The sequence below is a fragment of the Clarias gariepinus genome, chromosome 14 (assembly GCF_024256425.1).
Source record: "Clarias gariepinus isolate MV-2021 ecotype Netherlands chromosome 14, CGAR_prim_01v2, whole genome shotgun sequence".
Lineage (NCBI taxonomy): Eukaryota > Metazoa > Chordata > Actinopteri > Siluriformes > Clariidae > Clarias > Clarias gariepinus.
Genome location: NC_071113.1, coordinates 19,943,898 through 20,232,255, shown reverse-complemented (window position 1 = coordinate 20,232,255; position 288,358 = coordinate 19,943,898). Strand labels below are relative to the sequence as shown.

Sequence of the window (288,358 nt, the reverse complement as noted above, 5' to 3'; positions counted from 1 at the left end):
CTACTGCATTTCATTCTTATAATAACGCAAAAACACAAGCGGAGCGGAATGACCGACATCATCTGACGCAGTAGAACGTCCTAACACTGTTTTAATTTTATGGTCATTTATTTCAGTTAATAAATCTACTATAAATTTAAAGAACACAAGAAATAAGATGACACAAATCCATACACGCTTTTTTTCTAATTACAAGTGATAAAATCAAAAGGCTCACCGTGTTAACATTTATTGTGCTTAAATTTGATCCTAATAAGATTTGATTTAATTTGAATTCTAGAACAGTGGCAGCTGGAACACCTAAAACAGATGCAGGATTATTTTTTTATAATCTAAATAAAAATGCTTTTTTAAACGTGGGCTATTGTTATTTACATGCAATATTTGTTAATTTAATTTAAATGGGGTTTGGTCTCCGGAATGTTGAGCATCAGGATCCTCTTCTTTACTTTCCTACGTAGAATCAGCGCTTAATCGCACGCATTAAGTTTTGTAAATTTGTTCAATGTTTAATAGTAAATTATGACCCCCGTTGCGCTGTACCACCGCTCGGAAAACCTTATGAAATACAAATTTAGGACAATTATGATGATCTGCCACGGCGTTCGCGTGTGATGGATGTACGCCCAAATCTACTATAACTACTCCCTCACTCCGTAGGCTCCCTGAATAGGCAGCAAAGGGACGGGAGCCGCCTATTTGGGCCGGCTGGCGATAATTAACGTTAATATGATCTCTGGCTTGCTCCGCATTATAAAAGCAAGGCGCGGAGGTTTGTCTGAGGTCTGGGAAGTACGTGATGTAATGGAGAATATAAAAAAAGCATGTCAGTGGGGAGATGTGACGCGCCCGAGGGACTTTAAACAAGGACACTAGAATTCCGCCCTTTGATCTCCGCGGGGACGGAGGACAGCGCGAGAAAGAGCTGCGCGAGCTCCCGCGGCATCTTCACTCCCGCACCGTGCCCGCCCTCGCAGCCCCGCTGCCGAAGAGGAAAAGTGTGGTTAGGTTTTTGCGTCAGCGAGAACTCGCGCCGGCCATCGACAGCGGGAGAAGCGCCGTCACGAGGGAGCGTGCAGGAGCGCTGCCTCCGCGTGCTCAGTTCTGCCACTCGCACCAACACTTATCATCAGCTGTGTGCCCGCATGCCAGTGTGGCACAGCCCCCGGAACTGCACATGCACAACCTTTATCCCATTCTTTCCTTTCTCCCTCCTTCAACACTTTCCTTCCCCATTTTGCCTAAATAAATTACCCTTTTCCCGTAAGACCTCGCCTTGTGTCCGTGCTTTTTGGTGCCGCCCGTGCAACATGGGTCGAACCCGTTTACAGATCATAACAGTCTACTGCATTTCATTCTTATAATAACGCACAAACACAAGCGGGGCTGAATGACCAACATCAGCTGACGCAGTAGAACGTCCTGACAATGTTATAATTTTTATAGTCATTTATTTTAGTTAATAAATCTACTATAAATTTAAAGAACACAAGATATAAGACGACACAAAACCCTACACGCGTCTTTCCTAATTACACGTGATAAAATTTAAAGGCTCACTGTGTTAACATTTATTTTGTTTAAATTTGATCCTAATAAGATTTAATTTAATTTAAATTCTACATTTGTATCGTCATTTTAGTTCTGTGATTATAAATTTGTTTAACTACAATGTTTTACTTGATTTTATCCGCTACTACGTGCAGTTCTAAAACTCCGTGTCTCATTAATCCAGCAGAGAATGAACTAAGGCATGAGGCGTCAGCCCCTTAGTTATATAGCGCCACTCAACGGTAAAAGCCAGCAAACGCACAAAGCCAAACGGTACCGCCGAGCGCGGCGACGGTAGGACCTACATTCGGATTGATTAACCACTGTATATTAATTTTACCCCCTTTTATTTGGCGTAAAGTGACTGATGTGCCTAACTTTTTTTTAACAGAGCTTCTGTTTCACTGAATAATCCATGGCTCAACACACAAACCAAAACGAAAAGAAAGCAGACCAAATGTCTATACAACTAAACGGAGTTGTTTACATAAGTCACTGATCAATAGCTCATGATATATACATTTAAACAATTTGTTTATACAGATTTACCTGTTTTACATGGAAAGTTACAGGCTTGTTACTGAATTATTTACTCCGATAAAGAGCCATATAAGAACAGTGGCAGCTGGCACACCTAAAAATAAGTGCAGAGCACACCGGCAGAAGTAAAGTAATGACTCTAAATGCGTCGGTAAAACAGCAAGGAAATTCACTCTGACCATTTTAATAATATGTTTATATTATAATTGATGAATTAGTGATTTCTTTGGTTTTCAACTGTGCTGATGGTGGTCATGTCATTTCATCTCCGCACCAGTAGACGCACCTATAATTCACTTTTCATACGAATAACATAATCTAAGAATTAGTTTTTTATTAGTTTATATAAAAGCAATTTATATAATATATAATAGTTTTTGCACATTAATCTGATAATGTTTTAATTTTATGGTCATTTATTTATAGGTATTTATTTCAGGTAATAAATCTACTACAAATTTAAAGAACACAATATATACGATAACAAGACTCTACACGTGTAGCTTTTCTAATTCAGTGTGTGTGGCTCAGTGTGTTAACGTTTATGTTGCTTAAATTCGATCCTAAAAATATTTTATTAAATTTAAAAAATAAATTTGTATTGTAATGTTACTAATGTGCTTCTGAATTCGTTAATTACAATTTTTTCCTTGATTTTATGTGCAACTACGTGCGGCTTTAAACAAGCTGCGGCTCATTAATCCCGGAGAGAAGAACTCCGAGGCGCCAGTCTGTAGTTATATAGCGCCACTCAGCGGTAAAAGCCAGCAAACGCACAAACCCAAATGCAGTTGCCGTGCGCCGTGACGGTAAAAGTCACATATCGCTTGTCCACCTACTATAAAGAAATGGATATATTTGGTAAAATTTTATATATTATAAAGTATATTGTTAAGCACAAGAACATGATCACACTAAACCCTAGTTAGTGGACTAGTAAATCAATATTTTGTCTTAAATTCCAACTCAAATTTAAAAGGCTGATCGTATAAGCAATTAGTTAATCAGTAAATACCAGGAGATTTTTGTGGAAAGCTGTTTAAAACATGATTGATTTGTTCACTGTTTCAAAAGATGTTTTAAAGACACAGTACATCCAAATCAACCTAAAAATAAATGGAGAATGGAAATGTCATTCTCTGACTGCGTGGCCACTGCCAACTCCACCACCGTCATCAAGTTTGCTGACGACACTGTCGTGGTGGGCCTGATCACCAACAACGATGAGACGGCCTACCTGGAGGAGGTTGGAAATCTGGAGAACTGGTGCCAGAGAAACAATTTCCTCCTGAACGTCAACAAGACAGGGCTGATAGTGGACTTCAGTACAAAGCAGGTGAGGAACTACCAGACCCCCATCATTAACAGGAGCCCATTGGAGAGAGTGGACAGCTTCAGATACCTCGGTGTTCACATCACGCAGGACCTGACATGATCCTGTCACATCAACACCGTGGTAAAAAAGGCCCGGCAGCGTCTGTACCACCTCAGACGGATAGCTCAGTGGATAAGGCATTGGACTACGGTTCGGAAGATCCCAGGTTAAAACCCCACAACCACCAAGTTGCCACTGTTGGGCCCTTGAGCAAGGCCCTTAACCCTCAACTGCTCAGATGTGTAATGAGATAAAAATGTAAGTCGCTCTGGATAAGAGCGTCTGCCAAATGCCTAAATGTAAATGTAGACTACCCTCCAAGGTGCTCAGGAATTTCTACTCCTGCACCATAGAGAGCATCCTGACGGGAAACATCACGACCTGGTTCGGGAACAGCACCATGCAGGACAGACAAGCTCTACAGAGGGTGATGCGATCAGCAGAGCGCACCATCCGCACCGAGCTCCCTGACCCACACTCGATCTACAGCAGGCGGTGCTGGACCAAGGCCAGTAAGATCGCAAAGGACCTCAGCCATCCCAACAATGGACTGTTCACTCTGTTGCGGTCTGGGAAGCGATTCCGCTCCCTAAAGGCCAACACAGAGAGACTGAGGAGGAGCTTCTTCCCGCAGGCGATAAGGTCTCTCAACCACACCACTATGCAAAACTAACACAATATTTTCACAATTTTCACAATCAATCAATCAATCTTTATACATCCATAGACAATATGGACAACTCCACGCACATCACATCTACACTACATGTTTACGTTTACATTCTGGACCATTGCACAAAGACACTTTAATAACCATTGCACAAAGTCACTTTTTCTATGCATATTTGCACACCATTATATTTCTATGTGTACAGTATATTTCTATTTTCAGGTTCTATTTTTTTTTAGTTAAATTTTATAATTATTATTTTTTTATTTACAGTTTGAGCCACGCCAAATAGCCGCGGCCGTGTGAATTGCGTACGAATGGCGTACGGCTGCCCTATGCACGCCGTAATCCCCCCTCCTTTTCCTTTGAGAAAGGCGTGTCAAGATTTCACAGTAAACACGCCCATTCAAGCCCTATTTATGCATTTACCTGGTTCCACCACTAGATGGTGCTTCGTTCTCAAGGACACGTTAACACAAGCCAGCAATTTAGCTGCGCTGAGTTGCAATCCCTTATTTTAACCGGGGTTAACACTAACAAAGTTCAATGGTTAAAGTTAGCCCAGTTTATTTACATTCCAGAATTCCCCAAAACAGTATTTTACACACTCTGTGGTGTAGGTTTACTAATATCTTTTATATTTATTACAACTAGATATTCTGTAAAGTTTATTTATCTTTGTCTTCACTAAATTCTCCTGTTTTCTTTAATCAGAGCTCAGCTGTGGAGGATTGGGGGGTCAGACGGATGATGGTTGGCCTTTTGGAGCTACTGGAGGAGCCTGAACAAGCTGTTGAGGGAGCTGTAGCAGGAATGACGTCACAGTGCAACAGCTTTAGAATGATGTTTGGTCAGGTCTATATTCTGAACATAGAATTACAAAACGTTTGATACTTTAGGGGGGAAACAAAGAATTAAACAGTTTTATCTTTAATATTTAAAAAAAATGATATTTAAATATAAAAGAACCAGATAGAGACTGATAAGCAGCTGGTGTTATCCGGGTATTTTAATGACCTTTAAGCAAAAATTAAACATGTTTTCACCTGTTTAATACAAATTATTGTTTTACCTTTTACTAGTTTTGGAAGAATAAATTTTATTTTTAAAGTCATGTGTACGTGTTTTAATTGTTGGGGGATTGTTTGTGTATTTAAAAATACATTTACTTAAACCAACAGCTTCAATGTGCAAAAAATGGGACCCGACGTTGTTTTAAATAGTCAAAGAGTTGGGCTAATAATAATGATAATAATAATAATAATTATTATTATTATCATTATTATTATTATTATATAACACTTGATCATATGTATCTGTGCTAGTTTGTGTTTGTGATTATAACTATTATAATCATTTTTTCTCAGTATAATTTTTTTGGGGGGTTTTAAGAACTCCATCAAAAGAGCAAAGACAAACTTAAAAGGAGTGGAAGGTAAGAAACCTTAGTGAAGAATACTGACTATGACATGGTGCTAATTTCTGTGTGTGTGTGTGTGTGTGTGTGTGTGTTTTGGGCGGGGGGAGGGGTACTTCAGACTTACTTGTCTGTGCCCAAATGTTTGTGTTAAAGCAACGGAGAAATGCAAGAGCGCGCACACACACACACACACACCTTTCATCCACAAACGCTTTAACTGTTGTCTTGTAAATCGTTGATTAAACCTATGAACACAGCTGTTCAGCATCAGTCCTAAACACAAACGCAGGGTATGTATTTGTCCTTAATTAAAAGACACCAATATGTTAATAATTTATACAATGATAACATGTTTATGTTTAATGTTTATTTTGCGGGAAAAGGTAATAAGCAATATTTAAAATAAAACAAACCAGGAAGTAAGTGTTTCATACATTAAAGTGCTGTGTATAACCAAGTGCCCCAACAGACATAGCAACAGTATACAGAGTGTGTGCGCTGTGGGGGATTGGAAGGTGAACGAAAATAATCATTTACAACACAAAAGACGTTCAAAGGTGTGTAATGCTCTGTAATGAATGTATGAAGCACGGCAAAAAAGATAATAAAAAAGCGCTACAGGTTTGGTGTCTGTGAGCTTTTCCTAATCAGAGTTAGACGGGGGGCATTTTGTGGCTCCTCCAGTTACACTCTACTTAGATATTACACAGAGGAGAGTTCACTTCTGTTCTCTTCATCCTAGCTTAATTTCATCTCATGAAATAATAGTAAGTTTTGTAAAGTCTGAGTTCATCTCCCCAGCCAGTGTTGTGTATGGACAGGGTAGCATCATGGCAGGATTGGTGTCATTTTTATTATCTTTTTAGCCGTGCTGCGTAAGAGAAGAGTAGTGACAAATTCATTACTTTCGTTACTAGACTATTTTGTCTGCAAGTGAAGATCTGAATCTGATCTGAATCTGATCTGAAGAGAAGTGACTTTGAGACATTCACAGTATATTCGAACCGTAGACAGTGTTTATTCTGCAGGACATTACAAAACGGCCATGTCCAAAACAGTGCATCTTTAATAAGCCACATTGGTTTCGAGTTAAAAGTAAAATTAACGAAAGACTGAGAAGCCCCGTAAACTTGACCCTGACAATAATAGTCGATTGTTTTTATATTTATGGGTTTTTTATATATATTTTTTAAATGTTCAAATTAACGTTTCAGAGTAGCCTATATAATTTGTCTTGTCATCTGTTTACAGCGTTGGCTGATTTTGTGATTGAGACCCATGGGTTACATTTAAATATTTTTATTAGTAGTAGTAAGCCAGTCTTTACCTTGGATAAATCACAATATAAGCCCTCTCTCGCGCACGCTCTCTCTCTCTCTATCTCTCTCTCTCTCTCTCTCTCTCTCTCTCTCTCACTCACACACACACACACACACACACGTACACACACAAACAAATAAAACATAAAGTCGCGTAAAACCAAATGAAACTATGGCAAAAATATATAAGCAGTGAAAATTACAGTGTTATCCTGTAGGTGATTCCTGTCCTGATAACAGGCGCTGACCCTCTGGAACTGTTTAGTTCTGTTAGTATTGTGTTCAAGTGTGAATGTTTATGGGGATTTAATCTGTCTCTGCTGCCGCATCTATTCACCGTAGTGATAAGTGATTAATGTCCCATCAGATCTTTGATGGTGGACGTTATGCTGGTTAAATGACTAAAGACATACTGATCCGTATGGACAGATATTTGTTTCAGATATTATGCATTATTAATCGATTTGTTATGCCAATTTTTGACTATCAGCGAAAAAAAAAAAAACATCAGCGAAAACATCAAAAATATAACGAAAACAAACTCAAGCAGAAGTTAAAATTTAAGCTTTACTTTGCAGCAAAATATTATCTACCGTTTTCTATTAAACGGAAACAGATAAAATACACTGTAATGTAAAATACTGTACATACCGTTGCCCGCATTTGTATTCCGTACCTACAACGACCGGTAGAGATAAATTACAGATGTTACCGTGTCTTTAAGTATTTTTAATGATGTCATGAAAAATATTGCAATAAGTAGTTTTATTAATTAATTAAATTAATCATTAATTAAAAATAGCATAAACATCATGGGTTGTGTATTGAGTGATTTAAATCTGTTTTATGAATCGTTTTTTATCCCTCTTTTTTACCACATCATCTATTTATGAAACTATGTTGATGTAAGTTATGTTATATATATATATATTAAATATAGTAACCGGCTGCTTGGACACTGCAGTTAACTGAAGCAGTCAATGCTCCATCTGGCGGAATTATACAGCATTGCAACCATCGTTTTAGAAAGCGCATGGGGGCGTTTATGGGGAGGGGCATCGTTAACTACGTCATTGCGGGGGATCACATTCCGTGCACGGATCGATCATGGTCCTGTCACGGTCCTGTCATGGACCTATCATGCTCCAAGCGGCTGTTTGACGTGGCTCCCACTGTAAATTTTCTATCATATTTCTTCTATTGATATTTATTACTTATTATAAGCTTTAATTCTCTTTTTAAGGTCACTGGCGGTTGTGTAAGCATTTCACTACATTTCGTACTATGTATGACTGTGTATGTGACAAATAAAATTTGAATTTGAAATTATTATATTTTTATATATATTATTCATATTCTAATTATTATTATTAATATTATTATTAGAAAATGACATTTCCATTCTAAATATATAATATCCTTCTGGAGCCTATCCCAGGAGGCTTAGGGCACGAGGCAGGGTACACCATGGACAGGGTGCCAATCCATCGCAGGGCACACACACATACAGTACACACACTCACACACTACAGGCCATTTTGGAACGCCAATTAGCCCAACCTGCATATCTTTGGACTGTGGTAGAAACCGGAGTACCTGGAGGAAACCCACCAAACACGGGGAGAACATGCATACTCCATGCACACAGAGACGGGAATTGAGCTGGCCTGGAATCGAACCCAGACCCTAGAGGTGCAAGGAGCCCTAGAACTTAATTAATTCTTTCAGAATTTTGTTTATTTGTCCAGTTTGAAAACTGGGCTCACATATTTAGAAACAAAGCTGAATTAAATCTGGATTTTATTAAGTTAGCTTTAAGAACTAAATTTAATAAAAACAGTCATAAATAGAGTTAATGTACCTATCTGCAAGTAAGTTTGGAAAATTTTACAATTTTTAATGATTTTATTAAAATCAGCACTTTTTAAAGCAATCACTGACAAGCTTATTGAGCTCAAACTTACCTTTCATTTCCTTAAATCGTTCTTTCTTTCTCTAGGTCTTTCACACAATGTGAATAGCCTGCTAAAAGCTTTTTTTCTATCTGGATCACTGTACCAGCAGTACAAAAATCTAAAATTAAATCAACTAAATGAAAAGTAAATTGGGGCATATCAACAACATGGTCAGGATCTTGAATCCACATTGCTGAAGCTGATTCATCAGTTGCATTCAAATCACAATTCTTATCATGAATCAAAAATTTTTATTTTTTTTTAATTCATTATTATGGGTTCTTAAAGCTCACTTTTTTGTGCAACTTTAATAAATTAAGTTTGTTTTATATGTTTAAACCTAAAATCACCTATTGCATCATATTATTATTTTAAAAAATCTTTTATTAGCTTTATAAATGGTGACATAATTGTTGAGCTGAGCATTTGTCTGTAATCCTCCTCTGATTTCCTATTATACAATATTATTTAGGTTAAACCCCAGATAACCTGGTTTTGTATTGAAGATAATTAATTTTCTTTCATCTCTGTGATACTTCTTCTGATGCCAGTTCTATGATTTATAATAATTTAATACAACAATAACTATTTCTAACTAATAGCTTTAAATCTCTGGATTTGAATACTGCTGGATTATTAATTGTAATAAATTATATTGATGCATGTACTTACGATTCCAAGATACATTTTTCTGTACACATGAAGTATACTATTCCATTCTTAAACAGGTTATAAAACATTACAATATCTGGTCTTAATTATGTAACTTCTCATTGGTTAAAATCTAAATAAATATATAGTGTGTTCTGCAACTTTGAAGAGCTTGACGCATGATTGCCATGTGTGGTCTGCTTGAAATGTATGTGGTGGCTAGAGACAGTTCCAGTTTACCATGAAGATAGTCTTTGACTTGGCTGATGCAGACTGCTGCTAAAAAAAATTCGGAAACAGCATTTCAGAATCTTCTTTTTTTATCATGGAAGGCTCCCATTCCCTTATTGTGCTTGGATTTTCTTGGTTAATACAACAAAACCATCCCACAGACTGAACAAAGAACACAATAATTTACTGGAGCCCCACGTACCTGTCTTGATGCCCCTATTAAGCTATGACCCACTCACATCCCACCATTGAGAAGGAGTTCACTGACATCTTTAACATTCCATACTTTGACCTCAGACAAGTGTTCAGTGAGTCATGTGCTCTTTCCATGCAACCTCACACACTGTACGATTGTGACCTTGATGGGGGGGCACAATACACACACACAACCCCTACCCTGCCATTAACCCTGCCATTAACTGACTGTTTTGTTTTTTTTTTCTTCAGTTTTTTGGTCCTTTTGTTTATTGTTTCATCAGTTACTGTTTCTGTTCACATTTTCCTGAGTGACAGTAGGCTTTCGTCTCACTCAATAATGTCCTCATTCAAGAAGGCATTACTACTATCCAAGCTGCGTTGTTTTAGAAAAATAAATCAACACATTTTGACCAATGAGTTTTTAGAAATTAAGTGTTTAGTTAACAACACTGCAAGTCATCATAAGACAATGTAAGTGTATATTTTTTTAATAACCATTTAAAAAAGGGCACATTTAACTTGTTGACCTGGCATGTTTCTGTTTTATGTGTACCTTTAATAACACAAGCACACTTTTTAAATCGAAAACGTTATGGCTATATATTCTTACGTTATAATTCTTGCTCTGAAGAAACTGTACATGAAATGAGATAAGACTGGACATGCCAAATTGTTGTGAGCATTGATGGCCCGCTGTGGCGAAACCCCGATGGGAGCAGCCGAAAGACTAACAACAACAAGTACAACATACGCAAGGCACAATCAACACAAGGGACTTAAATAAAAACACAAATCAGAGGCATAAACAGGGAAACAGAATCATGACCTAAAATGTGGTACGCTAGGAAACCAAGGCAGTGGGCATTAGGTGACACAGGAAACTGTGGCTATGCTAAAATCTGTCTGGTTAGCCTTACAACCTTATAAAAACATGCAACAAAACATGACAATCATAAAAGGTCATAGGATTTCACTACTTCCTATTTATTAATAACCCTACATTGCATAATATTATAATAGGTCATTTATGTTGTGATTCTCATGCTGGAGGTTGATCACTGCCCAGCATATTTTAGTGTTTTTTCTGCTCTATCACACCCTCCTCATTAAAAAAAAAATGCTGTTAATTAGTTGACTAGTTAAATGATGTGTGCTGGGAGCTGAGAAAATACTAAAATGTGCAGGGCAGTGATCCTTCATGACTGGAGTTTAGAACCACTGATTTATGCTTTATAACATAATCTATGTTTATCATGTAAAATTAATTATGAATTTAGAAAAAAAAAGTTCTGATAGGATTCTATTTTTCATAAAGTTTTTTTGTTGTTGTTGTTGTTCTGATTTACTTCAATGATCTGATCTAGAAGCTCTTGAAGATACAAAAGCAACATCAAAGCTCTTACCTGGGTTTCATCATTTGGGGGGCCCAATTAAATAAAATTGCTAAAACCAATAACAGAGTTTCTTTTTAATCTGCCTCTTTAATTAATAAACAAATAAATAAATAAATACTAGACAAAAGTTTGGACTAGGCATGGGATGATAACCTGTTCCAAGGTTTACCGCGGTTTGAAAAAGTTACGGTTTCAAAACCCCAAACAAAAAAAGTTATACCGTTCCTACGATATGTGCATTTTTTGTGTCGTCAAAGTGAAAGCGCAGGACTCCCTACTAGGTTGTGTGCGTGCATAGCTGCAGCGAAAACAATACAGCCCCTCCCCCACCGGTTACTGCTGGCAGGCGCGTGTATGTGATTGTGCACGTGATCCGCAGTCAGTGAGACTCAGCAGTAATTTAAGTTCAGGATGGCCGAAGGAGGTGAACCCCCACAACTTTTCCCCCCGTCAAAAAAGACCAAGTCAGCGGTGTGGGATTTTTTTGGGTACCGAAAAAATTCTGACGGTCACGGCTTGGAAGAGGAAGGTCAACCGACATGCAAACCATGTTTAAAAAGAGTTGCTGCTAAAGGAGGCAATACATCAAATATGATTTCTCATCTACGGGAGCACCATCCAGCACTCTTTGCTAAATTCAAGGTGAGTTGTTAACTTAAAGCTGTCTTGAAATGAACTTTTGCAAACATCCAAGTTACCGAGTCAGATAACACGGCTAATTAATAAACATTAGCTAACATCAACTAATTTCCTCTTGTACGTTATTTTACAGAGTGGGGAATAGCAGACTATATGTACTAACGTTACGTTTCTGTGATTGAACATTAGTACAACAATTAAGTTAAGGTAAATCACGTCTTTGCTTTTAAGCCTTCTGCCACGTTAACATCTTTTCAAAATCACTCAATTAAAAAAAAAAAACAACAACAACTCACTGGCTCTCACGTGTCTTTGAGTGTTCGTGAACTGATGAGACTGTGTGTGTGCAGTACACTCGCACTCTGCGTTAATATGCATCAACACTGAAATTAAAATTTATTTTAGAGCATTATTTTGATATTTTTAGCAGTACTATTTGTTTTTACACACAAAAAAAAATAAATAATGTAATTAGTTGTTTTTGTTAAATCTAGTATATAACTAAATTAAAATTACCACATCACATCTATTTTTAAAAGTACACTGATTAAAAGATGAAGTGGGGAAAAAAAGACTAGTTACAGATTTAGCTTAAATTTAACATGTCAGTCTTTGTTTTTCTTCTTTGTAGAGCAGCTGTGGCTTCAGCAGCAAAGGACCATCCTCCTCAAAAGCTGCAGGTCAGCCAACAATCCAAGAAACTTTTAAGAAACAAAAGTTGAGATTATCTCCACATCCAAGGCTGCAAAGGACCTGAACAGTGCGGTGGCATACTTTATTGCAAAAGACATGATGCCTTTTCAAATTGTGGAGAAACCTGTTTTTTTAAAACTAATGAAAACAGCAACACCTTTATACAAAGTGCCATCAAGAAAATTCTTTTCAAAGAATGAAATCCCCAAGATGTACACAGAAGTCAGGGGTCATGTGCAAAAACAAGTGGCAGAAGGGGTGTGGTTTTCTGTTACTACAGATGTCTGGACCAGCAGTGGTGGTAGTGGAGAACCATACATAAGCTTCACAGTTCATTTCCTCTCTCCAGATTGGGAATTGAAGTCCTTCTGCCTCGAAGCTGTTTTTTTTCCAGAGGACCACACAGCTGAAAACATCTTTTAATTTTTTGAAAACATGCTGCAGGAGTGGAGCATCACAAGAGACCATTTGTCCAGCATTACAACAGACAATGCGTCAAACATGAAAAAAGCATTCCAAGGCTTACCCTGTGTTTGGCTCAGCTGTTTTGGCCATAACCTAAATTTGGCTATAGTCAAAGTGCTAAAACTTCAAAGAGTTGAATCCGCTGTTCGAGCATGCAGGCATCTTGTTCAAGGATTCTCTCGCAGCTGGAGAAGAAAGAGGGAACTAAAGAAGAATCAGGGACTCCTGAATATTCCTGAAAAATCACTCATTCATGATGTAGTGACAAGATGGGGGTCCACCTTCAAAATGATTGAAAGATTTCTGGAACAGCAGCAGGCTTGTTGTGCAGTGCTTGCACCAGACAGAAGCTCATGGCATTTAATGCCAAAAGACAGTGATGTGCGCACTTTGGAGATGGTCTGCCAACTTCTGGGGCCTCTAAATGACTTCACAGATCTACTGGCTTCTGAAACAAAGACCACCCTGTCATCATTGAAGCCTGTTATGGAGCACATCACTGGCATACTGGAAGAAAAAGAGGAAGATGATGCCCTAACAAAACAAATGAAAAAAGTAATGATGGATGATCTGCAACAACGTTACTCCTCTGAGGATGTCAGTAAGCTGATTGACATTGCTTGCTTCATTGATCCCCGTTTCAAGGGCAACTTTTCGCAGAACAAGGATGAGACTGTCATGTTTACTGTAGAGGAAGCTGTGAAACTGGAAGAAATTACATCACGGCCACCTCAAGAATTACCTGCCTTCACTACTGCTCAAGAGCAAGGAAACAGCACTTCCACAACCACCGTCCCTTCTGCTGCTACAAAGAAGAAAGACAAATCTCTGTCTTGCTTGCTCAAAAAAATTACATCAGCAAAACAAGAAACGGTCAAAGAAGGAGATGTCCCGTTAAAAAAAAGAGTGATAGCGGAGGTTAAATTGTATATGTCTCAGCCTCCCATATCCTCTGATACTGACCCACTGGCATGGTGGAAAATTCATGCTCAAGAGTTACCTCTACTTGGCAAGGTAGCAAGAAAATTTCTCTGCATCCCAGCCACCAGTGTGCCCTCAGAAAGGGTGTTCAGTTGTAGCGGACATATCCTCGTACCTCACCGGTCCAAACTTAATCCAGGAAAGGTGAACATGCTCACATTCCTGCATCTTAACTTGGACTGAATAAAGAATGTGTAAAAAGTGAGCATGTCTACAAAAATTGTTGAGCTGCTAAAATGACTACATTTATTTATTTATATATTTATTTATTTTTGGAACTGTGACAAATGGTCATGTTTTTGTTTTGATTAGTGATTGCATTTTTTCCATTTAGAAGGATTTGTTTTTGAAAATTTTATTTATGTTTATTTATGTTGATTATTGTTGAGCTGCAGGTTTATGCTCACACAAGTGACTGCAATTTAATTTAATTTAATTAAGAAGATTAAATTATTTATTTTAATTATTTTGCCTGATGTTCAATGTTACAAAATGTTCTATATGTTTCCTAAAATAAAATATACTGTGTTCAGTTGGGAAAAAAAGAGTTGTTTTTTTACCCAGACATTTAAATATAACATTGTAAAGCAGTAATTACAATACCGTGATACCGTGAAACCGTGATATTTTTATCCAAGGTTATCATACCGTCAGAATCTTATACCGGCCCATGCCTAGTTTGGACACACTTTTTGATTCCATGGTCTCTGATTTGATCTACTTTGATATATATCACTTACTTATGCTCTGTAAAGCCTACATAACGGCTTTTATCTGTGGTGATTTTTTTTTAGACTGGTACCTGTAACCCTACAATAACTTCTCTGCAGCAAAGGTATGTTTTGGTCTTGCTTTCGTGGGACAATTGGTGCTTGAATTTGTTTTGCAAATGCCCTTGACTAATCTGTTCTTGCAATAACTATTAAAGAACAGCTGACCTTTATGTCCTAAAAATATAACTGACTGTAGTTCCTGTAGTATTTATTTAGCTACTTAGTTTCCATAACTAACATGTGTGCAGTGCGTGTGTGATTTTTATGTAAATATTTATAGTTCTGTTATGTTTCTGAAATAGCACTTACACTTACACAATTAACCCCCCAAGAACTTACATAAAGTTTAATGGTGATCCGTTCTGTGTACTTCCCTCTCTTTCCACCTTGAACTTGTTCCTTGGCCCACACGGCATGGGGAAGCAGATTAATGCTAGCTCTTTAAAATCTCAGTCACATAGCCCTGATGTTCCTGCCTTCTTCTAGCCACAAACATAAATCACATGTTTCCCATTTGTCAGCATTGACTAATGTCTACTGCCAACTATCCAACCAGATCTACTAGCCTAGTCCCAAATTTACACCACAGAGCACTTTTATGCAAGCACCTCATAAAACAGGTGAAATAACCAAGTAATGGTAACAATAACCAGAATATATGAGAGTTATCATTTACAGTATAGTAATTACGATGTAATAATTCCTTGAAACCCAATTTGGGGGTGAACAACATGAAGTGTGGAAATGATTGGTAAAAATTAGTACAAATCAGTATCAGAGTAAGGAATGTACAGAAGGAACAGCGATTAAAGAACATTTATTAAGTTGACTATTCAAATTCAAATTTTATTTGTCGCATACACAGTCATACACAGTACGATATGCATTTAAATGCTTAGACAACTGCTCGTGACCTTAAAATAAAAGACTATGAATAGGAAATAAATATGAAAAATAAAATAAAATGTAAATTTAACTAGGAAAGAATAAAATATAAAATTAAAGTTAGAATACAATAACTGTACAACAAAAATACACAATATAGAAAATATATGAAGAATATATAAAAAATATATAGAACAATAAGAACAGCTGTACAAAGTGGGTATAGATTTATGTCATTTTTGTGTGGAATGAAGTTAGAATAAATGGTAATAAAAACATTTTTAATGTCCAGGGTTATGCAATCCACATATTTAAAGTGTCTTGTGCAGTGCAAATATGCTTAAAAATTATTTATTTAAAGTGGCTTGTGATAGAGGGATTTATAGCTCGTCATGAGACACATCAAGACCCTGCTGCCCTCCTCACTGGACCCACTGCAGTTTGCGTATCGTCCTAACCGCTCAACGGACGATGCCATCTCCACTACACTACATCTTGCCCTCACACACTTGGACAAGAAGGACACATATGTTCGAATGCTGTACATAGATTTCAGCTCAGCATTCAACACTATCATCCCCCAACAACTGATTGGGAAGCTGAACCTCTTGGGCCTGAACACCTCCCTCTGCAACTGGATCCTGGACTTTCTGACCGGTAGGCCTCAGTCAGTACGGATCGGAAACTGCACCTCCAGCACCACCACACTGAACACTGGGGCCCCACAAGGCTGTGTGCTCAGTCCCCTGCTGTTCACACTGCTGACTCACGACTGTGTAGCAACACACAGTTCGAACCACATCATTAAGTTCGCTGATGACACAACCGTGGTGGGTCTCATTAGCAAGAACGACGAGTCAGCGTACAGAGAGGAAGTGCAGAGGCTAACGGACTGGTGTAAAGACAACAACCTGTCTCTAAATGTTGACAAGACAAAGGAGATGGTTGTTGACTTTAGGAGGACACGAGGCGACCATTCTCCGCTGAGCATCAACGGCTCCTCTGGGAATCGTCGACAGCATCAAATTCCTGGGTGTCCACCTGGAGAAGGACCTCAGCTGGTCCCTCAACACCAGCTCCCTACACAAGAAAGCCCAACAGCGTCTCTTCTTTCTGAGAAGACTGAGAAAGGCCCAGCTTCCACCACCGATCCTGACCACCTTCAATAGAGGAACTATCGAGAGCATTCTGAGCGGCTGCATCACTGTCTGGTTTGGGAATTGTGCCATATCGGACCGCAAAACCCTACAGCGGATAGTGAGGTAAGCGGAGAAGATCATCGGGGTCTTTCTCCCCTCTATTGAAGACATCTACACCACACGCTGCATCCGCAAAGCCACCAGCATTGTGGCTGATCGGACACACCCCTCTCACACACACTTCACACTCCTGCCATCTGGAAAAAGGTACCAAAGCATTCAGGCACACACATACAGACTGTGCAACAGCTTTTTTCCACAAGCCATCCGTCTCCTCAACAAAAAGGGACTGGACTGATCACACACACACACACACACACACACACACACACACACACACACACACACTAACACAAACATTATCACACAACTTAACTCAACTACCTCAAAATATTGGGACTGGACTGACTAATCAACACAAGTGCAGACACACTGACCTACACCACCAAATTATCGTACACACCAACCTGTAAATGCTTCACTGTTTATCTTTTGCACAATGATCATTACTGGACTAATTTTTGCACTAATTCCTCAATTCTTGCTGCTGTTTTTAAAGTTGTTGTTCTGCTGTTGTTTACGTTTACCCACTACCTCAACACCATATTTTATGTTCTGTTATGTCGTGGTTGCGCACTGTCACTTTGTTGTTGCTCTTCTTTGCACATTTGCACGTGCACTTTATGTTGTCTGTAAAAATAGTTATACTTAGCTGGTTAGTTTTTGTTAATATATGTTGTAATTTATGTTAGGTCTCTTTGCCCTGTCTCTGCTAGCCAGTTAACTAGGCCTCTTGGTTAGCTAGTTTAGTGTCTCTGTTAATTTATGTTGTAAATTTATGTTGCATGTACAGTAGCACCTTGGTCCTGGAGGAACGTTGTTTCGTTTCACTGTGTACTAACTGTATATGGTTGTAATGACAATAAAGCCTACTTGAACTTGAACTTGCTAGGCAAAGGTGTGCGGTGTGAACGGGTTCTCAGCCTGTTCCTAACGCTGGCTCGTTTGCTTCACGTCATGTCCTTTGTTCTCCCTCAGGATCTCACTCAGCCAGCTCGGATCCGGAGTTAAAAACATTGAAATGTGAGTACATTGTATACCAATAGAAACAAGAGTGCCTCTATTATACCTAATCTACTCAATGGTGGTAATTTTTCTGGTTTTAAACCGCTGAAAACTAACTTAAAAAACAAAAACAAAGAAAAGAGGGTCGGAGCAGTCGTGACGGCAGCCAACCTCACCGGCGCCATCTTGGATTTACTGTATTTTTGTCTCATACATAATTCTTCTATCCAATAACAACAGATATGAATAAAAATGCATAATTATGGCAACCTGAAAAGCTGCTGGTTAAGTTGCACAAAACAGATGAACAACAGGTAAATTTTACACTTTAGTACACAAAAGTATTGGTCACTCTGCATTAGGATTTATTAATAAGGACATCTCTTATTTCATAAGCAGACATATGTTGTGGTTGTTTTACAAGAATAACTACTTAACTACTATAAACTTAATAATTGTTTATTTTCTTTATGCCACTCATTTAATCAAAATGTTAGAGAATCTTTACAATGTGAATTATATTCACTTATCATTTGTGAGAATTAGCCAAGTATCACAGTCAAAATTCCAAAAGTATCTATTTTAATCTATGTCTTTTATAGATGAAGAGAGAAAAAAAGAATCGCTGCTGTCAGTGAATGAGTTATTCTTCCAGCAAAGTCTAAGATGTATGTTAAAGTGGAGCTTCAAGGATTAAGTGCACCCACCTTTGCAGCTTTAAGTGTACACGTAAAGGCTTGCTCCACATTCTTTTTAAATTTGGGAGACATGTTAATAATCGTGCCTGTGAAAATTCCTAATTTGTATCGGCACCTACATGATACTGCTTTTATTTTTTGAATTTATATGTAAGAAATTAACAGGTTGAATTTTTTCACTTTTCCGCTTTTGGGAGAATGCGCTAGTCTTTTCAACTAAGAACAACAAGTGGAATCCATCCACTAAAAACAAAACTCAGGTACGTTATCATAGCTAGCATTCATATTTTTCAGTTTAACATGTTTACACCTTCTTCCAATGTTGTTAGTGATAACTTTATCTGTGATAGGTTAGCACTCTGATGGAGAAGATAGTAGAATTGGAGGGGCACATCCAGACCTTAGACAGAGCTAGTCAGCATGAGAGTAGCATTATTTCTGTCATGGCATGTCTGGGTGGCATGGGCAGAGAAAACCAGCTCCTGACTTTAGCATTATGGCCCTTACAGTGGGGCGAATGGGTGAAGACACAGCGGCATACTTGCCCATCAGAGCACTACACTCCACAAGACCAACAAGTTTGCAAAGAAACCTGATAGATTTTCCAATAAGACATATCCAGGCATGAACTCAGACATATAAACCAGACAGAGTAGGGAATCTTAGGGTTTTTGGCCAGCATAGGTTCTTAAAGATAGCAATACATGCCAGAGTTGACTCAATGTTGCTCACCAATAAAGAGATCTACTGCCTAACTGTGACCACCCCCTAAATGGCATTGTGACTGAGCAACAAATGCGATTTACGAGCCATGTACTCCGTCAACCTTCCAAAATCAGCAATTCAAAAGGAAAGTGGAAACGAGGCTGACCATGTGCAAGATGGCACAGGACCTTTATGGCTGACCAGCATGATGTTGTAGCAAACCGTTCATGCTGGAGAAACCTTGTCGCCCAATGTATTAAACGGCGCAGGAGGAACTAAGTCTAAGTAAGTAATTAAGTAAGTAAGTAATTTCTCCTGGATACAGTAACATACATCACCCTTGGCTAACTAGTAAAGAAGGAGGAATTGCAGTTATTTATAATTATAAATTGTCCATCGTACAAAAATACGAACACAACTTTAATGCATTTAAAGTTTTCATAATAGTAAATAACAAATTATCATTTACAGACCCCCAGGGCCTTAGCAGTATTCCTTAGTAATTCTTTAGCAAATTTGCAACAAACTTGATCGTTTCGGTAGACAAAGCATCAATTTATGGAGATATTAATATTCAAATTGAGAATCCAGAAGTAATCCAGAAATGATAAAACCCCTGTTAAAAATAGTTAACTCTTCAAAATCTTTTTAAATTAGCAGTTATTAAACCACTAATTTAAAAATCTGACCTTGACCCCTTTCACCTGGCCGACTACAGGATGATATCAAACCTCCGCTTTAGCTCCAAGATCCTATAAAAGGTAGTAGCGCAGCAGCTATGTTCATATCCATATATTCCTATATAGGAATAGCTTACATAAAATGTATCAGTCAGGATTTAGGCCTTATGACAGCACAGATACAGCACTGGTTAAAGTAATAAATGACTTCGTACAGGCCTTTTTTTAGTGTTGCGTCTTTTTTCTTATTTTATATGACCTTAGTGCAGCTTTTGACACCATTGATCATAGTATTCTCTTTTATAGAAATGTAGTAGAAATTAAGGGAATAGCCCTCTCCTGGCTAATTAACTTCCTCCTGCTTTTTCCTGACAAGACAGAAGTACTGGTACTAGAACTGCACGCAGCTAGAAGTCAGCATTCTAATCACACAGTAACTCTGGATGGCCTTTCTGTTTTATAATGTGCAGCAGTAAAAGACCTTGGTGTGATTATAGATTCCAATCTTTCATGTAAAGCTCATGTGGATAATATTGCCAGGATATAATTCTTTCATCTCAAAAATATTACCAAGATAAGAAATATATTGTCATTACACAATGCAGAAAAAAAATAGTTCATGTTTTTATCATCTCTAGGTTAGATTATTGCAATAACTTTCTGTCTGGATGTTCAAATCTAACAAGCTCCAGTTAGAGAATCCAGAATGCAGCAACAAGAGCCCTCACTAGAACCAGAAGATTTGAGCACATCACCTTTGTCCACATCTTATGCACACTGTGTTGGCTCCCAGTAAATATTTGCATTAATTTTAAAATACTTCTATTGATCTAAAAAGCACTAAATGGTCTTGCACCAAGGTACCCAAGTAATCTGCTAGTGTCTTGCAATCCATCATGCCTTCTTCGATCAAAGAAGAAAGTGTAGTAAGTGCATTATGAAAACTACAGCAGGCAAGAGTTTTCATAATACCGCATACTGTATTATGAAAACTCCAGCAGGGACCAGAGCTTTTTCTTACAAAGCCCAAAGTTATGGAATAGCCTTCCAATTAATGTCTTGGCTAGGCTAAAAACCAATTTATTTAGACATGCATTTCCGTAAATAGAGTTGTGTTGGTTAAGGGATCAGATCTAGGGGCCTCTGTTATGTTTGGATGGTATGTTTGGATGCTGTCTTTACCACTCAGGTTGGTTGATGGCGAAGTGAATGGTTGATTTATTCCCAGGGACCTCTTATGTCTATGTTTCCGTCCGGCTCTCGCTTTTAATTAAGATGACTCATCCTGGTTCCCCTCCTTCTGTTTGGAGATCTCATTGCATGGACGGCCCATGTGGTCTGCTTAGGATGCATGTGGTGATTGGGGACAGTTCCATTTTATTATAAAGACTGTCCTGGCCTCGGCCGATGCAGACAGCTGTTCTTTGAGGACGTGTGACTACAGTCGCTTAATGGTTCAGGACTGAAATTTCCTACAGTTTTGTGGCTGAGCCTCCAATAACAAACTGGACTCCATACTTACTTAAACACATCTTCTGTTATATTGAATTTCCAGCTGCCTAACACACAGTATGACTGCAAAACAATTCATGCTATGCATAATCACCCAAGTGAGGATGGGTTTCCTGCTGAGTCCTCTCAAGGTTTTTTCCTATTGCCATTTCAGGGAGTATTTTTCTTGCCATCACTCTCGGCTTGCTCATCAGGGGCATCTGATCATTTTAATTAATACTTATTTTCTCATATTTCATACTATCATTTATTTTTTATTAAGTTTTTTTAAGCAGTAGGTTTCCATGGCTGTCCACTGCATCAGTACCTACAACAGTGGGATATTGGACAGGTAACACTCAGCACATTGTGGTCATGCAAACAGGCTCTACCACACACACAGGTGTCTACATTGCATAATTTATAAATCCAGAATTGATTTTGTGAATTAGCAAATGTTTGGAGGACCTGAAAGAAATGTGATGCTCTGGTGGGAAGAATGGGAAGATAGTGAAGACTGCTCTTATGAAAGCTAGCAGTAAGACACATGTTTCATCTTTAAAGCAAAGCATTTATTTAATGTCTCAATGAAAGGACATCAGTTATTACCTCTGTCTTTGTGATGAATAGACAGGGAGGCTGAGAATTTTTTCTCAGTTTCTCTTTTTACTGAGAAAGGCTCAGGGACAGGCTTCAGCCTTCCTGGCACCCTTATACAGGATAAAGCAGAATGGACAATGAGTAAGTCAGTAGTGCCGTAAAATAAATTAGCATCCATACAAAACCAATAAACTGTGCTCAATTAAAAAAGAAGACAATAAAATAGAAATTAAATCATGCTCCTCTATCTCTTGAAAAAACTCTATGGCATAGTTCGGCAGTGTCTGACTCCAGTAATTCAACCTAGGATTTAAAATATATGTTCCATTCAGGTAATGAAACAGAGGACATACTATCTACTCTTGCAGTTGTTTGAGGAGCCCTGAAAGGATATGCTAATCTAGTGTCATTTTTTGTGTGTTTTTAATTTCGAGATATTTTTGAGGCATAGTTCTCTCCTGGAAACCCTGACAGCTGACTTCAGATTAGGTAAAATACCCTTCCCTAGTGAAAGAGTATCTTGGGATCTTTTTCATAAATAATGGAAATAAGAGCATAAAATTGAAAGATGCCCCTAACATGGTTTGTGCACCTTAAAAGAATGCCTTCTGGTCAGATCCTGGTGGAGTGGTATTATACTTATTCCACTCGCCTGAGTGAGACTCTGGGGCAGGACCAGGACCCACTTGATAATGGGTAACATTAGGCTTAGGAACATGTATTGATTGCCATTGAGAAGAAAATAGAATATTTAATGCAAGGCATCTTCAGCAATATACAGCACTCATGCCATACTTTGTGGCGTATGTACTTACATATGTACCTCTTTATATACCTACTTAATTCTGATTTTCTCTTAAATTATATTTTTTAAAAGTAAGAATTATTTATTAAATCTAACAGGATATTCTTAATGTACGTGCATGTTATTCACAAGTTCTGACGTGTGTCTTTTGTTACACAGTTTCACTGACGACTTCAGACGTTTTGTTGATTTCTTTGTCTCTTGTTTATTTTCAACATCAAAGTACAACGGTTGTTACAGTTTCTTGCATAAATCCACTGTAGTCACGACAAGTCGCTTGCTGTGTTCTGTAGCTTCGATAGATTACAGTTACTACAACTCATTTTACCGTATTCCTTTTAGCTTACTGTCTCACGGACAAAAGCTTGTGTGCTCCACACCTTTCTGTATCCTTCCGTGTCTCTACAACAACAACAACTAACGTGTGATAGACATGAAACTACATAACTGAAGGATGATGTCACAGAACAACTCATGAAATGATGTCACAATACAGATTATAAGTATAATACTTAATGCTTAATGCTTAACTAATAAACTGAAATAAGATAAACATAACAACAAATCACAAGAATAAAATATGGCCCTTACACTTAATGATATTTTCAAAAGCATATCGTTGTAAAAAAAAGTTTTGTAAACGAAAAAAAAAATTTAGGACCTAGGATGACTTTATTAATTGATTAAAAATGAAAAGAAAGCTATAAACTTGATCGTTTGTAAGAAAAATAATTACAGACGTTTGTATATTCTGCAAATAAGAACACTGGTCTGGCAAATGAAATTATGTTTTTAAATTAAACTGCTAATCATGCATGTTTGTTTATAAGCTGAATGGTTCCAAATGTAGTTATCATTTAATTTTTAAATCCACTAATTATTGGGATGTCACTGATGTATAGTACCTGACCTGTATGATGTTGGCATTGTGACTTTCATACAGTATTATGATTTCTACATACTTGCAAGTAAATAATAATTTAATTTCCCACTACATTTTTAAGATATGTTTGCTCCACTCATACAGATGACTGTATGTATGTTTTCCGAAACACCAGTGGTGTCGGAGCAAGAACACCGACCTTCCTGAAGAGGAATTTTACGCGCCCCTCCCCGGAGGGAGGCACCCCTACGGTCCTGGGCGAATGAGCCTCAGGACTTTTTTTTCGTGAAGAAGACAGTACGTAGGTCCGACTGTTTTGAGGCGGACTGCGAAGCGTGGGACGCCACCCCTGCGAAGCGTGGCATGCTGCACCTGCGAAGATGCCGCACCGCATCTAGTTTAGATCCAACTAAATTCAGAGTGTGCCTCAGGGCACAATTATTGTGTATGTACAATGTGTTTATTTGAGAGAAAATATTGTAAATGAGAGACACAGAAAGAACGAGATAGGCAGGCAGGCAGGCAGACAGACAGAAAGAAAGAGCACATACAGATTTTAAAACATTAGTTAGAATAACTGTCATTTTACAGGGTATGTTACGATCTTTGTGGTCTGATGCATTCGGAATAATAAAAAAAGTAAAACCTCTTTCACTTTCTTTTTCCACACATTCTTTTCACACACTACTTATGTTTATGTTTAAATCTTTCTCCTTTTTTTTCCTATTTGGGAAAGGTGTTTTAAAAACAATTTACTGTACTTGTACATTTTTTGCACCACATTCATATACTTTTCTGCCATTTTTGACTTCCTCATGCAATAGCACAGTTCATCTCTAAGAACCCTATCATATGTTTTCTCTACAAACACACAATGCAACTCTTTCTGACCTTTTTTTATATTTTTTTCCATCAGCATTCTTAAGGCAATCATTACTCTTTCTCATAACTTCACAATGTGGCTACTCAGCTTTGCATCTCCGTAGTTTCTGCAGCTCTGCTCCCTTACACTGGAATGTTACCTGGACCAACTGCCTTTCCGCTCATTCTCTTTATAGCTGTCCTCACTTCATCCTTACTAATTTCCTGTACTACCTAATTTACTACCTCCACCTCATCTAACCTTCTCTCTCTCTCTCTCCTGGTGTGAGCGAGCGCTGGGTGTGAGCGAGCGTGCAGAAGGCTGTTTGGTGTCCTGCCCAGCTTTTTTTTTTTATGAAAGACTCTTTATTTATTTATTTTTGTCTTTTAAGAGTGAATGTGTTACACTTAAAGTATAAAGTTTAAAGTGGGAGAGAGAGCAAGCAGGCACCATGGCCTCTAAGGCCGATGTGCAGAATTTATCTCTCCGGCATGGCGTCAGGTGTGTCCCGGAGGACGGTGTGCCAATAGAGGACGTATTGCTAGCGGTGGGGGAACAGGTCAGGTGTGAGAACATTTACCCTGCCTCCCGGATGAATAAAGCGATGGTGGTGTTTGTGAACAAGGTTGACCTCGCGAACGCACTGACACGGAGCAGAATATGTGTGAGAGGAGCCGCAGTTAAAGTCACCCCTCTGTCCGCCCCCCGCGGCGTGGGTGGTCATATCCAATGTGCCTCCATTCATAAAGGACGAGGCTATAATGAAGGAGCTGGCCCATTTCGGGAAGTCCGTCGGCCCCATGAGAGCTATCAGGTGTAAGAGTTGCAACATGCGGCACATCCTGTCCTTCTGCAGGCAGGTGCTAATGATCTTAAACAACGAAGATTAGACCCTGGACGTGAACTTTAAATGTAAAGAGGGGGACAGCGGCTACACCGTCTTCGCCACCACGGAGCCGCTGATGTGCTTCGAGTGCAGGGACGTGGGACACAAGAGGCTGAGCTGTCCACATGGAGCCGTGCAGCCGGGGAGCTCGCGCAGCGACACGCCGGGATACACCGGCCGAGCCCACAGGTCAGTCCTGAACACACTACCACCACAGAGACACACACCGCGCCGGGAGCAGACAATAACACAGATACTACTGTAAATACTGTGAGTACAGTAGTATCCACCGCAGATAGTGACCCCGCCCTTAACACAGACTCCTCCCCTAAAACCAGTACAGGGGAAATACAATTTTTCATGGGAAAATAATTTTAAAAGTTTTTAATATTGTCACGACCCGCCAAGCCAGAGCCCTATTGTGATCACCTGTGCACTTTTTCCAACCTGCTCCTTTCTTTACATTGCTGCATTCTCCACTCTGCACACCTGTGCTTAATCAATAATCACATCTGCTTTCTTTTTAAACCATGCTATAACTACAACTCAGTGCCAGATTATTATTATTGTGTGCCTTTCAAGCCTGATATTTCAGGGTTTTTTCTATGCCCTTGCCTTTATGATCTCAACCACATTTTGTTCCACCGACCTCGCACTCGTCTCACGCCTTGGATTTTCACGCACACTTTTTGTTATCGACATCTGGAATTGTTTAACGATTACACACTTGGATCGTGGACTATTTCTCTCACAGACAAAAAATCTCAAAGCAGCCACTAACCTGAATGAGTTCCTTTTGCCCATGCCGGCTTTCATTGCGGAGCTTATTCCTCTCTCATCGGCTCACCGTGCTTTAGTATTCCAGCAAGCCTCGGCATGCGCATGTTGGCTCTCACTACAGAGCGCACTTGACTCACACCGGCTCTGCGTTTACACGCTCCCACAAGGTTTACACTGTACAGAGCTCTCCTGTTGGCTTTCGGCACTTCCACTTCGGCACACTGCCTCCCAATGAAGAGCAGCAGCCACGCCAGTATCAAGCACATTAACAAGGTTCTCACGTGATATGACATACATGTACTTATTTCAAACCTCACCTCAGTTATATATTAACACAATTAACCTGCTTTTACTGCTGTCAGACAGGCCATGTCGTGGTCCCTGCACCTCCTTTTTTTCCTGGACCAGCGGTTATGTTGCTCCTTAATTAATCATATGTCCTCTCACCTTGGTGGACTCCAGGGATGACCAGAACCTGATCTTCCTTCCGCACCACCTCTCAATTTAAGATTTCTATCACACTCCTGTGTCAACCATTTATTGTTCAGGCTCATGACAGCAGCAGACCACTCCCATTTCCCTGCACTTCTCAGGCAACCATATCAAAACTGTCCTGGGCATCCCATGGCTAAGAATGCATAACCCTCGCTTTGATTGGCTGAATAGAAGATCTTTAATTGGAGCCTCACTTGTCTTTTCTATGCTCCGCCACCACATTGCGGACCATGTCCATGTTACAAGAGGAGAGTCCCATGACCTTAACAGGTGTCCAAATTCAAATTTTATTTGTCAAGTACACAGTCATACACAGTATGATATGCAGTGAAATGCTTAATGCAGTGAAATGCATTTTTCCCATGTATAATGTACAGTGTATAATGGGACAAAAATGTATAAATGACCCCAAAGACTGTCTCTCTATCACCTCACTGCACCTATGATTGTGCTATCAATCTCCTCCCTAGCACCACCCCACCCAAGGGGCGACTTTGCTTCCTCTTTAACCCAGAGAGGGAAGCCATGGAATAATATATTACAGAGTCATTTGCAGACCCTCAAATAAGAACTAGGCCTAATAACATTCCAACCAATATGCTCTTCGTCCCAGCTTTGAAGCAACCCCAAGTATTATACTGTGCACACAGCTTCAAACTGGCATGCCATCCTGGGGTCACAAATACTCTCATTCCTACACCAATATTTCTGTTGGCCAACCATAAAAGATGTCAAGAACTTTGTGATACCTGCTCAAAGAACAAGACAACTAACTGCCTTCCAGAGAGCCTCCTAAGGCTGTTTCCATTCCCTTATCATTCCTGGTCTCACATATCCATCGATTTTTTTTTTTTACCGGACTACCACTCTCTGACAACACTTGCATTTTAACCGTTGTGGACTGGTTCTCAAAATCTGCCCACTTCATCCCACTACCCAAGCTTCCATCCGCCAAGGAAAGAGCCGAGCTCCTGATCAACTATATGCAGCGGTGGAAAGAAAGGAGCGGGGATGGTTCATGGAAACGGAGTGCATTAAGCAAAGAATTAAGGCACGCTTGCCCCTCAGCGGGAGCCTGTTTAACTTACTCCCGCTGAGAGGCAAGCGTGCCTTAATTCTTTGCTTAATTCTGAAATGCCCTTTGTGGCCCCAACATCACTCCCAGCCTTTTGTTTGGCTTCCAACCCCATACTAATGGCCAAACAGAACTCAAGAAGTCATTAAAGTGCATGTCCTCTCAGGATTAATTTCCTGTGTCGAATATGCCCAGAACTCACTTCCCACCTCCTCCACAGGGATGTCCCCATTTCATTGCTGCCTTGGTGATCATTATGGCTACTGTCATGACCTGCCAAGCCACAGCACTGTCATGAACACCTGTGCACTCTGTTTCCATGAACTATCCCCGCTCATTTTCCTTCCACCGCTGCATTCTTCACTCTGCACACCTGTGCTCAATTAATAATCACCTCAGAGGGTATATCACACTCTGACTACACCTTAGTGCCAAATAATTATCTGCCTTTCAAGAATGATATTCCAGTGTTTCTATTATAAAAATATATGTAATTCATTTTTTATGTGCAATAATTATTTTAAAATTGTATGTAAAGCTCATATTGTAGTGCAGCCACATAAGGGTCTTTTTTATATATGTATAGGCATTACTTAATAAGCTGATCAATGAAAAACAGCGGTGCCTTTATATTTTGGTGCCTCACTTCCCTCCCTCAGAAGACTATAGTTCCTGGTCGCAAGAGGTGACGCAAAAGGTCACCTGACCTGGCTTCAAAAGGACTGCCAGGAAAGAGCGAGGAGAGGAGTAGTAATGGTGGACCAGCGCTGGCGTTATTTGTTTAGACAGGAGAAAGGAAGGATTGCAAAGGAACACTTTATTTCGAAGATTTTCTGCTAACAGGATTATCTTTGATTGGACAGGTTCCCCAGACTTTTCACCCTCCGTCATTGGCCTCCCGGACTTATTAACCCCGGTGAGACTGAACCATACTCCTCTACTCCACACATACAATAAACATGAACTTTGAACGCTCATCTACTCACTCACGTTCTCACACACACACACACGCAGAGTATTATGTATATTTTGTAAATATTGTTAACGTCTTGGTTTGGTAGTGGTGCACCTTTTTTGTTTACTTTATTTTTGTATAACACGATTGATTTATTTACTTGTTTGTTTTTGTCCTTTTTGCTCACCCGGATTCTTAACGCAACACCAACACAAACATAAAGCTGATCATTGCAATATAAGCAAATTTGGTACAAAACAACAATGCACAGGATAAAGCAAAAATAATTGCACACATGCTCTTAACATAGTATCCACATATAATTAAAATTCAATTTGCACAAGATGTTGTTGATTCTTGTTGCTATAACTGACTACTTTTATTAGTGTATTTTGTCACAAACATGTCACGTGTCTTTAAGGCTTATTTTGTAGAACATATACAGACAGAATTATGACATGCACTTCACTGTGATATGACTCAGTTCACAAAAGGCAACATGTTAATAAGCAAAGCTCATGAAGCTTTTCCCAGCTTAACAACAAATATTGTTTGGGTATATCTATCTATCTATCTATCTATCTATCTATCTATCTATCTATCTAAACAGAAGGTCCATACATTTTGGATTTTCCATCCATCAAAATATGATCCAATAGAAGACAACACTGAAGACAAAAAGACATATAAACAAACAGGCAGCGGCTAAAGACCCTGTAAAGCATCTTTATAGAAGAAACTCTTTTGGGGATTCCCATGAGTTCCAGACTTCAGGCAGTCACTGACTGCAAAGGATTTTCATTATTAAAGATAACCATGTTTGTAACTATTATTTTATTCCATTATTCATAAGCACCACAAAATGGCATGTGTATGATTACAGATATGGTGGATATGAATGTGGTAGTATACATAAGCCACATGCCAAAAAAAAAAGTTCCAAAATGTATGAACTTGTTTGTGTGTCTGTGTGTGTTTATATATAGAAACACTTCCTGTTGTGTACTTGGTAGCTCTTTTATTCATTCGTAGCTATTAAAGTCCAGCAAAGCAACTGAACCCTGATAATGTCTCCTAAAAGAGCTGCTGTTGAAAGGACTAATAACACTTACAGTAATTTAAAGTTTGGGCAGCTTTTTGAAACTTTGCACTTCATGGGTTCAACTGTCTTTATATTCCATAACTGATAGAATATGTCTAACTGATAGCATTTGTTTCTTTCCCTGAATCTGAATTGTAAGGGACTGCCCCTAGAGGGCACTGTGGCCGTGATTAGTTTTGTTGGAAGACTCAGTCTCCCAAAAGGCACCTCGGTCAGGTGAGGAAGGAGCTCACCTGAGCCGAGGTAGCTCATTAGAGATGTTATAAAAAGCTGTTAGTTCTGGGAAACTGGGTCGAGCTTTAAAGATGTCTAGAGAGCATTCCTGTGTTCGGTTTTGTAGTGTTTTTTGGTTTTGTTTTATGATGGGCTCTAATGTTATGTTGTCTAAGTTGTTTTGTGTATTTAAGGGTATTTCTTAGTTTGCATGTTATTCAGTGTAGGTCCTGTTCACTTGTTTTTTTGTGTTTCCTTGTCTCTAGTGTCTCCCCTGTCGTTAGTGTAAGCTCATACATAGCCCATGTAAGCTCCGAGTGTGTGTGGGTCGCTCGTAAGAGTGCGTGTGTATGGTATGCCGCTCGTAGGAGCGCAAGTGGGTGAATGTCACTCGTAAGAGCGTGTGTGTATGGTATGACGCTTGTAGGAGTGCAAGTGGGTGAATGTCAATGCAATATGCTTATACAAGACCTTGATGGAATTGAAGCCAGATATAAATTAGATGCATAAAACATAAATTAGAAATATTATAGTTTAATCGAACATATATATAAAAAAATCCTTAATTAACAGCATACAGTGGTGACCCACAACAAACACTACCTGAGACTAATCAGTGTCCATACTGACCTCTGTCCACCACAACATTAAAACCAGCAGGTTAATGATATTAAAAAAAACATTATAGTTTACTATTACTACTAATTTGTAAATCGAGCCCATGCATAAAAATAAATACATAAATGAAATAATGTGCAAAATACAATATACAGTTTTTATTGTGTAATAAACTTACAATTTACACAATATAATGAACACCTGCAAAATCGGGTAAATCAAAACATTAAATGATACTAATACAAAATGTCATACAACCTGACAAAAATAAAGTGTCACACTCCTCAACTCAAAGTCTGATTTATACAGCAGTTTCACAAAGTCCACAGCATTGGGACTTTCGGAAAGGAAAATTGGTTGCTTGCCATATGTAAAGGCTACTGGAAAAGGGCTCGAAAAGTTCTTTCTCACTGGCTACATCAGTCTTCTCTTGTGGTGGATGTCCAACATGTTTGTCCAAAGTCCGCAACTGAGACAAAGTTGCAGAATTTGTCTGGTCATTGTCTCAAAGCCTGCTTTGAGACAATGACTATTGTTAAAAGCGCTATATAAATAAATAAATAAATAAATTGCAACTTCTAATGTGGTGCTGATGGAGACTCTAAAACATTCTCCTTCTTCTCCTCAAAGGTTTCTGAGGTGGCATGATTCTGAAAAGAGCCTATTGGTCTTTATTTATAGAATATAATTATCGGATGTCCCAGAAGTTACATGTTCTGGTAACTACTGTTAAACACTGAACACTCTATAATCAAACTAATATTTTGTAAAAACTGATCATGCATGAAATGAAATAATGTGCAAAATACAATATACAGTTTTTATTGTGTAATAAACTTACAATTTACACAATATAATGAACACCTGCAAAATCGGGTAAATCAAAACATTAAATGATACTAATACAAAATGTCATACAACCTGACAAAAATAAAGTGTCACACTCCTCAACTCAAAGTCTGATTTATACAGCAGTTTCACAAAGTCCACAGCATTGGGACTTGCGGAAAGGAAAATTGGTTGCTTGCCATATGTAAAGGCTACTGGAAAAGGGCTCGAAAAGTTCTTTCTCACTGGCTACATCAGTCTTCTCTTGTGGTGGATGTCCAACATGTTTGTCCAAAGTCCGCAACTGAGACAAAGTTGCAGAATTTGTCTGGTCATTGCCTCAAAGCCTGCTTTGAGACAATGACTATTGTTAAAAGCGCTATAGAAATAAATAAATAAATAAATAAATAAATTGCAACTTCTAATGTGGTGCTGATGGAGACTCTAAAACATTCTTCTTCTTCTCCTCAAAGGTTTCTGAGGTGGCATGATTCTGAAAAGAGCCTATTGGTCTTTATTTATAGAATATAATTACCAGATGTCCCAGAAATTACATGTTCTGGTAACTACTGTTAAACACTGAACACTCTATAATCAAACTAATATTTTGTAAAAACTGATCATGCAGTAACATTAACTTTTTTTTTTTTCAAAAAAAAGGAAACGTAAAAAATAACTTTATATGTCAAACCACACTAGTTAACGTAGGGCATGCCTAATAATAAGACTAGCACACAGACATTGACATCATTAGCATACAAAATGACTGGACGGGGTGTTTTTAACAACCAAAACTGTGTTTGCATGCGGACGAAAGGCCAAAATCGCAGATAAAAATCTGTTTTTAAAAATACTTGGATATCTGCTTAAAGTTTAACCTGCACCATAAGTAAAAAAAAAAAAAAAAAAGTAAAAGTGATTCTGTGAAATGCTATATGGCAACTTTAACAATTAACTTTACAATAAGGTACTAATAAGGTACTTGCCCAGTGTAAACAAACACCTGCACCAATATATACTAATTAGAAAAGCTAAACTGAATATTTTAACTGGGATAAAACTGCCATACAGGAAAACATGTATTTGGGCTTCAACCTAAATTAATTAATATTACTGATTGCATTAATGCTGATCAGCTTACAGCTCTAGGAAAAAAGTAGACCACTGAAAAATAAAGCAAACAGCTCAGCTTTGCTTGATGGTTTGTGACCATCCATATACCTCTGGATGGCATTCCAGAGGTTTTGTGATAGAAATTGCATTAATCTCTTGTTTTTTTCCAGAGCTGTATTTTTACCTTTAACTAATTAACTATTTCTTTTAAATCATTACTTTCATTATAAAAAAAACTGTTATGTGAACATAAATTATCATTATATTGTGTGGTACCTAAAAATGCTTTCCCAAGCAGTGTAAAGTCATTTTTTTAAACCCAATTCAATTTATGGTTGTGCGCCTCATCTAAAGCATCCATTTTTTATTATGTGATTCAAGAAGTGTTCAATATTTGGGGCACAGTCACTTGTACATGAGAAACTAAATACTAAGTAGCAACAGTCAAATGTATTTTTTTTCTAATGCAAGGCAAGACCTGCATATAAAAACATGATCATTTTGTGGGACTGAAATTATCATATGATTGCAGAGATAAAACATGTAATTTGGCCTGTAATTTTCTCAGTATAGGACGGAAAAACAGAGACTTGGCCAATTTAGGTGGGAAAAAAAAATCACAGAGTCACCTGCAAAATAGGAAATTACCCCAGGACACGAGGTAAATTTTTTTTTCCCAAATACAACTTTAAAGATTAATTGTGTTACGGATTAGATGAGTCGAGGATATAAATCATTTCAAACTTATATTATGCATGTTTACATAAAAATGATAGCAACTCAAACATAACCCAGCAAAAACTCTTACATTGTATTACATTATCATATTTCTGTTTTAAAGCAGAATTACTTTTATAAAATGAGGCTTTGATAAGATTTAATTAATGACAACACAATGTGGCAAATACAAACCTTAAACAACAACATATTAAGATAATTTTAAGCTTGTGTCTCTGCAGAGTTTTATATATTCTCTCAATATTTACACTGGACCTGTACTGTATAAAAAACATAGACTATGCTAAATTAACCCCAGTAGGTATGAAAGTGTGGGGCTGGGGTGGCCTGAAATGGACTGGTGTCTAATGAACCTGGATTAAATTAATATATTGACTCATTTACCAATGTTGTTTCTGTTTCTATTATTATTATTATTATTATTATTATTATTATTATTATTATTATTTTATTATTATTATTATTATTTTAATTTTTAAATTTAATTTTTTTTTTTAAGACAAATACAGCACCTAAAGGATTGTTTCTTTTAATCTACATTCATTGGAAACAGTGTCCCGAGTCATATTTATGTTTGTTTTTTTTTCCTTAAAGTGTCACTAGAAGAATTCATTTGGGAGCAAGTTAGTTAACACAAGGTTGGACAAATTTTATGGTGTGCTGGATGTTCACAGCTTTTCTCATCACTTGCTCAAGCTGAAAATGCTTTTAATGTTCTAACGACCATTGCTATTTGATGCCTCATGGAGCTATTTGTTAAAAAGTAAGATAATTTCAGTAATTTTCTCCATATAGCTTAATATGACTTTATACTGAGTATCATAAATCTATTGCCAATATAAATTTTTTGTGTCATGCAATTGCTAAATATAATTATATTGCAGTCTAAGCGAGAGTGAGAATATGATTAATTGTTCTGGAGTGATAGGGTTTGCTGTTTAAAAAAATGTAAAACGTTTTTTGATGCATTCACATTATCTTGCAGTTTTGGCCAGTTATGTGGTAGTGTGAAAACATATAGTGAAAACAAAGCATTCTATTGCTGAGACAAACTAGTGAACATCTCAGGTTACTTTGCTGTAACCCTGTTCCCTGAAAAAGCGGGAACGGGATGCTGCATGAAAACGCTATGGGAACATCTTTTTGTTCTACCGGTTGTGAAGCATGTGTGTATCAAACACGCCAAATGTTGGCTTATATAACCTCGGTCAGGTGATGTCATCTGATGAGGTGCACCTGCAGGTTATAAATAGGAGTGAACTGAAAACATCTTTGGGTCAATTTTTGTCTAAAAGACATCCAGTCACGCCAGCAGTGCGGCATTGGAGCGCAGAATCTCATTCCACGCCACTGACCCCCAGGGCTGTGTTGCATGTGCGCACGATAGCTAAGGAGGTCTCAAACATAACTTTAGGATGCTGACTCGAGGACCCGTGAGCCCGAAGTAGCATAAATATCCAAACTATAAAATTTAACCAATGAGTGCGGAGAGGACCAACCTGCCACATCACATACCCGCTGCAGGAAGACACCTTTTGCTAGTGCAATTGATGAGGCAATTCCCCTGGTCGAATGAGCCCTTATGCCTAGAGGCAAAGTGCCTAATAGCTAAGTGCCAAGAAGGGATCATACTGTAGCTCTAGTGGGCGGCCTCAACCGTTTAGCTCCATGAATAAAATAGGCAACTAAAGGGTGCTTTTCCAAAGAAACCCTATCAGTCAGAACATGACAAGCCAAAATAGCTGCTACGTATGTTCTAAAAGTAATAGGGGATAAGCCCAAGAAAAACTTTTCTTGCAGAAACTCCAGCACTAAAACAATTCGGCAGTGGACTTGGTCTACATGTTTTGCCATGCACCAACTTTCAAATAAACTTCATTTGAGGGCATAAGTTCTTCTAGTGGAGGGAGCCCTAACACTAGTTTCAATTACACTAGCTGGAAAACCTGCATCTCTTAATTGGTCCCCCTCAGGGGCCAGGCGTGAAGGTTCCAGAGCTCGGGCCGGGGATGAAATATTGTCCCCTGCGCCTAAGACAGAAGATCCCTCCTTAATTCAATTCAATTAAATTTTATTTATATAGCGCTTTTAACAATGGTCATTGTCTCAAAGCAGCTTCACAAAAATGAAAGAATTTTTTAGAAAAGAAAATACTTGGAAGTGTGTATGTGTGAGAAAAATGTGTCTAGATAATAATAAGATGAATGAATGATGAATGAAATGTCTCTGATAAGCAAGCCAAGGGTGACGGCGATGGTGGCAAGGAAAAACTCCCTGATATGGCAATAGGAAAAAACCTTGAGAGGAACCAGACTCAATCAGGGAACTCATCCTCATCTGGGTGATAACAGATAGAAATAACATCATGTGTATTGTGCAGGTGAAATATATAACAGAAGTTATTTAAATTATATAATATAACAGAAGTTATTTAAATTAACATGAAGTCCAGTTCAACACATGGAGTCAATAGGTGCAGAGGGCAGATGGGGTCTGGGTCACTGGAAGCACAGGAGCAGCATGCATAGCTCCAACCATCATAAAGCAGAATCCAGCTGGAGCTGTCCTTCTCTGGATGCCTCAGAAACCTCGCAGGGTTGGCCTTTGTCTACTGAAGCTGGCACAATCTCCAGATGGAAAGAATTAGCGTAGTTGCCATTCAGGATAGGTGTACTGGAGTATGAGGTTATGGAATGAGTTACATGTATGCCAGATTAAAGAGATGCGTCTTAAGTCTAAACCGTGTCTGCTCCCTGAACACTGTCTGGAAGGCTATTCCAAAGCTTCGAAACTAAATATGAAAATGCCCTACCCCTTTTGTAAATTTTTTAATTCTGGGAACTACCAGAAGTCCGGAGTTTTGTGATCTTAAGGAGCGTGGTGGATTGTAGCGTATCAGAAGACTGGTTAGGTATGTGGGAGCTAAACCATTTAAGGCCTTGTATGTAAGTAATACTATTTTGTAATTAATTCTAAACTGAACAGGTAGCCAGTGCAGGGATGATAATGTTGGGGTTATATGATCATATTTTTTGGATCTAGTGAGAACCCTGGCGGCTGCATTTTGGACTAACTAAAGCTTGTTTATTGAGGATGCAAGACAACCACCTAGTAATGCATTACAATAGTCCAGTCTGGAGGTCATGAATGCATGAACTATGTAGCGAATAACAGGGCTCCCACAGAGAGAGCAATCCAGGGATCATAGTCCAGACACCCTCTTGTTTATTGAGGATGCAAGACAACCACCTAGTAATGCATTACAATAATCCAGTCTGGAGGTCATGAATGCATGAACTATGTAGCGAATAACAGGGCTCCCACAGAGAGAGCAATCCAGGGATCATAGTCCAGACACCCTCTTCCAGCATGCATGGCGCCATCCTGATAACTCTATCTGGTTCGCTATCTTAAGGGGGACGTCTGTAAAACTAAGAAACTTTACAAGTCCAGAGGATTTGAAGTAGACCCCGAAACCAAGGGTGTAAATTGGCGCTTCGGCAAACAGAGAGTTTTACAGCTTCACCCCAAGCTGGGGGGAGAACCTATCACATCTGGACACTCTCTTGACCTTCGGAAGACATGCCTTACCATCAATATAGGCATACAGCATGGACACTATTTTAAACATCTTTAAAGTGTGCCAGTAGGGCAAAGCATATTTAAATATATTTACTCAGTTCCTTTTATTCCTGTGTATAGTTTGATTATTCTGCATAACTTAAAAGGTGTAATCAGCATTTACAAACCCTTTTACTAGATAAAGGAAGAAATGAGTGGGTAAGATATGTAATGTTTTGTGTCAATATCAAGCTGGCTTTATTTCAAGAATGTTGGTGAACATGGGAAATTGGTAGCATGAACAGAGCTCATGCAAAATTACTTTTTATAAAGTATTAAAAACTTCAACCGGGTGGGTCACACGTGACAGCCGAAACACCGGGCTAATTTATGTGGAGGAACCACGTGAGGCGTGGCTAAGCCCCGCAACCACATCCGATTGGACCAATTACCCGTGGGATGGACTGACCCCGAAGGGACAAAAACCCTAAGGAAGTCTATAGAAAAGTGGAGAGGAAGAAGTTAACATCACAACTGCAACCTACAACATCTTCCAAGCAGCTTGGGCTGCCACCACTGCTGGCGTCATCCGCTCTTCAAGAACTCTCAACGAGACTTCGTGCCAGAACTCCAAAGTCCCGCAACGAAGGAAACCTCAGGAGAAGTTCCAGAGCGCAGCCATCGGTAACCAGGCCACCAATGCCTCACCGAAGGGCTTTCCCGACAGACGTCATCTCTACAACAGCGCTCCAACCAATCAGTAACGCCGTGATTCCCTTCGCTGGAGGCAAACCAACGGATGAGAACAAAACATAACACAAGTAAACAAACAAAGCTGCATACCTTGCTGAAGTTGGTGCTCGTTTCATAACTAAACTGTAAGACAAGACTCTGCTCTTGTGACTTTCGTTAATCTAGTAAACAGTACTAGAATAACTTCATTCATTTTCACTTGCCAAACTGTTTGTGTGTATGTGTGTGTGTGTGTGTGTGCATGCGTTCAATTAGTGTAGTTTTAGGTATCATAGATTAGTCAAATAAATTCTTGTTTCTTTATAAAGAACCGTTGTCTTGGTCATGTGTTTTAAAATCTAAGCATTTGCCCAGATCTTGTTACCTTGCTAAATACTAGATTTTGAGTTATAGCCGTTGGCCATGTGATGACCAGAGTTGGTAAGATACACTAAATTGTGCTAAAAGCTGGACGGGTAGTCAATAAAGTGTACATTCTAAATTTTGATTCAGTTAATCAAATTAACCCAAATCGTTAAAGATTGGGGTTAGTTCTGACCCAGAGCTAAACATTACTTAATGATGAAGGATGCGTTGGCATTGTCTCCACAGTAAAATGTCTACACTTATTGGTGGACAATGCAACCGTCATTCGTTGTCTATATTATGTAAACCCTACATATTAATGATGAAGAATGCCAGCAGCCATTCATTGTCATTATTACGTTAAAACCTTTTCAGCATCAGATATGGATAGAATGCCTCTAAGTTCGGCAATATTTCAAAGATGGAAAAAGGCTGTTTTTGCGATATTGGAAATATGATTTTCAAAGGACAAGATACTGTCTAATATAATGCCCAGGTCTTTTACTGTTTAGCTAGTAGTAACAGTGCATCCTTCTAAAATGCGGGCTGAATTGTGAAAGCTGTTGTGTGCTGGTTTTTGGGCCAATAAGTAATATCTCCATCTTATCTGAATTTAGTAAAAGAAAGTTATTGATCATTCAATCTTTTATGTCCTGGACACACTCAGTTAATCTAGACAACTTGGGTATTTCGTATTTTCGAGATATATAATTGGGTATCATCAGCATAACATTGGAAACTAATCCCATGTCTTTTAATGATGTTACCCAAGGGAAGCATGTATATTGAGAACAGCAGAGGTCCTAAAACTGACCCTTGTGGGGCCCCATATTTCACTGGCATTACACCAGATGGTTATCCATTCAGATCTACAAAATGGTATCGATCAGACAGGTATGACCTAAACCATTTTAATGCCTGCCTCTGAATACCTATATGATTTTGTAGGCGATCTATGAGAATTCCTCACTGGAATCACCCACGGTGAGCTGTCGAGGAGAGATATTAGATCCAAGAACCACTCGGACAATAGGGCACTATCAATATGAGGCGCAATTGATGGACCCTTGCCAGGACTCCTGGGAGCAGAGCTATCGGGGAACATGCTTAAAGACGTAATCTGGGCCACGTATGGGCCATCACATCTAGACGCAAGGGAGCTGGAAGAGTCAAAGAGTAGTAGTAAAGGGGACATTGTGCTGTTTCTTGCGAAGCAAAGAGGTCCACTTCTGCTACATAAAATCGTGACAGAAGGTGACTGAACACCTAACATTTCGTTGGAGACCGGTGTTCCCCGAAACACCAGTGGTGGCGGGGTGCCAGGGAGAAGAATTTATTCTTAGAAGGAATTCTGGGCGCATGAGCCTCAGGTCCTTTTTTTTAGCGGAGATGATGCTCCTCAGGTCCGGTCTCTTTGAAGGGGATTGCGAAGCACGGTGAACCCCACCCCAGTCTCTATGAGGGGGTGTCCGCTCTCCTTCTGCGCCTCATGCCTCGCGAGAGCCAGACCTGGTTGGGACTGGGTGCCCGATGGTCCCGACTCATGAGCACAGCGAGAAAGAAACCTCACAAAAGCCTGATCATTTACAGATGTTACTCATGTGGTATTCTGATTTTACCGCCACGCCTCACGGTGGCAGCATTTGGGTTTGTGTATTTGCTGGCTTCTACTGCTGAGTGGCACTATATAATTATAGACTGACTTCATTAGAGCTGCATGTAGTAGCGGATAAAAGCAAGCAAAACATTGTAGTTAAACGAATTCATAATCACAGTATTAAAATTACAGTACAAATGTACTGTAGAATTTAAATTAAATTAAATCTTATTAGGATCGAATTTAAGCAAAGTAAACGTTAACACAGTGAGCCTTTAGATTTTATCATGTGTAATTAGAAAAGCTACACATGTTTTTTGTCATCTTATATTTTGTGTTCTTTAAATTTGTAGTAGATTTATTAACTGAAATAAATGAAAATAAATGACCATAAAAATTAAAAAATTGTCAGGACATGTTACTGCGTCAGCAGATGTCGATGTGTTTTTGCGTTATTATAAGAATTAAATGCAGTAGGCTGTTATGATCATCATAAGGTTCTTTAATAAATTATGAAAACATTTTAACAAATTAAATTTTTACATCCTAGCACCCCTGTTGCACTGTATCACTGCCGGCAAAAACCTTATAAAATACAAGTGAAACATTAAATAAATTTATTCTCACAGTACTAAAATTACAGTACAAATTTAGAACCTAAATATAGGCGTTTCTTACAGATGTGGTCATTAAGACTGCGTGTGTTTTCCCGCGAGATGCCGCAATTTAGCGCGCGGCGTGCCGCGACTTGCCTTAAGCAACATTCGGGAATTTAAATAAATGTGTGGTGCTTCACTGAATATTCACCAGATGGAGCATGGAAGGACCTTATCCAAAGGCCAGACCAAGTACTGTACAACGAAGAACTGTGTATAATTACATAACCTAAAACAATATTGTGTCCAATGCTGAAGCAAACATGAATTTTATTTAGTTTTACAACAGATCTTTCATGATGAATGTGTGTATATGTGCTTCATATTATTTTTACAATGATGAAATGAAATGCTCAAATTCGTGCTTTAAAAGTTTCTTATATAGTTTTTGTAATGTCTTAACAGGGACAAAACAGTGAAAGACATGGCAATGCCTTGGTTTAAATGGTGTTGAAATTTATTTAATTTCCTGATAGTAGGCTCTCTGATAGTGTTAACTATGCGAATGTCCTGATTCATGAATATGCCAACATATCTTATTTAAAACGTAAAAATGTGTCGACATCATCAGAAGACATAAATGAACAATATATATATATATTATCATAGTAAGTAAATATTATTTTATGAACACGAAGTTATTCGGGCTTTTCTTATAATAATCATCATATTTGCTGTTTGTGTCCAGGATTGAATAATTATTTCATCCATTATTTAACCATGGCTGGAAATAATAGCTAGAATGTGATGTGATTGTGAATTCATGACTGAAATAAAGCTGTTTGTTTTTTTGTAAAGTACTTTCACTTTACAAAAGGCAGCGTTTTTATTAAAAGGTTGATAAACACGTGTTGTACAGTATATACAATGCGACAGCGCGCTTAGTTACTCACTTCTCACCTTACATGTAGGTCTGCTCCGACTTATTAAGTAATTTTAAACCCTTCCAAATTGTGTGTGTATACAGCTCAAAACCTCCATCAGTTATTAAAGATGGCATCTATTTATAAAAAATGCCCTAGTGATTTCTGAGCTTCAGGAAATCTCCCGGCGCTCTGCGCATAACACCGGGCCAACTCATGTCGGAAAGAAGTTATAAACTTTTTTCTAAACATGGGCTATTGTTTTTTTTTACTTATAATATTTGTTTATTCAATTTATATTAGGTTTGGGCTCAGGACTTCAATTCTGCATCGTAATTTTCCTCTTTAATCTCCTCTTTAATTTACTACATAGTTTTAATCAGCGCTCAGCCGCATGCATAAAGTTTTCTACAGCGCATCGGCAGAAGTAGACTAATGATTATGAATGCGTCGGGAAAACAGCAAGCAGATTGACTCTGACCATTTAAAAAAAAAACGTTTGCATTCATTTTCTGACGCGCTCAAGTTCACCAAAAACAATACAGAACAGCGCACCAGTTTTTTCGTTATTGTGAGTGCGCTTAAATAAAAGTTGAGTCTTATAAAGGCTATGTAGTCTTATAGTTTTATTATATAGTTTTTGCACATTAATCTGAGTCCTCATCTGTTACATTTTTGAGGACAATAGTTTTTTCTGCCTGTCACTGCGTGCGCCCAAATCAATATCGCTCCTCGCTCACTAGTTAGGCGGCCTCCCCTTCAGATACGCGAAGCAGTGGGGCCGCGGAATTAGGCATGGTGGTAATAGTTAAAATATTAACAAGGGGAATGTTTGATGTCATGTGGGCATTATAAGATTTGTACTGAAAACTTCTAACTAAAAAGTGGCAGCTGGCCTGCCTAAAAATAGACGCAGGTTATTTTATATTTTTTTGTCTAAATAAAAATCCTCCTCCTTAGTGCCTCCTATTCCTATTAATCCTGGGTTGTTGTTCTTTTAGTGTGTGTGTGCTTTACAATGCCAGACAACATTTAAAGGCAAATTATTCACTCTCCCCAAGTGTGAATCAGCTGTTCTCACCTATACATTCAGAGGAACTGCGTAAGGGACCTCTCCACACTTTTGAGTCTGAGGCTCTTCTGAAGACTTTCAGTGATTAAGGCCTCTTTTTAAATTTGTGTAAATTTTATCTTCTGGATTCTAGATTTTAAAGTTGACATGGTTACCGTTTTTAATCCTTGGAATGGAAGAAATTGATATTTTTCTTATGATAGCATAAATTGCATTGTGTAAGGGCCATATTTCATTCTTGTGATTTGTTGTTATGTTTATCTTATTTCAGTTTATTAGTTAAGCATTAAGCATTAAGTATCATACATATAATTTGTATTGTGACATCATTTCATGTGTTGTTCTGTGACATCATCCCACGAACCTGGGAAACAACGAAACGTCTGATGTCGTCAGTGACACTGTGTAACTAAAGACACGCGTCAGAACTTGTGAATAACATGCACCTACATTAAAGTCAAAAGCTTGTGTGCTCCACACCTTTCTGTATCCTTCCGTGTCTTAACAACAACTACAACTAACGTGCGTGATAGACATGGAACTGCATAACTGTGGGATGATGTCACAGAACAACACATGAAATGATGTCACAATACAAATTATATGTATGATACTTAATGCTTAATGCTTAACTAATTTTAAGGCAATTAGTTAGGCAAAGTTTGAGGCAACACCTCTCAAGTTGGTACCATGTCAAGCATCGATTACATGGATGAGCTAGACAATGCTACCAACTTGAGAGTTGTTGCCTCAAAACTGCCCTACAAATTGCGTGAAAAATGGAGAAGCCACGTATACAAGTACGAGGAGCGCAATCAGGAAAGAGCTAAGTTCGTGCAGCTGATGAAATTCGTAGAACGAGAAGCAAAGGTAATGTCCAACCCACTTTTTGGAGACCTGAACGTTTCGACTAGTGGTAAAAAACACAGCAGCAAATCCTCTCCAGGATTCAAGCAAAAAATTGAAGAAAAGAGGGGCAGCAGCTTTGCGACCGGCGTAAAACAGGTTGGTAAAAATCATAGAGACTCAATCACAGTAAAGAGTAGTGGTGCATTAGTTATTAGTGCCTTCACTAAACCTTGTGCATCCTGTGAGCAAGATCATACCCTAGACGAATGCCACAAGTTTAACAATGAGACATATAAGGTCAAATTTGACTTTCTAAAAAAGAATGGATTCTGCTTTGGCTGTTTAGTAAAAGGACATTTAAGCAAAGACTGCACGAAGAAAATTACCTGTCAGTTGTGCTCAAAGAAACATCCTCGCATGCTACACATTGCAGCAAAAGACACAGCTCAAGCGATCGCAAAGGCTGACGAAACCGAACCAGTTCAAACATTGCCTGTTGCAGCGAGTCACGAAACGAGTGCGTGTATCGGGGCTGGAGATGACTGTATTCTCTCCATAGTACCTGTTAAAATAAAGTCCAAAAAAGGCAACAAGACAGTAGAAGTATACGCCTTTATGGACCCAGGTAGCTCTGCTACCTTTTGTACAGAGTCATTAGCAAGGCGATTAAACATACAAGGTAAAAAAATTGACATCATGTTAAGCACCATGAACGCAAGGAAACAAGTAGAAAGTTACGTGCTTACTGACCTAGAGGTTAGCAGTCTGGAAGAAAACACCTTTATTGAACTCCCCAAAGTGTTCACACAAAAGAGTATCTCAGTCTCAGTGGAAAATATTCCACAACAGCACGACATTGATAAGTGGCCATACCTCAGCGAAGTAAAACTGCCTTACATTAATGCTGGAGTTGAAATTCCCATAGGTAACAAAGAGCACAGGCTCCTAGAACCATGGCGAGTAATTAACAGCAGGCACAATGGGCCATATGCAGTAAAGACTGCTCTCGGATGGACCATAAATGGACCTCTTCGAGAGTCGGTCGAGGAAGGCACATGTGACAATGAGCAAGTGAGCGTTGCAGTCAACAGAGTCTCCATCGAAAGTGTGGAACAAATGCTGATTCAACAGTACAACCATGATTTTCCTGAACGGAACTGTGATGACAAAGCTGAGTTGTCACAAGAGGACTATCAGTTTTTAGACTCTGTAACTAACTCCCTGCAATTTACCGATAATCACTTCTACATCGGTCTCCCATTTAAGAAAGCAGCTATTCAAATGCCCAATAACCGAAGCGCAGCCATGCAGCGCGCACTGAACCTCAAACGGAAGTTTAAGCATAACCGCTCCTTTCACAAAGAGTATCTAAACTTCATGAACAACATGTTTGAAAAGGGTCACGCAGTCAAGGTCCCCACACCCCACCTAAGTCGACAAGACGGGCAAGTGTGGTACATACCTCACCATGGTGTGTACCATCCTCAAAAGAAAAAGCTAAGGGTAGTCTTTGACTGTGCTGCCAGCTATCAGGGAATATCATTAAATAGCGAGCTTCTGCAGGGACCCGACCTGACAAACTTACTCATTGAGTGCTCGCACGCTTTAGACAAGAAGAAGTTGCCATGATGGCAGATGTGGAAGCCATGTACTATCAGGTCAGAGTTCCGGAAAAGGACACAGACTTGTTGCGTTTCCTGTGGTGGCCGAATGGAGACATGAGTCAGGACTTGGTTGAGTATAAAATGGTTGTTCATTTGTTTGGTGCAAAATCATCTCCAAGTGTAGCTAACTTCGCCCTTAGGAAAACAGCAGAAGAAAACCGCAGCAATGCATCTGCCGAGGCAGTCAACACAGTACTTAAAAACTTTTATGTAGACGACTGCTTGAAGTCTGTCTCTAGTCATAGCCAAGCAGTTGCGCTATATAGTAATCTCACCAAACTGTGCGTAAGTGGAGGGTTTCACCTCACCAAGTGGGCAAGTAATAGTCGTACATTGCTAGCTTCCATCCCTGAGAGTGAGAGAATTAAAGACATGAGGGACTTAGATTTGAGTAAAGACGTACTCCCTGTTGAGAGAGCTCTAGGGGTGCTGTGGTGTATTAATTCAGACACGCTCAAGTTCAAGATTAGTTTAAAAGAGCGGCCTGTGACTAGAAGAGGAATCTTGTCAGTCACTAGTTCAATTTATGACCCCTTAGGCTTCCTTGCACCAGTCATACTGCCAGCTAAGATCTTAATGCAGCAGTTATGTAAAGAGAGACTCGCTTGGGACGATGACATTCCCAAACAATTTATAAAAAGATGGAGGGCCTGGCTACACGAGTTGCATCAATTGTCTGAGTTTAGTGTAGCAAGATGCGTAAAACCAGTTGACTTTGGAGGTACAACTACAGCACAACTTCACCACTTCTCCGATGCAAGTGAAATGGGATATGGAGTTGTCTCATATATTAGGTTAGTAAATGCTGATGGACTTACACACTGTGCATTCATGATGGGGAATTCTCGCGTAGCGCGCTTGAAACAAACTACTATCCCCCGAATGGAATTGACAGCGGCAGTGGTCGCCGTAAACAACGACAAAATGTTGAAAGGTCAACTGGAAATAGAACTGCTGGACTCTGTGTTTTGGACCGACAGCACAACTGTCTTAAGATACATTGTTAATGAAAAACTTCGCTTTAAAACCTTTGTCGCTAACAGAATCTCCATCATACGAGAGTCAACCAAGCCACAGCAGTGGAGGTACGTCAACACTTTAAAAAACCCAGCTGACGCTGCTTCCAGAGGAGTTTCCTGTGAAAAATTCATGAAAAACAACAATTGGATCCATGGTCCCCCCTTTCTTAAAACACCAGAGAGTAAATGGGCTGAAAACATTCACGATCTGTCGACGAAAGAGGATGACATTGAGATTAAACACTCAGCCTCAGCGAATCTCGTAAAAACTACAGAGAGCACAGATGCCGTGAGTAAACTGATTAACTATCACTCTGACTGGTATAAGTTAAAAATATCCGTTGCCTGGATTCTTTGCGTTAAAGATATGCTTAAACAGAGAACAAAAAGGATTAAGGGACAGGCAAACAACTCAATAACAGAAAACCATAAGTCTCTAACAATTAAGGACTTAACAAGGGCAGAAAACAAAGTCATTAAGTTTGTTCAAAACCAAAAATTCAAGGACGAAATTTCCATGTTACAAAAGGGTAATGCTTCCGTAAAAGGAAACAGTTGTCTCTCCAAACTACATCCAGTACTGCAGGATGGAGTGCTAAGAGTTGGAGGACGTCTTGGTAGGTCTGCAATGCCTGAGCATGCAAAACACCCAGTCATTATACCCAAAGACTCACACATTACAACTTTAATCTTAAGAAACACTCACGAACAGGTCGGACATTGTGGAAGGAATTATATGCTTTCAAAATTGCGGCAGAAATACTGGATTCCGACAGCAAATTCCCTTGTGAGAAAGTTTCTGTCCAGTTGTGTGACATGCAGAAAGATCAGAGCGAAGAATAGTGAACAAAAAATGTCAGAACTGCCACGCGATAGAATAACACCAGATCACCCACCGTTCACTAACGTAGGGGTAGACTATTTTGGACCCTTCAAGGTCAAACGGGGTAGAAGTAATGTTAAAAGATATGGCGTATTGTTTCCTGTCTGACAACAAGAGCCGTGCACATTGAAGTCGCGCAGTCATTAGATACAGACTCCTGCTTAAATGCTATTCGACGCTTCATGTGCAGAAGAGGCCAGGTGTCAGTTATGAGAAGTGATAATGGAACAAACTTCATAGGCGCTGAGACTGAATTGCGTAAAGCTATCCAACAGTGGAATCAGTCAAAAATTGAAGGCGTCCTCATGCAAAAGGGGATACAATGGATATTTAATCCTCCTGCTGGGTCTCACTTCGGTGGAATATGGGAAAGGCAGATAAGGTCAGTTAAAAAAAATCCTGAGGTCTGTACTAAAAAAACAAACACTAAACGATGAGAGCTTGCACACATTCCTGTGTGAGGTGGAAGCTATAATAAATGACTGTCCCCTTACCACTGCTACGGACGATCCCACAGACCTGGGGCCCCTGACACCTAACCATCTGCTGCTGATGAAAAAACAGCCAAACTTGCCTCCTGGTCTTTTCAAAAAAGAGGACATTTACGCACGTCGCAAGTGGAAGCAAATTCAGTACCTTGCCGACCTATTCTGGAAGCGATGGGTGCGTGAATACTTGCCCTTGCTTCAGGAGCGCCAAAAATGGTCTCAGGTGAGAAAAAACCTCTCGATTGGAGACGTAGTCCTAATAATTGATGAGTCTTCTCCAAGAAATTCATGGGTCGTCGGACGGATCACGAAAGTTTTCCCTGATAAAAAAGGACTTGTGAGACGTGTACTGGTCAAAACTAAAACCAGTACCCTGGAAAGACCCATCGATAAGCTGTGCCTGATATGTGAAATGGACTGTTAATTACCTTATAAAGTAGTCATGTTCCTTTCATTTGGTACGCAGCGATATGAATACCTTAAGTTAAACCGTTAACAAATGTCTAAAGTGTTAAGAAAGTTAATTCTAAAGTGTTAAGAAAGTTAATTCAAATTTTAATCCAATAGTAAATGTTGTGGCCCAATTGTAAAAAAAAAAAGGAAAAAACAACAAAACAAAAAATGTGTGTAATTGTCAGTCTTCCTGCCTGTCAATTAGGGGCTGGAAATGTAAGGGCCATATTTCATTCTTGTGATTTGTTGTTATGTTTATCTTATTTCAGTTTATTAGTTAAGCATTAAGCATTTAGTATCATACATATAATTTGTATTGTGACATCATTTCATGTGTTGTTCTGTGACATCATCCCACAGTTATGCAGTTCCATGTCTATCACGCACGTTAGTTATAGTTGTTGTTAAGACACGGAAGGATACAGAAAGGTGTGGAGCACACAAGCTTTTGACCGTGAGACAGTAAGCTAAAAGGAATACAGTAAAATAAGTTGTTGTAACTGTAATCTATCGAAGCTACAGAACACAGCAAGCGACTTGTCGTACTACAGTGAATTTATGCAAGAAACTGTAACAACCGTTGTTTTTGGTGTTGAAAATAAACAAGAGACAAAGAAATCAACGAAACGTCTGATGTCGTCAGTGACACTGTTCACAGAACTTGTGAATAACATGCACCTACACATTGTTTTTAATCAAAAATGACAATTTGTCTTTTCCTCATAAAGTGTTTAGGTGAAATTCCACCTATACAAGTGTGACAAATATGCAAAGAAAAAAATTAGGAAGGGGCAAATACTTTTTCATGGCACTGCACATGTAGTCAGGTTGTTCCACTGGCATCCGCGGTAACATAAACAAGCGCTTTTTGTCGGCGGTGCACTTGCGCATCCATATGCATAGAAAAGAGATGCAATATTATGGTTTCCGTCATTTTTTTTAATATACATATTTTTGCGTACTGACTGGGCTGGTCCACATTGGCCACACTGAATTGCTCCCCGGGCGAGATTTCCTAACGGCACGCGGAGCGATTTCCCCCAGCAGTGAAACCGGTTTGATGACTTCACACCTTACAGTAACTGCGGGTGAGCTTCACCTCGGAGCGCACTGTCGCGTTGTATTCAAAGAATAGACTAAAACAAAATCATGTTTGCTTCAGCATTGGAAACAATTGTATTAGGCTAACTTTATTAAAGATTATACACTTTTGTATTTTTGTTCACACACGTGGGCATCTTTAAATTTTTAGATATTGATGCTTTCTTGATGAAGCGAATTTTCTGAGCAAATTAATAATAATTTCCATGAATAAAAAGTAGGGAAAAGAAAAGGTAACGCGAAAATAAAAAAAAACTTTAGAGGCAAATGCTGTGAAATGCTTCAAATGAAAAGATTATGCCTATAACAGGTCAGGGACAGTGAGGCTGGATCCAGCAGCGCACCACATCCTAGATCATAATACATTGGCTCATTAAAGTGGAGATTAATTTAAACTAATAGTAAACTACTTACTAGTATAAAAATATAACACAATACAAAAACGTAAAACAAAGTTTCACTGAACATATATTGGGTCATATTTGTAAAACAAAGAAAAGAATAATTAGACAAACAACATATGAAAATACAATATTTTCAGTGTCCAGTAGCACCAGTCATATAGAGAGCCAGGAGGCCTATAAACAGTTTGACAGCAAAATGAGACATTTTGTCAGTATTGTAATTTTTTTTATTTTTTTTATGTTTTTCAAAAGATGCAAGACAATACTGCCAAAATGTATTATTTACATGCTGTTGGAAAATATTCTTTGCATTGTCTCTTATTGAGTCACAAGGGTGTTAAAAAGCTATTCATATCATTCAAAGTTATTCATATCAGTGTAGTTAGTATGATTTTGAAAGTGCTTTAACTCCACCTGGCACAGTTTAATCCTAGTGGAACAATCTGACTGATGTGCAGTGCCATAAAAAAAAGTATTTGCCCCTTCCTGATTTATTTTTTCTTTGCATATTTGTCACCCTTGTATGGGTGGAATTTCACCTAAACATTTTATGAGGAAAAGACCGATTGGCCTTTTTTTGTAAGGTTATCATGAACATTTTGCATTTCTGGGGTATCATCTTGATGCATTGTAAGACATACCAATTATCAGTGTAAGCTGCAAGTGTAGCAGGTCAGTGATGATGAACCAGTGCCTGCTGATGATGACCAACACGTCCCCCCTGATCTACCAGAGCCAAGTAAAAAGAATGGCAATCAATCTAAATAAAATTAGTAGCAGCATTAATTCGTGCTAGTAATTATTATGGTAGTCAATATTAATTCAAAATAATGTTTCTCAGCATTATTTCGTATTAATATTGACTACCATAATAATTAAAATACTTAACTAGTTTACAAGCGTAAGCTACTGCTGCTACTGATTTTATTTCAGCTTACCTGTTCAGTTTTATTGCCATTCCTTTTAAAATATTGTCTTTATAGATTTATATGTTGTTTGTCTTGATGTTCTTTTCCTCGTTCTTTGTTTTACTAATATGACCCAATATATATTCATTGAAACTTCAAATAATATGTTTAAATAGCATTGATTTCTGGATTGTGTTAGATTTTTATACTAGTAACTCGTGTTAAAAATTTATCTCTACCTTAATGAGCCAATGTATCATGGTGTGGGCTGCTGTGGGCCAAGAAGTCCAGGGCCACTTTTTGGTCCCAGTCCGCCCCTGGTAATAACGAATGGAAAAAGCGCAGTCAAAGCCCGGAGATTTTGCGTTACGCGGGGGACCAGTCGTGAATAGCTGACACTCAGTGACAGCCAATGAAATTTAAGCATTTTTGCCGCTTTCCACGTGGTGTGGCATTGCTTAAATAATAGTATAAAATCGTCCAGACTCTGGTTCGAATCCCGCTCTGGGTGAAAATGTAATAAATGTGAATCCTTTGTTTTACACTTTTTGTTTATGATTATCATTAAATTAGAGCAACTTTAAGGTGAGTGCTAATGTGTTTCATAGCTTAAGAAAAAAAATTTCTCAATTGCAAACATGCATTTAGTACTGAAGCATAACTTGATAATAGACTACTACTACTACTAATAATAATCCTGAATGAAAATAAAGAATAAATACATATCAGTTTGAGCTTGACACGTTTATGAGCTCTGTCGCTTGCACATTTTTCGGCTTCAGTTGTAGCGCAGCCACATAAAGGGGCATTTTAAATAACAGGGAAATGGATTAAGGAGCTAATGCTGCTCACCTGTGCACAGAAATATGCCCGATCTGGTTTTACTTGTCCCCATAGACAGTGTTGGTCACAGGGTTAACCTCTCGCGAGCATGCGCGATCGCAGCGCGAGAGAACCCGGAAGCAGCGTTGGGTCACGTGTGCCGGTATAAAGCCGGAACCGGCAAGCGGCCCGACACGGAGAGATTTTTTCACAGCGCGCTGCTTTTTCAGAGAGAGAGTTTGTTAGATGAGTCTGAAAAAGTACTTTTCCCTGGGCGGATTATTCCTTGTGGACACTAACCAATCACCTCTCGTTCCGTTGCTCGAGCTCCCGGATTTGTCATCAATACCGGTGAGGCCGAGCCAATCTCTCCCGTGCATCATTTCACACACTGCAATAACATTGACTCTGGACAATCATACACGCACTCACACACTCGCATACATCACACACATTGTTTATATTTGTATATATTTTGTATATATTGGTTTGTGGTGCACCTTGTTTGTTTGTTTGTTGGTTTGTTTTGTTTAATACACTGTGGTTTGGTTTACATCTAGTTATTGTGTCGCATCTTGATTGCGCAATACCGGAAGTCTTGTTTAAAAACCCGTATTTTGATTCTCAACCCCGTAGCAAAGTAACTAGTGGGTTAATTAAATCCAAGCGTTACACAGTAGACACACAATACTTCAGACTGAAACACGACTGCCCCCTACAGGTAATGAAGGGCATTTTCACAGCGTGCGGCAAGTCGCGGGATCCCTTTTCTCAAAACGTGCGTTTTTAAAGGCCAGATCTGTAGTTCCATCAAATTTAAGCGAAGTAAATGGTAACACAGTGAACCTTTATAATTTATCATGTAAAACTCACCTAGCTAGAAAACTCTGGCTGTGTGTATCAGAAAATGTGGGTGAGTCACTGGTGTTGTCAAAATAATGGGCAAAAATTATATTATAAACCCATATAAGCTACATAGCCTTTATAAGACTTTACTTTTATTTAAGTGCACGCACAATGACGAGAAAACGTTATGATGCTGTAAAATAATGAAAGAAAATAGGGATACAGCACTATATCGGTTTTGGTGAACTTGAGCGCGTCAGAAATGAACCAAAACTCCATGTATACTCGCCTCACAGACGTGAAAAATATATACTTACAGAAATCAAAATGTATGCTTTTATATAAACTAATGGAAAAAAAAATTGTGGATTACTACAGCGCATCCACTCACAGGCGAAACGAAAAGACATCAACTTATCAATAAATTATTAAAATGGCCAATCAGTTTCCTTGCTGTTTTCATAATCATTGATTATGAAAACAGCATTCATAATCATTAGTTTACTTTGGCCTGTGCGGTGTTTCTTATCCCCACCCACGTTAAAACGGCATATTCAGAGAAAGGCTCGCCTACGAGAGGTTGTCCGCATGCGGTCCACTACACAGCTAAAACATATTTGTATGTTATGACTGAGATAGACTTATTTAACATGTATAAATTTGTGTTTGTTATATTTCTGGGAAAAAGAAATCTCTTATAAATCTCTTATATCGGTGCACACGTTCATCTGACTTTAGATCTAAACTCGGCAAAGTAAAAGAGCGCACACGCGCCGCGGGTTCATGCAAACATTTTACATTCACTAAAAGATTTATTCACAACCACATTTCGGCCATTCACACACATTGCTATGTGCGCTACAGCGCTATGTTGTTTATACCCACTTTTCCCCTTCTAATCTCCCCTTTGATCTACAGATGGAGCCACGCCAAATAGCCGCGGAAGTGTGAATTGCGTACGAATGGCGTACGGCTGCCCTATGCACGCCGTAGTCCCCCCTCCTTTTTCTTCGAGAAAGGCGTGTCAAGATTTCACAGTAAACACGCCCATTCAAGCCCTATTTATGCATTGTCCTGGTTCCACCACTAGATGCTCCTGTTGTCTTTAAGCAAATCTCCGCTGTGGAGGATTGGGGGTCAGACTGATGACGGTTGGCCTTTTGGAGCTACTGGAGGAGCCTGAACAAGCTGTTGAGGGAGCTGTAGCAGAGATGACGTCACAGTGCAACAGCTTTAGAATTATGTTTGGTCAGGTCTACTGTATATTCTGAACATAGAATTGCAAAACGTCTGATACTTTAGGGGGGAAACAAAGAATTAAACTGTTCCATCTTTAATATTTTTTAAAAATGATATTTTAATATAAAAGAACCAGATAGAGACTGATAAGCAGCTGGTGTTATCCGGGTATTTTAATGACCTATAAGCAAAAATTAAACATGTTTTCACCTGTTTTATACAAATTATTGTTTTACCTTTGACTAGTTTTGGAAGAATAAATTTTATTTTTAAAGTCATGTGTGCGTGTTTTAATTGTTGGGGGATTGTTTGTGTATTTAAAAATACATTTACTTAAACCAACAACTTCAATGTGCAAAAAATGGGACCTGACGTTGTTTTAAATAGTCAAAGAGTTGGGCTAATAATAATAATAATTATTATTATTACTGGTTATAGAAACAAATAAAAACAACAGTTAAACACTTGATCATATGTATCTGTGCTGGTTTGTGTTTGTGATTATGTGACCCATAATCATTTTTTTCTCAGTATAAATTTTTGGGGGGTTTTAAGAACTCCATTAAAAGAGCAAAGACAAACTTAGAAGGAGTGGAAGGTAAGAAAAATCAGTGAAGAATACTGACTAAGACATGGTGCTAATTGCTCTGTGTGTGTGTGTGTGTGTGTGTGTGTGTGTGTGGTTTTGGCGGGGGGAGGGGTACTTCAGGCTTACTTGTCTGCGCAATGTTTGTGTTAAACCAACGGAGAAATGCAAAGAAAACGGAGAAACACACACACACACCTCTCATCCACAAACGCTTTAACTGTTGTCTTGTAAATCGTTGATTAAACCTATGAACACAGCTGTTCAGCATCAGTCCTAAACACAAGCGCAGGGTATGTTTTTGTCCTTAATTAAAAGACACCAATATGTTAATAATTTACACAATGATAACATTGTTTATTTTGCAGGAAAAGGTAATAAGCAATATTTAAAATAAAACAAACCAGGACGTTAGTGTTTCATACATTAAGGTGCTGTGTATAACCAAATGCCCCAACAGACATAACAACAGTATACACAGTGTGTGCGCTGTGGGGAATTGGAAGGTAAACGTAGATAATCATTTACAAGACAAAAGACGTTCAGAGGTGTGTTATGCCCTAAAACGCCCTTCAAAGAAAAGCCGCCGCCCCTTTTCATTCAAACGCGTTAGCGAGTGTTTTTTCTTTCCCTCCGCTCGGTTTTGTGAACACAGTTGCGTTCAGTAACACGGTGGAGCCAATTACCTAAACAGCAGCAACAACAACCATTATAATCACACTTTGTTGAATTTATATGGCTTAAATATTTCGCAGCTCTGTCCTCTTTGCATTGCTACGTGTTTATTTACATTCTACGTGTTTATTCCTTTTCGCATCGCACGTAATGCACTCTAAAATCAACACTATCAAACTTGGAAATGATATAATATTCAATCAAACATCAAGTTATTAAAAGTAACGAATTTGTCACTACTCTTCTCTCATGCAGCACGGCTTAAAAGATAATAAAAATTACACCAAAGTGCTGCAGGTTTGGTGTCTGTGAGCTTTTCCTAATCAGAGTCAGATTTTGTGGCTGCTTCAGTTACACTCTACTTAGATATTACACAGAGGGGAGTTCTGTTCTGTCCTCTTCATCCTAGCTTAATTTCATCTCATGAAATAATAGTAAGTTTTGGAAAGTCTAAGTTCATCTCCTCAGCCAGTGTTGTGTATGGACAGGGTAGCATCATGGCAGGATTGGTGTAACTTTTTTTTTATCTTTTTAGCCGTGCTGCGTAAGAGAAGAGTAGTGACAAATTCATTACTTTCGTTACTAGACTATTTTGTCTGCAAGTGAAATACATCGATACGTTAATAATTTACACCACGATAACATTACTGCAGAAGGATCTAGACTCGTGACTTCGAGACATTCACAGTATATTCGAACCGTAGACAGGGTTTATTTTGCAGAACATTAAAAAACACCCATGTCCAATAAAACAATGCATCTTTAATAAGCCACATTGGTTTTGAGTCAGTAGTAAAATTAACGAAAGACTGAGAAGCCCCGTGATTTTATATATATATATATATATATATATATATATATATATATATTTTTTTTTTTTTTTTTTTTTAATGTTCAAATTAACGTTTCAGAGTAGCCTATATAATTTGTCTTGTCATCTGTTTACAGCATTGGCTGATTTTGTGATTGAGACCCATGGGTTACATTAAAATATTTTTATTAGTATTAGTAAGCCAGTCTTTAGTAACCTTGGACAAATCACAATATAAGTCCTCTCCCGCGCACGCTCTCTCTCTCTCTCTCACACACACACACACACACACACACGTACACACACAAACAAATAAAACATGAAATCGCGTAAAACCAAATGAAACTATGGCAAAAATATATAAGCAGTAAAAATTACAGTAGTATCCAGTAGGTGATTTCTGTCCTGATAACAGGCGCTGACCCTCTGGAACTGTTTAGTTCTGTTAGTATTGTGTTCAAGTGTGAATGTTTATGGGGATTTAATCTGTCTCTGCTGCAGCATCTATTCACCGTAGTGATAAGTGATTAATGTCCCATCAGATCTTTGATGGGGAAACGTTATGCTGGTTAAATGACTAAAGACATACTGATCCGTATGGACAGATATTTGTTCCAGATATTATGCGTTATTAATCGATTTGTTATGCCAATTTTTGACTATCAGCGAAAAAAAACATCAGCGAAAACATCAAAAATATAACGAAAACAAACCCAAGCAGGAGTTAAATTTTAAGCTTTACTTTGCAGCAAAATATTATCTACCAGTATATTAAACGGAAATAGATAAAATACACCGTAATGTAAAATACTGTACATAGCCCGCATTTGTATTCCGTACCTACAACGACTGGTATAGATAAATTACAGATGTTACCGTGTCTTTAAGTATTATTAAGGATGTCGTGAAAAATATTGCAATAAGTAGTTTTATTAATTAATTAATTTAATCATTAATTAAAAATAGCATAAGCATCATGGGTTGTGTATTGAGGGATTTAAATCTGTTTTATGAATCGTTTTTATCCCTCTTTTTTACCACATCATCTATTGATGAAACTATGTTGACGTAAGTTATGTTATATATATTAAATATAGTAACCGGCTGCTTGGACACTGCAGAAGCAGTCAATGCTCCATCTGGCGGAATTATACAGCATTGCAACCATCTTTTTAGAAAGCGCATGGGGGCGTTTATGGGGCGGGGCATCGTTAACTACGTCATCGCGGGGGATCACATTCCGTGCACGGATCGATCATGGTCCTGTCACGGTCCTGTCATGGACCTATCATGCTCCAAGCGGCTGTTTGACGTGGCTCCCACTGTAAATGCTCCCGATATGAGCTGACACGAGCAGCTTTGTTTCAGTCAAAATATTCCTCTATCATAAAGAGAGACATATACTTGATTAAACACTGCAAATTTTTTTTTAAGGTGAAAGCGCGCGTGATGTGAGCAGCTTTAATTATTGATCATTAAATAATTATTAAATGGTGGACATAAACAGCAAAAAGAACAATATTATTTTACTTTTTATTATTATCATGTTATTGAATGATTATTTGAAACCCTTCGTGTAGATTCATGCTACGAGTCATTTTATCATACAAAGATTATTACGTTGTGCTCGGACCACTTAGCGCCTGTGGATTCCAAAATTGCCATTTTTTCTGTTTTTCAATCACTGGAATGAAAGAGATAGAAAATTTCCCTATCATAACACGTCTTGTATTGTTTTTAATCGCTCAATACACAACCCATCATTTTTAATGCTATTTTACAAAGGTAAGTACAAATGGAATAATTTTATTTGGTTTATTTATTTATTTTTAAATAAAATCTAAAAAGAAAACATTGTAGAGTAATTAAAAACAGTGAAGAGTAATTAATAACATGCATGTAATGATAAGAAAAATCTCATTCCAGGGATTAAAAACGGTAACAATGTAAATTTTAGAATGTAGAATCCAGAAGATTTTAAATTTGCACAAATTTATGAAGAGGCCTGCTCTCTTTGTGCCACCTGGCGGTCATTTCACAAATTACTTTGAATTGCGACTGATTTATTTTTGCTGTTGCCGTTTGCCTGGAGCCCAAGAAATCTGTCACACAGAGGCATGCATCCCTATCAAACTCTGCCATATTGGTGAATTAACACTTTCTTTTTTTTGCATATTCGCTTGCACACAAACACACAAACACAATGCAGTCCTGAAGACAATAACACCTGAGGATGTTAACAGTTTACTCCTATTTCTAACCTGCAGGTGCACCTCATCAGACGACGTCACCTGACCGAGGTTATATAAGCCAAAATTTGGCGTGTTTAGTACACACATGCTTTACAACCGATAGAAAAAAAGAGATGTTCCCATAGCGTTTTCACGCAGCATCGAGTGTAGCTTTTTTTTTTTTTTTTTTTTTTTAAAGAGAGAACAAGGGTTTGAGTGCTTAACCTATTTTATACATATGGCCTGGACTTGGGTTATTCTCTAAAAGTGTAGTGTAAAGGAAAAATGTGCTGTGCGGGAGACTTTTTTCTACTTATCCACGTGTTGTTTTTTTGCTTAAGCTAAATGGCTAAAGTACTGTAGACTCTGACATGAGTGAGGGCCCCTTTATTTGCATGCTGCCAAGAAGCAGCTAGCGCCCATGCGCACCCGCCTACTCGGTGTGCATGCTTTCCGCTCCGGCTCTACCAAGCACAGCAGCTCGTCTGGACACAGATCGCAATCCTAGAGGCTGCTTCATCTGCACTCTACCCTCACCCACTTCACTGAGCATTACAAGTGTTACGAATTCACTTGTATCTAATGAACAAGCACAAGTGTTTACCACATCCATGTCTGTGTTTTCCATGGCCACTAACAGGTTTTATAAGGAGTAACGTTTTTAGACTTATTCGGAAGACAGACAGGGACTCACTTTATTGGACATACATTACTGGGAAAGTTCATTTTATGACCCAGGTGCAGGAACAGAGAAGAGTTTTAAGGCATGCCTACCTTGCACCTTGAGAGATGGTGGGTCCAGTTGAGCTGTGCAAGGAGTGTAGTGCAGTATAAGGTGTGATAAGTGCCTAGAGACAAATATGTTTGGCTTTGTAGGCAGGCTTCAGTGATTTAAATCAGACGCAGAAAAAGAAACTAGTGAATTAGCAATGTGAAAGGAAAAGGACAGAGGTGGGCCCAAAGGTGAGATCATGAAGTTGTTAAGAGAGATAAAAAGATCCAGACACAGAGATAATTTGTCATCTATGCATCTGTATCCGTGCAATTCTTATTTATTCTTCTTGACGGATCTGTTTTAACATTTTTGCCAGATTTTGGCAAATGTTTTCCCTTGTAATTAAAAAAACTTGTGGGGGCCGGGTTACTACTTGTAACTAATTTACAAGTATAAAAAAATTAAAATGCATGGCATTTGGGTTGTATTCAGAAACAAGCTTAGTATTAACTTTAGAGTTTATTCTTTGAATCCTGTAGTTGCCTAGGGCATAATAAAGAGATGAGGTGGTAAGAAGGTATAAAGATTTGAAGGTTAAAATGCTGCTGCACTGATCTTTTCAGGTGTCACTATTAACAGTCAAAATGCATTGTGGAATATGCAAATAATCTAGGTTGTCAAATTTAGTTTTAAAGTGTCTTAAATTCTTTAAATTGTCCTATTTTAATAGATATATTAATGTTCGATGTTTTAATTAGCACCTTTATCACATCTATAATAAAGCATATATAATTAAATTTTTTGAAATTAACTTAACCCAAATAAACTGATGTTTGTAAAGATGTTTGCTGATGTCATGAAAATGTAATGACATTTCTAAACTTATATGAATACAATTTAAATACAAACTAGAGTACATTTAAGCAGATTTAAGTGAAAAAAATTAATAAAATATATAAATTATTTTTTAAAAAGTTTATATGAAGGAATTATAATGTACCCCATGTTGTTTGATTGTGTTCAGTACTCATTGTTGCCTTCTACACAATTTTATTGGAACAGCTGCCCTAACTAGCACCATATGTGTCAGGTCTTAAACCTTTTGCTCACCAGCACGTCTCACAGTGGCTGCCATATGGTCAGATTTAAGAGGGATCATGGGTTCATCTCCACTAGGACTGCCAAATGAGGATAGGTTCCATGCTAAATTAATCTCCCCTGCTATGTATCAGCTCAATTAAACAATATGTTTTTTTTTTTTTTTGTGTGTGTGTGTGTGTGTGTGTGTGTGTATAAAGTTTATATCTAGATGATATTCGGAAGATTTCAGACCAAATCAAATTCTAATTTTATTTGTTACATACACAGTCATACACAGTCTGATATGCATATAATTCCTTCCACAATGTCCGACCTGTTCGTGAATGTTTCTTAAGATTAAAGTTGTAATGTGTGAGTCTTTGGGTATAATGACTGGGTGTTTTACATGCTTAGGCATTACAGACCTACCAAGACATCCTCCAACTCCTAGCACTCCGTTCTGCAGTACTGGGTCTAGTTTGGAGAGACAACTGTTTCTTTTTATGGATGCATTACCCTTTTGTAACATGGAAATTTCGTCTTTGAATTTTTGGTTTTGAACGAACTTAATGACTTCGTTTTCTGCCATTGTTAAGTCCTTAATTGTTAGAGACCTAGGGCTTTCTGTTATTGAGTTATTTGCCTGTCCCTTAATCCTTTTTTTTTGCTTAAGCATATCCTTCACGCAAATAACCCAGGCAACGGATCTTTTTAACTTATACCAGTCAGAGTGATAATTAATCAATTTACTCACGGCATTTGTGCTCTTTGTAGTCTTTACGAGGTTTACTGAGTGTTTAATCTCAATGTCATCCTCGCTCGTCGACAGATCGTGAATGTTCTCAGGCCATTTACTCTCTGTTTTTTTTTTTTTAAAGGAGGGACCATGGATCCAATTGTTGTTTTTCATGAATTTTTTACAGGAAACTCCTCTGGAAGCAGCGTCAGCTAGGTTTTTTAAAGTGTTGACATACCTCCACTGCTGTGGCTTGGTTGACTCTTGTATGTTGGAAATTCTGTTAGCGACAAAGGTTTTAAAGCGAAGTTTTTCATTGACAATGTATCTCAAGACAGTTGTGCTGTCGGTCCAAAACACAGAGTCCAGCAGTTCTATTTCCAGTTGACCTTTCAACATTTTGACCTTTCAACAGCAACCACTGCCGCTGTCAATTTCATTCGGAGGATAGTAGTTTGTTTCAGGGGCGCTACGCGAGAATTCCCCATCATGAATGCACAGTGTGTATTATATAAGACAACTCCATATCCCATTTTACTTGCATCTGAGAAGTGGTGAAGTTGTGCTGTAGTTGTAACTCCAAAGTCAACTGGTTTTACGCATCTTGCTACACTAAACTCAGACAATTGATGCAACTCGTGTAGCCAGGCCCTCCATCCTTTTATAAATTGTTCGGGAATGTCATCGTCCCAAGCGAGTCTCTCTTTACACAACTGCTGCATTAAGATCTTAGCTGGCAGTATGACTGGTGCAAGGAAGCCTAAGGGGTCATAAATTGAACTAGTGACTGATAAGATTTCTCTTCTAGTCACAGGCCGCTCTTTTAAACTAATCTTAAACTTGAGCATGTCTGAATTGATACACCACAACACCCCTAGAGCTCTCTCAACAGGGAGTGCGTCTTTACTCAAATCTAAGTCCCTCATGTCTTTGATTCTTTCACTCTCAGGGATGGAAGTAAGTAATGTACGACTATTACTTGAAGCCCTCCACTTGCGCACAGTTTGGTGAGATTACTGTATAGCGCAACTGCTTGATTGTGACTAGAAACAGACTTCAAGCAGTCGTCTACATAAAAGTTTTTAAGTACTGTGTTGACTGCCTCGGCAGATGCATTGCTGCGGTTTTCTTCTGCTGTTTTACTAAGGGGGCGAAGTTAGCTACACTTGTAGATGATTTTGTGGAGATGAATACACGGTAGCTTCCTGTTTTTCGTATTGTTCCCGCGAAAGTTCCTCGTTTGTTTGTATCAGGGTTTAGATTACATTACCTTTTCTTGTTTATTCTAAATAACAACATTAACTAATTTTCAGGCTTTAACCCTCTGAGGTCCGCGCACGCATATATGCGTTTTGAGGCGTCTTTCCCTGATGACGCCAATAAGAACTTAAATTACACTTTCAGTTTTGATCGTACAGACAAGATCTATATATTAATCAAATCTGTAAAGTGTCTCCTTTTTTTTATATGCACTCATGTTAAAAATAAAACTTTGAGCATTAATAAAATAAAGAAACCAAACAAGGTGCGCTGTCTGTCGCTTTGGTCTGCGTGAACTGCAGGGAGAAACACGTCATTAAAATGAACTGAAACTCAGCAAATACTTTACAGAGAGACACAAAATATATATCTATAGAAAGCTTGGATTGTCTACTTTTACATTTACTAATTTAACTTGAAAACAAATAATCTGTTTTTATGTAATGCGTATGAAAGTAAGGGGTGGTACAGATTCTCCTGTATCAACTCATTACAGCTAATGTGATCCCCTAATGTGATTACTATATTGTTTTCTGTGAGCAAGTAAAAAAGATAATTTTCACATTATTTTGAAGCAAAAACACTAGTCCCAGTTCTCAAAAAGTCTTGTGAACAAATTTTCTGTATGAGTTTCATGGCCTTATTTCAGCTACTTTTATTTTCACAAAACGTACTAACCACGCATAATATTTTTTTCCTAAAAAATGCAAACACATACATTCATTTTGGTCACGTATTATTGTAGAACAGTTTGTGCTGATAAAAAAAAATAAATGGGTTGGTCAATAATATATTAAAAGTAGCTGAAAAAAGTACAAATATCAGAGCATGTCCAAACATCTCAAGGGCCCCAAAATCACCTCGGACCTCAGAGGGTTAATACTACTGTATTTTTGCCTTTTTCTGTTTGTTTGCTTTTTTGCGCTTTTTCGTTGAACGCGCGTATCATCTGAGAACAACAAGCGGAATCCATCACCAAATAACTACTCAGGTACGATATCATGTCTAATATCACTATCAGCTCGTTCAGTGTGTAGAGTGCAGGATGTTTAGACATTCTTCCTTCGTCGTTAGTGGTAATTTTATTTGTGATAGGTGTGTGTTAGTGAGCACTCTGACAGAGAAGATATCAGCGTTAGAGGAGCGCATCCAGACTTTAGAGAGGGTTAGAGAGTGTGAGAGCAGCGTTATTCCCGTAGCGGACAGTCTGGGTGCCGCAGGCGGAGATAACCAGCCCCCGACTCCGGCATTAGAGCCCTCACAGCGGGGCGAGTGGGTGATGACTCTGCGGCATACTCGTTCAGCCAAAGCTAACGCTAAGGCTAGCCCACCGGAGCACGCCTCTTCTGCCCCATCCCAATGAGACGTGGTGACATAACTTACAGCAGGTTATGGTCGCTGAACCGCTGGATGTCCAGGTGGTGCCCCGAAAACAATGTGGGCTTCATAGATAATTGAAAGACCTTTGAGGGCAAAGCTGGCCTGTGAGGGCGGGATGGTGTCCATCCCACTCGGGAAGGTGCTGCTCTCATTTCTTGCAGTATAGCTCATAGTCTCAGAAGAGGCCTAGTTAATCGGTGACAATCCAGAGCCCAGGCCAGGGAGCAGACAGACAGGCTAAACCAACCGTCTGCTAGCTGCATAGAGTCGTCACTCAGGGTCCACTGTATTGAGACTGTGTGTCTGTTTCATGAGCTAAAAACAAATTTAGAAAGACTCAGAAAGTCTGTTTTAATAATTTAATTAACATAGATATTACAAACTCAGATCATACTGAATGCGCAGCCGGCACCTCTGATCTGAAGCTAGGACTTAAATATTAGATCTCTCGCATCTAAAGCAGTTATTATTAACAAAACTATCACAGACCAGGAGTTTGATATTATGTTTAACTGAAACCTGGATTAAACAGGACGAGTATGTAGCTCTAAATGAAGCTAGTCCTTCTGGATACAGCTACATACACCAGCCTCGGTTAACTGGTAGAGGAGGAGGCATCGCAGTTATTTACAACGATAATCTGGCTATCGTACAAAAACACAGATTTAAACTTAATGCATTTGAAATTCTCTATAGTTTCATAAAGTCAGCTCAGACGATTCCGCTAATCATCATTTACAGACCTCCAGGGCCGTATCCTGTGTCCGTATTTCTCTGTGAATTTGCAGATTTCCTTTCAAACCTTGTCGTTTCCGTAGACAAAGCGTTAATTGCTGGAGATTTTAATATTAATTTTGAGAATCCAGAAGACCCTCTGAGAACAGCATTTATGTCCATACTGGACTCAGTAGGAGTAAATCAGTGTGTAGTAGGACCCACTCATAAAGCAGGTCACACTTTGGAGTTAATATTATCCTTCTCGCACTGTTACATTGCTTTCAATAGTCATTTAGCAGCCCTTCGTATTGGCGGCGCTTGGCTTTAACGTCACGACAGCGATTAAACTGTTCCGTGCTAGGAGATAGCGTAAAGGCAATTAGATCAAAATCCATTTTCTTTTATGTACCAACTGTACAAGCAACCAAAGAAGGCAGCCAAACAAACTACTTTATTACTCGCAATCGCCGAGCCCTCACTTTATTAATGAGCCACCCCAGTTTCTTAACTCGCACGGGACGAACTTGCAACGGATGAGCCCCCACTTTCTTACGTCCCCAGGTCTAGGGTCCCAGGGCGTAATAAATAATAAAGTCTTAAACGACAACCAACTTGGTCTTTTTTTCTCTTTTATTTTTTTCCACACACACCGGAAGCTCTTGGGTTCAGGGTTGGGCCAAGGCCAAAACAATAAACAAAAACCCTGCCCTATCTCCTCCCAGAAACTAAATAAACTAAAAAGAAAACTAAACCAAAAACACAGGGCTAAACTATCTCCCTAACTAAACATTCAAAAACAGGAGAAAACGGCTCTAACTAAAAATGGCACCCAACCTCTACTGCTTCCATAAAAGAAAATGTGTATACAAACAAAAATAACTATTTACAATATTTACAACATAATTAACGAAAACAAAAGAGACCACCACTCACAACTCACACCACACACACTCACAAACACAGGCGCGACCCAACAGCTCTATATTCACAACACAAACAAGCACAAGCCAACATTCCAAACAAACATCACAGCGCGCCCTTCCGGCTTTCGTCCGTGATCTTAAAAAGACGCGCAGGTCCAAAGACGGCCAATCCTGGCGCACGTCACAGCACGTCCAATCAGGGCGGGGCCACCTGCAAGAAAGAGAAAGCGAGAGAGAGAAAGAAGAAGTGCACGCCGCCACAAGCATCACAACACAAAATACAAGCATTGTCCATAAGCGCCTCTAGTTCGTTGTATAATACAGTCAACTGACTCTACTTGCCTTCTCTGGCGTTCTTCAGTTCGTGAAGCTTGTCTGGGGAATCATTTTCGTCGAGCACCATTACCTGCTCAGATTCGACGATAGCGACGTTGTCCTCGCCGTGTGACATGGTGAAGTTTAAAGCAGGCAAGTCCTCTTGTCGCTTTTGGTTTCGGTTGCTCATTGGCAGTCGATGCCAATGAGCAACCTTTTGACTTTACATGTACGTGCACGTGTCTTTTGTTACACAGTGTCACTGACGACTCCAGACATTTAGTTTATTTCTTTGTCTCTTGTTTATTTTTAACATCAAAGTACAACGGTTGTTACAATTTCTTGCATAAATCCACTGTCGCTTGCTGTGTTCAAGCACTGTCGCACTGTCGCTTGCTGTGTTCCGCAAGTCGCTTGCTGTGTTCTGTAGCTTCGATAGAGTACAGTTACAACAACTCATTTTACTGTATTCCTTTTAGCTAACTGTCTCACGGTCAAAAGCTTGTGTGCTCCACACCTTTCTATATCCTTCCATGTCTTAACAACAACTAACAACTAACGTGCGTGATAGACATGCAGCTACATAACTGTTAGATGATGTCACAGAACAACTCATGAAATGATGTCACAATACAAATTATGAGTATGATACTTAGTGCTTAATGCTTAACTTATAGACTGAAATGAAATAAACACAACAACAAATCACAAGAATGAGATATGGCTATGGAAGTATAATAGTGCCAAAATTCCTTAAAGCAAAATAGCAGGTTGAATTACATGAACTGAAAAAAACGTGTTGCAATAAATATGTTTGAATTTTTTTTGCATTGCAATTTGATCTGAATTGAAAAAAATCCTTAGAGCATTTACAATGTTTGAAATTTTTGCCACTGCAATTTATTGTGGTTGGATATTTCAAGTGAAAATGTAATCCAAGCATTTAAAATTCAATGCAAAAATATTCAAGTTACTAAATTGCAGTTCAAAAATATTTTCAAGTGTTAAAAATACAATCTTCATTATTTTTCAATCTTACAAATTCAGGTCGACAAAATTCAGGTTGCAAAATTCAGGTAATAAAATTCAGGTTGTAAAAATTCAGGTAACAAAATTCAGGTCACAAAATTCAGGTAATAAAATTCAAGTCGCTAAAATGCAGGTCTTTACATCCGGGATATCACAGGAAGAGCAGTGGAGAGCCGATTGCTGCTGTCCGTGCCTCAGTGTACTTTAAAGTGTGCTTCCTGCTCCTTGTGCAGTCTACTTCTCACAAACTACTTACCAATCGGAACGCAGCCCTCTTAACTAACAGGCCGGGTTGCCAGTTGCACAATAAAGTGTGTATGTGTTAAAATTACTCCTCTGCCGTAAACACTATATTCAAAGCAAAGCCAGCGCTGTTTCATTCACACGCGCGAGCGGTGGGTTTCCCGCCCCTGAGCTCGGTAATGTACAGTACAGTCACATTCAGTAACAAGAGGGGATTAATTTCCTCAGCAGCAGAAACAACATACATGATGTTTACACTTTGTTAAATTTATATTGCTTATAAATAAAGGTAAACACAAAAACTTTGTAATTAAGAAAAACGTAAAGTGTGGATAGTACGGTTTAATGTCAGTCTGATTAAAATATAATATAAATCAATTATATAAATTATTTTATGCAACGCAATTACAACATTTCAGTTTCAGTTTAATATTAAGTATAAAGTCATATAGGATTTATTAACATTTTATTTTAAATTAATAAATAATTATATTAAATTAGTAAATTTATTAAATTATTCTATTAACCATCGGCGATGCTGTCTAGTGTCTATACGTGGTATATCATGAAATATTGTTAAATAAATAAAATAAGCCCACAAAAAATAATTTATATTCATCCCACAGTCTTGTAAGTACATTAACTGATCGTCTTTTCCCGTAATATTTGTATATTATTATTATTAGATAATTATTGGTAAACTTTTTCAAAAGCATGCACATTATGATACCGGCACACAAGCTAATCCAGCACATGTCACTAAAATGCAGTATTTAAACCTCAAAATGAAATAGAAAAATACTGAGAAAAAAGGTCCACTTAAAAAAAAAAGAAGAACCCCCTCTTGCACTAGGCTGGCTACGGGCCTGTATATGTATGTGTGACTGTTTCATATGTGTGTATGAGTGAAGTTTGATTTAAGCCCTATACGGCGCCTCATTAATACCTGTCGCACTGTGACTTTGTCACTTATAACCTTGTACACCATTGGCTGCACTGCAATTAACCCCATTGTAATTTATATTTATTATCTTTATATACTTTTTATATATAGTTTTTGTTCATCATTGCACTAGTAACTCTGGTCAGTTCCCACATCACCCTGTGTGTACTGACTGTAAGATATACAGTGTGGAGTCTATAACCTGTCTTACTGTTACTGTCTCTATTACTGTTGGATATCTGGGATTTCCATCGGGATCAATAAAGTATCTATCTATCTATCTATCTATCTATCTATCTATCTTATATATCTGTCTTTATTCTTTGTATGGAATTGTCCCTATCAGTTTATTTGCACAGAGTCAGACTTCTGCAGTTACTCTGGTGTCACTCGCTGAACCCATGCTGTTTCACTGCTTCCTAAATTTGTTTCTGCTGCTGTACTAAATTTTTCCACAGACTGAACATTACCGAGCTCAGGGGCGGGAAACCCATTGCTCTCGCGTGTGAATGAAACAGCGCTGGCTTTGCTTTGAATATAGTGTTTACGGCAGAAGGGTGATATTAACACATACACACTTTATTGTGCAACTGGCAACCCGGCCTGTTAGTTAAGAGGGCTGCGTTCCGATCGGTAAGTAGTTTGTGAGAAGTAGACTGCACAGGGAGCAGGAAGCACACTTTAAAGTACACTGAGGCACGGACAGCAGCAATCGGCTCTCCACTGCTCTTCCTGTGATATCCCGGATGTAAAGACCTGCATTTTAGCGACTTGAATTTTATTACCTGAATTTTGTGACCTGAATTTTTACAACCTGAATTTTATTACCTGAATTTTGCAACCTGAATTTTGTCGACCTGAATTTGTAAGATTGAAAAATAATGAAGATTGTATTTTTAACACTTGAAAATATTTTTGAACTGCAATTTAGTAACTTGAATATTTTTGCATTGAATTTTAAATGCTTGGATTACATTTTCACTTGAAATATCCAACCACAATAAATTGCAGTGGCAAAAATTTCAAACATTGTAAATGCTCTAAGGATTTTTTTCAATTCAGATCAAATTGCAATGCAGGAAAATTCAAACATATTTATTGCAACACGTTTTTTTCAGTTCATGTAATTCAACCTACTATTTTGCTTTGAGGAATTTTGGCACTATTATACTTCCATATATGGCCCTTACATGGTTTGTGTGTGTGTGTGTGTGTGTGTGTGTGTGTATATAAAGTTTATATCTAGATGATATTAGGGAGATTTCAGACCAAATCAAATTAAAATTTAATTTGTCACATACACAGTATGATATGTAGTAAAATGCTTATACAGATGTCGCCATTAAAAACGCACGTTTCAAGAAAAGGGATCCCGAGTTGCTGCGGCAAGCTGTGAAAATGCCCTTCATTACCTGTAGGGGGCAGCCGTGTTTCAGTCTGAAGTATTGTGTGTCTACTGTAGCCAAAAATGTGTCTCTTAGGCGCCCATTGACATCAAGCAACAGAGCTCAAAAACGTGTCGAGCTCAAACTGTAAATACTGATATGTATGTGTTTAAATTTTTGGTGACAACATTCTTTTTAGCACAGACTTAATAATATTTTCTAAACGTTTGATCCGGCATTATAACTCTTCTCTTTAATTTACTACATAGTCTAATCAGCGCTTATCCACACGCATAAAGTTTTAGAAAGGGCGGAGGAATTTCGTTTTACTAAATAATATTTGACGTATGTGACGTATAATCAGGGCCTCTTATTTCTATCTACTTTAGGTTGTTGTTCTTGCAGTGTTTTTGTGTGTGCTTTGCAATGTCAGACACATTTAAATGCAAATAAATTACCCTCCAGAGGTGTGAATCAGCTGTTCTCACCTTTACACTCAGAGAAACTAAAATGCACCCCTCCCCACTGTGCATGGTTTTAAGAAAACTGGTAAGGATCTTGCTTCAGGCCTTTTCTTAAATTTGTGAAATTTAAAATCTTCTGAATTCTACATTCTAAAACTGACATTGTTACCATTTTTAATCCCTGGAATGCGATTTTTCTTATTATAACATGCATTGTATTGTTTATCACTCTACACTGTTTTTAATTACAATGTTTTAATTTAATATTTTATTAAAAAAAAAAAAAATAAACCAAATTAAATTATTTCATTTGTATTTACCCTTGTAAAATAGCATTAAAATGATTGGCTGTGTATCGAGCGATTAAAAACAATACAATGCATGTTATAATGAGGAAACTTTGTATTTTTCCATTTCAGTGATTAAAAAAACGTTATTTTGGAATCCACAGACGCTTAGTGGTCATACGTAATAATCTCTGTATAATAAAATGACTCGTGGCATGAAATTTCAAATTCTATTTGTCACATACACAGTCATACACAGTACAAATGCAGTGAAATGCTTAGACAACTGCTCGTGACCTAAAAATAAAAGAATTTGAATTGGAGTATGAAATTTTATTAAAATAGAGGGTAATTTAACTAGGAAAGAATAAAATAAAATATACAAATAAAAGTTAAAAGTAAAATAACTGTACAACAAAAATACACAATATAGAAAATATATGAAGAATACATGAAAAAATGTAAAACAATAAGAGCAGCGGAATAAATGGTAATAAAAGAATGGTAATGTCCATGGTTGTGCAATCCAGATATTTAAAGTGACTTATGCAGTGCAAATATGCTCAAAGTAATTTATTTAAAGTGACTTGTAATGGAGTGATTAGATGACCACGAAGTGTAGTTGTGCAGTGGCCACTAGTGTAAGAGAATGTCCAGAATGTCCAGTGTGTGTGTGTAAAAAAAAAAAAAAAAAAAACATATGTGTGGGTTAGTACTGTGTGGTGGTGTGATTGTGATTGAGAGACCATATTGCCTGCGGGAAGAAGCTCCTCCTCAGTCTCTCTGTGTTGGCCTTCAGGGAGCGGAATCACTTTCCTGACCTCAACAGAGAGAACAGTCCATTTTTGGGATGGCTGAGGTCCAGCACCGCCTGCTGTAGATTGTGCAGAAGTGTAGAAGTGCAGGTCAGGAAGCTCTGTGCAGATGGTGCGCTCAGCTGATTGCACAACCCTCTGTAGAGCTCGTCTGTCCTGCATGGTGCTGTTTCCCGTCAGGATGCTCTCTATGGTGCAGGATTAAAAGTTCCTGAGCACCTTGGAGGGCAGTCAGAAGTTTCTCAAGCGTCTGAGTTGGTAGAGACGCTGTCGGGCCTTTTTCACCACGGTTTGATGTGACAGGACCATGACAGGTCCTGCGTCGTGATGTGAACACTGAGGTATTTAAAGCTGTCCACTCTCTCCACTGGGCTCTCGGTCTGGTACTGTAGTTCCTCTCCTGCTTGGTGCTGAAGTCCACTATCAACTCCTTTGTCTTACTGACGTTTAGAAGGAGGTTGTTCCTCTGGCACCAGTTCTCCAGATTCCTAATCTCCTTCAGGTAGGCCGTCTCATTGTTATCAGAGATCAGTCCCACCACGACGGTGTCGTCAGCAAACTTAATGATGTTGGTGGAGCTGGTAGTGGCCACACAGTCATATGTGTACAAAGAGTACAGCAGGGGGCTCAGAACACACCCCTGGGGGGCTCCAGTGCTGAGACTGATGGAGGCTGAGACATGTCCGCCCATCCTTACTGCCTGTGGTCTGCCAGTTAGGAGGTTGGAGATCCACTGACACAGTGATGAGCTGAGTCCCAGGTGCTTCAGCCTGGTGGTGAGTGTGGAGGGAATTATGGTATTAAATGCAGAGCTGTAGTCGATGAAGAGCATTTTAACATAATTTCCCCTTCTAGTGTCCAAGTGAGTAAGTGATGTGTGGAGGAGATGAGAGATGGCATCGTCTGTGGAACAATTTGGACGGTAAGCGAACTGTAGAGGGTCCAGTGTGTCGGGTAGTGAAGAAATGATGAAGTCTCTGACCAGGCGTTCAAAGCACTTCATCACTACTGAGGTGAGGGCTACAGGGCGATAGTCATTGAGAGAAGCAGGATAAGGTTTCTTCGGGACAGGAACAATGATGGACTCATTGAAGGATGTGGGGATCACCGACTGAGATAAAAAGATGTTGAATATCTCAGTGAACACAGGTGCTAGCTGGTCTGCGCAGGCTCTGAGAATACGGCCTGAGATGCCGTCTGGTCCTGCTGCTTTCCTGGTGTTCACTCTCTTAAAGGCTCTCCTCACGTCATGCTCAGTGATGATGAGTGTGTTTCCGGTGCTGGCAGTGTCTTCCTGTCTGCAGCTGTTAGCACCGCTAGCATTAGCATCGCTAGCATCTTCAGCTGCAGCCTTGAAGTGAGCATAGAAGGTGTTTAGCTCCTCTGCCAGAGTCACGTCCGCGTTCGTCATACCGGTTGTTGGTGTTTTATAGTCCGTAATTGTCCTTAGTCCCTGCCACAGGCTCCTAGAGTCACTCTGTTGGAGTTGTGACTCTAGTTTTCTCCCGTAGCGCTGCTTTGCCTCTTTTACCGCCTTCCGGACGTTATATGACACAACCTTGTACGGGTCCATGTCCCGCGTCACGAGTCCTGTGTTGTAGGCAGTGATGCGAGATCTCAGAGCGTCGCGGATGGTTTTATCCATCCACGGCTTCTGGTTGGGAAACGTTCTAATAGACTTTTTCTCCATGTTATCATCTGCTAGTTTCCCGATGAATCCCACAACCACTTCCGTAAACACCCTGACATCATCGGAGCTGTTCCTGAACATGTCCCAGTCTGCGTTATCGAGTGCGTCTTGTAACGCAGCCACCGATTGGTCCGTCCGACCTCCCTCTGAACTGGAACTTCCTGTTTCAGCCTTTGTTTGTATTTTGGCATGAGGAAGATGGCGGCGTGGTCAAATTTACCAAATGGAGGGCGAGATTGTGCCTAGTAGCCGTCCTTGACCGTTGTATAGCAGTGGCCCAGTGTCCTTTCGCTCCATGTGGGGCAGGTGATGTGCTGCGCTGTTGTGCGTCCCGGTGTTGTGTCTGATGCTGTGTGAGTGCCTCATGCAGCTCGCAAAAGGCAGTGTCCGTGTCCGCTTGTGGTGAAATATAAACGGCGCTGATTATGACCGATGTAAACTCCCTAGGTCGATAAAAAGGACAGTATGAGGGACAGTAGTTCCAGTTTTGGTGTGCAGGAGCGTGTGAGAGGAACAACGCTCGCGCTGTTGCACCAGCTGCTGTTCACCATTAAACACACGCCGCCTCCCCTTGACTTCCCCAAGTCTCATGTCCTGTCCATGCGGTGAACCGAGAAGAACTCGGCCGGCTGGATGGCGTGGTCCGGCACCGCTGGGTTCAGCCATGTCTTGGTGAAGCAGAGGAGATTGCAGTCCCGAATGTCTCTCTGGAACTTTATCCTGGTCCTGAGGTCATCGAGCTTGTTTTCCAGTGACTGGACGTTGGGGACGTTGGGAGCAGGATGCTAGGCAGAGGTGTGCGGTGTGCACGAGCTCTCAGCCTGTTCCTGACGCCGGCTCGTTTCCCTCGAGGCCGCCACTTCGCGTCCTTTGTTCTCCCTCAGGATTTTACTCGGCCAGCTCGGATCCGTTATTTAAAAACGTTGATTTGTGAGTACATTGTATACCAATAGAAACAAGAGTGTCTCTATCATACCTAATGTACTCATCTTGGATCCTCACCAGTGCCATCTTGAATCCTCACCAGCGCCATCTTGAATCTACACAAATGCTTCAGTTTCAAATAATCATTCAACGCTGAACTTAAACAACAAAAGAACATGATATTAATAATCAAAAGAATAATATTGTTCTTTTTGCTGTTTATGTCCACCATTTAATAATTAATTATCATTAATTAAAGCTGCTTACATGGCGCTCACAAAAAAACTACATGCGTAGCTTTTCTAATTATACATGATAAAATCTAAAGGCTTACTGTGTTAACGTTTACTTTGCTTAAATTCAATCCTAATAAAATTTAATTTCATTCAAATTCTACATTTGTACTGTAATTTTAATACTGTGATTATGAATTAGGTTAACTACGAAGATAAGAACCGAGTCCAGCTCTATGGAGGGCAAGAGGGGACAGCGCCCCCTTAAATAAATGTCTTGCTACGTCTTGATAGGTTTGAAGTTATCAAATCGGTTTCACTGCTGGGGGAATTCGCAGAATTGTTTTTTTTTAAACAAATTAACAAGACCGAGCAGACGTCTCCTAAAAAAAAAATATTTCACAAAAAATATAAATAGAAAAATAAACATAAGTAGATATTGAATGTTTCTTCTTCTTCTTTGTTTTTCGGCTGTTCCCTTTCAGGGGTCGCCACAGCGAATCATTTGTCTCCATCTAACCCTATCCTCTGCATCCTCTTCTCTCACACCAACTAACTTCATGTCCTCTCTCATTGCATCCATAAATCTCCTCTTTGGTCTTCCTCTAGACCTCCTGCCTGGCAGTTCCAACCTCAGCATCCTTCGACCGATATATTCACAATCTCTCCTCTGAACATGTCCAAACCACTTCAATCTGGCCTCTCTGACTTTATCTCCAAAACATCTTATGTGGGTTGTCCCTCTGATAAACTCATTCTTGATCCTATCCATCCTTGTCACTCCCAAAGAGAACCTCAACATCTTCAGCTCTGCTACCTCCAACTCTGCCTCCTGTCTTTTCTTCAGCGCCACTGTCTCTAAGCTGTAGAGCAATGCTGGTCTCACCATTGTCCTGTACACCTTTCCTTTCATTCCCGCTGATACTCTTTTATCGCACAACACACCTGACACTTTTCTCCACCCATTCCAACCTGCCTGTACCCGCCTCTTCATCTCCTTTGAACACTCTCCGTTGCTCTGGACCGTTGACCCTAAGTACTTAAAATCCTGCACCTTCTTTACCTCTGCTCCCTGTAGCCTCACCGATCCTCCTGGGTCCCTCTCATTCACACACATGTATTCCGTCTTGCTGCGGCTATCCTTCATTTCTCTGCTTTCCAGAGCATACCTCCACCTCTCCAAATTTTCCTCCACCTGTTCCCTGCTCTCTCTACAGAGCACAACGTCATCTGCAAACATCATAGTCCATGGAGACTCCTGTCTTACCTCATCTGTCATCCTGTCCATCACCAGAGCAAACAAAAAGGGGCTTAGAGCCGATCCTTGATGCAGACCCACCTCCACCTTGAACTCTTCTGTCACACCTACAGCACATCTTACCACTGTCTTACAGCTCTCACACATGTCCTGCACCACTCCAACATACTTTTCTGCCACTCCAGACTTCCTCATACAATACCACAGCTCCTCTCTTGGCACCCTGTCATATGCTTTCTCTAAATCTAAAAAGACACAATGCAACTCCCTGTTACCTTCTCTGTACTTCTCCGCCAGCATCCTCAAAGCAAATACTGCATCTGATGTACTCTTTCTAGGCATAAAACCATATTGCTTCTCACAAATGCTCACCTCTGCCCTTAACCTAGCTTCCACTACTCTTTCCCACAGCTTCATTGTCTGGCTCATTAGCTTTATACCTCTATAATTGCCACAGCTTTGCACATCTCCCTTGTTCTTAAAAATTGGCACCAATACACTTCTCCTCCATGCCTCTGGAATCCTCTCACTCTCCAAGATCTTGTTAAACAAACTTGTCAGAAACTCTACTGCCACCTCTCCTAAGCACTTCCATACCTCCACAGGTATGTCATCAGGACCAACAGCCTTTCCACTCTTCATTCTTTTCAACACCCTTCTCACCTCACTTCTACTAATATTTGCTACTTCCTGTTCCACAACAGTCACCTCTTCTACTCTTTGTTCTCTTTCGTTTTCCTCATTCATCAACTCCTTAAAGTACTCCTTCCATCTTCCCATCACCCTCCTGGCATCTGTCAGTACATTTCCATCTCTATCTTTAATCACTCTAACCTGCTGCACATCCTTCCCATCTCTATTTCTCTGCCTTGCCAACCTGTACAGATCCCCCTCTCCCTCCTTACTGTCTAGCCTAGCATACAAGTCCTTATATGCTCTTTGTTTGGCCTTTGCCACCTCTACCTTCACCTTACTTTGCATCTCCCTGTACTCCTGTCTACTCTCTTCAGTCCTCTCAGTGTCCCACTTCTTCTTAGCTAGCCTCTTTCCCTGTATACACTCCTGGACTTCCTCATTCCACCACCAAGTCTCCTTGTCCACTTTCCCCTTACCTGATGATACACCAAGTACCCTCCTACCTGTCTCCCTGATCACATTGGCTGTAGTTGTCCAGTCAACTGAAAGCCCCTCCTGACCACCCATAGCCTGTCTCAACTCCTCCCTGAAGACTACACAACATTCTTCCTTTCTCAGCTTCCACCACTTTGTCCTCTGCTCTGCCTTTGTCCTCTTCGCCTTCCTCACCACCAGGGTTATTTTAAACACGACCATTCTGTGTTGTCTGGCTACACTCTCCCCTACCAACACTTTGCAGTCACTGATCTCTTTTAGGTTACAACGTCGACACAAGATGTAGTCGACCTGAGTGCTTCTACCTCCACTCTTATGTCACCCTATGTTCCTGCCTCTTCTGGAAGAAAGTATTTACTACTGCCATTTCCATCCTCTTTGCAAAGTCCACCACCATCTGTCCTTCTACATTCCTGTCCTGAAGACCAAACCTGCCCATCACATTTTCATCACCCCTGTTCCCTTCCCCAACATGTCCATTGAAGTCTGCACCAATCACCACTCTTTCACCTTTGGGGATGCTCTGCATCACTTAATCTAACTCACTCCAGAATTTCTCCTTCTCTTTTAACTCACATCCTACCTGTGGGGCATAACCACTAACAACATTGAACATTATCCCTTCAATTTCCAGCTTCAGACTCATCACCCTATCTGATACTAGTCCAGGAGACCAGGTGGAAAGGTAGCAAGGCTAGAAGCTTAGGATCAGGGTTCAAATTGTTCTACCATGGTGTGGATAGGAAAAGAAATGGAGTAGGAGTAGAAATGGAGTCTTCACCTCTAGAACATTCCTTACAAACTCCTCTTTTAGAAAAACTCCTACTCCATTTCTTTTCCTATCCACACCATGGTAGAACAATTTGAACCCTGATCCTAAGCTTCTAGCCTTGCTACCTTTCCACCTGGTCTCCTGGACTCACAGTATATCCACCTTCCTTCTCTGCATCATATCAACTAACTCTCTTCCCTTCCCTGTCATAGTCCCAACATTCAAAGTCCCTACTATCACTCCTAAACTCTTGCCTTTTCTCTTCTCTCTCTGCTTTCGAACACGCCTTCCTCCTCTCCTTCTTCGACCAACAGTAGCCCAATTTCCACCAGCACTCTGTAGGTCAACAACACCAGTGGCGGTCGTTGTTAACCCGGGCCACGACCGGTCCGGTATGGGAATTATATTCGTGATTCGCATCATTGATTTGGCAAATGTTTTACGTCAGATGCCCTTCCTGACACAACCCTCTGCATTTATCCAGACTTGGGACTGGCACAAGAAGACACTGGATTGCGCCCCCCGTGGTTGCATTAGACATTGAATGTTTAATGGTAACAATTAAATCGGACTTCATAGTTGAATTTAATACTTTGAGTGTAATTTATAAATTTAGCGTAGTAAAAGTACCCTAGCATGAGTTAATATATATCCATATCAAATAAAATTTCATATTATACACACACACACACACACACACACATATAATTATGTCACCTGCAGGTTATAAATAGGAGTGAACTGGAAACATCCCTCAGATCAATTTTGTCTGAAAGGACGTCCAGTTACACAAGCAGTGCGGCATTGGAGTGCAGCATTTTGTTCCCACTTTTTCAGGGAACAGGGTTACAGAAAAGTAACCCGAGACGTTCACTTTCAAAAGCTAAAGTCACACCCGCGGTAAATCTGAAAAGCACGTACTGGGCACAGTAAGTGAAGTCTTTCTTGCTCCGGGGCTGTAAAAAGTGGAGGACAGAATGCTTCGAAAACAACTGGGCGCATGGTTAAGAATGGAACTTTTGGAAAATAGTTCGGGTGAGGATGCAGAATAGCTTTGAACAGCCCTGGGAAAAAGTCTAGGCAGGATGGAGAGACTGACAAAGCCTGCAGATCTCCAACTCTCTTCAGAGAAGAAACAACCATGAGAAAAACCATCTTAAGAGTCAGAAACCTAACAGGTGCTGACTCTAGTGGTTCAAAAGGGGTGTCAATCAGACCTTCGAGCACAATAGCTAAGTCCCCAGAAGGGACAGTGGCTCTAGTGGGCAGCCTCAACCATTTAGCTTCATGAATAAAACGGGCAACCAAACGGTGCTTTCCCACAAAAACCCCGTCAAAACATGACAAGCCGAAATAGCAGCTACGTACATTTTAAGAGAAGTAGGGCATAAGCCCGAGAACAACTTTTCTTGCAGAAACTCCAGCACTGAAACGATTCGGCAGTGGACTGGGTCTACATGTTTTGCAATGCACCAACTTTCAAATACACTCCATTTGAGGGCAGAAGTTTTTCTAGAGGAGGGAGCCGTTGAGGAGAGATATTAGATCTAAGAACAGCACTCTGGTCGGCCAACGGGGCGCTATCAGTACGAGGCGCAAACCCTGTTGATGACCCTCGCCAAGACTCCCGGGAGCAGAGCTATCGGAAAAAAAGAGGCGGAAAAAAAAATGGGCTGGAGGTCCATCTGAGACCGCACCCGAGCCCATGAGGGAAGCATCTGTCATTAGCATCTTGCGAAGACAAGATGGACTTAGAGTGGGACCCAGAGTCAGAAACCGGGGTCTGAACCATATGAAAAGGGTAGGAAGACCCTGGCGCGTAACCCTTATTGGGGATTGGCCCTCGAGTGAAATAAAAAAAAGCGAAGCACTTTAATCAAAATAGTAAGTGTGGAGATCGCTCTCCGATATGGATTTATCACACACGAAGGGACATCTTGTTCAAACTCTGCCATATCAGTGAGTTAAACACTTTCTTATTCTTGCTGGTTTACACACACACGCAAACACAACTAGGCTGTCATGAAGACAAAAAGATCAGAGGAATGTTTCCGGTTCACTCCTATTTATAACTTCCAGGTGCGCTTCATCAGATGACATCACCTAACCGAGGTTATATATGCCAAAATTTGGCATGTTTGATACACACATGCTTCACAACCAGCAACACAGAAAGATGATCCCATAGCATTTTTCATGCAGCATCGAGTGTAGTTTTTGAAAGGGAACAATAAAATTTGGGAATTTAAAAAGTGGCGCAAGCATTTTACATCTCACACGTTCCTGCACTCCCAACCTGGAGCACCTGACCATCTAATGTCGTCCTTTCTACTTTTCTCAGAAACTAACTTCAGTCATAGTCAGTACTGTTTATATTCCACCTCAGGTGGACATGAACACTGCCTCATGCCAGGTGGCATGAAGCTCTCACTTAGCATCAGATACAACACAGAGATGCTGCGATCATTGTGGCAGGAATCTTTTATCAACAAATCATATGCCCCTAGCATTTAAACATGGCTATAAAGCACCATCTCATTCCTGTTTGGAAAATCTGACCAAGCTGAAATACTGCCATCTTCCTCAACCCAAAATATAAACAAATCCATGAACAGAAAGCCCCTGATGAGAGGGAGGTCTTGCACTGGATGGACCAATCAGTGGCCGCGGGACACAATGGATGACGAAGACTGGGACTTGTTCTGGCGCAGCACTGATGACATCAGAAGTAGTAGTTGTTGGATTTATTGGAAAGCTAAAAAACTACTATTAGAATGCAATCCCAATTAGAAGCTGTGGGTGGATAAAACCATCTACAATGCTCTGGGATCACACCACCACTACCTATAACATGGAACTTACCTCTGGGAACACGGACTTGTACAAGACTACTGTACATCATACAAAATGCACAGAGAAATGAAGGAGGCAAAGAAGGAGGAAACTAGACTCACAGCTCCAACAAAGTGACTTAAGGACTCTGTGCCAGAGAATAAGGACAGTAGTGAAACATAAAACACCGACATCCAGAACAATGAACAAAGAAATATCTCATGCAAACAAGCTAACAATGCTAATGCTAACGTTTGCTAACAGTGCTAAGGGCAGCATACATAAAAAGAATACTAACACGGAAAGCAGTTGGACCAGGCAGCATCTGAGGTCAGGTCCTTAGAGTCTGAGCTGACCATCTAGCTCTGGTGTTTACTGTAATATTAAACATCTCCTTGTTCCAATCGGTAATCACCACATGCTTCAAAGAGTTCATTATATTTCCTGTCCCAAAGAAAATCCCACTTAAGTTTCCTTACAGTACAAATCGTATGTAAATTACAAAAATTATGTTAGAGAAAAAAAAATTATGTTAGAATGCTTTTTGCTGTCTACTGTTTAGATTGTAAGGCTATAATTTCCTCCACACTCACCACCAAGCTGGAGGACCTGGGGCAACTTCCCCGCAATGAAGATCAAGACCTCTTCACAGGTCCATCAGGAATACCAAACTTACAGTATAGAGTCCCACTTATTATCTCTGGTCATTACACCTTAGTGACCCCCTCACCTTCTAACACTATCACCCCCTCTACTCTCTAATGTCTTTCTCTCCTATTCTCACTTTTTTTCACTGTCCATGTAACATGTCTTTCAATCAGGGGAGAATCATTTGTCTTGAAAAAAAAACTTCCCTTAGACTGAAGACAAAAAGAACATGGAAGCATGACTGAGGTTTACAAAACTGCATCTGAACAAAGCACTAGATTGTGAACAATGTCCTATGGAGAAATTTAATAAAAGTGGAGATGTGTGGCCTAATGCCCAGAACCATGTTTGGAGAAAACCAAACAGATTAGCAGCAGAAACACCTCATGTGCATGTCAAGTGGAGAGGTGATGATTTGCTCTTGTTTTGTAGCCACAGGCACTGGGCATGGAATTGACCATGAACTCCTCTATAAACCAGAGTATTCTACAGGCAAATGTGAGACCAACTGTCCAACAGCTAAAACTTGGTTGAAATTCATGCAAGCACATTAATAAATCTAAAGTAGAATGGCTAAAAAATAAAAGAATCAACGTTTTGGAATGGCCCAGTCAAAGTCCAGACCTTATGCCAACTGAAATGCTATGGGGGACATTATCAGAACTGTGCATAAGTGAATGCCCAAAAACCTCACATACACACACTGTACCTACTGTAAACATACACTGTAAATTTTTCTGGCGCCAGAAGAGACACATTGTCTGTTAGAAAGGTCTCTGTTTATTAACAGCAAAAGATAGGGTTTTATATGTTTGACCAAATGCCTGTCCCATTGACATACAGTATGTCACTACAAAGATCATAAACCATTGTAACTGTCCTGGTGAGATCCTGAAGAATCAAAGGAGAGGAAGACAGAGAGGTGTCTGTCCAGAGATGAATCACAGGGTGTTGGCTTGAGCTAGGGGGAGATGAGGAAGGAGACAGAGAGAGATAGAGAGAGAGACATAAAGGGAGAATAAGAAGATGAGCGTGGGGGCGTTCGTACCTTTAATTCAATTCAATTTTATTTTATTTATATAGCGCATTTAACAATAGTCATTGTCCCAAAGCAGCTTCACAAAAATTAAAGAAATTAATAAAAAAATAATAATTAAAAGAAGAAGAAGAAAAAATAAATTGTGTATGTGTGAGAAAAATGTGTCTAGATAATAATGAGATGAATGAATGAAATGTCTCTGATGAGCAAGCCAAGGGTGAAGGCGACAGTGGCAAGGAAAAACTCCCTGAGATGGCAATAGGAAGAAACCTTGAGAGGAACCAGACTCAACAGGGAACCCATCCTCATTTGGGTGATAACAGATAAAGATGATATAACATCATGTGTGTTATGCAGCTGAAAGTACAATATAACAGAAATTCTTTAAATTAACATGAAGTCCAGTTCAGCATAGGGATGAGTCAGTTGGTGCAGAGGGCAGATGGGTCTGGATCACTGGGAGCACAGGAGCAGGATGTGTAGCTCCAACCATCATAAAGCAGAATCCAGCTGCAGCTGGTCCTTCTCTAGATGCCTCAGGATCCTCGCAGGGTTGGCCTTTGTCTACTGAAGCTGGTACAATCTCCAGATGCCTCGGGATGGGTAGAAAAGTACAGAACAAATGAAGAGAATTAGCGTAGTTGCCATTCAGGATAGATGTACTGTAGTATGAATTTATGGGATGAGTTACGCGTATGCCAGATTAAAGAGATGCGTCTTGAGTCTTCTTTTAAATTGGGAATCTGTGTCTGAGCCCCAAACATTGTCTGAAAGGCTATTCCAAAGCTTTGGAAATAAACATAAAAACGCCCAGGTCTTTTAGTGTCGAGTTGGTAGTAACAGTACATCCTTCTAAACGTAAGCTGAATTGTGAGAGTTGTTGTGTACTGGTTTTTGGCCCAATAAGTAATATCTATCTTATCTTAAATTATCTGTCATCCAATCTTATAAATCCTGGACACACTCAGCTAGTCTAGGCAACTTGGGTTTTTCGTATGGTTTTGTTGAGATGTATAACTGGGTATTATCAGTATAACTATGAAAACTAATCCCATGTCTTCTAATGATGTTACCCAAGGGAAGCATGTATATTGAGAACAGCAGAGGTCCTAAAACTGACCCTTGTGGGACCCTATATTTACCTGAATACCTATGTGATTTTGTAAGTGATCTACGAGAACATTATGATCTATAGTGTCGAATGCAGTACTAAGATCAAGAAAGACTAGTATTGAGAGGCAGCCTTGGTCCGAAACTAAAAAACAAGAAATTTGCAATTTTAACTAGTGCAGTTTCTGTACTATGATTGGGCCTGAAACCTGACTAAAATTTTTCGAGGAGATTATTTTCCTGCAAGAATGTGCATATCTCAGCTGATACTACCTTTTTAAATATTTTTTTAAATAAACGGAAGGTTTGAAATCGGTCTGTAATTTGTTAATTAATTCAGGTATAAATTAAATTTTTTAAGAGGAGGCTTAATAACTGCAAACTTTAAAGGTTTAGGGACGTGACCTATGATATGAAGAATTAATAACGTTTTAAAGCGGCTCTCCAACCGTATGCATCACTTCTTTTACAAATCTGGTTGGGATTGGATCTAACTAGCTTGTTGTTGATTTAGCCAAGGTGATAAGTTTATACAACTCTTCCTGTCCTATACCTGTAAAGCACTGAAAATCTAAATGTGAAGCTTTAGACTGGACTGGATGATAAGATGCTATTTGAGTTTCGACTTTCGTTATTTTCTACCTGATATTATAAATTTTTTTCATTGAAGAAGTCCTTAAAGTCTTCACTGTGATGGGATACTCTCTGCAGGCATCATGAGTTTTGTTAGACGAGGCACTGTACTAAATAAAAACCTGGGATCGTTTTGGTTTCTTGCTATCAGTCGGCTTAGACGCTCGGCCCTAGCAGCTTTAAGAGCCTGTCTATAGCTGCAGATACTATCTTTATACGCAATTCGAAAAACTTCTAATTTAATTTTTCTCTACTTTCGCTCGAGGTTACAGCTTGCTCTCTTTAGGGCGCGAGTATGACTATTGTACCATGGACTATTGTACCAAGTATCTCTGACCTTTAGGGTTCTAATAAGAAATTGGAACAGATCTGGCAGACTACTCGTGAATCTGACTTTGGTAGTCGGATTCATATTTCTACCAAATCGATAATGTGGGGAGACACAGCTAATCTGTTCTACAGGTAGAGTACAGATCTGGGGCCTCATGTACAAAGACTTGCGTTGAATTCATACTAAAACATTGCGTATGGACAAAGCTGTAAATGTGCGTATGCAGTAAAAAAAATCTGATGTATGAAACACTGCGTATGCGGAATCCCACGCATAATCTCTTTGTACATCCGAATTAACGTGAAATTGAGCGCACGTGCACGAGCGCAAAACCCCTCCCTGCCTCCTCCTTTGTATAAATATGTTAATGACTCCACTTTGGCAAAACCAAACAAAAAAGCAATGGCAAAAACAAGCATCCCATCGGAGGTAGACCGGACAAAAACTTTGATATTTGCAAGTTTGTCCTCCGGAATTAATAACAAAATAAAAAAAAAATTAGCTGGAATCATATCTTTAAATACATCACTCACCAAGAAGCCACCCATTGCGCACCCTGCCACCCTGGAGCCTCATCCCAACCATGCTGTTTGTGAGGATGAATGAATCATGGGTTGTCCCAGGCCAATTTGCCACAATATATGTTAGGCGCATTTGAGCATCACATATTATTTTCACATTTATTAATTGGAAATGTTTTTGATTCACGTATGCAAATTTGTCTTCAGATGGCGCCTTTATAGTAATGTGCATGCAGTCGATCGCTCCAATTACATTAGGAAAACCGGCAATCGCTTACATTAGGAAAACCGGCAATCGCTGCAAATTGTGCTTTAATGTTTGGCTGGTCAACTGCATGCTATGGAAACCTTATATACCTGCTAGACATGCGGATGATCCCGTCCCATACAGCTGGCATTGCACAGCTCAAAGACGACTGGCTTAACCCCGAGCGGTCTGCCAGTTCCCTTTGAAAAGAACCAGTTGCCAGGGAACCAAGCGTTGTCAGCACCTGTAAGGGAACGGGTATTGCGTGGCTCCTCGCTGTCTCTTATTCCAAATTTGGACCCAACACAGCACAGAGCTCCAAAAGGATAGCTCTTGGAAATCTGAAACCGCTAATAAGCCAGTCATCATTGTGGGCCAGAAAATCACTGTGATCCCTAAAAACGCGTCCCTTCGGATTCGGCCACTGACAATGTCCTCTAATAAGGCCAACACTGCCATTGCCATAGACTGAGGGTTGCCGTGAGCGTGAAAACTGGCGTAAGCAAAGTTTTTGTGCGTACGCAGCGTTGATACATGAGGCCCCTGGCCTTTAAAAACGCACGTTTTTGGAAAAGGGACGTTTTTGAGCTCTGACTTGCTGCAGCTGTGAAAATGCCCTTCATTACCTGTAGGGGGCAGTCGTGTTTTAGTCTGAAGTATTGTGTGTCTACTTAAGCCGAAAATGTGTTGTCTCTCTTAGGCGCCCATTGACAGCAAGCGACAGAGCTCATCAACGTGTCTAGCTCAAACTGATATGTATTTATTTTTATTTTCTTCTCTCCTTCAATGATGATACTTCTTTGACTGCACTTTCTCCATTCAGAATCATTATTATTATTAGTAGTAGTAGTAGTGCTCCGAATTTATTATTATTATTCTTATTATTATTGTAACGCACCCACGCGTGTGCTCAGTGGTATGAGTGGTGCACTGGTGGCTCAGTGGTAGGTGATTCGCCTGCCATGCGGAAGCCCCGGGATTGATTCCCGGCCAGTGCCCAAAGTGCCGATGTTATGCGCAAAAACTCAAATCGTGAATAGCTGACAGTGACAGTCAATGAAATTGAAGCATTTTGTGGCTTTCCACGTGGTGTGGCATTGCTTAAATACAGTGGAACCTCGGATTACAAGCATAATTCGTTCAGGAAGTGGGCTCGTATTCCAAAACGCTCGTAAACCAAATTTAATTTTCCCATCAGAAATAATGGAAACTTAAATTATTCGTTTAAAAAAAAATAAATATGTAAAAATAAAACAAATTAAATCCCGGCAGATAAGCGTTACCCTTTGTGCATGCGGGCGCTGTGTGTGTGTGCGAGTGTATGTGTGTGCGCATGTGTGTGTGTGTGTGTGTGAGGCTAGAGTAAGTGGAGACTCTTGCTTTCAGCCCCTCCTGTCTCTCTTTCCTTATCTAGCACATTTAAACTTTTTCCTCTCATTTAAACACACTTACACACACAATAACGGAAATACTATTGTTCTCATCTAAATTATTAAAGCTTGTCGATGGAGTCGATGCCTCCGTTCTTTTATTTTCTGGATTGTTAGGTTATAGTACAAACTTTCGGGTGGATCCTGCACTTAAATCCAACTAAAAAAACTAGTGAAGAACAAAACTCAGGCTCAATATCCTAACTTAAATCTCACATTTGCGTTCACACACACACACCGGACTGCATTACCCACAATACATCTCCCGCACTGGACTACACTTCCGTAAACAGAGGTCATAAATCAACGTCTCTCTCCCGCTACACTGTTTTATCTTAAAAAAAAAAAACAATAAACATCGCTAAAGACACTCATGTGAGCGCAAACTAACAGAATCACTGCTGTAAAGTAAAACAAACAAACAAATGACCCAGCACCTCACCTCTGAAAAAATTTGCGACAGAGTTTCTCCGGAGAGCAGAGTGTGTGTCTCTTGCCTTCATTTCTGTGCGCGTGTGTGTGTTTGTGAATGAGGGTTTCACACACACACACACACACAGCCAGCACAGTGTCTAATTACGCACTCGCGCACGCGCACACACACACACACACCGCAATGAGGAAGAAAATAGATTTTTAACCTCCGTATTAAGAATTTCTTTTGCCTTACTCGCGCGCACACACGTGTGTTGTAAGAAACAGTACACACGCTGTACACACGCGCTTCCGAACACATAATAAAATATGTTTCACACACACGTAGTAATAGTGTTATAGTAAACAGTACACGCGTGCACAGATGTTGATTATATCAGTAAGAGATGAGCACTAAGACCCAGCAGGGGAGATGAATACCCGCAGCGCCAGAGAGAGAAAAACCGTTGGCTCAGTTGTGATGACGCGCCGCTCGGTGTCAAAACAAGAAGCGCTTGCGTTATACATGATACTCGGAGCTCGTAAACCATGACAACGCTCGTTTTTTAAGTCAAAATTTATAAAAAAAAAATCTTTGTTCATCTTCAGGAACACTCGTACAACGTGTTACTTGTAATCCGAGGTTCCACTGTAAAAGTATAAAATCGTCCAGACTCTGGTTCGAATCCCGCCCTGAGTGAAAATGTAATAAATGTGAATTTTTTGTTTTACACTTTTTGCTTATGATTATCATTAAATTATAGTGAGGTGAGTGCTAATGTGTTTTATAGCTTAAGAAAAAAAAATCTCAATTGCAAACATGCATTTAGTACTGAAGCATAACTTGATAATGTAATGGCATGGTTATATCCAAAACTTGGTTTGTGGCTGTTAAAAAATAAGACTGACTTCACTTATTTAGCCTAAAGCCTTTACATATTTTGTGGCACATTTATTTTTCAGGGCTTTGTCATAAATATGCAAATAAACATTTATATATAATAAAAATAAATATTGTTTATGATGAAACATTTGACAAAAATTTTATTATAAAATAAACAATATAAAAGTATGTTCTATATGAAAAATATTTATATTTTTTCATATACAACATTTATTTTCATATTGCTTATTTTATAGTCTCATGTAATTTGTAAACCACTAACCTATGAATTTATGTTCTAATACAATATTTGACAGCGATTATGTTGGAAGGGGGCAATTCATGGCAGGGGGGCATTTCACTACATAACAGTCCCTAGACCTTTTGTTCTGGTGTTTATGGGTAAACACGATGATTTATCAATTTAATTAAACACAAATATATAAGTGGCATTTTAATTTTAAATCCAACATTTTAAATGGTAAGGGATAGGTGCATGGGCGTCAACTCGTACGTTCTGTGATATTCCATTGTCATTCATATGGTCGTAGTTTTTAGAGCCCTTTACTAAAGCATTCGCTAGTTAGTAAGTAAGTAAGCAAATAAAAGATAAATTAATAAATAGCTTTAAATGGTACTTCAGCGTAGTAAAAGTACCCTAGCATAAGTTGGAAGCATGTTTGAAGGAGAAGATAACGTCACAAATAAAAATTAATATTTAGGCCTAAAAAGATGCTTTAAAATTCATCTTAAAATTCATTTATCGGCATTTATAAACTGACAGCCTTAACAAAAGGCAGCGTTTTGATCAAAAGGATGATAAATGCATGTGAAACATGCAGACATGAAGGACTATACTCGACAAGAATATAGAGAATAAGAATCATGTTTATAATAAGATAGTTAATTAAATAATAAAATTGTATCAAATAAGAACTTTCTTATAGCCAGACTGACCAAATTTCTCATTCACTGCTGAAGTAGTTAAATATGCTTATACTGTACGTAGATACGTAGGTTACATTTTAAAATATGACAAAAAAACAGTATTAGACACAAATATATGATATGCTAGTATATATGCAATGAAAAAGCTATTTACACATGAGTGCTTAAATGTGCGCAGAGATCAAAGGGCGAAATTCCAGTGTCCATGTTTAAAGTCCCTGGGGCGCTTCACATCGCACCACTCACATGCCACTCTTCTATTCTCCACCACATCATGTACTTCCCGGACCTCGAACTAAACTCCGCGTCTTGCTTTAATAATGTGGAGCCCAACATCGTATTAACGTTAATTATTGCCAGCCGACACGAATAGGCGGCTCCGTCCCTTTGCCGCCTATTCAGGGAGCCTATTGAGTGCGCAAGTAGAAATAGTAGATTTGGGCGCACACCCATCACAGGCGCACGCTGTGGCAAATCATCATAATTTCCTTTAATAGTAAATAATGACTCGTTGCGCTGTACCACCACTGGCAAAACCTTATGAAATACAAATTAAACATTAAACGAATTTACACAACTGTAAGTAAATAACAATAGCCCACGTTTAAAAAAAGGATTTTTTTATTTAGATTATAAAAAATAAACCTGCATCTGTTTTAGGTGTTTCAGCTGCCATTGTTCTTATAGCTCTGTCAGAGTAAATCATTCAGTAACAGTAAATTTCCATGTAAAACAGGTACATCTGTATAAATAAATTGATATGATGAGCTATTGATCAGTGATTTCTGTAAACAACTCAGTTCAGATGTAAAGAAAATGGATAGAAAGTAAATGGCTGTGCTGTTTGGGGGAGAGACGTGCTAATGATTTGGTCTGCTCTGTGTGTGTGTAAGGCCTTGTTCACACGGGCGTTAAGTTTTTGGAAAAACGAACTTGCTCTGGACGTTCTAAACGTTTATGTTGTGTTTTGTAGTGGCGATTGATTGACTTTTACACCGGCGTTCGTTTGTTTCTGTCTGTCAGCCTGCAGCCCAAATTGTAGTTTGTGTGTTAACCTGTGGGTCGGGAACTGGATATGAAAGCCCGCCGCTACTGGGTTCACTCTCTGACGGCACAACGTCGGATTTAGGGAGGTTTTTTTTGTAGTTTATGAAGAAATGCAAAAATTTCCGCGTACATTTTTCAACAATTAATTTTTTTTATTGTGCCCTTTTCCGCATTTCCCTATGTATAGCATGTAGGATCATGGAATATATCTGGTCCTCCGAAGCGTAAAATGAACGCGAAGAAAACAAACGAGAAGCAGTTTCCTTGCGTTCGTTGGGTTTTAAACGCCAAGGAAAAGCTGCATGCAACGTTTTTTTAATGCCGTATAAACGCGCAGCTGGACAAACGCACGTCGCCAAAGCCCTTGTGAACACTTTCATTGACTCCTACGTGTAAAAAACACTTGCCGCTTGATCCGCACTCACCGGATTGAGTGTAATAGTAAACACAGCAGTCGTCATTCACTACCGACATATGAGCCGCTGAGGACGCAGTGGCTGAATTTTGTTTTTGAAGCTAACGTCCCCACCGATCTACCTAAATGCGTTCATGTTTGCGTTAATCATTTTACACCAGACTGCTTTATAAACGTGGGACAATATAAGGCAGGTTTTGATAGGAAGCAGCTTTTAAAAATAGATCTGTACTAACGCTTCGTGCTCCTGCTTTATCTTTACCAGGCTCGGTGAGTGTGATTTCTTTTTCTATGAATCTTTGCAGATCGCTTTTTTTAATAATCACGATGAATGCGGAGTGTAAGTTAACTTACACTCTCAAAGAACATGGTTATGTAGTCTTCTCTATGTACATCCGTCTCTATATAATTCCTAATCGCACGTTTATAATAAACAATGGATTAAGGTGATTGTCTAGTTGCAAACTGTGTACGTAGTCGGAAAACTATATTATGCTTACCGTCGTAACGTTAGATGAGTTATAACGATGTCTGTCAAAGATTAAGAAGTCATGTAAACACATCAGTAAACACATCGCGTTCGTATCTCTCTCAGTAAGCTTCTCCGCTTTTGTTGTTGTTGCTCGCGGCAGCGTAACAGCCTGTTAATGCATGCCCATGCAGTGATGAGAAAGACAAACGGGTCGATGCATGTCCATTCTTTTAATTTTTGCGTTATCAGACGATATATCAGACTATACGCACTGTGTTGTGGGCAATGCTCTGTGGGTAATGCAGTCCAAAGCATTGCCCACAATGGACTACACTCCCGTGGCTATACCCCACGTTTGTTGTGAAAAAACACCCCACAGAACTGGGGGGCGGGCTCAGCAGAGATCATAAGCATTTAAAGAAGCATGTACTGAAACAGGTTGCTGAGAACAGAGCTAGTTTTTACCAGGGAAAAGTAGTGTTTTTTTTACACAACCATTAAGAATTTTTAATTAAAGTATATTACAAACTTTACATTAGGACCCTAAAAAATCATATTAACATTTAATGAAAAATGGGGCTGGATGACCTCTTAAATTAATTTCAAGGCCATTTAAACCGAGACATTGCTATGTCTTTCACTGTTTTGTCCCTGTTAAAACATTACAAAAACTATATAAGAAACGTATTAGGAATTTTAAAGCATGAATTTCAGCATCTCATTTCATCATTATGAAAATAATATGAAGCACATATACACACATTCGTTATGAAATATCTGTTGTAAAACAAAATAAAATTAATGTTTGCCTTAACATTGGAAACAATATTGTTTTAGGCTAAGTAATTATACACAGTTCCCCGTTGTACAGTACTTGGTCTGACTTTAAAATAAAGTCCTTCTATGCACCATCTGATCTGTGATATCATCACTTTGAGGTAAAATCTCTATATTGGAGACATCTATATCATGGCATATAATTAAATCTAGCGTACGATTAAAGTGGCGAGTTGCTCCATTTATATTTTGTAAATGAAATTGCTAAAGAGAGTTAGCATCATCTACATGAATGTTAAAGTCTTCTACTATTAACACTTTGTCAGAGTTTATATTATGTCTGACAGCAGATGTCCAAACTCTTTACAGTTTTTCTCAGTCGCTTTGGTGCGTTTCTCAGATCAGAATTAAAATTCTCATAACTATTAGTTCAACCTCCACAACATTTAGTCATTTGTGCACATCATAGTAGCAATTTCTCCTTTCTCTAAACAAACTGCAAATGATTTTGGACATGTATCAGTTGCTTTCATACATTTATCTGCTGTTTTTTGACATTTCCATTTGCTTATGTCATGTCAGTCAAACTTAATTATACTTATAGATGCTAAATAGTCGTTCTCAATAAAACTAATAGTCTTACTTTCATTGCTTGAGTCATTACACACAAAATTGTTGAACTAGTTATCAAATGTCAAATATTAGTCATCTGTCAAGCAAATTCTATACCTTTCTTTACCATTTTTTCCAGGAAATGTCTCCTAAATTGAACAATTGATCTCAGGTGAATTTCAGCTGTCACTCATGAGGAGGTGTGTGAAATTTTAGTTTCCAATACTGTATGTACTGTTACATGTACTGTATATTGTTCACATTTGTGCACAGCTCTACCAAAAGGGTGATTTTATGTTTACATGTATTCTACAGTAAACAAGTGACTGTAGAATATTTTTCTTTTGCACAATGCTGTAGAATTACATACACTTCTATACAGTAAAAATGTAAAACGTACGTATTCAGTGTCTCAGTTACTCCCAAAACTCCCATAGTACAGTAACTTTACTGCACATTTCAAATGGCTGTACAAGTAGGGCATAGTGCTGTCTTGAGCATTTTCAGGTGTCACCAAATATTTTAGCAATGGAAAACACTAAAATTATAAACTGTCATAGTGAAAACATGACAAAGCCATTTGACTATCTTGTTCATAAAGATGGTGTCAAGACTTTTCATTTTAATGGCACTGACAGTTTCATTGACATGAATACTTGCTTTTGAGGAATGGATTATCAGTTTTGAGCATGTGACGTGCTTTTGCAGGCTATCCACTAGGTTTTGCAGTTTGCACTAATTGTTTTGAGAAATGCACTAACTGCTGTGCAAATGTTAATAGTGTTCTGAGAAACGCACCAAAGTGACTGAGAAAAACTGTAATAAAATCAACATATGGCCCCGGGGGTCTGTACACGGTGACCAGGGTAGAATATAGCAAGGGTTTATTATGTATTTCACGGATTGAAAATTAATGATAAGCACTTCAAATTAGTTAAATCTTGGCCTTGTTTTCTGAGTAACTGTGAGTACATCATTGTAGATAGTTGCGATACCACCAGGATCAGTTTGACAGGGCTCATGCTTATAGAAATATCCTGATGGAGTAGACTCATTCAGACCAATATATTCATTCATTTACTAAGCCAGGTTTCAGTGAGTGCGTCAATGCAATAATCTGAGATCATTTCATTAATAATAAGTGCTTTAGGTGCAAGGGATCTGATGTTGAGAAGCCCAAACTTTAGAAGAAAATTTAAATTACTTATTTGGGCTTTTTCTGGTTTTCTGGTTATTAGAGTGTTTTGAGCGAATTTAACAAATTTATTCTTTTTTCTCACTATTCGGGGAACACAAAACAATTGCTCCCAACTTTGTGGGAACAGTTTGAGGATGGCCCTTTCCTGCATGACAAAGTGCACAAAGCATGACATGAATGAGCAAGTTTGGGGTGGAAGAAATTAACTGGCCTGAACAGAGTCCTGACCTTAACCTCAACCCGATAGAACAACTTTGGGCTGAAAAAGAGCTAGGCCTTCTCGTTCAACATCAGTGTCTGACCTCACAAATGTGCTTCTGGAAAAATAGTCAGAAATTCCCATAAACACATTACACACTTCTAAACCTTGTGGAAAGCCTTCCCAAAATAGTTGAAGTTGTTATAGCTGCACAGGGTGGGCCCACATCATAATAAACCCTATGTATTAAAAATTGGATGGTATTCATGTTCACGTTCACTCATGTGGAGACAGGCGAGTGAATACTTGTGTGTAAAAGTGTGGTCATGTTTAAAAGTTAGTACCCTTATTTCAATTCTGTGTTTTTTGTGTAGTAACATAATAAAAAATTATCTGATCAATGCGTGTCTCTGTAGTTTTCAAATAGAACCTCAGATGAACAACAGCATACTGTTTCACTGTGCCATTATCTATTTAAACCATCTGGGGTCTGAGGGTGTTTTGGGCGCCTGGAAAAGTTTTTGCTTGCCTTGACATGTGTGCATTGCTCAGTTGCTTATGAACACAAACCACTAAAGTCTGATTACACTGTATTCAGCACAAATGTGGCTGCAATAATAAGTAAACAGCATGTATTTACAGGTTTGTATTTTGTTTTGTTTGTATAACAGTTATGCATGGTTGTTGAAAAAAAACTGAAATAAGACCACAAAACACATTCAAAACATTTTTCTTCACAAGACTTCTGCTAATTTATATTTCCTGTTAGGTCTTTTAGTTTTTGGTTCAAAATTATGTAAAAATCATTCTGCTCATTTATTCACAAAAAACTATATTATCATTTATATTTTCTACAACACAATTTGTCTAAGAAGGCCATGTGTAAGCAGGCATGAATGATCGTAAATAATGCTGTAATTCACCCCAAAGAAGACAAAGTCCTGCATAATGAGCTGCATAATGAGCCTTTTAGTCAGGTATCTGACTAATGTGCTACAAGAAAAAATATGAGGACAAAGTAACTTACCACGTTATACAAATATACACCTGAGCAGGTAAACACAAACATTTCTAAGTGACACTGAAAGATATTTTTTCATGTAAGTTGTTAATAGCTAGCCAAAACAGGACAAAAAGTCTGTAGATATATAGTCTGAAAAATATATAGTAAAGAATTTTTTTTATATATATTATGAGAATAACAGTTATATAAGATGTAATAACTTACTCATCATAAGAACTTGCTGGAATATCCTCAGCTGGATCAATTAAATCTTGAAAATTTGCAACCGTTTACCATAAAGGTTTTTTTTTTTTTTCTGAAGAAAAGTTCATTCTTGCTCATTGTCTGAAACCACCTGAAATGCTTCCTTGCTTAAATACTGTGCCATCTTCCATACATGTGGAAATGTCAATAAATCTATGTGTAAATCTGTTGTTTTTTTTATTGGATCGTCCATGGCTTTGTGAATGGTACATGGTATTTAAGTATTTACCCTGTGAATATATTTGCTGAGACTTTTTTGAACTAATATTTTTTTCTTTACTTACATTAAACTAATAATACATTTCTCACATTTTTCTTCATGTTGTGATTCAGAATAGAATGTGCAAGGTGTCCAATGCATTTATGTAATTTAAATTAAAAGTTATTATATGGATATGGAGCTTTACTCACTTTTTTCAACACACTGCTATTATTTTGAACACAACTGTACATTATACCAAACCATTGTGAACTTGTATAGGTTTGTTAACATCACACTATCCCATTGGTAATTAATTACCTAAAACAGTACACTTCATAATGTTGTATTTCCCATTTTGCTTCAGGGTTTACATAAACCTACAACATTGAAGTAAGAAACATTTTATATGAGTTTTTTTAATAGGTTTGTCCATAATTTTGCCATATTCATTTTAGTAATAAGCGTGCCAACTGAAACAATCAGTAAGTCCTTGTGGCTGAAAAGGTAAAGGATTAGATGTTTTGGCCTTCCTAAACAGGCAGTCCAGTGCTATTTATAGATCTCTAATACTTTTTAATTGGCTTTCAGTTTGGGTCAAGAACAGAAGAGGATGACCAGCAAATAGACTGCAAGTAAAAAGCTTAGACATACCTACCCATTCATGTATTATTTTTATTTAAGTCTTTTATACATTATAAAATAATTATAAAGGCTTTAAAAAGGAATTATGTAAAAGCAACAAATATCCTGAATTACTGTACGTTCAATTTTGTGCCTGTAGATCACAAAACGCATCACATCTTGTTGCTATATAGTCCATGATACAGCCTGATGTTTACAATAGTCATAAAGATGCATTTTATCCTTAATAAAATGGCCTTTGAGCTTGTCAAGATGAAACTAACAAAAGGGCTCCTTTTATCATTAATACGTCTTGGGCCATGGGAGTGCATCTATCATATTCTTTCTCTCTCTATCTAATCTGTCATGTAGATTACAGACAGTAATCTACATGATTGTTCCTAAGTAGCATGTTAATCCTCCCTGTCCTACTAATAGACTTGCCCACACACACACACACACACACACACACACTTAAATCTGAGTACAGGATGTGAGAAGCATTTATTGTGGTTGGGTTCATGAACTGTGTAGTTTCTACCAATTGTGTTAAATAGATACTGTTTCATATTTGAGCAACATCACACAAGATTGAGTGTCATTGTGCTTCAATATCAGCTGTAACAGGTCCGACCATGGGAAACGGATGGCACTACAGACATACAGACATGAAGTGAGGTCTTATAGGGAAAAGGGGAAATTTTATTTAGAAAAAATGGGAAAGAAAAGGATAGGAAGAAGGGGAAAAAAGATGTAAAGGTGTGCAGATCAAAAGTGGGGCATTCCGGTCTCGCCGAAGTCTCTAGGGTGCATTATATTGCCCCGCTCACATGCCACTTACTATAATTTCACAGCACGACTCTTTGCTTTATTTCCAGACCCCAGACTAAACTCTGCACTTTGCTTTTATACTGCGGAGAAAGCCAGTGGTCCATTAACAATGTTGGCCTAGACCTAGCGGCCCTGCCCCTTCGTGCAACTGCAGAGGTGGTAGCCATCTACATAGGGAGCCTATGGAGTGAGCAAGGAGCGCTAACAAGCACACGCCGTGACATAGCACAAATGTGATGTGGCCATAAGGACAAGCGACAAACAGTTAGCATCCAGTAAACATCACAGTTCACCCAAAACCTCAAAATTTACCCAGGGGAGAAAAAAAATATTCACACAAATGGATTGACTAATGGAACTACTTTTCAGTCTTACCCTAAATATTAAGACCCTTATTAGCAGGTTGTTTCATAAATATGGGGCTTTGTAAGACAAATCTCTGTTTCCTGCTGTAGTCTTCATTATGCAAGGTACCAACAAAAAGCCAGCACCTTTTAATCAAAGTGGGTATGGCAGATCAATACTAGCAGTTCACTATAAGTACTGTGGTGTAAAGCCATTCAGTGCTTTATAGATCAATTGTAGTATTTTAAAATTAATGTAAAATTTTACTGAGAACCAAAGCAATATGGATAAGATATGAATGTTGTGGGTATACTTTCTGGTTTTAGTAAGAATTCTTGCTGCAGCATTCTGGTCTTGGAATGTGAGGTTGTTAATGCACCAACTGAAACAGACATTTATAAAACATACACAATGCCAAAATACACTCACAGACATGTTTAATTGGCTTTGCTTACTGCACGCATTAGCAATGGCGCTGTTTTGACTGTTATATATGGTATGCTCAACATCTTATACTGATAATAAAACACAAACTAAAGTTTTGTTCTTAACACAGGAAATGTAACTAAAAGCCAGCCTTTGTGATCCTGCCACACCCAAGCAGAGCTAGGAGGGGCCGGTGGGCAAGCCAGCAAGAAGACCCATTCTAGGGAGCATGCAGGAGCCACTGCCCATGCGGACCCATTCGACCATACTGCCTGCTGCCACCACCTAAGATTATTTTAAATTTCTTACATGCCGCATGTACAAACAAATGCAAAGAAAATGCCAACCAGCTGTCCTAAAATTGTGTCTTAATGTATATACACTTTAGCCAATTAAGGCTAGATATGCTTAGAATGTGACAAGCTTCATTTATTTTTGCCTTAAAAAAAAAAACAAAAAAACCTTAAAGGGGAGACAGCGGTTTAAAGTCGATTACAAAATAAAAACTTCTGAACTAACCTGTTGCAGATATTTCTTAACATTTAAGCTAATTATGAATAGATAAAATATACAAAACAGTTTTTAGTAAATAAAAAAATTACCTTTATCAATTTGCAGTGATAAAATGAATGAAAATTGTCTGGATGTGCTGCTTTTGAAAATCATCAACTTTTAGGTGGTAAAAGCATACCTACAAGCTTCGGCAATGCTCAATAAGTAGACACAAAACACAACTCCTCATGGATCACTCCAATTAATGGTATGTACACTATGAAAATTGGGAAAACCCGAAGCTTGCACCATCTTATGTATATACATAAAAGCAATGGTTATGATAGTATGGTTGCAATAATATAATGTTGAGAATTGCTTCTGTGACTAATGCAGAAGTAAACAAACAAACAAAAACATTATAAACATAAGGGGAGAACAGAACACTGGGTGTTTTAAAAATTTATAATTTTATATATACTGGAACCTTAGATTACGAGCATAATTCGTTCCAGAAGCAGGCTCGTATTCCAAAACACTTGTAAACCAAATTTGTCCATACGAAATAATGGACACTTTAATAATTCATTCCACAGTCCCGCCCCCCCCCCCCCCCCCCCAAAAAAAAAAACCCCATAAAAATAATTAACACAAAATATAAAGTAAAAATAAAACAAATTAACCTGCACTTTATCTTTTAAAAAAGTAAAAAATAAATCCAGACAGATAAGCGTTTCCATTTGTGCGCACAGGCGCTGTGTGTGTAAATCTAAAGTAAGCTTCCCTCTCATCGTACAGTTACCCTTCGGATAACTGCTATTCCACCCTGCACTGTGAATGTTTACATGTTATGTTCAATAAAACCATAAAAACATATGTTTGTGTAGTATTATTTTAAGCAGACTGTTTTTCTATTGTTGTGACTTCACAGAATCCCAAAGGGTTCACATACTTTTCTTGCAACTGTAGTTCTGTTGAACTAAAAAGTTCTGTGTCCCGCTGTTGTGTTTGTTGCTGTTTTAGAGCCTCATGCGGCTCACATAAGGAAATATCTGCATTCACCTGGGGTGTACTATATATGTTGCTGACTATGACCAATATAAACTTTAGAAGAGGGTAAAAGGACGACATTTGAAGGTCAGTAGCTTCAGGTTTGGTCTGCAGGAGGGTGTAAGAATTCTCATGCTGTTGCACCAGCTGTTGTTCGCTATTAAATACACACCGCTTGACTTTCCCGATTCCATTGTTTTGTACATGTGGTAAAGAACTTAGTAGTCCGGCACCGCTGGGTTTAGCCATATCTTGGGGAAGCAGAGGAGACTTCAGTCCTTAATGTCTCTCAGGAACTTAACCCTGTTTTCCGGGGGCTGGACATTGATGAGAAGGATGCTATGCCGAAACGTGCGGTGTGCACAAGCTCTCAGCTGTTCCTGATGCCGGCTCATGTCCCCCTCGGCTGCCACTTCGGCTAGCATCCTTTGTTTATCAGGATCTCACTCGGTCAGCTGGGATCCAGGTCTAGGTATTTTATCATACATAATGTAATCAGTGGTAAAGAATTTGCAGTATTAAAGTTACTGAATGTTAACCTAAAGCAGTCCCTTAGGTTAGGAATGGAAACTAGGAGCAGTCGTGACAGCAGCCGACCATCTTGGACATAATTGTTGCAGACATTGTTGCAGTCTGTATTTCACTTGCCCCACTTGTTCCATGATAGTAAAAGGCCCTTGCCATCAGCCCAGGAACTTGCAGTTGGCACTGGTTAGCAGCAGAAGCACTCAATCGCCTGACTAGACCTTCCTGTGCTGGCCAGTGATGAGCTTCATGCTTTTCTGCTTGAGCTTACTTCATTTGTTCCTAAACTATGAGGAGAACACAATTCAATTTGGTCTACATGTCTTGAATGTACTCCACAATGGAGCGAAATGGCAAGGGGTGGTCTTCGCAGGCTTCTTTAGTTACATCAAGCAGACCTTAGTCAGTAAGAAGCTCCTTATGCAGGCCCGCAGATGTGATGAAAATAGAGAAAAAGTGCAGACGATGCATTTTATTTGGCCTTTGGCAAAAACAGCAGTTTGGTCATTAATTAAGGCTGATCAATGACAAAGGCTGGCTGAGGCTGAAGGCAGGGGAGAAAAGAAGGTAGATGTGGTTTGGCGAGAGCTGCTTCTTGGTGGTTTACCTCGTGTTGGAGAATCTCTGTAGTGATTTGGTCTTGGATGACACAAATAGAAGACCATAAGGTATCCAGGAAATGCTACTTAACAAATGCTACCGGGAACAGCAAATTACAGCACCCTGCTTTTCCAGTGTGTGCAGCTGACCTTGATGCTAAACATGCGATTTGCTTTCATGTTGAGCAAGAGGCTTGCAGATAATAAGAGCTGCTTTTTAATTTTGAATGGAATTATATATTTTCCTGTCGAAACTGAATAATTTAAAAAAGATTAAAAATTTTTTTTATTGTTATTATATCTGGGAGCAAGAAAGGATGGTAAATGATTCTTATTTAAAAAAAAATCATCATAGAAACAGTTTACAGTCCAATAGTAAAACCTCAGATTGTGAGTATCTTGAGCTGCAAGTGTTTTGCAAGACAAGCAAAAATGTTTAAACTAATTTAAACCTGATAAACTAGCCAGGTTTTGCACTAAAAGCAGTATGTATACACTGTGTCACATGATCACAACTGAGCCAATGACCCCCTCCTCCTCCTCCTCTAGACTCCCTTACACCAGCCAGGATTATTTTTAAAGATAAAGTGCAGATTAATTCCTTTTTTTTTACTTTATATTTTGTGTTAATTTTTATATGAATATTTTTTGGGCTGTATTGGGTTTCCATTATTTCTTATGGGAAAATACACTTTGATATAGACAGAGTGATTTGGATTACAAGCACATTTCCAGGACAAATTATGCTCATGATTCAAGGTTGAACTGTACAGTGGAAAACAGATCTATGACAAAATGGCATCTGGCATTCCCCTCGCGATTTAAAGGTGCAGAGATGACACTGTTACATTTGACATGTGAGATTAATTTTTTTTAGGCGCGGTGATGTTTTATTCCACATGATGGCAATGTGGGGAAACAGTGATTTAGTCTGGTGGATTGGTATGCTTTAAATTGTGTATTCATGTCAAAGGCATATACAGTAAGACTTACTTTGTTAAGAAGAAATTTAACTTGCTAATGCGCTCCTGGAAGGGAAATTGTTCGGAAGTTAAAGACTGCCTGTTCTTCCGTGTTCAACTGTAATCAGCTGTGGTAATAAAATGGGTGGGTTGTGTTAGGGACGGTATCCGGCATGAAACCTGTGCCAAAAGTTGTGTACAGATTGGATGGTCCACTGTGGTGACTCCATGATGGGACCAAACAAAAGACTAACAACAACATAGTGGTTTTAACAAAAGACATTGTTACAAAGCAGTTTTATAATAAAAAAAATATTTAATTAAAGATAAATAACAATTGGAATGAACCAAAATCAAAAGGGAACCCATGCTTATTTGATGTGAGAACTAGAGACCAAAATCCCGCAGTTTTATTTTTACTGCTTTTTTCCGCTACTGTTATTTTTTTCAATTGCCTCCCTTTTGAGTATATATTTAAGTGTATATATATAGAAAAACGGTAATTAAATATTTCATCATTTCATTTAATTAAACTTATATAATAAGTTAACTTAATAATTTTGCAATGAAACAAATAATAATAAACGTTGATTTCTTAAGTGGTCAAACAGAAAAGCATTTGGCCTAATACTGCTTCAGAACATTAGGCTTTTTAACCTTCAGCAATGTCCAAACATCCTTATTTCTCAATTAATAAAAATAGGCCAATAGGCTCAGTGATTCACCCGCTGAGAAACCTGAAAGAGCTCTGGTTATAGGAGACTCTATATTGAGACATGTGAAATTATCCAGGCCTTTAGGGGCGCCAGCGGCAGTGGTTAGGTGTATCCCAGGAGCCAGAGCACCGGACATAGCAGGTAATCTTAGGGCTCTAGGACAGCACAGGTTCTCTAAGATACTGTAGTGGTACATGCTGAAGCTAATGATACACGCCTTCGTCAGTCAGAGGTTAGTAAGAGTAACTTTAAAGAGGTGTTTAAACAAGCAAAGACGACGTGCGATGACGTAATATGCTCTGGTCCTAGACCTTTGAGGGCAAAGCTGGCCTGTTAGGGCGGGACTGTGTCCATCCCACTCGGGAAGGTGCTGCTCTCATTTCTTGTACTATAGCTCATAGTCTCAGAAGAGGCCTAGTTAATCGGTGACAGAGCACAGGCCAGGGAGCAGACAGACAGGCTAAACCAACCGTTTGCTAGCTGCATAGAGTCATCACCCAGGGTTCACTGTATTAAGACTGTGTCTGTTCCCTAGGCTAAGCAAAAATGTAGAAAGATTCAGAATGTCTGTTTTAATAATTAAATTAACAAAGACCACAAACTCGGATCATACTGAATGCGCAGCCGGCACCTCTGATCTGAAGCTAGGACTGTTAAATATTAGATCTCTCGCATCTAAAGCAGTTATAGTTAATAAAATTATCACAAATCAGAAGTTTGATATAATCTGTTTAACTGAAACCTGGATTAAAAAGGACGAGTATATAGCAATAAATGAAGCTAGTCCTCCTGGATACAGCTACATACACCAGCCCCGGTTAACTGGTAGAGGAGGAGGTGTCGCAGTTATTCACAATGATAATTTGACTTTTGTACAAAAACACGGACACAAATTTAATTCATTTGAAATTCTTTATAGTAACATAAGTGTATTTAAGTATATTAAGTCAGCTCAGTCGGTTCCACTAATGGTCATTTACAGACCTCCAGGGCCGTACACTGAATTTCTTAGTAAATTTGCAGATTTCCTCTCAAACCTAGTCGTAGACAAAGTGTTAATTGCTGGAGATTTTAATATTCATTTTGAGAATCCAGAAGACCCTCTGAGAACAGCATTTATGTCCATACTGGACTCAGTAGGAGTAAATCAGTGTGTAGTAGGACCCACTCATAAAGCAGGTCACACTTTGGACTTATTATTATTAAGTATAAGAAATTTATTCACAATTCCACTATCTGAAGTTATCTCAGATCACCATCTTGTCTCAATTCAAGTGTGTCACAGTAATAATGTACGCACAGTGCCACGCTACCGTATGAAACGTACATTCACATCAACTACCAAACAGAGTTTTATCAGTAATCTCCCAGAGTTCCCTACTTCGATTAGATCACCGTCTGACCCCACAGAACTCGATCAGGCGACTGAATATTTAGAGTCAACATTTCGCTATACCTTAGATAATGTAGCTCCAGTTAAAAGAAAAATCATTAGAGATGAGAAACTTGCTCCCTGGTACAACGATCACATGCGCACTTTAAAACATACTGCTCAGAAGTTAAAACGTGAATGTTGTCAAACTAAATTGTTAGTATTTCAAATAGCATGGAAGGAGAGCATCCTGAACTATAGAAAATCTCTTAGTGTAGCTAGATCAACATATCTCTCCACTCTTATAGTAAAATAAAAATAATCCTAGATTTTTATTTAATGCTGTAGCCAAATTACCCAGAAATAAGACCACTGCAGAAATCTCCACAACATCATCATGCAATAGTGAGAACATTTTTAATAATACAATTATAAATATTAAGGCATAAAATTAAGGCTTCGAAACTGTACAATGTTATTGATGCAGATGTTAATCTAGTCATGTCAGTACCGCGTATTATGAAAAATACAGGTGGGGGCAGAGCTTTTTCTTACAAAGCCCCAAAATTATGGAATAGTTTTCCAAATAGTGTTCGGGACTCAAACACAGTCTCAGTGTTTAAGTCTAGGCTAAAAACCTATTTATTTAGCCAAGCATTATTATAAATAGATTTGCCTTAGGTAAAGGAGCAGATCTGGGGGACTTATGGACGTAGAGTATTATGGTGAACTGGTATGTTTAGATGCTATCTTTCTCACTCTCATTGCTCACTCAGGTTTGTTGACGGTGAGGTGATTGTTTGCTTTACATCTCAGGAAGCCCTCATGTTTGTGTTTCCTTCTGGCTCTCCTTTTTAGTTATGCTGTCATAGTTAGTCCTGCCGGCGTCTCTACTTGCACTCTACAGTTAATATACATTCACATTATACATTTTGTGACTGTGACCATACCTAACTGCCATCTCTTCTCTTCTTCTCTTTCTCCCCCTCTTTTTCTTTTCTCTCTCCCCGTCTCCCCCTTTCACTCTTTCTCTCTCTGTTGAGCTACACATGTCGTTCCTGAGCTGCCAGTGATCCAGACTCCCTCTGCCCTCCGGACCTGTCTGACCCATCCTGGTGCCCCGCTTCTGGTTGGAGATCTCGTCACATGGATGCCCTGTGTCTCTCTTTGGGATGCGTCTGGTGTCTGGGGATGATTCTCTCTACCTAGAAGATGGTTCTGGCCTCGACTGGTGTTGGCAACTGTTTCTCTGGGGACTTGACAGTTCGATAGTTCAGGACTCAAGTCTACCCGAGTCTTCAATAACTACCTGGACTCCATATTAACATCAACTATTATAGCTAAACTGCCTGTCACCTAACACACTGTATAAATGCAGAGCATTTCCTGCTTTCTGTTTCACCCAAATGAGGATGGGTTCCCTGTTGAGTCTGGTTCCTCTCAAGGTTCTTCCTATTACCATCTTGGGGAGTTTTTCCTTGCCACTGTCGCCCTCGGCTTGCTCACCAGGGACAAACTGACCATTTTGATTCATACACATTCACACAAACGTAATTTTTTTTGATTGTGTAAAGCTGCTTTGCGACAATGATAATTGCTAAAAGCGGCATACAAATAAAATTTTATTTAAACATTTGCAGGCTTAAAAAATGTGTGGGAAATTATGTCTATTAGAATCTACATTAAGATTCTAATAAAGAGAAACCCAGTTTGCTTAATTGGGTTTGCCATGAGAAAATGTTGGACATTAACTCAAATTGTCACGAACTGGGTGGTTCACTGGCTGTTGTAACTGCTGTGGGCCTATAAGGGCAGACATAAGCACAGAGGGGATGCTGGTAATAAAGAGTCTTTTATTGATCATCATAAGACAGAATAATAAAGAAACTAAACAAACAAAGAACTCAAACTAAAACAGCATTTAGAGCTAAACATACTCTTGGTTTAACATAGGCTCTAAGCTCTTCAGCGAGACAAAGGCTAAGAGCAAGACAAAGGCCAAGGACTAACCAACTAAACATGGAGCTAGGACTAGAGACAGGACAGGTTAGTAGTTAGTGGGGTTAGTAGCTAGTCTGGTTATGGTTGACGTGGATGATGAACAATTGTGTTAGTATCTAATCACGTTAGTAGCTGAACCTTCATGGGGGGAAACGAACACACAAAAGGCTAATCCATACTAGAGGCTAAACCAACTAGAGGTTAAAGTCACTAGCGGCTAATCCGACTAGAGGCCCAGCCTACTGGAGGCTTAACCCGCTTGTGGCTAAGCACTCAAGTGGCTAAACAAACACTGGAGACACACGAAACAGTACTTACATAAACCTTGAGACAAGCAACACTTCACTAGACAGAATCAGCTCCACAAACACAGAAAAAACAATGAACAGAACCAAAAACTAGAGCCTTCTTAAATTCACACATTACAAAACATAAACCAAATACAAAACAAGACAAAAGCCCACATAACACAAGAAAAAGACTATACTACAAAAACTATACTTAACAAGACTCCGGGCAGAGTGCCCTCTAGTGGTAAACCCTTACATAAAAGTATAATCAAAAATAGGTTTGGCCTTAAGATAAAATAAGCGTATACAGAAATCACTAAACACAAACATTATCTCGTTGCTTCATATCTTGATAAATGAAAAATATTCTGTATATTGTATTTTAGTTTTTTACTGGTAATGACATTTGTACAGAATGTAAAGATTGCCGTTTGCCAGTTTCATTTTAATAAATTCAATATTATTTATTGAATAAATTTCAATAATGTTTCAATAAAACAATTATATGTATTAATATAATTAATATCATTATTATAAATATTTTTGTCAGCATTGCAATATGGTCCATTCATGTATTGCAATATATTAATAAATATAAGCACTAGTTTCCTATATCTGGAAATTTATTATTTAGTATTTTGCATTATATTTTACAATATATTGCCATATATTTATTTTCCATAATGGTCCTTAAACCAGGTTAGTACTTTTAGTACTTTTGGCAGTGTAGATAGAAGCTAAGTCCTGCTGGAAAATTAAATTAGCATCTCCATAAAGCTGATCAGCAGAGGGAAGCATGAAATGCTCTAAAACTGGTAGAGGGCCCCTGGTAGAGGGCTGCGCTGACCTTGGACCTGATAAAACATAGTGGACCATCACAAGCAGATGACATGGCTCTAACTGACTGCGCAAACTTTACACTGGACCTCAAGCAACTTAAATTGTGTGCCTCTCTGAGACATTTATTTCCAAATGTAATGTGAAATTTACTTTCACCAGAAAAGACGTCTTTGGCCCACTGAGCAACAGTCCAGTCCTTTTTGTCCTAAGCCTAGGTAAGACACACAAGGGATGCAATAGTTGCAGCCCATGTCCTGAATACATCTGTGCATTAATGTGCTTGGATGCTTGGATACAGCACACTGTGAACAGCCAGCTTCTTTAGCAGTGACCTAATGTTATTAGATTTTCCCCTTCATGTGCAGGGTGTCAGTGATCGCCTTATATATTGATGATTATATATTGTATATTCTTTGTATATTCTTTGTTTGATTGTTAATTATATATATAATATCATATAACCCTTTTCTTGGACTCTAATAAATTAGGCGTTTAATTCTAAAAAAATAAATAATAAACAGCACTCCCTCCGTGTGTTGTGTGTGTTTGTCTGTGTGAGAGTAGGAATGTTTGTGTGTGTGGCTCTGTGTGTTTGAGGAGTAAGGGGGATGCATAAATATCTCAGGGACATGAGCTAAACTTAAAAAAAAATGTCAGTGCTACTGAATAATAGAAAAACAATCTCTCTCTCTCTCACTCTCTTTCTCTCACTAACTCTCTCTCTCTCACACACACACACACACACACACACACAAATACACTGCACCCGACAGCATTGTAACAACCAAAAAATTATTAGCATTCATCTGTTGCCACTACTGTCCTCTCTCACAGCAACTGTGTGATCAAAACTCGACCTTCACACTGTGGTCTAGCATAGACAAGAGAATGAAACACTTAAAGTGTTTGTGAAGTGCACCAGCACCAACAAGTGTTTTAGCCTGGGTAAAAGCATTGACAAAAGAAGATTAAGCCTTATAAACTGCTATATTACTTCTCTCACCTTTGTCTAAACTGTGCAGAACAGAGTTATGCACAGTGTAGAAATGTAGCAATGTAGAAAGGTAATATAGCAGTTAATCAGGCTGTGCAGAACAAAGTTATAAGGCCAATTAGGGCAGACTAGATCAGACACACACATCTGTAGTGTGCATGGATACACACTACATACTGTAGTCAGGAAATAGTATATCATGCACTCTTATTAATTAATTATGATCATCATTGAAATTCTAAGAGGCCTGAGTGATTATATGCACTGTAAAATCATGTTACACATAATTTTTTTATTAATATTTGATTCTCAGTGGTGATCAAAAATGTTATGTATTATAAAATTGCTTCAAGTTTACTTAAATATTTAGCTATTTAAAAACAAACCAAAACAGTGGAATCTTGGATTACAAACATAATTCGTTCCGGAAGCGGGATCATATTCCAAAACACTCGTAAACCAAATTTAATTGTCCCAAAAGAAATAATGGAAACTCAAATTATTCGTTCCACAGCCCAAAAATAAATACATACAAATAATTTACACAAAATATAAAGTAAAAATAAAATGAATTAACCTCCCTCATTTGAATTTTACACAGACATTAACGGAAAGACTGTTTTGTCGAAAAAAATTTGCAAGGAACATCACTAATGAGCGCATACTAACAGGATCACTGCTGTAAAGTAAAACAAACAAAACAAATGAACCTGCACTTTAAAAAAGAATCATGACAGAGCAGTGTTTCTGTGTAGACCAGTGTGTGTGTGTGTGTTTCTTAAAAATTTTAATTTAAGGTAAAAAATCTGTGCATCCCCTCTCTGCTTCACACGCACACACACTAAAGGCGAGAAAGAGAGAGAGTGTGTGTGAACCGGCACGGTGTCAAATTACGCGCACAATTATGCGCACACACAAAACAACAGGCTGCAGGAAAATACATTTTTAACCTTCTAATAAGACTTTCTTTTGCTTTACACGCGCGCACACGTGTTTTAAGAAACAGTACACGCGAGCTGTACACACGTGCTTACAAACAAAAAAATAAAATGTGTTTTATGCGCACACACAAGGTCACAGTGTTATATTAAACAGTACAAGCATGCATGGACATTGATTATACCAGTGAGAGACGTGCACTAAAACCGAGCAGGGAAGTCGATTACCCACAATTCCGCAGCACAAGAGAGAGAAAGACCGTTGGCTCATTTGTGATCACGTGACACTCGGCGTCAAAACAAAAAGCTCATGCGTGATACATGATACTCGGTACTCGTGAACCAAGACTTGACCATTTTTCAAGTAAAAAATGTATTAAAAATCTTTGCTCATCTTGCGGAACACTCTCAAACCGTGTTACTCGCAATCCGAGGTTTCACTGTACCACCAATGCCATATAACAATCTGCTAATAGTGGAGCCAGTACGCTCTTGCTTTATTTCTACCTAAACAGAGTAATGCAAGTGTGCTTAAGTATTTTAGTCTGTGTAGCTCTTTCACCTTGTCTTCCATACATTGAACTTAAACAGCAATTTAAATTCTCACCCATTCAAATCTGGATTTGATTCTATTCGATTCTGGATTTTGCTGTCTTTACTACATTTACAGTGGATGAAATTAATGTATGCCATTGAATTGCTATAATATTCCAGAACCAAGCTTAAGATCTTGGAAAATTTTCTCTCACTTTGAGCTCGCAAATAAGCATAAGATATTTTAGTATGAAAACATACAATTAACTATGTGCAAGTGCATGCCTGATGGCTGTCTCACATCTCCAACATTTGGTTTGTGTGTAGTGCATCCACATCCTTAGAGATTAATATGGCATGCCCACAAGATGCAAAAAAACGTTTAAACTGTATGGGGAGTGAAGTCATCAGGCAGAACGTTTTGAAAAGAAGTTGTAGAAACAGGTCTACAGTTACCCCCACCTGAACAGTGACAATTATAGATATCAGAACAGTTGGTAGGGGGCCAGGGGGAGCTCAGTGGTTAAGGCATTGGACTACGGTTCGGAAGATCCCAGGTTCAAACCCCACAACCACCAAGTTGCCACTGTTGGGCCCTCGAGCAAGGCCCTTAACCCTCAACTGCTCAGATGTATAATGAGATAAAAATGTAAGTCGCGCTGGATAAGAGCGTCTGCCAAATGCCTGTATGTAAATGGTAGGAGATAAGTACTATCTTAAACTACAGTAAACTCTGTGTGCTATGTTTGTTTATTTTATGCAAAACTGTTTGATTGAATTATCCAATGTGCCCCTACTGGAATCCTTTAGTGACACATGTATACTACTAATAGTAATACTAGTAATAGGCATGTACTGTATTTCAACAAATACCCTCACAACATTTATTATTTTCTCTAACTATCTACTGCCTTTACAACAAATCTTGTGAATTCTAATCAATTTATTCTGTGTTAGTGTATCATCGTTTAAGCTAAAAAACAAAGCACTATTAATACCCCATGAAATCATTCTGATATGCTGTATAATGCCAAGTATTTTTAGGCAATTCCTATTTAATTACTGTGTAAATTCTGTTCTTTATTTAAAATAAATATAACATGATACATTATAAAAAATATTAAGTAGTAGCTTATTTCAAGGTAGATTATTAAATCCAGCACATAACAGTTCACTTCACTTTTACTCAACATTTTTATTTCATTTATGGTGCAGGTTTAACTGCAGGAAATTACCAGAGTACTGGTAAAGTTTCATGGAAAACTCCTCCAAAGTATGAAACATAAAAATATTGGTGGAGAAAGTACTGACCAAATCTTTTTTTACAGTATGCGCCCAAATATACCGTACAGTTCTGAAATGAAAAGTTAAACAATATTACCTGGTTGTCATCCTGAAAGACACTAATATACACAGTATTAGCATGTTGATTTACCATGATTTGCATAATGTGTACGAAATGTGCTTCGCCTCGCTGTAGGCAGTGTACGTATTATTTATGCATATTGTTCATATCCCAGAACAAAAGTTGCTGCAGTCTCCTGCAGAAGGAGAAGATTTTCTTGTGTAATGCAGGCACAGTACACTGCCAGAACACCGAAATTTCCTAACAATAGACAGTTTAACTGTGCTGCTTGGTGCCATCTTATTAAATCTCTCACAGAGTTGCCCCCTTTTTTTTAAAAACTTGGTCCCCATTCACGATCACTTCCATATAAGCAGAAATAATACTAAACTGTGAATACTTTTTTCCTTCGTGAAGGCACCCATTGCCAACAATAACTGCAAAACACAAGTTCCTTTTTTTCTACTAGGAACATGTGCAGCTGAAGCTAAGCCCGTTGACAAACGCAACTGCGTGTTTGAGATGTGTGAGTTTCAGTACTGTTTCTGTCACGTTCGCTAGGGGGCATGATGGATCCAAGTGCAGGCAGGGTGAGTAAATGAAGTGGCGCTGATGAGTGCTTGTGGACAATGAAGCAGGCAAGGTGGTGATTTTAAATCCGTAGTGCAAATACACTCTACACTGCAGTGAAGGCGAAGGGACTTAGCTGGAATGCGAAAGCACAGAGTGCCGGCTTGAATGTACCAAGGTTAGGGGCATTGTACGTGACGCAAGCGTTGCATGAATGCGGAAGCGCGCAGAGCTGGTGCAAGTAAAAAATGCTTGCTGAGATTTATACCAGCGTGTGCAGCGTGAGTCTTGTGTTGTGGCAGTGATGGCGCGCTGAGCCAGCGCGTGAAGGGAGAGCTCCGCGATGAATGCCAGCGTGTGCAGCGTTAGCCTTGTGTTGCGGCGGCGCACAGAGCCAGCGAGTAAAGGGAGAGCTCCGCGATAAATCCCAGTGTGGATGGAGGGAGCGAGAGCTTGGCGGGGCGCGAGGATTAATCGTGGTCGTGAAACAGGCAGGGGTCGAAGCCGGAGAGATGTGAGGAAGTCCGTGATCCAAACTCGTAGTCGTAAACAGGTAAGAAGTCGGCAACATAAAGTATCAAAGGCTAGAGTCCAAAAACGAGAGGCGAAATCGTGGTCAGGGGGAAACAAAACGTGGTCGAGATCAAATAGACAATTGAAAAGGAATCACTGGAATATTGGGCTAGTGAGGCACTCAATAATCTGACGATGTGGTGGTGTCAGACCGTGATCTAAATAGGTATGAGCTGATTACTGATAGCATACAGATGTGCAGAGACGAGGGGCGGTGCTATGCGAAAGTGGTTGGGCAACATGGAGCAAGAGTGCTCAGGTGAACATGACGGGGCTGTGGCTTGGCGTGTCGTGACAGTACCCTCCCCTTTACGAACGCCCCCAGGCATTCCTTGCAGGAGCTTCAGGATGAAGTCTGTGAAAGTCTAAGATCAGAGAACGGTCTAGGATAAACCTGGCGGGAACCCAACTTCTCTCTTCAGGGCCATAGCCGCCTCAGTCTACTAAGTACTGGAGGCCCCGCCCCCGGCGGCAAGACTTGAGGAGCCTGCGAACGGTGAAGGCTTTTCCCCCCCATCAAGCGTGGGATTGATCCTGCGCATGGAGAGGGGTTGAGTCGGACAGAGCATGGATTTATAATTCGGGTGATAGTGAACAGTCCGATGAACCTTGGTGAGAGCTTTCTGGACGTGGTCTTGAGTGGAAGGTCCCGTGTAGACAGCATGACCCTTTGGCCAATATGATAGTTGGGAGCTGGAGACCAATGATGATTTGCCTGGTGTTGGAAAGTGCTTACGGTACGTAGGAGCTGATGGCGGGCATGTTGCCATGTTCTTTTGCAGCGACGGACAAAGGTTTGGGCTGAGGGTACCGCTACTTCCTCTTCTTGGACAGAAAAGAGGGGTGGTTGATAGCCGAGACAGCAATGGAAGGGGAACATGCCTGTGGAGGAGGTAGGGAGCGAGTTGTAAGAGTACTCAACCCAGGGTAGGAAGCGACTCCAGGAGGATGGTTTGCGACAAGCCATGCACCTTAAGGATTTTCCCAACTCTTGGTTCACTCGTTTTGTTTGCCCATTAGTTTAGGGGTGAAATCCAGATGAAAGACTGGGGTTAGCGCCGACGAGGTTGCAAAAAGCCTTCCAGAACTGGGCAGAAAACTGGGGGCCCCTGTCTGAGACAATATCAACGCGAAGTCCGTGAATTCGAAAGACATGATTTATAAGGAGTTCAGCTGTTTCTTTGGCAGATGGGAGTTTGAGTAGTGGGATGAAATGAGCCGACTTAGAAAAATGGTCCATGATGGTTAAAATGCAGGTGTTGTTTTGGGAAGGTGGTAGGCCAGTGACGAAGTCAATGAAGATGTGTGACCAGGGGCGGTGGGGAATGGGAAGAGGTCGGAGGAGACCCTCAGGGGAGCGGTTAGAAGTTTCTGGCACAGGTGTCGCAGAAGGCCACAAAGTTCTTGACCTCCTCTTTCATGGTGGCCCACCATAAGCGTTGGTGTAGGAGAGCGTACGTGCAGCCCCAGGGTGGCAAGCCAGTCTGGAACTGTGGGCCCAATCTAGCACCTGTGGTCTCACAGACGCTCCACGTTAAGTCGAAGAGTTGCTACCAGGCAATAAGGAGGAAGCATCGCCTCTGTTATGGATGTATCCTGGGGGGTGGAGAATTGCCGGGAGAGGGCATCAGGCTTGATATTTTTGGAACCAGGGTGATATGATAGTGTAAATTGAAAAGCGGGGAAAAATAGTGACCATCGTGCCTGGCGTGAGTTAAGTCTCTTTGCTGTCTTCAAGTACTCCAGGTTCTTATGGTCGTTCCATACGAAGAAGGGATGGTCCGCCCCTTTTAGCCAGTGTCTCCATTCTTCCAGAGCCAACCTGGCCGCCAAGATTTTACGGTCCCCGATGTCGTAGTTGTGTTCAGGGGGTGTGAGTCGGCGAGAGAAGAAGGAGTATGGGTGAATTTTATCGTCTTTAGTGGACCTTTGAGACAGGACAGCCGCTACTCCGGTCTCAGACGCGTCTACTTTCACAATAAACTGAAGGGAGGGGTCAGGAAATATAAGGATGGGTACCGTAGTGAAATGGACCTTAAGATCCTTGAAGGCTTTATCCTGGGGGTTCCATCAGAATGGGATCTGGGGGTTCCATCGGAATGGGATCTTGGAAGACATGAGTATCGTGAGTGGTGTCACCACCATGCTGTAGCTTCGTATAAAACGTAGATAAAAGTTAGCAAACCCCAAGAACCGTTGGAGTTCACGTCTTGATGACGGTACTGGCCAATCAGTGACTGCCTTCACCTTCGTGGGGTCCATCTGGATGCCTGCAGGGGAGATGAAGTATCCCAGAAAGGATGTGGAAGTGCAATGAAACTCCCATTTCTCTGCTTTGATATAGAGTTTATTCTCCAGTAGCTATTGCAGGACCTGGCGCACATGAAGCTTGTGCTCCTTTACAGAGCGTGAAAAAATCAAGATGTCGTCCAGGTAAGCAAAGACAAAAACATTAAGAAAATCCCTGAGGACATCATTGATGAGGGCCTGGAAAACCGTAGATACTCGTAATGGCCGGTGGGTGTGTTAAAGGTGGTCTTCTATTCGTCGCCCTCCCGTATCCTGACAAGGTGGTAGGCGTTCCTTAAATCTAACTTGATAAAGACGCGGGCGTCCTGGAGAAGTTCAAAGGCTGATGACATCAAGGGAAGAGGGTAACGGTTCTTAACTGTGATTTCATTCAAACCTCTATAATCAATACAGGGTCTGAGGGACTTATCTTTTTTCCTCAACAAAGACAAACCCAGCCCCCGCTGGTGACAAGGATGGACAGATGATCCCTGCTGCGAGTGACTCCTTTATGTATTGCTCCATGGCCTCTCTTTCAGGGCGAGAGAGGGAGTATAGTCACCCTTTAGGTGGCGAGGTTCCTGGGCAGAGGTCAATAGCGCAGTCATAAGAGCGATTTGGGGGTAAGGAGGTGGCCTGTGACTTGCTAAACACCTGTAGAAGGTCATGATACTCTGTAGGAAACTTGGTTAGGTCAGGGATTTCCTCTTGTGGCGTGAGTGAACTTCGGCCCATAGGTGCTGAACGTAAACATAAAGAGAGGCAGGTGGGGCTTCAATCCAGGACTCTCCTTTTAACCCAGTAGATGTGCGGGTTGTGCAGTCTTAACCAAGGGAGGCCCAGAACGATGGGTGCATGGGCATTTTGAACAGTTAGGAGGGTAATAGTTTCAGTGTGGTTGCCTGAAAACTGCAGGGTAATGGGGTGAGTGCGATGAGTAATAGGGGAAAGTCTGCTGCCATCAAGAGCCTAAAACTGTAAAGGGTTGACGGAGGGGCATGAGGGGAATTTTGAAGTTGGAAGCAGTGGAGAAGGAAATTGGGTTCTGATCAGCCCTGAAGTCCACTAGCGCGTGAGTGACATAGGCTTGGTCGCCATGTGTCAGGGTTACGGAGAAGCATGATCGCTGGTCCGTGGAAGAAACAGATGCGAGATGTGTGCATGGCCTATCTGCATGGGCTCAGGGGGTGGCTCGGGTGAGGCCAAGGTAAATGTTGGGGTTCGAAGGGACTTAGCTGTAATGCAGAAGCACAGAATGCCAGCTTGAATGTACTGAGGCAAGGGGCGTTGTACGTGACGCAAGCGTTGCATGAGTTGCATGAAGCACGCAAAGCCAGTGCAAGTAAAAAATGCCTGGCGACATGGTGGTGTCAGACCGTGGTCGAAATAGGTATGAGCTGATTACTAATAGCATCCAGGTGTGCAGAGAGGAGGGGCGGGAGTGGATGCAATGCGAGAGTGGATGGGGAACATGGAGCAGGAGTGCTCAGATGATCATGATGGGGCTGTGACTTAACGTTGCGTGACAGTTTTATAATTTATATTTTTTTGCATTTGATCTGAGACCAGAAATGAGCAGATAGCAACTATCTATCTTACTCTTTCTTACCACTGACTCTCCTCCTCTAAATCTTCACTTCATTCTCTCTTGAGTCCCATTAGACTGCTATTCATGTGCTCATTATAGCTGCTACCCTCCACTTTTCTCTCACTCATCTATCAAGCACTACAAACAAAAGTGTTTAAATTTCTGCCAATCTAAACAGTAAATGAACACAAGTCCATCTTTATTTAGTTTTTTTTTAAAGAGGTAAAATGCTACTTTCCTACACTTTTCCTCCTGTTCTGTTTTATTATTTACATAATTTTCTCCTTGCAGCATATGTGAGGAAAGGCACGGAGTGAGCCAGGTTTCCACAAGCCTTTTGTGTACCTGAGACAAGTCATAAGTGAAGGTAAGAGGCATAAGGTTATGCATGAGAGAGAGGTAATAGAGAGAAGAGCAGAGCGAGAAAGAGACAGACAGACAGAGAGAGAGAGAGAGAGAGAGAGAGAATGAAGATAATTAAAGAGTCTTGGTCTTTATTTCATACTGTACAGGAGAAAGGAACTTGTCAACAAAAATGGCAAATGGCAGCCTTTAACTGAATTAGACTCTGTAATAATGCAAATAAGAAGCAGAAAATATGTGAGATTTTAAGTGTTAACCAAAGATGTGAAGACAGACAGAGTGAGAAAGCAAGAGAGAGAGAGAGAGAGAAAGAGAGAGAGAGAGGTTGGTACAGGCATGACAGGCATTCAGCGAGCTCTGAACCAGCCAATCCGAGAGCTAAACTGCTGCAGTGGAAGAGTCAACGAGGATTCTCCCCTGTGCTCAAACACACATACTCACACACACGCGCAGTGCACGGATCGGAGAGATTCTCATTCGGGGAGTAGAGCAGCATAAGGAAAATTGGGCGAGAGGCAGGAAAACTGGAGTTAGGCATTCATAAGAAGCATTGCTTTTCCAGAACCATCTTGTGAGGTATTGTATGATACTCTATTCTACTAGAGTTGCTTGTTGGTCTGAGAACCCCTTTGGGATTTTAAGAGACTGTTGTTATCGTTTTAGTAACTGTCTGCATGTGCACATACAAGTAGGAGTGTTTTAAAAGAAGGAATGTGTTAATAGGATTGTTGGGGACAGATAGGCATGCAGCAATTTCGAGGTATATTTGGTATTTTGAGACATATCAAGGTTAAATATGAAAGTCTGAATAAACCAGGAACTAAAAAGAAAATAAAGTATAGATGTGATGAGCCGAGAATTTATATGGAAAACTGCCAGGTGATTTCTACATGTTTTTAATTATAGTTTTTTTTCTATATTTAATCTATTATTTATGGCATACTTCTGTTAGAGTTTCTGTAATTTTTTGGACTGTTTGTCTAATATATATATATATATATATATATATATATATATATATATATATTATATATATATATATATGTGTGTGTGTGTGTGTGTGTCCATGACTGTGCTACTCTACTCTGATTTATGTGATAAGTCTTTTTTGCTAACAGCACACAGTGTAGACATGGAGCACAGAAGCCGCCCATTAGAATCCTTATGCGATTATCCAGACTGAAACACACATGTAGCGGTATCAGCCCCCCCCTATTTTTTCTCTCTCACTCACACACCAAGTTTTATTTACTGATTTGTTCGATTATGGGAAGACTGCGTTCTAATCAAGCCTAAAGCAATAAAGCACAGAATACTAAATGTATATGTGATTTAGAATGTCATTAAATGTGTGTATATGTGATGCTTTTTATGTTATTCAGTAGCACTGCCAATATTTTCTCAGTTTAGCTCATGTCACATCTACATCTACTGTATGATACTTATGCATTTCTTTTGCTCGCCCATGCATATGTGTGTGTGTGTGTATGTATATATATATATATATATATATATATATATATATATATATATATATATATATATATAATGTATAAAGTGGGTACGGAAAGTATTCAGACCCACTTAAATTTTTCACACTTTGTTATATTGCAGCCATTTGCTAAAATCATTTTCCTCATTAATGGACACACAGCACCTTATATTGAAAAAAAAAAACAACAACACAGAATTGTTGACATTTTTGCAGATTTATTTAAAAAGAAAAACTGAAATATCACATGGGCTCAAGTCTTTAGACCCTTTGCTCTGTATTCAGTAGAAGCACCTTTTTGATCTACAGTAACACAGGCATGTGTCTTTTTGGGAAATATGCAACAAGTTTGTAACACCTGGATTGGGGATCCGCTGCCATTCCTCCTTGCAGAGCCTCTCCAGTTCTGTCAGGTTGCATGGTAAATGTTGGTGAACAGTCATTTTTAGATGAGCTGATGAGCATCTCATCCAGAGATGCTCAATTGAGTTTAAGTCAGGGCTTTGGCTGGGCCATTCAAGAACAGTCATAGAGTTGTTGTGAATTCACTCTTTTGTTATTTTAGCTGTGTGCTTAGGGTCATTGTTTTGTTGGAAGGTAAAACTTTGGCCCAGTCTGAGGTTCTGAGCACTCTGGAGAAGGTTTTTGTCCAGGATATCCCTTGGCCGAATTTCACCATGGGGGACCTTATAAATGGGGACCTTAAGTAAACAGAATTTTTTTCGTAACCTTGGCCAGATCTGTGCCATGCAACAATTCTGTCCATGCACCCTTCAAATGAAGGTGAAGCACAATCTCAAGAATGATCAGAAGAAATAGACAGCACCTAAGTTATATATATATGAGTGTCACAGCAAAGGGTCTAAATACTTAGGCCCATGTGATATTTCCGTTTTTCTTTTTTAATAAATCTGCAGAAATGTCAACAATTCTGAGTTTTTCTGTCAATATGGGGTGATGTGTGTACATTAATGAAGAAAAAAAACTTAATTGATTTTAGCAAATGGCTACAATATAACAAAGAGTTAAAGATTTAAGGGGGTCTAAAAACTTTCTGTACCCACCAATTGCGCAAGTTCCCCCACTTAAAAAGATGAGAGAGGCCTATAATTTTCATCATGGGTATACCTTAACTATGAGAGACAAAATAATTTTACAAAATCCTCGGTAACAAAAAGTATTTGGTCACCAACAAACAAGCAAGATTTCTGGCTCTCACAGACCTGTTACTTCTTCTTTAAAAGGCTCTTCTGTCCTCCACTCATTACCTGTATTAATGGCATCTGTAATCACTATAAAAGATACCTATCCACGACCACAAACAGTCACACTCCAAACTTTACTATGGCCAAAGCCAAATAGCTGTCAAAGGACACCAGAAAAAAAAATTCTAGACCTGCACCAGGCTGGGAAGACTAAATCTGCAATAGGTAAGCAGCTTAGTGTGAAGAAATCAACTGGGAGCAATTATTAGAAAATGGAAGACATACAAGACCACTGATAATCTCCTTCAATCCGGGGCTCCATGGGAAATCTTACCCTGTGGGGTCAAAATGATCACAAGAACTGTGAGCAAAAATCCCAGAACCACACGGTGTAACCTAGTGAATGACCCTCAGAGAGCTGGGACCAAAGTAACAAAGGCTACCATCAGTAATACACTGCGCTGCCAGGGACTCAAATCCTGCAGTGCCAGACGTGCCCCCCTGCTTAAGCCAGCACATGTCCAGGCCAGTCCGAAGTTTGCTACAGAGCATTTGGATTATCCAGAAGAGGATTGGAAGACTGTCATATGGTCAGTTGAAACTAAAATAGGACTTTTTGGTAAAAAGTCAACTTGTCGTGTTTGAAGGAGGAAGAATGCTGAGTTGCATCCAAAGAACACCATACCTACTGTAATGCATGGGGGTGAAAACATCATGCATTTAGGCTGTTCTCTGCAAAGGGACCAGGGTGATTGATTTGTGTAAATGAAAAAATAAATGGTATCATGAGATTTTGAGGTAAATCCTCCTTTCATCAGCAACGGCATTAAAGATGAAACATGGCTGGGTCTTTCAGCATGACAATGATGCACACTGCCCGGGCAATGAAGAAGTGGCTTTGTAAGAAGCATTTAAAGGTTCTGGAGTGGCCAAGCCAGTCTCCAGATCTCAACCCCATAGAAAATCTTTGGTGGGAGTTGAAAGTCTGTGTTGCCCAGCGACAGCTCTAAAACATCACTAAACTAGAGGAGATCTAGAGGAATGGGCCCAAATACCAGCAACAGTGTGTGAAAACCTTGTGAAGACTTGCAGAAAACGTTTGACCTCTGTCATTGCCAACAAAGTGTATATAACAAAGTATTGAGATGAAATTTTGTTATTGACCAAATACTTATTTTCCACCATAATTTGCAAATAAATTCTTAAAAAAATTAAAAAATGTGATTTTTTTTTTTATTTTTTTTGTATTTTTCTTATTTTGTCTCTCATTGTTGGGGTATATCTATAATGAAAATTACAGGCCTATCTCATCTTTTTAAGTGGGAGAACTTTAATTTAGCACAATTGGTGGCTGACAACTGATCGGGAAGCTGAGCCTGTTGGGCCTGCAACTGGATCCTGGACTTTCTGACCGGAAGGCCTCAGTCAGTACGGATCAGGAACTGCACCTCCAGCACCACCATACTGAGCACTGGGGCCCCACAAGGCTGTGTGCTCAGTCCCCTGCTGTTCACACTGCTGACTCACGACTGTGTAGCAACACACAGTTCAAATCACATCATTAAGTTCGCTGATGACCTGACCGTGGTGGGTCTCATAAGCAAGAACGATGAGTCAGCGTACACAGAGGAAGTGCAGAGGCTAACAGACTGGTGTAACGACAACAACCTGTGTCTAAATGTTGACAAGACTAAGGAGATGGTTGTTGACTTAAGGAGGACACGAGGCGACCATTCTCCGCTGAGCATCAACAGCTCCTCTGTGGAGATTGTCAAAAACACCAAATCTCTGGGTGTCCACCTGGAGAAGGACCTCAACTGGTCCCTCAACACCAGCTCCCTGCACAAGAAAGCCCAACAGCGTCTCTTTTTTCTGAGAAGACTGAGAAAGGCCCAGCTTCCACCACAGATCCTGACCACCTTCTATAGAGGGACTATCGAGAGCATCCTGAGCGGCTGCATCACTGTCTGGTTTGGGAATTGTGCCGCAAAACCCTACAGCGGATAGTGAGGACAGCGGAGAAGATCAACGGGTCTCTCTTCCCTCTGTTGAAGACATCTACACCACACGCTGCATCCGCAAAGCCACCAGCATTGTGGCTGATTGGACTCCTGCCATCTGGAAAAAGGTACCGAAGCATTCATGCACACACATCTAGACTGTGCAACAGCATTTTTCCACAAGCCATCCGTCTCCTCAACAAAAAGGGACTGAACTGATACACACACACACATAAACATTATCACTCAGCTTAACTCAACTACATCAAAACATTGAGACTGGACTGACTAATCAACACAAGCGCTGACACACTGACCTACACCACCAAACTATCGTACACATAAATCTGTAAATGCTCTTTTGCACAACATTCATTACTTTTTGCACTAATTTTTCAATTCTTGCTGCTGTGTTTACTACCTCAACACCATATTTTATGTACTGATATGTCGTTGTCGCACTGTCACTTTGTTGTTGCTCGTTTGCACATTTTCACGTGCACTTTATGTTGTCTGTTGTCTGTAAAACCTGTAGATAGTCTTTCTTAGTCAGTTAGTTTTAGTTAGTTTTTGTTAATTTATGTTTTAATTTATGTTAGGACTATCTGTCTTGTCTTTGCTAGCCAGCTAACTAGGCCTCTTAGTTAGCTAGTTTAGCTTCTCTGTTAATTTATGTTGTAAGTTTATGTTGCATGTAGCACCTTGGTCCTGGAGGAACTTTTGTTTCGTTTCACTGTGTACTAACTGTATATGGTTGAAGTGACAATAAAGCCCACTTGAACTTGACTAAATACTTTTCTGCCCCACTGTGTACACACACACAAACAAACACACACACACACACACACACACACACACAGTCTTTCACACACGTAAAAGTCTGTTTACCATAAAAAGATAGATAGCAAACTCTATGATCACATGTGCAAACTCTATGATGCACAGACTGGAGGTGAGATTTGAACCCCCAACCTTAAAGATGTAACAGTACACTGAGTCACCCCAGTATCATGTTTGTTTGTTTGTTTTAAATTCAATAAAATTTTATTTGTATAGTACTTTTAAGAATTGTCATCATATGTATGATAACGATTATATGTATGATGTCACAGACAATGTATAAATTATAATTATGTTCCTTACCCTAAGTACCACCTTTGTACTTTTTTCCGCCCACATAAATAAGAGGCCACACTTACTGACAGCCTTGCTAGCTATCACACAGTCAGATGTGTCAATTGTACATCATTCTCAGCAACGCCTGGAGAGATTTCTTATAGCATCAATGAAGAACTGGCATCTATTAAAAATACAGTAGTATCGTGTTGGTAATATTTTAGCACTTTATTAGGAACACTAACACATTCACACGTATCTAATCAGCCAAACATGTGACAACAGCACAATGCAAAAATACATGCGGAAAAATGTCTTGCAAATACATAGGCTTCACTTCACATGTTCACAAATTTAATAGAATACGGGAATAAAGAAAATGTTTGATGTGTGTGTTTAATTGTGCAGTGGATTTTAAGACAGTTGAAGATTAGGAAAATAATCTGCAGTTTATTTATTTTTCTCCCAGAAATTTTTGCCCATGAAAGTTATGAATTCTGTTCTTGGCTAATAGGAGTGGAACCAGTGTAATAAGTGTAATAATAGACCTAAATGTGTATAAGAGAAAGTTAGGGGAATCTTAGTTATAGGGGGACCTAGTGTTCTAATAGTTCCATAGTGCTCCAAAAGCCTCAGTAGGACAATTTTTGCCCATCTATGCTAAAATTTATACAGTGGAAACTTGGATTACGAGCGTTATTTGTACCAGAAGCCTGCTTGTATTCCAAAGCACTCCAAAACCAAATTTTTACATAAAAAAAATAATAACTTAAATTATTTGTTCCACAGCCCCCCCCCCAAAAAAAAATACATAAAAATAATTAACACTAAATATTAAGTAAAAATAAAACAAATTAAGCTGCACTTTACCTTAAAGAATATGTGACCAGCACACTCATACCATTCTGAAACGTATTGAATCTTGCTTATTACCTACTAGCTTGATAATGACAAGCATCAAGGGGCATTAAATGCACTCATATAACGCTAGTAACTGTGGAAGAAATTCCTTCATAAATGGGTGGGAGTGAGGAACGAAGAAACACATGCCTTGCATAGACCTCTACACTTCATACAAAGTCATATCAAAGTGATAACATTCTAACAGCAAGCAAAAAAAAAAATATCAAAGATTTTCAGAAACGATTTCCAGCAGACTATTATTTAACTATTCAGCAGCATATTCTCGTGTGTAGTGTGGTTAACTGCACAATTAGTTTAGTTTGCTCTTAAATATGTTTAGACTAACAACAATTATTTGACCTGCTTTCTTTACCATCTGCCTGCATTTTCCTACAGTTTACTTTTTTTAAACTGCTCTATATCAACTCCCCACATCAGCATTGAGAGAATGTATTTATTTCTCTTACTTAGTATTTCTATACTATTTCAAAAACATGCATCAGAAGGACTAGTGATGCTAATGCTTTTCAGTATTTTCAATGGGAATGACTGGCATGGTTCCAATCACCAGCTATACACTTGCTCAAAGACTGATTTCAAGCAACTCATTTCTATGTATGATGAGTGTTGGTCTTGTAAACTCTTCAGTTCAAAGTTCACAGATGCCAGCCTCTGATCAGGCTATTAATCCAACAAGTCTAACACAAGATTGTCTTTTGCTGTTATTCTGCACAATAAAAAGTCCTGGTTTGACTTGAATGCCCCTTGTATTTGTGTATATAATGTTGAGTGTTCACAGCTTGCTCCTCTAGACTTCACTGATAATTACAAAGATTAATTAAATCTAATTAGTAGGGAACTGATGATCCAAGTAATACATGCTCAGAGTTAGGTGCTTTGCATACTCGTGTAATCAACTAGATGCAGAAACGCCTGCCCTACATTCAGTGTTCCTGGGAAAGGCTTAAACATATATATTCACTATGAAAAGGGGGTTGGTGCAAAATTAATTACTGAATAAATAAATTACTTACAGAAGCCATTTTATACTTCAGAATATATGACATTCATTATCATTACCATGATCATAGAAAAAATATTTTAGATTATATTATTCAAAATTTACGTATGTAAATCATATGAGGCTTTGTTATTGTCTGACTTTATTGTGACTGGAAAACTGTTAATGCATTTAAAAAGAAATGGACAATAGTAGCATAAAATAAAGATTTTAAAGTTTTTATTTTTATTTTTAAATAAAGCCTGGATGTGTAAGTTCATTCACCACTATCACATCAGAGAGTATGGAAATAACCTCTCCTGAAAAAATGAGATTCTATGAGCAGTTTCCATTTGCAAAGAATCTTTGTCCGGTGGGGCTCCTCCAGGGACCAGCTACTGTAGCTTGAGAGAGTTAGAGGAAAAAAATTACTGGGCTTGAAGAATATTTGGTACATTGCTGAAATCTTAAAAAGGATGTATATATTTAAAGTAATATTTTAGTTCAATTGTGCAGAATTGTTTTTATCTAACCTTGTTTTATGCAGGCACATAAAGCCAGGTCCATTGTCCAAGTATTTGTAGAAGGATACATTTTCTTAATTTTCACTGCAGTATATCACTGCAATGGATTTAAAATGAATGAAAATGTGATTATAATGGATCTTTAAACTTGACTGTATTAACAGTACTGTGCAAAAGTCTTGAGCCACCCCGTTTTCGGGGAATCTACTGGTGATGCTGAGTGCTTGGAAAGGATGGGCGGAGGGAGGGGGGGGGTAAGGTTGCTGCTGCAGTATTTAAAGAAACAGACAATTTTTAAATTGTATCTTCAGGCACTTTGTAGCCTGTTACATTAAAACATTTTTTGTCGTTTCTTTAATTTAATCTAGATGATTTACTTAAAAAGGACAGTAAGCAATATCACAAGAGAGGGCATGCTGTTGTATTGAATATCATCACAGCTGTAATGTGGTTGCATGGAGGTCAAAGCATTTTGTTACAGCTCTCAAGTTCATAATGTTTTTAACTTTTAATTTAAATATTTTTGTATTAAAAAAAAAAAAAAACACTTGCAAAAAAGCTCCACCACTGATAACGTGCTGATAGTGGGATGGCTACTGGTAGAAATCAGGTACAAAATCTTAATAAAATAGGTTATGTTAAGAGAAAAGAACAATAGGGAGGTAGATAGAAATAGAGAAACTGACAGCCTCTCTGTATTGATTTTGCAGTCCTAGATAAGATGGGAAATCTGCCCTGGAGCAATCTATTCACACATTACAGACTTGGTGACCCTCATGACACACATATACACACGTTCACACTACGATTCACCCCTACCACCAGTTTGATTCATCACGATGAAATACACTTAAAACCCGCACCCCCCGCCTTCTCTTCTGCTTTTGTGCCTCAAGCCCATAGCAACATTAGTCTATCATTAGGGAATTGGCCTGATAGCTACATAGACCAACACACTCAGATTCCAGGTTTTCCAAATTCCAAATACAGCTAAATGATGACAATAGTATTTTTTGCAGCCAAACTATAGGCACACATTTAATTTTTTTTTTCCCTCTCCAAATTGTTTTGAGAAATGACACAAATACAACCAATGCTTATGTGACATTTAAATTGCATTTATTGATTTATAAGCTTTTCTCCATGTCATACCTTGGATGTAAACCTGACACCAAAGTGATATGTATTTAAATCAAACACATGTAAATGTAATGCAAATATTAACTAGTATTTTAAATGCGACTGCCATGTTTCCACACAGGCTATACTTCTTCTAAAAGACTGGTTTCAAGTAGGTGATGGATGTATGGATGATGAGAACTTCTGCTTATTTTTGTGTATTTCTGGAGGTGTAATGAGGAGGGGCAGTAGAATAGAGGGCTGTGTGCTGGTGGGTAAAAATTAGGTGGAATGGCTTAATAAAGATTATGAAGTTTAGTTATAAGAAAAAAAGATAGAGAGGTATGGCAAGAATGTGCGAGAAATCAGCAGTATCTTATTATTGATTTTTAAGATTCAAATAAGATAAATACACACACCAACACTTATTTAATTATTTGTCATTAGCCTCTGTGTCTTAAGCCTTTTGCAAAATGAATATATTTAGACCAAGACAAACAACCATAGGTTTCATTAATTTTTATTTAAATATTTATATACGAAATTTGGGTGGTGCAACCAGTGCTTACATTCAATTTAAATTGCAGTAATCTAGCTTTAAGTTATGCTCCATGTCATGCCTGGCAACCAGATACATATTGAGTTTTATCTTTAATAAATTCTGACATCTTGATTTGAATAAGCTTATTGGTTATACTTCCATCAAATTTGAAGTGATTAGTGTGGTCAACAATGGACCATATGTAAAAATTTCAGCTACAAAGACTGCAACAATTTCTTACATTTAGACATTACAGGTTGTCGTTGAAGGCATAATAAAGCCATACTGTGTTTATGTTCATGTTTCCCCCAAATGCTATAGAAAAATAATGTATACAAAAGTTTTGTATAAACTAAAAGATACTAAACTTCTAGTTCTGTCAAATGTACTTTTATTTCACTTTTAATGTTCCTTCAAAGGCATGATGAAAATAGCATGCTTAACCAACTAATCTACCTAATTCATAGAAAATTTTAAATCCACCTTCTCAATCACTGCTCACTGTGTTGTAGATAATCCAGGGACATTAGCTGAAAAAATATTTAACTCAAAAAAAAAAAAGCTACACTCAGGTGCTCAACCCAGATGCTCAACCCAGGATTTTAGAATTTTACTTACAAATGTACTGTATTACAGGATCCACCTAACACACTTATTAGTGAAAAAAGACACTGCCACAGACACAAAAAATATTTCTCCACTTTCTTTTAACTTACTTTGAAATTTTTATTACACTATACTAATAAAAGGCGGCACAGTGATGAAGTGATTAGTACTGTGGTCTAGCACCTAGTTCCCTAGATTCCCACCTCGGGTCTGTGTGCACGTCCTCCTCATGCTTGGTACTTTTCTATACGAGTAGTATAGAAAATGAATGAATGAATTAAATGAATATACTTTTTAAAAAACTGTTAGGTTTTTTCACAATGTAACACAGTTGGACTAAAAGAGAGAAAGAGAGGGTGAAAGAGGTAGTCTGGTTTATGGTTAAATAATTTTTTTATAGTAGAATTTCCTAGCAAATAAATGATATCCCACAGGCGACGTTCTCCTGTGATGAGGATGTCAGAAGGATCTATTTCCTATCTGGTTTCACTTTTCTCCATATTCAAACACACTCTATTCATACTTGCATACATACTTAATTTCCCCTTTTTTTTTATTATTTCCCCCAAACACACGCACACACTCACACACATGTCAACCAAATTTATAACATGAGCTTTTGTTTACCAGACCCATGCCTTTCGGTATAATCTACACCAAGTATTAGGAGCTTTAGTATTAAGGCTGGTTTCCAGATAGACTTGGAACTTTTTATAAAATAGTGTACTAAAGACATGCACTCAGTAGACCAAAGCTTGAAAGTGGAGGTAATATAGTAATAAATCGACCTGGAAAGCACACTTAGGGGAAAAATAGAAGGAAAAAGAATTGTCCGCAAATGAGGAGGGTATAAACCAAACTGAAGCAAAGAATGTCAAAAAATGTTTTAAAATTTGCCTGTGTGCACAGCATTGTGCAAAACTGGCTGGACAGAATTTAATGTAACTTTGGCAGTAAGTATTTGCCCAAAGTTTAACCTGCACCATAAGCTAAATCAAAATGTTTATAAAAAGCTCTTTTATGGATTTAATAATTTACCTTAATATAAGCTACTACTGTAACAAGCTACCTGCTTAATGTAATCAAACAACTGCACTAGTACATATCACTAAGAAAAGCTACACTGACTATTTTTTCTTGGGATTGCTTATATTTTACAGTTAAAATAACAGTGCTGATGTGATAAAAGTAAATTTTAATTCACTCGAGTCATTTTACAACAAAACCTCTGATCTACTTTTTAGATTTCTCTTCTGTGATTCACTCTTTGATTAATGAACAGAGTGCATTTGGCTGGTGACGTACAACTTAGCGTAAACAAGGCGTAGGATACACTACCTTACAAAATGTTATTTCTTTTTGTATTAATACAGTAAGTTAGGCAGACGGGTACTAGTTTATAATATAGTAAATCTAAACTGTTTACATTTTTTAAAAATGTTTAACATAAAAATAATGTAATGTATATATTTATTTATATATATATATATATATATATATATATATATATATATATATATATTTATGTATATATATTTATATATATTAACATAAATATAAATACAATATAAATCTAACTATATAAATAAAAGTTTTAATCATTTGACATATAAGTTGATAATGCACTGGGTATACCTACCTCCCACTGTATATGGGCACACCATCAGTTAGTTTATATAAATTAATTAATTAATTAATAAATAAGTTTGCTGCATTTTCCGAGTTTCTGATGGATAAAATCTATTTTATCATAAGATATTTTAAATCTAGAGCAAATAGTTGCTGTTTGACAATCTATGAAAATAACCCTGCCTAAATTTAGTATATAAATTAATTTAGCACATTAATTATGGAAAATTTTAAAACAGAAACCAAGTTCCTCATGACCACATTTGACACGGCAGGAAAAAAAGGAAATGAGAATGTCAAGAAATCACTTTTGGAAGCAACCATACTGAATAATCAAATTCAAGCAGTTTTCTACTTCTCAGTAGTTTACAAAATTTAAGAGAATGTCAATATCTGCATTTATTGCATCACTATTTCTGTCTGTCTTTTACAGCATTTCTGTACATGTGCGGTTGTCAGAAAATAAAAGATAATACCCCGCATGAATATATGTGGGTACTTAACTGTATTTGAAATTCATCATTCTTTCTGACTCTTTCTTTGTCTCTGGTCCCTGCTGTCTTCTTCACTGTTTGTGTGAGAGTGTGTGTGTATGTGTGGGAGCAAGCACCTGTTTGTGCATATTTCAAAGTGGTGGCTGAGAGACATTTGGCAAATAGTGTAGATTAGCTAGAAAGCATACTGTAGGAAAATGTGAAAGTTTTCTCACGCCTCTTTGTCGAACACCACCCTAGCAGTTACATCTCAGTTCTCAGTGTGTTTCTACTTCTGTTCAGTCTTATTTAATTCTGCTTCATGTCCTTTTCTCCTAACAGAGTAATAAATGTATTGCTTTTGTTTATTGTAGCTACAATTATATCTGAATAGTATCCCATCATTCCATCCATCCATCTATGAACGTCTGTAGTCCACCTAGGGACCATGGAGACAATAGTGACCATTGTATTTGTTTTCATTTTTACGCCCATGGTACAGCCTGTGGTCAACATTTACATGCACATTTACACACTACTGCTAAAGCAGTTAGCCTAATCTTGAACTGTTGAAGGAAACCATAGTACCTGAAGGAAACCCACCCAACACAGGGATAACATGCCAACTCCATGCACCTCCTGTTAGCTATTTTATATATGTTTACCCTGCTTGTGTACAAGTATTTATTAATGTATCAATCCATTTAATGTGTTTTTTACTCCTTGTCTTTAGTTATAATACATTAATTATCTCAAATGTTTTATAACTAATGAATTCACAACACAGTGAAATTTCTCACAGGTTCCCTCTCATTCTTATTCTCCATCCCACAAATAGATCTCTAATCTCTCAATTTCACAGCATGGAATGGCTGTGTTTAGAAAAGTATAGACTAAAAAAATAAATTTAATGCTTTTTTTTTAATAAAACTTGATGTTTTCCTTGAATATTATAAATGCACTTTTAATAAAGCTGTGTGCTACTGTACAAGCATGTAACAATCTAGCAAAAAATATCAAAATATGTTTTGCCAATGATCCTGGCTTCTTCTGCTCTCTGGACCCTCTTGATTTATCCTGGTGCCCCACTTCTGTTTCGGATAATCATCACACTGAACCCTCTTAGTGCTGCTGAGGATGGCCCCATGTGGTCTGCTTATGATTGTTTGACTTAAAAAATGATAAAGAACATGGATTTGGACTTCAAATTTTTTTTGACTATTTTTTTTGCCTATTATGGCTTATGACATGATTGCTGTGATAGTTTTAGGACTAAAATTGCCCCCAAACAAGTTTCATACCCAAGTTTCCTCAATGAATGTTAATTCATGTTAATTAAAATACATTTACAGTTAAATAATTGCTTGAATAATATTATTTAAATAATATAATTTAAATAATAATTTTAATTAAATAATAAAAAAATATTCACGTATATAGAACAAAGTTACGAAATGGGTTTATTTATGGTCATTTATTTGTGTCTGGTTTCTGTCAAGGTTTCTTCCCCCACTTGTCTCAGGAAGTTTCTTGTTTTCCCACTGTCGCCTTCAGCTTCCTCATTGGGGACAGATTGGTAAAGCTCTAAATTTAGACATCTTCACATTTTTTACAATTTTAAATGTATATCCAGATTTTTTGTACTGTACCACTGGTGTTTGATGCAATGCCCATGGTGGAAATTGCTACATACATAAGATTTAATTGAATCATCTTTTAGTAGTATATATTGTTTATGCCAATTTTCTAAGATACAAACAACTGTTTGTGGACATACTGTATGATGAATGAGTATCAGTATTGTGTGCAGTATCTTCCTTGTGATAGTAAACGCTAACTTTATTTAAAGCTCATAATTCAAATTTATTTTTTCTTTTCTAGGTATGTCAAGATGGCCTCTGTCTCTGAGTCCATTATGTAAATGCATTTGTGCAACTGTGCTGATCTGGTTGACTGAAACATGAGCATCATAAAAGCTTTCAGGCCCTCTGACTCTGGCCCTTCTGTCTTGTTGGATCTCAGCTTTCTAAAAAAGCACCAAAGGAGGGGTACAGCTGCGGGGGTTACAGAATTGGCTGTAGGGGCTGAACAAAAAAGGAGCTCATGAAGCCAATTTTTATAGGAATATACTTGCTTCTGGAATATTTCAGTCATTTGGAATACTGGGATATTTTCTGGAAAAAAACATAATTTTGGAATATTGGAATTATTGTTACTTCTCACCATCATGAAGGTGAGTCCAACTTCCTGTCTGTGTCCTGTGCTTCTCTGTCTCTGTTTCCTGGAGAGAGGCTATGGAGCAAGTCACCAGGGACAGACCAGGATGTTCTCCAGGAATCACAACCTGACTCTCAGTCACAACCATACAAAAGGAGGGGAGACAGAAGTCCATCACAGACCAAAGCGGGGATGGATATGGAACCAGTTCTTTGTATTAGAGGAACATATTGGACCAGATGCACAGTATGTAGGCAAGGTAGGCAATATACATTACTTATATGTATTATGGATCTTGAAGAAGTATACTTCAGATTTAAAATAGTGTATACTCTAAATGTGTTATAAGAATATAAAAGAAAGGATAATCCTCTGTGATTTACTAAAATCAATCAGATTTATTTATGATTAGTCACTGCTGAAGGCAGATGCTTTTGTCCAAAACATACTTTCAGGGAGTCTGTTGAAAGAAATGGATCAAATTAATTCAATTCAATTCAATTCAATTCTATTTGTATAGCGCTTTTAACAATTGGCATTGTCCCAAAGCAGCTTTACACAATCAAATTATAATTATTCATTTTATTTTTTAATTATAAATTATAGTGAAGTGAATACTACCCATTTTTCTTGCTTTTGCAACAGTTGGTCATGATTGAAGAGTCTAAGATATGTAATTAGTTTAGTGCAGCAGAGCTGTGGCACAGTAAGCTTTGAAGGGTTGAGTGAATGTTGACAGCTCTAAACGTTTGGATGTACATCTGTTGTCTGTGTTTTCAGACTTGTTGGGCTTGTATAACATAGTTCCCTCACACATGCCAGCTAGTAATGTCTGCAAATTCATTAGCATATTAATGTACTTAACTTGTTGCAGTTGAAATTCAAATCACTGTGCTTATATTAATTGTTTGTGCATGGAATTAATGTTAATTCAGTCCGTTTGAACAGGTCCAAATACTGTATCTATTCTTACTTAATAAATACAAATAAAATGAAAATATTAGGTATTATGGTAATTTACAGTAAAATTGATTTGGAAATCCATCGTATTTACAAAACATCTACAGACTGTCAGGGGGAATTCTAGCTGATTCTTAAGAACTATTAAATAAATAGTAAATAATAAATAAATATCGACTATTTAAATAAAGAGTTTGTTAAAGGAATATGGCTTGGCCTGAATGAAGTTTAGTCAGAAGATTGTTTTTCACTTTTATCCCTGTGATTTAGCTGAGGTGCATGCTATATGATACTCGATGATGCTTGGTACTCGTATATCAAGACTCAACATTAATAAAAAGAAATTTGCTTAAATTTTCCCCTCTTGGTCGGCAACTGCGAGTGACGTCACTCCCCATACAATCACGCCCCACAGTATAGACCCGCCCCTGACGCTAATTGACAGGTTTCCGTGTAACATGTTCGAAATGCAATTGCAAATGGATTAGCAATTGCGTTTGAATTTTGGCTGGCTTAATGCGCAATGCAAAGAAAGTGAAAAAGCAAACGCGGTAATTGATTTTGTTATTTAAATATGACAGGCTCATGACTTGGGAAGTGCAAATGCAAATTGATTTTCCTTTTTCATTTGAAATTTGGCAGTCAGTGTGCGTTCAGGAAAGCGAAAAAGCAAACGGTAATGCAAAGTTTGCAATTGCATTTGGATTATGGCACACTTTGTGTGTCCACATATGGGAAACACAATTGCAAATGTAATTTGCAGTTCCTTTTGAATATTGTTCGGGATATCACTCCATAAAGAAGCGCCTACATGGAATTAAAATTTTAAGTTTTAAATTTGTACTGTAATTTTATTTATGTGATTATGAATTCGTTTAGTGTTACTTGAATTTATCTGCTACCATGTGAGCTGCGGCTCATTTATTCTTGAGAGAATAAACTATATAAAGTCCATATTCAATAGTTATAGCGGCACTTAGCGGTAAAGCCAGCAAACACATACTTTTATTGCTGTCGCCGCTGGAGACACAGTAGTAAAACCATTATTCTGAGTACAATCTGTAAATAATGGCACAGTAAAACAAATGTTGTCTGAGGATGTAACTGTCTAATTCTAACACTTGCTAGGATAAGATTATTATTATTATGTATATAACACAAAAAAACATTTTGAATATGACTGTATGTTCTATTGGATATTTACTCCGGTAATTAATATGCAACTGGCAACAAGTTATTTAACACTAACCGATCCAATAAGTAGCTTCTTATTTCTTAAATAGCCATGTCAGAGGACATATCCTGGCAAAGATGTTACTCTATCAAGATTAATTCAAACTTTATTTGTCACATACACAGTCATACACAGTACGATATGCAGTGAAATGCTTACTCAGAAAGGTAAGAATTTTGACCTGCACCAAGCAAAGAAAACAACTAAGGGGATTGCTGAAACTAGTAAAATTGGGTTAAGAACATAATGCGTTATGTATGGCCAGGTCACAAGAACGTTTCAGCTCTTTATCAGCTATTGCTGTGGTGGGGTGCTTTGTCAGAAGGCCTATAGACAGTGCCTCTTACCATATGCCAGCCTCTTGATCGACCAAGGAAAAAAGATTGTGACTGCATGAGTCACGTAAAAACTACTAAATGAATTTTAATGGCTTAGCTTGAGTTAACAAAAAGGCTTTTGTTACAGGTTCTTACAGTACATCGCTTCATGGTAATATAAAAAAATTAATTTCAAAATTAAACAGATGCCGTTGTACATTTTCTAAAACAAGCTTATGAGTGTGCAATAAAATTTTACGCAAACAACGTCGTGGGCACAGTATATAAATATTTATAACCCTTTTCAGAATGATACATGTCAATTACTTAGTTTCTAACTGTTTTTAAATTTCTTTAGATTGTGGCATGCTGTTTCATTTTAAAGGTCTTTTAGTGTGCTTTACTTTGTCAGACAGATTCTATTTAAATGATTTCTAGATTCAACATGTCTGGCAGTAATCAGGCCTGGTTGTGGCAAGTGAAATTTAACTCTGCTTAGCAAAAAATGTGATTAGTCATAATCACATAATCAGCCCGATTCGGACGGGACTAGTTTTACAGGGGGTCGTTAGAGAAATTTCTGTTTCACAGACGTACTTTGTGATTTTAATCCCATCCGAATCGACCTCTGTAAAAATTCCAGAGCAAATTACCTACTGTTTTTCAGCAAACTCTGAGGTCCTCTGAGAAATCTAATCCCGTCCGAATGCGAATGTCTATGTTTTCTTTTGTGTTTTGGTCAACATGAACTACCGTACTATCTCTAGTGCGCCGGTATTCAAGTTTGTGCACCAATAATGGTTGTAGACGTAGACATGTGATCTTGTGCAGCGCCCACATGTAAAACACAGACACTCCTACTTCCGTAATAAACACAGGGATGTTAGTCCCGTCCGAATGCGTACATGAAATGACAGACGACATCTAAAAAAAAATTCTAACTCAAACTTCGTTTGGAAAACTAGTCCCATCCGCATATAGTTTATACATGATTTAGCAAGGAAGTAATTACTTTCCATGTAGGTTTGCAAAGCCTTTTTCCCGTTAATACTGTAAAATAAATCAGCATCATTTATAAACTGCATTTTCTATTTAGTCTGATTATCCTTGTATAATATTAAAATTAGTTTGATAATCTAAATCATTTATGTGTGACAAATATGCAGAGGTGATCGGACTGCCTTCCTCATGCCTGAAACGCTGGCATCCCCAAAAAATCTTTAAAGGGCTAAACATGATAAAATGGCTTGGAGTGATTTCAGGACTTTACAGGAGATAATAGCTACAATATAGATGTGGAGGCAATAATTACCTGTAATGTGCAAGTGGTGTTTAGGAATGACTGTGTACACACATGACTTCAAATGCATCTCTTCTGCAAGTTGGCAACAACTTAGCCATCGATTTTTAAAGGGTCACTTTCAAATTATAGGTGTAGAACAAGGATTTCTTAAAACTATAAAAAAAAATATAAAACCCAGTAAACAGGAATTAATGAAACAAAGCCAGAATTTGGTGTGACAATGTTTTAAGGATCCTTTAGTTTCAAGTGTTTATTCTTTTATTTTTTATGGTATAGCTAATGAAAATCCAAAATTCAGTATCTCGGAAAATATTGTGATAAAATTCACTATTGGAAACTTATGGTGTCGCACTCTAATCAAAACACTTGCAAAGGTTTCCTGAGCCTTTAAATGGTCTCTCAGTCTGGTTCAGTAGGCTACACAATCATGGGGACTGCTGACTTGACATGCTGGCTAATAAAGTGCTGTATACAAGCACATTAATGAACTGTTTAAATGGAAGTAAAAAATGTTTTAAAACAAATTTGCACAAGCAGCACTGTTAACTGTAAACTTAAGAGGATTATGAAACAAAGCCCATTCAAGAATTTGGGGAGATTCACAAGGAGTGGACTGCAACTGGAGCCAGTGCTTCAAGAGCCACCATGCATGCACATGACATATTCCTGATATGGGCTACAACTGTCGAGCCACCCTTGAACCAGAGACAACATCAGAGGAATCATACCTGGGCTAAGGACAAAAAGACTAAACTATTGGGCCAAAGTTCCATTTTAGATGAAAGTAAAATTAGCATTTCATTTGGGAATCATGGTCCCAGAGTCTGGAGAAAGAGAGGAGAGGCACATAATCCAAGTTGCATGAGGTCCAATGTAAAGTTTACACAGTTAGTGGCGGTTTGGTGAGCAAGTTCATTTTCCACTATGTTTTATCAGGTCCAAAGTCAGCGTAGCCGTCTACCAGAAAGTTTTAGAGCACTGCATCCTTCTCTTGCTGACCAGCTTTATGAAGATGCTGATTTCATTTTCCAACAGGAACTTGGCACCTGCACACATGCTGGGACCATGGTATCTCTGAATGGCCAGCAAACTCGCCCGACCTAAACCCCTATAGAGAATGTATGCGGTATTGTAAAGTAGAAGATGTGAGATACCAAACCCAATAACGCAGAACAGCTAAAGGCCGCTATCAGAGCAACCTTGGCCTCCAGCAGTGCTACAGGCTAATCGCCTCCATGCTACGCTACATTGCTGCAATAATTCATGCAAAGGGAGTCCAGACCAAAAAATTGAGTGCAGCATTTTCATACTTTTTAGTAGTCCAACACTTCTGTGTTATTTTTTTTAAATAAATAACTTGAAATGTATCATTCTGTTTAATTAACCTCTACAATATGAGTTTCACTTTTTTTTAGTACTGAAATAAATTAACTTTTTAATGATATTTTTTATACTGTGTGAGACTGGAAGTTCAGTATAACAAAAGATGTGTTTAGGTTAAAATTTAGTCCAGTTCATTATTGGAGGTTCAGGTAGACTGTAGGAAACTCCAGTCCTGAACTATCGAGCGACTAAAGTCACAAGTCCTCAAAGAACAGCTGTCTGCATCAGCCAAGGGCAGGACCACCTTCGTGGAAAAGTGGAACCGTCCCTAGTCACCACATGCATCCCAGGCAGACCACACAGGGCATCCATGCGACGAGATCTCCAACCAGAAGCAGGACACCAGGACAAGTCAGACAGCTTCAGGAGGCAGAGGGGGTCTGGATCACTGACAGCTCAGGAGCGACATGTATAGCTCGACAAAGAGACAGGTAGAGAGAAAGAGAGAGAGGAGAAAAGAGAGAAGAGGAAAGAGCAGAATAGAAGGAGAGAGGACAGTTAGGTATGGGCACAGTTAAAAACTTGCATCCACACAAATGTTTTTAGTAAGTATAATAATCTAATAGTAAGTGTCTATATGTCACAAGTATATCAATCTGTTTGCTGATAAATGAAGCAGTTTCGTTCTTGAAAGAGTGCATAGCATCGCTGTGACATTGTGCCCGTTGTCCTAAAAGTGCTCTATTAGGACAGCGTTGATTGAATTGCATTCTTGAATAATGGAATCTTATCAGGCCTATAATTGCATGAAACAATAATTACTTTCCATGCCGTAATCTTAGCTGCCTGCCACCTGGCTTTGAAGTGCACTGATTTGTTGCATTAGTGACTGTGTCATCGTCAAGTCAAGATGCTCTCCCACTCCACAACCCACAATCCACCTTCACCTTCATCCCACACAGCATGGTTCAAAAACAAATTACGCCAACACAAATTCACTAATCTATGGTAAAAACAGGTTATTAAAAAAACAAACAGCTCATTATGAGGGATTATATCAGACACACATGCATGCAAGAAATCCCTAATCTATATTGCAGTCTAACTTCCTTGTTTAATTACAAGCACTGCTGTTATGGGATAGAGAAAAAATTAGCAGGATGCAAAATGCTCCTTGATTAAATGAAAAAAGAATGCTGGATATAGAGCACCCAGCATAAATGTAGGTGTTGTTTTCTCATGTTCACTGTATTAAAGAAAGCAAATGTATTCATATATCTAAACACAGGAAAGCTTTCTACCTGCTCCATGCAGAGCCCCACTGACTGCCTATTTTTTTTTCTTTTCTTTGTGTTACAAATATTAAACAATGCCAAAACAAGTCAAATTAATGATCAGAAATATTAAAAACAGACTGCTGATGAAAAATTTGACAAAATGTGTAATCATTGAAAAGTTGATTTATTTCATAATTCTATTCAAAAAGTGAATAGAATCACTCATATATTATATAGATTAATTTTACCAACTGATATATTTCAAGTAAAATTTGTTTTCATTTCAATGATTATGGCTTACAGCTACTGTAATAAAAATCCAAACTTCAGAATCTCAGAAAATTAGAATATTACTTAAATTTTTTTATTAATTTTTTTATCAAGGTGTCCACATTTATAAAATACTGCTTCATCATGATATATGCTAATGAAATTCCTCTTTGAAGTGCGTAGGTTAGCAGGTCAAATTTACCAAATTTGACCACTAAAAAATACCATAAGACATTATTCTATATTTATCTAATAAATTATGCACATAGCAAATCTTTAAAATTAGTATGTTGACTGCTTTTGCCATTTTGGAAGAACAAAATGTCCAAATCATGCAGAGGATTAAAAAAAAAATAATGACTGGGACTGAAATTATGGTGCAGGTGTATTCATTAGAAGGATGAATGATTGCAATAGGGCTGTGGCATTTTCTAGTCTCCTCAGATGCTATTAAATGACTGAATACACTAAGTCAAGACAAGCTGTTATCTCTGCTTTACCAATATGAATACACTGGCAAGGAAAATCCTTTTTGTAATCCCTTGTCTCTGTAGTTGTTCCATCTGTGTCAGATATTTCAGATGAATTAATGTGAAAGCACAGGCAACGTGTTACATAGAGCATGACGGGACCATGCATAAAGTCAAGAGTGCTTTTATTTGGGTTAAGCCAATGATTGTAATTGAAGTCCATAGCAAAGGTCAGAACATAGAGGCAAGCCTAGTGACAGGTAATCCATAAAACAGGATAGAGGAACAGAACAGAAACTAGGCTCAGATTTAATGCTGCAATGTAAAATAAAACACAAAAATTAACAAAAATTAATCAACGTGGCAAAAAAAGCGAGCACAATGTAGCAAAAAATCAATTACAAGAAAGGATTGAGACAGGACTAGAACACTAACTCTTACTCACTCATCGTCCTGTATGTATGGTAGCATGGGGCCTGGAAGCTATCCCAGGAGACTTTTGAGGCAGGGTTCATTCTAGGGCACCCAAACTTACCCACACTCATGCTCTAATTTACACACTATGTACTAATTAGTCTAATCTGCATGGTTTTGGACTGTGAGAGGAAATTTACTACGCTCACAGAGAACATGCAACCGTCCTGCACTCAGATCCCAAAGTGGGAATTGAACCCAGTCCCTGGAGTTGCAAGGCAACAGTGCTAACCACTAAGCAACTGTGACTAAACCAGGACTAGAACAGGAAACATACAAGCATAATCATGTGGTGGTCATTGCCATGTGAACATAACTGCATTTTAGAAAGAAGTTAGGTTTGAACTCTGTAACAGCTACACATCCATAGTCCACATAAATCCATCAGTAATCTTTGAGCTTTTATTTTGTTTCTTATTTTACAAGGCAAATTTAGTATCTAACAATTAGAATATACCTTCACTTGCTGTGTTGTGTAGAGCTGCTGAATAACAAATTCCCTCACCTTTATCTCAGTGAGCACTTGTCTCTCTGCTGACATTTCACTGTATCTCACATTTTTCTGTGCTGACTAATGCTTGTAGTCACTGTACATTAAAAGCATTTGACAGTATTCATTGGTTTAAACACAAAATACAGTATGTTGTTATTTGTGTTTTTGTCATGAAAGGAATGATCCCAATAAATAAATAAATAAACATACATACATACATACATACATACATACATACATATGTACACTCACCTAAAGGATTATTAGGTAAACTTTGGTTAATTTCTCATTAATGCAATTAACTAATCAATCACATGGCAGTTGCTTTAATGCATTTAGGTGTGTGGTCCTGGTCAAGACAATCTCCTGAACTCCAAACTGAATGTCAGAATGGAAAAAAAAGATGATTTAAGCAATTTTAAGCGTGGCATGGTTGTTTGTGCCAGACGGGCTGGTCTGAGTATTTCCCAATCTGCTCAGTTACTGGGATTTTTACGGACAACCATTTCTAGGGTTTACAAAGAATGGTGTGAAAAGGGAAAAACATCCAGTATGCGACAGTCCTGTGGGCAAAAATGCTGTTTTGATGCTAGAGGTCAGAGGAGAATGGGCCGATTGATTCAAGCTGATAGAAGAGCAACTTTGACTGAAATACCCACTCGTTACAACCGAGGTATGCAGCAAAGCATTTGTGAAGCCACAACACGCACAACCGTGAGGCGGATGGGCTACAACAGCAGAAGACCCTACCGGGTACCACTCATCTCCACTACAAATAGGAAAAAAAGGCTACAATTTGCACAACCCCACCAAAATTGGACAGTTGAAGACTGGAAAAATGTTGCCTGGTCTGATGAGTCTCGACTTCTGTTGAGACATTCAAATGGTAGAGTCAGAATTTGGCGTAAACAGAATGAGAACATGAATCCATTATGCCTTGTTACCACTGTGCAGGCTGGTGGCGGTGTAATGGTGTGGGGGATGTTTTCTTGGCACACTTTAGGCCCCTTAGTGCCAATTGGGCATCGTTTAAATGCCACGGGCTACCTGAGCACTGTTTTGGACCATGTTCATCCTTTTATGACCACCATGTACCCATCCTCTGATGGCTACTTTCAGCAGGATAATGAACATGTCACAAAGCTCAAATCATTTCAAATTGGTTTCTTGAACATGACAATGACTTCACTGTACTAAAATGGCCCCCACAGTCACCAGATCTCAACCCAATAGAGCATCTTTGGGATGTGGTGGAACAGGAGCTTCGTGCCCTGGATGTGCATCCCACAAATCTCCATCAGCTGCAACACCGTATTAGTATGGTGTTCCTAATAATCCTTTAGGTGAGTGTACATACATACATACATATATACATACATACAGAAAAGTACTGGATTGCAATGTAATTATTTTAATCTTTCATGCCAGAAGATCACTAGTAAAAGATCACCTTTTGATGAAAGATAATTTATAGCAAGATAAAATGCGCCGTCAGATTCAGGGTCATAGGAAAAGGGATGTCAAGGCATGTGGCTTACTGATTTTTTTTTATCTGTTGTTTAAGGGATCGACATTTTATTTGTACTTTGGATCCTTTATCATTTGTTTAGAGATTCTGTTTTAGTCCAAAGGTTGTTCAAACAATCCCCTAAAATTATTCTAACAGGTCCGAGCATAATATACTTACAGTATAAAGTGAATTACCTATAATGTATTTGTATGTTAAGACTTCTTTATATATTTTCAAAGCTGTAGTGCATATAGTATCAGGCCTAAAATGGGGAATTAAAATAGGCACTTGGCTCAAATAATTATGTCTCTGGGTTATTGACTGGAGGGTTGGGGGTTCAAGTTCCAGCACTGCCAAGCTGCCCCTGTTGAGTCCTTGAGCAAGTCAACTCCAGGGACCCTGTATCCTGGCTGACCCTGAGCTCTGACCCCAGATTTTCTAACTTGGATATGTGAAAAAAAGAGACAAGTAACTGAATCGTAACTAAGTGACCTCTAACATTACACAAAATGCTAAACAACCATAACACTAAAGCAGCCTTTAAAAAAGGGGCAATTTGCTTGTTTGTTTGTTCATTCAATAATTCATTTTATATTTATTTATTTAGTATTTTTTCACATTACTCAAATCACTCTTATGGACATTTTTGTTGTTAGTTTACTGCTTGACATGATTTTACTGGTAGTACCAGGCCACAGATGTCAGGAACAAATATGTGGAGCAAAAAAAAAAAGTAAAAGATATATTATATTTATATACAAATTTATTTTACAGTGGTTGCAAGATAAAGCAGCATAGGATCACACTCTTTTACCTCTCATTTGCAAGTTGAACACCATTAAGCTTTTTTTTTTTTTTGCATCGACCCTTGGTTGTTTTTATGCCTGTTAGTATAGGCCATTACATCACTAAATGACTTGTACACTCTGTAAGATCTTTGACTCGGGTGGCACCACAGACACACAAACACAATGCAAGGTCTTACAGGAAAAGGGTAGTTTTAGAGGGATGCTTATAAGGTATTTCGCTCTTTTTTCCATGTAGCATACGGTTTGTGCAGGTCAATCAACGGTGTCTTGTTCAACTGCCCTGGTGGCAGAAGCTCTAGCACGTAGATTGGCAGTCCGCCCACCTTGGCACCCCAAGTTTAAACAGGTGCAGTGCGTCGCATCTAGCCGCGTTTATGCCATGGCCTCCATGAGGTGGGTTGTCAGTGCTTACAGCGGCACACAGGTCCCAGCGGCGAAGCTTAAGCAGGTGTGAGGGCGGTGCTTGTCCTCTTGCTTTTGGACACTGAGCTCAGGCGGATATAAAGGTAACACAAATGAAAGGGCTAAGATAGGAAGAGGGACGTAAGTAAGCTGGTACACCAACAACGTCCTGACTGGTGCATAACAGTTTAATGTGCCTACCAAGCCCTGACTTGTGCATAACAGTGTAGCATGCGTAGTGTGCTTAAGCTAATCAGCATTGCAAGCTCACCTTTTTGCCATCCCCAGGGCGCAGGGTTTTGCCCCGCTTACATGACACTCATGTGCAGAAGTGTTCTTGTTGGCAGTTTTAGAATTGCCGAGTGGTTTGTCCTGGCTTTTGTCTGTGCAGGCTTTAGTGTGACTTAACTCCTCCATTTACTGAAGAGCCCAGCTGGCCCTGGCCAGCCATCCATTGGTGCGGCTTCACCCAACTGGGCACAGGGAACTTTTCCTTTCCTTTAACCCAGCGCCTTTTCCTTGACGGTGACTGGTTCGCCTTAACTTGTGTGTGGAGTGAATGACGGTGATGCATATTAGGCACTGCTAATATGAACCTTCTGTTCGGAGCCACTGGTCTCACCTGTTCTGCACACGCGTGTGCGCCTTTGCTGACACTGTGCCAGCAAACCCCAACAACTGCTACCTTAACCTAGACAGCTACAAAGCCTATGCTTCTGCACATAGAACTACATACTTTGCTGCTAAAGCAAAGCATTTCTGTAAAGAACTGTTGTTGAGAAGTTATATGGACTTATAAATACAGGATTCAGGATTGTGCTGTACAGATTGAAATTTCTTTTTTCAGAACAACCTAGGGAATATGATGAACTGAATTTAATTCAGTTTTAACCATCTATACAAACATAATAAAAAAATGTAAAAAAATAAAATAAATAATAATAATAATTAAAAAAGGGTTGCATAAGCAAACAAATAGCACATATCAACATGTTTTTTTTCTCATTGTTTTTAGTTGTTTCTGTGACCAATAATAATATTAATAATAATAATATGCATATTAGGCACTATTCATAATAATAATAATAATAATAATAATAATAATAATAATATGCATATTAGGCACATTTTTAGTTCTGCATTTTTGCAAAGCCATTCCCAAATTCTGGCAGGAGAATAATTTACACATTTTAAAAATTATTATAACTTCGGATCTAATTGACATATCAGAACAAATATGTTTACTCCTCTCTTCTTTCACTCACACTGAAAGGACTTTAGTATATATATATTTTTTAATCGGTCCAGTGCCGTGTTGCGCTCAGATCCATGCTGCTTTAGTTTTTAATCCTCCTGTGTTTTTTTTAAAACAACAGCTTGTTCACTGCATGAAACTGTGTTTTTCTAACGCTTAGTTAATATTAATCTCACAGCCCTAGATTTGTGCGTATAGACAGCTTTAAAAAAATCTGATCTGTGTCAAATTGGGGCGAGAAATTAGAATTTAGTCATTTCAGGCTGGAAATGTGAACATATCCCCTGAGAGTTTTAGAAATAATTGTGGATGTTGTAGTACAGATTTTTGTAGTTTTTAATGGTGGAAAAGCAAAATGAAATCACCAGCAGTTGTGTGAAAGCTATTGTAATTTGGCTGCGTGACGTTATTCTCAACCATATACAGTTAGTACACAGTAAAACAGAACAACGTTTCACAACATAAATTACCAGAAAAACTAAACTAGCTAACTAAGAGGCCTAGTTAGTTGGCTAGCAAAAACAAGACAGATTGACCTAACATATTACAACATAAATAAATATAAATAAATAAATCACAACTGTTTAAGCTATAATAGAGCTGTGTAGGACTGTCATAATCTGCTCAAAATTATTTTGAAAAGTAAAACAAAACTAGAAAGAGGATGAGAGCATTTTGCTTGCGGAGGATTTCGTAAAATGTAAAGAAATAATTAAAGCAAAATTCTGCCCTATTCTTACCACTAAAGATACAAAGGGAGTGGACGGCATTTTTCGAAAGCATCAGTGCCATATGTCAGGTTGGCACCTGTACCCCTGAGAAGTTGGAAAATGGGTATACGCTGTGTTAATGAATTGATGAAGTGCTGCTCATAACAGAGAATCTAAAAAAACTGTGTCACTTACAAATACACTACATACAAATGTTATTATTATAATGTGTGGATGATGCCCAAAACCTTGTTTTTCATTGATTTCATGCTGTGTGGTGGAGAAATGTGTGAATCTGCACATGATCTGTGGTGCTGTAAAAGCAAGGTTTGATTTATTATTTTCGATAATGTGACACTGTCGGCCGTGTCACTGTTTTAAAGCTGCATCTTCACATCATATGAGTGCAAAAGCAGACGACAGTATACGTCATGTTAGTTAGATAACCAGTTGCATACCGCATGCAATGTTACAAAAAAAGTAGTCAATTTTTATCCTAATGTGCCTTTTATGAGCTCTGTGTCACTCAGTGTTATGTTTCTTCTTAAACACCATTTCCTTAATACTCCTAACCAGTTAGGACACCTCTGAAGTTTTCCTATTCTGAAACGCTCCATAAATACGGGCCCTAAAAATGCAGCTGTCAGTAACTTTACATTTAATCATACAGGCATATAATCATACAGTTCACTTAATAATATTTTATTCCATGCCTTTTCTTGATACTTGTGCCATTTTTTTTACCTACCTAAAGAAAGACTGAAAGTTGTGGTCTAAATGCTATAAAATGCTTTTTAATGCTATCTAATGTTCCCAGAAAGATTTGAAACAATGTTCAATGTAAATTCGGTTAATTGTTAGTGGTTATTAGACATTAACATTGCTTTTTTAATTAAAATAAAAAAAATTGAAATGCTGATCCTAAAGCAGATATTGTTTAAATACAAATATTTAAATCTCTTAATGTCCTTATTAGTTATTTGCCAAAAGATATACATCATTATGTTTCAAGAAATGCATGTTTAAGATACTGTATACGTGTATCAAGCTGTGAAAGCTCAGCCCAACAACCATGTTGTCATTATTAAAAGGTGACTAAATGCTTTACCAGACACCAACCCCGTGTTATGGTGGGTTAGTACTGGCCCCATTGACTCGATGACACTTTTATTTCCAGGCATTAGCAGGAGAATTGGCTTAGCACTTGGGATCTGTAGTTAGGATAGTGTGATATATTAGCCTGAGCCTGAGCAAGTCAGTGGCCAAATTAGGACCATGACTTTAGGTTAAGTGAAATTTATGTGCTTTCAGCGACAAGGAAGGCCATGAGTGGAATTGGAGACTACATTGAATAGGATTGAGGATGCAAGGCTTGTTCAGCCTTACTGCAACAAATACAGCCATTCTACCCAATACTAAACCTGCGATATGATTTATAAATTGGTTGTACCAACCACACAGAGCATCGCTAGTTTTTATACACAAGTTAAAGTGTTTATTATAGATAAATAAATGACACAGATATGATAATGAAAATTCTGCTGATTTAAGTATAGAATATTGTGAAGAACAAATAGTAAATAAGACCTGCATAGTTGCATTTTGATTTGTCAAAATTGTAAACTTGAAGGTACAACTGTAGTTTTAAGTGTCGAATGCTACACAGATATTCAGTAAAATCACTGTTTATGCACATCCTCTAAATCAGTGGAAATTAGGTTTTTGTTTCAGATTTACTTTCAGAATGTTTCTTTTTCATAAACTCATTGCTCTTCAACTAATTTTTCATGTTGTGTCAACATTAAACTATTAAAGAAACATTTTATGACCCCAAACTTACAGCTTGTGATTTGGCCGAGGTCTGACCCTTTTCTTAATTACTGACTTTTAGTCTGAGTGCTGTGTTTACCAAAAGGAAAGAACAGTTCACTTTTGGAAAGAGATTTGCTCAGTAGGCTTAATCAGCCCCTGCATTTTTTAATTAGTGATCTCTGCAAGGCTGCTTGGATTAGGACGACCTTTGGTGTGCATTCCACACAACAAAATAACAGACAATAATTTTCATTTTTCTATTTGTGTGATAAATGTATTCCTGACATATTCAGAATTTCTGTATTTGGCTGGTTTGAATGAATTGTTTCAATTTCAATGTTTTGTAACTATTTAAAATTAAGGCATTGGACTACGGTTCGGAAGATCCCAGGTTCAAACCCCACAACCACCAAGTTGCCACTGTTGGGCCCTTGAGCAAGGCCCTTAACCCTCAACTGCTTAGATGTGTAACGAGATAAAAAAAAAAAGTAAGTCGCTCTGGATAAGAGCGTCTGCCAAATGCGTAAATGTAAGTAAATCCCTGAAGCCAAGAATGTGTGAATAATTAATTACAAAAATTAATTTATATAATTAATAGGGACAGGGATTTACATTTACATCACAAAAAAAAATCAATAAATGGAAAAGTGTTTTATTTTATATGCAGTGTATATACAGTATTCAAGTGTATTCAAATAAGTGCATAATATAAACCTTACAATCACTGATTTGGATGACATGCTTTAAGAGAACATTCCTTATTAATTTAATTGATTTTTTCAACACTGCTGTGGTATAAATTATCCTAAAACTTTAATCTGTCAAAAAAGTAAAACATGCATGTATTATAGCTTAGTCCTACATGGTAAAATTCAAGGTTGAAAGGGGGACCAGGAGCTATGTATTGCTTTTTATCTCAGCCAAGAATCAGCACACTTAATTGTTTGAATAATGTGAATATCTTTACCAAATAATTGAGTGAATCCTGCATGGTTGGGAGGAAAACTTGAGGCCCTATGAAGATGAAATTATATCTGATTCTCAATCCCCTTCTTCTGCACTTAGCAGTACTACATATCTGTGAAAAAAGTAATTTTGTTTTGGAAACCAGTAATTGAACAGAGAAATGAAAGTTTTAAGACAGCACAACTAGTTGTAGTGTAAGCAGCTATTTATTTATTATTTATTTTTGTTAAACATTTTCTGATGTACAGATGTGATACAGTACTGCAGCTCAGCTACTGCTTATGTCTATTGGCAAGGGAGCAGGGGATAATTCTCTAGTTATTAATTAGTAAAGGAAACAGGACTGATATTTCCACTTTTACACACTTGTCTTCCGCTCTTTTCCTCTGTTTGCCCTTTCCTGTATATTTTGAGAAACTGAACCAAAGTTGGTCTCAAATGATTTAACGACTCAAATATTTTTTTCCCCCCATTCTTGGCATATAAAAAGTAAAGTTTACCCTTCAGAATGTGAAACACTAATCCCTCAAGACATCACAAAATCTTCAGTTTTTTCACAAGATGTACTGTATAAATATGGATTAAGAATAAGCATCTCATATCACAGATCCTGTAACATTTAAAAAGTAGACAACTACATATTATATGTAACTTAACATACCAATACCGTGTTAACTGTTTCCTCTTTTTAATTCTCTCCTCTCAGCTTCATTCAAATTCAGATAAAGGTGATGGTTCTGTCAGATATATCTTAAGTGGGGAAGGAGCAGGAACTATCTTCATAATCAATGAGATAACAGGAGATATTCATGCCACCAAGAGTCTGGACCGGGAGAAAAAGTCCCATTATGTTCTCCATGCTCGGGCCATTGATGTGAACACAGACAAACCCTTGGAACCAGAGTCTGAATTTATTATCAAAGTGCAAGACATCAATGACAACGCACCCAAATTTCCTGATGGCACTTTCATCACATCTGTCCCTGAGAGGTCAGAAGTCGGTGAGGACATTTTAATTATTGCTTTTTTCTCCCAAAATTCCGTAAATCTAAAGTGAATTGCAAATACACAGATTAACAGGGTTTTATAGGACATTCCTTTCCATGAACATTTCTTGCTCGGCAATAGGGGTGTATAAATACCTACGTTTATTCCAAATTCAAATTAAATTTTATTTGTCACCTACACAGTCATACACAGTACATGTATTCCGTGAAATTATTCCGTACTCAGTACTTATTCCGTGTAAGTTTGCTTAAAAAATTTTGTTTAAAATGGAAATGGAAGGAATGGGTTTAAAATATACTGTATATAGTTTTGTTCTGTATTTACTTTGTCTTCCATCCCAGTCCATTTTCTTATCTGTGCCCTCCTAGATTTTAAAAATAAGTTATTTTATATGGTGCCTTTATTTTCTGTGGTAGACCAATATTTCCAAGGAGTACAAAAAAATTTACAGAGCACTTAATGTAGCACTATCCTGTGTCCTTTGGTTAAGGAAGCGGGGAAAGAAAGACGGTAAAGAGTTACTGAGATTTTAATATAATAAGAGAGAGCTCCCATAAAAAGCTCCTCAAATGTCCATTTCACTCATGTGATTCCATCAATCCTTGCTTTTGTCCTTTGCTTTTCCGTTCTACCCAGTTTTGGAACAAACAACATAAGCCATCTTCTGCACTTAGATTATTCAAGTTGCATTTCCCCATCTGCCAGATTTTTTAATTCCTACTCCAGCACCCCAAATGTAACTTTTAACTATACAGACCTTGGATTGTAAGCATAATTGGTTATGGAAGTGTGCTAGTAATCCAAAGCCCTCGTATTTTATTGTTGTTTATTTAAAGTTTATTAGTTAAGCATTTAGTATGATAATCATAAGTTGTTCTGTGACATCATTCCATCTGTGACGTCATTCCATAGTTGCATGACTATTGAGCATGGTAAAATTGAGTTAAGATACGGACGTTGTGGGGAACACAAGCTTTTGACCGTAATCTAAAAGATACAGCAAGTAGGTTGTTGTAACCGTAATTTAAGACCGTAAGCCACAAGATACAGCAAAGTTGTTATCATGCGATTTATGCAAGAAACTTTAAGAACTGTTGAACTTTGATGTTAAAAATAAAACAAGAGACAAAGAATTCCACGGACGTCCGAGTCGTGAGTAACCAGGTCTAACAAGACAGATACGCGTCAGCACTTGTGAATAACATGCTCGTACATGTAAAGTCAAAGGCTTGCTTCGTCGTTCAAGCCAAGTGACTTAAAAGCGCACCTTACCTGCATGTGAATTCTTGAAAAAACACGCAGTGACTGTTGACAAGCAACTGAAACCGAAAGTAAGGATTTGCCTGCTTTAAAACTCACTATGGCAGACGGCGAAGTCAACGCTGCTATTACCGAATCTGAGCGTTTGATGGCGCTCGTCGACAAAGGTTCTGCAGACAAGCTTCACAAAATGAAGAACGCCAGAGAATCAAAAGAAGTCAATTGATTGCATTATCCGACGAAATAGAGTTGCTCATGTACAATGCCTACAACGTGCTTGATGTTGAAACTAAGTACTATACGGACTACAAAGGGCTGCTAGAAGACTTTGTTGAAAGCAATAGAGACGTGCAATTGTGCCTAAACGAAGACGAATGCGAATATGATCTGCAAACTGGTATAAGTTAAAATTGCTGTGCTGCACAGAATTCACGGAAAAGTTGGAGTCGTGGATCGTGTAAGTTAGGAGCTGCTTTGTGATGCCTCACACAGTCAATGACGAAGTTCCACCACTGGAAAGCCCATCAATTGTGTCGTCTAAGACGCTCGCTTCTAACAAGTACGGAAGCATAGCGACGGCGGCATCCAAAAGGTCTTTAATATCTACAGCATCCTCAGCTCGGCTAAAAAAGGCAGAAGCTAACAGAGCAGTCTTGTTGGCTGAAGCAGCAACCTTAGACCAACGGCAGGCGTTAGAAATGGAGGAAGCACAATTAAAGCCACAACTAAAGGCTAACGAAGCACAATTAAAGGCACAATTAAGGCTGAAAACCGAAACAGAGCTTTTAATGGTTAATGCTGAAATAAAAGTGTATCAGGGTGGTGAAGAACGACAAAGTCCCGCAAGACAGAGTGTGGTCATCGAACCGAGTGGTGCACATGTTCCCAAATCGGAATACAATAAATATTAAAAGCACAGTGCGTCATCGGAATATCTCAGACTGCCATCACATTGCCAGGCAGCCCGTTCAAGTGTACCCATAAGTGTCAGACCTAAAATGACAAGTACTTCAAAGGAATGGCCTACCCAAGACAACGAATATTCACTCCATAATACTGATACATTAAAGCTTCAGAGTGTGATGCAACGTCAAACAGATATTACAGAAATGCTTGTAAAGAGTCAAAGGTAATTTTCCTTACCTCAGCGCGATGTTCCTTTGTTTTATGGAGACACACTTCAGGTCTTTTATGAAGGCGTTTAAACATGTTGTTGAATCTAGAGCTGATAGTGATGCTGATAAGCTATACTTTCTTGAGCAGTACACTAGAGGAGAGCCTAGAGATCTTGTAAAGTGCTGCCAGCATATGCCAGATAGTCGTGGTTATGCAGAAGCAAAGAAACTGTTACACAACATGTTTGGAAATGAACTAAAAATTGCAACAGCGCTAATGCAAAAGGCATCAAATGGCATTAAGCGCTTTCACCCTGTTTTTGGTAACTTGCCGCAATGTTATGAAAGACACTGAATACATGGATGAGTTAGATAATCCTACCAACATGAGGACTATTATTTCAAAACTGCCCTACAAATTGCATGAAAGATACGAGAAGCGCTGTCGGGAAAGAGCCAAGTTTGTGCAGTTGGTTGAATTCGTTGATCGACAAGCAAAGGTATTGTCAGACCCACTCTTTGGAGACCTGAATGTTTTGACTAGTGATAAACACTGTAACAAATCCTTTCAAAGATCCAAGCTAAAAACAGAAGAAAAAAGAGGTAGCAGCTTTGCAACCGGCGTAAAACAGGTTGGTGAAAATGACTTGACTACAGCAAAGAGTAATGGTGCATTAGTTATCAGTGAGTTATCACTTTTACTAAACTTGTGCATTCTGTGAGAAAAGTCATACCTTAGAAGAATGCCACCAGTTCAACACTAAGACATATAAAGACAAATTGGACTTCTTGAGAAAGAATGGATTTTGCTTTGGATGTTTAGTAAAAGGACATTTAAGCAAAGACTGCACAGGAAGAATCACATGTCAGTCGTGCTCGAAGAAACATCCTCGCATGCTACACTTAGCTGCACAAGACACAGCTCAGGTAAAGAAAAAAAAAAGTGACAAGACAGTAAAATGTATGCCTTTATGGATCCAGGTAGTTCTGCTACTTTCTGCACGAAGTCACTAGCAAGGCAGAAAATATTCAAGGCAGAAAAGTTGATATAATGTTAAGCACCATGAACTCGAAAAAACAAGTAGAAAGCTATGTGCTCACTGACTTGGAGGTTAGTGGTCTGGAAGAAAACACCTTTGTTGAACTTTCCAAAGTGTTTACCTAAAAGAGCATCCCAGTCTCCGTGGAAAACATTCCACAACAGCACGACATTGATAAATGGCCATACCTCAGTGAAGTAAAATTGCCTCAGATTGATGCTCGAGTTGAAATTCTCATAGGCAACAAAGAGTATAAGGCTTCTAGAACCATGGCAAGTAATTAACAGCAGGCACAAAGGGCCATATGCAGTAAAGACTGCTCTTGGATGGACTATAAATGGACCTCGATGAAAGCATGTATGACAACGAGCAGGCGAGTGCTACAGCCAACAGAATTTCCATTGAAAGTGTGGAACAAATGCTGATACAGCAGTATAACCATGACTTTCCTGAACGGAATTGTGATGATAAGGCCGAGTATCACAAGAGGATTATTAGTTTTTAGACTGTGTCCAACTCACTGCAGTTTACCGATAACCACTTCTATACAGGTCTTCTATTTAATAAAGCAGCTATTCAAATGCCCAACACCGGAAGTGCATCCATGCAGCACGCACTGAATATCAAAAGAAAATTCCAAAATAACCTTCCACGAGAAGTATGCAAACTTCATGAACGACATGTTTAAAAAAGCTCGTGCAGTTAAGGTCCCTACACCACACCTAAGTCGACAAGATGGTCAACTGTGGTATATACCTCACCATGGTGTATATCATCCTCAGAAGAAAAAGCTAAGGGTGGTCTTTGACTGTGCTGCCAGCTACCAAGGAATATCATTGAATAGCGAGCTCTTACAGGGACCAGACATGACAAATTCACTCATTGGAGTGCTTACACGCTTTAGACAAGAGGAAGTTGCCATGATGGCAGATGTGGAAGCCATGTATTATTAGGTGGGAGTTCCGAAAAAAGACACAGATTTGCTGCGCTTCCTATAGTGGCCGAATGGAGATGTAAGTCAAGATTTGGTCGAGTACAAGATGGTCGTTCATCTGTTTGGTGCAAAATCATCTCCGAGTGTTGCTAACTTTGCCCTTAGGAAAACAGCAGAAGAAAACCGTAGCAATGCATCTGCTGAGGCAGCCAACACGGTACTTATAAACTGTTTCGAGCCATGATCAAGCAGTTGCGTTATACTATGGGAAGCAAAGATTGTCAGAACTGCCACGTGACAGAATAATACCAGATCACCCACCATTCACTAACGTTGGAGTTGACTATTTCGGACCCTTCGATGTCAAACAAGGTAAAAGTAATGTTAAAAGGTATGGCGTATTGTTTACTTGTCTGACAACAAGAGCTGTGCATATTGAAGTTGCGCAGTCACTGGACACAGACTCCTGTTTGAATGCCATTCGACGCTTTGTGTGCAGAAGAGGCCAGGTGTCAGTCATGAGAAGTGACAATGGAACAAACTTTATAGGTGCTGAGATTGAATTGCGTAAAGCTATCCAACAGTGGAATCAGTCAAAAATTGAAGGCGTTCTCATGCAAAAGGGGATACAATGGATATTCAACCCACCTTCTGGGTCTCATTTCGGTGGAATATGGGAAAGGCAGATAAGATCAGTCAGAAAGATCCTGCGATCTGTACTGAAAGAACAAACACTAACTGATGAGAGCTTGCATACATTCTTGTGTGAGATGGAAGCAATAATGAATGACCGACCCCTCACCACTGTTACGGACGATCCCCACAGTTTTGGAACCCCTGACACCCAACCACCTGCTGTTGATGAAAAGACAGCCAAACCAGCTCCTGGACTTTTCAAAAAAGAGGACATTTATGCATGTCGCAAGTGGAAGCAAATTCAGTACCTTGCTGACCTATTTTGGAAGCGATGCTGCGTGAATATTTGCCCTTGCTTCAGGAGCATTAAATATGGTTTCAAGTGAGAAAAAACCTTTTGATTGGAGATGTAGTTCTAATAATTGATGAGTCTTCTTCAAGAAATTCATGGGTCGTCGGACGAATCACAAAAGTGTTCACTGACAAAAAGGACTTGTGAGACGTGTGCTGGTTAAAACTAAGACCAATACACTGGAAAGACCCATTGACAAGTTGCGCCTCATATGTGAAATGGACTGTTAACTATGTCATAACTCGTTATTACTTTTTTCTTTGGTACGCAAAGATATGAACACTCTAAGGCAAGTAATATACATTTAGAAGGTTTAAAGTGATAATTAATGTGAATGGTAAAACTACATGGCTCTATTGCTTTAGTCTTCCTGCCTGTTATTAGGGGCTGGAAATGTAAGAGCCATATTTCATTTTTACGATTCTATTGTTGTGTTTATTTAGAGTTTATTAGTGAAGCATTTAGTATGATAATCGTAAGTTGTTCTGTGACATCATTCCATCTGTGACGTCATTCCATAGTTGCATGACTATTGAGCACGGTAAAATTGAGTTAAGATACGGACGTTGTGGAGAACACAAGCTTTTGACCGTAATCTAAAAGATACAGCAAATAGGTTGTTGTAACCGTAATTTAAGACCGTAAGCTACAAGATACAGCAAAGTTGTTATAATCCACAGTAAATTTATGCAAGAAACTATAAGAACTGTTGAACTTTGATGTTGAAAATAAAACAAGAGACAAAGAATTCCACGGACATCCGAGTCGTGAGTAACCAAGTCTAACAAGACAGATACGCATCAGAACTTGTGAATAACATGCTCGTACATAAAATATACGGTAAAAAAATAAAAAAGAATTAACCTGCACTTTACCTTTAAAAATAATCATGGCTATGTAAGATAAGAGAGAAGGAGCGGAAAGGAGGGTTACTGTGTAGGATGTCGGTAAACTGAAATTTTTAACAAGGAACCTCTTTCATGACACTTTATTTTACCGCCTTTTACGGATTTTACGAAAATATGACATTGAATTGTTGTTAAACAGGTTTATCTCCCGCACTGCTACAGCTTTTTTTTTCTTGAAGAACACGTAGTAAAGTGCAATATTGAAGGGGTCTTACTACCATTTTTATAGGGTATTTTCTGTGTGAAATAGGCTGTGAATATAAATCTTTGATTTACAGTATATCTCAATTCACTGTGGCATTTTGGTAAGGTCAATAAATCATGTAGTAAGACCAAGGATTGTTGAGCAAGCTGTGATACAGCCAGCAAAATAGCAGCTATGGTTTAATGCTATCAGCTAACCACTCACTGTGAACCTAAGTTTCCTTAACTGAATGATTTTTTTTTTTAATTAATGTTATTATAATTATTATTATTATTATTATTATTATTATTATACCAAGGAACGCAAAATTGCCCTGACGGACATGACATTAGCCTATAGTAGGATTGAATTCCCGCTTTCTATCACCATACAGTACACAACATAACATTTAGTAAAAGGTGAGAAACAACTGTGGAAAAAGAATGGGAAAGAGATAGCATTCTGCAACACATCAGACGTGTTTATTACTGAAACAAAGCTGTTAAACAAAGTGTTATTATTAAATTGACAAGAAGGGTCTAAAATAAGCCTGACCTCCCTAGGTAAAATTTTTTTAAAAAAAATCAATGTTGACTTTTGAATATTTCATATTATTTTCCATTTCTTTTTCATCTTAAAGATAATGTGGTGTTATTTCTTCAAGGTTAATTTAATTAATGTAATATAATTAAGAAAAACTAAAGGAAAAGAAAAAAATAGAAGAAAACATGGTATTTAAAAGCTTTAGCTTGTCTCGCTGTGACCTGACCCCTTCCCTACAGCATTACTAGCAAAGCATGTAATGTATAGAGCTTGAAGTTGTTCAGATAAAGATAAGTGATTATTCATTATAAGTTCCTTATCAGCAGGTCAGCCAATTGCTGTTTTGTTTTTGTTTTTTTTCCAGCAGGTCCTCAATGCTGTTTTAATTAGAAAGAGTGAGGATGTAGTTGTGGGTGATGATAAAAAATTGAAGGACATCAATAGCACATTAGCTGGTTTCTAGGCAACATTATCTGTAGATACAGAACCATTAATATACAATCAGCCCTGGCAATTACTTATAGAGAGCATAGGGTTTATATAAAACCACAGTCACCAGTTGGTGTTCTTTTAATAAAACATTACAGAAATGAGCGAAGAATAACCAGCTGTTTTGTTTTTCTTAATCGATCTTAGATTTTATTTTGTGTGTGTGTGTGTGTGTGTGTGTGAAACCTGGAAAAACCTTATTGTTTGATTGATTGATTGATTGATTGTTTTTTCAATTATTTTATTAATTTGAAATTTGACACGACAGGATATTGCAGCACAAGACCCTGAAATGTGTCAAATAGACACATACTCCATGATATAATTTACTTATTATAAAATAAGTAAAGAAAAAAAAATTATATACAAACATCAATCTACAAATCAATCTACAAGCAAAAATGCATTTTTATGAAAAAAATATTTAGGTTTATTAAATTTTAGGTTTAATCGTACAGCTAAATCTTTCTTGCTTGTTTGCTCCTTTAGCTGCAAGAACTTACACCCAATCAATCATTATCGACAAGCTGTTTGTTGGAGAGGGTTGTACAATTAAAGAAATTGAAGAAGGCTGTAAATGCAGAAAGGAGAAAATAACGCACTGTGTTTTTGTCCTTTATCACTGGGATACCGCTCCTTTGGACTTTTTTGTAGTAGAGGTTGATGGCTTCAATCTTTAATCTCAACACTATTTTTTTTTTTACTTTCAAATATTACACATACTTACACATGTATACACACATAATACTAAAACAAAATACTTAAAAAAATAAATACATTTAAAACTGCTTTGTAATGTCCATGAATGCATATCACATTTGTGTTTTAAGGTTACTTCCTAAATAAGCCACATATGTCTATTATCATGGTTTTGACCCTTCACACGGAGCACTGCATGCTAAAGACTATTTTTTTGTGCTCTCTCTTCCCACGTCTGTCTTTTGGAAATCTCCTTCATGTGTCCTAATTGTTCATAGCTATTTACCTGCCTTAGACTTTATGGCTGTGTACACACTGCCAGCTAAACCGGCACAATTTTGATAATTTCTGCTGATATATATTTTTTCATGACATTTTGAACAAGCCAAACTACATGGAGTCCTCTAGTACAAGATATAAGATATTTTTTTTCTTGTTTGGGCCTCTTCCATATGTGGTTCCTAAATCAGATACATATCTGATGTTTTGTCAATGCAACCCACGTCTAAATAGTCGAATCAGAATTCAAATGATATTTACATCAATATAACACATGACAATTTTGCACTAGGAAAGATGGAGGATTTTGGTGGCAGGAGGGGCAGGTATCACTGTAGTGCTGTTGCATTACATTTTATAAGTAATTTTATATAATTTGATTAAAATTTGTATTTGTCATAAATATTTAAAATGAAAAGTGTGGGCATACAGATCAGAATACGAAAATGATCTGTTCGAAATACTGTCAAATACATGTCACGTAAAAAAAAAATAATATTAAGATTTATAAGGCCACTTTTTCCTGCACTGTGACCATAGCCCATTTTTATAGATCACCTGGACCTTCTTGTCTGTTTTGTATATTGTGTTTTGTTATATTGTGATTTAACACTATTTACTGGACTTTTTCTTAAATGCTATTAACCTAAGAGTAAAGCTCAGTTAGTCAGAGTGAGTGTTGTAGCTCCAGTGTGATGTAGACAGCACAGTGTTCCAGGGACAAGTCAAAAGTGCTCCTTCCTGACAGCTAAGATCAGCTTTGCAAAAAGCCACAGTAATGCTTCTGCACAAAGCCTTGCCCATCTGTTCCCAAGAAACCTGAAACACCTGAAACCCTTATGACATCATGCTTATATTGCTTCAAAGACATCCACTTGCTGGCTTTGAGAAATGACATGGAGGCACCATTGCCCGGTATTGATGATATTGTGCTGACAACACACATGCTATAATGATGATACGATTGCTACACACCCTATTTATGAGAACATTATGCTTGCTTTAGTCTTTGCCTACACCACACTACCCCCACATACTCTACTTGTGTCCAAGATGTCACATTGGCTTAGCTAAGTACATAACCCCTCCCTTTGGCCTCTGTAGTCATCGCACCTCCCAGCTTTAAAATGCATGTCATTCCTCTCTGGTGCAGCCTTGCATTTGTGGGGACTGATGCCACACATCTTAACACATGTCTGGTTATTCTAGTTAAACACACCTCAAGAGCAGCATCATGACATGAGCTTTGTCATGGTTTTTACCCTTCACACTGAGCACTGCATGCTGCAGACCATAGTGACCATAGTACTTGACAGAGGTTTAGACTTGCAGCATGCTTGAACAACTTTTGTCCAGTTGCACTTTCCCCTATTATAATGATGTGCTTTGAGAAACTAATCTTGTATCACCTCGAAGCAGGCCTACCATGAATGCTGTGTGTACCACACATACACACCAGCATTGTGTGTTGCTTCAGTGCTGGATCATTCTGTGTGTTTTGCCTCAATTCTCTTACATTTTCTTTCCCATTGGTCCCAAATTTGGATTTGCCTCGCTTTTTTGATTTCCCGGTTTGTCCTTGCACTTCCCTTTTCGTTTACAGTTTTTTTTTTTTACGTTTTCGGAACTGGTGCATCGCTCTTTGATTTTTCGGATTGTAGCCCTGCTTTGAACACAATCATACCCACTATGCTGATCACCAACTTCCATTTGTGGCTGGATTTTTGGCATTATAACTGACAGACCATAGTCACCTGCAATCATATGTCCTCTACCCTCATATTCAAGACTGGCATTGTAAGGGACTGCCCCTAGAGGGCACTGTGTGCATGATTATTTTTGATTTGTGCAGTTTTGTTGGTATATTCAGTTTCCCAGAAGGCTTCTCGGTCAGGTGATGACGAAGCTCACCTGAACCGGGGTAGCTCATTAGAGTTGTTATAAAAAGCTGTTAGTTCTGGGAAACTGAGTTGAGCATTAATGATGTCTAGTGGGCATTCTTTTGTTTGGTTTTGTTTTGTTTTGTTTTAGTTTTGTTTTGTTCTGGGATGGGCTCTGTAAGGTTATGTTATCTATGTTGTTAGTTAAGTGTATTTGTTAGTTAGCCTTTTGTTCTGTGTAAGTCCTGTGTAGTCTGTTGTTAGTGTTTCCCCAGTTGTTAGTCTCTAGTGTCTTCCTTATCTCTAGGCTTTTACGTGTTTCCCCTGTCTCTAGTGTCTTCCCTGGGTGGTAGTGTCTCTCCGGTCCTTACTCCAGTCTCTACGCCTGTGTAAGCTCTAAGCCTGTGTAAGCTCTAAGTGAGTGTGAGTAAGTGTCGCTCGTAGGAGCGTGAGTGTGTGGGTGTCGCTCGTAGAAGCGCAAATGTGTGGTATGCCGCTCGTAGGAGCGCAAATGTGTGGTATGCCGCTCGTAGGAGCACGAGTGTGTGGTAACACACAGCCCATACCACCCATTCGTGACAGGCATCCCATAGGTTTGTGTTGAGTCTATTGCTGTACTCTCTGTTTGCCTATTACTGTGTGCCTCTGTATAACTTTAACATAATCATTAAGTATGCAAACCATACAGTACCATGGGGGTAGGTCACATCACCAATAATGAGGAGGCTGCCTTCAGGGAGGGGATGTGTCACCTATTTGCAGGTTTTTTTTTTTTTTCAGAAATTTGAAATAAGTCAATACACTCCAATCTACTGTACATCAATGGAAAGTGTTCATGGATCTGTGCTGGCACCATAACACTTCACTTCTAGTTAAAAGTCTTTATTTCCTGAGAAGACTAAAGGAAGAAAATCTGTCTTCCCAGACACAAGAAAGCTTTTATCAGCACATTTGCGAACATCCTGAACAGCTCTATCAGCATCTGATATGGCAGCTCAACAGGATCCGAAAGAAAAGCCTTGCAAATAATCATTGGCACCCAACTGAACCTGCCATTGAACACCCTCACCACAGTAGATGTCTTTTAGTTAGTAATTAGTTTTAATTTTTACAACTTCATTAATTCATACATTATTTTCCTATTATCCACATATATAATTGTAGATTTTCTTTCTTTTTCTTTAGTACCTGGATTTAACAAGGGCTGAACTGGATAATTACTGCAGTGATTAATATGATTTAGCTGGCCACACGGTTTTCATTTTTTAAATGTTATCCAGTGGTTGGGTAAAAGATGTTACTCTGTTTCAAAGGGGTCAGTTTATGCAACTTTTCTCATCGATAAGCTTTGTTATTATAGCTACCCTGCAAAAATGTGTAGGGAAAGCCCATCTAACATGTCCAAATTTTAAGGTTGCATTGGCCGCGGGATTGTACATCACAGCATCCGCTACATTGGCGCCAGGAGACTGGCCTGGAAACAATTTTAAGTAAATAGTGGTGCTGCATTTTTCTGAATAAAAAAATATTTTAAAAAATAAATTATATATTTCTTATATATTAAAATGTACTATAAGTGTATGGTCACTTAGGTGGCTATAATCTAATTTACCTTTGGTATTATCTATCTGTCTATTTATCTATCTATTATTGCTGCTAGACATTCAAGAGAGTGTGTATTAATGTTAGACTTGCATATAGAAAATCATTAATTGTCATAAGGAATTGTAAAAGCTCATGTTTGTTAAGCGTGGATTTTTTTTTTATCATCCTGGGTTACTATTTTCGGAGATGCCCTTATAAAAAATATAATTTAATGTACATTAAATGTGGAGTCAGTTTTGGCATTTTTACATCTAATGGGGTTGTCAGTACATAGAGCATTCACTTTGCACTTTTGAAAAATCATATTAGAGCATTTTTAAGCACTAATAACAATGTTGAGAAAAATACAAAATCAGCAATTATAAATTAAACAGTAAGATACAGGCAGTTCACTTTCTACATTTAAAAATTATTTAAAATGCAAAAAATATAGTGCAACATACAATACAGTATATTGTATGGAATATGTATATTATAGTATAAAGTGATGTGTAATGGTACAACATGTCATTGTGTATCAACAGGCTTAAGTGGTCAACACTGTGTCTATATATCAATGTCTATGTGTGTATTGACTGAAAAACAACAAAAGTTAAACAGAAAAATAAAAAGGACAACAAAAAAAAAAACATAGGAAAAAAGGGTAAAAACCAATGCCAGACAAAAAAGACAGAAAAAATGGAGCTTTAATGATATGACAAATCAAGCTAAACAGAAAAAAAAGAACAATATGCACAATTACCAAATACAGTGAACCAGAAAACCTTCACAGAACAAGAATTTTCAAAGAAGGAGTCCCACAAAAGCTTAAGTCAAATATTCAAGTGCCAAGTGCTTAAGTAACTCTTTTCTTACTCTGATGCACCCATCACTTTGAAATTGGGTAAACTTAGGACTCATTAGACCGCATGACTTATTAGCATTTTTTTTCCAATGCTCCAAAGGCCCATTTTTATAATCCAAAGCAAATTAAATCTTTAAACATAGCTGTAAGTTCCTTTTTTTATGATTTTATTTCTTCAAACACTTAAATGATGTTCACTCATGATCATTAAAAAAATAAATCTTTAAAGATGATGGTTCACCACTATCCTTCCAGCTTTTAATAATGCATTTTAGCAAGTTTCAGCAGTCAACTTAGTTCTTTTCTTTGTAATGCAAGCTAATAAATTGACCCTTCTGAAACAGCGTAATACAGGATATCTTTTCTGACATGGTTGTTTACGCTTAAACATTTAAACACTGCATTAATTGTTAAATGAAAGGCTTTTAACTATTAGCTTAGTTAAATTCATGTTTTTTTTTTTTGTTTTTTTTTTGTTTTTTTAAGGATTTAAGTGGTGCACATGGTGGCCAGATTCTTTACATGTCTTATTTACATAATAGCAAAAAAGAATGAGCAATAATGATGGTTGCTATTTGTTCTTATAACAAACCTCTCACCATTTATGAATCTGAGGCATTGCTTACAGAATGTTTTTTGTGCAGGTACATCAGTATTCCAAGTAACAGCAACAGATGATGATGACCCAACCTATGGAAATAGTGCTCGTGTGGTGTACAGCATTTTGCATGGACAGCCATACTTCTCTGTAGATCCACAAACAGGTAAGGGACCAGTCCATTTTCATTCATGATCAATTACAATATATTTGTTCTTGCTTTTATGTTGTTGTGTTTGGAAATATTTCCAGATATTCAGTTCAAGTGTTTGCTGTACAGCTTGTGTGCTGTATAACCCTTATTCTATTTTCGGCATTATTATTTGAATTTGGAAATAATTGTTCTCTTTATGTTCCCATTAAATATTATCTAAAATGATAATACTAAAAATGTTTCACAATGTGTCCCTGAATGAAGGGAGGGTTAAAAATCAAAAGTACCAGTCAGTATCTGGTGTGGCCACCAGCTGCTTGAAGTACTGCAGTGCATCTCCTCCTCATGGACTGCCTATTGCGGACAGTCTGAGCACTGATGGATGTGTGTTCCTGGTGTAACTCGGGCAGTTGTTTTGGATATTTGGATGTACCGATCCTGTGCAGGTGTTGTTACACGTGGTCTTCCACTGCGAGGATGATCAGCTGTCCTTCCTGTCTCCCTGTAGCGCTGTCTTAGGCGTCTCACAGTGCGAACATGGCAATTTATCACCCTAGCCACATCAGCAGTCCTTATGCCTCCCTGCAGCATGCCTAATGCACGTTCACACAGATGAGCAGGGACCCTGGGCATATTTCTTTGGGTGTTTTTTACAGTCGGTAGACAAGTCTCTTTAGTGTCCTGCGTTTTTAGAACTGTGACCTTAAATGCCTACTTTCTGTAAGCTGTTAAGGTCTTAATAACCATTACACTGGTGCATGTTAATTATTTGATTATGGTTAATTGAACATGCATGGAAAACATTGTTTAAATCCTTTACAATTAAGATCTGTAAAGTTATTTGGATTTTTATAACATTATTGTTGAAATACACAGTCCTGAAAAAGAGACGTTTCGTTTTTTGCTGAGTATATTTATTAATTTATTTTCTTTATTTATATATTATATTTATTATTTTATTTATTTAACTGTCAGCTTAAAAGGATTTTGTGTATTGATGTGCCCACAACTTAGTTCACAGGAAATTTAATTGCACACTCAGGCACGTTTTTCCTCTTCTTTTTCTATGGGCCGGTTGATTGATGAAATTTCAATCTTGATGTGTTTTATTACTCATCTTGTATCCCCCCCAAATTTTTCGCTTCAATGTACAGACATGCCAACTTTAGTTTTATTATATGTATAGATTTTTGTTGGGTGAAGGAAAGGGTGTTTATTTTCTATGAGACCTGGAAGTAATGCACAAAAGTGTATTAAAAAAGTGTATTATAGTTATTTATCTCCATGGTATTTAAAGTATATCTGGATTACTATATATATATATATATATATATATATATATATATATATATATATATATAAAGTAACTTGGTCTACTAGCGTTTTGAAACACAAGCAATTTTTTTTTAATAAACTTTAACTTGGTAAGCTAGCAAGGTCTTGATATATAAGTACTGTAGTACGCAATGGCTTTGTCTGCCGAGCATTACATGATCACAACTGAACCAATGGTTCTTCTTTTTTTTGCGCTGTGGGATTGTGGGTAATGGTCTCCCATGCTCAGTCTCAGTGCGCGTGTGTCACTTGTAACAACACCTCAACGTCTGTGACCTCAACATCTGTGACCATGTGAAAGAAAAAAAGTTTAAAAGGTTGTAGCAGTGTGTGAGATGTATATGTTTAGAGGAGTGATTCCAGTAGTGTGTGTGTGTGTGTGTGTGTGTGTGTGTGTGTGTGTGTATGTGAAAGTCGTCCTACACAGTAGCCCCCTCTGCTCCTGCTGGTGTGTGGATTGTTACAATTTTGAAACTGTAAGACCATGCTATGTGAACACCCTGTGAGTTCATTAGCAATAATAACCACTCTTATAACCATGTGCAAGCCCAGCATAATTTGATATTTACATCTGACTTCTAACTTAATCCCTTCAGGACTTAATGACCAGCTAATAAATCCAACCTAAGTTAAAAAACTAATGAAACAGCCATTAGATGAAAAAAAAAACAAGGGAAAAAAAAAATATATATATATATTTTAAATACTAGACTAAGAAGACCTTTAACCATGTAACTGCAAATTGGATTCATGAATTAAGACCAGAAGTATGGCTTATATCAAAAAGAGCCATATGTGGGATGAAAAAGAATGTTTTTAAAATATAATTCTCAAACTTGATTATATATGTCAGATTTGAATTGCAACTATATGAAATAAAATGCAATTTGCTGCAGTTAATAGGACCTGTTTCCTTGTTCGACAGACTACTAAATGTGTCTTTGCTTTATATTCAACATCATAACTTGATGTATCTGAACCCTATGCAGTGAACTGTATTCGAGCCATTTGTGATTTAACTTCTGATTGTTTCGTTATTTATATATATATATATATATATATATATATATATATATATATATATATATATATATAAAAGGTATAGGCTAATTAGGTCATGGTTATGAAATCTGGATGATTGGAATGAATCATTACAATATTTTCATTTAGGTCACAATTCTTTGCTATGCATGCAAAAATATATTTTAAAGCCTTAACGGCAGCAGGGCACTGACACAGGCACAGAAACGGTATTTGCGGTGGTCACAGAGATGACATTTAATTTTTTTAATTGGTCACGAAAGTGTAACAAACTTTAAATGTAAAAAGTTACTTGACTATCTTTAATGTCAATGTGAGCATAGTTATTGAAGGAGAATTGGAGAATTAGAGCAAACAATTGTCCTTCATCAAACAGAATAATTGCAATTACGTTTTCTTGTATGTTTTTCTTGTGTATTTATACAGTGTATTTTCTATATTTTCAGTTTTACGAGTAAAGGATAAGCACCAAGAAAAGTATGCCTTGGGTCTTTATTCTAGATGTTCGCTATCTGTCTAGTGGAGCACAGTCACATTCTATGAGGGCAGAATAGTAAAAAGTCAGCAACACAGCAGACTAAGCTTAACAAGGTTACTGCATGAACAACCAATGATACTGCGGTCATCTAAGAGACTACCTCCTCATGAAAATAAAGTGCAGCTCACAATGGAACAAGCAAAGACAATCACAGAGTCTCTTCAGCAGATAGAGGATCTCAATCCTCTAGGTCATCATCAAAAAGATCCAGCACAAGTTCAGCAGCTATAAGAGCGAGAGCAAAGGCAGTTTTAGCACTCGCTCAAATTGCATATGCTGAAAAGGAAGCAAGTGTGATAAAACAGAAAGCAGATTTAGAAGCAAGTATGCTAAAGCAAAAAGCAGATTTGGATGCAAGTTTGCACATCTTGAAGGTTGAACGTGCAGCAGCAGTTGCTTCAGCTGAACCTGCAGCATACGAGGAAGCAGATAAAGAGCTTGAAAGTGGAGAGCTTTATGTAAAAGCAGTTTCTGACTTGTCATCAATGAATGCTGTTCTGCGAACTCGTGAGTATGTACATTCAGCACTCAAGAGAATCGTTTTCAGAACTCCCAGTTAATGCGGGGACAGTATTGTTAAGGCTCCATTACTTTCAGTTGCATCTAAAGTTGATACTGCACAGCTGGTGCAACCTCATGTAGATGTAGACAACCCGTATTTTATGAATCAAAAGAACTATGCGGTTAAGAATGAAACAGTAAATGAGAAAGTTTTTTTTTAAGTTTTGTTAAAACTGAATCTGACTGCGAGAGAGGAGTTGGATTTAATGGTAAAGTGCTTAGGAAAAGATTCCTCAGAACAAATAAAAAGAATAAGATCTGTGCATGTTCTCAATGCAACTGCAGCAATTAGAATGGCTTGGCAGCGTTTAGAGGAGTGCTATGGAGCACCAGAAGTGATCGAACAAGGACAACCAAAAATTGCAAGAGTTAGGAGATATACTTCTTGAACTGGAGTGTGCAAAGGCAGATGGCTACCTTCCAGGTCTTGCATATCTTCACACTCCACGTGGGGTAAATCCTATAGTGGAGAAATTGCCGACAAGTCTCCAAGACAAATGGATAGTTCAGGGTCCAAATATAAAGAAGACTTTCAAGTAGCTTTCCCACCTTTTGCTTTTTTCTCACAGTTTGTGAGAAGTCAAGCAAAAATACGGAATGATACCAGTTTTTCATTCTCCTGTTCAAGTTACTTGTCCACAACAAGCAGAACCGAACACAAATATAGTGGAAGGAACACTGTGAATGTACATCGAACGGAGGTGGCATCTCCAACATTAGGCCTGCAGTATAAACTTTATCAACGAATTGAAAGTCCTGAGCGGCTATGTCCTATTCACCGCAAGCCTCATCCTTTAAAAAAATGTAAGGCCTTTAGACAGAAATTAATAGAGGAGCGCAAAGGTTTTCTAAAAGAAAAAAACTGCAAAATACCAATAAAATGCCTTGAATGTAACAGCGAGCAACATGTTTTAGCTTTGCACCCAGATTCAACAGTCTTTACTACAAAAAAATCTGTTAAAGAGAAGGAGCAATGCGGGGAGCAGACTGAGATTACACCGACCTCAGTTACTTCCAAATGCACAGAAATATGCGGCAAATCCGGTCATGGAAGATCATGTTCCAAAATTTGTCTGGTGATGGTGTATCCTGTGGACAGGAGAGAGAAAGCAGTTAAGGTGTACGCTGTCTAAGATGAACAAAGTAACAAATCTTTAGCTAAAAAAGAGTTTTTTTATTTCTTTAAGATTGACGCTAATTTCACACCATACACTATCAAGACCTTTGCTGGCGTGAATCAGATTTTTGGACGAAGAGCCAACAATTTTGTGGTCGAATCTCTGGATGGACATACAAAACTTATGCTGCCAACATTGATAGAGTGTGATATGATGCCAGACGATAGAACAGAGATTCCCTTTCCAGAAGTGGCTAGCCATTATCCTCACCTCAAGCAAATTGCGAATCAGATTCCTGTTGTGGATCCTGATGCTCCTGTCCTCTTGCCTTTAGGAAGAGACATTCTGAGGGTGCACAAAGTTAGAGAGCAAATAAACGGACCTAACAATGCCCTATATGCTCAGCGACTGGATCTCGGTTGGGTGATAGTTGCGGAAGTATGTCTGGGAACAGCGCATCGTCCTTTAAGTGTGAATGTTTATCGAACACATGTTCTCAGTAATGGTCGTGTATCATATTTCACTCCATGCCCGCACCAGATTCAGGTAACGGAATGTGTTTGTGTAATGCCAAAGCAACACGCTACTATGCTACCAGATCTAGATGGAATATCAGATATAAAGAAACTGATAACTTGGGCTTTGCAGTATTCCAAAAAAAGCCAGATGACGACAAGCCTGGGTTGTCTGTGAAGACTAGAGCTTTCTTAGAAATCAGGGACAGTCAAGTTTTCCAGGATTCTGCAAAAAGCTGGGTCGCACCGTTACCTTTCCGTTCCCCGAGGTCTCGATTGCCAAATAATAGAGATCAGGCTCTAAAACGTCTTACATCACTTCGTAAAACTCTAGGTAAAAAAACAAAGATGAAACATCAATTCACTGAATTCATGCAAAAACTTTTTGACAACGAACATGCAGAGCACGCCCCTCCTACAGATAACAAAAAAGAACACTGGTACCCTTCCATGTTTGGTGTGTACCGCCCACAAAAACCTGATCAAATCAGGGTTGTGTTTGATTCGAGTGCAGAGTTTGAAGAAATGTCCCTTAACAAGGCACTACTCAGCGGACCCGATTTAAACAACACACTCCTTGGTGTTCTCATGAGGTTCCGAAAGGAAAGCATCGCAGTGATGGCAGACGTACAGCAGATGTTATATTGTTTTGTGGTATGTGAGGACCACAGGGATTTTTTAAGGTTTTTGTGGTATGAAGACAACAACCTAGACAAAGCAATAACCGAATACAGAATGAAGGTCCATGTATTTGGCAATAGTCCTTCACCTGCTGTGGCAGTTTATTGTATGCGATGTGCCGCTCTGCAAGGAGGAAACGAGCATGGTTCTGATGCAATGCACTTTGTAGTGAGAAATTTCTATGTGGACCATGGACTAACTTCAGTTCCCACTTCAGAGGAAGCCATTGATCTCTTAAGGAACACACAAAAGATACTTGCAGAATCAAATCTTAGGTTACACAAAATCGTATCCAATAGCAAGACTGTTGTGGAAGCATTTCCCAAGGAAGATCATGCCAAGGACTTGAAAGACTTGGACCTAGGAGTTAATAGTTTGCCTGTCCAACACACCCTCGGCCTCACCTGGAACTTGGAAACTGATAGCTTTAACTTCCATGGGAATCAAGAGGAGAAGCCCTTTACGAGAAGGGGTGTTCTATCCACTCTGAACAGTCTATATGATCCACTTGGATTTCTAGCTCCGGTTGTAGTGCGAGGAAAAGTGTTACTTAGAGAACTTTCTTCTGAGCAAAGTGACTGGGATGCTCCTCTTTCTATGGAAAGATGAACAGAGTGGAATGGGTGGAGAGGTTCCTTAACAAAACTAGAACAATTACGGATTAAGAGGGCGTACATACCTGTTTTGCTGTCTGAGACTCAAAAGAAAGAACTGCACTTCTTCTCAGATGCCTCCACAGTCGCAATAGCATCAGTAGCTTACCTTAGGGTAGTGGACAGCAATAATCAATACCAAGTTGGATTTGTCATGGGAAAGGCAAAGTTAGCACCTCGCCCAGCTCACACAATTCCTCGCTTAGAAGTATGCGCAGCTGTGCTCGCAGTAGAAATGTACGAATTGATTAGAGATGAGATTGATGAAGAAATAAACCCAGTGAAGTTCTTCACAGACAGTAGGATAGTGTTAGGATATATCCATAACGTCAGTAAGAGATTCTACCTATACGTAGCAAATAGGGTAGCAAGGATTAGAAAGTCAACACATTTTGACCAGTGGCATTATGTGCATACCAACAACAACCCAGCAGATACTGCCACAAAAGCTGTCTCAGCAGAACAACTGCAGGACACATGTTGGTTTTCTGGACCACAGTTTCTACTTCAAAGAGACGTCCTGGAGTTGACAGAGAAGTTTGAATTAGTGGAACCTGATTCTGAAATTCGATTCGAAAGGTTCTCAAGCTGGAAAGGTCTTTGCAAGGCAATAGCTCAACTCATCCATATTGCAAGATCCTACTGTGGTAAAACAGAGGACACATGTTGCAAAGGTTGGCATCACTGCAGTAAATTCGGTAGCGCAGCTGAGTTGACACTAGCCAAGGATGTAATCATATGCTGTGTGCAACAAGAAACATTTATGGAAGAGTTTGAGTGTCTTAAAAATGGAGTGGTCCTTCCAAAACACAGTTGCCTAAAAAAAGCTAAATCCAGTAATCGATGAAGGTTTGCAGAGAGTAGGAGGTCGCATATCATCATCAGACCTGTCTCGAAAAGAAAAGCCTCCTCTAATTATTCCACGCAAACACTATATTGCCACTATTCTGGTAAGACATTATCACAATCAAGTAGCGCACCAGGGACGTCATTTTACTGACGGAGCTATCAGAGCTGCTGGAATTTGGATAATAGGGAGCAAACATCTTGTTTCCAGTGTCATTCACAACTGTGTTGTCTGTCGTAAGCTGAGAGGAAGATTACAGACTCAAATGATGGCAAATTTGCCTGCAGATAGACTGTCGACTGAACCACCTTTTACTAACGTGGGAATTGATGTGTTTGGCCCATGGAGTGTGGTGAGTGTACAAGAGGCGGTAGTGCAGATTCAAAACGCTGGGCAGTGATCTTTGTTTGTTTGTCGGTCAGAGCAGTGCATATTGAGTTAATAGAGTCTATGTCTACGTCAAGTTTCATCAATGCTTTGCGAAGACTTTTCTCTATCCGTGGCCCAGCAAAACTACTTCGATCTGATAGGGGTACAAACTTTGTAGGTGCCTGCAAAGAGCTAAAAAAAATCAACTTGAATGACCCTGGGTTGAATGCTTACCTCAAAGACACAGGATGCACATGGATCTTCAATCTACCCCATGCATCACACATGGGGGGATCTTGGGAGAGACTCATTGGTGTTGCTAGACGAATTCTGGATGGAATGCTGATCCAAAAACCCACTCGCCATACACATGAGATTTTGGTGACTCTGATGGCTGAAGTTAAGGCCATTATAAATGTGAGGCCTTTAGTACCAGTGTCTACAGACCCTGATAATGCTGAAATACTAACTCCTGCATTGTTGTTGACACAGAAACGGGACACAGTTACAGGGACTTTTATTGTGAAATCGCGATCTCTAGCCGGAGTTCGGATGTTCGGATATGCTCAGAAACTAAAGAGAATGGATGATGACGCAGTAAAACTTAGAATGCGATCTCTTAACAGTTTAGTTCTGGAAAACGTTTGACTGTAAGTCATTTATGATGTTAATCACTTTGTAACAAACTTTAAATGTAAAAAGTTACTTGACTATCTTTAATGTCAATGTGAGCATAGTTATTGAAGGAGAATTGGAGAATTAGAGCAAACAATTGTCCGTCATCAAACAGAATAATTGCAATTACGTTTTCTTGTTTGTTTTTATTGTGTATTTATACAGTGTATTTTCTATATTTTTAGTTTTACAAGTAAAGGATAAGCACCAAGAAAAGTATGCCTTGGGTCTTCATTCTAAATGTTCGCTATCTGTCTAGTGGAGCACAGTCACGGTTTATGAGGGCAAAATATTTATTATTTGGACGTTTGGTTTATAATGGTACATAATTATAAACATTTTTTTCAATATTTAAATTTGCAATTATGAATTTTATAAATACTTTTATTTATGTGTACTCTAATATTTGGATAAACAAAAATTACAATTTATGGAGACAAAAAGTACAGTTTTATTTATAAAAAGGAGATGTGAAACATTATATTGTATTTTATTGCAAAATAATTGAAATTGACTCTAATCAAAAGCAAAATCCTATCAATGAAAGGCCTTTATGTTCTTTTTCCTTCACTACATAAAACAAATGGATGTGACTATGTTTATATGAACATAAATTGCACACTGTCCCTTTGAGAGCTGCCTTCTGACATAGACCAATGACTGACAGGGACATTGCCTAATTGTTAGAAGAAGCTAATAGGGTTTTTTGTCTCGAGACGCCAGAGAACACAGAGATAGATGATGAATAGAATGACCCTTTTATTATTCACACTTTCCATTAATTGAGCGGTAATATTTTTTGCCTTTGTTTTTTTTCTATCAACTTCTCATGATGATTCCATTTTAATTATACAGTACCAACAACTATTTGTTGTGACAAGAATGGTCATTAGGGTAATATAGCTATTTAGGGACCAAAGCAAACTCAGTCTTTAGAGATCATAAATTGTAATCTACATGAAGTTATGAGGGCTTTACAGAGCATAAGTAGCAGACACATCTTAAAAAAAGCTTTTTTTGTGATTCTGCTTATAGCTTTTTCTAATTGTCTAACTGACATTCAGTCACATCATCGAACACTTGTTGTGTCAAACTTAGCATTTGTACTGAAACAAAACATGACTTTTAACAAACCATTATAAATTAAATCAATTCTTCTGCAGGATTAAAGCTGTTTTACTGAATAACTAAACAGTGTGATGTGAATTGCTTTTGCATGAATAAGATTGTTCATTGTAAGCAGAGCTTGTTAATAATGAAATGATTTAGCAGCTCTCTAATATCTTATTATACACATATATGTCACCATAGACAGGGTACATTACCACTCTCTCTTATGAAAAGATTCTAATAATATTTACTACTTCTTAGTACGTAGAAGATTCATGCAATAAAGGGATGACAAGAAAAATGTTGTGTCTGTCTGTGAACAAACTTATACACAGAACAATAACTAGGCTAAAAGCACTTAGCCTTGCACTGGGCATTTAGTCCCCTAAAGGACATACACTACATATTTTTCGCAGATTATAGAAAAGCATGTCTATCTTCTCCACACAGAAGATGGACATAAGTTCTACCAGATAATTCTAAGCACATTTTTATTTCACATATACTTTAATTGGCAGAATGTTTTTTCCAGTCTATCATCATTACTCCATGTACTGGGGCAGACAACAAGAAGAAAGTATCGCTGTTTGGTCATTACATTGTAGATTATTGATATTAGCTCTATAGCGTCTAGCTTATATTTTTTGGACGACTGGTGGTGTGACAGCCTGTAATATTATTACTTAACTGTTATGTTTTTGCTTTTAAGGTTTCCCTATCTTCAGTAAAGCAGTCTGTGCCTAGTTACTCAAGAATAGTCATGTGTGCCCAATTTACAATACGACAGAGAAGACCATTTCTAGTAGTATTAGTATTTATTAGTAGCAGTCGTATTAATTTCTAATATTTCTGAAGCTATTTCTTAGGGGAAAATTATGAGGTGTGACTGTTAGGCGCATTGATGGTTAACATATTTCCACAACAAGTTAAATTATTTGTGGTTTACTTTTAATGTTTTACAAGCATGTGTGTATGACTTACTTACAGTTGTGTAGTACTGCAACTGTTAGCTGTGTGTTCAATTACTGTTGTTTTTCTTCCAGTGGTACCCTAATACCCCTTAACAGGGGAAAAAAAAGTCTGTTGTGTCTTACATGTCTGTGATTAGTTGAATGCCCATACCAGTGTTTGTTTATGTTCGTATTACTGGACTATGTGGAAAATTGCCTACTTAAACCATGCTTATATGTGGCAATGTTACTGAGCATTAATTGCATATATAGTATAATGAAGAGCAGGAGAGTGTTTAGAATTGGTTCTAAATAATTTGGCTCAAGATAATTTGGGCCTACTTAGGTTTAATTATCACATAAACCAGAATCAACAAGCACAGAGGTAGACATACTCACCCGTAATACACACTGGACAATCTTTTAGATCCTTTACAATTACACAGTGTGTAATAGAGGCTGAAAGAGAAACTGATGCCATCACCTTCTCCCCACCATGGAGGGGGTAAACAAAAGGCTAACAGTCTATCTCAGCCTGGGTCAAAATCACTATCACCTTCATATTGTCTGTGTAGAATTATCTCCATTATTTCCCATACCAAACAGAAGCCTGTTGCTCTTGGAACAGAGATGGAAACATAGTACTTGTCAGTGCTTTGAAATATAATTGCGTAAATGAGTAATTTAGCAATGTTTAAGAAATACACTTAATAAAATCTGTCCATAATTGGTGCACATAAATTAAGTTGTGTGAAACATTTGTGTATCTTGGATCGATGCCACAAAGTCATAAAAGAGACATTAGTATAGCATTAATAGTAGCATTTTTTGTTACAATTATTATTTTGCCATGTGATTAAACTTTTTTATTAATAACTTTTTGGTGATATTGGTAAAATAGTTTTATCTTATGAATTGTGATTTAAAGTCTTTTTTTTCTGCAATCAACCACAAGTACTTAGAATTTACCTAACTTAATGTGTAGCTACTGTTTAGCAGCATTTAAACAAAAAGTGGAAAAAATTAATGATCCCCTGCTGGATAATCCTGTTTCCCCCTATAGCCAATCAAATGATATTAACAAAGTAAGGGACATTTCGTTTGCCATTGCCTGCCATGAAACCTGAAATTAAGCCCCTTGAATTTGTTTGACCCATCTTTTAAAAAGGTCTGCTCTGATCACTCTACTATTATGTATAGATTACTGCAAATATTTTTTCTACAGTATATGGCCATGAGATGCTTCTAGCAGATACGGAATTCAGGGCTTGTACTCATGTCAGTCTGACTGTATTTCTTAATCTGGTTTATTGCAGCTCATCCATCCATTCATTCATCTTCAGGTCTAATATCTTGATTATCATGTAATTTTAATAAAATGTTTAATTTTTTCTAATTATAAGTTTATAGTTAACTAATTTTAAGTTGTTTGCCTACAATGTTAAAAATACAAAAAAAGCTCAATTCTACTGTACCTGCTGGCAATACGAAAATTTTGCACTGCACACTTTAAAATCAACACAGTATGACCTCTCCTCTACCATCATGTTTCCATGACTTTTTGCTTTACTGGTAATCAGGCAAAGGAATGAACTCCATATGTTGTCCAAACAGCTTGGGCTCTTGCTGTCTTCAAATGCACACTGGAGACCTATATCTGCACCTAATGGAGCACTAACGATGCCTGCCTTAGGTTGTTGACACCTTTTGAATCATGTTGATCTTCATCATCGACTATCCTAAGTATACAAATAAAGGCTTCTGTATATAATGATAATATCATACTGCTTAACAACACATGGCAAATTAATGCCAACACTTTTTCACAAGGAAGCATAACTTTTGCTTTTTAGCAATAAAAAAAATAGAGATTTTACACACATTTACAGTAGTTAATTTTAATCTATTGAAACATAAAAAAGTCTAATGGTAATATAAATAAATGAATAAATAAAATAAATAAACAAAAGAAAGGAAGGTCAAGTCATTAGTCTTTGTCAGGGGCGTTTCAAGGATTTTCAGTTCAGGGGGGCTCAGCCCCCATAGATGTTTAACACATATTTGGCTTGTTTACAATAAGTACTCAAATGAGTCTTCTTGATCACACACACTGTTTACCGTATAAACATCATATAACTTTAAACTTACACTACTTGCCCCTATTTAATACCTCTTAACAGTAGAAAATAGGGGCAAGTAGTATGTCTAGTAAAATTGAGTTAATACATTAAAAATGTAAAGTAGATTTTAGTTAGGCACCTCTCTGGCCTTTTTCTGTGTAAGTAAATCTTCAACTTCCTAACTAGCAGACCACAGGCAGTACAGATAGGCAGACATGTCTCAGCCCTTCTCACCCTCACCATTGAAACCCCAAACGGTTTTGTTCGGACCCCCTTGCTGCACTCATGGTACACGTACTGTATGACTGTGTGGCCACTATGAACTCCACCACCAAGTTTGTTGAAGTTGTGATGGGCCTGATCACTCACAGCAATATGACAGCTTACCTTGAGGAGATTAGAAATCGGGAGAACTGGTGCCAGAGGAACAATCTCCTTAACACCTGCTACACTAATATTTCAATTCTATTCTATTAACAACCTTTTACATATTGTTAATTTTTAGCTAAACGTTTTCTATAGTAGTATGATTTTCTTCATTTCATTTTTTTTGCACCCATTGATTGCAAGAAGCCAACCATTAATTGTGATGATGACTTGAATAGATGGTTGCTTCATATAATAAATCCTAGTTCTAAGGGGATCATGCATCAAAATAAAATTTAAACACAGAACTGTTAATGACAACTCTATGGTTTAAACTCTGCATTAGGATCATGGATCATACATTACACATCATAGGCCAGCACACAATGGCATACATCATTAATATTCAAGAATTACACGTAGCTCCCTTAACTGCACTGTATACTGTTAACTTCTTTGTAAAACAAATATACAGTGTACGTAGTGATTGTATCAAAAATGTATAATTTTTTTTTTTAATTAACAGCAGAATTTCATGTAAAAGTCCACTTAAGCAATATATGTAAATCGAACAAAAATAAACAATGGTCAGTATTGGTAAAATTATTGGTGAATTTAGTATGTTTATAAACTTAATTTATTTCAGCAAAATAGTGATAATATCGGTATGTAAAAACTACACTTTGCCAAAATTATTTCTGAGTACACACACACAACAACATCAGTGACATTTTACCTGGATTAAGGATAAAAATGACTGGAGTGTTACTCAGTGGGCCAAAGTCCTGTTTTCAGAAGAAAGTAAATTTTCCATTTCATTTGGAAATCAAGGTCCTAGAGTCTTGAGGAAGAGGCGAGAGGCACAGAATCCAATTAGCTAGAGGTCCAGTATAAAGTTTGCATAGTTAGTGGTGGTTTGGGGAGCCATGTCATCTGCTGGTGTCGGTCCACTGTTTTATCAGGTTCAAGGTCAGCGTAGCCCTCTAGTTTTAGAACACTTTATGCTTACCTCTGCTGACCAGGTTTATGGAGATGCTAATTTAATTTTTTAGCAGTACTTGGCACCTGCCCACATTGCTCAAAGTACTGATACCTGGTTTAAGGTCAATGGTATCCCTGTGCGTGACTGGCTTGCAATCTCTATAGAGAATCTATGGCATATTGTGATGCGCTAGATGCAAGACACCAGACCCAACAATGCAGAAGAACTGAAGGCCACTTTCAGAGCAATCTGGGCTTTCATAACAACTCAGCATTGACACAGATTGCCTCCATGCCACACCGCTTTGCTGCGTGTACATGTGGGACTGATGCTACCAAACTGTACAAGGCAGGTGAAGTTTTTTAAGGTTTTTTTTTTTGGACCTTACTCTGTGTAGGTGATTTTTTTTTCTATTATATTATTTTTCAGTTAGCTTACAGGTTATTTTAAACAGTCAGCATTATATAGATAAGGCTGGTGTGTTTCCGGTTATTGTTATACTGTGGCAACCTAAAATTACTTGAGATGAGCTTGGCTAATGTTAGGCTTCATGTTACCATTTTGGAGCTCCAGCCTGTGGTTCTGAGGAATTAACATTAATTTTACCTGTTAGTTAATATTTTAATTCTTGTAACTGTCTGGATAAAAAAATAACATGTCTATTCCACAAATACAACATTTCAATGGGTTTCCCATTTACTATAGCTTGTTTTTGAAAATCACTGGCAGTGCAAACAGTGGTCAGCTATGACTTTAGATAACTTAGCTGTTTATAAAGGCTGAAGTTACCGTTACATCTTACAGCCACAATGTCAGTGTTCTGTACCTCAAAAATATACTTAAGCTTCACAAGTACTTTTAGCTTTGCTTTTGCAGCGGAAGCACTGCACAAGGAACTGATTAATATAGTAAAAATGTTTTGTGCTCCAAACATTTTATTAAAAGAGTGTTTGTGCCTTTTGAAAATGCCTTCAAAATTTGTCTGAGTGTTGTCTGAATTTAGAAAAACTTTAAGGGGAAACAGGTTATCAGCTGAGTGTTTTTGTATGTTCAATATAACATAAGGCAGTACACAAGAGACACAAGCTAGAGTTTGGAGTTTGCTTTATAGGCTAGCTAGCTAAACCACCATACACAGGTTTGATGGAGTAGTGTTGTTTCAATATTTGTTAAGTTAAATATTATTATAATAAAAATTACCATGTTAGTTTGGCTTCAGAATTGCACTAATGTATATGTTAACTTATTTTTATGAAAACCGCACTAGGTAAATACACAATTTATTGATTATAAACATTAATACTGACAGGCAATGACTTATCCTAACATCAAGTTCAGTGGTTAAATTAACACGGACTTGTTTTGGGGCTAACATTACACAATTCCAATATGACAGAGTGTGACATTATTGTGGTTCAGTTCTGTCCACGGTTTATGTTCATAGATCAGTTAAGGAATGGTAATCTGATTACTTTATACATATACTGATGTATCAAATTACTTGTATTTTTACTGTATAAAAATTTCTTCTCCATATTATACACCACTTATTTTAAATTAAACACATTGGAAAAAAAATCTTCAGCAACCATTTAATTAAAATTTCTGTTGTTCTTATTCATTGTATAACTGGAATGCAGCTAATTTTTGAACTAAAATTCATAAACTGTAATCTGGTAAGTTTGAACTAGGGGTGCATCAGAATTTTTGCATTATGAAAACGCCATTACTAGTCTCGGGCAGAAATAAAAAAAATAAAAAAAACACGCCAGAAACGCAAGCCAAAAATTAATGTTGTCCCGCCCCTCCCATCCTTGCGCAGCACAGGTTAGGTCTTACCCACGCTGGAGCTGTTATCACACGTCTGCCCATCAAAGACAAAGCATGTCAGTGCCATAAAATATGTTTTGCACTCTTATTATTACGAATCTGACTTATTACGAAATACTTCTCTCATTTTCTTTAACCAGAGGGCTGCTGTGGGGGGATTGGGTCAAAGGGGTAATGGTTGGCCAATTGGAGTTAGTGGAGGGGCATGAACAAGCTGTTGATGTGTTTGTAGTGTTAGGGGTACTTTAGTCCTTGATGGCCTGGGACACTTTTCAACAGTTTTTTTTTTTGAGTGATGTTCGGCCAGATCTGTTCTGTTCTTTGTACATTGAATTCCAAAAGGACTAGACATACACCTTAGAAGCCATTGTAACAATTTTTATTGGACATGGAAATGCATGCTTTCCTGAAATTCACATATTGAGAAAACAAACACTAGTTTCCGTAGACTCTTTTTGTGTCTAACATATTAAGAAAAAAAAAGAAAAGCAGTTAATCTTTGCTAGTTTTTAAAAATGGTTAAGATATTTTACTACTTAGAAGACTTTTAATCAGGAAGAGACTGATGATCATCTGGTGTTATTAAGGTATTTACTTGACCTTTAAGTATAATAGAACGTGTATACTCCTGTTTTAGGCAAATCATATTTTAACTTTGACTAGTTTTGGAAGAATAAAGTTTAAGTACTGTTTGTGTTAAAAAAAAAAATATTTGATGCCAGCTGCAGGTCTCAAAAAAGGTGGGACAGGGGCAACAAAGGGCTAAAAGAGCTAATTTATTATTTTTTTTAATTAGCCGGGAGAACATCTAGCATCAGGTATGTAACATGATTAGCTGTAAAAGGGATGTCTTAGAGAGGCAAAGTCACTCAGAAGTAAAGATGGGCATAGGCACTCCAATCTGTGAAAGAGTGCATAAAAAGATTGTGGAATACTTTAAAAACAGCAGAGGCTTTGCTAATCTCATCATCTACAGTGAATAACAATCTAAAGATTCGAGAAAAAAAAAAAAAAACTGGAGAAATCTCCAAATTGAGAAGGCACAAGGCCTTTGTTGAATGTTTGTGGTCTTCGAGCCCTTAGACAACACTGTGTCACTCATCAGCCTGATTGTGTCTTTGACACTACTAGATCCAGATCCCGCTGTTGGTAAACCCAAACTGTTGTGCAATTTGCAGATGCCAACTAAAGCTCTATCATGCAAAAAAGAAAGCCTTTTTACAAAAAACTTGGGAATACAAAACATATTAAAGTGTTTTTTTTTATGTATGGTATAATATTATGGGTATTGTGTAAGAGATAACTCTTAAACAAGCCTGGCGCTGTGACAACACATAAGAAGGTTGCAGATATTTATTGGGCAAACTGTCACCAATAAAATGTTAACACAGTAAACAAATTAAGACATCTAACATTGAGTTCTGTTCTTTACAGGAGTAATCAGAACAGCATTACCTGACATGGATCGAGAAGCAAGAGAGCACTATACAGTGGTCATCCAGGCAAAAGACATGGCAGGACAGGTGGGAGGACTCTCAGGCTCCACCACAGTTAATGTCACACTTACTGATGTCAATGATAACCCTCCCAAATTTCCCCCAGGTAAGTAATATAGCACAAATTTTGGACCATGTATACTTCAATTTATAATAGTCAATTTATTTTGTCTTACTTCTAATAACCCAGCAGTTGCAGTTAAAAGTTTACTTGCAATAGTAGGTAATAGTGGCAATTGCAGTTTTTCAATTATTTATTTAAACTGTTAAACAGTAAAAACTGTATTTTTTAAATAAACAAAACACTTAAGAATTTTGCTGCTAAAGAATAAAGGCATTCTAGAGAAATGTTTTAACCAGAGCTATGTTAGCTAAGTAGCAAAGGTAAGGCATCGAACTCCAAGACTACTATAAAAACTATGAAGCATGAGTGTGCTCTGTGAAGCATGCTTTTCTGGCTGTTTTGCTGCCATCAGGACTAGTACATTAAAAAAAAGTAAATGGATTAATGAAGAAAGAGGGCTATCTCGGAATTATTTAGTATAATGTCATATAATCAGCTAGATGGTTACGCTTGGATATAATTAAATGTTCCAACAGCAAAACAACTCCCAAGCACACATCAAAGATAGATGTGGAGTAAAGAAAGCAGACTAGCTTCTGGAACCTCAACCCTACATATGTATGAATTCTGTTTATTGTTTTTAGCTCTGCTGGTAACACCATCATTCCGATTATGCTGATCACTAAGCTCCAATGCCTGGGCGTCACCCCTTCCATTTACAGCTTGATTCTGGACAACTAGGTTGGGCAATCACATGTCCTATACACTCACATTGATTACTGGCATTCCATAGGGTTGTGAATTGAGTCCAATGGCCTACTCCCTGTTTACGCATGCCTTTTTTTTTTTTTCATAACTCCAACACAGTGCCTTGAGAACCCTATAGCCTATGCCAGGAGATTTTGGGCGTGCACGAAACAGGCTAACCTGGACACTCATTAACACACTAAGGGCGATTTGGAAATGCTAGTTAGCCTAATTTGCCTGTCTTTAGAAAATAGAATTGCCCGAAGGAAAGCCACAAAGAGAAAACATATAAACTCCACACACACTTTCACAGGCCCCAGGGTAGGCACTTACAGTTTATTATCTGAAATTTATTTTACAGCTGTATTATTCTGTACATTGTATTTTGTTATTTTGCTATCCATATCTATACAGTACCAGTAAAAAGTTTGGACACACCTTCTTATTTAATGTATTTTCTTTTTTTATTGTTTTAAACATTGTATATTAATTCTGAAGACATTAAATTTATGACATAATAAATATAATAATTATGTAATCAACAAAAAATGTGTTAAATAACTCAGAATATGTTTTATATTATATAGGTTTTATAACATAAAAACAACAATCTTAATTGTTCCCCTTATGATTCCCTGAGATGTTGAGGTGCTTTTCCTTCACTCTTTGGTCCAACTCATCCCAAAATATTTTAACAGGATTTAGATCTAATGCAACACTCTGTCACTTGTTTTTCTTGGTCAAAGCAAGTCTCTTTTGTTTGTTTTTGTTCTTGCAAGGTAATAGTTTCTTTGTGGCAATATGATTATAAAGGCCTGATTTAAGCGATCTCCCCAAACAGTTGATGTTGTAATATGTCTGCCTCTTGCTCTTGATTTGAAAAGCATTTATGTAGGGTCTAATTCTGAAGCTGTTCATTACAATAAACATGTTCAAGACAACTAATGGTCTAAAGCACATTTAAAAGGCAACAAACATAATGAATTAACTCTTGACAAGGCACACCTACGAATTAAAAAAACAGTCCATAACTACCTGGTGAATCTGATGAGAGTATGCCATGAGTGTGCCAAGTTGGCATCAAGGCCAAATGTAGCTATTTGGACAATCTAAAATATAGAAAATATTTTGTTTACCACTTTTTGTGTTTTTCTATGTGTTCTCTCATAGTTTATATGTCTTGAGTCCACAATATTTAAAGTAGTACATGTCCAAAAATGAAGAAATAATGAAGGAGGGGGTGTGTATACCAGTCAAATTTTGACTGATATATATTATTCTTAAGAACTGGGAAAAAACATTATATCCATTATATGATATTGTGTTTTTCTCTAAAATTAAAAAATAATTCACATTTTGATTATGATAAATTTTATACGCTGAATCCACTCAAATAGCTTTTTTTATTCCTACTTAAAATGATTTTTATTTTATTGGATGAAATAAAATAACCCCACTAGACCCAAAAAAGATATTTTCCAAAACATGGGTTCACATTTTCAAATAGCTACTGATTAAAATATATGAAAAAATCACTTATTCCGGGCACAAGAAAAATAAATACATATTAGTTAATTAATGGCTCCAACATACATTTCAGAAATTAGCTAACATAACATGGAATTTTCTCAACACTATCCGTTGTCAAATCCATCAGAAAATTCAACTGACATTGTTTTGACAACTTATTGTGTGACAGTGTTGACAATTACTCACTCTCTCACTCATCTTCTTTATCCTGTATTCAGAGTTGCTGGGGGCCAGAGTTGCTATCCCAGGGGTCTTAGGGCATTAGGCAGGGTACACACACACATACACCCATTCACACACTACGGGCAATTTGGGAATGCCAATTAGCCTAACCTGTATATCTTTGGACTATGGGAGGAAACTGGAGTACCCATAGTAAACTCCATGCACACAGAGATGGGAATCGAGCCTGGTCGGGTATCAAACTCAGACCCTGGAGGAGCAAGGTGACAGTGCTAACCACTACACCACCGTGCTGCCGTTGACGAATAAATCTTTAGCAAAACATAAATTTTTGTTAATTTCCAGTTAATATTAATTTTTTATTTATAACCCTGGAGGTGCAAGGCCACAGTGCCAACTACTATGGAAAATATGAATAGTGTATATCAATCATTCTTGGGATCTGGAACAATACATATTTTTTTATGTAAAAAAAAAATATTATTTTAAAAAACTTAATATATAATTGCAGTGAGGTGTGGGTTATCAAGCCATGTTTTGGAACAACCATGGTGTCCAGGTCGTACCATTCTCATGCCCAAAATCCCTAGGGGGGTTCCAGGCCCCCCATAATCTTGTACAGGATTAGCTGTATAGAAAATGAATATTTACCTACATTCACCTAATGTACTTGTGTAGTGTAGCCATCCATCCGCCTAGAATTCCCATCATTTGGGAATGTATGAGAATTTCCTGGAGATCAGGCCACTCCCCAGTGTGGAGTTTACTGCGAGGACCTGCTATGAGCTCTGTTAAAGGCAAAAAATGCCACTGTAAAGGTTTAGGAAACTTTCAAAAAGGCATTTATGGCTGCATTTCTTACAGAAGACTACCTTACCAAAGTGGAAGATTAGTCGAGGTTGCTGGTGCAACAGCCTGGACAAGAGCCCTCTGCCTGAAATGGAAACCAGTGATCTCAGGGGAGGAATTGGTGAGTGGCATCCTCAACAATATTCTCCCCAGAGTGATTGGCTTCTCAGAAACACTGTGCACCGTAAATCAACTTGTAAAAGTGGGACTTATGGTGAAGAAAGACTGCATGGGAGCGAAGAACTACTGGAGGAAAGTGGGTAATCGGAAAAGCAAGAAGAAAGCTCACAAGAGAACTGATCGTGGTTTCTCCAAAAGCCTAGCTGGATTCTCCGTAGCTCAACCCTGTGCAGTCACAATGTTTTTCCTGGTGTCAGTGTCTGAGGGAGAAAAGCTGGTAAATGCAGTGCTGGATACATAAAGTATGTATATACTCAGACAGGAGAACTTCTGTTCAAGAACGAATTAAGCCCCTTTAGACAGCACTCACCACCTTAAAAGTTCATTATGGCGGATGGAAAAATACATCAGGCAAAAACACATAGAATTAGCTATAAGTGGCACAAGACTGGATGCCATGTCAACACCTACATAATAAAGGATGGATTCTCCATAGCTCAATGCTGTGCAGTCACAATGCTTTTTCTGGTGTCAGTGTCTGAGAAAGGAAAGCAGGTAAATGCAGTGCTGGATACATGAAGTACGTATATACTCAGGCAGGAAAACTTCTGTTCAAGAATGAATTAAGCCCCCTTAGACACCACTCACTCCCTTAAAAGTTCATTATGGCGAATGGAAAAATACATCAGGCAAAAACACATAAAATTAGCTATAAGTGGCACAAGACAGGATGCCATGTCGACACCTACAGTACATAATAAAGGACACTCACTTGGGGTTTCCACTCGTAGCAGGACTCGACTTCTTGAGTGCTACCAGGGGAGTCTTAAGAGTTGGTCAAATAAAATATGGCCTAAAAACAGAAAGAGGATACACATACCATCCTTTCCCACCACATCAGGTCACCATAGGCTCAACTATGAGGGCTGTTGTGACTCATGCTCACAAAACTTTATTATGCCTTACTTCCAGTTATGGAACTTCCACAGTTTACCTCCTTGCCCACAGAAAGGATGCCAGGATGGGACACTGACAAGGGTTACAAAAGTTAATGTCTACATCACCTTGCACCACCTCCAACATCCAAGGTAGAACTTCAATGGAAAGACACAAAATACCATTATCAAATGATATACCAATCAAGGCTAGAGCTTTCAGAGTTTCAATATTAAAGAGGAATATTATTGAGAATCACGTTGATCAGATGCTCCAAGCCCTCTTGCTCACCATGGGCGTCCCCTGACCCTTATCCTGAAACAAAACAGGTCTTACAGGTTTTGTCAGAATCAGAATCAGAAAGAGCTATTGCCAAGTATGTTTGCACGTACAAGGAGTTTGTTTTGCTGACAGAGCTTCCAGACATGACAAAACAACATGGGGGAAAAAAAAGTTAACAAGTGGAGTAGGATGTGGAGTTTTATCAAATAAGTCAAATAAATATCAGTGGTATTGCACTGTAAGTTACACAGTTGTATTGCACACAATATTTCACACATATTTATTGCACAGTAAGAAGAATGTTTAACTGTTCATGAGGTAAATAACCTAGGGGGGAAAACTGTTCTTGTGCCTGACTGTCCTGGTGTTCGTTGCTTTGTAGCAGATGGCAAAAGTTCAAAGAAAGGGTGGCTTAGTTTGGAGGGTCCAAAGTGATATTCTAATCCCATTCCTTTAGTTTGGATATATACAGTTCTTGCAGCGTGGGCAGGAGAGCGCCGATAATCCTTTCAGCAGTTCGAACCGTCCTTTCTTTTCTTCTGATGTCTGATTTTGTAGATGAGCCAAACCAGACAGTTATTTAAGTGCAAAGGACAGGTTCCATGACAGCTGAGTAGACCTGTGAGTCTTCAGCTGGCGAGGAAAATACAACCTCTGATGGGTCTTTTTTATCAATGGCGTCAATGTGATTGTCTCACTTCAGGTCCTGGGAGATGGTCTTGCCCATAAACTGGAGTGACTTCAGTGCTGTCACAGTGCTGTTCATGATGCTGAGTGGGGGAAGTGCAGGGGGGTTTCTCCTGAAGTCCATGATTATCTCCACTGTTTTAACCATATTCAGCTCCAGGTTGTTGTGACTGCACCAGACAGCCAGCTGCTCAACATCGATTCTATATGCAGACTCGTCACCATCCTGGATGAGGTTGATGATTGTAGTGTCATCAGCAATTTTTAGGAGCTTAACAGATGGGTCTGTAGAGGTGCAGTCGTTTGTGTAGAGGGAAAAGAGCAGTGGGGAGAGAGAGCATTCCAGTGTTGGTGGTGTGGTGGTTGTCCAGATATTGCAGAATGAAGTGCAGTCCCATGTAGTCCCTGCATCATCCACAGACCTGTTTGCTCTATAAGCGAACTGCAGGGGGTCCAGTAATAGTTTAGTGATGTCCTTCAGATAAGCCAACACCAGTATTTCAATCGACCTCATGCCCACAGATCTTAGGGCAACTGATCTGTAGCCATTAGGCCCTGTGATTTTAGGTTGTTTGGAATAGGGATTATTGTGGAGCATTTGAAGCAAGAAGGGACTTTACATAGTTTTTGTAATCTGTTGAAGATTTGTGTATAGATGGAGGCCAGCTGGTCAGCACAGGATTTCAGACAGGTTCTTGTAACGCCATCTGGGTCTGGAGATGTCCATCTCTTTTGTTTTTGCCAGATCTGACAAACATCCCTTTCACAGATCAATAGTGCAGGAAAAGGAGAGATGGTTGCCAGAGGTGTTAATGGTGGTGTAAAGAGATGGTTAGGACAGGTGTGTGGTGTGAGAGTTTTAAATCTACAATGAAACTCATTCAGGTTGGTGTAGTTGCAGAAAACTGGCTTCCAGCTTTTTAGAGCAGCTTCTCTTAAGCACTCTGATCTCCCTTGTTAGTGTGTTCCTGACCTGGTTGTGCAAGATCCTGTTTATACAGGATCCTGGTCGTACCTCTGTAGGGTTTTAACGTAATAATGACAATGAATGGCTGTCGACATTCTTCATCATTAATATGTAGGGTTTACATAATAAGGACAACGAATGACTGTTGCATTGTTCACTGATAAATGTAGACATTTTAATGTAAACAAAATGCCAACGCATCCTTCACCCTTAATAAGTAATGTTTAGCTCGGGGTCAGAGTTGTATCGAATCTTTAACGATTCGGGTTAATTTGATTAACTGAATCAAAATTATAATGTACACTTTATCGACTACCCGTCCAGCGTTTAGCACAGTTTAGTGTATCTTACCAGTTCTGGTTATCACATGGCCAACGGCTATGACACAAAGTCTAGTATTTAGCAATTATGAGCAAGGTAACAAGATCTAGGCAAATGTTTAGACTTTAAAATACATGACCAAGACACCAGTTCTTTATAAAGAAATGAGAATTTATTTGACTAATCTATGATACATGAAACTACGCTACTTAAACGCACGCACACACATACACATCTATACAAACAGTTTGGCAAGTGAAAATGAATAAAGTTATTCTAGTACTGTTTACTAGATCAACTAAAGTCACAAGAGCAGAGTCTTGGGTTTAATCTTACGGTTTAGTTATAAAACGAGCACCAACTTCAGCAAGGTATGCAGCATTGTTTGTTTACTTGCGTTATGTTTTGTTCTCATCCGTGGGTTCGCCTCCAGCGAAGGGAATCACGGCGTTGCTGATTGGTTGGTGCGCTGTTGTAGAGATGACGTCTGTCAGGAAAGCCCTTCGGTGAGGCGTTGGTTGCCTGGTTACCGATGGCTGCGCTCTCGAACTTCTCCTGAGGTTTACTTCGTTGCGGGACTTTAGAGTTCTGGCACGAAGTCTTGTTGAGAGTTCTTGAAGAGCAGATGACGCCAGCAGCGGCGGAAGCCCGAGCTGCTTGGAAGATGTTGTAGGTTGCAGTTGTGATGTTAACTTCTCTTCTCCACTCTACTACTGGCCTAGACATCCTTAGGGTTTTTGTCCCTTCGGGGTCAGTCCGTCCCACGGGTGATTGATCCAATCGGATGTGGTTGCGGGGCTTAGCCACGCCTCACGTGGTTCCTCCTTTCGTGCATAAATTAGCCCGGTGTTTCGGCTGTCACGTGTGACCCATCCGGTTTAAGTTTTTAATACTTTATAAACAGTAATTTTGCATGAGCTGTGTTCATGCTACCAATTTCCCATGTTCACCACCATTCTTGAAATAAAGTCAGCTTGAGATTGACACCAAACATTACATATCTTACCCACTCATTCCTTCTTTTATCTTAAAAAAGGGTTTGTAAATGCTGATTACACCTTTAAAGTTATGCAGAATAATCAAACATATACACAGGAATAAAAGGAACTGAGTGAATATATGTGAATATGTTTTGCCCTACTGGCACACTTTAAAGATGTTTAAAATAGTGTCAATGCCGTATGCCTTTGTTCATGGAAATCACATTGTCCAGATGTGATAGGTTTCCACACCTTTTTGTTTATCCTTGGGACAGTGTCACAGGACAGCATTTTTTCTCTTTGTGCTCCCAGATTAACTTGCAAACCCCACACACGCTCACACTCACACAGAATACAGGATTTAGGACTATGCATTCACCCATATGCAATAGCCATATTTTGTGCTTTGCAGTGTCTGTTTTGTATAATACACATCTGGGTCAAGTATATTAATTATGGTATATGTTGTCTGTCTGTTTATTGTGTGTTTTAGAGTTTTGTAACCCATAGTTAAGAGTTTGTTGTTTTGTCCATCCTTGTTTATTATTTAGTACAAGAGGTACAGACAAAACTTTTTTTATTTATTTATATAAAATATAATTTTTATGAAAAATATGATTTTATATACAGTAAAATCAATTTACAGCATTACTTACATTCATGTCATTATATAATTGAGCAGTTGAGGGCCTTGCTCAAGGGCCAGCCCCAGCATCTTGGTGGTTGGGCTGGGTTTTCAAGCTGTGTCCTTCCAAAACGTAGGCCAACAATTTAACCACACAGCTCTCCTTACCATTTATCAGGTATAACATTAACACTGCCACATAAACTGAACAGCACTAATTATCAATTTGAAACATATGGGACAAACTTTAAATCATGGGCACCGAAGGCTCACGAAAGCCCGCGCACACCAAAGACCGGACAATTTCACATAATCTGATTTTAGTCCGATCAAGCACCCATGGGTTGCCCTGGACAAACAAGTAACCCACAGCACTCAAAATATCCACTGTCAATGTCTTGGTGCCAGAGACCACAGCCCATTCCCAGAGGTCTTGTAAAGTCATGCTTCTAGGGGCCAGAGACCTGATGGCACAAGGTGGTTTTAAGATGAATATATATATATATATATATTCTATTTAAATTGACTGACATAGGTCATCCAAAAATTACCTATGGCAGTTACTAATAAAAACAACAACAACTAAAACAACATAATAATAAGTTACTCTCTCTTACATGCTGTCATGAACTAACCCGAGGAGAACAGAAGACGTAGCTTTAGCGGTTAGCCCTTTGTAGCGTGAATGGTAAACCCAAACGCGGAGTGACACGAATAGGCAGGATAATCACGCTATTTGATCTAAGGACTCTCACAAATGGGGAGCAAGGGAGAGACACAAATCTAACCCGCGTCCTATAAACACACACTCAATCTGGAAGTAAACCCAAGAGGGTGAGTACTCACGGTTCGGTGAAACGGTCCGAGGCGACATGGGCGAACTCAAATGACTGAGCAGAGTGTAGTGGTTTGTTTACCCTTTTTATACTTCCTGGTTCGCGACCGCCTTACCTCAGGGTCCTAGTGCCGGTCGCGCTCTGAGTGTGCATGACAGTACCCCCCTGTCCAGGACCGGCTCCAGACGGTCCTGAGGTGGAGGATACCCGACGACGGTAGTCCCGTATAAGTTCAGGATCGAGGATAAACCGAGCCGGAATCCACGACCGTTCCTCGGGGCCGTAACCTTCCCAATCGACCAGGTACTGGATTCCTCTACCCCGAGGGCGCGAGTCGAGGATCCGGCGTACGGTGTAGGCGGGACCACCGTCAATGATCCGGGGAGGAGGAGCTGGGGGGGTGGGTGGAATCATGGGTGATGTGATGAAAGGTTTGAGTTGGGAGATGTGGAATACTGGGTGGATTCGGAGCGCCGCAGGCAGCTGGAGCCGGTAGGTGACTGGGTTTATCCGAAGGGAGATGCGGTAGGGACCGATGAATCTGGGTGAAAGTTTCTTGGATTCAGTGTGAAGGCGGAGGTTTCTTGTGGAGAGCCAAACTTTGTCACCTACGTGGTACAATCGTCCCGGAGGGTGTCGGCGGCGATGCTGGGTGGTGTAGCGGGCGTTGGCTTGATGGATGGCCCGATTGGCGATGTTCCACAACCGCCGACACCTGCGGACCAACTGTTGGGCTGACGGTACGTCGACCTCTGGTTCTTGGTGGTTGAACACTGAAGGTTGGAAACCGTAGCATACCTCAAAGGGGCTGAGCTTTGTGGCCGACGAGACGTGGAGGTTGTGTGAAAGCTCTGCCCAGATGAGGTAGCGAGCCCAGGAGCGCTGTCGGTCTGCTATGAAGCATCTCAGATAGCGCTCTAGTTGTTGGTTGGCCCGCTCCGTCTGACCGTTAGTCTGAGGGTGGTATCCAGAAGATAGACTGCAGGTGGAGTCGATCAGACGGCAGAAAGCCTTCCAGAACCTGGCAGTGAACTGGGGGCCTCTGTCCGAGACGATGTCCTTTGGGAACCCATGCAGACGGACTACATGCTCTAATATCAGTTCCGCTGTCTTTTTGGCTGATGGGAGTCCGGCGAGGGCCACCAGGTGCACGGCCTTAGAGAACCGGTCGATGATGGTCATGATGGTGTCTTTTCCTTCGGAGGCCGGCAGGCCCGTGATAAAATCGACGGCGATGTGCGTCCAGGGTCGGCGAGGGACAGGGAGAGGTTGGAGTTCGCCGGAGGTAGGTTGGTTGGTGTCCTTAGCCCTGGCGCGCACCGGGCACGCCTGAACGAACTCCCGGACGTCCTTCACGATGGATGGCCACCAGAAGTCTCGTTGGAGGAACTGCAGTGTGAGTCGTATGCCCGGGTGTCCTGAGATGGGGGAGGAGTGGCCCCACTGGAGTACTTCTGACCTCATGTTGGTGGGCACATAGAGCCGTCCAGGCGGCACACCTGCCGGTTCGGTCTCTGTGGTCTGCGCCTGGCGAACCCTCGTTTCCAGATCCAATAGTAGGGGTGCGATGATCTTGGAGGGTGGTAGGACAGGCGCGGGGTCTACCCGGGGGCTGTCAGTTTCATGTTGACGAGAAAGCGCGTCTGCTTTGGTATTCTTAGACCCCGGGCGGTAAGAGAGATGGAAATTGTAGTGCTCAAAAAATAGAGCCCACCGCGCCTGTCTGGGGTTTAATTGCTTGAGGTTTCGGATAGTGATTAGATTTTGATGGTCCGTCCAGATGATGAATGGGTCCCTGGCGCCCTGGAGCCAGTGACGCCATTCCTCCAAAGCCCACTTTATGGCCAACAGCTCGCGGTCCCCTACCCCGTATCGCTGTTGAGTGGAATCGAATTTTTTGGAGAAGAAACTACATGGGTGTAGTTTCTGATCTGGACCTCGTTGAGAGAGGACAGCTCCAGCGCCCACATCTGAAGCGTCCACCTCTACAACGAATGGTTTACTGGCGTCCGGGTGGAGGAGGATAGGAGCAGTGGTAAAAAGGGAGCAGAGCTTCTTAAAGGCAGAGATGGCAGTCTGGTTTAGTCGAAAAGGGGAAGATGATGGGCGAGTCAGGGCGGTCAGTGGCGCGGCAACTGTACTGTAGTCCCGGATAAAGCGACGATAGAAATTCGCAAACCCGAGAAACCGCTGAAGTTGCTTGAGGGTCTTGGGTAGGGGCCAATGACGCACAACTTCGAGTTTCTGCGGGTCCATGGCCACACCCTGGGGCGAGATGATGAAACCCAGGAACGTGGTGGAGCGCTCGTGAAAGGCGCACTTCTCCAACTTACAGTACAGCTGGTGGGCAAGTAATCTCTTTAGAACCGCCCTGACGTGCTGGATGTGTTCATCAACAGAACGGGAGTAGATGAGTATATCGTCCAGGTAAACGAATGCCCACCGGCCTAGCATGTCCCGGAGGACATCGTTTATGAAATGTTGGAAAGCGGCGGGGGCGTTGCACAGTCCAAATGGGATCACTAGACTCTCATAGTGTCCGGTAGGGGTGATGAAAGCCGTCTTCCACTCATCGCCCTCTCTGATGCGTACCAAGTTGTAGGCGCTCCTGAGGTCCAACTTTGTGAAAATGGTAGCACCAGAGAGAACGTCCAGGGCTGAGTTGGTAAGAGGCAACGGATGTCGATTCTTGATGGTGATGTTATTGAGCCCCCGATAGTCAACACATGGGCGAAGTTCGCCTCCTTTCTTCTTCACAAAGAAGAACCCCGCGGCAGCAGGCGAAGAGGATGGCCGGATGGTACCATGGCGGAGAGCGTTGGTCACATATTCCTCCATAGCCTGCATCTCCGTGGATGACAATGAGTAGAGGTGGCCGCGGGGTGGAACAGTTCCCGGCTGAAGGTCTATTGCGAGGTCGTACGGTCTGTGAGGAGGAAGATGAGTGGCCCGTCTCTTGCAGAAGACCTCCGCCAGGTCCCGATAGGCGGCGGGGATGGCGTTGACGTCGACATCGGGGGCCTCGGACTCCCTAGAGCACGTCCCAGCCGCAGCCCGTAGGCACAGTTCGGTACAGGTCGCGCCCCACTGTAGAATCCGGTTCTGTCTCCAGGAGATAAGAGGGTCATGTTGGATGAGCCACGGAAAACCTAGGATGATTGGAGGAGAGGAGATGGGGGTGACATAAAAGTTGATTTGTTCCTGATGTGTATCGATGACGAGGGTGATGGGACGAGTCTGGGTGGTGATGGGACTGGTGGAGAGGGGCCGACCGTCGACAGCGGTAATCCGAACCGGCTGGGATAACGCCTCGAATTTTAACCCCAATCTTTTGGCATAAGAGAAGTCAATGAAGTTGCCTGCGGCACCGGAATCGATGAACGCAGTACTCCTAACTTGTTTGTGGCCAAAATGGAGGTGTACTTGAACCGTGAGACGGGAGGAATCGGTCGAAGTGGAGGAGAGTTGGATGTGACCCGGTGAGTGGTCCTCCTGCCTCACCGGGTCTGGCCGTTTCCCGGTCGAACTGGACAGATAGCTCGGTGGTGCGTCGCTGACCCACAATAGGCACAGAGTCCCTCCTTAAATCGTCGCTCCCGTTCTTCAGCGGTCAAGGAGGCGCGTCCTAATTGCATGGGTTCCCCGGCTCCTGTGTTAACCACGGCGGGAGGTGGAGATCCGGCAGGTCCGGTGGTTGTAGGAGTGACGGTAGATCGGGCGTCGAAAGCCGGGGCCTGGGTGAAGAAGGTAGGCGAGGACATGGAGGGCGGCAGGGTCCGAGGAGCTGGCTTCGGGCGCGAGAGCATGCGTTGGTCAATCCGAAGGGCCAATTGGATAAGACCCTCCAGGGTCGCGGGCAACTCTCGTCCGGCTAGCTCATCCTTAATGCGAGACGCCAGTCCCTCGAAGTAAGTTGTGCGGAGGGCGGCATCTCCCCAGGTGGTCTGGATGGCGAGGGTTCGGAAATCCGCCGTGTAGCGACTCACGGACGACCCTCCCTGCCGTAAGTGATAAAGTTTGGTACCGGTCTCCACCTCACCGGCAGGATGTTCAAAAGTGAGCTGTAGTTGGCGTGAGAATTCATTGTAGGAGTGCGCTGTGTCTGAGTCGGAGCGCAGTACCGCCGTGGCCCACTCAGCTGCCTGCCCAGTTAGCAACGAGACGAGAAGAGCAATGCGTAGCCGATCGGTGGAGTATTTGGTGGAATTGAACTCAAACACCAGATCTAGCGCTGTCAAAAACACACTACATTTCCCGTCTGTGCCATTCCATTTATCTGGAAGCGAGAGAAAAACATCAGAAGGAGGGGGGGGGGTTGATGCGGCGCCACGGCCTCCGCCACGGGGGGCCGGCTAGCCGCGCCAGCAACAGCCGCGCGGAGATCCGCGTTCTCCTGCCGAAGCTCCGCCACCTCGCGGCGCAAGGCCGCGACGTCTTGGATGCTCCGAGCAAGATCTCCGGTTAGCTTGTCGATTAGCTCGGCATGCCGATCCACCACATCGCAAAGACGCGCGTGATCCGCTGGGTTTACCGCGGAGGGCTCAGTCATTCTGTCATGAACTAACCCGAGGAGAACAGAAGACGTAGCTTTAGCGGTTAGCCCTTTGTAGCGTGAATGGTAAACCCAAACGCGGAGTGACACGAATAGGCAGGATAATCACGCTATTTGATCTAAGGACTCTCACAAATGGGGAGCAAGGGAGAGACACAAATCTAACCCGCGTCCTATAAACACACACTCAATCTGGAAGTAAACCCAAGAGGGTGAGTACTCACGGTTCGGTGAAACGGTCCGAGGCGACATGGGCGAACTCAAATGACTGAGCAGAGTGTAGTGGTTTGTTTACCCTTTTTATACTTCCTGGTTCGCGACCGCCTTACCTCAGGGTCCTAGTGCCGGTCGCGCTCTGAGTGTGCATGACACATGCACAGACTATTACCAATGTTTTTTATTACATTTTTAATTATTACTTTTGTTATGCAGGCCCTGTTAGCGATAAACCCAAACTTTCCCATGTATGATTTATGTATGGAACATAGCACAGTATTTTATTGGTAATCTGAAATACTATTTCTAGTTATTATGTATTTGAAAACAGATATATCAGCAACCTTTAAAATTATACAGCCTTATTTTTTTTATATATACGGCTTTCATAAATATGCACTTCTGTGTTAATTATATTTAAACCACCATGCTATAGTAAGAGATCTTGTGTGTTCATTAGATCTTTTCTTCTATGTCTGTAGAAAGCTTCCAGGTGTTTGTGCCTGAGTCTGCCCAAGTGGGGAAACCAGTGGGAAAGATCAAAGCAGAAGATGAAGACGTAGGCGTCAACGCTGAAATCATATACAGTATTATTAACCAGGAGGGAGCCAATGTGTTCTTAATAACTACAGACAAAAACACAAGAGAGGGCATCATTAGTCTGAAAAAGGTACTGGGCAGTCTTTCAAAATGTGTTGTTTAAATACAGTGTTGCAGAAATTTTAGAAGCCATTTAAAAAAAACATATCAGTAAGACTGTACTTGTGTTATTGAATAGTGGTGTATTCGACTGTTTGCAGTCAGAAAAAGATTTTTCTTCTTACACTTTATTTATAAATTTAACGTTGTTAGCCTCCTGGGTAAATTTTGGAAAGAAGCCTAAAATTATAGCTCAACTGATGTCCTATGCAATACCAGGGATCACCTCATAGGGTCGGGGGTTCCTGGCAACCTTCAGAAAATGTGGAGCTTATCCAAGAAGCAATCTGTCTCTTGGTCCAATCAGATACCAGTTAACAAAAGTTAGAAGGCGTTTGAAAAAAAAATATTCAAAGGATACTTTAAGCTAAAGAAAAGAAAAACTTTGCTTTTATATAATAGAAGTGCATAGCAGATCAGAGCATAAAATCAGGGTCTTTAAGTAAATAACCATTTATAATAGAAAAGGTTCAGGTTCAAATTACTCATGGGCCTTATTTATCAAGCTTGATGTGAACAAATCTCTTTGTAAATTATTTGTGGTAGCAATTACTATATATGAGAATGTGATATTACTAAAAACCCATTAAAAAACACATCCTAGGAAAGCTTGAAGTTTGTATAAATTTACATTTAAAGAGGCATTAATTTAGATCATAATTGAAATTGATTATTAGATACAATGTTGTCATATTTAAATTACACACACAAAGTTAGGTAAACAACTTTAAAGAAAGCAACCCCAAAAAAGCAAAAGGTTACTTTATGTCTCAGGTAGCTGAACTGCAGAAATGGGTGAGGTGCATTATAAACAATCCATAAGCTAAAGAGGCACTTGATAATGTATAGGTGATTTGTATTTATAAACATAAGCACTAATATAAAAAAAGCTCAATATTTAGGTTAATAAAAGTAAGGACTATAGCCACTAGTCAATGTTTTATGCCAGTTCCACTGCTAAACATGAAAATGTATATTGAATCTTTATTTGTAACTAAGTGGATAGCATTGAAAAGACCAGCAATAAATGTAGCCTTAATGTAATTTTTTTTATGATTGGCAGACTCTGATGATTCTGATTAGACAATCAATTAACCTAATTTCCCTTGTTGTCTTTTCAGCCACTTAACTATGAAAAGAAGAGACAGTACACTCTGCATATAGCAGCAGAGAACACACACCTTGATCCTCGTTTCTCCCATATGGGATCATTTAAGGATAATGCCTCTTTTAAAGTAACAGTTGGGGATGTGGATGAACCACCTATTTTCTCAATGGATTATTATATTATGGATGTTTATGAGAATGCAAAAATTGGCACGGAGGTTGGATCAGTTATAGCACAGGATCCAGACAACAGGAACAGCCCGATCAGGTAAGAGAGTAAAATAGTTTGTATAGGGCATAAGCATATGTCCAATTTGTTGCATGTTTTAATGTTACTTCTTTCTGTTACACTGCTGCCAACTACTAATTCTGACTAATCTTTTTTTCCTCCAAACTCCATTTCATTTCCTGGCTCTGTTACACCCCAGTCTCGGTCGAGCTGTAACAGCAAAGAAAAGAAGAGAAAAAGGTGAAAAATAAATAAGAAGGGGGTGAGAGCAAAAGTACGTTTAATTAATGTTTATTTACAAGTGCAAGTGAACTTGCAAATCCCCAGAAGGTAGCTTCAGAAGTCGACATGGCCAAAATGTAAAAAAAAAACAAAAAAAAACCTCTAGCTACACTAAAAGAAAAAAAAATAGTGCACTTATCCCTTTATTAACCAAAAACAAGAGAAAACAATGTATAAACATATGGCGCAGACTTCCTACTTAACCACTATATACAAAATGTATTTACAAAAGGGGGCAAACAAACTACCCATCTTCAACCGCTTATCCAAAATTGGGTTGTGGGGGTAGCAACTCCAGCAGGGAACCCCAAACTTGTCTTTTTCCAGCCACCTCAGCTAAATTAGCGTTCCCAGGTTAGTGTAGAGATATAACCTCTCCATCTAGTCATTGGTCTGCCCCCTTGGCCCCTTCCTGCTGGACGTGCCAAGAACACCTCCCTAGGAAGCGGCTTTTTGGGCTTCTTACGGATGACTAAGCTTCAGAGCCTATCTCTAAGAAAAAAGCCAGCTACCCTACTAAGAAAACACATTTCGGCCCCTTGTATTCGCAGTCTTGTCTTTTCGGTCATGACCCAACGCTCATGACCATAGGTGAGGGTTGGAACAAAGATCGACCAGTAGATTGAGAGCTTTGCCTTTTGACTCAACTCTCTTTTCATCACAACAGTGGGGAAAGCGGTTGCAATACTGCCCCCGCTGTTCCGATTCTCCGGCCAACCTCATGTTCCAATGTTCCATCACTTGTAAACAAGACCCTAAGATAGTTAAACTCCTTAACTTGGGGTAATGACTTGCTCCTTTTCTGGGGTAGACAATCCATCAGTTTCCTGCTGAGAACCATGGCCACAAATTTCGAGGTGCTGATCCTCATCCCTGCTGTTTCACACATTTAGCTGCAAACCAATTAAGCAAGTGCTTCAAGTCACAGACTGATAATGACCTCAGGACCACAGAGCCAGCTTTTCCGGAGAGATCTCATCAATTCCCGGGGCTTTGCCACCTTGGAGTTATTTGACTACCTCAAGTGACCTCACCCAGGGAGATCATCGTCGACCTCCTGTCATCCTCCAGCTCTGTCTCTGCAACTGAGGGTGGATTAGTTGGGTTCAGAAGTTCCTCTAAGTGCTCTTTCCACTGCCCGATTACCTCCTTAGTCAAGGTCAGCAATGTCCCATCCTTGCTGTACATATCTTTCAAACCAAAAGAGCAAACAAACCAATGAGGAACAAATCCAAAACAAGGCCAAACAAGCAAATGGTTATATACAGAAAAGTGTATCAAAATACCAAGCAACACTAAAGAGGGAAATCATACCGTAGTCGCATAACTTAACAAGGTAGTACATAATATATCATTCACATCAATAAAGGGTTAAACAACAAGCAAGGTCACTGTCTGCAGCACTGTAGTCGGAAGGGCTTTAGTAGGCCTCCGGGTCTCCAGTTTAACCAATCATCAGTTAGGAGGCCGGATCAACGAGGGTAGCGCAAGTAAGCAACCAACTGATTGCAGGAAGGAGCACGCTGAAGTGGGCAGGATCTAAAACATTAAGGAAAAGACACACTATCATCCCACCACGAGCAGAGACACATGCAAAGCATGGAAAACAAATATATACTTAAAACTTAAACAGCTCTTTTTAAAAACATTTACCTTTTGCTGATCTTTAGTTATTGTATTTGTTTGATAGGTTTGTAAAGGAGTGAAGGTTTCAGGAGTGCAGTAAGCTGGCTGGATGCCAGAATTAAACTATTATCAGTTGACTTCAAATCAAAAGTAATGGATGCACCCTCCCACATGCCATGAATAAGAAATCAAAATATTATGGGAGCTTTTAAACCATAATATATTCATGGCAATGTGTTGGCATAGAGGCACTACTCTGCCTTTATTTAATCTCTATCAAGTCATCCTTTTCATTTGGCTCTCTTCAATTTGATAAGGCAAAATTTAATGAGAAAGTAGTGAGTTGCCATGAAATGCCCTTCTATGCCCTACTGTGAACCTTTGTTTCTTTGTATACTTCTAGCATAGTATGATAATAAGTCACAGTTATAGTCAGTATAGTTTTAAAGTCAGTATAACACCACAAAAAATATGATTTGCCCTTTTACAGAATCCAATCACATACTGTACAAGAGAGATTGTGCTAAATATACAGTGCCATAATGACCATGGGACATTTAGCAGATTGTCTGAAACACAGTACTCCGTTACCCTAGGTCCAGCAGCCTAGTTGAACTTGACAAAATCACAAAAGCTGTTAATGGCTTATATTGAAATATATGTCTGTTTGTTCCACTGTGGCACAATTCTCTGCGCCACTCTGATTCCTCAAATCTACAAGGCCTTGTTGTGACTACTGACAGTTAGACAATCATCCCTGCCATACGAATTAGATCTTTCGATGGATGGTATGTAGAGTTTGGCACGTTCAACTAGGCTGCTAGAAACTATAAGTGTGGCATCTCAGACCTTCAAGCAATAGGTAAGCCTTCCACAGTGGGCCAAAAATCAGCTTTTATATAGTCAAGTGTCTAACAGAGTTAGGCAATGAAAGGTTTTACCATGCAATATGCTAACCACTGCATATCTTAGTGTTTAAGCACTAAGATTTAATATTTTGTCGCCACAGCAGTCTTCTGTTATCATTTAAAAAATAGGCCAAAAGTATATCATCCAAGACTTTTGTGCCCGACACGGGGCCTCACTGTACTGTTTAACTCACTCTGGCAAACCTCTTACGGGATGCAATGCTTTTTTATGCCCTAATTCAGCCATCCTGCCTTGAATATTTACTCCTGACTAATGAATAATCTCATGACTCTTCTAGGCTAGCATGTGGGAAAGTGCCATGTGAATTTGTTCTGCCGAATGCAGAGCAGCTAAGTGCAAGACATATCTACCTGAGCCTCCAGGAACAAACTGGACTTTAATTGAACACATCTCTTGTTATAATGAACTTCCAGTCTCACATAGTATTATGCAGATCAATTCCTGCTATCCGTTTTCACCCAAATGAGGATGGGTTCCCTGTTGAGTCTGGTTCCTCTTAAGGTTTCTTCCTATTACCATGTCTGGGAGTTTTTCCTTGCCACTGTCGCCGTCGTCCTCGGCTTGCTCATCAGGGATAATCTTATCTTTTTGATTCATCCACATTTCATACTAACTTAAATAAATCTTTTGATTGTGTAAAGCTGCTTTGCGACCATGTCAATTGTTACAAGCATTATTCAAATAAAGTTGAATTTAATTGAATATTAGCTTTGTTTTTATGGTATATGTTGAGCAAATTGTTTTTCAAAGCATCTTTGGATGGTTGAGGTTATTTCTCATGCTTAAGGATCAATAAAACACTTAACCAGTGTATTGTTGTACACATGTTCTGGAAACATCTTTGGAAGCATTTGGAGGCTTATGCATACTGATCACATCAATTTTAAGTGGTATTTGAACACTATACTGTCATTTTAATATTATTAAAAAAATGTTGGCCAAATTAGTGAGAATGTATAATTAATTATTGGTTTAAAGATTCTAGAAACAAGAGACATTTGGGTCAGCTACTTAAAAGTTTGTAATATTCACTTACTCTTACTTATCGTCTATACTGCTTTATCCTGTATTCAGGGTCACAGGGACCTGGAGCCTATCCCAGGAGGCTTAGGGCATGAGGCAGGGTACACCTAGGTGCCAATCCATCACAGGGCACACACACATACACTCATTCACACACTACAGGCAATTTGGGAATGCCAATCAATCTAACCTACATGTCTTTGGACTGTGGAGGGAAACCCACCAAGCATGGGGAGAACATGCAAACTCAACACTCGACAAAAAGGTGACAGTGCTAACCACTACACGACCATGCCACCTTGTAATATTCAATCCTGTCAAAATTATTCAATTCCAGTGAAGTAAAAATAAAAAATTTTACTTGAGGGTTAAATGTAATTTTTGGTTAATAGTAGTCATAATATTATATACGGCTAAGACAATTGGAGCATTTGGGGGACATCATTAAATTGTAATATTTTGTAACATTTGTTTAATTTATTCTAAATAACTATTTTTTTCTATTATTTATACAAAAACAGGGTTGAAATGATGTTTTAAAACTTTCAAAAAGTCCAAGAAAACTTTTAAAAGCCCAACAATCTCAATCATCTGTCACAGTGGCTTAGTGGTTAGCACTGTCGGCTTGCACCTCCAGATTCCAGGTTTGATTCTCACCTCGGGACTGTGTGCATTGAGTTTGCTTGTTTTGTGCTTGGTGGGTTACCTTTGGGTAAAAGAACAATTTCAATCAGAGAATAAAAACAATGAAATAGAGATGAAAAAGATAGACAGGTTGGCATGTGTTGTGAAAGCCATTCATGCTCTATGCAAATTGGACCTTATATATTCGCATTGCCTTGATTTTTCTCTCAAAACACAGTTTGTCAGCTTGTTTTGGTCCAGCTGTGCAGTGACGTATTTCTATTTTTAGGGACAGCAATAACCTAATGACATGGCCTATTATATTTTTAATGGTTTTTATTCTCTAAAACACATTCAAAATGTTATATATTAACACGTCCTATACAAAGCTGTTTGCCATAAAATTTATTTCATGGAAATCTCTTTACAGTTTGCTCAAGCACAAGAGTATGTTGTGAAATTCTTTAGCTTAACAGCTACATTCCATATATGTAGTATTTTTACTAATTATACACAATGGCTTAACAAATTGTTTTGTTTGTTTTTTTATTTTTGTATAGTAGTTACTATCAGAGGTGGGTAGAGTAGCCAAAAAATTTATGTTTTGGCAGATTTTGCAAGTGAAACATGTTTTGCAGTAAAACTACAGGTGCAGTAAAACTACTTATATGAGTACATTTCTTTTTAAAAAGTTACTCAAGTCAATGTAACGGTGTGAATGTAACTCGTTACTACCTACCTCTGGTTACTATATTTATCCCTAATGTTATTTACACACCCCATACAATCATTTAGTGTAATAACTACCCATACATCTTTATTTACAATTAAGCAATAGTGGCCCATTAGTAGCTTTCTTAGCTGCAATGTACATGTCCAATTTGTGATCATTCGGTTTCATATGTAATGTGGGGAAAGTTTCGGGCATGAAACATTGGAACAAGATTAAAAAATGCTGGTAATGGTAACAAGTTGCCTTTCACAGACTATTCTAAATGTTTCTAAGCAACAAACCCAATGACAAACCCTGCAGAGTGTTTTACTGACTTTTTCATAATCATAAAGAAATATTATTTGTAGTCCTTGTGAATCAGACCAATGAGGTCTATTAAATTCTGCATTTAATAATTACATATGCTACTATGTAAAAGCCATTTTGATGAGCACCAACGTACTCCGCTCACTTAGAGCACGTACTAAAAGACTGAATAGCAGCTTTTTCCATCAGGCTACAAGGGCATTAAACACACAACCTCATCAATAATTAATAAATGTAGCACACAGTTGCAAAGACTATAAGGCGCCGTATAGGGCTTAAATCAAACTTTACTCATGCACACACACGTATGAAACACTTGCATACACATATATGAAACACTCACACATACATATATTCTACTAACTGCTCAAACAACTACATATGAAATGTGCACACACACACCTATGAGATGCGTGCACATACACACACATACATACTTTCTACGCACACACACACATACATACTTTCCGCGCGCACACACACATACATACTTTCCGCGCGCACACACACATACATACTTTCCGCGCGCACACACACACATACATACTCTCCGCGCACACACATACATACTCTCTGCGCACACACATACACATACATACTTTCTGCACACACACACACATACTTTCTGCACACACACACATACTTTCTGCACACACACACACATACATACTCTCCACAATAAATTACATTTTAATTTATTTGAGAAACCATTCGTATTATATAGGCTAGTAATCTGTAAAAATAAATAAATAAATAAATACATCTCCGTACATCATGTAACTTAATCGAATAATTTATTTGTTATAAAACGTTTCAATACGCTATATATTTTTTAATGGTATCAGTTTTTGTTTTAAAAAATATTCTATATTTAATGTCATAGTGTGAAATTTCCACAGCAGCAGCGACAGGTATCCGAGGTGCTTGTGTTACCATGGTAACTCAAGGAGGAAGTGACGTTGCATGGTGTTCTGAATGGTGGAATTTTGTAGAGTGAAGTTCCCTTATCAGACATTTCCTGCGCAGGGAGTAGGGTGTAGGGAGTAGTAATTTCAATGTATATGAACTTCATTCTTCTGGATCAGAAGTAGACCGTTTATGGAAAGTTTAGAAGACCACAAGTAATTTATTACCACAAAAGTGGGTGATATGGAGGGTCAGAACAATGTTTGAATTTCTGATTCAGAGTCCCGTGGGATTCCCTTGAGTTAGTTATTGTTCATATAAGCGAAGGCGAGGAAACACATTTCACAAAACAGTAATTGTTTCTGTTGTAGGATCTGACATATTAGCCACAGATTCCGTGCTTCAATTTTCTTTTTGTAAACCATCATCTACTGTATGTTTTCTGCCGCTGCAATATTCAGACATTATGTGGACAGTTCGTCTCAGGTTACTTTGCTGTACGGGAATGCTGCGTGAAAACGCCATGGGAATATCTTTTCGTGTTGCCGGGTGTGAAGCATGTGTGTATCAAACACGCCAAATTTTGGCTTATATAACCACGGATTATCCAAGGTGAGCCGTCGAGGAGAGATATTAGATCCGAGAACCATACTCTGGCGAGCCAACGGGGCGCCATCAGTAAGGGGCGCAAACCGTGTTGACGGACCCTTGCCAGGACTCCCGGGAGCAGAGCTATTGGAGGAAACGCATAAAGGCATAAATTGGGCCGCGTATGGGCCATCGCGTCCAGACCCAGGGGAGCTGGATGAGTCAGAGAGTAGTAGAGGGGACATTGTGCTGTCACTTGGGAGGCAAAGAGGTCCACCTCTGCTGTAAAGAATCTTTCCCAGATTCAACTGACCACTTTGGGGTGGAGTCTCCAATCCCCGTGTGTCACAGCTTGTCTGGACAGTAAATCTGCTCCCACATTCATGTGGCCCGGAATGTAAATCGCCCTGTGGGACAGGAGCTTGTCCGGTGCTCAGAGCAGAACCTGATGCACTAGCTCGTTCAAGCGGCGCGAGTAAAGTCCGCCCTGGCGATTTATGTAGGAGACTACTGATGTGTTGTCTATCCGCACTAGGACATGGTAGCCTCTCAGCTGCTGGAGGAAATGCTGTAGGGCCAAAAATAGAGCCATCATTTCGAGGCAATTGATGTGCCATGCAAGGAGATGGCCTCTCTAGCTCCCTTGGGCTGGATGGCTATCCAAGACCACACCCCAGCCGGTAAGGGAAGCGTCTGTCTGGAAGCGTTAGCATCTTGTGATGATGAGACGGACGTAGAGTGGGACCCAAAGTCAGGAACTGGGGTCTGCACCACATAGAAAGGGTACGAAGTCCTTTGCGCGTAACCCTTATTTGCCTTCGCGGATTGGCCCTCATATGAAATCCCCTGGCTCTTAGCCACAACTGAAAAGCTCTTATGTGCAAAAGGCCCAAAGGTATCACCGTGGATGCAGCTGCCATGAGGCCTAAACATTTTTGAAAGTGATGTACAGTCACTTTCTGGTCTAGTCTGATTTCTTTCAGGGTGCTAAGGATGGATTCGACACAAGCGGGAGACAATTGTGCCTGTAGAGTGATCGAATCCCACCTGACACCCAAGTATGTTGTCCTCTGAGCCGGAAAGAGAATGCTTTTTGTAGCGTTGAGTCTCAATCCTAGCGAATAGAGATGAGCTAGGACGACATCCCGATGTCGAAACGCTAGCTGCTGAGACTGGGCCAGAATCAGCCAGTCATCTATGTAATTATGGATGCCCTGGAGTCGCAAGGAAGTCAGGACTGCATCCATACATTTTGTGTATGTGCAGGGTGGCAGAGCTAGACCAAATGGAAGAACCGGATACTGGTAAGCTTTTCCCCCTAAAGCAAACCTCAGGAACTTCTTGTGTTGTGGCAAAATTTCTATGTGAAAGTATGTATCCTTCAAGTCTATTGTCACAAACCAATCCTCTGGTTGGATTTGTGAAACAATAATTTTGACAGTTAACATTTTGAATCTGTACTTTTTAAGATCCAAGATTGGACGCAGCCCCCCATCTTTCTTGGGGACCAAGAAATAACGACTGTAGTAGCCTGACTCTATGTCTGGAGGAGGAACCTGTTCTATGGCTCCCTTCTCCAGCAACGCCTGGAGTTCGGAGTTCAGCAGATGCGCCTTTTCCGGTATCACGGAAGTGTAGACCACGCCATTGAGACGCAGAGGGCAATGTGCCAACTGAATCCTGTAGTCTTTCTCTACAGTCTTTAACACCCAGGGAGATATGCCTGGCAGTAGCTTCCAGGCTGCCAGCTTCTCCGACAGGGGTACGAGTTTTAGTACTTCGACTGCACGGGGGGAGGGGGGTGGGGGCTATATGACCGAAGAAGGGGGATATATAGCAGGATATGACCGAAGAACTAACGTGTCGTTGGAGACCGGTGTTGTCCAAAACACCAAAGGCATCGGAAACTGAACACCGACCCCCTGGGGGTGCCCGGGAGGGCATGCTCTTATAGGAAAGAACATTACGTGCCCCTCCCCGGGCGGTGGTCACCCCCACAGTCCTGGGCGCATAAGCTTACAGGACTTCTTCTTCAAAAAGAAGAGAGTGTGGCGATCTTTTAGAGGTGGCCTGAGAGGGGCAGCGAGCCGTACCCCAGTTCTTTCTGTGGTGGTGCCTGGCTGCTAACACTATCCTTCTGCGCATCTCACCTGGTGAGAGTTAGATCTGGTCAAGGCTGGGTGGCCGACGGCCTTGACTCGAGCACGGTGTGGGAGAAATTTCCCAAAAGCCTGTTCATACAGCCTAGCCTCTCGAAACCTAGTGGCGACTGAATTAACAGCATCGCCAAATAGGCCAGAAGGTGAGACAGGGGCAGATTTAATCATAGGTGCCTTTCAGCGGTTACCAAGGAGGCCATAGAACGGCCGATAACATGGGCTGGTTGTTTAGTCGCACGAGGGAAAAATCAGTAGCCCGGCATAATTCTGTGAATGCTTCCTGATTCACAGTGCTGCTCGTGCTCAAATCCTTCAGCAGATCAGCCTGGTACGCCTGCAAGACCGCCATGGTGTGCAAGGGAGCGCCGGCCTGACCTGCTGCTTGAAACGCCTTCCCTACCAGGATAGAAGAAGTTCTACATGGCTTGGAGGGAAGTGTTGGCTTCTTTAATGAGGATGATGTCTCAGGAGAGAGATAGCCCGCGAGCGTCTCTTCTATCTGGGGCATCACCATATAACCTCGTACTTTTGCATCAACGATGTTCGAATAAATTGAAGTCGATGGTACAAAAATACGTGATGAAAAATGTTTACTCCAAGAACGAGATAATTTGTTATGGAGGTCATCTAAAAAGGGGAGAGAGCAGCGTTTTGGCTTCATCTCCTGGCCACCCGACAGAAATCTGTCATCTAATTTTGACTGTTTTGGGTGAGCTTGCTCCTGTGGCCAATCAATGTGCAGTCGTTCAACTGCACGTGTTATGACTTCAAGCAACTCCTCATACTCTCTATCATCTTTAGAGGAGTGTTTTGAGGTAGCTACTTCCATTTTCACAGAAGCAGGAGAGCGAGTCTTTTCTTTACACACCCATAAGAAGCCCCGGAGTGCGCTCGTGAAGTGGAAGGGGAGACTTCGGGATCGGGGAAGAGGGCGAGAGAAAGGAGGAACTCTGTCTCTCGCGCCTCGGCCAGGTCGGTTTGTGATCCCCAGGAGTGCAGCCTGGTTCGTGGTTTCCTAAAGCACCTTCATGGGAAGAAGATCACAATGCTCGCACTCTCTATTAAGCCCTTTGAAAGCGTGCTTCTCACTCAAACATTCAAAGCAGAAAGTATGTAGATCGCCCTCCGAAAGGAAATTTTCACAAGAAGGGGGACATCTAGCTCTAAACTCCGCCATTATTGCTGGTGAGTTTTATATATTTGTATCTGCTTTTTTAAATGCATTTTAGTATGCTTGCTGACACACACACGTCCACAATGCGGTGAAGACAAAGATCTAAGGAATGTTCCCGGTTCACTCCTATTTATAGCCTGCAAGTGCATCTCATCAAATGACGTCACATTTACATTTACATTTAGGCATTTGGCAGACACTCTTATCCAGAGCGACTTACAAAAAGTGCTTTAAAGTTTACATCATTGGATACATACTTACACTGGGTTAACTAGGTTAATAACTAAGTGCCATTAGTCTAACACAACTGGGAAAAGGGTTTTTTTTTTTTCAGGGAAGCGAGTTAATTCAAGTACTGGAGAAACAGATGCGTCTTGAGTCGTTGTTTAAAGATAGTCAAAGTCTCAGCTGTACGGACATCTAGAGGAAGTTCATTCCACCACCTAGGTGCCAGAACAGAAAAGAGCCTGGATGAATGCCGCCCTCGATCCCTGAGAGAGGGTGGAATGAGGCGAGCAGTGCTGGAGGATCGGAGGGAACGTAGTGCAGTGCGTGGTGTAATTAGAGCAGAGAGGTAAGTGGGTGCTGGCCCATTTTTAGCTTTGTGGGCAAGCATCAGCATCACCTGACCGAGGTTATATAAGCCAAAATTAGACATGTTTGATACACTCATGCTTCACAACCGGCAACACGAAAAGATATTCCCATAGCGTTTTCACGCAGCATTGAGTGTAGACTTTGAAAGGGAACTGAATACGCCATGTGATTGAACAGTGATGATCATTATACTATCCTGCTCCATCCTCTAAACTGTCCAACAGCAGGCTGTTTACAAACCAGTACTACCATTCAGGGAGAATGAAGCGAAAAGTCTACACTGAAATGCCTTCCGCTTACACTGAAATGCCTTGCGGTTACACTGAGAATCTCATAGGTGTATGTGCGTGAAGAGTTTGTATATGTTTGCGTGCGCGGAGAGTATGTGTGTGTGTGTGTGTGCGCGCGGAAAGTATGTATATGTGTGTGTGTGAGTGTGTGTGTGTGCAAAAAGTATGTATGTGTGTGTGTGCGCGCGCATTTTATATGTACTGTAGTTGTTTGAGCAGTTATTAGTATATATGTATGTGTGAGTGTTTCATATGTGTGTGCATGAGTGAAGTTTGATTTAAGCCCTATACAGTGCCTCACAAAAGACACTAGTCACTGTATCACAGAGTATAACTTATATGCTGTATAATTTATATTGTATATACTTAGTACATAGGCTTGTACATGTGTCAAATAAAATTCTGGAATCTTGAATCTTGAATATATTTTGCTTAGGTTTTAAAATCTTCTTAATTGAAATGGTTCAATTATTATACTGTTCAAAGAGTGTGTATGGCTATTTTCATGGATTAAAACAAAACCTCTGGTTCACAAATAATGTGAACTACAATGTAATATTAATTTTCTACTTTCTCTTTTTTCTCCTCTATTTTTAGATATTCCATAGAGCAAAAAAAAGAAAGTGAGGGATATTTTGACATTGAACCTATCAGTGGAATCATAAGAACCACTCATCTCCTGGACAGAGAAGACATAGCCTGGCACAACATTACTGTCATGGCAGAAGAGGAGGGTGGGTACCATACATAATTCTGATACAATTTTATAACAGATTAGAATATTAGGTATACAAAAAAATTGTGAAAATGTTCTGTCTGAATGCTTGTATGTCCGTATTTCTGTATGTCTGTCCAGCCAGATTTTATCACAGCATTACGCAAAACTGTCTGGACAGAATTTAATAAAACTTTACTAGTCCTTAGGTATTTGCATGAAGTTTTTACTGTGATTAGTTTATACAGTATTTTCACTAGTGCAATAACAGCACTGAAGTGGTATTCATGAAGTGAATTGTAATGCGCTGGAGTGATTTTACGACAAAACTTAATCCTTATTTGAGTTACTTTTTCAATTTCTCATCTGTGTATTACATTCTGATTACTGAACAAGGAGTGTATTTGGCTAACAATGAAAGAAGTACAGGCGTAAGATATTCAACCTTAAGTGAGGCAGAGAGTTCTTCCATACAGACAGGCAGACATGTTTGTGGACTTCATCCTGAAATAATACAACTGATTGAATTAAACCTGATTAAATTCAATTCAATAAAATTTTATTTGTATAGCGCTTTTAACAATTGTCATCGTCGCAAAGCAGCTTTATACAATCAGAAGAATTATTTAAGTCTGTAATATAAATGTGCATGAATCAAGATGAGCAGATCGTCCCTGGTAAGCAAGCCGCAGGCAAGGAAAAACTCCCTGAGATGGTAATAGGAAGAAACCTTGAGAGGAATCGGACTCAACAGGGAACCCATCTTCATTAGGGTGAAACAGAAAGCAGGAATTGATCTGCATTTATACAGTGTGTTAGGTGGCAGGCAGTTCAGCTATAACAGTTGATGTTAATTGATGTAAATATGGAGTCCAGTTAGTTATTGGAGACAATTGCAATCTTGAACTATCGAGCAACTGCAGCCAAGTCAAGTCCTTAGAGAAACAGCTGTCAACTCTAGTCAAGGCCAAAACCGACTAGTCAGAACTAGTCGAGTTATGCGCTAAAATGCCACGATATAGCCATTACAATATCAAGTTATGCTTTAGTACTAAATGCATGTTTGCAATTGAGAATTTTTTTTCTTGAGCTATGAAACACATTAGCACTCACCTTACAGTTGCTATAATTTAATGATAATCATAAGCAAAAAGTGTAAAACAAAGGATTCACATTTATTACATTTTCACCCAGAGCGGGATTCGAACCAGAATCTAGCCAATTTTATACTATTATTTAAGCAACGCCACACCACATGGAAAGCGGCAAAAATGCTTCAATTTCATTGGCTGTCACTGAGTGCCAGCTATTCACGACTGGCCCCCGCGGAACACAGAATCCCCGGGCTTTGACTGCACTTTCTCCATTTGTTATTACCAGGGGCGGACTGGGACCAAACAGTGTCCCCCTGGACTTCCTGGCCCACAGCAGCCCACACCATAATACATTGGCTCATTAATGTAGAGATAAATTTTTAACACCAGTTACTAGTATAAAAATATAACACAATCACTGGGGCATTTTTTCTAAATAGATGCTATCCTTAATAACTGATGGAGGTTTTAAGCTGTATACACACGCATTTTTGAGGGGTTTAAAACGACTTAATAAGTCCGAGCAGACCTACATGAAAGGTGAGAAGTGAGTAACTGAGCGCGCTGTCACGTTGTATATACTGTACAACACGCGTTTATCAACCTTTTGATAAAAAGGCTGCCTTTTGTAAAGTGAAAGTACTTTACAAAAAACAAACAGCTTTATTTCAGTCTTGAATTCACAATCACATCACATTCTAGCTATTATTTACAGCTGTGGTTAAATAATGGATGAAATAATTATTCTATGCTGGACACAAACAGCAAATATGATGATTATTATAAAAAGCCCGAAGAACTTTGTGTTTATAAAATAATATTTACTTACTATGATTATATATATATATATATATATATATATATATATATATATATATATATTGTTTATTCATGTCTTCTGATGATGTCGACACATATTTAAGTTTTAAATAAGATATGTTGGCATATTCACGAATCAGGACATTCGCATAGTTAACACTATCAGATAGGCTACTATCAGGAAATTAAATTAATTTCAACACCATTTAAACCAAGGCATTGCCATGTCTTTCACTGTTTTGTCCCTGTTAAGACATTACAAAAACTATATAAGAAACTTTTAAAGCACGAATTTGGGCATCTCATTTCATCATTGTGAAAATAATATCAAGCACATATACACACATTCATCATGAAAGATCTGTTGTAAAACAAAATAAAATTCATGTTTGCTTCAGCATTGGAAACAATATTGTTTTAGGCTAAGTAATTATATACAACTCTTTGTTGTACAGTACTTGGTCCGGCTTTTAGATAAAGTCCTTCCATGCGCCATCTCGCGTATATTCAGTGAAGCACAACACATTTATTTAAATTCCCGAATGTTGCTTACGGCAAGTCATGGCACGCGGCGCGCGCTAAATTGCGGCATCTCGCTGAAAAACACACGCAGTCTTAATGGCCACATCTGTACCACCATAAAATCAACATAATTTTCAGGTCAATTTCCAAACAGATGATACAAATCTGTGGCTGTTCTTATATGAGTGTATATATTATGTAACTAAAGTCGATCTGCACAATTTCTCAGCTATAGATCTAATCTAAGCAATTATCTTTCCCCTCAGCCTTCCCCAGGACTAATGATTCACTAATTACAAGGAGTAATTGCTGGTAATGATATTCTACCATTGTTAGGCATTGAAAAACACTATTAGTCACTAAAAAAATCACTATTATTAGTTTCTGTTGCAAGTTTCTATGTCTAGAAACATAACACAGAAACCATGTGCATTATGGCTGCAGGCACATACTGTCTACACTGACTGGGAAATAAACTGACCAAGCAAATTCTGTGCTTCTATCTGTGTGGCATCAGGTGCTATGGAAGTCTCCAACCACCCACATGTATATATTATTGTTAATGACATGGTCAATTAGTGTAAATTAAATGTTTTTAAATGTTTTTTTTTTTTTTTGTCCTTGAGCTTGGTGCTCATACAATATATAATTAATACAGCATGGATACATACATGAACAATGAATTTGAAATATGCAACTTAAATAAGCAAAAAAATTAAATTTTCTTTAATTTTTTTAATACAATCTCAATTCCAAAAAAGTTGGCACAGTGGGTAGATTGGCTTGATTGACAAAGATTGACAACTTATCATGAATGTAATTGTTTGCTGAAATTATGCACTTATTTTAAATCTTTTGGCTACAACATCCTCCAGAAAATTTTGACAGGGCCAATTTAAGACTAATACCAATGAGACAAGTAGAAATGACAAGGTGATGAAACAAGCACTGTTACACAGGTAACCCAATTATTATATAATATGCAAGGAGTTTCAAAGAAAGTTCTAGTACTTTTAGAGCAAAGATGTGGTGAGGCACGCTGATTTGCCAAAAGATGCACGAGCAAATTATCTGAAATTTTTGACACACAGAATGTAAATTCAAATCAGTCATTCTTTTAATAATATTACAATATTTTGTATTGTTGTCTTCAAACATGCATTGATAGTAATATGTATGTACTGTACATCGATGGCCTCAGTCTTAGAGTGTATGTGTTGGTGTATGTGTTTTCCCACTTCTTTGAAGTAAGCTCACTCATCACTCATCGTCTATACCGCTTTAACCTGTATACAGAGTTTCATGGGGCCTGGAGCTTATCCCAGGAGACTTAGGGCACGAGGCGGGGTACACTCTGGACAGGGTGCCAAACTTTCACAGGGCGCACACATACTCATTTACACAGTATGGGCAATTTGGGAACGGCAAATCTGCATGTCTTTGGACTGTGGGTGGAAACCAGTGTACCCAGAAAAAGCATTAAGCATGGGGAGTACATGCACACAGAGGCAGGATTTAAACCTGGCCAGGAATCAAACCCAGATTCTGGATGTGCAAGGTGGCACTGCTAACCACTAAGCCACCATGCCGTCTGAAGTAAAGCAGACTTGTATAATATATTGTCGAATGTATCAATAGTCTAGCATATTGTTTATTCCTTGGAACAACTTTTCACCTTTACAAATTGAATAAATGAACTATGTGAACCAGAAAAATCTGGTAGGCATAAGGTCAAGGCATAAGGTTATTGCAGATTTTTTTCCCCCCAACAGTCACACATTTACTATTTGGACACAGCTTAATGTGTACACCTGTGTATATATAGTTTTTGACAAATGTAATGTATGGTACTACTTTTCTGAAGTTTGTCTGCTTAATTTATTTATCAATTTACAGATAACCCAAATCTTCAGAGTCATGTCCCTGTCACAATTCAGGTACTAGATGTAAATGACAACCCACCAGAAATCAACACAGAGGATGACATCCTTATTTGTGAAAACATAAGGGCAGGACAGGTAAGTATACAAGAGGCATTTTCTATATTTTTAATGCATATCATAAAAGGTTTGAGGTCAGAGTTTATATGCCAATGTTAAGGGCAGAGAGAAGATAGCAGATGAAAAGTAGTCCAGGAAAAGGCCAAAGAAAGTCTGAAAACACACTAAGCTTTGTTCATTCAGAGTGAGGATCTGTGCAGCCTAACATGACTGTGCTTCAGCTCCATCCACATCCATGCGTTTTTTTCCCTCTCTCTTAGCATAAAATTTTCCTTAAGGGCACTGCAGAAACACAGGAACAGCTGATTGAGTGAAAGAATGGACAAATTGAAATAGTAAAAAGTGATTTAGTGAGATAAGCAAGCATAAAAAATGAAAAAGCGTACTGATTGAGAGAAAATGAAAAAAAAAAAACAAAGGGAGAGCTAGAGGTCAAATCAAAATACATTTAAATTTTATTTGTCACGTACACAGCCAAACACAGAACGATATGCAGTGAAATGCTTATATACTGCCTGTGACTTTAAAAAAAACGGTTGCTCTGTGAGAATGAATTGCTTTGGCAATATGAAATAAGAGAAAAGTGTACTAATATAGAAAACTTTAAGATGAAAAATATGCAATATGTACAAGGTTACTAATAAAATAGAATTGAAATAGAAGTGTGTTATGAAGTGTTAAGTGTATGAATGAATGAAAAAATAATAAGGAAAACCTACCTCAAAAAAGTAAATGGGAGCAATGCATCAGCATGTTAATAATTGCAACAGAACATTAAACCCTAGTCAATTCTGGGTATACTGCTAACAGTCCAATTAGGTATGCTGGGTCTGGTTTCCTTATATACATTGAATGAATTAATGGGTCCATCCATGAGTATCAAATGTAGCTCAGTGATTTACATAAATAATTACCTCCCGCTATAAGGTTTAATGTAAATTACTGACCAGCAGCATAAGATACAATGCAGTCAATTTAGCACAGAGATTTTGCACTCAGACATCTTCTACTTGAGTTAATGGTATAGATGTTGGTCACCTACATATTGCATGGGAAGGCAGTCGAAACATGAAAGCATGGATGCATAGCAAATGTTTTAACAATAATCACAGAACAGTGGTGGGTAGCATTGCTACTTCACAGGTCAAGGATCTCATGCCTGATTCTAAGCTCAGGTTACTGTCTGTGAGTTCTGCATGTTCTCATGGATTTCCTTTAGTTTTTCTGTTTAACTTTCACTGTCCAAAAACAAGCATGCAGATTGCCAAATTGCCTCTAGGTGTGATTAAGTTGAATGGACATCCAAGTGGAATGATCTCTTTTGTCACACCCATGGCTCTAGATTCATGTATAGTATCAAGCAGATCATCTTTGTAAAACTAAAAATTAAAGTTCCATTAAAACTGCCCAATGGTTACTGCCTGAAAGCCCTTAAAATGCTGCTATCATTTAGGGATAGGCACTTTTAAAGTATGCTAATATCATTGTAGAATGATTACAATCTCTGTCTATTAAAAATAAAAGGAAGCATGCTTCCATCATTAGCCAGATGTCCTAAAAAACTGTTGTAACTGATAAACATGACCTAATTACCATATTCCAGTTAAAGAGCATTTTTAAGACAATTATTTAATTTATTTAGAATAGTTATCATTTGGAACATTATGTAGGCCAAATATGATTGAATAGATAGATGAATAGATTCTGTGCTGGATTTTAGGCTGAGTTTTGGTTAATCAGTCAAATTGATATCCTTTAAATCTTTGGCGCTTACAAGTGTCTATTTGTCAGTTTAGGATATGTGATGAAAATAGAGACTCAACTAGATTTTTTTTAAATAATTCTGCTAATGACAGATTATCCAGACGATCAGTGCTGTGGATAAGGATGACTTCGCAAATGGACCGAGATTTTATTACTCTTTCCCTGGGGGAGTTCCCATTAATCCCAACTTTACCTTAAAGGACAATGAAGGTATGCAATTTAATAAACTTGTATGTCTGTGTGATGATGATGATGATGATGATGATGATGATGACAAAAATATAATTATTATTTTACTCTTTTTAATACTAGCATGATGGGTATATCCTATTGATTTTAGTAGAGAAAATACAGATGCAGTACAGAAATATTGTGCAGTGTAGTCAGTGCAATATTCATTTAAAGTTAAATGATTTATTGATATTTTGGCTAAAAGATATTCTTATAAGCATATTTGTAGAGCTTTCATAGCTTGGGAAAAGAATAAAAACAAGCCATATTCTGACACTGGGTAAGCTCTCTGCTCTTTTATTTTAACTGAATGCAGGCAAATGCTGAAAGGATTATGAGTAGGTCAGTGAGCTGAAGGCCTGGGCGAGAGAGAGTTTGAGAAACAGACGTCTTGCTCCAAAAGCTTAAGCAGGGCAGCAGCAGTAGCATCAGTGTGATCTGAGTGGCCCGAGCGTAATCTATTGCAGCAAAGTGGAAGTTGTCGTCTTTGTTTTTGGGCAGAAAGAGAGATCATATGCAGTATGTAATGGACAGAAGAAAGTACTTGTTAATTATAAGTTACAATAAGTAATATACAGTCACAGCCATCAAAACAACAGAGTACTAGTGGTACTTTAATTTTTTTTTTTTTTTTACTAAAGAACGCAAAATTTCTACTCTCCATAAATGCATGTTCTAATGCTTGCTAACAGTGATGTAGTAGGCATTTGCCTCAACATCTGTTGGTGGTTTGACATCTGTCTCATCTGATTTCACCTCGCTTCTCTTAGCATGGTTCTGACAAATCACTGTTTGATGACTGTGTAGAGATAGTCTTTTCTGATTGGTTAACTTTAAAATATTTTTTAGATAGGGAAGCTAACTTAACCTGGTTTTGTTAACCAAGCATTGTGCAAGGAAGCAGAGGTATGTCAAATGGGAGGGGGGAGGGAGGGTGTTATGTTAGGCTAAAAACAAATCCAAGCCAGCCAGCCAGCTCTTCCATCCATCTAGCTATTCAACATCTGTTCCCTTGACAAAAAAGAACTGGAATACATGTAACTGCAGTGGATTTCAGAGTGTAGAGACTGCTGCATATTTGTTATCAAAGAGACATGGTTTAGAGCAACAGAGGTTCAGATGGTCTAGCTTCATTTCATGCCACTAGAAATTGAGCTCTGTGTGGTAAGGCTCATGGTGGTGGCGTGTGTTTATGTCAAGATTTTTGTACTAATTTCCGGTAACTGCTTACTGCTGGTAAAGTATGTGACTCTAAGATGCAGACAATATCGTTTACCACTGAAATCCTGTACTGTAAATTAATACTGTACAGTACTGTATACAAGCCCCAGTACTAATGCTATGAATTGTAAATTCTATAAATATGTGAACCTTGTTAACACAAACATTGCTGGCACATGCCGGTGAGAGCCATGCCCCCATCTCAGCTACTCAGACCACATCTTTTTTATACTCCTTCCAGCATACATAACACTTGTTCCAAGGTTGCACACAAGTGTTTCAAGCCAGTGTTCAAACTTGGCCAGCAGGAGCTACAGTATCTTTGCATTCTATGACTGTTTTGATGACTTCAATAACTTGGAGAATTACATGACATCACTGACTTTTTATATTAACAATTCCATCCATGATATCACTGTCTTTAAGACAATCACTCTATCCTGAAACCACAAGCTGTGGATGACTGTATGGTTTTGTGGTGTTGAAGCCTTCAGAGCAGGTGGTCCAAACCAGGAAAGGAAGCTGTGTTCCTTCCAGCCAGTGCATACAATCCTTCAGGACTAGCTTAATAGCCAGAAGTTCCTGATCACCCATATTGTATTTTCTCTATCCGGAAGATAGATGATAAGAGAAAAATTACCAGGCATGCAGTTTATCATGTGAAGATCAATAAGAAAGGATACCAATGTTGGAGGTGTCTACCTCTACTACGAAGTTCGGCGAATGCAATTGAAGCAAAGGTAAAAGTTGGCAAAACACAGAAACCTCCTGAGAACTTATTGTGGGGTTGACCAGTTGGTAAATGCCTGAGGTTTGGCTGGCTCCATCTCTATCTTCAAGGGAGAAATCATGAAATTCAGAAATGTGGTGAAAGCTGCATGGAATTCACGTTTCTCTGCCTTGATGCATGGGTTATTGTAAAGTATGTCAAGTAAGCTTGTGATGTTCACAGTATGTAGCAGCATGGTCAGCGCTATTCATCCACACAATAGTTTCATTACACTGTGTACTATTCTTGCTTTATATGGTAGAAATGACGAAAACAAATTGGCTTGACTTGAGATATTGATGAAAAAGTAAGGGAAATATTATTTTGAGGTTTTAACTGTTTGCCGCAGTCTGTTAGTGTCCCGTTTTGTGGTTGTGCTGAACCAGATGGTGATGGATGTGCACAGGATGGGTTCAATGTCTGCAGGATAGAACTGTTTCAACAGCTCCTGTGGCAGACCATACTTTCACAGTTGGTGGTGAAAATACACAAGTTGATGTTGGACTCTTATTTAAGGTCATGGAAAATGGTAGTTCCCAGAAACTTGAAGGTCTCCATGGTTGACAAAGGGTTGTTGGATATTGTAAGGGTGTTGAGAGCTATCTCCTAAAGTCCACTATCATCACAGTTTTGAGCGTGTTCAGCTCCAGGTTGTTCGGACTGCACCAGAACACCAGGCAATTCACATCTTGTCGATATGCAGACTCGTTATCTGATGTGATTGAATGAGTCCAACGAGCGTAGTGCAAACTTCGGGAGTTTGACAGCACATTTGATATGCAGCAATTTGTAGAGAATAGCAGTGGAGAGAGGCACATCTTTGCAGAGAACCAGTGGTGACTATCTGCAAGTAACTCACCTGACTCACCTGCTGTTTCCTGCCTGTCACTAACATATGCCATGGGTACAGTAACCTGTAGGAGAGTGGAGGGGAGGATTTTCGGGATTATTGTATTAAAGACCAGACTGAAGTCAACAAAGAAATTCCTAATGTTCCATTTTCATTTGCTCAGCTAGCATTAATAGATCCAAAAGGAGCTACACTTACTTTATAGCCTGTCGGCTAAATAGCTGGGTACTGTAGCTCAGATACTGCATACATTCTGGTCAAGCTGCTTCTAAGACAAATAGTCTTTTCTTCTTTTCTTTCATTTGTGTAAATATAAGTCTTAAAAAAAAGCACAAATTTGTGCTTATATGCTCATATGACAGCTTTTGGTTTGGAGGGAATAAAGAAGCATGAAGAGGCAGGTATGGAACAGCATGCACAGGTCCTTTGTTTTTCTCCTTTATTCTCTATTCTTATTATTGGTTTTATTTTTCTGTGTACTTGATGACAGAAAGCCTAACACACAAAACTTTCTGCTATTCAGAATTCGGCTAGTGGTATTCTCCAAGCTCCAAATTGAATTCGTATTCAATTTATAACTTTATGGTCTAATTAATAACTGGACCTGATTGAGTTCGGAGACATCAAAAACGATATTTCAAATAGATCCAATGTGATGTTTTAACAATCACAAGTAAAAAAAAAAAAAAAAAAAAATTTTTTTTTTTTTTAGATATGATGAACACGTTGCCATCTTGTTTGTTTGAACAGTTGTCTGTATTAAGGTCCCAGTCTTCCCATACTAATGTCACTCAATATGCTGGCTGGCTTGACAGTGATAAATGCACCTACATAAGGTACGTATAGCAGGCAAAGTTTCGGGAGTTTAAAACACATAGAAACACGCACAGAATTAATTTGATAATGCACCTGTAAGAGAATATAGTTTGAGTAAAAGTGCTGAGAGTCTTATCAGTGTAGCTTTTTCTCTATTGAGCTCTTTCTCTCTTCTTCTTTGGGGGTGTTGGGTGTTTACCAGTCTAAGCTATGAACTTATCCTACTGTTGGTGGTCTATTACACTATATGCTAGAGCTCACAAAGAACAGTGTGTGATTGCGAGTGAAATCCTTTCAGTTGGCTATAAAGATTGAGTCATAAATATAACCATTGTGTCGTCGTCCCTTTTAAAGGAGCTTATTGTCACAGGTGCTGTGTGTGGGCTTTAGAAATGGTATATACGCAGAGGTGAATTCTCTAATAAGTCTTTTAATAAGGAAAACTGAACATAAATAGACACGTAGATATGGGAACTAAGGAACTAAAATAAACAAGGGCTAAGCTACACAAGCTAAGCTAACCAATAACTAAACAAGCTACGCTAAACATGAGGCTAAACTAACATGACGGCTGGATGGACAAGGGGTAAACATAACAGCCCTCCACTGGGCTCTCTGGGAGATCAGAGCCCTCCACTGTGCTCTCTGGGAGATCAGAGCCCTCCACTGGGCTCTCTGGAGCAACTGAGCCTCCTCCGAGGCTGATTGGAAGTTCTGGGCCTCCTTTGTCAAGCTGAACAAGCTGATCCTGGAGCTGTGCACCCAACTCCAGCAGGGTTTGCACGCGCTCCTGATCGTTGGTTGCCCGGCACGCATTGATCTGCTGGTTGAGTTTGCCAGCTTGCTGTTGGAGCACTCGCCTCTGCTGTTGATGCTCCGCGCCTTGCCCCTCCTGCAGACACACCAACTAGGGTATTTCCTTACCTCTGGTTCCGTCATCCTGTGTCCTTGGGGGCACGCGTCGTATCGCCAGCCGTGTTCCTCTCCAGTCCAGCTGCTTTGCTCGCTCGTCCTCTCCAGTCTTTCTACTATGAGCACTGCACGGCGTAGCTCCTGCGTGCTCAAAGTTGTTCCGCCAATTAAGGTCTGGCATTCTGTCACGGGTGCTGTGTGTGGGCTTTAGAAACGGTATATACGCAGAGGTGAATTCTCTAATAAGTCTTTTAATAAATAAACTGAACATAAATAGACATGTATATATGAAAACTAAAGAACTAAAATAAACAAGGGCTAAGCTACAAAAGCTAAGCTAACCAATAGCTAAACAAGCTACGCTAAACATGAGGCTAAACTGACACGACGGCTGGACTGGACAAGGGGTAAACATAACAGAGAGCTAAACAAGACTAGGAGATAAATCAGGCTAGGCTAGGAGATAAACAAGAACAAAGAAATAAGCATAAGGAACTAAACATAACCAGGAGTTAGACTAAACAGGAAGATACAATGACTAGGGACTAGGAACAGTAGCATGACGCAAACACATGGAGAAACTTACTGACCGGTAAGATAAACAGCACTGTAACACAACAGAGGAAACTCAACTGAGACAGACTAATTATAACGTAATTAGCTAACCTCAGTTCAGGTGTGCTCCCATCACCTGACTGAGGTGCACTCTGGGAAATGAAGTTTAATACAAATACTCAAAACACAAAAGCAGTCAAAGTGAAGTTCGGGATATTTTGTGTATATATATATATATATTATATATAAATATAAATTTATATAAACTATATATAAATTTACCAACCTTAACGTAACCATTTAAAAAAGTAAAAATAATTCAGACAGATAAGTGTTTCCATTAGTTTGTGTGCGCACCCGTTGTTATGTGTGTGTGTTTGTGCACGGACATGCTGTGTACAGTATGTGTGTGCGTGAAGCTAAAGTAAAATTTAAGGAGAAATGACTGCCTCCCCCCTCTCATATTGAATGACTTTCACACACATACACACACATACATCACTGCTTTAAAGTAAAAATAAAACAAATTAAAGTACACTTTACTTTTGAAAAGAATCGCGACAGACCAGTGTGTCCGTTATAGTGTATGTGTGAGGAGGAGGGAAGGGGCACACTGTGCAATGACGTACGCACACACACTAACAGAATCAGTGCAGGTTGACAGAGAGAAAAAGAGAAAGAAAATGGATCTTTAACCTCTCTAATGAGATTTGCTTTTGCTTCACATGCATGAAACACTTGTGTTATAATAAATACACACACACATATATACAAACATAAAATAAAAGATGCTTTACACACACACATGGTTACAGTGTTATTGTACACAGTACATGTGTGCACAGTTGTTGACTATACAAGTGAGAGACGCGCACTAAGACCGAGCATGGAAGACAATTACTCACAATTCCATGGTGCAGGGCAAGATAGAGAAAAACCATTGGTTTAGTTGTGATCACGTGACACTTGGCCTCAAAACAAGAAGCGCATGCTTGCTCAATGATATTTGGTACTCGTAAATCAAGGCCCCCTTATTTTTCAAGAAACATGTATTCAACAATTTGCACATCTTGCGGAACGCTCGCAAACCGGGTTACTCGCAATCTGAGGTTTCACTGTATAGAAGAACAAAGAGTTCATTGCAAAGTAAACTTCGTTTTAATTGTGGGCAGAGTGCACATTTCATTAAAAGACAAGGCTTACCAGTCATTGATAAAAGGCTGCCACTGCAGTTTGATTGATCACCAATAAGTTCCATGGCCATCAGACTCAAGCTGCCATTCACTCTGTATACAGTGCATCTTGAAATATTTGAAAGGCATGAAAAAGTTAATGTTAAAGAAAATCAAAAATCTAGCATCCTCAAAATATAATTTTTCAAGCAAAGCCAATTCAAAAATTTGACAAGAGCCATTATGCAAAAACATCTTCAGGAAATGGGTTAAACCTGTTGCATTCCTATTATCAAACCACTCCTGAACCAGAGACAAAATTAAAAGCATCTTATCTGGGTTAAGGAGAAAAAGAACTGGACCAGTCGTTAGTGGTCCAAGTCCTCTTTTCAGATGAAAAGCCTTTGACCCATATGGCACATAACCCAAGTTGGTGGAAGATATATTTTATCAAGTCCAAAGTCAACACAGGATATTTTAGAGCATGTCATGTTCCTGTTTGCTGACAAGCATTTCGGAGTTGACAATTACCTTTTCTAATTTGTGCAATTTTTGTGCTTATATAAAAATGCATAATAATGGATAATACTCTTTGTAGAACAAGAATGATTGGCTAACCTCTGTGTCTCTCAATGCACAATATTACAAGGTAAAGAGGCCTAGAGCATAAACAGAAGCCCTTGAAGATAGTCCCTTTGATTATATGAGTTGTTCAATCTGCACTTGTAGTAGCATCAAGAATAATTAGCAAGCGAGCATGCTGGGAATGATGCTAGCCCAAAGGCATCAATCACTGGTCAAGAAAACTTGCATTCCTGCTGCAGACCAGATGTGTACACAGAATATGTGACACATGTGTCAGAATGATAAAGAAATGCACACTAACATCTCAGTTTTCCCCCCTACATAAATACTTTCAGGAGATTGTTGCAAGCTTAAGCACACATGCTGAAAGAATAATGCGTACCATCATAACAACTTACTGTATTATTACCTATGTTGACTTGCTATCTATTATTATTATTAATAATAATAATATTATTAATTCTTTTTTTCCCTTATAGCCTTTATATAGCCACTACTGTATGTTTGCAGATTAACACAGTAGCCCTTTTACTTTAACCATGTGCATTATTGTTAGGACCTAACCACTTTTTGGAGTGGCTCTGACCCAGGCATTTAGGCTTTACCTCACTTGTCAAAATTTGACTCTTGTCACAGTACAGTAGTTGCAGTTACAAGAATTATAATTAGAATATTGTAAATAAAGTTTAATAAAACAAAAGGTCATTGCTAAAGAAGCTGGCTGACCAAGTGCTGTATTCCTGTATAATGAAAAGTTGAAGGAAGGAAAAATGTGGATGAAAAAGGTGCATTAGCAACAGGGATAACCGCAGCCTTGAGAGGACTGTGAAACTAAACCCATTCAAGAATTTGTGGGAGATTCACAAGTAGTGGACTGCAGCTCGAGTCAGTGCTCTAGGAGCCACCATGCACAGACATAGCCAACAGGCACATGCACACATAAAGATTAAAGGGGGCTTGAGCACCTGCCCTTCTTATTCCTGGAGAGAAAGTGCCCTTTTTTCTGGGGTGCTTTTTTTTTTTTTTTTTTTTTTTTTTTATAATATATACAGTATTCCTGTTTGTGCACAGCTTCTCTGTCAAACAAATATATTTATTGAAGAATAGTATATCTGAAAATCAGGTCAGGAGTTCTAAAGCGAACACCCCTATAACCCCCCCACCCCCCCCCCCGCACCCCCCGCGCAGCGACGCACACCATATACATACACACCTGCAGGCAGCAGCGGCCCCTCCCAGCAGTGTTTTTCTTGGCTTGTGCTGAGAGGTGAGTGGAGCTGGTGATGAACAAAAGATTAAACTACCAGTGCCTCGAATAAGACTCGAATTTACTGCTGATTAGCCAAAGACAAATATATAGTTAACCTGTGTTTTGCTAGCATGCATGTCTCATGAGCTACTAGACTAGCTAATGTGTAAGGGATAATCGCTATATATTAAATAATAATTATTTTGACACAAATAAATAATTATTTTGACACAAAGTATTAAAAGGGAGTTTATTGATTTAAGCCCGATTGTATTGCTTCCGCTAAAGAAAATAGTCCACTCCGTCTCTACGGTTAGAATCCTGTGAGTCCATAGCAACGCTCTGTTCTTCATGTTCTGTTATACTCCGCACAGTGGGCTTTTATCAAGAAATAACAGACCGCATTCTACATTGTAATTCAACCAAGCCATCATGTAATAAAATAAGTTAGTAATAAGCTTACTAAATAAGCTTAATAAAGTTACTAATAAGCATATATCATTGCATAAATTGGTAAATTTAGAAGAAATCTACAGATGCAAACAGATAGAGGATAGATACACTCTAAAAAATGTAGTAAATCTGAGTAACTGCATCTGGTACATTAATCAATAAAACTAAGTAGAAATAAGTTAACATTAAACATTAAAAATACCAATATTTATAAATTAACTTTTTAAATTATTATTTTTTTAAATAAGTCAGTGTTGCGTTAATATATATACTTTTTTGTTTAAAAAAAGAAAAAAAAAACGTAATTATGAGAAGTGCCCTTTATTTCACTTGAGCCCCTGCCCCTCAAAATGTCTGTGCACGTCCCTGATAGCCAAAACATGGGCTACAACTGTTGCATTCCTTGTGTCTATCCACTCATCAGGGACGTCTTACCTGTGTTAAGGACAAAAGGGACTGGATTGTTGCTCAGTGGGCAAAAGTCCTCTTTTTAGATGAAAAGTAAATTTTGCAATTCATTTGGAAATCAAGGTTGCAGAGCCTGGAGGAAGAGAGGAAAGGCACAGATTCCAAGTTGCTTGGGGTCCAGTGTAAAGTCAGTGGTGGTATGGTGAACCTTGTTATCTGCTAGTGTTGGTCCACTGTGTTTTGTCAGATAAAGGATACAGAAAGGATAAAGTTTTAGAGCACTTCATGCTTCTCTCTGCTGTCCAACTTTATGGAGATGCTAATTTTATTTTCCAGCAGGACTTTTAGCACTGGCCCACACTGCTGAAACTACTAATACTGTACCTGGTTTAAGGACCATAGTATCCCTGTGCTTGATTGGCCAGCAAACTCTTCTGACCTATTTTGAAAAGGAAGATGTAACATCAGATCCAACAATGCAGAAGAGCCACTATCATGCATGAAGGCCGCTATCAGAACAACTTGGGCATAACACCTGAGCAGCGCTGCAGACTGATCGCCTCCATGCCACGTCGCATTGCTGCAGTAATTTATGCAGAGGGAGCCCCAACCAAGTATTAAATGCTGTATGTTCATAATTTTCAGTAGTTCTCCATTTCTGCGTTAACAATTTTTTTCTATTGGTCCTTAGTAATATTTAAATTTTCTGAGATACTGAATTTTAAAACAAAGGAGCTTTAAAATTACTGGAACTGGTATAAGAACCCTTCAACACATTATCATTACCTGGACGGACAGTCCTGAACCATCAACATTGTCGAAGAAATTTGGTCAGGAAATAAAAATTAGAGATTACTTAAATACTTGGTGAAGTTGCATGATAAAAAATCAGTTCAAAACATAGAACAATAACTAGCGAAAGTACAAAGCGAGAGAGAATGTGTTTGCTTTGCAGTAAGACAAACAGCAAGATTCACTGAATGACCTTCATGTAGGCTTTCTGTAATTGATAGAGGTTGTGTTTGCTTTAAGGTTGAAGGTGGCACTCAGGGGACAGTCTGTGCCTATGTGGCCAACCTAGACAAATTACTCTCTAGGTACAAAATTCTCTAGGTAAAATCATAGGTTTGAGTAAGAATTTACTGTGTTTACAGAAATATTTAATTTAAATACCTTATTTGTTGTTGTTGTTGTTGTTTAAATACTGCTCTTTTTTTTCTTTACTTTAATTGTTTGTTTTTCACATGGACACATTAGCAATTTTTTTCAACTCTATTGAGGATGTTCTTTAAAATGCCATTATAGTATACATGCTTTTTAGTGGGCTCACTCTTCAGGCTGTGGTTATTTTCTTAATACTGTTAGTCATTTGCCAACTCACTTTAAGGCTTGAAAGCTATTACACAAATGTTAATGCTTTCCTTAAAGAAGATAACACTTTAAGTAGTTTGCAGTGTTTATAAAAGCTTTTGCAAAGAGAATGTATTACTCATGCTTTTTACTTTTAAGAATAATCAGACTAATTTAGGTTTTGCTAGAAGATTTAACTACATTTAAAATAGACTCTCATTCTAGGCTCTTGATTATTTAAGCATGTCAAAAATATATATATGATCAAAAGATTAGATTTGTGTTCAGTAGGACAGTAGGACTGTTATGTTGACATTTGTTTCAGACTTCAGTTCCTAGTATTTATCACACCTCACCTGTCACAGTCACATGATGTTAGTGGAATTCACCTGCGTTTTCTCATGCTTAATTAGTCTGTCCATGTGTTAGTTGTTTCTTTGTCTCAGATCTGTTGTCTTTACTGTTGTTACTCTGCCTGGTTTAATATACACATCTGGTTGACATTCCTGCTGTCAGCATGCCAATTGCACGCTCCCTCAATGCTTGTGGCATTTTGCTGTGAGACAAAACTGCACATTCCAGGGTGGCCTTTTATTGTGGGCAGTATAAGGTACACCTGTGCACTACTCATGATGTCAGATCAGCATCTTGATGTGGCACACCTGTGAGGTGGGATGGATTATCTCAGCAAAGCAGAAGTGCTCACTATCACACATTTAGACTGATTTGTGAACAACGTTTGAGAGAAATGGTAATATTGTGTATCTGGAATGAATTTTAGATCTTTAAATCCATCTCATGAAAAATCGGAGCAGAAACAAAGGTGTTGCGTTTATATTTTTGTTGAGTGTACTTATGCTGTTGTGGCTCTTAGTTTTCATGTGGTAGCCATAGCATTAGCATACATCTTGCAACCTTGCCACAGTTTTCATGTTGTTCCGATTAGTTTATGTTTGTGTTTTATATTGTTGAACTTCACATTATTGAAGAAGATTTAGCATTTGCATCTTGCCTCAATATATACAGTGTGTGTGTATATATTCAGTGGGGCGAAAAAGTTTTTAGTCAGCCACCAACTGTGCAAGTTCTACCACTTAAAAAGATGAGAGAGGCCTGCAATTTTCATCATAGGTATACCTCAACTATGAGAGACAAAATAAGAAAAAAAAAAAATTCAGAAAATCACATAGTAGGATTTGTAAAGAATTTGTTTGCAAATTATGGTGGAAAATAAGTATTTGGTCACCCACAAACAAGCAATGGCTTTCATGAAAGCTCTATACACTAGTGATTAGTCAGCAATTAAAATTATTTTTGAAAATATTTATGATGTGACATGCTACTGACATATTTATTGGAAAAGTACTGAGGGCTGAAATTTTGTTTTCAACACTAATATTTTTCCACTGATAAATACCATTAAAGGATTATAGGTATATTAAATTTAGTGTAGGATCCACTACTGAGAAGATGCTACAGGAAAAAGAGCATGGTACATCAATGATTTAAAATAAATAATAATTACCAGTGAAGAACCACAGGGAGTAAAGCATTGCTTCTTGTGTATTTGAAGGTATTTTTTAATAAAAGTAACACTAAGGAAAGTGGGAAAAGAGAGATTGCAAAAACAAAAGCCCACCATTTGACATTCAGTGACTCATGCTGCTGTCTAACAATTCTTACACAGGGGAGATTCATAGAGGTACTTAAAACCGCAGCTTGTGCCAACACACATGCTCACCAGCTATGTACACTGCATTTAAAAAGAAATAATATAATAATATAAAAGTTTTTTTTTTTTGGTCATTTAAAAAATGACAACACATATTTTACAAACTGTCCACACAACTTAAATGTTGAAAATATCTTTGTCCACATGACAAAACACCCTGTTAAGTGCTGTCAGGAGCATCCCTAATCAACACGAGGGCAATGAGAAGCCAAAACAAAACGTCATTACCAGTTTTGCCATGTAAAAGTTCGACTAGATCTCATCCAAAACTGTAGTTGGTGTCTGCAGGGTCTGTGTATTTGAAATTTTGTATGTAGTGAAGTGAGATTCATGGTACATTCAGGCACCTCTGTCTGTAATTATAACGTAATGTGTGAGTAACTGAACCCGTATGTACACCCTTCTGGAAAATATTCACTTTGAATAGGGTTTTTCTAAAAGCTCTGTTTCCAATGACCAAAACTGTGTTTGCATGTGGATGAAAGGCAAAAACGCAGAAAAAAAATCTCTAGCAGTTGACTTAAAAATACCCAGTTACATGTGGACATAGTCATAGTCTAGTCTAAGTGTTATGTAGTATAGTCATTTAATACATCCAAAGTGGAATATTTTAAGCTTTTTTTAATTTTGATCATTACAGCTTACATCTAATGAAATGTTTATTCATGCATTAAATACATGTTTGGGGCTCCTTTAGCATGAATTAATGCATCAATGAGGAATGGCAGGGAGGTGATTATCTGTAGCACTGAGGCATTATTGAAGACATGGATGCTTTGATAGCTGCCTTTAGCTGATCTGTATATTTGGGTCAGATGTTTCTTATTCTTTGCTTCACAATGCCACATAGATGTCCTATGCGGTTTAGGTCGGGTGACTTGGCTGACCAGTCAACACAGGAATATTATGACCAGCAAACCAGTTGTTTTTGGGCAGGTGCTAAGCCATAAAGCTTGTCTGAAGATGGCAGCATGACATGCTTTAAAATCTCCTAGAGGATTGCTGCTAGTAGACTTGGACTTTCATTTCATAGGGGGCCAATATCAACAACTGACAATGTACTCCACCAGCTTTGGAAATTTCACATTTGGTGTCACATGCGCGGATTGTGGGCTGTAAAGATGGACCCATGTTAGGAGCAATGACAATGTGGGAAAACATGACGAGAGATGAGGTGATGAGAAGCCTGACAGCGTGGGACAATTTACGATGCGTTGTACAGGGAAGGTGGAATGAATCGTTGCATGGACGAGGGAAGTAGAAGCCGGACGGTGCATAGGTTAATTAACTTAATTATTGTAAATGGGCTGATGAAACGAGAGAGCTTGCATGAAAGTGTCTTTAGGAGGAAGACACTTTCACTGGTGGCAAGCATGACTCTGTCTCCTACGTGATACCCAGGGGTCTTGGAGCGATGGCAGTCTGTATGACCTGGATGCTTGCAGCAGTGGTCGTCTGGCTAGTAACCATGTACGTTTGCAGCGGTAGACAAAATGTTGCACCGAGGGGACCTCTACCTCCTTCTCTTGAGTAGGGAACAGTGGTGGTTGGTAGAACAAAGAGAGCCCTGTGGAGGCAGATGGTAGGGAGTTGTGAGCATACTCGACCCATGGAAAAAACTTACTCCAGGTGGTAGCATCATGAGTGGTCATACACCGGAGGGCGACTTCCATTGCTTGGTTCTTTCGTTCCATTTGGCCGTTGGATTGGGAATGAAAACTAGAAGACAAGCTGGGAGAGGCTTCGATGAGCTTACAAAAGGCCCTCCAGAAGTGTGAGGTGAATTGAGGGCCACGATCTGAATCTATGTCAGTGGGGAGGCCGTGAAGTCGAAAAACATGGAGGATCAACTGCAGTCTCTTTGGTGGAGGGAAGCTTGGGGAGCGGAACCAGGTGGACGGACTTGAAGAAGCGGTCAACGTTGGTCATGATACAGGTCTTCCCATCAGATGAGGGTAGACCTGTTATGAAATTCAGCGAAATATGCGACCAGGGATGGGGAGGTTTGGGTAAGGGTCTGAGGAGGCCAGCCGGAGGGCGGTTGTTGGGTTAACAAGATGGGTCGGGTATGGTGAGTATGGGGGCTGAGGTGAACCGCTTCTTGAGGTCCATGAAGACCTTGTCTGCCTCCTCGTTCCAGTAGAACCGCGTCTTGAGGAAGTCAGGGAGGTGAGGGGTAACTTCTATCGCTGCTTCATTTGGGGTTACAGTTCTGTCGCCGCAACTGTAACCCCGAATGAAGCAGCGATAGAAGTTCGAAAAACCCGTTGAAGGTTACGTCAAGGGGCTGGCATGGGCCAGTTGGAGATGGCCTAGACATTGGCTGGCTCCATTTCCAGTGTGGAGGGAGAGATAACGAATCCTAGGAACGTTGTGAAAGTTGTAAAGAACTCGCACTTCTCAGGTTTAACCAAGAAATTGTTCTCTAAGAGCATTTGCAAAACATGGCGAACGTGGTGTCGGTGCTCCTCCAGACCTCGAGAGAAAATTAAAATGTTGTCCAAGTACAAGGACATGAAAGAATTCAAGAAGTCACGGAGGATGTCATTAATAAGGGCCTAAAATACGGCAGGGGCATTGGTCAGTCCGAACGAAACCGCCAAATATTCGTAGTGCTCCGTGGGTGTGTTGAAGGCTGTTTTCCACTCATCGCCGGCCCGGATGCGGACCAGGTGATAAGCATTTCATAGGTCGAGTTTGGTGAAGATGTACGCTCCCTGGAGAAGTTCAAAGGCGGTGGCCATGAGTGGTAACGGGTAGCGATTCCGGATGGTTATCTCATTAAGCCATCTGTAATCAATGCATGGACGAATGGACTTGTCTTTTTTCTTGACAAAGAAAAACCCCGCCCCAGCGGGCGAGGGGGATGGACGGATAATACCGGCGGGGAGCGAATCTGTGATATACTTATTCATGGATCCTCTTTCTTGGCATGCCAGAAAGTAAAGTCTGCCTTTTGGGGGAGAGGTGCCGGGAAAAGATCAATTGAACAGTCATATGGCCGATGCGGTGGAAGTGAAATGGCTTGGGTCTTATTGAAGGCCTGCCTGAGATCATGGTATTCGGTGTGGATGTTGGAGATGTGCGAGGTTTTATCGGTGTGACCAGGATAGAACCCGGAGGGAGTGCTGAGTGCAGGCATGTCGTGGAGCATGAAGGACTTCAACCCGTGATGACGTGGCTAGCCAGGGGAATCCGAGGACCAAAGCGGCGTGGGATTTGGCAATGACGAAGAGGCAGATCTCCTCAGAGTGATTCCCTGACGTCCTTAAAGTTAGCGGAGGGATCCTATGTGTGATGGGTGGAAGCTGGCTCCCATCCAAGGCCTGAACGGCGAGAGGAGGGTCCAGCGGTACACAAGGGATTTTTAATGCCTTGACTGTAGAGGCGCTGAAGTTCCGGTCGGAGCCAGAGTCAATGAGTGCCTGAATCCGGTGGGCCTGACCGCGATGATTAGGTTTACGGGAAGTAGGAGACATGATTGTGGAAGCCTGTCAGGAGGAGGGCCCTCTAGTGCTCCCAGTCTGACTAGAGGACGCCTTCCTTTTACTGGGCAGTCTTTAAGCCAGTGTCCTGAAGCTTCACAGTAAAAACAAGCCCCTTGTAGACGACGTCGGCGTCTCTCCTTGTCAGAGATGCGAGTCCTGCCTAGCTGCATGGGCTCTTTTTGATTCGTCTGCTTCAGAGTAGGTGATGCGTGCCCTATTCTTGGTTGGGGTGATTTCCTGGCACAGGCACACTTCTGGATGACCGTCTTAAACGGAGGCGTGAGTCAATCTGCCCGGCAAAATCCATGAGCTCGTGGAGGTGCACGGGAAGTTAATGAGAGATAAGCTCATCCTTAAGAGCTTCTAATAACCCTTTTAGAATAACATCCGCTAGAGCTCTGTCGTTCCACCCACTAGAGGCAGCTAGGGTACAGAACTCAATGGCATAGTCGTAGGCAGAGCGGAATCCCTGACAAAGTCTTAATAACCTAATTCCGGCCTCCCTGCCAGCAAATAAGCGATCAAATACCTTCTTCATCTCCTTGGAGAAGTCATCGTAAATTCTCACAGCATGGGTTGCGCGCCTCCCAGAGGGCCGTGCTCCACTCCCTGGCTCTACTGGTTAGTAGCGTGATGACGTAGGCCACCAAAAAACATTCTGATGAGATGGAGAAAGTTTGTAGTTTGAAAATCAGTGAGCATTGTGAAAGGAATGACATACAAGTTCCTGATTCTCCCCTGTAACTGGGAGAGGCTGGTAGGCATGGCTCTCGTGAGGTTCCAGAGTTTAAGGTCTGAGCTGTAGGCGCCTGAAGGAGCTGTACTTGGGAGATGACGTCAGCTAGAGTCCATCTTGTGGCTATGAGTTCCTCTTTGTTCTTACCGAGAAGCGCCTTGGTCTTCCAGTGCCTGTCTCATAGTGTTTAAACCTGCTGGATTCAAAGTGGTGGCTGGATTATTCTGTCGCATGTGCGCGGATCGTGGGCTGTGAATATGGACCCAGGTGCAGGTGAAGGAGCGGGTCACGAGCCTCCCAGTTCTTCTGTGGTGCTGCTGTAGTGAGAGCGGAAGCGTTGGAGCCGAGATGTGAGAGCCGTAGCGTCGCACCGGGACATGAGATAGAGCCGTGGTCGTGAAGGAGAAAGTGATAGATCAGTGCCATGAAGTCTGTCAGCGATGTCGTCGTGCCAAAACACAAAGCTGAGCCGTAATCGAGGAAGTCAGAGCGAGAGTTTATAGCCATGTGATCCATCAGCAATGTGAGAAAACTGCAACAAAACAACACACAATAATCCAGCGGCAAAACAGTGCACTGTGCTTCCTTATAAGCCGGAAGAAATCAGCGCCAGATGAGAAACCAGTGTGCCGGCGGGGCGGTCCAAGGGCGTGTTAGGAGTGATGACAGCGTGGCAAAATTGACCGCATGATGAAATCATGATTTAATCAACGCGAAGCGCTGAGAGCGTGACATTTGGACTTGCATGTCATAATTTTTCCCCACACTGTAAGACCTTGAATTTCACATGAAATGCAAAATTTACTTTCTGGCACAAAACTACGGCTTTTAGAGCACTTATTAATTGTCCAATTATATTCTCCTCATCCCAGGAAAGATGCCTCTGATGGTATCTTTGGTTCAGGAAGGCCTTGATACTAGAAACGCATTTCTAGCAAAGTGGCTCTTAATGCACTGACTTCAACCTTACTACACTCCTTGTGAAACTCTTAAGTTCTTGAATTGGCTTTGTTTGTCAATATTCCTATGGCTGCGGTCAATCCTGTTGCTTGTGTACATTTTCCTACCACACTTTTCCCTTGCAGGCCACTTTCCATGGCTATGCTTTGATACAGGACTCTGTGTACAGCCGGCCCATTTAGTGGCTTCTGTGTTTATGAACATCTTCTAGATAACTGTTAAGTCAGCATTCCTCTCCATGCATGTATTAAACTAGACCAAGAGATATAGTAACTTTCTCAAACCAGAAATGTTATCTTCTAATATTTTGAGATACAGTGGAACCTTGAATTTCGAGCATAATTCGTTCCGGAAGTGGGCTCATATTCCAAAACACTCGTAAACCAAATTTAATTTACAAATAAGAAATAATGGAAACTCAAATTATTCGTTCCACAGCCCAAAAAAATAAATACATAAAAATAATTAATACAAAATGTAAAGTAAAAATAAAACAAATTAACCTGCGCTTTACCTTTAAAAAAACAACAACAATAAATCCCGACAGATAAGTGCTTCCATTTATGCGCACAGTGCTGTGTGTGCATGTGTGTGTGTGTGTGTTTGGGCCTGTCGTTATGAGTGGTGTCAAAAGTATTCACATTCTTTACTTGGGTAGAAGTATAGATACTAGGGTTTAAAAAGACTTATTTAGAAGTAAAAGTATCAACTCAAGCTTTTTACTCAAGTAAAAGTTTAAAAGTACTGGTTTCAAAACTACTTAAAGTATAAAAGTAAAAGTAACGTAAGGGGGAAAAAAGCATTGAGGATAAAAGCTTAGGCTGTGCCACGGGCCTATATACTGCACTAACACCTCATAAAAAAAAGAAAAATGTGTTGTTGTTTTTTTGTTGTATTTTTTAACGACCATAGTGAATTGGGATACTGTATATGGCAATTAAAAAAAGAATGCATTTTAGTACAGTGCAAATACATTAAAGAACCACTGAGTGTACTACTGAGCATTAACATGTTTCATGGAGAAGAAGATATGATAACTAGTTGCCTATAAATATTTTAATGGTGCAAAACGTCAAACTTCAGAGGCATGTCATTAGTAACCTTTATTGGAATGTAAATGTACATCTAAGCTTAGCTGCAGGAATCTGTGGGGGCAACATACAAGAAAATTTGTGTACCCAAGGCAGGCTTAGTAACAATTACCCTTGTTACCATTTAGAAAAATTCTTCCAGGTATGGCCAGGGATGTATAAGAGTTGGCTGGTCTTCCTGGCTACCAACCTCCTCGCTGATGCTTGGTTGTGACATTTCGCTCTGTCATCGGATATCTTCGTCTACTTATCACAACAATATCAACCGAAAATGCTAATTTATTTAAACGTCCTTGCTGGAGTTTGTGACGTGACGTCATGTGCAGGTGCAATGGATTGCGTACCAACTAATAGGGTGTCGGAATGGTATGTTTATACTGTACTTCTCATCCAACCACAATCGAATTTGCTCCATCCGAATGGCGCGATTTATCTGGATGTTTTTTTTTTTTGTTTGTTTTTTTGAATGACAAACTGAAATAAAATAGGAGTACAAGGCTATTTTTAAAATGTAAGAGGAAAAAAGTACAGATAATTGCAAGTAAAAAGTCGGCTGATAAAAAATTACTTCAGTATAGTATTGATACCCAAAATTTCTACTTAAGTAAGGTAACGAGGTAACTGTCCCATAATCTCCACGTCTCCTCAGTCACCAACCGAAGCCTATTTGAGGTGTGCCATGGTTTCCAACCTCCGATGTCGTACCATCGGCCCAACAGTTGGTCCGTAGGTGTCTGCGGATGTGGAACCAAGTGAATATCGCCATCCAACGTGCCAACATCAGCTACATCACTCAACATCGCCCTCGACACCCAAAAGATATTTGACTAACTTTTTGTCATGTGAATTGTTAAAGTTTCTTAGTCTAAAGTAGTAACTATTTCAGTGCCGCTGTTGCTGGAATTGTAATTTTACATGTCAAGCAAAAACTATACAAACAGCAAAATGTATCAGTGCAATTATACTAAATAAGCACTCTTGGAACAAAACTTTTCTAATCAAAGCATTGGACCTGTTTTTTTTTTTTTTTTTTTTTTTTGGACATTATTTCTTTATAAAATATTTAAGGTATTGATGTCTATGAATTTGTAGCCCAAAAATAAATTATTACTTTTTAGACCAGAATTGGTATATGTTGTCCTTTATAGTTCATAAGATCTGCCAAATGCCTAAATGTAAATGTAAATAAGATGTTCACCTACTCATCCCTGCTAGCACTGCAGGTCATGTAATTTTATTTAATATTCAGTTCTATAGAATATGCCTTGAACATTGAGTAATTGGTTGAATTTGTGGCCAAACATTAGCATGTACTGCAGTGAATAGATAATTTTCAGGAAGCTTCTAATTTGCTTTGGATATTGTTGATATATAGGACATGGCCTTCTTGAATTGGTTAAGTGGGGCTTTGGCTATGGACCTGCATTTCCTGACTGTTGTGTTTAATTGGAAAGTGTGATTCTGAATATAAATCACTACTAGTAAACACTTGGAGCCAACTGTGGAGCTAGGACAATGTTGAGGCTCTGGTTCTCTCTCTCTCTCTCTCTCTCTATGTAAGTTAATTAAGCATGTTTTGTCCTCAGCTGTCTACCATTATAATTATTACAAGAGTTTGTTTGGAAAATAAAGCGGGTGTTCACTCTTTTAGTGCAACCATTTAATTATGTGCTTAAAAATGATTTCTGTAAACAGAAAACACCATCCTACTTGCTAATGATGTCCCACCCACCATTTGTATGCATTCATGCAGTTTCACACAAACAAACGTGTAGCCATGGGTATGGACTGTTGCAGTCTCATCTGGATTAATTATGAGGTACTACACCTAAGACTCTTGCCCTGTATCAGCTGTTTATCTATGGAATTTAGATTACTGTATGTATGTGGCATTAAAAAAGTATCAACATTGCTGAAATAGCTGGTATTCTGCCCTGTCGTGTGCCTAACGGAAGACTATTCTCAGACCTTATCTTCTTAAGCATTTACTATTTGAGCTAGTCCTGTCATAAAAACAACAGCAGTCATACTGACATTTTCTCCGTTCTGGTGAAAAGTTTTTGACTTGTGCATTCATCCATCTAAGAACCTCTGTAGTCCCCTCAGGGACCATGGAAGCCAATGGTGAATATCATTGTATTTATTCCCACTTTACATCCATGGTGAGAGCTTTGGTTTTGAGCACCTGCAAAATAATTGTATTGTGCTGCTGCAGCTTGTTGGCTGATTTATATGGCGTTATATTCCTGTCACAATTCTGAGCACATGGTTTGACATTTTGAAAAGGATTTCTTTTCTGTGCGCGATCGACTCTGGCTGTACACTCGCTCAACTTTGTCCAGCGTTACAAAACTGACACAAAACCAGCCAATCACAGACTTCCACACACTACTATCGACCGCTTAACGAAAGCGTTGTAAATCAAGGTTTATAAGTGAAGCGACCGAGTTGTCCAATTAGAATTTTAGTCGATGTAGTCTAAAAATGAGCTATATGGATAATTTGATAAGTAAATAAAAACACACAATGGACAAACGAAACTGGTATATACTCATACTTCATTAAATAAAAATAAATACTATTATATTTGTTTATAATTTTTATAAATAAATGCTAATTTATTTACATTGCTTTCCTTATATAGTTTCTTTTCATTTGTATATAATTATATATAATAATATAATTTTAATTTCTTATTATTTTCTTTTGATTTTGTAAAGCTGCTTTGAGACAATGACCATTTTAAAAGCACATATTGCTAGCTGATAGAGAAGGAACAGCCAATCAGATTGGCTGGTTTTTGTAGCAGTTTTGTAACACTGGACAAAGTTGAGCGAGCGTACAGGCAGAGTCAAGCGCGCACAGAAAAGAAATGTTGCACGCGCGTGCAGACGGAGAACACGTTGAGCGAGCAGGGGAGGAACTGCACGCGCAGAATCGAGCTGTTGAGCGCGCAGTGGAGACATTGCACGCGCATAGAGTGCTTTGTCTGCTCTCAAAATGTCAAACCACGCGCTCAGAATTGTGGCAGGAATATAACACCATAGATTTAGATAACTGCATGAATGTGAATAAGTACAGGTGTTCTCAATAAGGTGACATTTGATTGTGTATACATATTGTGGCGTGGGCGGGGCGGCGGCTGACGACCAGCATGCCTTGCGGGGATGTCGTTGTGTGTTCACCATGTTGGGGAAAGGTGTTCTGGTTAGTGGCTTAGGCCCTGTTGTGTGTGAGGGGGTGTGCGTGTGAAATGTGCTCCAGTTCAAGCTAGTGCTGAATTGGATGTAGGATCCTGAGTGAATGTGCTGCTCATGCCTTACATGCTGTGTGCTTAATAAAGTACTCCCAGCCATTGCATTGGGCAGCAAATAAGCTCACTCGTCTCTCCAGTATCCTTTCCGGCGTAAAAACGCTACATTGGTGTCAGAAGTGGGATGGAGAATAACGGGTTCGAGCGCACAAAGGAGGACCTTCTAAAAATCCAAGCGGGCCGCCGAGTAGCGGAGCGACTACTCGCGCAGAAGAAGCGCTTTCCTGGGGAAGCTAGCGCGAGCACACCACGTCAACCAACGCGGAGCGGGAAGCAGAAAATCCCGGCGCTGGATCTCGGGGCGGAGGCTGGCGCTGCGCAAGCGCCGGAGCAAGATACAGCTCCGTGCGCCGTTAGCCGGCAAAGCGACCTGCCGCTGCGCGAGGCTGAGCGCGCTGAGCCCGCTGAGCCCATATCGGCAGCACATCGCGGCGGAAGAGCCGAGCGACCGCCCGCAGCTCAGTGTCGCTCGGTTCGTGAACCTAGCCGGGGACAGGGCTACCCGTCACGGCTAGGCAACGAGCACCTCTCCGACGTTTCGCGGCGAGGCGACGGCGCGGGTGACCGTAAGGAGGCGCTGCGCGAGGTCGAGCACGCTGAGCCCATAATGGCGGCACATCACGGCGAAAGAGCCGAGCGACCGCCCGCAGCTCAGTGGCGCTTGGTAGGTGAACCTAGCCGGGGACAGGGCTACCCGTCGCGGCTAGGCAACGAGCAGCTCTCCGACGTTTCGCAGCGAGGCGACGGCGCGGGTGACCGTAAGGAGGCGCTGCGCGAGGTCGAGCGCGCTGAGCCCATAATGGCGGCACATCACGGCGAAAGAGCCGAGCGACCGCCCGCAGCTCAGTGGCGCTTGGTAGGTGAACCTAGCCGGGGGCAGGGCTACCCGTCGCGGCTAGGCCTCGACACCGCTTCCGAGATTCCGCAACGACGCCGAGGCCAGGGACCGCCGGACTATCACTGCAACGTTCTCAGGCCTGAGGGACAGCCGGACTACCGCTTTAACGTTCTCAGGCCTGAGGGACAGCGTACACCAGCAGCCGCTAACCTAGCGCCGGGTGGACGGTTGGGGAGCCCCGCGGGGCTTTACATCGACTGTGTGCCGGACGGCGTCTTACTGCGGGCGCTCGTGGACACCGGCTCCACTGTTAGCCACGGGTTGTGGAACTGTGAACCGCTCATCGCCAGGCAGAAGGGCCCCACCCAGCGCTCGCGGGCACCGCTGCAAGACTTTTGGGTGGGGGCACCTATGGGGCGAATGGGCGTGGACACTCACAGCCAGCTCGGCTCTCCGATGTCATCTACCGGGTGCGGTTGGCAGGGCGGGCACGAGTTTTGCCCCACCGGGACCGTCTTGCGCCTCACCAGCCGCACGCCGGGGAACCATCGAACTCTGGAGGCCGGACCGCCTCAGGACTACATTCGCGTTTACCCCTCACCTGCCAAAGGACGCCGGCGTTTCCACCGCCAGCGCCGACCGCCTCCACGCCTCCGAAACGGAGTTCGTCATGGTGACCAGGGACGGTCACAGCTCGGGTGGGGGCAGTGTGGCGTGGGCGGGGCGGCGGCTGACGACCAGCATGCCTTGCGGGGATGTCGGTGTGTGTTCACCATGTTGGGGAAAGGTGTTCTGGTTAGTGGCTTAGGCACTGTTGTGTGTGAGGGGGGTGTGACGTGTGAAATGTGCTCCAGTTCAAGCTAGTGCTGAATTGGATGTAGGCTCCTGAGTGAAGGTGCTGCTCATGCCTTACATGCTGTGTGCTTAATAAAGTACTCCCAGCCATTGCATTGGGCAGCAAATAAGCTCACTCGTCTCTCCAGCATCCTTTCCGGCGTAAAAACGCTACAATATATACAATAGAATACATATTTATCACATATTTATGAATTATGGTAATATGTTTTGTGTTCCTTTTTTATAATTTATATATAGTATATTTAAAATAGATATTAAACAATCACAATTATGTAAAGACATAAATAGCACAAATAAATCATTGTTATGTGTTCATTGCTCCACAAGTTAAAACTCTCTACTTACTTTAATGCATTGAAAACTCTCCTGCAGCAGTACTCACACATTTGGTGGTTTGTTCATACCTGAGCTGTATAATTTGCAATGATTACGTATGTTCCTGTATGCAATTTAAGCTCATTTTTAATACTTTCAAAGCCTTTCCTGGCTCATAACCTTTTGACCTTTTCTATCTTACAATTACAACACAAACTCTCAAGTGCCCTGGCATATTACTCCATAGCAGGCTGCTTTGGTCATGATCCCCAAATGGTGAAACAGAATTGTGCAACTGAGTTAAAACTTTTTTTGCACATTTTTTCAGTGTACTTTGTTACTTGTGTTACACACTTTGTATAGCAACCTTCGGTATTAGAAAAGTGTGAAACACATAAAAAAAAACAAGCTAAGAAGAAACAAATATCAGCCTAATGTTTAACATTGAAGTAATGGGCATCTAAATGTTGGCTTTCATCTAGTCCTTATCAGGTTGTAGCTCGCATGGCCAAGGATTTTAACATGAGCCATTTCAAAGTGATATAACTAATTCGGACAAGTAGCATATTAACTCTGTAGTATTTTTTATAAAGATGAGAGGTATTCCTCAGAATGTTATCAACATGGCACAGCAGTCCTTTCCCAAATCGATGTGATGTATTCTTGACCAAGCAATGTTTCACATAAACAAACATAAAATATTACATTTCAAAAGGATTAATTGATACTGTTAATTAGGGTCAATTTCAATCCAGATAGCATCTGTGCATCTAAGCTGTGTATGAAACAGGGTAGTGGCAGTCATCTCAGCCACAGTTAACTGCAATTTTTTTGAAGTATAAAAGAAAAAGCACAAAAATGTTCCATTCTGTGCCTTGATTGTTGGGTTACAGTGACTTTTTACAAACATTTTCACTGCTAAAGAGGGTTAAGTGTTGCACTATTTTATGCTCATGACACACTGTGGCATCCAACCACACTCTGTCATATAAAGCTGTTGCTTAGGCCACATAATATTCTTTTAAGCATGATTAAGGAGATGAACCTTTTAAATATGAGGTTGAGTGTGGCATGGGCGGAGCGGCGGCTGACGACCATCATGCATTGCGGGGGGTTTTCAATGTGTTCACACTGTTAGGGAAGGGTGTTTGGGTTAGTGGCTTCGGCCCGGTTTGTGTGTTATACTTTGTGTGACCTATTGAATGTGCTTTGGTTCATGCTAAGGCTGAATTGGATGTGGTTCTCGTGTGACTTAGTTGCTCAGTACTCCCAGTCATTGCATTGGGCAGCAATTAAGCTTACTTGTCTCTCCAACATCCTTTCAGGCGGTAAAACGCTACACTATGCTTTCTATGATTGCTGTTACTGTGCCTTCAGAATTAATCCCAAAATTGGAAATCTAGTTCTTCTTTCGTAGAAACAATATCTGCCTGTACTTTACTATTTCATTTTGACAATTTTCTAATTTTCCTATTTGTGCCCATGTGTTGCTAAAGAAAGTAATTTTTTGGCAGCTTCTTAGTAAGTGTGCATTGAGCCTTTTCTACATTTTCTTTCCAACGTCATTTTATTTCATGTTTTTCTTTTTTCCCCCTTGTCTCGATCCAACTGTAAGTTTTCTGACAGTGTTGATGATCCCTAGTGCCTGCCTGTCTGCCTTATATTGTTTCTGCTTACAAAACTGTCAATTCTGTGTTAATTTATGAAACACTGTAGTAATTTTACAGGCCCTTGACACCTTCTGCTTTTTATGACTTTATCGGTAGATGCTATTATGTTGAATATGTCATTGGACTTAATTACAGACATACACCTAGGATACTAAGTCAAATTTATTGTGGATATGTTTTAACATATTTGTTTTTGCCACTCCTTTCCTTCCTCACTAATACATTTCCATTGCCTTATTTTATAATGTCTACACCAATGTCCATACCTTAATTCTAACTTGCTAGTGCCAGTGCAATTAGCCACAGATTATTTGTGATTTAGGAGGTTATCAAAGACTTTAGACAATGTCCATCTCTTCTGGACAAGAACAAAATAATATATTATATGGTTATCACTGATGCTTTAGTTGAATAATATTTGTTATATATTTGTTTCCTAACAAGGAAAAATGTAAAGAATAGATTGCATGCTTTATCAGAGTTTATTAAGCAATCAGCATTACAATTACAGAAAAAGCAATTGAATGGTGCCATTATACTAAATGCCTATGCATGTGTTTTAAAGGGGCTCTGATAAGGTGAGAAACAAGTTGCAGGCAATAATGTCAGACAATCTTGTGAACTTTTTAGCACACAATTTAGGATATTTCGCCTGTTAATCATACAATTTAAAACTTATTCAAAACATAAAAGCAGGATGATCAGGTTAATAAAGATAAATGAATTTTTATGACAAGTAATGAGCTCTAGGATTTAGGATTGTTGAATTCAAAAGACATGAAATGTACGTAAAATTTATATGTCCATTTCTTGTACCATTCGCAGGTATACATTTTAAAGCATAGAACAGGGAAGGTTAATTACAGGTTTATGATGCTGTTTGGGTTTTCTGGCACTGTGTGAACTTTCCTATGCCTCTATCTCTTGCCTCTCTCTTTGTTTTCTGTCATATGTCATCCCTGTTGTGCTTTCTTATTCCTTATGTAATGATATTACTTTGGGTTCATCTGTCTTTGGAAATTTCTGCAACTTATTATTTTTGTTTTCTGCAAAACCTGACTGGAATATGTTAACTATGACAAACACACTGTCTATACTGTTAATAAACCAGAGAGAGCATTCAGACTACTGTGTGTCATGTGGGCATCTATCTCCTCAGGCTGGAAAGCAGCGAAGCCAGCCGATAAGCATATCAAAGCCTTGTGGACACTTCAAGTGATTCTTTCCTCATTTTAAACTTAACACATGCTGTGCTCCAAAAATGCAATGGTCATTAATATTCACCATTTTGTTTAGTTCCCTTACCATCTCCTACATGATATTGTTGGTATATAGTGTCCAATTAATTCTTCTAGTGGTTAGGGAAGTGAAACTGCTAAGGGCACCCGGCCATGAGATACAGTACATGCTGTATGATGCAGCATGTCAACCCAGTTCAGCTGTAAGATGGTTTGACTGAAAGCATCATCCAAACAAGGAAAATTTTCATGGTCCTGAAGTACAATGTGTAGCACAATTTTGTTTTTCCTGCTCTGACAAACTGCATTCATCTAACTACTTTAGAATCAGATGTGTATAGAGCAAAAAAAAAAAATTCTGTAGATGTATTCCAGGACCAGGAGTATTATTTAGATAATTTAAAAAAATATATCACAATTAGAGTAACTGTTCATTTGCTTGGGATGACCTTTAGGCGTTCTCTAGCTGTCTATTTGCGACAAACATTAGAGGTGCTACATGCAATGCGATACATAATCCAATAAAAATAAAATGTGTCCTATCACATTCAACTATCCATGACTTATTGAAGAACCCTTGATAGAATCTTGATTCTGTCAGAGATGAAAAGAAGTGCATCTTAAGAGCACTTCATAAGGGTGCTTTCACACTATGGTCTTGGGCACAGATTCCAGTAGGCTTGACCCCAAAGTTCAGTATTGTTCATTTGACAATTATGTTGATATTAATATCCATATTTGGTACATTTACATAATACAAAAATACTGTACTGTATATAGACACAGTACCTTGCAAAAGAACCACGCTCAAGTCCACTTGAAAGAGAGAAACAATTTGTGTGTACGCGAATCAAATGTGAAAGCCTTACCTGAACACGGGTGGACTGCTGTTTTGACAACATCATCACATCTGTCTCCTTCAAAATCTGTATGTGTGTGCTTGTGCTCCACATGCTGATCTCATCCTCTGAACTACATGCATATGAGAAGGGTATTTTTAACTTTATATTCATATATATACGTATATATATATATATAACTTTTCCATATACCGTAGTAATTTGCCATAATCATTTCCTGCAGTCATTGATTATATATTTATCACTGCCTGTCTTAGCTCAAAATTTCCTCCTGTAATGAACATATTCTCATTGCAAAAATGAGTATCACGTAACTGCATTATTTTGATTTATATTTATTTTATCGACACTTTAGCAGTACAGTACATATAATATAAAAAGAATAGTTGTGGTTAAAGAGAGAGAATGTCAGGGGGAGAGATATGGAAACTCGTTAGGTTGATGTTCTGTTCAAGTGGCTTGCTCTCAGTGCTTGCAGTTACTAGATAGGACTCATCTGCTCGATGCTCTAAGTGCCAGAAACTCACCTTAATTCCCCCATTAAAAACCCATCTGTTGGAATGGTCTTCTTAGCACGAAGAGTGTACTGTGCTACCAGACAAGCTGAATAGCCTGTGCTCAAAACACACTAATTTATTATAATCTCTTTTTTCTTGTCCCCCTTTCCCAATTTTTATCATCCTCCCTTTTTTCACATCTTTTTTTTTGTTAGTACAGTAACTACATATTTATCAACCTCTCTGCATTACACACACAAATCTGCCATAAGTTTAGAATATTTTCTTTCTTTGTTCACATCACCATTTTTCACATTTATCCTGTTTCTGTCTCTCTCTCTCTCTCTCTCTCAGATAGCACAGCTAGCATTGTAGCAAGGCGGCGGCGTTTCCACAGGTTGACACAGGAGATATATAAGCTGCCTGTGGTAGTGTGGGATGGAGGCGAGCCCTTACTGAGCAGCACCAGCACACTGACCCTGCGTGTGTGCCAGTGTCAGCATGGTAGCCAGTACAAAATCTGTCAGGGCGAGGATTTCCTTTCTTCTGCAGGCCTCAGCACTGGAGCACTTATTGCCATCCTGCTGTGTGTGCTAATATTACTGGGTAAGTCCACATCCATTCTACACTCTACCCATCACCACACTACCTCCTTTTAAGGTTTTGATTGGGGTAATTTTGTTTGAATAATTTTATTTGAATTCTGAATTGTCGGCCTCACTGTGGTGCATCCTGCTCATAATAGGTCTAATTTGAGAATGACTCTTAAAAACACATTACACTGATTTGCATCATGCTTAGATGTTCATAGGCATTCCTGGTTGGGAATTGAACAAGTAAATACATAAGAACCTTTGATTTGTTAATTACTGCACTGATTAATTTATTTCAACCGGCCAAAATTCTTTTAACCCTAAGCAAGGGGAAGCTTCTATTTTCTGTATCAACAATGTGTAAAGAAATATCCTGTGTTTGTGGAAAATTTAGCTTTCTAATTAAAAGCTTGACTTTGTCTTTTCTAGTTCTCATAAAGTTGACTTAAGAGAAACAATAGAGGTGCAACCTGAGTCTTACTTAACATTTGAAAAATCTGTTATGTATATAAGAAACAGAACCGCATTTAAATCAGAAGCAAATAAGCCATATTTAAAATTTTAGTTAAGTTTTTAAAAATAAATAAACATGAAACACAAATGAGAAATATTAAAGTTTTATTGAACATATCAAAAATTCTTAAATTACAGCATACACTGATGGGCTAAAACAAGCACCATGTGAGACTATTCAATGCCCATACTATATTAAAAATATTACAGTTTACTATTACAACAATTTTTCTTTACTAATTTGTAGATGTAGCCCATATGTAAAATAAATACATAAATTAAATAAAATGAAATGTGCAAAATACAATATACTATTATATTGTGTAATAAATTTACATTTTACACAATATGACAGACTCCGGGAAAATCTGGCAAATCAAGTCACTAAATGATAATGATACAAAATGTCACACAACCTGAGAAGAATACCACAGCAGTGTGACAATATTTTCATCAGAATTTTGATGGGGATCTTTTCTGGCTGCTTGCTGCATGTAAAGGGACAGGAACAGGCCATTGCCTGAAAAACATTCTCTCTCACCAGCTACATCAGTCGTCTCTTGTGGTAAATGTCCAACAAGTTTGTCCAAAGTCTATAGCTCCTGGAGTTGCTTAGTAGGAAGAAACAATAAAAAACATTTTATATCCTAAATTTTCTTCGTTGAGATTCTTGTTCTCCTCAAAGGTTTCCGTGGTGGCATGCTTCTGAAAAGAACCCAGTTAAAGAAAAAGAAAATATAATTTCCAAGATAACCTTTTCACAAACAAACAAACATATTGGTATTTATTTAAATAATATAATTAACTGATGTCTTTAAAGTTACATGTTTTGGCAACTACTGATAAATACTGAACACTCAATAGTAATTCTACTGGTTTACAAAACTGTTCATGCAATAATATTAACTAACAGGCCGTAACATTAAAGTCTCTTTTTTTACCTTGGCGTTTAAAGAAAATGAAATAAGGAAAAAAGGAATGTAAAAATTAACATAATGTTTTAAATCACTAAATAGTTAACTTAGGACATGGCTAATAATATTGTAAGAAGCTAAGTGATTTTTACCACATAAAATAAATAAATAAAATGTGTGGGAGAAATTGTGGGAAATTATGTCTGTTTTAGAGTCTACATGTACTGTAGGCCAAATTAAGTTGGCCAAAAATTTTGAAGATTCAGTCATAAATATATAATTAAAAATAGGTTTAGTCTTTATTATAAACATGTAGATAGAAATTACTGACTACAAACATTATTTACATATTATTACAACATATTATATTCAACAACATATGACCTTTAATACAATATTTTGATTTTTATTTTTTATTAATTTCAGAAATCCATCCTACTAACCCTCCCTTCTGTCCACCCATATGTGAAGAGTAAGAGTGAGTAAGAAGTATTAAAAATATATAATAAGCAGATAAAAGGAATAAACACTCTTTAATGTAAATGGCACTATTTGTCAGATCACCTGGCCCTTGAACACCAGAGCATTTTTAGCCATTCTTTGCATTATGATATTTTAACAAATATCAGGATAGAGTCAGGAATACTATAGACACATGACTGAGCAAAAAAAATTAAAAAGGGTCACATATGCAAAGAAATAGAAGAGATTTATAAGATAAATTATATTATCATGTGACCATAATAATAATAAGAAGAAGTAGAAGAAGAAAAAGAATGCACACATTAACTATGCTGTAAAAAAATTAAGTGACACATGTGATAAAAACCTACTCTGTCAGCAAACATTTTATATTAAGTACATAATATATAATAATATGCACATTTTGTGAGTTCTACATTTTTGCATAGTCATTCCTATAGCAGTAAAATGTATGTTTTTTAAAAGTAATGATAAGTTTAATTCTAGAAAATGAAGACAACTAATAAAGGCCCATTCAAGCCTTAATGACTTTGAAAAAAAGTGATTAACATGAGATCTCATGAAATCACATCTTTGTTTAATAGTGAAAGTAAGAGCATTTACAATGTGACAGACTTGTCACAAACAAATGTGTGGTCATAAGAAAACTAAATTAAAACTTATTTTAAAAAAGCTCCTTTAATTTGCAAGAGGGCATAAAAATAAGACTTTGGAGCAATGGTCAAAGGTCATGTGGTCTGATTGGTGCATCAGGGTAAGAAGGGAAGTGCATGAAAGGAGGTACCCATCATATCTAGTACCCACTGGCTCTAGAGGCACTGTTGTGATCTGGGGTGTTTTGATCTGGGATTGTTTTAGTTGGTCAAGTCAAGATTCAGCAACATTATGTGGCAATAAAATTAATTCACTTAATTTCCTGAATTACCAGGGTGTCACATCAATGAAAATCTCTATAATAGTATAGATATATGTGATAATCTATAGAAGATCTCAGCCATACATTTTACAATGTAATGAAATGATGGAAATGAATGCTGTGATTTTATAAAAATGTAGCCAAAAAAATAATAATAATAATAATCGTTACAACCAATACACCCAGGTGCCCATAAAAATTACCAAAAAATAGCAGATTTTTTTTCCTTCCACATTTTGTCTGTAAAATATGTACAATAAAAAGATCACATTTTCAGTCATTGACACACCAAGCAGGTGTTTTTTTTATAAAAAAAATTAATACTCTACTTTTACAAATAAGGCTTTTGCTAAGTATTGTTCTTTTTTAAATCCAGTTTATGAAAATGAAAGGATTCCAGACATACAGTGGCTATGACTAACGACTTTCCTTCACTTTGTGACATGAATGTAGCTTCTCTGTGTGCTATAACTACAATCACATTGTTTTTCTGTTTTTTTATAATGAATGACTATTTTGATAAGACTTTCAGAAAGTTGGTAACACTAATAAATGATCCTTTTTCACAATCACCATATATACTCAGCTAATATTGTCAAAAGACCTAGAACTTTAGATTAAGTCTAAATTAGTTAAAGTAAATGCACAATTAGATGCAGTAAATGCACTTGTCATGTTTTATATAGCATAGACTTAGAAATCGACATCATTGTTTTGACTGGGTGCAAAGCAGTAAACCTTATGCCTTAAACTGTACTTTAAATATTTACCCTCTGCCGTCCACATGAACTTATTAATATCCAATATGGTCATGTGTTCCAGAGTAGAGAAAATGTGGGATAGATAATTTCATTATAAGCCAAACAGGTCCAATTAAAGCACTTTCAGAAAACAACATTGCGAAACATCGTACTAGCAAAAAGAGGGCAGATATTAGCATTTGAGGCTAATGTCCAACATTAATAATCCTGTGAAGTGCTGGTTTCAGAGCAGTGTGTGTGTGTGTGTGTGTGTGAAGGGGCTGGGTGGCTTGTTTAGAAAAGCTCAGTTAATGTCCCTGAACAGTCAAGCATGAAGGTTACACATATTCCAAGCGTCTAGACTAGGGCATACACACACACACACACACACACGCACACACACACACACAAAGAGTGAGTCAGAGGAGCAGCAGGCAACCAGAACCAGGGCAGCATGTGAATTTTAATAGCTAGACTAAACAAAAAAACTATTAAGTTAAGTGCATGTGAATGTAAATAGTCTGTGGATTTTTGCTTCTTTTTTTATTGCAGTGATTATTAAAATGAGGACTTAATAATTAATAATTTATACTGCAAAGCACAAATTATGCAACTTAATTCATGGATAGAAATAAAGCTTGAGATGGGCATCAATGAGATTGAGTTGTACTGTATACAAAGTGGACACACAAGCATAGATAGAGAGCAAGAGTTATTCAACAAGAAAGCCACAGAATGAATGTCACAAAAATAGTTATTGTCAGTGTTTAAAGTTAGTCAGCTAAGTAGGAGAAATGAATAAAGCATGAGTAGAGACTTGGACAACAGATAAAGGCTAGAAATGTGAGAAGGACCAAAAAAAAAGGAAAGGAGAAGGTGCAGAGCCTGTGAGCAGCAAAAGAGTAGGAGAACAAGCTTGACTTGTCACAGGCCACTGATCGCTATTAAAATGTACAAGACCTGAAAACAGAGGCAGAGATTGATTATCCTCCTTATTCTCTTCCTCTTTCCATCACTTGTGTATTCCCCCTGTGGCTCTTTCCTGGATGGATGAGTCAGCTTTTCAAAGACTAGAAAGTTCAAGCATTCACATCTCGGCAACCGTTTTGGATAAATATATCCTGTAGCCTGTTGTTTCAAAACAAGCTAGTTTCTTCTTAAAAATACTTTGCATGACAATAAGGTACAATAAAAAAAAGCAGCCTGATATATGGCACAAAATGCATTTTGCTGTTCTTCTCCAAGTAGCACTCCAGTTTAACTTTATAAACGAAAGTCTTTTTAAGCCCTCACAATGAAAAGAATAAATAAAACAATAATCTTTACATTTATGTGGTAAGGTACTGTATATGCATGTAAAGTGATATTCATATTTTTATATTTTTATCATAATTTTGTGATATTTATGCATAATTTACAGTCCTTAGGCTAAGTATTTAATATGAGAAACCAGCTATAATATTCTTCTTCTACCAAAAGAGTACAGTCAGTTTGGGCAGTATTTTCCTCTATGCTAAATGCAGCTAATGTACCAGATCTGCATTGCTGTTTGGTAATGCACCCAAATGCATTACCAAAGAACAATTATTTACATAGATTGATCTTTACTCCATTAGCTCAATGATGTGTATGTTTTGTTGAGGTGATGTTTGAATGTTAACTTGCTAATTTAATATGCAGCAGCTTTCCAGCTTGGCAAGTTATTTACTTCTTGTAATATAAATTCAGTACGAGGAATAACTTTTTTGTAAGTGTATTACAATGAAGAGTGATCAGTAATATTTCTGTTTGTCCTTTCAGCAGTTGTAATTCTTTTCATCACTTTGAGGCGAAGCAAAAAAGAGCCACTGATTATATCAGAGGAAGATGTTCGGGAAAACGTGGTCACCTATGATGATGAAGGTGGAGGTGAGGAGGACACTGAAGCTTTCGACATAATTGCTCTGCGCAATCCTGAAGCTGCTGAAGAGCTTAAGTTCCGACGAGATGTTCGGCCCGAGGGGGGTTATCCTAGATCAACAAGAATATCCTGCCGTTATAACTGTAATCATCACAGTCCCACATCACTTGAGACAGATGATGTTACAGATGTCCATGATTTCATCAAACAGAGACTAGCAGAGGCAGACCAGGATACTGCTGTACCTCCGTATGATTCGCTACAAACTTATGCATATGAAGGTCAAGGGTCACCAGCAGGTTCCATCAGTTCCATAGGCTCAGCTGGAATCAATTCTGAAGAGGATTACAACATATTGGATGAGTGGGGTCCAGAATTTTAAAAACTAGCTGAACTCTCACGGGAGGAGGCTTAAAATGGAACATTAACCAAATTCAAATAAGCCTGATCTTTTCAGGTTGTTAAAAAAAACCCTAAAAGAACATTAAACACAGACACACATGCAAACAAACAAACACAAATAAAATACATAAAGTCCTTGTTTGCTGCCATGGATGTCATTGTTTGGCCAGTAAGGTAAAAATTTTTTAGACTTTGCCATGCTAAAAAGATAGACTGACCAGCATTTTTTTTTATAACAATGGGATAGATCAATGTGGATGAAAATGTCAAAGAAAAACAATAAGTTGAATAAGTATTTTTTATTGCTAAATAAAGTGCTAAAATGTGGGCACATTGATATATGTGATAAAAAAAGTGTAATTCATTATTTTCTGTCTAAAAGTTATTTGCATTTTAGAGTTCTACTGGGGAAAACTATTTAAAGGATTATTGCTGACCTCTATTTTTGTAATATTTTATTTATTGTCCTCTATTTTTGTTTATATTTCTTAAAACCTAAAACATTTTTAGGATTACACATCTTAAAACAGTAGTATATTACATCACAGTTCTGCATAGAGGTAACCTTATTTCCAAAAGGTTTATGGCCAAAACAAACCTTATGGACAATAATTCAATTCAATTTTATTTTATTTATATAGCGATTTTAACAATGGTCATTGTCTCAAAGCAGCTTCACAAAAATGAAAGAAATTCATAAAAAAAATAATAATAAATTGTGTATGTGTGAGAAAAATGTGTCTAGATAATAATGAGATAAATGAATAAAATTTCTCTGATGAGCAAGCCAAGGGTGATGGCGACAGTGAAAAGGAAAGTGGCAAGGAAAAACTCCCTGAGATGGCAATAGGAAGAAACCTTAAGAGGAACCAGACAGGGAACCCATCCTCATTTGGGTGATAACAGATAGAGATGACATAACACCATGTGTGTTAAGCAGCTGAAAGAACAATATAACAGAAATTATTTAAATTAACATGAAGTCCAGTTCAGCATAGGGATGAGTCAGCAGGTGCGAGGGCAGATGGGGTCTGGATCACTGGGAGCACAGGAGCAGGATGTATAGCTTTAACCATAATAAGGCAGAATCCAGCAGGAGCTGGTCCTTTTCTGGATGCCTCAGGATCCTCGCAGATTGGCCTTTGTCTACTGAAGCTGGTACAATCTCCAGATGCCTCGGGATGGGTAGAAAAGTAGAGAACAGATAGAGAGAATTAGCGTAGTTGCCATTCAGGATAGATGTACTGAAGTATGAAGTTATGGGATGAATTACGCGTATGCGAGATTAAAAAGATGCGTCTTGAGTCTACTTTTAAACTGGGAAACTGTGTCTGAGCCCCGAACACTGTCTGGAAGGCTATTCCAAAGCTTTGGAGCTAAATATGAAAATGATAACATTGGGGTTATATATTTTCTGGATCTAGTGAAAACCCTGGCGGCTGCATTTTGGACTAACTGAAGAAAAAAAATAAACCTTATCTATTTTATAATAAATGCAATGAAATTGCTTTACAACAATAAGGTATTTAGTCCTTTACTCTGCAATACCTACTGGATCCAGATTGGCATAGGTCTAAAAGATGCCTGCACATAGGTTTCATTTAGAATGCCTTAGTTTGACCATTTTTATGCCTCAGCCTCAGAATGCCCCAGCTTCAGAAAGTAAAATGTCCTGCCATTATTTGTTTCATTTATTATCTGAACCAGATGATTCTAATTAGCACAACTTTACATCTAGAACTAATTAGTGACATTACATGTTTTGTGCACAGAGAGGACTGTAATACATGGCATATGTTGTCTTAATATGTTTGGCCACCATTGTAGTGATTCGTGGATTAACTGTTGCATAGATGCAAGATAACTTGTATTTTTCATCTTTTAAGTTTTATAATACAAAGTGCATAATTTTCAGAGCAAATTCTGGTATTCGGCTATTATATGGTGCCTAGAAATCCCACTAGATAAACAAATAATGCATGAGAGCAACCTCCATTTTTCATATAATGTATACCTTCAAAGCCTCTAACAACAGCCTTAATTGATGAAACGCTCAGAAACCTTATAATGACCCATATTTCCATTAGCACTTTGTATGTGTTTATTATTACACATCGTTTCTTTTCCTTATTTTATCCTGGTAGGACACTATTCTCTTTTTCAGACCATGAAAAGACAAATGAGAGACGGTGAATATTTTAGTGTTCACGCTCAAGTCTATTTAAATGTTAAGTTTCATAATTAAGTGAAGGATGCTTACTAGTGCTGGAACAGTCCATGGTGAACATTATTTCTAAATAGAATGCTAAACATACTGCAAAATTTAAAGTATTTTTACTTTATATGCATAAATTGGCACTCATGTACGAGCCTGGTTTAAGAATGGTTTTCATATTAATCTGTAAACCTTTAACAAGTATTTACATAAGAGTTTGATATTCAGTTCAGTATTTAAATTTTGGAGATGAAGGAATCGAAAACAAGTGTGTAAATTTAGACAAATATGACATTAAATCAATGCAAGTGTTAATCTGTGCCTACAGTAGATGACATTGCAAAGGCTGAGATAAATTCCTTAAATATTTTACAATCATTGTACTAAGGACTTGATTACTTGTTTATAATTTATGTATCCTACACATTTCCCCATAATTTATCACTCACTCAATCTCAGCCCCACTCTATGTGGATTTTCTTGGCCCATATTATTACATACAGTACATGTCCAATGGGTAATGGTACTATGTCTATCTATACTATATTTTGAGCCATGGGTTCAACAAGTCTGCTACCACTAATTGATATAGACACACATAATATGTATTACATGTTGTGTAATTAAATGTCTTGTTAAAGTGAAGGGTAATGGATTTGACATAAAAGGCAATAAAAAAAAACATGATACACACACCAGCACTCAACATATAATCAACTGCACATCCTGTTCTCAAAGCTCTGAGTGTGTGCGTCTGTGTATATCAAGCCTACAGTATGGCTCATACCCATTGGGAGAAATGTGCTGCTCTCGGTTTAAACAAGGGGCATTTTTCACACATGACTAGCACACTGATTGCTGTGCAATTAGTCACACAGAGAATCATTAATGCCTGATGCTGTGCTTGGCTATAAGAGACTTTGCCTCAGAGCGCTCACAGGAACCAAAGAGTAATTACTTTTCAAATACTGTTGAAAACCTCAAATGGGGGTTGTTCTTTTTATGGAGTGCTCCTTTATGGAGTGTTACAAGGTGTACACTGAATCCGTGCAGTTTATGGGCAGCACCATGTCCATTTATGGCATGCTGAGAGAGTAAGAAAGATGTGTATGAAGGAAATGAATGCTGTGTTATTTTGTTTAGAACTTGCAAAACCTGCTGTCACACTAACAGGCCACGAGCTAAGTGACAGCAGCAAGTGACAAAGAGAAAGCACCACAAGTGTCATGTGTGAGAATTTTTTCAACTTGATGCACATTAAGTACAACATGATAAACTGCCCAATTTAAACATTTGGGCTTAGAGCATCTGAGCATCAAGTCACACAGAGCCCATAGATTCAGCACTCAGCCACCTTAGTACCTGTTTCCAGCAGTGTGTGGCATTCCGCTACTAAGGTAGGCGTTTAACACAACAGTGTCAGTATCTAGTGTCATGTATACCACATACACATACCATTGCTTTAAATAAGGGCTGGTGGATTAAAATGAAAAGGGCTGGTGAATTAAAATAAAAAAAGTGTTAAGCCCTGCATACTTACATCACTCATTAAACACAGCTGTCTGCTTGGAATACGCTCTCTCCCCAGTTCTCTACCATTTCTTCTCGAATAAGGTCTGTAACTGATCTGCTTTTAAGCTCTACCTTCACTCTCTAGGACGCCTCCTACATCACAGCTGTGGCGACCTTACCAATCAAAGACATGGCAGTTCTTGTAACCATCATAATGCAGAAAACAGGATTAGTCAGGAAAAAGCTTTTTTTTTGCATTATAATGCATTACTTAAATCTAAAATGAGCCCAGTGGTGTCTGTTGCACTTCAAATTTTTAATATGATCCAAAATTAAAAGCTTGGCACTGCTGATCAAGCTCAATTAAATTATTATTATTTTTTTAATGCTCTACAGGTAATTAAGTGTGGCGAGTATATCTGATCTACTCTGTATAAGATACCTCTGGGTTAGCTGCTGTTGTTTAAAACTCTTGACAGCATTTGCAAACATTACACATCTCAAAACATCAGACCACATCTCTGTGAGAGGGGTTGAGGGGGTCTACCTTTTCACACAGATCAAGTCCTGCCCTGTCACTACCTCTGCTCCTGGGTTAAATCCTCGACAACAACAACCCCTGATTCTATCTTTATTCTTTTCAAACAGAATAGAGGTACATAGACAAAGCAATAGTATCATGCTGAGCAAGCTGTGTGACTGGAGCTTCAGAAAAACATAGAAATGTGGTTTAATTCTGTACTGTTTTACAGAGATTATTTTATTATTTGTTTGTAGTACTGGTTTCCATCTGATGTTTTCTATAAAAACATAATAGAAAACATCAGTCGGTCCTGGTATTAGGGAAATACAACCTCAAATGATTAAGAGCATGGATAAAGACAGAGGTGGAGACAAGACTAAAAGAAAACAAAAGCACATTATGTAAAACAGGATGAAACATTCTAGATTCAGCTTTCCTTTTTTTTTTTTTTTTTGTAACCTAGTCTAAAACATTGAGAGATATGAAAACACCAAGAGTACATACTTTGGTGAACATTATTTGGCAGTCCATCACAAACAATGTGCTACTTTGTAACATTCTTCACTTTGGTTTGTCTCCTGTTTTTTGTTCCTGTAATAAGTTGTTGTGTTTAAGATCTAATATAATTTAAATCATTATTATTAATAGTAATTTGTTGTAAGGTTTCCTTGGTTCTTCTAGTTGTGCCAGATTTTTAAACAGCAGTCTGTTCTGGCTGTTAGGGACAAAATGTGTGCCTTTGTCCTTAAGTCAAGGATATTCACAGCATTATCTTCTCTCTTTAATCTGCAGTATATAAGTAAAAGAAAGGCTTTGTCAGTACATTGGTCAGAACTCGCTCTTTCAATGATATCTTTACATTTTATATATTGAAGGACCAGAAGCCAGGGTCTATGTCTGCCCCGTCGATTTTGTCACAGCATCATGCAAAACTGGCAGGAGAGAATTTAATGAAATTTTGTCAACCCAAGCCAAAGTATTTTCCTGAATTTAAATAAATAAAGTTAAAATGTTGAGTAGAAGGGACCTTATGAGCAGATATGTGCGAGATTACATCACAGCATCCAGCGCTTTTTTTGGACAAATATACCTCTTTTTTCCTCAAGGTGGGCGTGGCTATATGCGTCACTCTACAGAGCCAATCAATAGGTTACCGTTAATACACAGAGTATGCAGAAGACAGAGAACTGACTATAATGCGTCTTTAGGGCACTCAAATCCTCACAAAACAAAAAAGGCAATTACACTATGAAAACTAAACTTTCAAAGATGAATGGATAGATCAATGTTTGTGTATTTTTTCACAGGCACTTTCGAAACAGTTTGTCTCATATGTTCCAAAAGCATAGCGCTAATGAAAGCAGTAATGTGACGCTATTAGATGGCCGTTAGAGCAAACATATCCTCAGGAGTCCGAGGTGAGGGTGTAACGACTCCAATCTGCGTTGTGTGTAATGACTGAGACAACTGACACCATTTCACGCCTTGGGTGGGATATTTAATTCTGATAAAAAAAACATTTAAATGTAGTTGTCAATTTCACAGCATTTTTCTCAAGACATTCCATTACAACCACTCTCTTGCTTGGCGCGAATATTAAAGACCATTTAACAGTAAATATACAATACAGTTTGCAAATTAGAACATGTACAGATGTTACTCATGCGGTATTCTGGTTTTACCGTCGCGCCTCACGGTGGCGGCATTTGGGTTTGTGCGTTTGCTGGCTTCTACCGCTGAGGGGCGCTATATAACTATAGACTGACGCCTCGGGCATCAGTTTATTCTCTCAAGAATTAATGAGCCGCGCGCCGTTAGAGCTGCACATAGTAGCGGAAAAAAAAGTAAAACGTTGGAGTTAAACAAATTCATAATCACAGTATTAAAATTACAGTACAAATTTAGAATTTAAATTAAATTAAATCTTATTAGGATCGAATTTAAGCAAAGTAAATGTTAAAACAGTGAGCCTTTTGATTTTACCATGTGTAATTAGAAAAGCTACGCATGTATGTTTTTCGTCATCTTTTATTTTGTGTTCTTTAAATTTGTAGTAGATTTACTGTATTAACTGAAATAAACGAAAATAAATTACCATCAAAATTAAAACATTGTCAGGCCATGCTACTGCATCAGCAGATGTCAATGTGTTTTTGTGTTATTATAAGAATTAAATGCAGTAGGCTGTTATGATCATCATAATGTTCTTTAATAAATAATAAAAACATTTTAACAAATTACATTTTCACATCTCAGCACCCCCGTTGCGCTGTATCACCGCCGGCAAAAACCTTATTGAAATATTAAACAAATTTATCATCACAGTACTAAAATTACAGTACAAATTTAGAACTTCAATATAGGGGTTTCTTAGTTCCATCGAATTTAAGAAAATGTTATGTTTAAGTAAATGTTAACACAGTGAGCCTTTATATTTTATCATGTGTAACACTCGCGTAGCCAGAAAACTCTGGGTGTGTGTATCAGAAAACGTGGGTGAGTCACAGGTGTTGTCAGATTAATGAGCAAAAACTATATAATAAACCTATATAAGCTACATAGCCTGTATAAGACTTGACTTTTATTTAAGTGCACGCACAATGATGACAAAATTGTCAATGTTATGACATTATGATGTTGTAAAATAATGAAAGCAAACAGGGATACAGCGCTATTCTGTCTCGGTTTCTGTGAACTTGAGCGCGTCAGAAAATAAACCAAAACTCTGTGTATACTCGCCTCACAGACGTGAAAAATATATACTTACAGAAAGCAAAATGTCTGCTTTTATATAAACTAATGGAAAAAATCTTATGTAATTCGTATGAAACGTGGATTACTACAGCGCATCCACTCACAGCTGAAACGAAAAGACATCAACTTATCAATGAATTATTAAAATGGCCAATCAGTTTCCTTGCTGTTTTCCCCGACGCATTCATAATCATTAGTCTAGTCATGCCGGTGCGGTGTTTCTTATCCCCACCCCTGTTAAAACGGCATATTCAGAGAAAGCCTCGCCTGCGAAAGGTTTTGCGCGGTCCACTACACAGCTAAAACATATTTGTATATTATGACTGAGATAGAAAGGCGGCTCACATCGGCGTGCGTTTCGCACAGCGAAAAAACTTGCTGATTAAACACTGCATTTTTTTTAAGTGAAAGCGCGCGATGTAAGCAGCTTTAATTATTAATAATGAAATAATTATTCAATGCTTGACATAAACAGCTAAAATCAAGATGAATGTTATTCTTTAGATTGTTATTATCATGTTCTTTTGCTGTTTTGGGTTCAGCGTTAAATGATTATTTAAAACTGAAGCGCCTCTTGTAGATTCATGCCACGAGTCATTTTATCATACAAAGATCATTACGTTGTGCTCGGACCACTGACTCCAAAATTGACATTTTTACCGTTAAAATAAAAATGTTTTTACAAGCCCTTGAGCTGTTGTTTGTGCTATTTTCATTAATAATAACAATAACAGTAGACATCCTGCAATGACAGGTGCACAATAACTATTACAATATAATTTTTCTACAAAAAAGAAGAAAAAGAAAATATATATATCGTTAAAATATAAAAAGAGCACACACAAAAAAATAAATTTTTCAGGAGCACTCACCCATTACAACCACTCTCTTGTTTGGCGCAAATATTAATGACCTAACCGGAAGCAATTTCCAACGTGTCACCAGCCAATAAACAGAGAGTGCAGGTTTATTGTGCTTAAAGGGCCATACACCTAAAAATTTAAGCAAGTGGAAGCACATTTTTCCAACCTGTTACACTCCCTACTGAATTCCACTTGCCTCCACATAAAACAGGAATGCCAAACTAACACTGACCACAACATAACAACATCAAGTACATAACCATTAAGAACCATATCCACATGAAAGAATGAAAACATAAAAATAAAATAAATTTATGTATTACATGTTTAAAACTTTAACTGAATTTGTCAGTCTAATTCAGTGTACACACTATTCCCCACAGGAATTAGAATGAAGAGAGAGTGGCCATTTCCCTCAACACTCATAGACAAACATGCCCCTTACATGTTAGTAACACAATGACAATTCAGACATTTGAACACACAAGTTCTCCAGAAAACTAACTTAATCCCTGTTCCAAGTCCATACATCACATTAACTTACTGTATTCGAAACAGTCAAAACTGAACAGGAGAAACATTGTAATGGCATATTAACCAATACAACATAAACATATCATAGGGAAAAATTCAGAAAAATTAGTTCCCATGTAAAACTCAAGAACCATATTTATATCTACCCCAGAACCTTTTGTTGGTTCATTATCTCAAATCTTGTAACCGGTTTAAACAGTCTACCAGCTTTTGATCTTACACGACTTAGTGACATTTCAGCAGAAAAGCTGCGAGCACTAACATTAGAACCTGAATTAGTTTTGACATTGTGGATAACATGAGGCCTTGCCAGCAACCACAGAATCAACACTCTCAGAGTTACTCAGATGGTTTTCGTTTACATCACTTTCCACGTCATCATCAGAAAGTGGAAGAAAGCTGACTGGCATTATGAGGTTACGATGTACAGTCTTTACAACACCGGTACGACTATGCTGAATTCTGTAGGTGTGACTGTCTTTGTTAAGGCCAACAACAGTGTATGTTGTATCCTCCCACAAATCAGCCAGTTTCCGTTTTCCACGTGCCCCCTTGTTGGCAAGCAAGACTCGATCACCAACCTCAATTGGTCCTTTGACCCTCCTAATGTACTAGTCAGCATGTCTCTTCAGCTGTTTCATGGCGGACGCCTGCGCGACATGCATTGCCTCCTTCATATATTTTCGAAGAGGTTGGACATAACTGTCATAGTTCACAACATCAGGATTGTCCAGAACAGTTTCGAACACCAGGTCCACAGGCAGCCGTGGAACTCTCCAAAACATCAACAGAAAAGGTCTAGCCTTTGTACCATAGGCTGGAAGCTACAGTAAGACAAAACTGCACCAAGCCCATTACTTGAAGCGTCTACTGAAAGCAAGAAAGGCTCATCAAAATTTGGATGAGCCAGTATGACCTGATTGAGCAAGGCCTGCTTCAATTTGTGAAATGCTTGACTACAGTCCTCAGTCCAGTCTGAAGCTTGACGATTCCATTTCCCACGTGGCGCTTTTCTTCCAGCAGTAAGATTGAACAGTGGTTTGGCAATAGATGAGCAGTCTTCAATAAACTGTTGGTAAAACACTACCATACCAAGAAAATACCTTATTTTCTGTTGACTGGGGACATTGGTACTCTCATTTATAAGATCATTCTCAGTGACAGAAGTAATGGCTTTGACTTTTTCTGGATCGGTAGCAATCTAATAAAATGACCCAAAAATTTCACAGAACTCCTCAAGAGATGACACTTCTTTAAAGCGATTTTAAGATTATGAGTCTTCAAACGCTTGAACACCATTTCCCAGCGCTCCAGTGCTATCTCTTCTGTGGGTGCAAACACTAGAACATCATCCAGATAGCACAATAGGCTGATGAAATTCTGATCCCTGAATATCGTTAACATCATCCGCATAAAAATTGCCGGACTGTTCCACAGGCCCTGCAGTAAGCAATTATATTCATATAATCCAAAGGGCGATGTAAACGCTGTGTATTTCCGGTCATCTTCATGCACTTCTACATTATAGTAGCCAGATGTAAGGTCCATTGTAAAAAAATAGGCATTTTCACTCATTGCAGCAAGAGCATCAGCTTGATGTGGAAGTGGATGCACATCCTTGATTGTGGGAGCGTTAATCCAACAAAAATCTGTACATATTCTCGTCACCTGACTTTTTCCAGATTAGGACAAGAGGCGATGCAAACCACTGCAAGATTTTTGTATGATTTCACAGTCTTCCATCTCATTTAAAGCTTGAAATATTCTTTCATACTGATTTGGAGCAAGGCGTCGATACGGCAACCGAAAAGGTTTGTCGGCACTCAGACGATGAACAAAGCCAGTTGCCTTCCCACAGTCCAACTTGTGTCTGGAAAAGATAGAATGGTACTGGGAGATAAATTGAACAAGTCTTGCTTTACATTCTGCAGACACATTGCAAGACTCCATATCCAAGTCAGCTAAGCCTAAGGCACGTAAGACTGCCATGCCTTCCGCAGTACACAACTCATTCAATTCAGATTTGATCGGCAAACTTAAGGAATCTGTTGCACTCATCTCATCCTGTCTGTCAGTTAACACATCGACTGTTCTATGAACTTTCTGTTCTAGATCCAGCAACCAACTATCAGAAAATTTAGAGCAGTCAAAATCCCGCAATGCCATGCAAGGGAAGGCATCTGCAAGAGTAGAATTTCTCTTCAATGTAATTGTCTTTTCCGGAGGATTTATCACTTTAAGCGGAACCCATCCATCTTTACGAATCAAAGCTACCGTCTTTCCAACCAGTACTGATCTTGGCCTTGACTTTACCCTGCTGGGATCTGAAATAACAGCACTGCCAGCTGAGATGTCATGAGTGCTCTCAGTGAGTCTGCCCCAAACTAGATTCTCAGTCATAGGTTCAAGCGATACTGCCTTCTTGATCTTTACTGTTCCTACCAAATCTGGGACAGTACTATTTCTCCATTTCTCCACATTGGCTAGTAGATCAAGCAGTTTGTTTTGTTCAATGTTGCCGGACTTACGTTCCGACAAACTTACTAGTAATTCTGTAGAACTTAACTGATGGATTAAATGTTTCAAGAGATTACTGCCTAGGATTAGATCATCACCCTGGCCTTAAACTACTAACGTTGGAACAGTGACATGACATCCAAACACATCCATTTCCAGCTCGCTCATTCCTACAAGTTTTGTTCTGGTGCCTCCACATCCAACCAAAATAACATCTGTTGAAGCGAGTGAACGGTCATGCAGTATACCAGCACTCGACAATTGCGGTAAGAGCTTGAAGCTCATAGTGCAAGCCATTGACCCGGTGTCAAGCATTGCTTTTGCCCTAAGTTGTCCACCAATAATCACCGTAGTGTAAAACAGATCATCATATGGCTCCAGTTTCTGTGTATTTTGCAAGACAACAGTACATTTAGAACTATGCTCTTCATATACACTATTATAAACTGATTTCAAGTCATAATCTGAAGATGATGGGGGATTATCAATTGGCCTTGCACCCACCCCCTCCACATGCAGGCCTATTCGTTTCCCGTACGTGGAACAGCATCAGACTCTGGTGTCATTCTGACAGTGCAGGCTTTAGCATATTTTACACTTGCATGGCCTGCTTTGTAACGAAGAAAACATAGATGATTCGCCCTGCAGTGGAAATGGGTGGTATGGCCAACATCTCCACATACTTCACATGGTAGGGTAGGCCACACCTTGCTTCTGTGTGACTTAGGCATGTGTCGCTCTGTACTGGCCTGATTTCTCAGTTGCCCATTCTCCAAGACACGTTCCAACATTGCTAAGATCCATTCCATGGGTTAAGTGGGCTCTTTAGGTGGAGTGTGACGTACAGCATATTCTGGCATAACAATTGTCTTTAAGACAATTTCCTTTGTTTCAGAAGGTTGAACAGCAACTTCCTGTTTTAAAAGAGTGATGGCTGGGGATACTCTGAGCACAGAGCTACACCGTTTCTCTTTACCATACTCTTCCAACTGTACGTGAACATCAGCTGCTGTCCATTGCTCCACCTGTCCATTGCTCCATCTGCACTTAAAGATAAAGGAAAGCTCAGGGTCTGGACAATGTCTGATAAACATTACAGTGAGCTCACAGGACAAATCATCCGTCTTCTTATTCTGTTTCTTTAAACAGTCCTCTGCCATGTCCATGGCTCTATTTAGCCTCGGCCAGCAATCAAAAGGGTCCTCACCAGCTTGTGGGACTGTGCCATAAAAATCATCTAGCGGCATGCTGAAATAAGCTGTGTCACTGAAATGCTGTTTCAGTAAATCAAAAATAGAACTTGGACCCTTGCACAATTCAATGGAAGGATTACTGCGCAAACCAACCCTCACATCTTCTCGTACACGCCCCATAAGTCTACTTATTACTTCATCAGCTTGTTCTTCAATTAGTGTCCCGATCTTGCGCAAATACGATAGCACTGTGGCTTCCCATTCATGAATTGTGTATGAATCAGTTTGGTCACCCCTAAAACAAACCGGTTCTTTAATTTTGGATTTTAGAACTTATTTTAAGACAGATGATTCCACATTACCATGCCCACATACTTTCGAGTCTAAGCAGGAAGCAATGCTTTCCCCAATAGAGCGTCCCATGCGCTCTACCATCCCCACTATTAATTTCCTTGACTCATTGCCTTCCCTCAAACTAGGTTGAATTAGTGCACCCTCACTTAACAGAGGTGGTGAATGACTTAGTTTATCATTAGTGTCTTTTACAGTCTCTAAATCAGACATGGGAGTAGATGTGACAGGAGAATAAGCTAATATACCTTTTCCCACTGATGGTATAGAACCATATGGTTAGTGAACACATGAAAAGCCCTCTACCCCTTCCAAAACTGTTCTCTGACTCCATTTCCAACACTGACAATTACAATTATTATACGAAACACTTTCATATATATTTGTTTAAAAAAAAATAACATATTGCCACAAAATTTCAAAGATACCACTTTTAAAGGGAATAAAAAAAGAAAAAAAATCCAATAAAAATCTATCATCTCTACAATAAATCTCTTCAATTAATTTTTAATCCACACTTTTTTAGTCTTAACAGCTTTCAAACTAAAATATTTATATACAGTATTTATACTTCACAGTTTAATCTACCACAGCTGTCGTTGTCCAAAAAGTCACTGTCTCATTGGAATTAATAACAGAATACTAGAATTTCGTTCCTGGTGGCGGTGAAAAACAGTCCTTTACTTTTGTGGCCAAAAGCAGTACTGCACCCTACAGCTCCTCCCTCGAAAAGCTGTCGTCACCCTTGGTACAAACACCTCCGGAAATTTCCAGAGTCACGGTCACGGCACCATTGTAACGACTCCAATCTGCGTTGTGTGTAATGACTGCGACAACTAACACCATTTCACCCCTTGGGTGAAATATTTAATTCTGATAAAAAACATTTAAATGTGGTCAATTTCACAGCATTCTTCTCAAGACATCCCATTACAACCACTTTCTTTTATTAAAGACCATTTAACAGTAAATATACAATAAAGTTTGCAAATTAGAACATGTACCTGATAAAAAAAAAAAACATTTAAATGTAGTGGTCAATTTCACAGCATTCTTCTCAAGACATCCTGCAATGACAGGTGCACAATAACTATTACAATATAATTTTTCTACAAGAAAGAAGAAAAAGAAAAAATATATATCGTTAAAATATAAAAAGAGCACACACAAAAAAATACATTTTTCAGGAGCATTCACCCATTACAACCACTCTCTTGCTTGGCGTGAATATTAATGACCTAACCAGAAGCCATTTCCAACGTGGCACCAGCCAATGAACAGAGAGTGCAGGTTATTGTGTTTAAAGGGCCATACACCTAAAAATTCAAACAAGTGGAAACACATTTTTCTAACCTGTTACAAGGGCATGTAAAATACCTAAACTAAGAGCACACCGTTATGTGCTAAAATCAAAATGTTAAATAAAAGTGATGTCATGAACAGTCATGTGCCAGAGGTGAGAATCTACTTGAATCAAGAAGTGTGTTTTAACGACCATAGAATTACAACTTACAAAACTTAGAAAATGTTGGGTTTTTTTTGTTTTAATAAAAGAAAGACAGACAGACATGTATGTGGGCTTCAATCTTAAATAAAAATATTTTTAAATTCAAATAAAAAATGTATTTGTCACATACACGGTCAGATGCAGTACAGTGAAATGCTTATACGACCGCCAGTGATCTTAAAAATATGATATAAAATATATTTTTATATAATTATAAATTATATTTATAATTATTTTATGTCATTATAAATATGAATAAAAAGAAATACGATAGAAAATAAATTTAACTAGAATAAAAATAAAAATATACTGTACAAATAAGGACGTTCATAATATAGCAAAATATAGCTAAATATAGAAGAAACATTTTAAATTTATAAAAATGACTGGGGTGTGCAAATATGCATAAAAAGAGTCTTATTAAATCTTTACTTATTAAAGTGTCTTGTGCAATGGTCCAGAAAGGTAAAAATAAATGTGCAAGTGTGCATGAATGTGTCCGCAAGTGTCCAGTCAATTTGGATGTTAAAAAGATGGTATTAGTCCTGTGTGGTGGTGTGGTTGAGAGAACTTAGCTCCTCCTCAGTCTCTCTGTGTTGGCCTTCAGGTAGAGAAATTGCTGCCCAGACCGCAACAGAGAGAAAAGTCCATTGTTGGGATGGCTGAGGTCCTTCACAATCTTCCTGGCCTTGGTCCTGCACTGCTTGCTGTAGATTGAGTGCAGGTCAGGAAGCTCGGTGCGGATGATCAGCTGATCGCACCATCCTTTGTAGAGCTCATCTGTCCTTCATGGTGCTGTTTCCAAACCAGGATTTTTGCACAATTAGAGAATTTTTAGCTCTAACTGGCTAATTTTTGTTTCTCTAATTTTTTATTACTCATCCATACATTATCTATAAAACTTATCTGTATAATTAGAACACACACTCACACACCCAAATTGAAAATTCCAATCAGGCCACAGCAAGTGTCATTGGACTATGAAAGAAAAACAAAGGACCTAAAGGAAACCCACTGAGCACAAGAAGAACATGCAAACTCTGCACACACAGATGTTTTTTTTGTTGTTGTTGTTGTTTCTTCAACTTGAAAAAAGTCAAATACCTGAGTACTGGAAGGATCCATCGGGGTTTAGAAATGAATTGGAGAACCTTATAATACTATGGTTATAAATACACTACTATGTTTATAAGTACAGTGATAGACTAGTGAAATACCGTATGTACATTGCTACACTGCATGTCTGTAATCTTTACTTCATGTTCTTGAAAAAGAATATTACGAGAATGATTGTTTCTTTATTTGCCTGCTTTCTGCTTAATGTCCCAGAGGGACAGATAAAAAGTGTTTGAGACAGGCTTTTCCTTACATATTTCATTAAGAAACAAAATAATCTTGTTGGGAAGAGAGAGGAAAGACCTCTGGGCCACTTGCACAGAGGTGCATTAGTGTACACCTATCAAGTATTTATTGAGTCTTTTGATGCACACATAATTCATGTTTTGGGGAATTAATATTACCCAAACAAAAGAAACTGTGCTGCATATAATGTGTGAATCTCTGAAGAGTATTATTCGATATGATGCCTTTTACAAAATAAAGAAATAAAATATTGCTACAAGACATGTTCTTCTAACTCATGATAACTCTTCGGGTCTCTATGGTATGCTGCATAGTGGAATCTATTTTTTTGTTTGCCTATGTGAAACGGTTTGCTGTTTTTTTTTTTCCACAAAAAAAATAAATCACAAAGAAACTCCACAAGTAAAGTAACTCCACAGTAAGCTGACTGGAAATAGAAGATGTGTTTTTAAACACAAATAAAAAAAAAAGTATTTAAAATTTTTAATGGCTCAAACCTCAAATTTGCATAATATTAAAATTTATATGATGCTCCCAAAATAAGACAAGGCAAATAATAAAAAAGTCAGCCAAAGAAGAATAACAAACTAAAGTTAGGGCAATTGCTTTACAATTCAACGAATAATCTCATCACACAAGTTTCAGTTAAACACATATTCTGTTTCCTTTCAAAAGCTACACTGGATACTGCACGAAAGCGCTATGGGAAACATTTCTCGTGACCAGTTGTGAAGCACGTGTGTGTCAAACATGGTCAGGTGACGTCACTCGATTAGGTGCACCTGGAGGTTATAAATAGGCATAAACTGGTAACATCCCAAGATCTTTTTGTCTTTAGGATCCATCTTGTGGTGTATGCGGTGTACAAGCAGATTTTTTGGGGAAGTAATAATTTATTTACTTAACATGGCTAAATCTAGCAAGAAATGCGTCTATCCGTGTGAGAGGAGTCTCACGAACGCCGATTTCCACACTTATTGTGTCGAGTGTTTGGGGGAAAGGCACGCTGTCCTCAGGCTTGAGGGAGGATGTGAGCATTGCGATCTCCTCCCTATTAAAGTCCTTCGCGCTCAGCTCGCCTTCATTAAATCGGAACTACGAGCCCCAGCGCATTCTTGGGGCTCGCATGTTGATTTGGCGGAAGCACAGCAGAGGGAGCTTTCTCTTTCTCTCGCTCTTTCGCCAAATCGTGTGCAATTACCGCCTACTTCTCAGGCGCGCTCCAGCGCTTCTTGTGAAGTAGCGGAAAAAATTTCCTCTCTCGCTTCCGTGAACATGGAAACTGTCGCTTCGGAGCGGCCCTCTAGAGATTAGCAGGCGTATCAGAAGCTATTAGAGGTAGTGACGCGCAGTTGAGCGCTTACACCCCGAATGGCAGAGAGAGCAAGACTTCCCAAAGTGGTCGAAATTAGACGACAGGTTTCTGTCGGCTAGTCGGAGGGAGGAGCCTCATTGGCGCTCCCTCCCCTTCTTTGATGATCTCTATGATGAATTAACCCATTCATGGGAGAGGCCATATTTATCCCGTGTGTTTGTGCCAATGACATCGATTTATTCTAATGTCGTAAATGCAAATACACATAGTTACATGATGATGCCCCTGATAGAAGAGACGCTTGCGGGCTCTCTCTCTCCTGGGAAATCATCCTCCCTGGAAAAGCCCACACTCCCCCTCAAGCTGTGCAGATTGACATCTTCGCTGGTGGGGAAGGCTTTTTAGGCAGCAGGTCAAGCTGGTTCTGCTCTGCAGGCATACCAGGCTGACTTGCTAAATGACCTGAACACCGGCGGGGTTGCTAATGAAGCTGTGTTTCTGGAGTTACGGCGAGCCACAGACTTGTCTCTCAGGACAACCAAGCAGGCGGCCCGTGCTATTGGCCGCTCCATGGCTGCCATGGTGGCTACAGAGAGACATCTGTGGCTTAATCTTACGGGCATCAAGGACAGGGACCATGCTTTTCTTCTTGATGCCCCTATCTCGCCTTTCGGACTGTTCGGTGATGCCGTCACGACCGTCATGAACAAGTTTCGGGACGCAAAGCTCCATGAGGAAGCCTTTATTAGGTCCCAATAATAAGAGTTTATTAAGGCAATAAGGGTTATGTGCCGGGAGCTTCGTACCCTTTCTATGTGGTTCACATAGTCCTTGACTCTGGGTCCCACTCTAGGTCCGTGTTGTCGTCGCAAGTTGTTAACGGCAGATGTTTTCCCTTATGGGCCGCCTTAAATGGCCTTAGATGGCCGTCCAGCCCAAGGGATCTGGAGAGGTCATCTTCTCGTGTGGCACATCAATTGCCTCGAAATGATGACTTTATTTCTGGCCCTGAAATACTCCCTTCAGCAGTCAAGAGGTTAACATGTCCTAGCACGGATGGACAACACTACGGCAGTCTTGTAAATGTTGCCTGGGCAGACTAAGCTCAAGCCGCTAAGAAGATTAGTGCACTAGGTTCTGCTTTGAGGACAGGACAAATTCTGTCCCTCAGGATCATTTACATTCCAGGACATGGTGAAACATGCAGACCCAGTCCACTGCTAAACCGTTTCAGTGCTGGAGCTTCTGCAAGAAAGTTGACCTCGGGCTTATGCCCTAGTACACTCAGAACACACGTAGCCGCTTCCGGCCTATGTCCTGACTGATGGGGCTTGTGGAAAGCACCCCTTAGTTGCTGGCTTATTCGCGGGCCTCATCAGCCTTTCTATGGTGCTTAGGCTTTGCCATTGGCTAGCTAGAGCTATTCTGCATCCTCCCCCACACTATCTTCCACAGTTGTTCTCGAAGCCTCTGTCTTCCGCCGTTACAGCTACGGAGCAGTAAGACTTCATTCACTGTGTCTAGTTCATGCTCTTCAAGATTTACAGCACACCACCGCACTAGCCAGTGGCGTAAATCAGAGCAGGTTTCATATGTCATGGGGCCATGGTCAAAGGTCAGCCGCCACTGGACGAGTCGGGTTAGAGAAGCTTGTGCCCTAACCTATAAGGCGAGTGGCACACTTCGCCACTTGCGTTTAGGGCCCATTCGACCAGGAAGCTTGCCTCATCAATAGCTCTGGCAAGAGGGGTTTCCAAGTATGTAATGCGGCAGGTTGCCTTTTCCGCAAGACATCTGTCAGGCTTCATAGTTGGATGCCAGGCTCGCGGGTCCTCGAGTCAGCATCCCAGATTTATGTCTAAGACTCCTTGGGGGACTGTGCGCACACTTCACAACCCGGGGGGTCCAGACACTTGCAGTGCGGCGGAGTGGGTATTCTCGTTCCCATAGCGCTTTCGCGCAGCATTGATTGTAGCTTTTGAAAGGGAACGTCTTGCGTTACTTTGCTGTAACCCTGTTCCCTGAAAAAGCGGGAACGAGATGCTGCGCTCCAATGCCGCACTGCATGCGTGACTGGACATCCTTCAGACAAAATTGACCTGGGGATGTTAGCGGTTCATGCCTATTTATAACCTCCAGATGCCTCTAATAGAGTGATGTTACCTGACACGAGGTTATTCATGCCAAAATTTGGCGTGTTTGACGTTTCCCATAGCGCTTTCACACAGCATCTCGTTTCCGCTTTTTCAGGGAACAGGGTTTCAGCAAAGTAACCCGAGACGTTCCCTTATTATTACTCAAATTCATATTTAATGCTGTTAAAAACCCAGATTGTCATACAGACTTTGCCACTGTTTTCTTCTTAATGTATAAGGTAGTCTTAAGTAATTTATGTGTGTATGAAAAAACAACAAAACATTTCTTAACCATTGAATTAATATGTTAGTTGTTTGTTTGCTTTGTTTGCTGTTTGCCAAAATGTTTATGCCAAAGTCAAAAACATATGTGTCAAGCATGTATGCTGCTAATGTGTATGCTATAGTGTTATGATTTCACCTTATTTGACCTAACTGTGGATCAGGACTGGCCTGCACAATTAAGTCAAATAACTCCACCGAACACTTTCTGGGGATGGATTGGTATGATCTCATGTTGGTTTCAGGGTGAGGTGACCACAAACTACATTATTTGCCAGGTTTTCTGACTGACTAAGAGGCAATTTAACCATAATTAACAGACTGAATATGAGGTGGCCAAAACATGATAGCAAGGTATATGAAATTTGAGTCTTGGAGGTTAAAAAAGGCGCATGTAGTAGGTTATTAATCAAGATTGTAACATTTGTACACAAGCATTTATTTTTCCTAAGATATGAGAAGGCAGGTAAAATCTATTTATTTTTTACATTTATTCGTCTTTGTTTATTTGTATATTTAGTTACTTAGCTAGATAGTGAATAGTGTTAGTAAAATGAATAATTACTTCTTATGTGAAATCTTTCAATTAAAGGACCCAAATTGTTATTATATTATTCTACTTTCATTATTGTTGTTATTACTTCCCTGGCATCAAGACAGCTAGCTTCCCACAGGCAACAGTAGGCATTGAAGACTCTGTCCTAAGGCAGAAGTTCCCAGAGGCAAAGAACAGAAAGTAAGGAGACAGCCTCAAGCCAGTCAACATTTCAACATTCAGTAAGCGCATGTTCTGAATTTAGTACTGCACAAGAAAATTTCCCCAAACAGTTTTTGTAAGCTTTTGTAGAGGAACATCAGCAACAACAACAACAAAAAAATCTAATTTAATTTATTTTGGCATTCACACACCAGCACACATAGTATGAGTCATATTTTTTATAGTTTTCTTTTTTGTGCCTTGGGGACTTTTGGTTGCTTGTGGGACTATTTTGAGTTGCCCTGCATTTATGTTATTATTTGCCCTGTATTTCTGTTTTATCTTTTTATAGGGCTTAGGTATTTTGTATTTCCAGGTTTTAGCATCAATAGGGAAGTTCTGGAAGAAATGTTATGATGGGAGGCAGGGAGTGTTTTCTTCTTAAGATTAGCCTGTGTTTACATTTATAAAAATATTTTTGAGGGGGGAGGGGGGATTGTGGTGGTTCAGATGTAGTTGCAGAGCCAGAAGTACAGAATGAGTGAGGGAAAATGGCTGGGCTGCTCCTTATACCATGCTAAAATGAAAAGCTGACTGAAAGGGCATGCAGGGAGAGGCTGGCATGATGGCTCCCCAGCATCTCAGCCCAACTTAAAGCATCAGCCCTGCTGACAGCAACTCTTTATGTTTAGCATACTGTGGAGGTCAACCTGGCAATATCCACAGCTCAGCACTCCACAGAGAATGAATGATCAGCTGGCCTCCAACACCATGTCATCTTTTTACCCAACCATGCCCTGTTCTGCCTGAGTTTTCCCTGCCAAGATCTAATCTAGCGTCTAGATTTAAAGACATCCTATTTACCATTCTTAGAATCTCATGCAAGCGCTACATTTCCAACATGCCCAGTACCAATTAAAATGTGCCATGTTCCAGCCCACTGCCCATGTCAGATTCATCACTAGCTCAGTTCCATCTCCTATGCAAAGTCATGACCCAGTCATCGAGCAAAATTTCATTACAGAAGTCATGGCAAGCTTCCAACCAGCTTCAGAGCCAACCATATTCAAGTGACCAAACCTGAGTGAACTCTGCTTCCCTGGACCACCTAAAGGCACATGAAAATGCTTTTGGATGTCTGCCATGGATTTCTGTCTTTTCCTGATTTTATGTTTTGAGGTCTTTTGTTTTGTCTTCTTCTAAGACTTTTAGTTTGACTTTTAACTTGATATGCATTTCTGGTTTCATTCTTCTTGTTTATAGATTGCTAACATATTTATTATTATTATTATTATTATAATCTTCCTGGCCTTAGAGCAGCACTGCTGTAGGTAGACTGCAGATTAGGGAGCTCAGCGCAGATGATGCTTTTGGCTGACCTCTGAAGAGCCCACCTAATCTGCTTGGTGCTGTTCTAAAACCAGGGTGTGATACTTCCCAGCATTTGATAGTGCAAGACTTAAAGGGCGGTTCAATGCCCCTTAAGTGTCTAGGACTTAAATAGTTGCTCCAAGACCACAAGCAGTAAGAATGGGCAAACATGTCTCAGCCTCCATCACCCCTCAGTACCATAGAGTTGTGTCCTGAGCTGCTGTACTCACTCTGTACACACACATACAACTGCGTGGCCACAGCTATCAAGTTTGCTAATGACACCATGGCGGTGGGACTGATCACTGACAACAATAAGACTGCCTACCTGGAGGAGATTAGAAACCTTACCACTGCTACTGTCACACACATCATCTCATATTACACTCCATTTATACGTTTTATACTTTGTATATTATAAATTTTATATAGAGGTTGTCTCATACTTACAAATGAGGTTTGTTGAAGGAGCATGTTAATAACTTGGATTTGTTTTTAAGTTGGACAATTTGAGTTTTATATGCCTTTAAACCAAATATAAAATAAGGAAAATAAGAAGTGAATTTCCCCATAAGAAAATATAGAACTGCCAATGATTCATTCCACAACCCAAAAATATTCATAGAAAAATTATTAATAGAAAATATAAAGTAAAAAAATAAGGTTAATAAACTGATTAACTAATATAACGAAAATAGCCAAGTTTTATTCATCAATAATCTAACATTGATAAGTGCTTTTCGGATCATGTTATTAGCCTGTTGGGATGCCCGAATTAGTAGTCAAAGGTTTTTATGCATACTGTACATCTCCATCTGCAAATCCTCATTTGCCAGGAAGCAGCGTGCAGAAATCGGGGATCACCAGCCAAAGTCACTGATATCTGAACTCCAAGGTGCTGTGAGACATAAACACACACCTGAACCTCATTACCAACACAACACAAATGGTAATGTGTTGTGGCCAGGCAACGTCCCCAATCAACCCGAATTCCAATCACACACACCTGAACCTCATTACCAACACAATACAAATACACCTCACTTCCCTTCACTCAGCGTCTGGTCTCCAATACGAACAAGGACTCTATGAGCTACAATTCCCTGCAATATTCCTACACCTCGTCTCCTATTCTCTCGTCTCGTCTCGTCTCATCTCATCTGTCCGCCTACCTCCATGTTGTGTTTGTCATTTCTCCAGTCTGTGATTATCTGTCCACCAGCTTCAGCACCAAAGCAATTAAGACATTCTGGTTTAATCTCTGCATCATTTCATTTATCCATATTGTTAGTAAATCACCCGGTCGGGTTTTTTACGTCTATGTCTGTGGAGTCTTTCAATTCATAACAATAGCAGGTAAAACTTAAATTGCAGTCCAAGCGACCAGAGACAAGGCTTGTAAACAGTGGATGCCACCACATAGGCCTCCAGCAGCTCTTCTCTCTCATGTAATGTTTTCTACAGGGAGGAATGCAAGAAATCTGCTGGAGGTACTGTTAGGTGGGATATTCAAGAGGAGTGATGGCAAAGTCAGTGATTGTCCATTTAAATTAGAAATTTGTGATTTATTCATAGAATTATGAATGTTAAGTAATGCTAGACAATCATATACTAGTAGTGATGACACATTTCGAGTGATGACCATCTTTAGATGTAGAGAAATGCTACTAACAAACTTTACAAATAATGAGCAATGAAACTGATTTACAGACGCTGCCATCTTTTAAAACTCTTTTCTTTTATATAAAAACACTTGGTAAACACCTGTAAAAAAAAATTCCAGGCCAAGCTGTTTGCTGTTTATGCTAATTATCTCAGAGCTAATGTACAATATAGCAGCATTGCTTTCAAACCACATATAATTGTCTTTACTGTTTACACACTGGAATTTCTACTCCCATTTAACGTCAATAAAAATGGTAAGAATGTTAAATTACTTAACTAATTGTTAGGTAATTGCAAATTTGCCTTATCTAACAACGTAAATGACTGAGCAAGAATAATGTAGTTATATAAAGACTTTTGGTTAAGACTAAATTGTTGTGAACTGCCTATTGGAGATAATATATATATATATACGTCAGGATTTTTTTCCCCACGTTAAACATACAGAAAAAAATATAGTATAGGACTCGCTCAAAATTCTTAAGCATATCCTCAAATCATCAGCTAGATGGTTAAAACATGGTCTAAACTAAGGGGTCCAACAGCACAATTACCCCAAGCAAACATCAAGGCTATTTGTGATTCATTGGCTCCCTGTGAAATTTCGCATTGATTTTAAAATACTACTCTTGACATATAAAGCATTAAATGGTCTCACGCCGCAGTACCTAAGTAAACTGCTAGTGTCTTACGAACCGCCACGCCTACTTCGATCAAAGGATGCAGGCTGCTTGTCAGTAACGCGTATTATGAAAAATACAGCTCGGGGCAGAGCTTTTTCTTACAAAGCCCCAAAATTATGGAATAGTCTTCCAAATAGTGTTCGGCACTCAAACACAATCTCAGTGTTTAAGTCTAGGCTAAAAACCTATTTATTAAGCCAAGCATTTTTATAAATAGATTTGCCTTAGGTAAAGGAGCAGATCTGGGGGACTCATGGACGTAAAGTATTATGGTGAACTGGTATGTTTAGATGCTGTCTTCCGCATTTTCATTGATTACTCAAGTTTGTTGACGGTGAGGTGATTGTTTGCTTTACATCTCAGGGAGCCCTCATATCTGTGTTTCCTTCTGGCTCTCTCTTTTAGTTATGCTGTCATAGTTAGTCCTGCCAGAGTCTCTTCTTGCACTCTACAGTTAATATACATTCACAATAAACATTGTGTGACTGTGACCATATCTAACTGCCATCTCTCCTCTTCTTCCCTTTCCCCCCTCTTTCTCTTTCCTCTCTCCTCCTGTCTCCCCTTTCACTCTTTCTCTCTCTCTCTGTCGAGCTACACATGTCGTTCCTGAGCTGCCAGTGATTCAGACTCCCTCTGCCCTCTGGACCTGTCTGACCCATCCTGGTGCCCCGCATCTGGTTGGAGATCTTGTCACATGGATGCCCCGTGTGTCTCTTTGGGATGCCTCTGGTGTCTGGGAATGATTCTCTCTACCTAGAAGATGGTTCTGGCCTCGACTGGTGTTGGCAACTGTTTCTCTGGGGACTTGACAGTTCGATAGTTCAGGACTCAAACTTCCTTCAAATCTACCTGAGTCTTCAATAACTTTATGGACCCCATATTAACATCAATTAACATCAACTAATATAGATGAACTGCCTGCCACCTAACACACTGTATAAATGCAGATCATTTCCTGCTTTCTGTTTCACCCAAATGAGGATGGGTTCCCTGTTGAGTCTGGTTCCTCTTAAGGTTTCTTCCTATTACCATCTCAGGGAGTTTTTCCTTGCCACTGTTGCCCTCGGCTTGCTCACCAGGGACAAACTGACTGATTTTTATTTATACACATTCACATTTCATACAAACTTAAATAATTCTTTTGATTGTGTAAAGCTGCTTTGCACAAATTTCTTCAATTTACAAACACACCAACCTTTTAAATTATATTTATATATTTACAGTACCTTCATTTATGTGTCTTTTCAAAATGTTTTTATTGTTTTTATATGCATAAATATAGTGTTAAACTGGTATTGGTATTATTTGTAGACAAATCAGTGAAACAATTTAGCCATTTAAATAGCTGAACACCTAATACAGTATAATAAGTGATTTTCTCAATACAAATTGCCCCTTTTAATGATTACTGAAGTCTTAGAATTATTCAACCTCTTTAAATAAAATTCCTCATTGGAGCACAAATTTGTGAATCAGGTTTGAGAGACAGATTTGAGGCCTTGGGTGTACTTGATATTCAGTGGCTTGCAAAAGTATTCGGCCCCCTTGGACTTTTCCACATTTTGTCACATTACAGCCACAAACATGAATCAATTTCATTGGAATTCCACGTTCAAAACCAATACAAAGTGGTGTACAAATGTGGAACGAAAATTATACATGATTCCAAACATTTTTTACAAATAAATAATTGCAAAGTGTGGTGTGCGTAATTATTCAGCCCCCTTTGGTCTGAGTGCAGTCAGTTGCCCATAGGCATTGCCTGATGACTAAATAGAGTGCACCTGTGTGTAATCTAATGTCAGTACAAATACAGCTGCTTTGTGACGGCCTCTGAGGATATTGGGAGCAACAACACCATGAAATCCAAAGAACACTCCAGACAGGTCAGGGATAAAGTTATTGAGAAATTTAAAGCAGGCTTAGGCTACAAAAAGATTTCCAAAGCCTTGAACATCTCACAGAGCACTGTTCAAGCGATCATTCAGAAATGGAAGAAGTATGGCACAACTGTAAACCTACCAAGACAAGGCCGTCCACCTAAACTCACAGGCCGAACAAGGAGAGCGCTGATCAGAAATGCAGAGATTTACAGCTCAGGTAGGGGGAATCTGTTCATAGGACAACTATTAGTCGTGCACTGCACAAAGTTGGCCTTTATGGAAAAGTACCAAGAAGAAAGCCATTGTTAACAGAAAACCAAAAGACTTAAGACTGGAGCGGAGGTTCACCTTCCAGCAGGACAACGACCCTAAACATAACATTGCCAGGGTAACAATGGAATGGTTTAAAACAAAACATATCCGTGTTAGAATGGCCCAGTCAAAGTCCAGATCTAAATCCAATCGAGAATCTGTGGCAAGATCTGAAAACTGAGATTTGTTGATGGAGATGTCTATCGGCATGTTGGAAATGGTTGTCCATAAAGTTAAGAGAAGAGATCATTGCCTTAAACACACACACACACACACGTGCCCCAAATCTCCCGGGATAGGCTCCAGGTTTCCGCAACCCTGCATACAGGATAAAGTGGCATAGAAGGTGAGTGAGTGATGAAAGTGTAAACTTTAGTGTCATTGGACCTATCAGTACAATGAATGAACATACTCCACATCAAGGACCCGGTATGTACAGTCCAGGGGCGAAGGGACCCTGGGATGTGAAAAATAGAAAAGTGAAATGTGTTTGTCAAGTATTTGAGAATCTGAATATTCTAAATCAAAAATTCTTTATTGTAAAAAAAAATAATAATTATATACAAAAAGACCAAATATCAAAAGTCCACCAAGGCTTCTGGAGGTTTCTAGTGTGGCCATCACAGACACCTTACTTGAATCCAATCGAAACATTTGGATAAAGCGGTCACAGCACACAAACCCAAGAATCTTTTTAAATTGGAGATAATTTCCAAAGAGGAATGGGCTAAGATTCCTTTAATACACTCTAATACACTAGTGTCTGGTTATACATCACATTTGCAGTAGGTCATAATAGCTAAGTACTGAAGATGGTTCTTATCAAGAGGTTTAAGAACTTTGATACTGTAGTATCTATTAAAAATATTACTGTGTTGACTTTGTTATATTAGTTTTGTTGAGCTATTATATAAAACTATATATACAGTGTGTGTATGTGGGTGTGTGTGTTCATGTTGATAGTGATTTTATGTAAACTTTGTGTGCATATGTGCATCATAGTTTTTATTGAAGTACCCAATTAACCAAACAATATGTTCCAAACACACTTCAGTCCCATTTGGTATGTCAGAACAGCCTCAGTGATTGGCGCAAATTATATCCAACTGCATACAGAAAAGCTACCATTGCTCTGTCTCTTATTGTCCCTTTTTTTGGCTAATTCTAATAAATCATGTCTTACAGATATGTCACAGCTGTTCTTTTATTTTGTTTATGTCAAAAAATATTTCAGCAGAGTTTCAAATATACTGATTACAAAACTCTTCTCAAAAAAGATAATCAAAATGAAGCATAAAATTTACCCTTTTTCTTTTAAAAACATATTGCTAGGAACAGGTTGAGCAAACTTTAAGATTCAATGCAATCATGAAAACAAATCAAACAGATCAAAGTGAATCAAAATCACGAGCAGTAAGCAAGCAACATGAATCTGGGGAAAACTAAATTTTATTGTCACATAACACTGCTGAGACTAGACTTCACAAAATGAAGCAACCCCCGTTCATAACACTTGTAAACTGTTTTACAATGCAGCGGTAATTGATTGATGATTTTTTTTTTTCTGACATCATTTCTTCTGAAAATTTGACAGGTCAGCACTATCCCTCCAGGTTTTAATACACTGGCAGTTCTTGGCCAAATTCCAGTCATTTTTATATATTTCTTCCTTGACGTATGGCAATAAATTGGGCCCTCTTAAAACCATGATGTTTCAGCCAGGATTGCACTGCATGAGTAAATCAAGAAAATGGCTTACCTAATTAAAGACCAACAAAAAAAATTGTTAAAACCAAAGAAGTGTACCAGTCATTTTTATCTTATATTTCTTAAGAGAGAAAGTTCTTTTGACTAACGGGCTTTTTCAAAATAGAGAGTGTAAAAAAAACATTTCGTTTGTACTAGTTTGTTAGAAGTGGCGGTTTTAGGCATGGGTGAATGAGGCAGCCATTCGTCTGCCTCACGAATTACATAAATTGTCTAAATAACGGATTGCATTTTTTAAAATATACCTAAACAACTGTGCTGAAATGGCAGACCAATCACGTTAGATTATTGTTACATCAAAAAATTAATCCAAGTACTTTGTAATGCATTGTAAACATTGTTCGTGATCAAATAATTATTCAACACTGGACACAAATAGCAACAGAACATGATGACTACTATTATTTTAAAAACCTTAAGCGCTTTATGTGGATTCATACTCCTCATTATCACCTGCACCTGTTTTATGAACTCATTAAAAGATTTCATGTACACACCATTTACCCTTGGGCTTTAGAAAGTATGTATGATGTAGCTTGGAGATGTCACACTGTTTCTATTGCTGAATGGGTAAAAATTCTATGTAAAATCCATTATGCATGTGTATGGTCATATATTTTGCATTAGTGGAACTGCTATTTAGGCATTTGGCTGATGCTCTTATACAGATCGACTTACAAAAAGTGCTTTGAGGTTTCCGTCATTGGATAGATACTTAGACTGGGTTACTAGGTTAACAGTCAAACACGGTTGGTAGGGTTTTTTCTTGGGGGCATTTTTAGCTTTGTAGACAAGCATCAGGGTTTTAAATTTGATGCGGGCAGCTACAGAATGCCAGGACACAGAGCAGAGAAGTTGGGTGGTGTGGGAGAACCTAGGAAGGTTAAAATAATAATACTGAGACTAAGACTTTGGCTGCTATTGTTTCAGATTTGACAGATGTTAATTTATTTCTTATGATAAAGAATATTCCAAAAGCTCATGTAAAGGTTTTATTGACTCCAATGCAGTTCTGGCTATATTACTATATAAATGGTATAGTCAAAAGTCTGAGAGAATGATGTACAGTACTGTTCAAAAGTCTTGAGTCACCTCTTATCTTTACATTAAATGTAATTAAGTCATATAGATTAAGTTAAAGAAATTCAAATATTTTACTGCAACATATTTTACTTTCCCCTCTAAACTGTTTCAACCTGTTTCTGTCATTTCTGCACGTTTCTTAATGGTTTATGCTTTAGAGTGTTTTTATTCCTGGATCATTTAGGCAAAAGTGTCCCTTGAAAAGCCTGGAGAACTATTCCTCAAGTCTACATTAAAAATTTAAGGAAGTCTGATTTTTAAAAGCAAAATATAAAGAAATTAAGGGTGGCTTAACACTTTTGTGAAGCGCCGTAGATGCCAGATACATTCAGTGTTTAGTTAATATCCTTATGTGGAACATTCTATGTATCTAAATGACAAGAATTTAGACATAATTAAAAAAAAATTATACACATTTTAAAAAATGCAAAAGAATGCAATTTTTAACTGTATTTTTTTTTTTCTTATTTGATGCAACTAACATTTTAGCATATTGTACAAAAATTGTAGTCAGGCTTGGAAATGAGTTAAGTACCTTAACTCATACTTGCATTGAAGACAGTGACTCATCATTTATTAAAAAGTGGCAGGTAGGAGAAATGAGGAGGATAAATTAATTATCACCAAACTTTCATATTAGGCAGTGTTGGATAAAGCAAATAAAAAAAGTGGCAACCTGAAGAAAAGTCTTGTGGCTTTCTAATGATGAGTAGAATCTATTGCTGGCAAATGGAAAGGTCACCACAAATAAATAACCCTAACCCAAGGACTGGGTATAGACTGGAAGATAAAGAAAACAGCTAGTACTTCACAATTATTGTAAGTCCTGAATTTGGAGATATTGTTGTTGGGAGTTGGAGCCCTCAATGATCATGCCTACAGGTTGTACTGCATTCTGGGATTTGTGGTTAGGAGCCAATTTCAGCACATCCATGAAAGTACATTAGAATAGAAGCAATATTACAGATGTTAGATTGACTCGCAAATTGTTTTGAAATGCTTTTATTTACCTTTCCAGTTGCTTCTCAGATGCTTCTTTAAGAACATCTCTTATGTCTTTCCCTCTTGGCATTGTGTTAACACCTACCTGAATGGCCCAGACCAGCAAACTACCAAAACGTCCGCATACCTGCTGATGTTCAGTTAATCAAGGGCTGATGATTTGCAGCATCTGGCTGAAAAGATGGTTCTTAATATACAGTAGCCCATTTTGGACTTATTTTTGTTAAATAATTGCACAGTGAAAAAAAAGTTATATATTGTTCATCTGAGGTTGTATTTGCCTAATACCAAGACCCACTATGATCAGATGATTTTAATGTTTTTTACACAAAACTCATACAATTAAAATAACTCATAGTATTAACTTTTAAACATGACTGCAGTTTTAAACTCATAAATATCATCTTTTTAAAATGTTTATATATATATATATATATATATATATATATATATATATATATATATATATATATATACTCCCGTCTGGTGCTCCCGTTTCCTCCCACAGACCAAAGACATGCAGATTAGGTTAACTGGCGTTCCCAAATTGCCAGTAGTGTGTGAATGAGCATGTAAGTGTGTGTGTGCCCTGCCATGAATTGGCACCCCATCCAGGTTGTACCCCATCTTCATCAGAAGTAAATATTCTGATTAAGATACCAAATTCTTCATCAGAATTGAATCTTTGTCCGTGTAGTGCTGATTTCAGGAAATAAAACAGGTGAATGTCTGATGGAGCAAGACCAGGGCCCGTATTCACAAAGCTTCTTAACAGAGGACAAAATGGCAGAAAGTAGAAATATTCTCCAAATACTAAATGTAAACACTGCTCTTCTGTACATTTTTTTCTATTCTATTCCTTCCATCTCTCTTGGATTGTTGGCTACATACCATAAAAAGTGCATCTTAAATAGACTGTCCTGTCATTATGTAAATTGTTAAAGCTGAGCCATTTTGCTCCCATCAATCTAAAATGGATTACAAGTAATAAAATCAGTATGGTAAATAAATGTAAGAACTTCAATATAGTAACTACTGTGCGGAAATTGGTAGAAAAAGTAGACACAATTTCAACATTTGGCTGTCTTAATTGACTTTATGATATTTAGCCTATAAAAGAAGCTTTGGATAAAGAAGCCTGTAGTCATGATTATACAACATCATTGTTACATAATTATACAACAACAGAGATTATTTTTTATTAACCAATCACAGTCCTTGAATTGCTGAATCATCCCTAGTAACGCCAACCACGCCCCCTCACTAAGATAATGTTTTTTTGTTTTTTCCTTACTTAGTGTTGCTCTGAGAAGTTTCCTAATTTACTTTTAGTTTAGGATTCCCAGCTAGGACTTTTTAAGCTAAGATAGGAGGTCACTAAAATAATTCTATGAAGCTTTGTGAATACAGGCCCTGGTCTATAGGAAGGATGCTTAAAACAAAGCTTAACACCTCAAAACAAAGTGTTTGCAGAGTGTCGACTGTGTGGACAGAATTATGCAGACGTGCATTGTCATGCAATATCACAGTGGCCTTGTGCCTCGTGTGATGTCCTCTGTGTTTAATCTAAAGTTTAGACTTCATCTCTCCGTAACTAGCATTGTTAATTGTTGAATGTCTTTCCTAATAAATGTTTAAATATCGGCTCTTTAGATTTCCAGAAAACTTTTAAAAATAAAATTTTCAGCTGATGGTTGACTTATCAACTTTTTCTTGGTCACTGATTAAGAATGTTTCCATTGAATGCCGTTTACTCTTAGACTTGTAGTGATTAATCGATGTCTTGTCACCATAAATGATTCTCTCTTTTACTATTCTTAAAGTATCGGTTTAAATTTATGGCTTCTGTTTATACTTTTCCATAAGTTGTTTCTGTACAATGTACACTCCCCTTAGACCACAAAAAAGTAATCACGGCACATTTATGCAAATCACAAAGTGGGCATCCATTTTTGCTTGACCGCAGTTTTAATGAACTGATTATAAGTTTACATCTGCAATGATTTGGGAGGCAGTAGCCTTGAACAGAAAAAGCTGATAAGATAATGCTGCCAACAGAAGTTTTAATAAAACCGAGTGCTAATAAAATTTTCACTAGATAGATAGATAGATAGATAGATAGATAGATAGATAGATAGATAGATAGATAGATAGATAGATAGATAGATAGATAGATAGAAAAGCAAAATAATTGCCAAATGCAGACATTTTATGCTGTTAGACATTTTTATAGAAATAAATGTTGGTGAATATAATAATGACATCTTAAATAATTAGAAAAGTCATGCAGTTAATGTATGTAGTATTATAAAAGGAAAGAAATCATTTAAAGAAATAAAGAAATAAATGGCTGTCATGCAATTATGTTCCCTTTCATCTGATTGCAGTGTTAAAAATATCTAAAGGCAATGTGCAAGTGTGACATATTTGCAAAAGAGTTTTTGAAATATCAAAGAAATCATTACAAGCTGAGTGATTAGTTGTAAATGTCTTTTCCCTCTTTGGAGATGTGAAAATGAGAAAACACCCCTGATTGGTTTGATGTTAGATCAATCATGCTTAAAGATAATTAGCTTTGGTTTATTATGTCATTATGGCATAAATTATATATTAAAGAGAAAATAGCAAAGAGTATATTGTTGGAACTTCCTGTCAGTGAAGCTTTGAATGTTTCCACTGTATGGTTCAAGTATGTAGTTAATTGAACTCTTGATGGGCAAAAGGGAGATAAGGAGTCAGTATTTAACCTTTCCAGAACAATTATGTAAATATATACTGCCCAGCCAAAAATGTTACTACCAGATTTATTTAAACTAATATAGATACAAATTCAATTCAAATTCAAATAAAAAAATGTATTTGTCACGTACACAGTCATACACAGTACGATATGCAGTGAAATGCTTTTTCGACTACCAGTGACCTTAAAATAAACACTTAAACATAAAAATAAATATAAATAAAAAGGTAATACGGTAGAAAATAAAGTTAACTGGTAAAATATACTGTACAAGTAAAAATAAAGACATATTCCAGTAAAATAAATATTGCAGAAGCTTACCATCAGATAATTACTGAACCGATTAATATGGTTCAGCTGGCAACAAGTTATTTAACCCTAAATAATGCAGTGAGTAGCTTCTTATTTCTTAAACAACCGTATCAGCACTGCAAGTGTCTGGACCCCCAAGGTTGTGTAGCGTGTGCGCACAAAGGCCAAGGAGGTCTCAGAGCTAGCTCTGGGAGGCTGACTCAAGGACCCGTGAGCCCAGAGTAGCATGAACATCCAAACTATAGAATCTCACAAATGTGTGCGGAGAGGTCCAACCTGCCGCATACAGATTTGCTGCAGGGGAACACCTCGTGCCAGCGCAATAGATGAGGCGTGCAGTTCTCCAGTTCTCTTGAAAAAAGTAACTATAAGAAAAACCATCCTAAGAGTCAGAAGCCAGACAGTCGCTGACTCTATCGGTTTGGAAGGGGTGTCAACCAGACCCCATCAGTCAGAACATGACAAGCAGAAATAGCGGCTACATACATTCTGAGGGTACTAGGACATAAGCCGAGGACTTTTCTTGCAGAACTCTAGCACTGAAACAATTCGGCAGTGAAAGGGGCCTACATGTTTTGCCATGCACCACTTTAAAAGACCCTTACCTTGAGGGCATAAGTTCCTCTAGTGCGTTAAGGTTCCAGGGCTCCCATCTTCATATGCCCTGGAATGTAAATCGCCTTGAGGGACAGGAACTCTCCCTGTGCCCAAAGCTGAATCTGGTGCGATAGTGTTGTCTGCCTGCACTAGGACATTGTAGCCTCAACTGCTGGAGGTGTTTCAGGGCCAAAATAAAGGCATCAGTTCAGGGCAATTGATGTGCAACTGGAGAAGATGGCCTCTCCAGCTCCCTTGGGCTGGACAGCCATCTAAGACCGCACCCCAGTGAGGGGAGGGAAGCGTCTGTCATTAGCGTCTCGCAACGACAAAAACAAACATAGAGTGGGACCCAAAATCAGAAACCGGGGTCTGAACCACATACAAAGGGTACAAAGCCACCTGGTGCGTAATCCATATTTGCCTTCGGGGACTGGCCCTTGAGTAAATCCCCTGGCTTTTAGCTAAAATGTACATCGCCCTGCGGGACAGGAACTTGTCCTGTGCCCCAAGCAGAACCTGGTGCGCTAGCTTATTCAAGCGGCACGAGCACAGTCTGCCCTGGCGATTATGTACGAGACTACCGTAGTGTTGTCCACCCGCACTAGGACATGGTAGCCTCAACTGCTGGAGGAGGTGTTTCAGGGACAAAATAAAGCCATCAGTTAGGCAGTAGTCTTGAACAGAAAGAGCTGATAAGATAGTGCTGCCAACAGAAGTTTAAATATAACTGAGTGCTAATAAAATAAAGATTTTACCAGAGCCCGTGAGGAAAGCGTTTGTCATTAGCGTCTCGCGACGACAAGACGCACGTAGAAGTCAAAAACTGGGGTCTGGACCACATAGAAAGGGTACAAACTCCTTGGCGCGTAAACCTTATTTGCCTCCGGGGATTGGCCCTGAATAAAATCCCCTTGCTGTTAGCCACAACTAAAACGATCTCATGTGCAGAAGGCCCAAAGGTATCATGGACGCAGCTGCCATGAGACCTAAATTCTCTGAAAGTGATGAACAGTCACTTTCTGGCCTAGCTTGGTTTCCTTCAGGGTGTTGGAGATCGATTCGACATGCGCAGAAGACACCTGTGCCCGCATTGCGATCGAGTCCTATGTGACACCCAAATATGTTGTGGTCTGAGCAGGAAAGAGAACGCTTTTCTGGCATTGAATCTTAATCCTAAAGAACGGAGATGAGCTAGGACGACATCCCGATGTCGAAGCGCTAGTTCCTGTGACTGAGCCAGAATCAGCCAGTCGTCTAATGTGCGGGGTAAACTAGACCAAATGGAAGGACCTGATACTGGTAAGCTTCACCCCTGAAAGCGAATCTCAGGAACTTCCATGTGAAAATATGCGTCCTTCAGATCGAATGGTCACGAACCAATCCCTTTGAAAAACAATCACTTTGACAGTCAATATTTTGAACCTTGGGAATCAAGAAATATCGACTGTAGTAGCCTGACCCTCTGTCTGGTAGAGAAACATGTTCTATGGCCCCTTTTCCAGCAAGGTCTGTAACTCCAGAGTCAGCAGATGCGGATGTCCTTTCCGGTTTGACTAAAGTGAAGACTACGCCGTTGAAACGCGGAGGGCGATGTGAAAGCTGGATCCTGTAGCTCTCACTACAGTGCTTAGTACCCAAGAAGGTATACTTGGCAGTAGCTTCCACACTGCCAGTTTCTCAAAAAGGGGCAAAGTCTTAGCGGTTAGGCGGGGGTGGGGTGTTAGATGTTTAACATCCTGAAACATGGCAGGAAAAGACCGAAAAACTAACATTTCTTGTAAAGCGGTGTTGCCTGAAACACCAGTGGTGGCGGAGCAAGAACACCGACCTCCTGGGGGTGCCAGGGAGAACACTTCATCCTTGAGAGGAATTCTACATGCTTACTTTGTTAATACACCTGTTTAAACAATTTCAACATTACATTATATCACATCACATGAGTACCAATGAGGAAAAAAGTCAACTACATCAAATTTGAAAAAGATAACTCTTTTTCAACAACTGAGCACAAAGCCCCATTACGACACCATTTAAATTCAATGTTGTCAAATCCTTTGTAGACTTATAAAAAACAAAAATCAATCAACACTCGTGATTTTACCAGATTTAAAACATTGCCACCACGTCTTCATCAGACAGTCTTCCAACCTTATTTTTCCTGCTCATATAACTAACTTAGCCTGACCTAGAACAAAATTCAAAAGCTGACATGTAGCCCTATTAGATCGAACAAACTTAAAACCAAAAATAAACATTCTCATTGAAAACAATTCATTTAAGGAGATGAAAAGTAGCTTCAGTCTATCACATTCTATAAAGGCATGAAAGACGGTTTTTTTTTTTGAACAGAAAGGGCAATCAGCAATGACTTCAGGATTAAGGACTGAAACAAAAGGATTAACTGCAATGGCACAGTGAAGAAGTCTCCACTGTATATCCCCTGCTCGTTTAGATAACGGTGGCTTATACAGTGACTTCCAATTCTTTAGCATCTGTTCAACAGTCCGCAAGGGCCTGACCTTTAAACAAAAGGCCACTTTTTCTATTCATCCCAGCAACACAAATCAAACGTCCGAGAGTGACAATCTGTGAATTCAGCAACAGTGCATTAAGTCCATGAAAGGAGGAATTGTCGTTTGTTAAATCAAAACACGCTCCATTTATTAAAGGCTCTTTTAAAAGCCAGTGGAGCGAAGGTGTTGTCTCACGTCTCTGCAAGTCAAAAAGACTCCAAACGTTAAAGAGATTGTTATAAAACACTGGCAGTCTACCATTAAAAAAAAAAAAAGATTTATCCAACTTGAAACCTGCAACGCTGTGCAAAATAGGGCATGTAACAGCCCGCCAACCATTCACAGTGGACCCATACAAAAATCTTGGTAGAAATTGCAATCGGAATGCTGATATTCAGAATGTATTTCTGCGTGACTAGTTAAAATATCTCCTGTCTCAGAGCGCAAAGCGTGCAGAAACGTTTTTGTCCATTTTTCTTTTTTAAAAAGGAAAAAATATATATTTGCATGGTGCATCCATTTAACTCTTAAATAAATCGAGGTAAATAAATCTACTTATTTAACTCTTTGTTAAATGACTTTGGTAAAGTGACATTGCAAGTATACTGTTGACAGTTGTTTTATTTGAACCTTTCCAAAATCCCACCATTGCTTTAAACCTTGAAACAAATCTTTGTTTTTTCTAAAGTCTTCCCAAAAGAGCTTAAAGACATCCTTAAAGTACTTATTACACAGTAAATTGGTGTTAAAATGCCAATAAGCACTGTTTGTTTGAAAAAACAAGAAATCATGTGATGATCAGAAAAACTGACTGGAGAAATAACACAGCCTTTAAAAATACCCAACTGGTGTTTAAAACTGTAAAAACAATCTAATCCTGCAAGAGACAGAAAATTATTACAAGCATAAGCCCATGTATACTGTCTCTGTCCATCATGAAAATGCTTCCAAATGTCACATAGAACAGTCACGTAAGACGTTTACGTGAAAGCATGTCGGGCTCAGTGTGAAGTATTCTTCTATACTACAACTTTGCATTGTAGAACTAAGCATATCTAAAAACAACAATCTTTCCATTGCCAATGTTGGTGCATAAGCACAAACAAAAATCTCAACATATTTCTAAAAAATTGCTCTTATTTTTAAAAGCCTTCCTTTTACAATCTCATCCACTTGATATGAAATTGGACAAAAATGTTTAGAAAATAAAATTCCCACACCACTACTAAGTGTTGTTTTGTGACTTAGGACAGAGACTCCATCCTATTCCTGCATCCAATCAGCAGCATTTGTAACATCACTGTGTGTCTCTTGAATGAAAGTAACATCTATATTTTTTTTGTTTAATAACTTCAAACAGTACAGCTCTTTTTTGCTATTTCTAGCACCATTCACATTAAGTGATGCAACACAAGACTACTATAATTCATTTTTGTTAATTTAATCCTTTTTACCACCATCATTCAGGTCCATGTTAAGTTTCCGTGTTATGTTCTTTAACCGGGACACTTTCCCTCTCTTTTTCTTCGTTAACTTAAGGAACAGTTTAATGTCATCTACGTCATAATTAAGGTTAGAAAACTCACTCTGTGATTCTCTTTAGGAATGCGAGCCGCGCGTGAAGCACTTGAAACAAAGGTGTGGAGACCACGCTCCGAAGTGATTTATCACGCGGAGGTATGGATCTAACAACTCCACCATATTGGTAAGTTAATACTTTTAAATTCGCTTGCACAAATCACAGGCAATCACAATACGGTCCTGAAGACAAAAAGATCTGAGGAATGTTCCGGTTTACTCCTATTTATAACCTGCAGGTGCACTTCATCAGATGACGTCTCCTGACCGAGGTTATAAATGCCAAGATTTGGCGTGTTTGATAGACACTTCACAACCGGCAACACAGAAAGATGTTCCCATAGCGTTTTCACACAGCATCGAGTGTAGCTTTTGAAAGGGAACTAAAAAAATCTGAAAAAAGAAAAATCTATGATCTATGTAAAAGGCAACCATATATTAAAGTGTGTGACTATTTTTGGCCAGGCAGTGTATTTTAAAACAACAAATTAATTAACGCAATAAAGCAATCAACATAAACATAAAACCACAATCACTGTATTTGTTAAAGCATGGTTTAGCAGCAGTTTGCAGTTAGGTCTCTAAGCTATGGAGTTAATTAACATGGCAGCCCGCTTTTCTTTATATGTGAATGTGATTCTCTCTGTCTCAGAGCAGCAAGCAGAGAAAAACAAAAAAGCAGCATGCGAGCTGGAAAGCTGCCAATATTCTGAAAAGTTTTTAATACTAATTGGCTACAGTGCCACATGTATGAGGCCAAATTAATAACCCATGCGCAATTTTCACCCATGTCAGCTGTGTTTTTTTGCAGCATACTCCCATCAGTATTACAATGCAAATAATAATAAAAAAAAAAAAACTTTATCTCTGTACTTCAGCTCTTTCTGTACTTTGTATGTTCTAAAACTAATATTGCCAGTTGTTTTGCTATGTGGTAAAACAATGCAAAATTTCAAGCCAGAGGTAATATAAAAATGTAGTGTTTGGAGGTTTCATGGCTAAATTTGACCAGCCTGGTGGCCAATTTTTATTTATTGCACATTCCACAGCAGTGACACACAGCGCATGTGGCAGAGCATACAAGCCATCACCAACAACAGGACATCATCACCTGCCTGTAACAGTTAACGGCTTCCTTCCAGATGCGCTGAACAGCGTCTACACATGGTTCAACATGCAGAACTATGTGACTGCGAGGAAGACCACCACTCCTCCGAACTACCAGGTGCTGTGTCTCTTAACAGCTGATGTGAGGAAAACTCTACGCAGAGTCAACCCACGACAAGCTGCTGGACCAGACAACATCCCAGGCAGAGTGCTCAGAGAATGTGCAGAATAGCTGGCAGATGTAGGGTGGTGTGAGGACGAAAACTTGTCTCTGAACGTTGATTAGACAGAAGAGATGCTTTTTGACTTCAGGAGGACACAAAGCAATCACTCTCCGCTCAACATCGACGCCTCCTCTGTGGAAATTGTCAAGAGCACAAAATTCCTGGGTGTCCACCTGAAGATGAAACTCATCTGGTTCCTCAACACAAGAAAGCACAACAACATCTTTTCTTCCTGAGAAGGCTGAGGAAGGCCCAGCTTCCACCACAGATCATCACCACCTTCTATAGAGAGGCCATCGAGAACATCTTGAGCAGCTGCATCACTGTCTGGTTTGGGAATTGTGCCCTCTCATTCACTCTTCACTCTCCTGCTATCTGGAAAAAGGTACCGAAGCATTTGGGCACTCACATTCAGATTATTGAACAGTTTTTCCCAGAAGCCATCCGTCTCCTCCATACAAAGGGACTGGACTGATAAAACACACACACACACACACACACACACACAAATCACTCAGACGATCTCAATAATATCAGGACTGGACTGATAAACACACACATGCACAAACACTCTCAACTAAATATTTATTTTCTTGCTGTTTTTTGCACAAAGTATTTTTAAATCATTGCTGCTACTCAGGAATGTCAAATGTTTACTGTTTCTCCTCCCACTACCTCAACTCATACCTTATTACTACAAAAGTACTGAAACGTGTTACGTTGTTGTTTGCCACTCTGTACTGTAGCTCTTTGTTTGCACATTTGCATGCGCACTTTGTTGTCTGTTGTCTGTTAAAAAATTTAAATCTGTCATATCTACCAGGCATTTCAGTTTCATTGTCGTGTGTGTGTGTGTGTGTGTGTGTGTGTGTGTGTCTGTATATAATACACACAAACAAATTTTGCAAATAATGTGCAATTGTTACCTAGTTTAACCCCAATGGCTTCCCATAGCATGATTACCCAGCTGTCTGTAATAAAAATAATAAAATAAGATGGCTAAACAAACATCACCGGATGCTAAATGAAAAGTTACCTTATAAAAAGCCTCTAGATGGAAGTTTGGATGAAATAAATAATGAGTACATGAACTACCCTGAATGGGAACCTAATTGTGAAAGTGAGGTATTTGGCAGACACTTTAAATACACTTACTGGAGACCACTGGACATCAGTGAGTAATCAAAACTAACTTGGTGTAACAGCAGAACCTAAACTACGACAAATGGCAATTAATTTAATCTTGTCGATACATGCACCAGCTAATTGAACTAGCCTAAAGGAGATAACAAACATGTCCCCCACTATAGTAATAGATAGGTCTTACAATATGTTTACTGCTGCAAGCAGTTTACCATTCGAGATATTTTATGTTTCAACATTTGGTAAATGTTGATGTTTGAGATCTTATAAAAAATTATGAATTTTTCTCTATCCATTAATTTTTTTATTCCAACATTGCACATTAATAATACAAGTAAATCTGAGTATTTTAATAAATACTCAAAAAATCATAGTTTTTGATTAACAAGATACATTTTTTTGACAGCACTAATATATACTACCGCTCAAAGGTTTGGGAGGCTGGGACCACTTGCAAATTTCTTTGTTTTTGTTTAGTGATTTTTATATATAAAAAAAGAGATTTTGTCTGTACACTTGTCAGAACTTTCAGTGATATCTTTACATTTAATACATTGAAGGACAAATTCTGTTTATTTGTCTGTATCTCTGTTTGGATGATTTTGTCACAGCATCACAAAACTGCCTAAACAAAATTTATTTGACATTATGACACAGCATATTGTGGTTTCACATGAATTTAGCGCTTTTTCCTCAAGGTGGCATGACTATACGCATCCCTCAATAGAGCCAATCAACAAAATAGTTTACTGTGTATACAAAGAGTATGCGGAAGACACACAAACAATGGCAATGCACCTACACAGCACCCAGATCCTCATCAAACAAACAAACATGTGACAGCGCATGGCTTACTTAAATTGGAAAGCAGACTATGAAAACTGAACCTTTAAAGATGAATGGGCAGATAGTTTTTCTTTCTGTGGGAAGTATAAAACCAGGTCTCCTATGTTCTGAAACTGTGGCACTAATCCAATGCAGTAATGTAAAGCACTACTATAAGATAAAACACAGGTTGTTAAATATTTAAATAAGTAACTACTAAGTAAACAAACACCTGCACCAATTATTATTTAGAAAAGCTGAACTGAATATTTTTATTGGGATTTGACTGAATCAGTATTTTGACTGCTGAAATAACAGCGCTGAAGTAGTTTCATTAAATTTCAATGAAATTTAACACGTTGAAGTTAGGAATAAGTTGGGAAAGCAAAACTTCAACTTTTTGGATTTATCCTCTGTGATTTTCTCTCTGATAAACGAACAGGGAATGTATTTGGCTGACAAAGAAAGAAGCACAACTTATGTAAACATGACGTAATATACTTAACCTTACAGAATGTTATTTCTTTGTATAATAAGTCGGGCAGAGAGTTCTTCTGTACAGAGAGAAAGGCAGACATGTATGTGAGCTTCAAACTAAAATAATAATATCACAGATTACATTAAAGATGATTATCTTATTTTTAGCTATAACCTTTAACTATTTTTGAAAACTTTTTTTCGGTTACTAACGTTAGTTTATGTGTATAAAATCAATGATGACCTAAGTCTAATCTGAAGGTCAGAAATTAGAAAAATTAAATTGATGGATTGACAGTTGCAAATACACAGTTTCATGCTTACTTTGCAAAAATCCTGCGAAATTGTAATTTTATTGTGCAGGTGTGGGAACAGTGTTTATGGGCACTGACCATACTGGATGCCGAGTATCCTGCAAGATGCTATATTATATTTCAGAAAATGAGGCAAGCCCTAAAGTAGTTTTTTTAATGTGGTGAATATGGAAGGCATATTAAGGCAAACTAAATATGTAGAATTATTTTTTATTACTGTGAGATTTGAGTTATTTAAAAGTGATAAGACTTTGGTCTATCCTTCTGGACCTCAGTTAGGTAAAACTAAAGCGTGTGTGTGGTGTGGTGTGTGTGTGGCAGTTCCTCTCTAGGCAAACTGTGCTGCAGAGCTTAAAATAAATAGGCCACTTCCTATAAAGCATAAATTTTTGCATTCCAGAAAATATTTAATTTCTCCTTTTGATATTATAGATGAGTCAATGCATTTGTAATGTAATATCTACATTAAAAAATACTTTTATGTATCCCAAGAGGAAAATTTGTGTGAATTAAATTTTTCATTGGCTTATTTGCTGAGATTTAGTTTATTGATAGATCACCCCCGGATAAAGTTCTCCATTCCCCAACCAATTTTCTCCATTAATGCAAATAGATTGCAATGGACACAGATGGGAATTCTTCATCTCATATGGTCAAATTATATGCACCATGCTGGCTTTTAGTTAAATTAAACTCATGAGCTGTAATCTCAGCATCTATGGGAAGATATATAATTAGAATCAGAATCAACAAGGAATTTGTGAAAGTTCAAAGAGAACATGGCTTGGTTATGAGGAGTCGAAAATTATTTTCTGAGCCCTTTTTAAAAAAATTTGCATATATACAGTTCTTGAAGGGGGAAATGGAGCGCCGATAATACGTTCAGCAGTCCGAACCATCCTTTGTAGTCTTCTGATGTCTGATTTTGTAGCTGAGCCAAACCAGGCAGGTATTAAAGTGCACAGAACAGATTCAATGATGGTGGAGTAGAACTGTGTGAGCAGCGTCATTGGCATTTTAACAATAGAGTCAATGTGATCACTCTACTGGTGGTGCCCAGAAACTGGAATGACTCTACTGCTGCTACAGTGCTTTTCATAATGGTGAGTGGGGTCCACAATGATATCCACAGTTTTGACGATGTTTAGCTTTAAGTTGTTGTGACTGCACCAGACCGCCAGCTGCTCAATCTTGTTTCCATATGCAGACTCATCACTGTCCTAAATGAGGCCAATAACTGTACTGTTGTCCACAAATTTCAGGAACTTGATAAAGTCGTCTGTAGAAGTGCAGCTATTTGTATAGAGGAAAAGAGCTGTGGAGAGAGAATGCAACCCTGAAGGGTGCCAGTGTTGATGGTGCAGCTGTTGGACATGAATTTCCTCAGTCTCAATAGCTGTTGCCTGCCTTTTTAAAAAGCTGGTGATCTACTGACAGATAAAGCTAGGAACAGAGAACTGGGTTGGTTTGGTCTGCATGATTGCTAGGATTATTGTATTAAAAGCCAATGTGAAGTCCACAAACAAGATTTTCGCATAAATCCCTAATTTGTCCAGAGGTTGCAAGTGTAGTCCCATGATGACCCCATCATCCACAGATTTGTTTGCTCTGTAAAAAATCTGCAGGAGGTCCAGTAAGTGATGTCTTTTAGATAAACCAACATTAGTCTTTTAAATGACTTTATGAACACAGATGTTATGGCAACAGGTCTGTAATCATTAAGTCCTGTGATTTTGTGTTTCTTTGGAAAGGGGACAATTGTTAAACCCTTCTTTGTCTGATAATGTTTCAATACTGGTCCTTGTGAATGTCAGAAAATTGTAAGCATCAATTTTTCCGTTGATGGTTGGCTTTTCACCTTTTTCTGTTTAGGCTCTTGCATAACCTGTTTTGGTACACATTTTGTACAAACAAACCACTACACGCTGCTCTTCTTTCATGTAAATCATAAGTAAGGCATTAATTTTGCTTTCACCACAGGTAAAGACTAGCTGATATAACATGTTCACACCTACACATCAGTGAAAGTGGAGACAGTAGCAGTTTTAATATAACCAGACTACAGATAATTTTGCCTTACCCTTGTTTAATTCGCAATTTGCTACTTAGTCCGTACCCTGTATGCATATATGTGTGTATGTGTATATATTGGGATATATACACTCAAATAAATATAAACGCAACACCTTTGTTTCTGCTCCGATTTTTCATGAGATGGACTTAAAGATCTAAAATTCATTCCAGATACACAATATTACCATTTCTCTCAAACATTGTTCACAAATCAGTCTAAATGTGTGATTGAGCACTTCTGCTTTGCTGAGATAATCCATCCCACCTCACAGGTGTGCCACATCAAGATGCTGAGCTGACATCATGAGTAGTACACAGGTGTACCTTATACTGCCCACAATAAAAGGCCACTGGCAGGGTCTAAGTTAAATTTATATTTAAAGCACATTTTAAAAAAAACACAGTTAACTAAAGTACAATCAAAAATAGCTATACACACAATAAAGAATTAATAAAGCCTTTTTGTTGTCAAAATGTTGTGGCAACAGTAATTCAAACTTAAAATTGTATTTGTCACATACAGTACACAGTCATTCACAGTATGATGAGCAGTGAAATAATAATAGTAAGCATTAAATAATAATAATAGCATAAATAATAATAGTAAGCATTTATTTTACAAAGTTATGTTGGGAGGTTGGTGTTAGGTTGTTTTTAAAAGTTCATATTACTTTTGACACGTTCACCACATGATGAACCGTGGACCAATGTTGACTACAAGATGTTGGCATTATATTAAACAAATGACACCAATGTTACAAATATGACCACAAAATAAAATGGATTTATTTATTTATGAAATGCTTATCCTGCTGAGCCACCGGCCCGAACATGTCTCAAAGGTGAGGGCACTGAGTGCCTACCAGAAAACTTGATGCTGATGCTAGCAAATGCATATGCTAAGTCGAACAAAATTGTCACATAATAACTTCTCCATGTCAA

The 288,358-nt window shown here is 38.9% G+C and overlaps 1 protein-coding gene across 1 annotated transcript; it reads left to right on the top strand.

The window, feature by feature from the left end:
• The first annotated feature begins 113,609 nt into the window (after window positions 1-113,609).
• Window positions 113,610-244,348, top strand: LOC128541304 (cadherin-18). The gene is made up of 12 exons (XM_053511656.1): window positions 113,610-113,722; window positions 127,636-128,230; window positions 144,263-144,557; window positions 157,977-158,096; window positions 175,210-175,377; window positions 189,649-189,836; window positions 190,987-191,240; window positions 203,037-203,173; window positions 207,486-207,607; window positions 209,446-209,563; window positions 237,875-238,126; window positions 243,480-244,348. The coding sequence occupies exons 2-12, from the start codon at window positions 127,982-127,984 to the stop codon at window positions 243,959-243,961; spliced, it is 2,385 nt and encodes a 794-aa protein (XP_053367631.1). The 5' UTR covers window positions 113,610-113,722; window positions 127,636-127,981; the 3' UTR covers window positions 243,962-244,348.
• Window positions 244,349-288,358: the final 44,010 nt, after the last annotated feature.

What these genes read in the sequence shown, in the direction of transcription:
- LOC128541304 (XM_053511656.1), top strand. Translation starts at nt 127,982, where the DNA reads ATGAAGGTGAGTCCAACTTCCTGTCTGTGTCCTGTGCTTCTCTGTCTC. An exon ending in GCATCATTAGTCTGAAAAAG is followed by an intron (nt 189,837 to 190,986) that starts GTACTGGGCAGT and finishes TTGTCTTTTCAG; the next exon opens with CCACTTAACTATGAAAAGAA. An exon ending in TACCTTAAAGGACAATGAAG is followed by an intron (nt 209,564 to 237,874) that starts GTATGCAATTTA and finishes TCTCTCTCTCAG; the next exon opens with ATAGCACAGCTAGCATTGTA.